Source organism: Furipterus horrens, unplaced genomic scaffold (assembly GCF_987537825.1).
Source record: "Furipterus horrens unplaced genomic scaffold, mFurHor1.1.pri manual_scaffold_1, whole genome shotgun sequence".
NCBI lineage: Eukaryota > Metazoa > Chordata > Mammalia > Chiroptera > Furipteridae > Furipterus > Furipterus horrens.
Genome location: NW_028327171.1, coordinates 146,025,248 through 146,313,605, shown reverse-complemented (window position 1 = coordinate 146,313,605; position 288,358 = coordinate 146,025,248). Strand labels below are relative to the sequence as shown.

At 42.3% G+C, this 288,358-nt stretch overlaps 2 protein-coding genes and 1 long non-coding RNA gene across 14 annotated transcripts in view; 1 reads left to right on the top strand and 2 right to left on the bottom strand.

Moving 5' to 3' along the window:
• LYPD6B (LY6/PLAUR domain containing 6B) overlaps positions 1 to 119,365 on the bottom strand; it is a 156,941-nt gene extending 37,576 nt beyond the window's left edge. The window contains exons 1-5 of one of the 12 annotated variants that reach the window (XM_090279611.1): positions 105,709 to 105,733; positions 67,334 to 67,382; positions 35,934 to 36,056; positions 13,005 to 13,079; positions 3,610 to 3,704 (exon numbers count right to left, since the gene is read on the bottom strand). In XM_090279611.1, the coding sequence (XP_090135737.1) occupies positions 3,610 to 3,704; positions 13,005 to 13,079; positions 35,934 to 35,992 (229 nt within the window). In that variant the 5' untranslated portion in view covers positions 35,993 to 36,056; positions 67,334 to 67,382; positions 105,709 to 105,733. Of the gene's footprint in view, positions 1 to 3,609; positions 3,705 to 13,004; positions 13,080 to 35,933; positions 36,057 to 36,720; positions 36,898 to 67,333; positions 67,383 to 80,193; positions 80,310 to 105,708; positions 105,734 to 119,291 lie in introns of those variants that run through there. The other 11 variants (XM_090279609.1, XM_090279627.1, XM_090279612.1 and 8 more) reach the window with 11 other exon arrangements.
• Positions 119,366 to 132,718: 13,353 nt separating this feature from the next.
• KIF5C (kinesin family member 5C) lies at positions 132,719 to 284,433 on the bottom strand. The gene is made up of 26 exons (XM_090279608.1): positions 284,308 to 284,433; positions 233,363 to 233,453; positions 226,164 to 226,237; positions 219,929 to 220,033; positions 215,779 to 215,827; positions 215,438 to 215,493; positions 214,622 to 214,709; positions 210,364 to 210,488; positions 207,278 to 207,382; positions 206,754 to 206,902; positions 195,624 to 195,772; positions 185,548 to 185,723; positions 178,583 to 178,651; positions 176,722 to 176,928; positions 174,275 to 174,421; positions 167,227 to 167,415; positions 162,388 to 162,505; positions 160,168 to 160,244; positions 159,006 to 159,115; positions 156,975 to 157,076; positions 156,680 to 156,740; positions 152,114 to 152,185; positions 149,523 to 149,627; positions 147,342 to 147,558; positions 146,063 to 146,176; positions 132,719 to 133,833 (listed from the first exon to the last, which is right to left on the bottom strand). Exons 1-25 carry the CDS (start codon positions 284,431 to 284,433, stop codon positions 146,070 to 146,072), a joined length of 2,874 nt encoding a protein of 957 aa, XP_090135734.1. The 3' UTR covers positions 132,719 to 133,833; positions 146,063 to 146,069.
• On the top strand, positions 283,163 to 283,925 carry LOC150022017 (uncharacterized). The gene is made up of 2 exons (XR_016509146.1): positions 283,163 to 283,329; positions 283,519 to 283,925. It is a non-coding gene; the product is annotated as an uncharacterized LOC150022017 (long non-coding RNA).
• Positions 284,434 to 288,358: the final 3,925 nt, after the last annotated feature.

The following is a 288,358-nucleotide window of genomic DNA, read 5'->3' as shown; positions in this document are numbered from 1 at the left end:
ATCAACTCCTTAAACAGCAAGGCCCAGCTCAAATTCTACTTGTCCACGATCTCTCCACCAGGCAGCTATCTGATCTCTTGGATGAACTTTTACTAGGTATTATCTATTATGCTGTTTTTACACAATTCCACCTTTATTATACAAGTAATATAATTACACATGTATACATTCATATTATCAACAGTATTATAATTATATATCTCTTTCTTTCACTAGACTATAAACTTTTGAAGGCAGGAACCATGTCCCATATATTGAGCACCATACTAAACACTGAAGATTCATAAATAAATATCTCTTTAAAGTTTAATAAGGTGCAGATTAGTAAGCAATTGGTTTGTGAGCAAGTAGAAAAGAAGTAATTAGTAAAGTCTAAGGATGGGTAGACTGAAGTAAACTATAGCCAAACCTCTCTTTCCTTTTGTGACATGGTTACCAGGTTATTAAATCTACAGAATTCCATATATGGCCTGGATTTGAGCAAGGCAATACATAAAATTTCTGTATCATTGTCAGAATGATGGCAAATCATGAGCTATCAAATAATGTTTTTTAATAGATGAGCCTCAACCCTAAACAGTCTGTCTTTACTTATGCTGTTCAACATTTTTATCAACTACTTGAATAAAGATAAGAAGGTTTCCTACGAAACCTAATGAGGGCATAAATCCAGGAAAGACAACTATTACATTTCATAACAGAATCAAGATTGGTAAAAAGACTTCTCAAATTACAGTATCAAGCTGAATTCAACACAATATTAAATATAAAGTTTTGCATTCAAATTATCAAGGGTACAGGCACAGAATAACCAAGACCTTGCTAGAGATAAATTAGTATATATGAATTTTATAGTAATTAAAAACACCATGTCAGACATATGTATGGGTGTATGTGTGCATGTGTGTGTGTTCCCCTTCTCAGGTCTGATCACCTTTGGTATTTAAGATTCACTTCTAATTAGGAGGCTTACAGAACCATATACCCAGGATGATGAGAGATCTAAAGACTCTGCCTTATTTATAATATTTGAGAGAGCTACACCTGTTTACCCAGAGAAATGAAAACTTTGGTGGAAAAAGGGGAAAACTGAGAGTTATACTGCACTTGATAACTTTTCAGGTACTCAGAGAGGAGAAAGTTACCTCCGGAGATAAGAAAGAGGCAAGAGACTCATTTGGGATCAAGTTTCAAAAGGCCCAACAAGGGAATGGGCTGCCTGAGAGCAAGGAGCACAGCACAATGGAATTATTCAAGGAGAGGATGGATGAGCAACCACCCATGTGGATGTGTCAAATGGATTTCTGTACTTGGAGATCAGGATCCTTGAAGGCAAGGACCCTGAAGCCCCTTTCAATTCTATGGTCTTCATTGGCGTTGATGGTGGAGGGACCAGAGGAGCAGGAAATGGACAGCTCAAATCACACAGTTGCACCACTGACCTTGGCACAACCATTTGCTGCATCAACTCAGACTTGGAATCACCTACCTGGAAAGAGTTTGCTCTTACAAACCCACACGTGGCTGAGTAGCTTTTATGGCTCACAATGACCAGCCTGAGTGCATGCCCTGCTGTTAACACCTTAATGCAAGTACAGAGAAAATGAGGCCAAAATAAGCAGAAAAGGCAAAGACAGGGGAAAATGGGCCTGTGGACTGTAAAGTGGGGAGCCTGGGTTGAAGACAATTCAGAATGGAGAGCGGTAATCGCAATGTGGTGGGTTCTCACACAGATCACTGGCTTTTACTGCAGATCCCGGGACTAAACCCACAGAGAAAGTTTCAGTGTGGAGTACAGCACAGCCACTTCCTCTTCACTCCAACAGCTCCAATGTTCTCATAGCTCCAAAGAGTGGAGACGGCACTGAAAAGAATATTTTCTCTTATTCAAAACCTTTCCCTCTGATCCTTGTGTTACTGAAAACATGGATTTCTTGAGTCCCCCTTTCCCTATGCCCCTATCACACCCCATCCCCAACAACAATAAAAACAGGCTGGGGATATAGGACCAAAAAAAATCAGACTGTAAAAAGCCTTCCTGTATGGAATGAGAAAAACAGAATTCCCATTCATGAGTTATAAAACCTGAAAGGTGAGGGGAATTTTATAGACCCAGAAAGTGATGAAATGAAGAGAAAGACTTCAAGTCCACCCAAAAAGTGATAAAATTTTTTATTTATATTTTAGTTGTGGAAAAGAAAATAAATCATTAAAATGACTTTCAGAATGCCTCAAGGATAAGGGCATTGTGTAGGTCTTGGCTATAAATGTTGTCGAGAGTGATAAAAGAGTTGGTTTTGCTTCCTTAGCATTCGTCTGGGTTGAGGCTTCCTATTCCAATGCAGGAATCATGCCTGCCACAGGGCATGCATTGTCGCCTTTCCACGCAGGTCCTGCCCAAGACACCCAGAGCGGCTCTCTCACCTACACCCAGGTTTCCATCTAACACGGACCTTACAGACTTGCCATCAAACCACCAGGGCTTCGGATCTCAATTTGTTTTATTTTCATGGTTACTAGTTATTTCATGGTTACTAGTTATTTCATATTTACCTGCTTATAAATTGGTTTTACATGTGTGTGTTTTTGTTCTTATTTTTCTTAGTCCTCGGAATTCAACATGGAGAAAGCAAGGTTCCTGCCCCAAGGAAGTCAGTCTACAGACTAAAGGGCCCTGGATTAATTCTGATGTTGTTTAATGATGTATTTCAAGTGCCTGACTATTGAGAAAGGTGACAGGGTAGCTGTTATAAAACCAACTGTTGATTTTATTTAAACCTGAGAAGGATTAGCTAAGAATTTGTAAAAGTGGTAGGATTTTCGGCGAACCTGCAAACTTGCATCCAGCATTTTGCTTTGAATATTTTCTTTTTATTTTCTGCACGTCAAGCCTTCCCATGAGCATGTGATGGCTCAACTAAATCTCAAAAGACAGCTCCCATTCAAAACTAACTTCCTCTAGATCTGTGACACATAAAAACATTAAGAACCCGGAAGTAAACTGAACTTTGGAATGAACTGGAACTAAACACATGTGCCAATCAATATTGCTCTCTGCATCTGCTTGTACGTTCAGTCTTATATTTGTCCTCCAAATCATATACAATAGGACTCAAGAAGAGTACTCAGAACAGTGGCATGATAGGGGACAGGTAGGATTTGTAAACGGAAGCAACTCCAGCTACCTTTCCACAGTACCCATCTATGGTGGCACATGTCTCCTTAAGTGTCAAGGCTCTCTCAGCACCATCACAAGGACAAAGTCTTAAAGGGGCTTTACTAAGATCCCCACTGAATACTCAGTGCTCAACACCTGCAGCACTAAGAAGGTCCAGATCCCCATTCATTTTCATAGCCATTCCCTCCCCCTTTAGCTCAGCACTAGGCAGGTTGGAGGGTCTGGTTACTTATATCATCATTCTGCATTGACCATGAAGATGGCCACTTTTGACCATGCCGGACAACACAATTTCCCAAGTGAGCCATGGCTCCATGGCCAAGGCATGTTTTTGTAATTCATATTACTAAACAACAGCCTTGGCCCTAGAGGCCATTGCCTGGAGATTCTAATTCAGCTGAAACCAATATGAGCAAGCCTGGATGACTCACCGGGAACGGAAATGATGGGTTGAGTGATTGTTCTCTTGAAGTCACTAGCTGGGTAAAAGCAGTTGCTCATGACCTGACGGGACAGGTTTCTCAGGCTGGCCGAGACAAAACAAATAAATCAATGTCACTTTCCTCCCTAACTTCTTAAAACTCTATATTTAAAATCTTCATTTCAGCTCATAAGTCGAGGAAAACTATCCACAGAACTATGCATTTGGCCTCTGGTGATAATAGGAAGCGATGAGGTAGGGTAGGAATAGCTGAGAGGACATTTCAATGGAAAGCAATCCCATAGGAACACCGCCTGGTTCTCTGCTCTTGGTCACTGCCTCAGTTATTTAAGGAATCCATAAAGCTCATACAATGACTTATTCTAACAGGGTAAGCACACACATTAGCAAGAGAAAGTTGAAAGACTTGAAAATTGAAAACCTTTCCCTTTTAAAGTCAAAATCAATCTCAGGAGCAAATCCACGAATGCATTAGGAATTCTCATTTCCTAATTAATCTGAATCTCTGAGATTTTCCATATTGCACTACTCTGATTGACCCTTTGGGGGCAGATATGTTAAAGTATTCTTTCCTTGCAATTACTAGCAAAATAAGTTCTGAAGAGATAATTCACAGTCCAATGAATACAAATAACAGTCCTGTATTATCCTCATCAAACTTGCTAAGAGACTCAATCTTAATTATTCCCACTACAAAATGATCATAATGTGATGTGATAGAGGTGAGAACACTAAAATGGCAACCATATTACAAAATGTAAATGTATCAAATAAAATTCATACAATGCTATGTCGTGTCGTCGGCAGCCGTCCGTCTCGAGAGACGATGGCGTAGCTTCTTAAGAGTCTATCTGCACCGCCGAGAATGGCTGTGCAGTCCAACTCGGGAGTGACACGGTATCTGTCTCCTCCCGTGTTGAATCGACATCTTGTGATGACGCTGGAGTGTCCTCTCCAGTGAAGCTGAAGCTACAGAGCCTGGGCAGGGTGATATGGAGGGTCTGCTGTTGCCCATGCAGCAGACCCCCCCTCTCTTCGCAGCTGAAGGGTCCAAGGGAAAGACGGAGTCAATACAGCTTGGCTTCAGGTGCGCCACAGGAGTTGCCGGTGTTGACTACAACGTCAAACCGCCTTAGGGACTCCGGCTCCGGATTTTCTGTTGGGGTTTACTCCCTTAGCCTTTCCCCTGAAGAGGTATGCCGCAAGGCAACGGAGGTTTTTTGGAGTCAGAGTTTTCCTTCTCTGATGTGCCCTGACTGGAAGATCGAACCAGCGACACTTAGCTCGCAGGCTGATGCTCAATCCACTGAGCCAAACCAGCCAGGGTCAATGCTATGTATATATCAAATATATTTCAATAAAAAACTTTAAATACTGTTAATTACAAATTTAGTACATACTACCAAAAATTTAGGAAATATAGAAAATAAACTAATTTAATAGATGGCAAGTAACTATTCTACGTTATTTCCTCTATTAGAATTCTGTTGGATGACAGCTAAGTAGGTTTATGCCATGTGTGATTCTGGCAACAATATGACTGGATATATTGCTGAGGCTCTGAAATAAACTTAAGTAAAAAGGCTTGTCGACACACCTGATCAAAGCATACCTGAGGTTTAAATACAAAAGAGAAGCTAGACCCCTATGATCAGAGCACATGCTGCCAATGACACTGTCTGAACACATTCGCTGTCCGTTTAGTGTTGCCCCACAGGGGGGTAAACACAGATCTAGCATCTCAGATTTAACCACCTTTGCCCTTTTTATCCTAGCAGGGACCCATGTTTTGAGAACAGAAGGAAACACAGCTAATAAGTAGACAGGACTAGCTGTTCACGGGTGAAGCATGGCAGCGATCGTGGTGAGAACAGCGGGATCGTGCAGAGCCGTGTCATGCTTAGACACAGAAGACGCTTTCATCTCTCTTCTAGGAAGACTTCCTGAAGGTGAAATTTTGAGAGCTGCCTAAGGATAAATTGGAAATGCTCTGCTTTCCTTGGGTTACTGAAAACAACTTTTCAAGAAAGAGCCGCTGAGGACTAAACGAAAGCCACTCCAGTGCCAGTTACTGGGGGCCGGGAGCTGACGGCTGAATGTGCAGGTGCGTAAACGGGAATTCTAACCATTTAAAATGCCTTCTCCAGTTCAGCCTTCTTTGCCTAGAGCCAACCTGGAGCAAAGCTATTTTTTTTAATTTCCTTCTGTGTTTATTGTTAAGCAATCCCCTTCACTGCTTAAAAAGGAGGGGCTTACACAAACTTTCAGGTATTGTCCTTCTCCAATATTGGTCATAAAATCAACAAGAAAGGGGAACAATAAACCCAGCAGCCATAGGGTGGGTCAAAACTGCAGCGAATTCAAGGAAATACCGTGTCTGAATGGTTCTCTCTGGACATAGGGCAAATACACCTCCCCCTCGGGAGGCACAAGGACTTCTGTGTGCACTCAGGACCCTGTGGTGAGCCACAGTTTCCAAAGCACACAGTCACCCAGTGCACCACTGACCAGAGGCACCGCTGCCTCTCCGCTCTCTTCCCTTCTCTCTCACAGACTCCTGTCCTGCTCCTGAGCACTCCCAGGGCCCCAGACAGGCAGTGTTAGCCAAGGCAAAGGCAAACTAGTACCGATGACTGCAAATCAAAGGTGTGGGCTGGGGCAGTCCTGGGTGACCAAGCAGGAGGGGGTGAAAGGGGCATGGCCAGCTGGCCACATCCATCACAAGCAGCAATTATGTTTATGGGGGAAAGAACAGCCCCATAGGCCTGAGGACACAAAGGAAGCTTCCGGCCTGTGTTCTGTCCTTTAATTCTGTCCTAAAGGCAGGCTGAGTAGTCAGTGCAGCACTGTTTGGAGACTCTGCTGTAGAGACTTGCCTGTCTGGTTTTCCTAACTATAGCAGGGGATAAACTGTCCCAGCTGGTTTGAATAAGAAGAAAAGGAAGCAAGCATCAGAAAAGAAATAAGTACTTCATGTAGGCAGGACAGGATTATAAACTCTTCAAGATTAGCTGAAGTAAAAGATTAAAAAGGTAACAGAGTTTCCACTAGTACAAGAAAAACATTCCTGGGATTTCTTGCTTGGCAATTAAAAAACCCAGACTTGCCCTGACCAGTGTGGCTCAGTTGGTTGGGTGTCGTCCCACAAAGCAGAAGGTCGTGGGTTCAGTTCCTGGTCAGGACACATGCCTGGGTTGTGGGTTCAGTCCCCAGTCAGGGTGTGTATGAGAGGAACCAATCGATGTTTCTATCTCACATAGATGTTTCTCTCCTTCTCTGTCTCCCTCCCTCCCCCTCTCTAAAAACAAATAAAATATTAAAAAAAAACCAGAAGGAAAGAAAGGGAGGAGGGGAGGGAGGGAGGAAGAAAGAAATCTGGCCTTCAGAGAAGTTGCTGGGTGGGGAGGTGATGGGAGGGGAGGGGAGGAAAGGGCAGCACATGTCCCCCTGTAGCCCTATGTTCTGCCCTCTCCGGTGGGGCTGTTCACGGCCAGACTGCTTTGCCTCCAGCTCAGATTCTAGCTGGAGATCACATTAGGGAGAACATGTAGTTTCTTATGGATACGAAAGTTGTGACAGAAACCTCCCAGCAGCAGGAACGGTCACTGAGTTAACATAGGAGGACAAGGATGACAGAAGGCAGCGGCTAGCTGGCTAGTGGAGGAGCTAAGAGACAACAATGGGATTTGATGGAGAAGAGATACCAGGTGGCTGGAATGACTGCCCGTAAGTCTTAGACTGCTGGTCTCTCCCCGTTCCTAGCACTAAATGCAAAGTCCTGACTCCAATACATGCCTCGCACCCCTGAAACTGAGGAAGGGGCTGTGGGTCCATTACTAAGTCACAGGTGCCAGGGGTCCCTCCATCCATGGCTGCAAGGGTGACCTTATAAATGTCAGGTTAAATGTCACTTTCCTTAGATAAACCACCTAGCACTACCTGGAGAATGGACTGATTTTAGTTCCACAAATGCTGTATAAAGTAGGCTATTAACCCACCCTTAAACAAAAAGCTAAATAACCACAACATTTTCTTTGGAGCTGAGGCTTGCTGATGACCTGAAGCCAAGAAGAAGGGACGCTATCTGAAAGGTTAGAGAGGACATAATGAAATATTCTCATTCTTCACTCAGCAAAAGAGCGGAGGAACACCATGACAATGACCGTGACCACCAACATCACCAGACACACCTGCACATTTACACCCAGGAAAACTTCTCTCTAGTGTGTGGGATCACAAGTGTCTTTATTATCTCCAATTAGTATCTCCTACAATGTGACCCAGCCACATTTTGGTCACAGGGTGAACTCAAAAAGGCTTCATGTCCTTCTCCAAACAGCCAATCCCCCTGCCTCTCAAAAAATGACATGGTCCAAGAGAGAACTCTGCTAAGAATCAGGAAGAATTAGTTTCCACTGACTTGAGAGGCATTTGGTGTTAATGCACAGACCCGGGTGCCAGTGCGCCTGGGTGGAATCTCAGGTCTGCCGCTTTAGACCTTTATGACGTTGGGGGAAGTTATCTAGCCTCTCTGTGCCTCAGTTTTCTCACCTATAAAATGAGGGTAAAAATAGTACCTACCTCCTCGTAAGATTTTATAATGACCAAATGCATTATGATATGTAAAGAACTTACAACAGTGCTTGGCATAGAGTAAGAACAATATTATTATTTGTTGTTATTATTACTATCTTTATTATTATATTCTGGAGTATGCTACAGAAGACATCTGTTTTCCAGACTCCTCTCAGATGGGCTTGACAACACCATCTCTACTCCAGAATAGCTTAAAAGCAAAATAAAACAAAATAAAGTAATTTCGGATTGCTTTCCTATCCAAGATAAGAGCCTGTGATAAATGTTAAGTGGCCATAAGTTCTTTGCAGCTATTGCATTAATGGATGAAGTCTATTTCAACTTCCTCCCCTGTGGGCTGACCTTAGCCATTCTTTGACCAATAGAACGTACAGTTTCCACTCATGTCACCTTGCTGGCAGCTCTGTCGTGCGAAGGAGCCTGAGCTAGCCTATTGGAGAATAAAAGCAAATGACAGAGATGAGTTATCCCAGCTGAGGTCTCCTAGACCAACTGCCTCCCAGGTTCCAGCTGAATAAACGGCAACACGAGTGATCCTAGGAGGGGACTGGCAGAACCCGGCTCAAACTGCGGACCCACAGAATCATGAGCAAAGAAAATGGTTGTTGCTTTAAGAAACTAAATTTGGGGTGGTTTATTATTACGCAGCAAGAGATAACTGCTACAGAGCCCTAAACAAATGAGGGGTTTTTAATCAGTAGCATTTCAAACACCACCACCACCCCCAAGTGAAACCAGGCCCTTTGTCTCAGCCAACAGGTCTACCAACCACCACATGGTGCTTCCAAGCTCTCATCTCACCCACCTAGTAGCCCCCCAGTGGGGCCACCATTGTTGGCATATTAACTTGGGAAAGCTAAGACTAGTTAATGATCAAATCTGGAGAGAAGGAGGCAAGCTTTCTGCACCAAGGTAGAGCCAAATTAGGTCTTTGCAGAGGGAGGGGATGTGGGAATACATGATTTTGTTCCTTTTAGTCTGTGAGGACTCTGGGGCCAGAAATGGCAAGATTTGGCCTCCTTGGAAGTAGCTTTATACCATGGGTCTTAAGTATTGCACAATGAAGTACACAGATACCATCAAGGAGTGAGCAAACCAATTCAAGGTCAGCATCTCCAGGTGAGAATCTGGGGAAGCCAGTCAGAACCTATCTTGGAGCCCCGATAAGTGGCTCCAAGAATACAGGAAGTCCCAAACACCTTCATTTTTTCTGCTATTCACAGCAAGAAAATTATACATTGCAAGCTTTGATTTTTCTGTCACCTAAGCAAAGACCCCATAGTAGGCACAATACAGGGGGGGGAAGAAAACAAGTTCCAGAGATCAGTGTTCTTTCATCTGCAACATGCGGGAAGAATTGATAATCATCTTGGTAGGAAAATCACTCTGAAATATGTTATGAGAAATTTTGGAGGCTTAAAAGTCCCTGTCTATTAAAAACAAACTCACTACATCTAAAGGAAACAATCTCATTGATCTGATAAGTTGGATCAGCCATAGTGCTAAAGGTTCTTAGACCAAGACCAGTAGCATCTGTCATGCACATATTTGTTTGTTCATCTCCTATTTGTTGAGCACGTACTTTGTACTGTCTATTCTGTGGGGTGTGGACACAGAGAGATAGCTGGGGGCCACAAAAGTGGGGATGGCAAGAATTATAGAAAAGTAGCTAAGACACTTCACCTTGGAAGGGTTCACAGGTCTGGCCATCTTGAAACACTAAATTTTCTGCTAGCAACCCAGATTAACCCAGTTGGGCCTCACCCAAATCCCTGCATCAATTGCAACTGATCAGGTTATAAATCAAGAGATTTCAGAAAACTCCTGATTTCATGGAATTATAGAGCTGATGAGATGTAAGTGGACCACAAAGATGCAGAACTGAAATAGTTTACCCAAGGTCTTGCCACTAGTTTCAGTACAGAGCCACCCGTGGGTCTCCTGGGCTTCAGGCGAGCAGGACTGCTGCTGAATCCCACAGAGACCCCGCTCAAGATACGAGGTGTTTACGATGTGGGGGGGGGGGCATTGACAACCCTATAATTCCACTCCAAATGTCAGCAGACAGAAATTGGCTATCCAGTACAGTGGGCAGAAGCTCTGCACTGCCCACAGGGGAGCAACTCAAAGATACAACTCCTTGTGGAATAAACATAAGAGCCCTCTGACCATGTACAGCATGCATTCAAATAGGCTTATGAAGCAAAGGCACAAGAAAATACCTGTTAACTTTAAAATTCAAAAATTATACACATAGAAACTATGTGAACAAACTATACACAAGGGAAAAGGCAACAGCAAAACACACTAACGTGTTCATGACTTAAAGAGTGGGCATCTTTTAAAACTGGGTGATTTTTAATCTTCATTATATTCTCTATAAGCCGAATACTCTTTCACAATCTTGAACTACAGTATTCCCTCCCTTATAGCGGGTATTACGTTCTAGACCCCCCCCCCCCCATGTTAGGTGAAAATCCACGAAGTAGGAACCTTACATTTATTTTAGTATTTATATATATTTTAAGGCTTTATAGACCCCTCCCACACACTTATAAACCATTCCCAGTCCCTTATTAACCTTTCCCACTCCCTTATTAACCTTTCCCACACTTTTATAAACACTACTTATGTTCTTAAACATATTCTATGCTCTTAAACTTATGTAACTTTAACAACATACGTATACAGTACTGCAAAATCCCATGATATAGCGAAAAATCCGTGATAAATAATTAAATATAATATTTTTTTTAAATCCTGCGATACAGTGAGGCTGCGATAAGTGAACCGTGATATAGAGAGGGACTACTGTACACTGTTTAATGTTTTGGCTCCATCAGTGCTGAAGAGACAAAATGTCGATGGTAGGTGATCAGAGGGCAAAGGGCAGGCGAGCAGGGACAAATGTGAACATCAAGTGGAACACCAGCTGTAAACACCTTCACGTGGGTCAAAGCTGCAGCGGGGTCATCCTCCATCTGTGCTGCCAGTTATATCCCCGTTTTGCCCCTTTCTGGCTTGACTGTCTTACTTTGAGCAACTTACCTAACGTCTTTAAACTTCAGTTCCTCAACTGTAAAAGGTGGATAGTAATAGGGCCTTCCTCAGATTAAGCAAGAATAATGCAAATAAAATGCTGAGTCTAGTGCCTGGCAGAAAGTAGGAGCCAATAAATGTTAGCTGTCGTGATGGCGGTGACAGAGACAATTAATATCAGAGTTATTATTTTTATTACCACTGTTGTCACTGTTATGATGAGTATCATTATGATGAAGATGATGATGTTCCTGACACTGTGTTTAACACTGTAACTAAAAAGACATTAAGTTCCCTGGCTTTGGAAGATCACCTAATGCTCTCCCTATGTCTCACTGCTGGACCATCACTTCTCTGATCTCCATATACCACAGGTTTATTAATAGCAGACTCTTAAATTGAAGTAACAGCTGGCACACCACCCGATATTCCCTAAGTGGTAACAGTAATAACATACAGATTCCTACTTGTTTTTTTGGACCTAATTAGGGTAGTACAATATCATCCTTTTTCAATAAAGGTAAGGAGGGAAGCATCTACAGAATACTGCTTTGTACTTGAAACACATAATTAGTATTAACAAACATGGGTGCTAATAATTCAGTCTCCTCTTTAGACAAGAAACAGGAAGGTAAACATGGCCCAAGCCCCATCAGCTCACAATCTCAGATAACTTCCTTTGGATGCTTCCCCTTCATCCATCAGATTTAAGGTGGGAGGTCTGTTTGCAAGGCAGAGGGCCTCTGGGCTGGGAGCTGAGAGCCCACACCAGGGAGATTACTCAGCAGACCAGGCCTAGATCCCTGAAGCCTCAAGAAGACATTCCTGCCCTGGCCAGGTGACTCAGTTGGTTGGAGCATCATCCTGTACACCAAAACTTTGTGGGTTCAATTCCCGGTCAGAGCACATACCTAGGTTGCGGATTCAATCTTTGTTCTCTCTCTCTCTCCCTTCCTCTCTTTCTAAATATTGGTAAACATATCCTCAGGTGAGAATTAAAGAAAGGTCATTCCTTGGTCTTAGCTGCCTGACCTCGGAAAAGCAGATCTCAGATTCAGCTTTTCCACTGGAAAAACATGGAGACAGGCCTAACAACCAAATGTGGTCAGCCAGTGTATTAAATACCACACTTAAACCAAAAGGGCAAAATGAAATAAAAAGCAGTCATCAGTAAAACACAACTTTACATGTGTCCACATCAATGCTGTCGCCTCTTCTTTGTTAGAGTAACACTGTCATCCTATTTTGGATCAGGAACTATTTTCTAATCCTTAACATTTACATGTCCTATAATTACAACTGCTCCATAATCAGTGCACGTACTTACTAAGCAGAGTTAGCAATGTAGTTCACTTGACATAAACGCTTTTGAGCATCACTTCCCACTTCTCATATATTTGTACCCCCATAACTGGGACCATTAATCTAGAAAGTTCTATTTTAATTGACCATATTACTGTATTGTGTGGGAAGCAGAGAAATCTTTGATCCACTGATCACTCACTGAATATGAGGACTCCCTCCCTGGATTCACCAGAAATGGAGCTAAGGCCCAAACCAGGTTTTGAAATGCAAGGACCACAGTGAGCAGCGAAGGGTTAGAAGGGGATAAAACCTGGCACCCTGCCAAGGCCATGGGCTAAAGACAAAGCCCTAAGACATTCAGGAATGCCCCTGGCTCCCTGACATCCTACACTGAAGCTTCCAAATGGAACACCAAGGGTTGCCTGTACTCGCCTCCGTTCTCACCTTGAGGGCGTGCGTGGCTGTTCGATTCCTCTCCAGCAGTGAAGAAGTATGTGCCCAAAGGAAGCAACCACCAACCTACCAAAGACAAAAAGGCAAGGTAAGAGCCACCGCTGGTGATGAGTTACACTCCTGAACAGCAGGAATGTTTTTTCCTTAAAAGCAGGTCTCCAGATGTTTGAAGACCTCACAAAGTAGAACAGCAGCAATATAGCCAATTGAACAATATCAAATAGTGAAAACCCTGGAATCAAGTCAGAGTGAGCTAATGTTTTATTGACAGACACCTGGGCCCTGTCTAATTGGGAATGGTAATGATTGGTGAAATCATATAGCTCATCACGTCCCTCCACAAAAATGGCTGTTTAGCAAGGATCTGGCAGAACTCTGCATAGCACTGACTATATACCAGGGTATGTTGGCAGGTCAGCACATTCACACACAATGCAGACTCTGTGCCATGTAACCAACCCTGCTTTGGACGTCAGCCCTGCCAGCTGATGAAATAAGGACAACATGAGACTTGAACCTAGATGAGGAGGTGAAAGGAAACTGGAAACTTTTTCTGCGTGCGCTCAAATAAGCAAGTGTAAAAGACAAATAACTATTATGCCCAATTTTTAATAATTATTTATATCCCTATTGGTGATGGTTAATTTTACGTATTTAACCAACTTGGCTGAGCTATGGTACTCAGTTTCATCAACCATACCTAGATACTGATGTAAAGATTTTTTAGATGTGATTAAAATTTAAATTAGAACACTTCGAGTAGAGCAGATTACCTGTTATAATATGGGTAGGCCTCATCAAATCAGTAGAGACCTTAAGAGTAAAGACTGAGCCCTGGCCAGGTGGCTCAGTTGTTTGAAACACCATCCCATACACCAAAAGGTAGAGGGTTCAATCCCCAGTCAGGGCACATACTTAGGTTGCAGATTCAATCCCTGGTCGAGGTGCATATGGAAGGCAATCGATCAATGTTTCTCTCTCACATTGATGTCTCTCTTCCTTTCTCTTTCTCTCTTTTCCCCTCACATCAAGTTTTTCTTTAAAGAATAAAAATCAAGTCTCCAGCCTGTAAGCCTGCGCTGCTATTTTTCAGACTGGGGATCGCACCAGCAACCTTTTAGTCATAGGACAGTGCTCCAACCAACTAAGCCATAGGGGATAGGGCCTGCCCTGCAAATTCCAAACTTGCCAGCTTCCACAGTCATGTGAGTCAATTCCTTAAACATCTCTTCCTCTCTCTCCATATGAGATGTATGTATATATATATATGTATATAAGGGGGAGGACCCAAAAACACCCAGAATTTATTAAAAATTGTGTGTTTATTCTTATGTGTTTAAACTTCAGTCATCTTCAAAGTACTCTCTATTTGATGCAATACACCTAAACTAGACACTTTTGTACTGATCAAAACAGTTTTTGAACTCGTCAATTTTGATGCCTTTTAGTGCTTGTCTCCTTGGCTGCCATATAAAAGTCCAGCCAACGTTAATATAATGAGAACATTTTGCATGACATTGATGTAACCTGGCAGCCAAGGACAGTGGACTGGAATGAGCATGCATGAACAGTGGCGGCTTTACTATACTAGGTAGCAGGGACAGTAGATGCTGATGACTGAGCATGTGTACTGTGTGGCCATTGCACTCAAATGACTAAGTGAGTAGAGCAACGAATCTGCATCAGATTTTGCATTAAGCTTGAACATTCCTCTGTGGAAACTATTCAGATGATACAGAAGACCACAGCTATGGGCAACTGGTGATTGGCAGCTTCATTATGACAATGAGCCCGCTCATGCATCACATCTTATGCAGTTTTTTTGCAAAGCATCAAACCAAGCAGGTGACTCAGCCCCCTCACAGCCCAGATTTGGCATCCTGTTTCTTCTGGCTTTTCCCAAACTAAAATCACCTTTGAAAAGGAAGAGATTTCAGACCATCAATCAGATTCAGGAAAATATGAAAGGGCAGCTAATGGCAATTGAGAGAACTGTGTGACATCCCAAAGTGCCTACTTTGAAGGGGACTGAGGCATCATTGTCCTATGTACAGTGTTTCTTGTATCTTCTTCATGAAATGTCTCTATTTTTCATATTACATGGCTGGATACCTTCTGGACAGGTGTGTGTGTGTGTGTGTGTATGTTATGTGTGTGTGAGGTTACATATATATGAGGGTATAAGAGTATGAGGGAAAGTTAGTGCATAGAAGTGCATGTTATAAAGTACTAAACTATTACTTGATATGGTTCATAAATTTGGTCCTGAGCATAATAGTGGCCAAAGCAAAGAAAAAAAACAGACAAGATAATTAAATTGACTTTAAGATAAAATACAATGTATATGCTTCTCAAGAGTGTTAGCTTTTTCTTGTCATTGAGAATTTTCTCCTAAGGTGTTAACCTTCCCTTCCTTGGGTAAATTCTTAAAATATCCTTTACCATCCACACAGGGAGGTCAAGGGGTGGGAATAATCATTAATAGTGCCTCTAAGTGTATATAGTAGGGAGTCTCCTCTAATGCTTCCTATTGCTTCCCTCAGTGCAAGGTAAGAGGCCACAGCACAGTTCACTAATGTGATTCAGCAAGGCCAGAATGATGTCCAGGCACACAGCAATTGCATCATCTGGCTTGACCCAGGGATAAAAATGAGAATCTCTGGGAGAATTAATGAAGTCCATATCCAAAGAGATACTTTCCAGAAATATTACCACTTCTCCCAACAAAAAGCTGGGCAGGAATCAGGCTACACCTATCTGAGACTGGTCTCTGGCAACAGCCTGGAGTAAAGGTTTTCTCTATTCCTGCAGAGGGACAGATCCATGAAGGATGCCCTCAGAAGGTTTATCATCTCAGGTATGAGTTTATAGTTCTGCATTTGTAGGAGTCAAATATCCTTCCTGTGTTGGAATCTGACACTATTACCATTTAACATTTTAAATGTATAGTTAAGTGGTATTAAGTATATGTACAATGTCATGCAACTATCACCATTATCCCTTTTCAGAACTTTTTCATCATCTCAAACAGAGTCTTTCTACCCATTAAACAATAGGTCCCCATTACCCCTTCCCCTCAGCCCCTGATAACCACTATTCTACGTTCTGTTTCTATGACTTTGCCTATTTGAGGCACCTCATATAAATGGAGTCATATATTTGTCCCTTTCAGTCCATATTTCACTAAGCATAATGTTTTCAAGGCTCATCCAGGTTGTATCATGGATCAGAAATCCATTCCTTTTTATGCCTGAATCATACTCCATTGCAAGTATATGCCACATTTTGCTTATCATGGAATACATTTTTATATAATTAATTCAACAAATAATTATCAAATATTTACAATGTAAAAAGTTGATTATTTTTTAATGACAACTTCATTCAAAGAACTGTATATAAGAGTCAGAAGAGCCATGCCACCATGAACCAATTAATTGAATAAATCCTAGTTTCAGAATCAGTAGCAGCAGCAAGAAAACAAGTCTATTAAGTAATTTTTCTTCCCTAAGGGTTAAGTAAACCTTCCCCACAATCTTAATTAATGTTCTTCATATTTCAAGCTGAAGTGAGATAAGAATATCCCCACTACGTGGAACTCTTCACATCATAATGCCTAAAGCTTAAGGATCATTCTTGACCCCTGACCCAGTGTTAACAAGCGTCTCCCAAACAGCTGATGCCAAGGAGTCAGAGAACCTGCACTACTATGAAGCACTTCTTTCTATCCCTGAAGATAAAATACCCGGACAAAATCAACTAGAAAAACATGTCTCCCTGTAACCTGCTTGCCATCCATGAGCTTTTCCTTTCTGGAGTATATAAAAAAGGTAACCAGGCTTCTATATGGAAACACGGGTCTTAAGACAACCACAGCTCCTCCCCACCAAGACAACTGAATAGTTGGAAGAGAAAGCGAGACTGCACTCCACTCTGGTTTTCCTCTGCAGAGTGCAGAAAAAAGCAGATGGCACAAAGGGGAAATGCCCCTGCACACCTGGACTCACAAAAGCGGCTCAGGTGAGTCATCAAAAGATACCCCTAGGAAGTTGATGAAAAACAATCAGTTCTGCACACTGGCAGGAGAACTACAAGCAAAATCAAGAGCCACAGGGAATTCAGACCACTTCGTTCAGCATGAACTTCTCAGCGGGGAGGATCTTGCAGTCAGCCCAGATTGTTAGCACACGGATGAGTCTGGGTTTATTCACTAATCCAGTGTTCAGTCAGCTAGGAACATGTCATCAAAACATCAAAAGCTGTTTTAGAAAATTATAGGGAATTTAGACTTGAGTTCCTTCCGTAGGTTTTTAAAGACTGATTTCAAGAGCAAGAGTTTTTTGTAGATAAAAACAAAATGAGTACTGTTAAGGTTGTTCTTTTTAGTATAAGAGTAAGGAATCCATTGCCTCTAAAACAGGACACATTTCTGTAGGCTGTATTGGATTGGCCAAAAAGTTCATTTGTTTTTTTTCCATAAGATGGCTCTAGTAATGCTTGGTTGTCTTTAACTTCATTCAAAACAATTTTGTCAGATTGTATTGTGACAGCTGTCATATCAGTGAACATTTAAAAAACCTTATTAAAATCGGTGAATTTTTGTGTAGCCATTTTAATATTAAAGATGGAAGAAAATATGCAACATTTTCAGCATATTTTGCTTTATTATTTCAAGCAAGATAAAATTGCAACTGAAACACAAGAAAAGATTTGTGCAGTGTATGGAGAAGGTGCTGTGACTGATCGAACATACCAAAAGCAGCTTGTAAGGTTTTCTGCTGGAGAATTCTCGCTGGATGATGCTCCATTGTCCGGTAGACCAGTTGAAGTTGAGAACAATCAAATCAAGACATTAACTGAGAACAATCAACGTTTTACCATATAGGAGATAGCCAACATACTCAAAATATCCGCTGTCCCAGGGGCCCTCACCTCCATATTACAGGAAATTTTCTGTCTTTCCCAAATGCTATCTGTTCTAACTAGGAATCACCCTGGAAACAGCATCACTGGGAGACTGTTCACAGAAAATCGTGTCCTCTTTCTCATGCCTCAATACCCAGAGCTGGGCCAGATGCCTTAACCAACTTCAGTCCCCTCTACTCCTAAAAAGAAAAGTAAGAGTTACATGCCAAAGTGCCCTGCACATTACTGAGGTGAGTCTGGAACAAGAGATTATTGGGACAAAAGGACTCCCGGTTGCTTTGAGAGTTGCAATTACTTTCTCCTTCACTGGAATATGAGAGCTGACTGGTGTCCTTTGCTAGTGCTGAGAGCCACACACACCGGAGTTTAATTTCCATACTTTCCATAGATGATGTCTGGCCTACAGTATAGACGAGTATTAGGTCTGGCTCAAGATGCTACAGCTTCAGAGAGAGTAGTACACTGATTTCAGAGGGGGACCATAACAACTTAGACTACTGGAGGCAAGTACAAGTGACAGTGCCAACACAAGGGGTCGCCTAGCCTGTCCACATGTCCCGACTCCTTTAGTCTCCTTAAGCTCTTCAGTCTGGCTCATGTCACCTCTCCAAAGATAACACAAGCTTGGTACAGCTTTGCCTAGAAGTATCCAGAGACAAATGTGACATCTCCTATTATTAGAGGTAATGCCCTCAAATACTCTTGGGGTCAGCAAACGAGGCCACTGGGTCCTCTTCCAGGCTTCAGTGATAGGCAGGGGCTCTTGTCCAGGGCACATTCCAGCAGCAGGGACCACTAACACTCAAGCTAACACTCATGCCTGCCAAGTCCCAGACCACAGAAGAAAAAAGAGAGCAGACGGACGCAATTAGCCAGGTGGATGGGAACTTGTCAAACCATTTAGATAACACAGTACTTGAATTTATTCAGTTCCCATTACTGCAGGGTCATTGTGCTTCCACCCCCTGCTGATTCTGGGAGCTGCACAGCATTTTCCTATCAAGGAAGCAAGAAAAAAAGAATTTCTCAGCCCACAACTTCCAGGGCTCTGTAGTTAAATCAGCAAGACAGCACACAGCAAGCCGAGGGTAATTTGACTTTAGGAATCAAAGGACACACCTGTGGAGTGACTGTGTCACAGAATCTGAAAATCACTGATGAATTTTGAAAAAATTCAATATCCAATTAATAAAAAAATAAACTAAGATTCCTTATTCAATTCAGTCTCCCTTACACCTCTTCACCACTGATTATATATTAGCCTTGCTAATGGTTTTATTTCAATTATAGAGTTATGCGCATCTCGAGAGTCCATGTGAAATCTTATTCTTATATCCCTTTCTGTGTCTAGCATAATGTGGAACACAAAACAGAAACTCAGTTAAGGCTCGATTACTTATTTTTGAAATATTTTTCCCTGTAGGCAAGCAAATCTGCTCTACCTGCCTCATTCAATCAACAGGACACCTCCTTCCTCTCCCTGTACCCACCCCCCCACCAAAGTAACATCAGCAACAGTGTCTTCATAATGAATGTCCATGTTGAGTCCAGTGGATCATACAAAGAAACAAAGTTACAAATGGAGCTTCAAGGTTAGTAAATTCTTGTCCTGTGCTTTAAACCAGAGTATACCTGTATGTTTCCTAGCCTACAGTAACAAATTACCACAGATTTAGGGGCTTAAAACAATCGTTTGTTCTTTCACAGTTTTGAGGGCACACAAGTTCAAAACCAAGGTGTCAGAGGGGTTGATGACTTTTGTAGGCTCTGAGCGACAGTCTGTCCCTTGCCTGTCTCCTCCTAGTTTCTGGTGCCTCCTAGTGTCTAGGCTGGTAGCTACATGGCTCCAGGCTGGGCCTCTGTCTTCACATGCTCTTCCTTGTGTCTCTGGTTCAAATCTCTGTCTCCTTTCTCTTAAAAGGACATTAATATCGGACCTACGGCCCACCTTCAATCCAAGACAAGTTCATACTGAGATCCTTAACTTATTTCCATTTGCAAAGACCCTATTTTCAAATCAAGTCACATTTAGGGACAGGAGGTTAAGACTTAGATACAGCTAGTTTGGGGAGTACCATTCAATCCACTACATTATCCAAAACCAGAACATAACATCTTTACCACAAAACCCTCTCCTTTTCCCAGTGTTCTTCATACTAACAGACTCATGTCCCAGGCTGAACTCTTCAGGTTGTCTGTCTTCAAGGGCTCTCATCCCTTGCTCCCCAATTCCCATCAGCTCCACAGCAATGAAGTGGGATCAATTCTGCTCAACTGAACTGCTCATGCCTGTCTCCTCTCCTTCCTGCCTGCTGCCTGGCCACCCTGGCCCAGCCTGGCTCACAGTCTCGAACTAGGTCCTGACTTCTCCTCACCTGTTCTCCCAGCTTCCTTCTCTGACCACAGAGCCCAACCATGCCACAACCTGTCCACAACCGTGTCCACAAAGTTTCAGTGGCCTCTAAGCAAATGAAGCCCGATCGCTTTATAATCCAGCATCTGGATCTACTCGAATGAGCCCCAAAACTCTTTTCCAGACTTCCTCTCTACTGCTCCCCTCCTTTTGGTCCAGACTTCAATCCAAGTAAATTACTGACTCTTCTTAAATACCTCCTCAAAGACCTCCATGACTGTGAGGTCTCTCTGCCTGGGACTTATTGATTGACTTAACAAGCTTTTATCTTGACTATGTCTCCTTGTCAATATCTCACACAGAACAGCTCAACTCAATAGACAACTCATCCATAAGTCTTCAACCAGTTTAATTAACCACATTGCATTGCTCCTTCTTTTAAAATTTAATAGCCTGACAGATAAGGCATTCTTTTATTATTATTATTGATTGATTGATTTTAAGAGAGAGGACAGGATGGGAAAGAAAGAGAAACATCCGTTTTTATCGCTCCACTTATTCATGCATTCACTGGTTGATTCTTGTATGTTCCCTGAATAGGGATCGAACCCACAGCCTTGGTGTACCGGGCTGACACTCTAACCAACTGAGCTACCTGGCCAGGGCCAGAAAAGGCATTCTTGTTCTCTTCTCCCCTAAGAGACTTGAGCACTTAACATCAACCTCATGACAGAATCTAGATGGAGTTCTGCCTTACTCAGGTACATCTCCCTATAACCCAGCACAGTGCCTTGCATATAACATGTGCTTAGAAATATCTGGTCGATAAAATAGACAATATATCAGGTAAGTGAGTAATACAGTCCTTGCCTGCACACAGCTTACACCTGGGGATAGGGAGGATGAAATAAGCACAAAAGTGAATAAGAATGACCCATATCACAATATTGTAAGTATTGTAAGAGAAGTATAAGTAGAATCCTATGGAAAGCACAGAAGAAGAAGCTTTTGAAAGGGGTGAAAGTTTCCTAGAGAAGGTAAAACTTAAGATAGATCTTGAGGAATAAACAATATTTTGATGAGCAAAAGGTAGGGGTTCAGAGAAGTGAATAAAATACAGAAGAAACGCATCTGCAAAAGACACAGAGCCAAGTGAAAGCAAATGGCTTTTCCCAGGTTCCATGAGGAGCAGTTTCCTGGCCACTGACTGAGAGGATGGCAAGCAATGGAAGGCAAGGCTGAAGAGATAGGTCGGCATCTCGTAGGCTGTGCCAAGGAATGCAAAACTGGCTCTGTAGGAGCTGGGAGCTGTGGGAGGCTTTCACACGGGCGTGATGTGCTCACACCTGCACTTTCAGATGATCACTTGCATGGTGCCACAGAACCTAAACCCAGATATGCACCAGAATCCTCTGGAGGGATTCAGACTTGCTTAATATGGAGAGAGAAGCACACATTACAATATGACAATTCTCCATTCATAATAAAATCATGTTGATGTTTTGCATTTTGGCTTTAGAATGTTTAAGAGAAATAAACAATACTGCTCCTTGACCACCCCTTTTTCCCTTTCCCAGAAATAAACACATTCTTGGTGAGTAACCTTGTCATCCATGTTTATGCAGAGAAGAAAATACATAGGCATATGTATGCATCTATAACAACTAAATAGCATTATAATTTTGTGTTAGATAATATAAATGATACACTTAGTAAATATTATTCTAAATTTGCTTTACTCACTGTGAAGCGACTTTAAAAGCTCAGATTTCTGCATCCCACCCAGATCTAATTAGTCACAATCACTGAGTAGAGGTGTTCAGAAATATGCACTTTTTAAAAATCCCAGTTCATCTCGATGTTACTATATCTACATTTGGGAGTCACTGGTGTAGAAGATGAACTCAGGAGAAGATAAAGCAGAGGTAGGAAGAGCACAAAGAACGTTTCGTGATAATTTAAGCAAGAGGTGACGGGTGGGGGCAGATTCTGAGGCCCTGTAAGGATAAAAGCAATAGGACTTTGTGTAACTAATTAGATTCTGGGGTGAGAAAAAGTAGTAGCTAAGAAATTGCCCCAAGGGTGTTAACTTGAGTGAACTGGGGGCAGTGACACCATTAACAGAAATGGAAAGCACAGGAGGAGGAACAGGCTATGAGAGAGAAAACAGATGTGGTTTTAGACATGTGAGTGTGAGGTTTCAGCAGGACCTTTGTGTAAGTAGCCCCAGCAGACACTTATCCCTCCCTGCTGGACTAGATCAAGGGTGAAGGTCAGGACTCTTGATACAGATCCAGGATTCTCTACTGAAAGACAATAGCTGTGCATGTAGAAATGGGTGTGTTTGTTTCAGAAGAGAGACAAGACGCCTAGGGCAGGTTTCTGGGGGTCACATATGCAGAGGATGGCCGGTGAAGAGGAGCAAGCTCTGGAAGCCACAGGAGGGATCAGGGTCAGGAATCCACAGTGAGTGACTGGAGTGTGACACTGGGAAGGACCACAAGACATCATTAAACTGGAGAATCTGTGACCTTTCAGAGAATATCAGCAATCATGGAGAGAGAAGTGCCATCGGTTAAAAATGCCAGAAGCAGCAATGTTAAGTTCCTATTTAGTGTTGAAACGTGAGGTCAAAAAGAACATTTACAAAATAGTCACAGGGATATACAGTACAGAATAGAGAACATAATCAATACTATTGTAATAGCTACGTATGTTGTCAGATGGGTACTGGACTTACAGGAGCATCATTTCGTAAATTATACAAATGCCAAACCGCTCTACTGCACACGTGAAACTAATATAGCATGGAATGTCAACTGTAATTGAAAAAAATTTTTTAAAGAATGGTTGAAAGATAAGTTATTTTTTGGATTTAGAACAGGAGAGTTGACTGCATAAACTGTGAGAAAGGAACCAGTGGTAGAGAACTGTGAAAAGATGAGAAAATAAAAGCAGGTGAATTAAGGTCCTGAAGAAATAAGACAGAATTGGATCAGGAAAAAGGAGGACTTCCTGTTAAAAATGGCAGACCAAAAACACATTTCTGACCCTCCCTTCCCATACCCCAACTAAAAGGAATAAGACTATTAGACAGTTCTGGGACTATTAAATACTAAAACTATGAAACTTTTCTTTGCAAAGATAAAGAAGACTAGGAGATAACTGCAGAGGAGAGAGCCGGGAAAACATAAAGCAGGAAGACAAATGGTAACTTAGCTTCTGATGTTCTTGCCTTACCAACAGCTTGCAAAGCAGGATCCCCACAGGAAGGAAACTAACTTGTTCTGTAGGATCCCTGCAGGGCTGAGCACCCAAAGGCCAGGACTCAAGAGGGCAGGGATGGGTCTTGAACGCAGGGAGACTACTCAAAAGCAGACAGAGCAATTTAGACCCAGCGCCTCTCCTCAGCCCTGTGAAATCAGGCACCTAACCCTACAGAAGACTAGGGCTGTGTCCTTTGGAAAAATTTAACCAGGTGGTTCTCTGGATTCAAAGGCATCAGGCACAGTGGAACAGTGGGACGAAGTGTAACATTCACTGGCAGGTTAGCAACGATCTGAATACTTGAACTGCCCAATCCCACAACAGCAGCATCCAGCTACAGAAGCATATAACTTCTCCCTCCCCCACTGTCCTTCACACCTGCCTCCTCCCCCACCCCCAGGAGACTGGACAATCTTCTAGAAAAATGAAGCATCCCAGAGAAAATGCCCATATATACCCACCATCTGTCACCTAGAGGAAAGCCCCACCATTCACACTGAACTTACAGCTGTGAATAGCCAAGAATCAGACATTGGAGGAAAGTCTCTCACACAGGAGAGAGGAGCCAAACCAAACAGATAGATCCAAGGAACTCAGAGACAATAAGGACGCTGAAGGTTTTACAGCAAGCTAGAGGCTCCCTACAATGGCCCAGAGAGATATTTAATTTGGCCAGCTCAGCTTTTTAAAAAATAAAATAAATTCACATAATAATCTGTATTTTTAACTTGTCCTAAAAAATCAGAATATCTGACAATTCCATACTCCTATGGTAACCACAGGTCTGGAGCCAAGAGCGAGAGCAAGAAAGAAATGGGCCAAGTTTGTGTGAGCCTGGACAGTCTTCTGAGAAGGAGGTTCAGAGCCATTACTGGATTCACAAAAGAGTCCGTGACCCAAAAAGAGGTTAAGAGCCTTGAAACAGCCCGTCTCTCCCTTTCCCAACAGTTTATCATCCTCTGAGTGGTTTGCCCTCTGCTCCTCCCACATCTGTAGTTTGGCAAAGATCCTCATTTCACTCCTTTAATCTCTTTTCAGCCACTTCCTCTGGCTCTTAATCACCTTTATGACTCTTTTCCACATCCCGCCAACTTGTCCAAATCCAACTGTGAATTTCTCTGGGAAGGTGTAACACACTTTAGAATTACTAAGCAAGAGCACACCAAAAAGCTTTTAAAAGGAATACTCAAGATTTGATATGTTAAATCAACTTCTCAGGTGCAGCTGCCCAGTTCAGAAAAGAGAAGTGCAGAGCACTCCACGGACTGTGAGGAACTGGATAGCTATTCCCTATTGTTTCTTGTGCACTGAAACTGTACAGACTGATGGGTCAAGAGAGGTCTCCTCTTGCAGCCATCTGAAATATCCTGGAAAACAAGGAAGAATCAAAACCATCCACAGCCCAGAACACATGACTACTACCATCTCTGACCTAATTAGAAAAACATAAACATACACACACACACACACACACACACACACACACACACAAACACATTGGTTCTGTGCATAAATTTGTAATCAGCCAAGCCTGCTCTGCCCAACCCCAAGGCTTCTGCAAGTCACACTAAAGCATCAGAAAATTTGCTCTGACTGGAGGTAATCACAATACATAAATGAATCAGAATAAATTTAAATTCCTCACAAAGCTCTTCAAGAGACAGGGAAGGCTGCCCTTCAGAGATACCGTCTACTGGGCTAATAAGATGGATTATTCTGTTTTATCACAAGCCAAAGGTATCTCAGTAGTTGGACTGATACAAGTTCTTTCTCAAATTGCTTCACTGTAGGGCTTCTCCTGTGGAAGGTGTTTTGTTTTGAATGCGCAGAGTTTGGGGCCACACAACCCTCTCCAAGCTCTTGGAAGCAGAGTGGGAATGTTGGGGCCTTGGACCCAGTAAGGCTCAAACAGAACTTGAGTCCATGCTCTGGGAGCAACACTGAGAACCTGGGATGAGCATCCTCCCGGGAAGAGTCCTGGCCCAGGCCCAAGGTGGGCGTGTGGCCTTCACCTGACCATCTTCCAGCATTGCCACCTGTGGGTTGGGACCTCAGGAGGAAGCCTGCATTCCAGACACAGCTGTAGACCTCTCCATGTGGGCAACTTGAGTTTCTTGCCTTACCTGAGAATGTTGATAGGAAATCTTAAGAGATAATAGTTTAGAGAAAACTCTGCAGCATTTGAAAAATATTTCCAGGGCCAACAGGTAAGTATGAGGGTCTCCCATGACGACCAGCTCAAAAGTCTCTAATGCCTATTTTTTGTTACTTCAGGGATTTTCCTAGAGTTGCTTTTTCTTCACATACCGTTGGGGTTGTTAACATTTGGGGTTTCATAGGAATGGCTCCAACAGCCACAGTTCTCACGTGACAGTCTGAAGCTGAGAGGGTCTTCAATATGTGGGGTCCTCTTGTCTGGGCCTTCCAAATGATCTGTACTATAGCACTTCCCTACTTAAACTCCTCCAAAATTTTTCCATTGCACCTCAGAAAAAGGTGAAACTCCTTTAACATGGGCCGGCCCATACTCTATCTGCTCAGGTCACACTGGCCTTCTTTCTGACGTTTATATCTGCCATGCCAACCTAGACAGGTCCCCTCTCTCCCTCTCATGCTTAACTCTTTACCTGCCCTTTCTATTTCAATTCATGGAGCCACTCCATCTGGAGAGCCTTTGGCAGCCTGTCTCACTGATTGAATTGCACCTAATAAAGTCTCATGGGCAGTCTGCTTTTCCTTCTCCTAAGAGTGCTGAACACAGTTGCAATTGTATATTTTCTAGTACGATTATGTGACTAGTATCTGTCTCCCACACTGGATGTTAAGCTCTGTGACAGAAGAGACCATGCCTGTGTTTGCCATAGTACTAGCACTGGCATGGTCTAGAGGCTTAATAAATACCAGACGGATACAAAGATGGAAGGATGAACAATCTCTGTAGGACTGTCTTCTTCCCCACCCTATTCTCCCACGGTTTCACCTTGCTCCTGTGTCCTGTGTTTCTTCTGCTGCGAAGGTCCTCCGAAGCACAGGCCCTGGCTTCCTGAGCAATCCTGAGAGGTGCAGGTGCCAACTAGGAGTGAAGTAGAGTTGGCACCTACACAGCTTCACCAAGGTGAAAAGGAGATGGGAGGGAGGCCAGCAGATAAATCCACCCTCCTCTCTCTCCTAGGAACCATATAAGGGGGTGGCCCCAGTGCTCCTAGGAAAGCGCAAAGCCAAGGGAAGAAGCGGCTGGGACACAGCCGTGGTGCTTCATAGGCTGGGACCGGTGTCCGCCCGCGCCGTCAAGGGGCCTATCTTCCCTCGTCCCACTTCCCTTCTTTCTCGCCCTCATCATCCTGGGCTTGCCTCTTCCAAATCAATTTCTGACACCTAATCCTTCTCTCAGACCCTGAAGTCTTGAGCATCCAGGCTGGTATCCTGCGATGTCCCCAAAAGAGAGAAACTGAACCTACAGCCCAAGCACAGAGAACTTTGAGCAAAGCTTCTCACTAAATGTTGAAGGACGGAACAAAGCTACTGTGATCTTGGCCTGGACTTAAGAAGGATGTTCACAATCCCTTCACTTAATTCTGAGCTGGCCAAACCCCACTAAAATCAGCGGTACTGATTTTAGTTTTGAGATACCCACTTTAAAATTGCATTTCTCAAAGTTTTTGAATGATGGACCTCTTAGAGAATTGGATGAAAGCCCCGAACCCTCCTCCCAGACAGATGCAGCTGGGCTTCTGTTTGCCCTCACTTTAGGGATTCTCAGAAGCCTGGAGCCCCAGCCACTGATTTCGTGTTAGGAAACCCTGCTTTAGAGAACCAGGCACTAGGAGGAACACATTAAATGAACAGTAACAAGGAGAGCAACAGGAGCCACATTTTCTAAGGGGCTGGTGAAGGAATGACTAACTCTTCAAGGAAAAGAAAATCAAGGATGGAGGATATGACAGCTGGTGTATTTGAAGGCATATCAAGCGGAAGAGGAATTAGATGTTTGCTCCTATAGTATCTCCTCTCCTGAGGTGATGTCTCTGATTTCCCTGGGCAGAGTCGGCTGTCCCTGCTCTATGTTCCCATAGCCCCATGTGTATGTTGCCATTCAAACCCATACGACAGTAGGACCTCAATCTAAAGGGCCAGATAGGGGCTCCACTACGGCTTGAAATGTCAAAAAAGGGAGGGAATGCCCACACCCACCCCTTCTTGCTTTGTAAAAATTATTCTCAGCTCATGGGCCACATAAAAACTGGTGCTGGGCTGACTTTGGACCAGAGGCCATAATCTGCCACCTCCTGCACAAGACTGTAAGCACCGGTCAAGTCCATCTCCACCCTCCCAGACTACGAACTCAAGTCATGCCTGATGCCACCCTGGGGTCCCAGTTGTAACAGTGCTGACTACACAGTCAAAGCTTAATACACCCATGAATGAATCCTGCTCATCTCCCAGGCCTGTGCTTAGGTGACACCTCCCAAAGACCTCCCTCCTCTCCCAGTCTGAACTGATTTTGCCTCGCCCTGCAGCACCCGCTTACTGCTCTTCAGCACTAGGAACACCATGTACTGGGCGTCCCCTAGCTCAAGTGGCTTAACACGAGCAGCTTACACAGAAAACCAGAGACTTCGTTCTTGCCAGTTTTCAGGCTGGTTTTCTTTCTCATGTGAAATAACCATTCACTAGGGATTTCCATAAGCTAGCCTAAAAGTCCTATCAAACTAGGAGATGGCTCCAAGGAACCTGTTAAATATTCTTGTGCAGCTGTTCACATCTTAGCACTTAAGTAGTTGTAATTGCAATTGAGAAAACAATTACACTCTGTGGGTGTTATTTACTGCATCTCGTGATTATCCCTTCTTTATGCTCCTCCAAAGACAGACAAATGGATGGAGATATCTGGGTTTACAAACTGCCAAGACTGAATGACTATCTGCCTCCCACAGCTGATTTTCCTTGCCCTTCTTTTGGGCTGAGGAGGGGGTGATTTGGGAAGACACCAAGAGAACCGCCATTTCCCATGAATGTCCTTGCAGAATCACAAAGTCACTGGCATTTATAGTCCTCAAAACAAGCTGGAATCAAAATTTACAAACCATGCTGGCTGGTGTGGCTCAGTGGGTTGGAGCATCATCTAGTACACCAAAAGACTGGGGGTTCGATTCCCTGTCAGGACACATTCCTAGGTTGTGGATTCAGTCCCCCATAGGGTGCGTATGGAAGGCCCAGTCAATATTTCTTTTTCTCTTTCTTCCTCCCTCTCTAAAATCAATAAACATAGTTTAAAATTTTTTAAATTTACATACCAATAGTGAAGAAGTTTAGGCAGAAAAACAAAGGGAATTAAAATGTGTAAATCTCCTTGTTTTGTATAGGGAAAAACTACCAATTATACTTAGCTGGAAAAAAAATTTTAAATGATTATTAAAAAACGGTAGTCCATAAATTTAATGCGGTGTCCTATGGAATTATAGGGACAAATAAAGAACAGTCGGTAAAAACTAAGCGAATCTGAGTAACTATGGACTTCAGCTAATCCTAAGATATCACTGGCTCATTAATTGTGACAAATGTTCCCTACTGATATAAGATGTTAACGGTGGAAACTAGGCATAGGATACATGGGAACCCTCTGTACTATCTTTCAAGCTTTATAAAAATCTAGAACTAAAGTAAAAAATTTATTAATTGTTTTTAAATAGATGTAGTCCCTAAAGAATTTTATTAAGATACATAGCTTATAATCAGGTGGGGAAGAGAAAGACAAATATTTTAAAATTTCAGTGAGTCCAAGAGAATGCAGTAAATCAGAAAAGTGTCCTTTGAGGATAGGGATTGGTAACCATAGTATATAGCAAACAAAAAAGTTGCAGAATTAAGGGTTGACTTTTAAGGATACAGTATCTCTTGTTTCCCTAATTAAATATTGGGCTGCCATGTTTCAAGTCCCTTCACTTAAATTTTTTCACTCATGTCCCAGGCAGTTTATCAGTGATCTGTGAGTCAATCAACCAATTTTAAGAAATATTAACTGAGCTCAAGTATAAGACCCTCAGTAAGTACTATGGGACCACATTCCCAGAAAAAACAAGGACCTTCCTCAGCTGTGTCTCTTCAGACCTCATACAGGACTTGCTGACTGTAGATATTCAATAAACATTTGTAGAGATTGTCAGAGCAAGGAATGTAGAGGCTGTCTGGGCAATGCCCTGGCTATGAACTCACCTGGGGAGCTCTTAACAAAGACCACTCTCAGAGCCACAGCAACAGAGATTCTAATTTAATTGGTCTTGGGTGGGAGCCAAAAACATCAGTATTTTTTTTAAAGCTCCCCAGGAGGTTCTAACATGCAGCAGGGTTGAGTATAAGCGAGCCTATAAGGTGAACTAGAGCAGACCATGCCTGAATGTTACAAAATCAATTCACAACAGTACAGGTGTGGGAATTTCAAACCATTACCATTTCCTCTCCCTCCCACAGCAACTAATCCACTGTGCTTGTCTCCAGCAGCTGAAATGTGTAGAGCAGTCTGCTTTGAAGAGTAAAGAGTGTAAGGAGGAAAAAGTGGAACCGTGGAACAACCATGGTCTATTAGATGGTCGATGAGAAAATGTTCCTTATGAATTCAGAGAACATTTTCAGTCCTTAAAGAGGAAGGATGTATTCTGGGGAAAACTTCAAAATAATATGTCAACCCTCTCTGAACAATTTATAGAACAACTAGACTGAATGTCAGCAAGAATATATAAGAATATAAAAGAGCAATACCATCAGCCAGCAGAATTTCATAGACATTTATAGAACACTGCACCCCCAAATGGCAGAATACACATTCTTTTCAATTGTTCATGGAGCTCAGACCATGAGAGACCATATCATGGGCTATAAAACAACCTCCACAAATTTACAAGAATTTATATCAACCAGAGTATTTTCTCCAACCACAATGTATCAAACTAGAAGTCAGTTACAGAAAGATAACGGGAAATTCTCCAAACACTTGGAAACAAAACAATACACTTCTAAATAATCTATGGGTCAAAGACAAAGTCTTAAAGGAAATTTAAAACTATATTTAACTGAATGAAAATGAAAATACAATATATCAGAATATGTATTGTAAACACAGATAAAGCAGTGCTGAGTGAAATTTATAGCACTACGTAAATGCAAACATTTAGAAAGCAAGAAATATCTCAGATCAATAATCTGGGCTCCCACCTCAAGATTTTAGAAAAAGAAGAATACAAACCCAAAGCAAGTAGAAGGAAGGGAATAATAAAGCTAAGAGCAGAAACCACACAAAGACCCATCAGAGGACATTGTGGGACCCAGAGGCAGGGACTGGAGTGATACAGCTGCAAACCAAGGACACCAAAGATTGCCAGCAAAGCACCAGAAGCTAAGACTCAAGGAAGGATCCCCTGCATGTTTCACAGGGAGCACAGCCCTGCCAGAACTTTGACACGATAAATTACTCTTGTTGTGAGCCCCCCAGTTGACGGTACTTTATTATAGCAGCCCTAGAAAACAAAATCAGCTTCCAGTTAGGTAGCGGGAAAAGGAAAAATAAGAAAAAACCTGATTAATCCAACAAAAGGCAGAAGTTATTTTTCTAAATAGCAAAAGAAAAGGGTTTTATGTAACAAATACAATATAACATAGCAGAAATACATTCAAAGATACCAATACTTCTAAACTATAGACCTATAAAACCCTACTCTCAATGAATAGAACTCAAATCTTTTTAAGCTCAAGAAACATTTATAAAATGAATAGTGCCTCAGGTCTCCAAGAAACCTCAACCAATTTCAAAGAATCACAGTCATACAGACAACATTCCTCGACAAAAGTAAGATATTGTTTATCTCTGACTCCAACTTCACTCTAGGAGAAATGCATAGTAAACTGCAGTGATACTGCATTTCTTATACTGCAAACACAAAAGAACAGTGGCACATGGTGTTCAGATGTAAAAGAACAGTCTTGGCCAGGGTGGGAGTGTAAATTGATATAATTTAGTAATATCTATCACAACTTAAAATACATATTCCCCTTTGACCACCAATCCATTGCTAAGAATTCTTCCGATAGATACGCTTCTGAATGTTGGAAAAAGAAAAGTGTACAAGGACTTTCATCACAGTGATGACTGTTATAGCAAAAGATACAAAAACCTTAATGTCCATCAAGGTGAAAATAACTTAACTGTGGTCTCCTCAGATAACTGAATATTACCAAGAATGAGGCAACGCCATATTTACTGATAAGGAAGAGAGCCAAGATCTGCAAGATGTGAAACAATACATACTCGCATAGGCACAATCGTTCATTGTTTTTCTAGAGGCATTTACATTCTAGAAACATACCAAGGATCTGCTAACAGCTATTTACTTCTGAGAAGAAGTACTGAGACAGGGAGAACTTACTTTCACTAAATATCTTTTTGTAATATATCTGCATTTTTACCATGTTTATGTATTACTACTACTCAAATAATAAATAGGTAAAAGCCTGTAATCAACTTATTTATTCATTTAAAATACAGCATCAAAAAGAAAATGAAGTCTCTAGTGATAAGCCTAATAAACTGCAGAAGTTCCAAATTCCTTTGCACATTCCCTTTAAATTCCTTGACTGATGAACTGTCACGGCTAACATGTCTGTGCAATTAAACCAGCAAACACGTTCAACAAGGTTTTCAAGAGGTTTGCTCTCTGACCAGTACATGTAAAGGTTCTCAGTCAAAAACTGCAGAGCAGAAACACTACAAACAAATGGAAGGCTGCTTCCTTCCATGGCAAACCAACTTGAATGCTGGCTACCTCTCTGATCTCCCTCCTCTCCTTATCCCCAAAGGGACAGCCTCGGGAACTTGGCATGGGCTACCCTTGTTTCTAGAATGATCCTACCGCCCCACCCCTCACCCCAGCATCCTTCCTATATGCCCCAGCAGGCAGTCACATGGCTTATTCCCTGGCTTCACTCAGATGTCTGCCCAGTGCCACTTGTTCAGAAAGCCCTCACCTGACTAGCTAATCTAAAATAGTACTACCCTCCCAGTCCCTTGATACCACCTTACACTGGTTTATTTTATTTTTCATCACTTTTCACTGCCTGGCATGATTTTCCTTCTTTATTTACTCCCCACACTAGAAGGTAAGCCTCATGAGGGCAGGGTTTACTGCTCTCCATTGACACCTACTAGCACACAGTAGGCACTATATAAATGTTTGTCACATAAATTAAATAAAATTTGCACATGGAAAATCAATAGCATAGTTTTTCTTTAGGTTTTGGCCAAACCCCATCTAACGTTGAAGTTATTTTACTAAACTGCAGTTTTTTTCCCTCCTTTTATGTCTAACCAATGACCAAAGATAGGGCAAATGGAGAAAAGTTCTCTCTGGAGAAAGAACAGACTCAAGAATGGAGAAAGAACTTGTACCATGATGCTGGATTTGTTAAAATTCACCAGGCTAACACGTTACAGGTTCAGAGTCAGCATTTATTTTCTTGGCCATCCAATCATAAGACTTAGAGTAAACCTTTTGTTCAGACAGTATGAGAAATAAAAACCCAATGTGTTCTAAAAGCAAGGATAAGTTTAAAGAATTTAGTTGATCTAAGCCAATGATTTTCAATGGGTATATACAAGAATTTTTAAGACATGCAATACCTGACTATTTAGTCAGGGACACTGACCTCTTTTCCCTTATTGTCAAGTTAAAAAATAAAAAAGACAATAGCCAACACAATAGCCGTTGTGAATGCCATGACTTGAACCATAAATATATAGGTCACATTATAGAGTTGCATCTCATTGGTCACATTGCATGATAAGGTTGTGTCTGATTGGTTAATTCTTAGTACCAGAAATCCTTTTATACAAGTATAGGCATCTGATATTTTAAAAAGTCACTTTGGAGCACAGCATTGGTGTTACTATTTTTTTTTTTAATCAATACATATATACATGGGGGGGTGCTGAAGAATTTGAGGAATTAGTTTATGTGTGCTATGAGATGAAAATCACTGATCTAAGCCTATGGGTGGGACGTTGGCCCTCAAGGCCCAAGCAGGCGAGAGTCAGATCTAGCTAAGTCCTGAGGGTCAAGGATTTAGCTGCCATCTCCTGGAAGGACAACCCCAATCCCTAACACATGCAGCCTCTGTTAGACTTCTCCCACTCACTATCTCTAGGCCTCACTTATCAGAGAAATGGTGCTAACCTACATCAGAGAAAAGTCTCTCTATTCAGACACCCCCACTTTGGTTCTTTAAGGGAGCCCCACATCCTGTTAAGCCTTGAGTCACAAGCTCACCTATCATCCTAGTCTCCCCAGCTCTGTCCCAAAGAGAAGGTGGTGTTAGCTCTATGGCACCAAGCCAAATGCTCCACTGTTTTCCCACTAAATATAAAACCGCCTGTACGATTCCTGCCATACCCACAGGGTTCCCTGGGGCAGGTTACGTACATTTGTGAGTTAGCACACAGCCTAGTATCAGCCCAGTAAACTGTTTCTGGAATCCAATCCCAGTAACAAAAACAACTACCTACTATTAAGACAAAATATGTATATTTGTACACACACTGTGTGTATATGTGTGTGTGTGTGTGTATACACATACATACATATATATGCATGTATACCTATTCCACCCCCTACCCATGGGTTTTCCCAGTCTCTCGTCAGGAAGTTCTTCATGTAGTCTAACCTAACATCTCCTTGAATATGACTTATATTACTCCTATCTTCACTAGAAAAGGAAAAGAGTTCATAAATACTGTCCATCTTATATATCTTCAAATACTTAAGGGCCCCTCTCTGACCTTCACTACTCTAGAATAAAAACGCTCTCTGCTGTAAGTCCATGGAAATCATCCAATATATTTCATTGTCCCCTTAATCTTGATATATTGTCAGTTTGAATCAGAGGTTAAAATCATTAAATTGCTGAAAGTTCCACTCCTCTAATATTTAAACCTGCCCAATTATTACACCTCTTTGCTTGCTATATTTTAAACAGAGCACAGAATGAAAAAACAATTGCTTTTTCGAGCATCTGCCACCACTGACCCTGGGTTACCTTGGCAGAGCATGCTTACAGCATTTACCTAAGATTATTAAGTGCTCCAGTGACATTATTACAAGAGGGGGCAGGAACAGTGTCAACCTAATGAGGCGGCAGATTATATCTGATGGTCTCCATCTGAAAATTGGGGGCAGGCCAGGCTGGGTGCCAATCAAGTCACCAAAGGCCCTTCACTCCGGGACAAGAGCAGCCTTTGTCTACACCTGAGAGGAAAATGAGCTGCGTCCTTTCTAGTGCTAATAAGTTTAGTGGAGACGGGTTATGTTCCATGGGAAAGGCTAGGCTCTCCCCTTCTAGGGCAAGCATCCAAAGCAAGGGGCCAGAAAGCATTCCTTCCCGCACTGGAGCTGGAACTGCTCTGCCGAAGGTCGACACTGTGTCCTTAAGCTCAGAATCGCCAGCACTTTTCACAGTGCTGGACGTGGAACAGGGACTCCACGTAATTTTACTTTATAAATGAATGAATGGGTTCATAAAGATTTACATTTGCTTCTAAAACCTCCTGGTAACCAAAGCCAAACGAGAAATACACTGGTTTACACAGTTTTCAGGTGTGAATAAGAGAAAAGAGAACACTACTTCAGAAGATACAGTACCACTGCTAACATTGTTTTGGAGAATGCCAAGCACATGCTTCTATGAGTTTTGAAAATCCTCTGCTGAAAACCCACACAAAAGGCCAGCAAAAGTCAGTGATCTTTACGGTATTTATGATGTGAAAGGATCTGTTGTGTCTGCATGTGGATTTTTCCATCCACACCTGCTAATAGGGCAAAGATCAAGATTAGTAGCTTCTTCTGTGCATCCTTAACAGCCAACACTGCTGAGCCTGGAACGAGAGACCACACATTCCCCTGGCAGAGCATTCATTCCCATAGTGGTTAAATGTGGTTTAGAAACGGAGCCATGGTTTCACAGCAAGTGGTCAGATCCCACTTGCTGATGATGTACAACTAATTCTAGATTTAGCTTTTTCTTCCCTGGGTATGTAATTAGCAATGACAAGCAAGAGTTCATATATTAAACACAGGTGTAGAGAGTAGCAAAGAGAACATAACTTGGGGTTTTTATTTTTTACTTTTTTAAACTAACTTAATTGAATAACATCCTGTACTCTCTCAAACCAAGAGGAAAGAAGCCATATTATATTGTCCTTGCTTCTAAGCAGGATAATGGAAACTAGAGAAAGCAATACGCCTTCCAAATTTTGGAATTTAATGATACTTTAAACAATGAAAAGCCTGAGAACTCCAAAGTCAGCCAGGTTGCAATGAAACAGATAATCTTACCTGCTTTTAGAGGTAGTGTCATTGACAGATGTGCCAAAGCATCCGCAGAAAGGCTGCATCAAAATCTAAAATATGTGTTCCTTTGTCCCAGCAATTCTACTTCCAGGAATCTATCATAGGGACCTATTTGTAGAATATATAAGTATCGTTTATTAAAGAAAAATGAAAATCAAAATGTCAATTAATAGAAATTTGATTAAATTAAGCATGGCATGTTTCAAGAATTATAATGATTATTTCACTCTTGCGTGCACAAATAGTAATTGAGCATCTGCTATGCTGAGCTTGGTTCCAGGTGCTTGAGCTACATTACAAAAGGTGTGCAGAAAAATCCTTGGTCTCCTTGAGTTTATACTTTAGATGTAATGTTTTAAAATAAATTGTTAATGGGAAATCCCAAAATGGCTACATACTTTTGAAATATAGACATACATATATCTATAAGACATACACTTGGCATATACAGATAATGCCAGATGTGCATTTAAACAAAGCCCTGGTGGGTTCCTCACATGCAAATGGGGAGCTTTTTATTTTAAGATGAGTATACATCTTAAAAGAAGATACATCTTTTAAAAATATTTTAAAATAATCATTATTACTGTTGTTAGGTGAAGGGATTTTGAATAGTCCCCTGTCTCTCAGCCCAAACACACACACAGCAAAAATCAATCAATCTTCTTTCCTTCAATCATATACTTACACTTCATAGCACTTTACCTCTTCATAAAAGACGCTGGTTAAAATTATTTTTTAATGAAGCAGATATCTATTAGCTTATTCTCACCTGTCTTCTGAAATCCACATTAGTTTCCACAAATAATTCTTTTCTCATAAAGCCTTCACAAGTCAGCAAGAAGAAGTTTTCCTGCAGAATTTGGAGGACCCACCCCCACTAGGGCATGCTGAAATCCTGAATTGACTGCAGCATTCTCACAATTTCTTTTCTATGAGATGTTTTCCCTTACTTTACACACTTCACTTAATGCCTCAGCCTGCAAGTACAAGAAAATCTTTCAGTACAATATCTATTAGATAGTTACAATCATGGCATAAAATACACTGTCTCGTGGGCCCACTGCCATCTGGGAAAGTGATGTTCTAATAGACAATCTGCTACTGGAGGAGCTAATGGAGACCCAGATTGTCCAGGTACTGGAGTTGCCTCCAGCTGCAAAGCACTACAAAAAGCCTTATTCTTTCCTTTAGTCCAGGTGAGAGTACCTTATTAAGTATTGAAAATAGCATTTCTCAAAATCTACAATCTTTATAATTCATCAGATACTTTCAAGAACTTAACACCAAGGGAAAAAAAGGATCTTTTGAAGTAATGCTGTTTAATCTTATATGCATACGAGACTGTGTAATCAATATATTTTTCTTTTTGCTTTGGTTACCAGAAGGTCAGGAACAGATATAAATCTTAAACTCATTCTTTCATTCATTCATCTATTTTATAAACATACATGGAGACCCTATCACATGTCAGGCACCAAGCAAAGTGTTGGTAATTCAGAGCTCAAGGACAAAGAGTCAGTTTTCCAGAAAGCCATGGACACATACTGAGTTTACAAGTGGCCATTACTATGACTGAGGTACACATAGGATATTCTGAGCACTCAGAAGAAGAGTATCTCACTCAACCTGGGCAGGGGGAAGGGGAGGCGATGGGAATGGCAGGGAGAATTAAGGATTCCCTAAAAATAGTATGATACCAGTTGTGGTTCTTGGCAAATTATCTCTCATTTGATTTCTGATGTTTCTGATTCTTTCTGTAAAATGTTTCAAACTTTCATTTAAAAAATGGGAAAACACATATTTGTTTACTCGTACATATGCTTATTTAAATATACACACAACACTCACTAAACAATATCCTTTTAACCTAAAGGAACCTTCAAAACTTACAAAAGACAGCTTACAATGGGGTATTACAAGGACCCCCGCAAAAATAATCAGAGGTAACTAGAAGTAATCTGCTTTAGAGTTGATGCTTGCCATGAATATTTTCCATGCTTCCAAAATAACTTTGGTGTAAAATATTAAGGTATGCTCTTATTAATTTAGCATAGCCTTAGCCTTGTTTGTTTTACTACCGTTCATTCTAGCGGGCCACGCCCAGAGATCCTGATCCGGCAGCTCTGGTGGGTAGTGACTGACAACACAGATTAACGACATGGTCTCCTGATGGAGCCTGGCTTACTTCCAGTTTGGCTAATGCAGAGCCACTGCATTCCTTTGCCTCCTCCTATACCCACATTTCCCTCCACCACATCATACAGTGAGAGAGAATGGGGTTGCTGGCACCATTTCAAATTATATCATTGAATCAAATCTATCCCCAAGCAAACCTGCTTTTATTTCAGGAGAACATTCTCTAGTTATTTACATTGCAGGGGCAGTAAAAGAGAGAGAGAAAGAAAGAAAGAAAATCTACATTTATGTAGCATTCCCATCCCCAAAGGAATAGTTTTATATGCCTGCAAATACCTTAGAAGTAATAATGAGTTTGGGGAGTTGGAGTCTTTTCTGCGGCTTTCTTTTAAAAAATCAGAATTCCATGCAGTAGACATATAATGAATTTGATGCTTAATAACAACAACTGCTATAATAAAGAATATTATATGCATAATTCTCATTTAACAGTAACTACTCTGAAACTCTATGGTAAAAAAAGTAACATCCAGCTTATAAATTGGTATCGGCAAGACAAGTAAGCTCTGCCTTCACGGAAGAGCTGCAGGGAGGGGCAGACTCCATCCTCACTCCTTCTGCGGAGGTCCTCCATCCACAAGACTCCTCCCTCTCTCCCTCCCTCCCTCGCTCGCTCTGGCCTCTGCCCAAAAGTCCTTTTGTCAGAAAGGCCTTTCCTGATGGCACTTCTTTAAAATAGACCCCCAGCTTCCCCTAGCCCCCTGCTCTGTTTGCTTGCTTTTCTTTTGTTCTCTGGTGCTTTGGTCCTTTCCTCTTTCCCTCCTTCCTTCCTTTGTTTCTTATCACTACAAAGACCTATCTGTTCATTTGTTTTCCCTCTTCCCTCAATAGAACATATGCCATAGAGATGACAGCCAATGCTTTGTTCATTACTGTATTCCCAACAACTGCACCAAGCAGGTATTCCATAAAATTTGTTGAATTAATGATTTTTTAATTTTATTTTACCCTTTTAGCTCACTCCCATTCCATCCATGCATCTCCATACTGAAACCAAGGCACGCTGAAGGTGAAAATGACGTTTTCCAACCTCCTCTTCTCATTTTCACAAAGAGCAGCACCCTGCCAAAAGAGCTGAAGGTAATCGGAGCAAAGGTCCCAGAAGTTCTGTTCATTCTTCAGCTTTCCATCTAGAACCACGCTGGACAGCCCAACAACTGGATGCATTTTGACTTAGTGGTTCTGACAACCCTGAAGTCAGCCTACTTACATAGTTCTCAAAAATGTGCCCCGACAGTTTCTCGAAAGCAGGAGAAACCAAGAAGAACATTTAGTTATGACCTTGAAATGAAACAGATTTATACTGGCTATATTGACGTGCTTTCCAGCATCTAAAGTTAAAAGCAGGGTTAGCAGGGAGATATTAAGACTAGTGACTATCAATAATACTGCTCATTCATGAACCTCATTAAATTGACCACACAGCCCCGATTTGCCAAGCCCGTTTTGCACTTCAGAATCTCTGCAGTCAAAAACATTAACTTTCCTGAATATGAGTGTGTAAGACTCTTTAAATCGTATTAAGTTTAGCTAAAGAGGAAGCAATCCAGGTATGCAAAGACATGAGAGGCTGGGAGTCATTTAAATCACAGGATAGCTAGAATCCAGTAAAACAAGATCCATAAGCTATAACTAAATAAGCAATAAAGTGTCTGATTCATAACTGTTCTTGGTTCTGTCATTGCAGAGACCATACATACCCTACAAGAAAAAAACTTTAAGAATGAGCAAATAAAATAAAAGCATCAGGCCACAGAAGCTAAGGGACTTTGGGCAAACCTTAATTTCAAGTCTCGGAATTCTGCCTTGACATTTGCAACCAGAGCGTTCTACAAAACTGCCTGCCAAGGAGCAATGAGGCGGAGCCCTAGCAAATTTCCCAGTGTGCTACTGAGAGTGCAAGGCTGACCGGGGCACAGTCAATACACTTAACCAACTGCACATCTGTAAGCTGGAAATGAGTGGTCCTTGTCTTTAGCAGTAACTCTCCTCACTAAGCAGCTTTAAAAGAGTTTTGAATTGTTTCTCCTTCTTGATGTGTAGCTGCCAATGAGTTCGTTTCTATCTGCAGAAAAAAGAAAGAGGCCGCCTATATGTGGGGCTTTTCCCAGGACCCACTGGAGCTGCCACAGACGGAGAACTTCAAGCTGCATTTGACCCCTTCTCTGGAGAAAAAAAAAACACATGCAATCATGTTCTACTGGTTATTAACCTACGGGCCTTTTCCAAGTCCCTTTCCCCTTGTCTAAATGGAAATCAGCTCACACAATACCTGGAGAGTGAGTCCATTTCCACATCAGCCTTTGAGTGGGAGGCAGCCTGGGTTCCATCTAGAATGCTTCTATTTGCTGCACACATGACATCTGGCTCATCCCAGGAGAAGATGAGTTTCCAAGACTGTACTAGGTATGTCTCTTCTTTTGATGTAGTGAGCCAAACCCTTGTCTGCCCTGTTTTATTTTATTCTACACAACACAGTTCTGACTTGCCTTTGATTTCATTTCTAGAAAAGGCAGCATTAGCGCAGGGGAAGAACCCATGATATACAGTTTTGTTCAGCCACTTACTGTATAGCTTTGGGCACATCACTTCCCCTCCCTTGCTCTTGGTTTCCACAACTATAAAGCACAAAGAGGAGACTAAAGTGTATCTGTCTACTCTAAGAGACTAGTTCTGTGGATTTTTCTGAGATATAGCTCTCTTTGAAAGACATATGTTCATCATCAATTCTTTCTGACCTCTCAATCTGAGTTTTAGCTCTTATTTATACTCTGATTTATCCCTAAAGACTTCGCTGGTCAGAAGTCCTTTGCCCCCTGCTGGGGAACTTTCTGTGAGCCTCTTCCAATCACTTGACCTAAGATTCAGCTCTGGTCCCCCAGAGCTCTGACAACTTTTCCATCCTTTCACTATCAAACGGGGAGGGAAGAAGTGGGGGCTGCAGATGAGCCCTTTCTACCTCTCAGCTTATAAACTCTCATGCAGGAGGAGGCTTGCAGCCCTGAAGGAATTAGTGGCCCATATCACCTTCCCAAAGAACTTCTCTTTTTCCTTCTCTTCCTTTTCTTTATCTTTCTCGTACTTTCTTGCTCTTCTTTTTCTTTTTTTTCTCCTTTCCCGTCTCTTTTCAGTCGGTCCTGTCAGCACACTGAGGGGGTTATTTAGACCCACTGGTAACCCATCAGAAAATAAAATAAAACATGAAACTGTTGCTTATCTTCAGTGAACAGAACCACCAGATTAGGACTGGGAGCTATTTGAGGCACATCCATGTTGACAGCATTAAGAAAGCTGTAACACAAAACCATGTGAGATGAAATGAATTCACAATCACAAAATAAGATCAAGAGCTACCTTTATCTTGAAACATTCTAAGATACAGCTTTGTGTCAAAAGTTATTTCATAAAAAGACGATGTGATTAGGGGCAGATATGGAAACCACAGTATTTAACCAATGTACAAGCAACAGAATCCCCGAGATTAATGAAACTGCAGATCACAACTGCTTAAGACATTTTTGCTAAGCATGGATAGCTCGTGCGGTGAGGGTTTGTAGTTCAATCAAAATATCTTCTCTACATCCACTTGTGAACATAATACACTCAACATCCATGTGATTAACAAAAGCAGTCTAGTCCAGGAGGGCTGCCAACAGCAGGCAGAAATGTGGCAGATCTAAACAAATGAACATGGAAAGGTATCATTATGACTGATGTTATAGACATTTGGGATAAAAAGGCTTTTAAAGTAAGTAGGAGGTTTTTGGCAGGGGACAAGTCTTAAAGAGACTCAGTAGCCTTTCCCAGGCACAAATCAGGTACAAGAAAGACCCAGACTTCAGACAGTGTCGTCCTGTCCCCAGGTAGAAAGGTCTGGTGGGATTAGATAGAGTAGATACAAGTTTTCAGAGGCAGCAGGAATAGGGTCAATACTCTCCTCCCCAGTCATGGAGAATCACTTAATCCAGCCCTGCTATGTAACTCAGTGGGACTAGGCCTACCTTCCTCTTTCAGAAGAAAACATCTGGTTTTTGAACAAGCATCTCCAGGGGTAAACCAGTGTTTTCCAGGTACCTAAGATAGATGGCTAACACTCTGATGTCCAAATGAAAATAGTTGACTTTTTTCCCTTCTCCTTCCCTTCAAATGGTATTTAAAGTTTTCTCTTTTCCTGGAACAATACAGATGCAATACACTGGAAATTTGCCATTTTTATAGCAGGGGCTGGAGGACCGATCAATAGAGTGGCACAAACTATGTCCTCAGCAGAAGCTTCATGAGTGGTACAAAAGTCCTGCCTGTGTCTTGGGTGAACCCAAAGCAGACAAAGGCAAGGCTTAGCCTAAGAGATGGAGTGAGAAGAGTTGCTGTTTGGAGTCCTGGCCCAGCAGGCTCTCAAGGGCATACAGGGCAGAGGAGGTTACCATCACTACGCTGGAGCACAAGACAAACAGCACCCAGGGTCCTGAACTGAAGGTGAGGGCCTGCGAAGGAGCAGAAGCAGAAGTCTGGGGAAGCAGGAAGAAACAAAAAATCCACTTTTTCACACACACACACACACACACACACACACAGAACAGTATTAAGAAGGACTGGGACCAGGGCCAGAGAAAGGTGAGACAATGTTGGTGCTCAGTGTTTCGTGTTGGGTACCTACCTATGTGCCTCCCTTCATCCAAGTCTCATTGGCAGGTCCTGAGCTAACATTCATTCAACAGTCAGTATTTATAGAGCCCCTACCTTGTACCAGGCATTGAGTTAGAAATGAAGGATGCAAAGATGAATTCTACAGGTTTTCTGCTCTGATGATACAAAGCTCCATCAAGAAAACTGGATAATGTCCAGCATGTCTATTTCATCATGAGCACCACTAGGTCTGGATGCTTCCCCCACTACAGGAAAAGCCTCGTGACTCTACAAAGTATTTAGCACTCCCCACCCTTTTCTTCAATGGGTAACTACCACCACCCAGCAAATATACTTGCTATTATGCAATTAGAGCTGTAGTGCCTTGACTGAAATATTATCTCCAGGTGTGGCTGAGTGGCTTGAGTGCCAGCCTGAGAACCAAAGGATTGCTGGTTTGATTCCCAGTCAGAGCACATGCCTGGGTTTCAGGCCAGATCCCCAACTGGAGGTGTGCAAAAGGCAACCACACACTGCTATTTCTTCCCTCTCTTTCTCCCTCCCTTCCCCTCTCTTGAAAAAATAAATAAATAAAATCTTTAAAAAAATAAAAATTAAAACCAGGAGGAGAAAATCCATGAAGTTTATTAGTAACTTATACCTCTATATGAAGGAGTTAATTATATCCTTCCCAAAGAGAAGATTTTTACATAGAAAGTTTGAAGACCCGTTACGTAATACAGAGTAGAAAGTACATGCTGAGAGCAGCCTAGGCTGGCCACTTTCCTCATTTCTTCAGGCCACACTCTGAAGACACACCCTGCTTGTTATATTTTACATATTCTAAAGCTTGGGAAATCATTCATGCTCTAGTAATCTCACATGCTATAACTTTTTTTTCTCTTTTCTTTTATTAGTATCTTAGAGATGGATTTTTCAGGAACCTTGCTCAACACACTGACTTTGACTCTTGCCTTGATGCCCCCATCAGATAACCGATACAGGACCTCCTTGTGTTTGAAGAGCATCTCCTACATGCTGAGTTTTAGGAAGCATGCAATGGACCCCAAAATCCCATATGCTCTTTGTTGTTCAAGCACTCAGCATGACATTTAAACCCATCAGGAATTATTCAACTCCCCAGGTGAGTTTTCCCTTCCTTTCATTTGTGAAGTTACGGCAGGTGACCTACATAATTTTCATCAGATTATCTACTGGTGTACAATCAAGAGGATAAGGTCAGTAGGCAAGATTAGAAATAGAGCAGTCTCACAAGAGGAAATAAAAGGCAAGGCGATATGTTCTTTAGGAACATGTACTTAAGCATCTGGGCCATGAACAGATCCAAAACCTACAATACATCCTGTTGCTATTTTATTGATGCAAATGGCCCTATAACTGGCCTGAGAGGTTCTGGTTTATTTCAAAAGGTTATTTTTGAAAAGGAAAAATCTAGGAAATGTTTCATTGACAAAGACCCTCTTACCACTATTCATTGGGAGCTCTGAGCACTCTACACACTGCTTTCAATAGTCTCCATCCAGATTAGGCAGCAACTCTGAAGACTGCCTTGATCAACACCAAATGAAACCCAGTTCTGTCTGCTCTCCATCCTGTGAGACTCCAACATCATCACAGCAGCTGCTCATCAGCAATGGGAGAGCTGTGGTACCAATGATCAGAACCGGGACAAGGAATCCATTTGCAGAAAATATCCCTCAAGACCATGTTTTGGATCTGGAACTTGAACCACACAACCAGCTCTACTAATTAAGACTGGCCTATCAGAAGATTTCAAATGCTAATACATCCCTAAATGCCAGATCCAGATGTCTGTCACACCATCTTGAAAAAATGTGATGCCGTTCCAGAAAAGTTTATCACATGGTAGTTGTAATTAGTTGAAAAAGAAAAATAACACACAAACCTAATTGTCTAGATGCAAATGATGGCAATATCATATCCAAGTATAAAGAGTCGCTTGAATAATGTTTTTTTTTCCTTTTAAGAAATCAGTTAAATGACATATATTAGTGGAAAATATATCTTTTAATAAAATTAAGTACCCAAATAGGGGGTCAAGTCATTTTTTTAAAAGTCATTCGCCTATGCAGTACTGTATTTTCAGGACACACCACTGACTAGTGACCTCAGGGTAATGAGTATAAAAGTCCATGAGGTAGTATTGAACTGCTGAGTGATTAGGGCACCATTATACTTCATAAGCCAAAAATAGCTCCAGGGCCCAACCTGCATTCAGGCACAAATTAGCCATAACTAACTTGTGCCTGAGAGGAGACAACAAACTGGGGCGTCCTCTAAAGGATTTATTTTCTGCTTCTAGCCCATATTCTGAGAGGCCTTCTTGCTACAATACAACAGCATCCTGGCTAAATAAAACAAACTATAATGCATTTTTGAGCACCAAGAAAAGTAGGAAAAAAAAAAAAACATTTCAAAGGACTGTATATACAGAGAGAGAGAGAGAGAGAGAGAGAGAGAGAGAGAGAGAGAGAGAGAGAGGAGAAGCAGAGGGGGAAGGGAAGGAGGAAGAGGAGAAAAAACATAAAATCAAAAGAATTAGTGGCTAGCATATATACAAGTCAGGGTTGCCCTGGAAGCAGATGCTGCTCAGACCTCCAGCATCAGGTCCCTTACAGGGTGAGTGAGGTAGGTGAACCTGAGACTTGGGGGATAAGCTGAGAACCTTGAAGGTTGCTAACATAGTCCTGGGTCAGCTCTTCCCCAAGCTCCAGGAGACAAGAATTGCAAATCTTCTCTGGAGGAAAACTATCAATGAAATCGCTTAATATTTCTACAAATTCAATTTAGTCAAATATAAGTTCCTGAAAAATTCCTCAAAACAAAGAAAACAAAGCAGCATAAATGAGAGTTGCCAGAAACAATAAACAACAGAATTATACCCTCAATTATCAAATATTTACCATTCTCAGATATATTATGTATGAAATATTTCATGTAACAAAATATGGAAAAAATTAACAAAAAGAGGCTTTTAAACAATAACTAGAAAGATTTACAAATTAGCCTAAGAGAAATTTTAGAAAAAAACAATATAAAAATCATTGATATTAAAAACTCAATAGGTTAAACCACAAATTTACGAAGTGGAAGATAGAATCACTCATCTGATAAGAGTTCTGAAAAAAAGTGATCAGAATGCAGCAGAGATTAAAAATACAAAATTATGAAAAGTATATAAGAAGCATAGAGCAGAGAATAAGAAGGATGAATGTAAGTCCAATAGAAGTCCTAGGAGAGATTTAAGACCGGAGGAGGGACAGTTTCAAGACATAATGGCCAAAGCTTTTCTCAAACTAATGAGTGACACCAATCCAAAGGTGCAGAAAACACACTATATACTAAGCAGAACAAATAAAAAGTATTCCACATCTAGATACACTGACAAGATATTGCAGAACACCCAAGGCAATGACAATATTATAAATGCAGCCACAAAACAGATCAGTTAGACTGACAACAGTGACAAGTGAAGTCAGAAGATAGAAGTTACCATCAAACTGCTAGGAGGAACTATTAACTAGAATACCCAGTGGAGCTAGTTTTAAAAAATTAGTATAAAATAAATACATTTTCTTATGTATGGAGAGAGTTTATTATCAACAGAACTTCACAAAAGAAATGTCTAAAGAATGTAATTTAGGAAGAAAGAAAATAAACCCAAAGGAATATCTGATGTGCAAGAAGTGGTGAGCAAAAATATTGGTAAACATGTAGATAACTTTATACAGATATTTTAAACTGTTTCTGTAAAATAACAATAAAAATAAAGTATACCCTGTGGTGGTAAAAGGTCAGAACTAAGTATTAGACAACAATAGTATATGATTTAAGAGAGGATAAAAATAGAATTATGATCCAGCAATTAAACTTCTGGATATTTACCCAAAGGAAACAAAAACACTAACTTGGAAAGGTATTTGCCCTCTTATGTTATTGCATTATTTACAATAGCCAAAAAAACAAACAAAAAAAAAAAAAAACTCAACCTGTGCCCATCAATGAACAGATGGATAAAGAAAATATGTGTATGTGTATGTGTATGTATCACACATACACACACACACACAATGGAATATTACTCAATCAAAGGTTGGGGAAGTGGCTGGGCAAAAGAGGTGAGGCAATGAAAAAGTACAAACTTCCAGTTACGCAACAAGTAAGTTGTGGGGATGTAATGTACAGCCTGGTGACTACAGTTAATACTGTATTGTATATTTGAAAGTTGCTAAGAAGTAAATCTTAAAAGTTCTCATCACAAGGAAAAAAATGTAACTGTGTGGTGGTGGATGTTAACAAGCCTTATTACAGTGACCATTTTGCACTATATACACAAATATCAAATTATTACGTTGTATACCTGAAACTAATATAATGTTACGTGTCAATTACATCTCATTAAGAAAAAAAGAGAGAGGCTGATTAGAGTTAAAGTACTTCAAGGTGCCATGTTGTTGAGGCAGGGATATGATACTGATTCATGTTACTCACAGTGGGAGAGAGGTCATCCTGGCCCTGATCTGCCTGCACTGCACCAGAACTCCCCACTTTCCCTCCACCCTAGACCCGCCCCTCCCAGCAGCAATCCAGGCAGGAAGCAGGGCAGGGTAGAGATCAGCAAATTTGATGTTTCCTGACAGAATGAGATTCCTACCTGGGTTCCCTGACACCTGGAGGCCAAGTGGCTTCCCTGAAGGAGGAAGAGCCCTGAGCAAAGCAAAGACCTGGAGGAGGAGGAAAGTCACCTACCTCTCCTAACTCACAGGCCGGGCATGGCTTTATTAATGGAGGGCTTTGTTGGGCTGGGTACTGTTTGACTTTAGCAAACAGGCTTGGAGAGTACTGATTCGTGAAGTCACGGCATAGATTGGCAGGTGAGGGTGTGTTTGAGTGCCTGGGCTTTGCCAGTTGAGAGATCTGGGCGGGGAGGAGAAGAAGTGATGTGAAAGGCTTATATATGACCGGGGAAGCCCAATTTCCTCCTGGAATTTTTCTGTTAGAGGCAGTCTGACCTCATGATCCCACATTAACTTTCCTCTTAGGAAAATAGAAATCATAGCCAAGACCTTCCTTCTTCAAAAGCTTCCTTTCAACCTAATTATTGAGTCTAGGTCTTCTTGATGATTGGGGTTGGCCACCAGAACAATTACCCAAAGAAGCTTCCTGTGAACCTTTCTTCATCACTTTTCATACTAACTTGGACAGTGGGGTTGGGCTGAGGAGAAGGAGGTGGGGAGAGATCTGGGAGCGGCAGCACAGCGCTGTAAATGGAATCCTAACCTGCGGAATGCAGGCTCCTTTTCACATAACCCTAAAGCAAACAGTCAGAAGGTCAACTGGCAAAGGAGAAACTGCAGGACACATTTCAGCACCAGCGACAGATTATTTATGAACTATCTACTATTTGGATATCTCACCCTCCGATGAACTCCATTAGAAGAATTAGTCAGCAGTGGCCACAGATGATAATTTCCCTGTTCCTACAACTTTAGAAACATTAAAGCGGTTCTATTCTCAAGAGTTGCTAAAGACAAAAGGTGCTGCCTACTTGAAAATAACGGACTGCTCCAGCGTGCACACCTGTCCACGGTATCATATAGTCCCTCGGTTACAAAAAGTGTTTTATAACCCCTGCCTAAAGAACAGACCCATGCACTTAATAGCAAACACACCATTACTTGCTTTTCCCACATACATGTAACTACCTTGAGTGTTGATGTGAATTATCTGCCATGTGCACAGAAAAGACAACACCCAAAGGAAAAATTGTCAGGGATCATTACAAGGGAGTTTTTCCAGCCCCAAAGAGGACTATCTATTGGTATCCCCCAGGAAGTGTGGTCTTCAGCATCCACATTATTGGAGGGGCAGCACAGCAAGGAATTAAAAGGAAGAAACATTCTTTGATATTTTCAACCAAAAAAGTCAATACAGCAGAAAATTATTCAGCAAATATTTACGAGATTTCACTATGCTACTTGGTTCTGGCAGAAATAGGTAGAACCACCCTTGAATTGCAAGGGGAAGAGTCCTGAAAAGCATGGAGCAAATAAGCCAGTGGGATCCTGTTGGTAACACCATGAGTATTTCCTAAACATGTGCTACTAAATCACCCAAACCTCAAGAATCCTTGAGGCGAAGACTCATAAAGTCTTTTTAGAATGTAAAGAGATTTTTTAAATTCCTTCCCTTCCTCCCTGCCTCCTTCCATCTTCCTTTAATCAGTTCACAGAGATCGAGACTACTGGTCTGGTATTCTTAACTCCACACAGTAATTATACGTATACAGATTTTTTTAAAAGAAAACTGTTCCCTCGAATACCCCAGTGTTAACTTTATTGTTTTCATTGTGTTCCTTAGAAAACAACCAATTTAAAACCAGGTACAACATCCTTAGATGTATCACCCTTGGTCTATACAAGCCAAAGCACATGTATCATATAAATACATCCCAAACTATAAATCAGCTAGCATACAAATTAATAACATTAACACAGCAAAGTAGATAATGTTCCGCTGAAACCATGCTGTTGCGCAGAAGAGGACGTTGTGGTATCTGTCACCGATTGCTGTGGCGTGGGTCCTTTGGGGATCACCATGGACTTCTGTGTTCTCTGCAATGACTGGGTTCTCCCACCAGTTTCCCTGCTGGAACTACTCGAAGCCTGCCTTCATCAGCCTCCCTGTCGGCATTTGGTCTTTAAATGTAAACAGTGCTTAGGCACCAAATTAATTCAACCCTGATTTTTCATAACCACCTTTCACATTTAAACTGTATTTACTTGACACTAATTTGAACACAAACCTAAATGCAGCTGCAGACACAGAAATCATGCCACAGTGCTCAGTTATAAGATAGTTATCCAATGATCCCGGATATGAGTAGATTAAATTTGTATTGTCATTCAAATGAAAACAACATTTTAAAATTCTTAAAGAAGACTCACAAACCCACAACATCCACATATGCTCTCAGGCCCTTAGCTCCCAGTGAGAAAAACTGCCCTGTGGAATGCTCTCTGTGACCAGGTTCTTACGGATAATCTGCCCTTAGTGTGTCCTTGAAACTAGAAAAACTCTTGGATCAAAACCTTGAGAGGAGAGCCTAGGAGCTGGAGGGGAAGTGGCACAGCTAGCAAGAAATAAAATCAGAGCTGACATATAACTGCAAAGATTGCCAAGAAGCAAAGGCAGAACCCAGCAGACACGTGACTGGCTCTGTCAGTGCTGTGAGCGCTTTCTGAGTCCCCTGCCCTCTCACTGTGACCTAGTTTTCATAATAAAGGATATGCAATATGGAAGGAAGGCCTTTCTCAGAGACTGCAGTCCAGATATATGTCAAATGCGATCCAAACGTGAGACTCTACAAAATCGGACTGAACTGCCCTTGAAACAAACTTCCCATTATCATGGTGCCAGTCTTTTTGCCATTTGTATCCCCACCTCCACCAGCCCTAGACCAATTGTCTGCCCTGCTCTGTGCCCAGGGAGGCTGACCCCCAAAGACCACATCAGCTGACCTCTGGCTGGGTCTGACCAACAGCGGCCCCACAGGAGACAAAAGGGAGGCAGGAGAGGGAGGTCAGGGGTTTCCTCCCACTCCCCACAAGCTTCAGCTCAGAAGCCCTGGTGCAGTTAGATCCCTCTGCAGCCCCAGCAGGCACTGCTTCCTCCACTGCGGCTCTAAGTGCTCACAAAACATGGTTTTCTTCCCTTGACCCTTCCAAGTAGGGCTGGCCATGAGCACTCACAAAACACCGCTTTCTTCTCTTGTCCCCTCAGTCAGGGCTGGCCGTGGCTTTCCGCTCCTGTCCTCCCTTGTTTGTTCTCTCACCCTGCACACACTTCTGTGAGTAGTCCTTACCTGAATTCTCTTCATTTGAAGAGATGGAACCATTGCTGATACAGCCATCAAACCATTCAGGAAAATCAGTACAATGTGCACTCCCACGTGCAGATTAGACTCTCAAAACATATGAAAAAGAAGAAAAATCACCACCTATCGAGGAAGCAAACCTTTGAAGATAATCACATAAGCAACAAAAGTAGCTTTGACCCTCTAAGTCCACTAGTGAAAAATTTAGCTTAAAAAATTATGCCTCAGGAAATAAAAGGGCTATATTTATGAAGATGTTTGTTACATTATCAGCTATAGCAGAGGACATTTTGGAAACAACCTAGATGTCAAATAGAAAGGAAATGATTAAATCACAACATGAACTTAATGGACTTTGATGCTACCATGAAATATTAGTAAGATTTTTTAGCAGCAAAAAACAAATATTTAATTATAATAATAATGGGAAATGAAGTGGATATTTGGACAGATATGTGAACATACATTAGAATTTTAATTATGTAAAAATAAACATGCGTGCACCAAAAGGTTAGATATAATTTCACCAAACTAAGTCCTATGTTGGAGGACTCAAATTCTAGGTACAATATATTTCTTTTCTAAAGTATTTTTAAAAATAAAACGAAGGGCATAATATCCAGAGACCATATGGCTCTGACTAGTGTTAAGAGAGGTGCCTTCTGGGATATTAAGGCTCCTCCAGACCATGCTGTGCCCTCCAATCAACAGGCTGCCCTCAGCAGGAACTGAGCTTCGGTCTCCATTTCCTTCCTCTGTAGGAGGATGGGAACTATCTCACTCACAAGAATGTCAAGTTAAGGAAACCATATCAGATTGCAAAATGTTTTTTGTTTTCATATTCCTGCCTCATTGTATATACTGACTGTATATGCTGACTCTAGCTGGCACCATTTCAAACAAAAACATTTTCTTAGGTAAATTTCATGGCACGGGGCTTGTGAGCTCTCTTTCAGAGACTGAGCAATTTCATTAGAAAGTGGTACCACTTTCGTCGCCATTTGGGGGCCTTCATTGAAGGTTTTAAAATATGTTTCATGCTCCTCCTTAAAGAGATCCTTTCTAGCAGAGTGATAACAGATTGATGGCCATGACCTTCTTCACATTCTTCTGACTCCTTTTAAAATGAAATCAAGGTTCTTGCTGCTGGTGTCTGTGGGCCGGGTGCCAAGGCGCTGTAATGAGGGTTACATATCATCTCAAGACCATCATTTCAGTTCACTGTTAATGTGTTAATGCCGCCAACAATCATGTCAAAAGAGAAGAGATACAAGAAAAGAAATGCTTTCCCATCCCCAAGGCTTATTTTCTGTAAACAGTAGTTGTCAGAAAGACAATGTCTTTGCACTGAAGAGAAATATGACATGAGATTGATGTTATAACCAAATGCTTTTATAGACATAAAGCTCTTTGTGCTTTAATTTTAAACTGATGAGTTGATATCTTCCTAAATTAGACATTGTAGCACAGTTTCCTAATCTAAAACATGTATGGTCTAGAATGTATATTAACTTAAAATATTGCCATCCCTATTTCATAGCCAAGCGGGTGATCATTTTCTTTAATTACACATTAATTCCAATGTATTACCTGGATAGGCACTTTATGTTTTAATAGGGTAAGAATTAATGGGCAGGTGTTCTGCTATAATCTGACTGAAGAAGAAATACAGGGATTATACATAATTCATTTAATTAGTTCTCTGAGCTGAATAATATTAATCACACCACCACTTTACATTTATAAAGTACTTTTCATTTTTAAAGTGCTTTTGTATCTGGGATTACATTTTCCTAGATCTTTTACTTTTGATAGATCCTTCCAGATAACACACAACTCTACAGTTTTTCAACTTTCTGATGCCCAAACATTTTATGTGAATGTTTTATATCAATTGGATATGGTCAGAGGTAGCAGAATAACAATGGCACCGGAAGATAAATCGACCTGGGCTCAAACCTCAGTTCAACCACTTACCCCAAGATCTTGAATAAATTACTATGAGCATCAATACTGTTATATTTAAAATGGGATAACATAATCTCCCATCAATGGCTATGGAAGGGCTAAATCAGAGGTAACTTAAGAAAAGGATCTGTTATAGACTTCCAGAGATCATTTGGAGGGTCATCAGCTGGGAGGTGGAAGGGAAAGAATGAGGGAAAAGGTGCAGGGATTAAGAAGCATAATTAGTAGGTACAAAATAGACAGGGGAATGTTAAGAATAGTATAGGAAAAGGAAAAGCCAAAGAACTTATCTGTATGGCCCATGGACATGACCTAAGAGGGGGCATTGCTGGAGGGAAGTGGGGTAGTGGCAGAGGGGGGAAAAGGGGGAAAATTGGGACTGTAGTAGTATAATCAATAAAATGTACTTAGAAAAGACATGAAATAGCAGCTGTAAAAAAAAAGGATCTGTTATACATCTGGTAGGAGCTTAATAAATAAAAGTTACTGCTATTATTGGCAGCTATTTTACTCTGCCTTACACATTCTTATCTCTGTCTGATTTACTTTATTCAAAATATTTGGATTCAGAGAGGTATAGAGGAAGCAGAAAATCAAGAATTACAGTTAGCCCCAGAAAGTGTACCAGAGGTACAACATTGAGCAAACAGTCTGCAAAAACTCATCCATCTCTTTGGTACTTGAGTAGAGTATAAGGACTGTAGTGCTTTGGATAAACCCCAGTACCATCAGCTGGGATTCTTGTATTCTAAGTTTAAAACAATATCAAACCCAAGAATACCTTTCAAATAAATCATGCTCTTTGGTTACTGTGGTAGCCAGCCTCCACAATGGCCCCTGATGATCCCCCTCCTGGTAGCCAAACCATTGGTTAGTCCCCAACGCACACACTGGAGCAGAACTAATCTATAATGCAACCAACAGAATCAGGTGGAAATGATGTGTGACTTCTGAGGCTAAGGCATAAAAGACACTGGCATTTCCACCTTGGTCTCTTGGATCACCTGCTCTGGGGAAAGCCAAGTCCCATGTCATGAGCACACTCAGGCAGTCCCCTGAAGAGGCCCATATGAAGAGGAACCAATTTGCCACCATGTGAGTCACCATAGACATAAATCTTCCAGCCCCAGACGAGCTTTCAGGTAACTGCAGTTCTGTTCAATATCTGATGACAACCTTATGAGAAACCCCAATCCTTCCAGGCCCAGCCCAGCCACTTTTCAACTCCTGACCCACAGAAACCAATAAGTAATGATGGGTGCATTAAGCAACTATATTTTGGAGTGCTTTGTACATAGCAATAGATTGTTATTACAGAATATGGATTAGAATTACATGACCCTTCACCATATAGCTTCATAAGTCAAAGGACATGTCCAAATCATGACAGAGGAATAACACGGCCCTGCTATGCAGAATAAAGTGATTTTAATATAGGACCATTTTCATATTTTAAGCATTATCACATCACACATTAACTGACCACCCTAACACTACCCCCCCCCACTAATTCCAAAAGCCTTTTAAAATGACATCTTTGATTATATAAAAATATAAAATGTCTATATGGAAAAACTATAAAGTAAAAACTTAACAAATGAGGAAAATTATCAGCAATGTAGGAGAGATAGAGTGTTAATACTCTCTATATAAAAGGATATATATAAATTAAAAAGAAATCACTCAATAGTAAAACAGAAAGCAGATATGACTGAGAGATTCAAAGAAAAGAGGGGCAAATGAAGACTGAGCTTTAGGGTGCTCTGGTATTTACGTATCAAGAATAAGAGGTTGCAGCAAAGGAGACCCGGAGTGGCCACTAGGGCAGGAGGGAAACTAGAAGGTTCCGATGTCCAGGAAGCTAAGAATCAAAAAGGGTTTCAAGAAATAAGGAGTGATAAAATGTGCCAAACCCTACTTGTGAGGTCAAGTAAGATGAGAACTGAAGGTTCACTTCTAGATTTTACCACATGGAATGACCAATGAAAGCCACATCATCTGATTTCCTATTGTCAATAAATGTGTGTTGAGTGATCATTATATGTTAGATACAGTACTTCTTGAACTTAGCTCCGTTTATGTTGATTCTGCCAGCATGTTATGACTGTCAATACAGTTTGTCCTTTCAGACTACAACCAAAAGGGCATTAGAGATTCTTGGGAGTACAGGAATGGAAAGAACGTCAAAATAACCAGATTTAAATCCATAAGGTATCAAGAAATGGCACACTAGGTAAATATGGGTAGGGTTCTGGGAGACCCTCAAGCAGTCTGGATAGGGTAAGTTATGCTGCTGAAACAAATGACCCCTCAATCTCAGTGATCTGATACAGTATAAATCTATTTCTTGCTCATTCAAAGCCCACTGTGGCCACCTCTCCAAGATAACTATCTTCAATGTGTTGTCTCAGCACTCCAGACAACTCTAAATGTAGAAACACATTTTCACAATCACAAAAGCAGGGGAAGAGAGCTCTGAAGGGTCTCATGCAAGCCACTAAATAATCTGGCCAGAATGACTCACATCCAACCACAACTTCTTGGGCAGAAGGAGTTACATGACCTGCCCAATTGGAAAGGAATCCAGGACATTTTCCCACGAAAACGAACTAGGTATTGTTGAGCATTGCAAGTCTCTACCACAATCAGGTTCTCTTTTTCAAAGGGTCTGACATCTTATCATCCACTTGACCATAAAAACAACCCAATAAGTAGGAAAGTTATTAGAATCTTCATTTACAGATGTAAAAATGAAGGCAAAAAAAATGTTTAAACAACTTATCTAATTAGTGGTAACATCTAATTTAAATCATTGTAAGAATTGACTCCCAGTTGTATGAGCTATTTTTTTCCCCACTAGTCCATACTGCCTTTAACCTTGGAAAAATTTGTTAGTATCACTGATATTCGTGGTCATTATGGTGTATATAAACATGCCACAGAGCAAAATACTGCATGATTTTCTAGGTATTTTATACAAAAGAAGGCCCTTTGAAATAGCTGGGATAAATCCCTTCGAACATATTTCTGTCAATGACTGGCTGATGCCTAAAATGAAAGCCAAATGGGCTTAAAATGGGAGGCTTGAGTTTTCCTCATAACACTTGAGATTCCTTTCTCTGCATCTGTCACTAAAGATTAGCCCCCAGAATAGCATGTGTGAACCCTCTTCATGTTAAAGGTGAACTTTAAGTTTCAACATTTCCTACAGTTCTAATTTGCGGACTGCTGACAGCCCAGCTTTCATGAAGAGCAGCCTTTATGACTTCTCTGTTGAGCCTTAAGGTGTAATTTCCTTGTCTCAGATATGTGGGCCTTGATATGGTTTTAGGAAAGCAGGGAAGAGCTGTATTGGGGTTTTTCTTTATCAGTAGTTACTTACTTTAGTAGCACAAAATGCTAACTCTTTTTTCAAAAAGAAATACATATCCAGACCCTGGATACCTGAATCAAAATGAAATATTGCTTGACATGGAGATAAAAGCATTACTCACAATGATAAGACTTTTCTCCAAGGATTGTGTGCTCAGAAAAAGTTGAAAGAGCCATTAGCTATAAGCTCTTATTTTTCCTTTCAATCCCTAAATTCCATATTGTAATCCTTACTTTAGAAGTTGGTATGTGAGCAAAGTACTAAGTAAAAGCCTCAAATGGTATCAGGTCAACCCCCTAAAGCCCTTTTAACTATTCTGTCCACAGCTGGATTTGCCTTTGCTATACTGGACTTTCGTATGGAAAGAGAAAGGAATGAAATTTCCAATGTTGAGATAAATGGCACATACCCAAATTTGACAGTAGCCCACCAACTACTATTCCATCTTGGAAATGGGCAAGGATTTTTCAGTCCTACACTCAATAGCTTACGAAGCAAAGGTAACTCACAGTTTACTTCAGGAAGCCACCTAAGCTCACTTTTTGTCCTAGTCAGAAAAAGCCCCACCTGGAGAGTATGAAAAAAGCTCCCAGATGTGTGTTATAATGGAAGAGCATAAGGAGACAATGACTTTATTCCCAGATCAATTTGATCGGCAGCCGTCCGTCTCGAGAGACGATGGTGTAGCTTCTTAAGAGTCTATCTGCACCGCCGAGAATGGCTGTGCAGTCCGACTCGGGAGTGACACGGTATCTGTCTCCTCCCGTGTTGAATCGACATCTTGCGATGACGCTGGAGTGTCCTCTCCAGTGAAGCTGAAGCTACAGAGCCTGGGCAGGGTGATATGGAGGGTCTGCTGTTGCCCATGCAGCAGACCCCCCCTCTCTTCGCAGCTGAAGGGTCCAAGGGAAAGACGGAGTCAATACAGCTTGGCTTCAGGTGCGCCGCAGGAGTTGCCGGTGTTGACTACAACGTCAAACAGCCTTAGGGACTCCGGCTCCGGATTTTCTGTTGGGGTTTACTCCCTTAGCCTTTCCCCTGAAGAGGTATGCCGCAATTAATTACTAGCTATTCCCATATCTATTTAAAAAATTATTGGAGCATATCATAGACTCAAATGGAATAATACAAATGAAAGCACTTCACATCTGAATAGAGCCTTATGAATTGCAACATATTTTACTTAATATTGCTCTCCCTGGCCTACATTAAGAACCAATACTTATATTGCCCAACTAGCAAGGACAGAAAACTTCACTGTGGAGTCTATCTTCCTATCCCAAATGTTATTTATCTTTCTCAACTTTATCACAGAATTTAAATCTGGTAGTTGACTTTGATATCATTTTAGTGTCACTGACCCATTAGACTAAATTTTATTCTCCATCTTAATATACAAATATTTGAGCAAAGCCATCCAAGAGTGTTATTGAGTCCTGTGATAACTTTTAAGGGTTCTAAATCCCTTAAGTAGAGGGATCACATAATACATCCTCAAAAATGGAACACTTTCTGAATGGAAAGGGGTCTCTAAGTAATAACACCAGGAAAAGTTAAACTGGAACTGTCCTTACAAGCCTCACAGCCGGACCTCAGGTTAGGCAGGAGATTTGAGCCTTGAAGACTATATATAAATGAAGTCACATTTTCATTAACCTATTTTGCTGATGCATTAAATTTTCTCCAGCTGATTTTTCAGATGGCAGGAACCATCCAAGTTTTCTACCATACACCCTCTTCTCTTGTTCAACAGTGACCTCAGCAAAAAACACAGATCACCTGATTGTACCTATTTAAAGGAACTCAGTTTATACGTTGGTTGGTTGGTTTTAACAACACAGGAACCATACCAAGTGGAAAACGACCTAGAACCAAACACTGCTAACATTTCAGCAACTGCTGATCCAGTCTGTTTTCAATGTTTCTAACTTTTAACTACAATATTAATATATAAATATTATGAATATTTTCTCCCTTTAAAACATTGGAAAATATAGAAAATTATAAGGAATACTGCTAATGGCCCAAGAACCTATTAATTCGGAGGCACTTTACATTATTCCAGATTCCAAAGTTCATTCCATTTATGCCACATATTACTTTTAATATTTTATATGTTTTCTTTTTGTATTTTCTCTGCATAGTTTTTGCTTGTTTACCCTAATTGTACTATGTATACCAAAGTCTATGTTTATGTGTATTTTCACATATTAATATAAACCTTGTAAGGATTGCTTTTCAATAAGAGCAACGCAAGTTTGATGAGGGGAAAAGAAATCTTCCTCAATCTCCTTTATATCCACATCCACTCAATCTCCTTTTCAGAGGTAACTGCAGGGAACCCTTTCTGTGTCTCCTTGAAGACATCTAAGCATCCCAGGCATATGTATCTGATCACACTCTATTCCTGTGTCCCCTTTACAACACGATTCCAAAGACTTTCCATGCTCACTGTCATTCCACCTCTCCTACCTTCTCTCTTGAGCTCACTCCAGTCACACTGTCATTCCTGCCACTTCAGCAAGACTGCACTCGTCAAAGTCACCAATGTCCTCCACATGGCCAAGTTCCAAAGTCAATTAATTATAAGGCCTCGTTTTCTCCAACTTTAAGAGCAACTGACATTGTATTGATACATGGCATCTTCTTTCTTGAAACAGTTTCTTCTCTTGGTTCCTAGATGTCACTGTCTGAATACCACCCTTCCTCTTTGGCCATTCCCCATTGGTCTCCTCCGAGGGCTCTTCTCCACCATCCTGACTTCTAAATGTTGGGCAATTCCAATCCCCAGCCTTCTTTCATTCTCCCTCTCTACTTACTCCCCAGGTGACCTCACCCAGGCCTATGCTTTCAATGCCTACTACATACTGATGACTCTTCACCCAGACTGCTGCCCAGACGTCTCCAGTGTACTCCAGACTTGTATGTACACCTTATAGGACTCTCTAACTTAACAGGTCAAAATTGAACTCCTAAGTCACCTCTCAGTTTTCTCTATACCAGTAAAAAGCAACTTCATTTTTTTTTTGTTGTTGGGCTAGGAAGAGGGAGGGAGAAAAACCAACCAAAACAACAATAAAATCTTCGTAATTTCATTCTTTTTCCCTCACTCCCTCCTTCTCATCATCATAAAAAAATTGATAAATTGCATTTCATCAAAATTAAAACTTCAGTTCTTTGAAAGACACTGTTAGAATAAAAAGATAAGCCACAGGCTAGGAGAAAATATTTGCAAAGCATATATTTGGTAAAGGACTTGCATCCAGAATATATAAGAATGCTCAAAAATGATGAGAAAATAGTCCAATTTTTAAACTGAGTAGGTACCTCATCAAAGAACATATATAAATGGTAGATAGCAATAAAGAATGTTCAACATCATTACTCAGTCAGGAAATGCTAATTAAAACCACAATGAGATAAAATGGCTTACATACCAAGTGGTGGCAAGGATATGGGGAAACTGAAACTCATTCATTGCTAGTGGATCCATGAAATGGTATAACTTTTTGGAAAGGAGTGTGATGGTTTATTAGTTAAACATACAACTACCTTACGACCCAGCCATTGCACTCCTAGGTGTTTACCCAAGAGAAAAGAAAATGTACATCCATACAGACACTTGTATACAAATGTTCACAGGAGCTTTATTTGTAATAGCCCAAAACGACAAACAACCCAAATGTCCATCAGAGGTGAACGGATACACAGATCGGGTATAACCATACCATGGAATGTTATTCAGCAGTAAATGGAAAAAATTAATGATACACACACTTATATGAATCTCTAATTATGCTGAGTAAAAGAAGACAAAAATGAGTACATACTGTACTCTTAACATAAAACTCTAGCAAATGCAAACCAACCTATAGTGATAGAAGGCATTTCCTGCCTGTGGAAAAGCAGGCACAGAGAGCGGGGGAAGATGGGGATTGTGAAGGGGCACAGGAAACCTCCAGGGTGATGAACGTGTTCTTTACCTTGATTATGGTGACAGTTTCATAGATGCACCCATGTCAAACTTAACAAATTTTACACTTTAAATATGTATAGTTTATAGTAGTTTATTATATGTCCAAAAAAAAAAAGCTGTTTTAAAAGAAAAAGCTGAGATTGCCTATCTGAGGTTGTCCTCTTGACAACCTAAATTTTGGCCTCATTGCAAAAATTGTCTTGAAGAGTATTTAGGAACAGACTGACATTGTTAAGCTTAATCCTCTGTGAAATAGTCTAAACTAATTGTTTCAAAGGCCTGTGGCAGCAGTTCTCTGAGATTATATCAGACAACACTTTTTGTCTTTATGTAAACAGAAACAAATGTTGTCACTGGATAGCGAACAATGCTTTTACTGCAGGAACCTCAACCATATGAAATGTGTTATTTCACCTTAAGATGTCTGAGAACAGTGTCCTTGGGTCCCCATGTCTGTTACTTTGTATGGTGGCCTCTGCAGGGAATTCTACAAGGGAGACAGCAGATTTGAATCACTGGTGGAGTGTGTGTGTGTGTGTGTGTGTGTGTGTGTGTGTGCGCGCGCGCGCTTGTGTGTGAACAAGGCTGAGAGACAGAGAATGAAGGAGAGACATAGAGGGAAATATGAAGCAAGAGCTTGAGTTCTGCCTTTAATTCAGCCATTTCTTCCCCACAGGAAAAAAAATGTGGGGTCAATTGCTTGACTTCTAACTAGCTCCAGTCTCCCCTATACCTTCTAGTCCTGTCCTCAGGAACACAAGAGCCCACAAGTTCTCAGCTTCCATTTATGGAACAGGTACACACAAACACAAGGACACACACACTTACATGTACGTTTAAACCCAAGTCCCTCCAATGACAGTGCAAATGTTGCTTTTCATGCTCTTCTCAGCAGATGTTAACAAAAACCTGCATTACTGTGATACAGGCCTCTTCCTCAAATAATTTTTTTTAATTATATTGTATTGATTCTATTACAGTTGTCCTGATTTTTCCCCCTTTGCCACTCTCCACCCAACACAGCCCACTCCCTCAGGCAATCCCCACACCACTGTTCATGTCCCAGAGGCTGCTTAGACTATTGTTATTCTTTTGGATTCTTTTTTCATCTTCTTGCTCTGACTGGTTGTTTTTTGCTTCATGTTCCAAATCATTTATTTGATTCTCAGCTTCATCCACTCTACTGCTGTTTCTCTGTAAATTGTTCTTTATTTCAATTAGTGTATCCTTTGCTTCTGACTGGGTCATTTTTATGCCATTGAGATCCTGAGTTCCTTGAGCACCCGTATAACCAGTGTTTTGAACTCTGCAATGGATAGACTGCTTACTTCCATTTTGTTTAGTTCTTTTTCTGGAGTTTTGATTTGTTCTTTCATTTGGGCCATCTTTCTTTGTCTCCTTATTTTGGCAGCCTCCCTGTGTTTGTTTCTCTGTATTAGGTAGAGCTGCTTTGACTCTGTGTCTTGGTAGTTTGGCCTAATATAGTAGGTGTCCTGTAGGGTGCAGTGGCACAGCCACCCCTATCACCCAAGCTGGGTACTCAAGGTGCACCCTTCATGTGGGCTGAGTACACCTTCCTCTTATAATTGAACCTTGGTTGCTATTTGCAGATCAATGAGAGGGATTTACCCAGGCCAGTGAGCTGCAAGGATTGGCTATGACCACTTACCACCAACCTTCACCTTCCATGGGGATCATCTGTGCAAGGGGCAGGGTGTTGGTGTTCTGACGAGGTCTGTAGCTGTCCACTGGGTGCACTGACCCTGGGATTTCCTAGGCAATGCAGGCCAAGGTCAGCTCCCATGTGAGTTTTGCCTGGGGCCACCTTGCCTGAGCTATAAAGCAATCTGAGATGGCTATTACTTGTGCTGGGCTTGGAGATTCCCAGGCAAAGCCAAGCTGTGAATGCTAGGCCTGGAACTCACTGAGGCCAGCTGTTGATTGTTTGATAAGATTTAGGAAGTTATGAAGCAAGAGCCAAGACCAGCCATTCATATGGAAAAGCAGCTTGGGTGGGCCCATACCTTAGGCAGGGCAGTCTCTACGGACCTCCAAGGTGGGTCAAACAGTGTTAGCCAGGTTGATGGAGCTCGGATATGGCACCAGTGTGCCAGCTCTGTGGCTCTGTGGTGGGAGGATTTAGAAAAGGGACAGTGGCCTCTGCTCACCTCGATATCAGACACTTCAGTTTTTCCCTGTATACCACTGGTGCCTTTCAAGCTGCTGGAGCTAAGAGCAAGTAAGTCTCAGTAAGTGAGCCGTGTGTGGGTTCTTTAAGAGGAACTGTTTGGGGCTCCAGCAGTTTCTTCCACTGACTCAATCTCTACTGATTTTTGCAGCCAGAAGTTGTGGGGATTTATCTTCCTGGGACTGGAACCCTGAGCTGGGGGCCTGGTGGGGGTCTGGGACTCTTCACTCCTGAGCTATCCCTCCTGAAAATTTATCCAACACCCATGGGAGTGGGACCAGCCCGATCCACATCTACGCCCCTTCTACCAGTCTGGATGGATGCGGTTTCTTTAATTCTGTAGTTGTCAGACTTCCATCCAACTCAGTTCCTGGTGGTTCTGAATGATGGTTGTTCTATAGTTGTAATTTTGATGTGTTTGTGCAAAGAGGCAAGTCATGTCTGCCTACGCTGCCACCTTGACCGGAAGTCCCTTCCTCCAGTCATTTCATAATTCCATCTTACATTTGGTCCCTTTACACTAAATCAGTGTTTTCTAAATGCAGCTCAAGCCAGTGACAATTTGGATTTGACTAAAATAATGAAGAAATCAACTCATCTTTTTTATATAGTTATATTTTAAATGTTACTTCACTTCTTTGAATAGAAAATCAGTATCCCTTGGCAAAGACAGAAGATAATTCCAGACATAAATACAATGAACACTAAAGATGTCAGTAAATGTGTACAAGCATTCCCTGCAGAAACCTCTGGGTCTAAGTCCAGCTCTCTCTTTGGGGCTGGTGTGGCTAACAAAGGCATCTCTAGCATTTGATACCTCTTTTAACAAACTGATACTTTCTTCCAGACCTATGAGCAGGACTGAAAGAGAGCTGAAAAGGAATAACTTCTTCCATGTGTCATCATGTGCATCCTGAACTCATCTTGTGCACGGTAGTCCCTGCCCTCCAGGATCTCTGAGAGCACGTCTCCTGAGCCAGGAGTCCAACATGGACTTAGAGTTCACTTCAAAGTATGACCTACCCGGAGCACCTCGGAGAAGCATCAGGGCCCCTCCCAGCCCATATGGCACCTTTGCAAAAATGAGGAAAAGGAGGCCACTCCAGGCAGATGAGCGCCACCTGTCCACAGGGCTTGGTGAGAGGATGGTGTCTGTACAAGCATTTGAAAAAGGCCTCCCTTTCTCCAGGCCAACTTAGCCTCTGCGAGACAGATGACAGGTTGGGTTTTGGCCTCACTCAACCTCTGGCTTGATGCCCTTGTGCAGTGAACAAGAGGCATGACTATACTTGATGGTTTGCCAAGCATTACCTAAGCATCAGCATTTCCACTAGTTATTACCAAATTCATAATTCAGTGACTGACTTTCTAGGGCTATCAGTGGTGTGTCCCCCCATCCCAATTCCTTTTAATTTCTAGCCTCTGGGCTGTGCGGTGGCCCAAGAGTACCTCCGTGGGGAAATTGTTAGAGAAAAAGGAAGCACCAACAGTTCCCTTGAGGGCTCCAGATTTCGCCTGGCTCTGTGTCACCGCTGCGGGCCCTGTCCCCACCACTGCTGCATCTGCGGCTGGCTCTGGCAGAGAAGCACCCCTTCCTGAGATGGCAGTTTCTTTTCAGTCCTGTTGATATTTGATAACCGAGTAATCAGTCAAGTCCAGAGGTGCGCCTCTTTTGCCAAAGGCACACACTAATGAACATCAAGTCAAGGTAACGTACTGAAAGCAGCAGAAGTGGGGAAAACAGGGTCTAAGCAAATGGGTTCTAACTGAAGACACAGCTCTGTCTGAAAGATCAGAACTGTGACAAGGGTTGGTTCAAGCGACAAGAAGCTGATTAGAAATGCCACAAAGAGCTGGGCCTGGGTTTGTATTAACACAGACAGGAAGGAGATTTTCATTTGTTTTGCTCTTTATACTTCGAATTCTGTGTCACTCACGACCAATCTACCTGGCAATCTTGAAAAGAGAATTCACAAATGTTAGTAAGTTCAAATATGAATTTATTTTGTCTTTTACAATATCTTACACCAAGCCACCATTTTAAAAGTCCTTATAAATAAGACAGGCTTGGTTCATAAAGCCTGTAGGAGAGGGTTGTGGAGAGGAACTAAAGTTTCCAAGAAGAGGATACATTGGCCAGTTACCTCTCTTTGAAAGTGACCCTCTACCAGCTCCTCTAGTCCAGTACAGGGACCCACTGCCCATTGGTGACAGGCAGAGGGACCTACTGCTTTTGAATACAAATATCTAGAGAAAAAAGTGAAGAAAATAATCTATCTAAACCCGAAGAGGCAAACTGGCATCAACTCATGTGTCAACGCCAACTGGTCAGCAATGACTACTTGAAAACTGAGTTGGGAACCATTCTGGGGTCACACCCTGGTTCAAATGGAAAGGGGTGAAAACTTGATAATGACTTTAAAATACAGAATGATCCAATTTAGAGGATCATGGACTCTGCCATACCCTGTCCCTCCCCAGCGGTCCTCAATAACCAATATTTTCCTAACAGGAAATGAGTCTGTATCAATGGTTCTCTAGAAAAAAAAGTGTGAAATTCCTCAAACTGAACATAATGAGGACAAAACTCTTATTCAGAAGCTCTGGAACCATGGAGGGACCGCTGCTGCTGAGAGCAGTGCTTGCAGCCTGCACACATCTGGGAATGACTTCCAACCAAAGCCCCTGTTAAATGTGACACTGCTGTGCCAACAGACTTACAGGTTGTCTGGCCTAAGGCTGGGCAATCGGGTGTGGTCTCGCCTGGAGAGCTAGCTCTCCTTTCAGTCCTTGGGAAATAAGGTTTTAACAGTCCCTAGGTTTAAGACTTGCATTCCTGATGATTAGCCACTATACAAGGAGTCATTCAATCCTGAATTAGGCATTGCTCCTGGTCACAGAGCTTTGGAGAACTCAGAGAAGCCTGGGAGGGGGCTTCACCAGGACTCCCATCATTATTCAGAGATACAGTATTTAACGGCCTTGAACTTCCACTGGGTTCCACGCTTGGGAGGCTCTAGCAGCATGGATTGCCTCCCACTGGCACTCCTCTGATCTTGACGTGAGAGAGTCATCAGGTGGCTCAGACACCCACTCTGGTCTCTGAGGAAACAGAGGTAAGAGAAGAGCTTCTGTCCCTCTGGAGGGCTTTACCTGCCCACCCTAGTCCTGTGGACCACAACAGCAAAGCTTTATTATCGATTTCACTAAAGTACAGGCAGCATACCTTCAAAAACTCATCTCATAACCAGCTGTATATGGGGCATATTAACGGCGGTTGGACATCAGGAAACAATTTACTTGCGCAATTGTTTTGGCAGCCAGTCAAGAATTCAGGAAGCATGCGAAGTCACTGATCATTGTGTGACAGTTCAATCTGCGGGAAAAGCATTTGGGGGCCTTGTAAAAGTGCAGGGCAGGGCAGGGCACCAAAGTCCCGTCATCTCACATTTGTCTTTACTGTCTACTGTTAAAGCAGCATGCTGAATATGTACCTGTACCTGTACCTATCCAAGTTCCAAAGCACTCATGTAGTAGCTGAGCTTAACTTACAGAAGCAAAATGCAAAAATCAAACCCATTTTTAAATCTCCATGGTCATGCCCTACACAACTCACACAGGACAAACAGATTTTGACCACATGGACCCAAATCAGTCTGAGAACATAAAAGTTAAGGTAACCTCAGAAAACTTAAGTCTCAGGAATTCACAATGAAATTCAGAATGTACCCACATCAGTACCATTCACAAGGAAATAATTCAGGGAGAGCACTGGGGGCCAGGTGTCCTAACTCCCAGGATTTCCATCGCTCTATGCTAACTCCCTCAAAAAGCAAATAAAAGGAGAAGTTATAACAAATGAGCCACTATTTACAATTTTTATTTGCAAGATCTTTAAAAGACACTGGCTTGATGTAATAAAAAGTGTAATATTTGACCCAATCCATTTAAAAAACTATACTCCCCTCTACTTTGTCATTAAATAAATCTTAAGTCTGTACATTAAAAATCACGTGGGGTACATGATGAAATGACCGAAGAGCCCAAGAAAACTGCTGATGTTTAGATTCAAACACACTTGTATTTCTCACTGACAGATCAACAGCCATTAACTTTACCCAAAGTCAGTAAGGCAACCTAATTTATTTAAGAGGCTTGTTTTATTGCCTACTCTAACTTGTATAAATCTCTGGTGATATCTAATCCAAAAGCTCTGCTTTCTCCTTTTGCAATTACTCGCAGTCCCACTGACACTACCTTCTGGAGGAAGGTACACGGAACAGTCACTGCGCTGGGAATGCAGGCTCCGTCCCTGCCCCGCGGAACTATGAGGGGCTGGTGCTCCCCAACGGGGGTGATGCAATGTGGACTGCCACTTTAGCAAATAAAAACACAGGAGGCTCAATTTCGTTTGAATTGCAGATAAACAACGAATAATGTTTTATTCGTTGTTTATCTGAAATCCAAGTGTAACTGGATGTCATGTGTTTTATCTGGCAACCCTACTCCCCATCCCCAGTGAGCTCCTCTGTGTGGTGTGCACAGGAGAGAGACTCTTTTCTAACACCCTGTTGAGACTGCAACTTCTGCAGATTTAAAGTTGAAGAACGATGCCTACATCTATACTATGTCCTTGACGCCTTCATACTTGAAGGACTTTCAAAATGGCTTTGCCCTGCTCTGCTGGTGGGGGAGGCTCCCTTTTTGGGGAAAGGAGGTGGGAGCAGAAGGGCAGGGGTACATGGGGCCACCAGAGCAGCATACCTACCAGCCCTTCAGACTCCATTGCGTAGTAATGAACAGCTCCACAGCACTTTACAGATGATGATAATTATTATTATTATTATTATTATTATTATTATTATTATTATTATGTGCTGCTATTGTTGAGCACCTGTTTACTAATCACCAGAAAATAAAATTGGCAGCATTTGGCTGACTCCCACTGAGGATGGCGGTCTTGCTCAAAAATAGTCCTATGAAGATAACTGATAACTGGAGTTTTAAAGGTTCTGGGCACACTTAATAAAGTAGTCATCTTTGCTTCAGATCAGAAGAAAACAGATGCTCTTTCCTTCTTTGTCTTCAGCTCTAAAACATTCCATTCACTCTCTTCTCTTGATGGAAACATACCCACCTCCACTAATGAATCCCTCAGTCAGCAGGAACTCGCCATCTTTTCTCACCTGCAGAAAGGAAGTTTAGGAAAATAAACAACTTAAGAAGGAAAAAATCAACCACCCAGAGATGGCTAAGAGGTTTAATTATTGCCTGGAAAGCAACACCCTTTTTCACAGGATCTTTAAGACTAATTTTCATAATTACTTACTGATTGAAACTGGGACTTGCAACAGGGTAAACTCATTTCCATATTAATATTAAGTAATGATTAATGCAGCCCAGGACCCAAATTCAGGAGATGAGAGCATGGACTAAATGGAAATAAAGAAATTTAACCTGTAGGGGTAAATCTGCTACTTGTCTCTCAAGTGATTTTCCATTCACTAACCAGCATACAATAAACTTACTTATATTTGCTCCACGATAACTCATCAGAACGAATTCTGGCAGTTACCAAGGGGCCCTACCAAACACAAGACCTCCTCAGATTTGACTCCCCAGCTCCCATTTTTCTCTCCCTTTCCTCATCCCTCCTCAGCTTATCCTTGTTTTTGCACGTTCCCTCTTTTGTTCCACCCCCTCCCCCCACTCCCCTTCTCTCTCCTCTCCTCACTCTTCCCCGCCCCCACTCTCCCTCTTGCTCTCCTTCCCTCACCCTCTACTGATCAGCCCCTCTCCCTCTTGCAGTCACACTGGCCTCTCTCCCTTTCACTTCCTTGACACGCCTGCCCTGTCTTGTGCTCTCTTCCATGGTCTCCTTCGAGTTTTTGCTCTCGGTTCCTCTCTTCCACCTGACAAAATCTGATGGCTTCAACATCAGAGAGGAATAATTAACCAGATTAGCTAAGTGGAAATAATTTTTATTGTTCAACCCAAGTGCATGCAAATAAATTACTAAGCACTGCTGTGCTTAAACAAACTCCCACTGCGGGTGGGGGAGCCCAGCTAGACATGCTGGAAAATAAAATGTCTTCAACTGGGAGCATGGTATCACATGGGACAACACAGCATCCTTTTAAAAAGAGAAATGTCTTTCCAAACTTTGTCTTTATGTTAGTGCATCAGCTATGGTGTCCGTGCTATAATCTTTTAAAACAAAAATTCCTGAACATTAAAAGTCACAGAAGCCTGAATAATGACATAAGATGTTAATAATTTTTATTGCTTTAATAGCTGTTTTCGGAGTTTTACTGGATACTTGCCCATCCTCCTTAAAAGTCCTCTGACAAGTGACTAAGCAATGCCCAGAAAGAAAGCAACAATCTAGTGGTTGTTTGAAGCCCCTGGTTACAACTAGCAAGTTAGTTGTTATCTATGGACAAGGATCAGACACAGAAACAGGAATTACAAATGGTGCTTACATTCTTAGTGTCCATAAATGTTGTTTTGTTTCAGCTAAGTTCAAAGTAAAATCTAATTTTCTCATCCTTCTTTACAAAAAAGAACCCATCTTGAGAGTTAATGAATGCTATCAAGAATTCCAGTCTTACAGGAAATGCATAATTACTCTCCTGGCCCTAATCAGGCACCATATCCAGAACTTAATCCTCAAGTGGTTCACCCCAGGGTAACAGTCTCCTAACTGTTCTTTTACACCTGTCCAGAGTTAGTTCAGTGGCATCTTGCAGACAATCCTTTGACTATTTGGTTCAGCAAATCTAATTATGATCTTCCCATGCAAAATAGGTCTCCAAGATTATATCATGTCCCTGGAATTCCTGAAGTGAAGTTACAAGGCTGTATTCAATTTTCCTTATGTGTGGGAGCCAGAGTCCAATCATTCCTATGTCAAAAGTTCATTTACATTTACTTAGTGAAATTGCAGCTGGCATTGAAATCCTTGCTTGAGCATTTAAAAAGGAAGAAAAAAATTTTTTTACTCTATGTATTATTTTATTATGTCTATTCATTCACACACAGGGACCTAAAATAATAAAATCAGTACCAAAAATTAGGTAGATAATTATTTTCTTATTTGCTGGAGGAAATCTCATTCATTATATATGTTTATTTTACCCGTTTATTGCTCCACCATCTGTATCAACTCCACAATATCAAAGTAATATTCCAATAGAATACAGCAGAGATAAAAATGTCAAGAAAACTCTTGTTTTGTTATAATTAGAAAGACAAAGATGATTTAAAGAGTCTCAAAGTGATTGAGAAGAATCAGAGATGAAAGAGAAATTCATCACCAAACCAGAGGAGCTGGGAATAAATGTGAGAAAGTAACTTAAAGTGACCGTGATAAAGCGGGAAAAACAATTATTCACTGACGAGAGCTGAAGAAGTAAAACAAAATGCAGATTCCTGATATATGCAAGAAATGTAAAAGAAAATTCTTGGAGAAAGGAAAATCACAAATTGTAAAAGTCATAGTTAATGAAGAAAATGTGATTTTAGAACATGCCTGTGGAATGAGCTGTGCTGTCTAGATAATGAACGGTAAACCATGGACAGCTCAAAACGTCAAATCCAAGGGAAAGTACCTAAACTCGATCTTCCAAGAGGTGGCCCATGAGCACTTAGAGAAAGAGTAGAGATTGTTGGGGTTTGTCCCAGAACAGATAACAGACTACCTTTACTTCCTTTTTGAATACTGTTCCCAGTCTTACTCATGGAAATATTAACAGGGTATCTCAACAGTCTCTCCTAGTATCTCATTAGGAGGGCCCCAGGCCTCAGCACCAACAGACTTTACTCCGCACTGCTGTGTTCATCAGGCTGCCTATTTATTTGAGCTGATTGCATCTGGACCAATCTAAGTAGCATGTGGACCAATACATACTACATCAAACATCTGCTGGAATCTTTGAGTTAGCTTCTACGACCGTGCCTCACATCCTTGACCTCTTTGAGCTCTGCCAAAATGGAAAGTCCTGTCTATGCATCCCCAAATTCTCTTCCTCATCCTTGTTCTCCTTAGCAGCCATCATTCCTGCTCCCCACCCCTCAGAGCTTTCCACTGTCCCTCTGGCAACTTTGTTTCCAGGTAAAACAGTCCTTCAGCATCCATATGCTCTTCTCAGAATACTGTTTCCACCTTCTGACTTGAACTGAAATCGCACTCTCTCAGAGATACTGCTTCTCCCTGCTGATGCCAACTACCCTCTCTTCCCAATCCTAAACTATGGTGGTAGATTCACTCTGCCATGAGGGACAGAATCCCAGAACCCCAAGAGCAATGGCAGTAGAAGATAAAACATTGTATTCTTCTCTCATGTAAGAAATATCTAAAGATGAGCTTCACAAAGTCAGGAAGAACCAAGGTTATTTAGTATCTAATGGCTCTATCAACCTGAGCAGCACCTTTTGCTTCATAGTACAAAAGGGCTGTCCTTTCACAGGCAAGCACAAGCATACTCAAGTTGGAAGAGAGAAGGCTCTTTTCTAAGGAAGCTTTGTGTTGGTTTTAAACACCACTTCCACTTACATTCCATTGTCAGAACTTGGTCATATGGCCACACCTAGTTGCAAGATAGGCTGGGAAATGGAGTCTTTCTCTGGGTGACCATGTGCTCACATAAAAGTCATGATTATGTTGCCAAGGAAGAACAGATATGGGGTGTCAACTCACAATCTCTTTGCGATATAAATCTTTAATTCTAGGGCCACTTCCAGAACTGTCTGCTTGTCCTGGTTTATAGAGATTGCCTAGTCACAACCACATTCTCAATGACACCTGGCCCATGGTCTTCATGACATCCCAAGTCCTTCTGCCATCTAGGATGTAGACAGCCTATTCAGCACTCTGCCATCACAAGTATTTGACTTCCTCAGTGCCGACACTTTCACCTTCCCTCCAGCTCTGCTAGCCCTTCTCCCATCCACATACTAGATCTTACAGCTACCTGCGACATCGTAAATTCAACCCTTCACCCCATGAATCTCAACTTCCTATCCTTCCAGCTCTCTTACTTTCCCTATTCTGTCAAACATAAAGACTGCTAGTCCCCTGAGAGCTGCATTTTTCCCAATCTCTCAGACTTTCTCTATCTCCCTCAATCACTCTCTTTCTCTCCCTCCCTCCCCACCTCCTTCCCCACCTGCTCCTTTCCTTCCCTTCACCAGTCTGGACACCATAACTGTTCACATGAACTATCATCCTACCTTCCCAGCAAACCTTTATCCGGAATCAATTATTTCCAAAGCAATGATCCTCAAAATTGTCTTAAAATTGTCACATACTGTAAAAATGTCCTTTTGTACCATTTCTCCCTCTACTATATTTCAGCCTCTGTCTTCTCTATATTTTAGTTGCAGATGTGACACAGTATGTGATTCACAGGAGTCACCCAGTAAATGGTAACTGACCTATGGGTAGAATGATAGACAGATAAGTGACTTGATGACAATAAGAATATATACTGAACTTAGATTTGTAGGTACTTAAAGAAACAAAGAATGCCAGTTATGATTACTACAAGCCCAAGGGAAGCTCATGAAAGGCAGAGCTCAAAGCTTTGTCCTTGGACTTGTCCTGCTCAACATGAATGAGGACATAGTTGGCATGATTACCAAAAATACCAAAGACCTGAAACTAAAAGCATAAAATAAATATGGTATACCAGAAACAAGATCCAAAGGCTCTGAATAGGCTATAATCAATAGATCTATTTATCATCGTCGGCAGCCGTCTGTCTCGAGAGACGATGGTGTAGCTTCTTAAGAGTCTATCTGCACTCTCCAGTGAAGCTGAAGCTACAGAGCCTCGAGAGACGATGGTGTAGCTTCTTAAGAGTCTATCTGCACCGCCGAGAATGGCTGTGCAGTCCGACTCGGGAGTGACACGGTATCTGTCTCCTCCCGTGTTGAATCGACATCTTGCGATGACGCTGGAGTGTCCTCTCCAGTGAAGCTGAAGCTACAGAGCCTGGGCAGGGTGATATGGAGGGTCTGCTGTTGCCCATGCAGCAGACCCCCCCTCTCTTCGCAGCTGAAGGGTCCAAGGGAAAGACGGAGTCAATACAGCTTGGCTTCAGGTGCGCCGCAGCAGTTGCCGGTGTTGACTACAACGTCAAACCGCCTTAGGGACTCCGGCTCCGGATTTTCTGTCTGGGTTTACTCCCTTAGCCTTTCCCCTGAAGAGGTATGCCGCAAGGCAGCGGAGGTTTTTTGGAATCAGAGTTTTCCTTCTCTGATGTGCCCTGACTGGAAGATCGAACCAGTGACACTTAGCTCGCAGGCTGACGCTCAATCCACTGAGCCAAACCAGCCAGGGGGAAAGAAGGAACTATTTATTAAATAAATATATATATCATATATATGAGATAAATATATATATATTTATTTGTTTGTTTAAATAAGGACAAATGTAAAGTTCTGCATTTCATTTAGGCCCTTTACTTAGATCCAAAACCCCAGCTTCACAGATGACTGAGATAATAGAATAGACAAACTTGTACAAATGAAAATAGAGCTCTCCCAAAGCTAATGCTACGTCATCCTACCTTTTAGACATGAGGCAATAAGAACTGAATCCTGATTTACTCCATGTAATCACACTGCAAGCACTGTGTTCAATGCATGGCACCAGGCATTTTCAGAATAATTTAGACCAACTAGAACATATTCAAAGAAAAGTAACTTCACAAAACTCAAGAGAAACATTTGTATCTTCATCAATGTATCTGTTCCCGTGCTTACCACACTGATGTTGCCCAATGCAATAGTTTCACAGCCTCAGGGTTTCAAAATGATCAATGCCTGTCATAACAGGCACTTAGTAAAGATCAGTTAAATAATTAAATGAATAAAGACAAACTCTTACTCCTTTGTATCAAGTTTTAAAGATTTAATGTCCCTTCATTTGTTTTATGTAATGATACCATTGGGTCTTCTGTCTGAGATATCGCCCCAGTGGTTTGAGATTAGTTTTATTTTTAACAAATAGGGTATGCTTTCAAATTAACTAAAAGACTTTGCCCTGGCAGGTAGCTCGGTCGGTTACATCATCATACTGATATGCCAAGGTTGCAAGTTCCAACCCCTGTCAGGGCACATACAAAAATAAACCAATGAATGCATAAATACGTGCAACAAATCAATCTCTCTCTCTCTCCTCTCTCTCTCTCTCTCTCTCTCTCTCTCTCTCTCTCTCTCTCCCCTCCTTCCTTGTTCTCAATAAAAAATTTTTTTAAGAAGCAAAAGATTTTTATAGTATCTCCAAGTATGCCTTATATGTAGAATTTTGTTAAGTCTGATTAGAATAAATAATCCTGTTTGAAGAAGCTAAGGGTTCTGACAATATCAATAAAGATAATTTTCACTCCTAACATTCTGTGAATACTTCTGACCTCTGACTTGAGCCAAAAGAAAACAAGTCTAAAATGAAAAGGAATCATCCAGAAAGACTGACTTATTCATATTATTTAAGCACCCACTGAATTCAATTTGCCTATAAGTCATTATGACCCACTGCTCAGCTGGAAATTATATCTAAACAACTCTAGGAAAATAAATCCATTTTCTAAAAAGCCTATCTGATTCATGTGTGTCTATGTTATGTTAATGCCTTAAGCTAGATTTATGGCCTTCAAATGGTGAGTTCATATATCTCTGCAATATAGTCTTTTATCAGGATATTACCTGTTATCAATTCAACATCTTGTGACACCACAAAATCCTCACCACACTGGAACGACGGGAATGTAGTTAGAACCACAACATTCCTTGAACCCACTAATGTGCACAACAATGCAGAGTCATGGACTCGGGGTTCCCACAACAGGTGCCTCCATCCCCATTGCACATCACCAGGTGCCTGTTGCCCAGGGAGACAGCGAGGCAGGTAGGGGATGGCAGGAAGGACCAGGACTTCCACCACAGCTATGGAAAACAAGCATGGCAGACAGCAGCAGCAGTGTTCTGACACTCACCCATTAAGCCTCACACGATTAGGCAATTTTGATTTTTAAAATGGATTTACTTTTTTATTGAACCACTTAAATATTTTGAAATTCATATTTTAAAAATCTCACAAGCTACCAGATGGGCTAGACTATGCAGCAACAATAAAAACTAACTGAACAAAACAGGGGTTGTTAGTAGGTAGCATGAGTTAGTAATTTACTTCCTCTACTTATTCAAAATGATGTTTTCCTTAAGTTTTCTGGCACATCCATTGAAGCATAGTGTAACCAAACCATAAATACATAGAGTGTGGATGATCATTTAGGAAAAGGCATTAACATCAGATTTAAGAATTTTAATTATTTTTTAGAATCATTTGATAATATTTAATATAAAATGGAAGATAACATTACTGGACCAAAGAGATTAGCTGTAAGTTAGACGAGAGGACTGGCACATGCCTGTCACCAATCTTCCCTGTACAGATACATTTCACTCCAGTACTTCCCATGGTGTCCAGACACAGCCTCCCCATCCTGACCCAGCTTGAAATCAGCCCCTTTCAATCTGAAATAAAATACATTAACCAACCTAAGTTGGGTTTATAATGTATTTATATACAACTAAAGGTGAACTAATTGCCTAGAATGTTCTCTATCCACGTTTGCTATGCTACATGACAAATAACTATCCCAATATTAAAAAATAACATTCATAGAATCTTGAAGACGCACACAAATGCATTTATTATATGGCAGGCACTATACTACATATTTTACATGTATTCTATCCTTTGATCCTCACTATGTTGGGTACTGTTATTGCCATTTTAAAGGGAGAAAACTGAGACTTTGGGGTTTAAATGGCTCCTCTAAAGTCACTGAAGAAGTACGTGGAAGGTCTGTTCAGTTCTCATTTCTAAAATTGTGCTGTTCGACACTACTCCGTACTACCTCTCCTGCTCCTCTCAAAGGCTCAAATGGTCTATTAGATACAACTACTTGCCTTTAATGGGAGAATTTCATACTCTTTGTGCTGGTGTCTTGCCCCTGACAAAGTTAATGACTACCATGAAAATCCTCTAAACTCTCGACTCCGCAACTCTTTGTTTAAACTATTACACTTGGCCCTAATACTGAACGCTGAACCTTCAATTTAAGTCTTAATAATATTATTGTATTACTATCCGAAATGGAATACTCCTCAGAATTCCTGCACCTAGCAGGTAAACTTTTAGGAGGATGTCAGTGTGGCAGAGTATACACAGCAACTGTGTTCTCGAGCTGTAAACAGTGGAATGGGGCCCACCACCAAGAAGCAGGAGGGATGGCTATGTGTCTGGGATTTGCTCCTAGACATTAGGATTTTCAAGTAACTAACGGTCCAAAAAGAAATTATCAAACCAAAAAGCCAACACTCATATAATTAAATTTTGAAACTCAAAGATAGACTTTATACACAAGAACATTTGTTGTATGAATTTATCTGTTCATATTTTACTCCCCCTGCTAGGATAACTATATTCTTGGATGTTACCAGACACCCACAGAAATGTAACAATTACAAAGGCAGAATGTGAGGGCATGTGAGGGCAAGAAGATAGAATCCCTGCTCTAATGAAGGTCAAATGTGGTGGGGAGATGAGAGGGAACAGAAACCAAAGCATTAAATTATTTACCCACAAACAGTGACTGTCACCACCTCACAGTGGTACAGAATTGCTAGTCCTGACAACAGTGCCGTAGTTCTCAAATTCTATCTGCCTAGAGCTTACTGATGCATGTGTTTAAATGCATATTCCTAGGCCCTGTCTCCAAACACTAGTCCAGTAGCTATGGAATAGCGCCCATGCATGAGTATCTTTAAAAGCACTACATGTGATTCTGAGGCAGGTGGCACTAGCCTGAGAGGCTACAGAATTTCCCGTGGGCATCAGGTCCCAATTCTGACAGCTGCCACCAAGAACCTGTAAGGGACTCTCGGTGGGAGAGCAAGACCCTGGCGAGGCTCTCCATGGGTGTGCAGACTTACATAACAAATCCACAGCCTGTTTGTCAGAGCAGTGTGTCCAACAGTCTATATCACAGCTGATTTCTCCTTTCCTTATATACCTGAAAGTCAAACAGGGAGTAACAGATGCAAAGGAAAAGGAAACCATCAATGAAGTACTACTTTTTCTGACTAAGCTCATTGGAGACGACACCTTCACCGAGCTCATGTTCTTGTTCCTGGTTTTGTTGTTGTTGGATGGGAGAAGAGTAAGTTGGACAGCAGAGCAGCATTCAGGAAGCTTGCTTTCAAGAGTCTGTTACAAATATATTAATAATTTTTAATATTGAAATCAAATACTAGGATGTATTTTGATATCTCCTGTTATGTGATATAAAATTAATATACATATTCGTTCACATGTTGAAGTCTGAATCCTCAGTAGCTCAGAATGTGACTATCTTTGGAAATAGAGCCTTTAGAGACAAAATTAAGTTAAAATGAGGTCTTTAGCATCAGCCTTCATCCAGTATGACCGGTGTCCTTGTAAGAAGAGGAAATCTGGACAGAGAAGATGATGTGGGGACCCAGAGAGAAGGAAGACACCTATAAGCCAAGGAGAGAGGCCGCAGAGAAAAACAACCCTCTAGACACTTTGATCTTGGATATCCAGCCAACAGAGCTGTGAAAAAATAAGTTTGCATTGGTTAGTCCACCCAACCTGCGGAACTTTGTTATGGCAACCTTGGCAAAATAATACATGTTCCCATATAAACAAGGCAATTCCATTTCATCTGATACCTTCCTTAAGGCAGTGTGCCTTGTCCTCGTTCTGAAAGGAGGCCAGCCTTGTTCAGAGATGGCACTGTGGACTCAGACTGAGAAAAAGCAAGGAGACAACAAAGCACCAGATTTTAAAATTACCAATCTGTGATCCTAAAACTCATGGAACCGCCACAGCTCACTGTCTGTGGCTCCTGTTCCCCTCCTGGGTCTGTATGAACAGAGTGGGGACAGGGAGGTGAGGGCTGTGAAGGGACAAGGTAATATTCACAAACCCAAACCATCTCTCCTGGCTCTCAGGAAGAGAACCGATGGTCCCGCTCCCTTTTCTAGATGTAGCCCCCCTGGTTCTACTATTACTAAATGTATGCAGATATGGGTAGGCTGTGGGCAGGGAATGTACTCTGGAAACATTTCATTTTGGAAGGAAAAAATGGGCTGCATTCCAACCTGGTGAAAACACTTTACTTATGGTACATTCAAGCATTGCAAAGACACAGGCCCTCTGCTAGAGAGCACCTTCCAGGCGATGTCTTGGATTTTGATGGAATTGTTCTCAATGGACCTTTCTCCTGCTGCCTGCATTAACCCAGAGGCACTGGTAGCCTACCTTCCTTTTACAGATAATTCCAGTGATCACTGACTAGCCTCCTGAACAGGGCTATGCTCCTATCCTCTCCCAGTAGTCTTTCCTTGTTCTTCTTCTATAGTAGAGACAGAAATGTTGGAGAAAGGACAATGCTTCAAGTCAGAAAAAGAACTTAAGAAAAGTTACATTAACATAAAAGTCACCAGATGAGTTCCTCCTTCACTTGGCTTTAGCAATACTCAACATCAAATCCCTTCGTAGGTTCTACAATTGTATAACTGCCCCAAACAAAGTGGATTCTTAAAGAGAACAACTCCCCCACCCTCACCTCGCCCACCCTGACTGCTGTGGCTCAGTTGGTTAGGTGTCATCTCACAAAGCAAAGGGTAGCCTTGGGGCACATGCTTTGGTTCAGTCCTAGGTCCTGCCCATTAAAGAGGCACCAATCACCAATCAGTTGCCTCTCCGTGCCCCCAACCAAGGACCTGGCCCGCAACCCAGGCACATGCCCTGACTTGGAATCGAATGGGTGACCTTTTGGTTTGCGGATGACATCCAACTCACTAAGCTACACCAGTCAGGACTAAATTAAAAAATTAAAAAACAAAAGAAAGAGAGAATAAAGTCCCTAAGAGACATACCCCCATTGCTGGAACATTCTAAATATTTTTTAACATAGACAGTATTTAAGCCATCTGCCTAAAGTTAAGAAACTACTGTAAATGGCTCTATTCTTATACAAGAGAATTTGTCAATTAATAAACTTAACTTCCTCGTGTCCTTCAATATGGACATCCAGATTATCAAAGAGTAATGGCTGTAATTGTTTATAATGTATTAAATAAATAAATAATGTATCAAATCTATAGTGAAAATGGGTGAGGAAAATTCTCTACAGAAAAATGCCAGCAGCTCAACATAAAAGTAATTAAAAAATTACAAAATTTCCACTTTGCAATTTCAGTGTAATAGCTGATTCAAGGAGGGATCAAAGGAAGCAAAAAACTTGGCTGAAAAATTGTTGGGAAACAGGATAGATGCACTTTGCCAGAAATCACTCCACAAATTCTCACTAACTACAAAGGAAAAATGTACCTTTACAGTGGAGAGATCTGGCAGTCAACAGCTCTGTATCAGTAATACTGAGTCAGCAGGATATTATGCAATATGAAATTCACAGCATCACCTGTGAAATACTTTGGGTAAAAATGTTTGCTATGGACCCTGACCCATTGGCTCAGTTGGTTGGAGCATTGTGCTGTGCACCAAAAGGTTGCAGGTTTGAACCCTGGTCAGGGCACATACCTAGGCTGTGGGTTCAATCTCTGACTGGCAACTGATCAATGTTTCTCGCGTCTATTTTTTTTTTCTCTCACTCTCACTGCCTTCCTCTCTCTCTCTCTCTCTCCAAAAAATCAATAAACAGCCCTGGCTGGTGTGGCTCAGTGGACTGAATGCCAGCCTACGAACCAAAAGGTCGCCAGTTCTATTCCCAGTTAGGGCACATGCCTGAGTTGCAGGCCAGGTCCCCAGCTGGGTGTGTGGGAAATGCAACAAATCAATTTTTCTACCCCCGCTCTTTCTCCGTTCCTTCCCCTCTAAATCTAAACAAAAATAAAAATTTTTAAAATCAATAAACATATTCTCGAGTGAGGATTTATAAAAAAGAGACCAATAAAAAATGTCTGTATGGTCTTAATGGCTGTGTCCCCCCAAAACTCACATGTTGAAATCCTAATCCCCAAGGTATTAGGGTATTAGGATGTGGGACCTTTCTGTGGTGATTAGGTCATGAGGGTGAAGCCCTCAGAACTGCCTTATAAGAGACCCCACAGAGCTCCCAGACCCTCTATCACACGAGGTCACAAGAAGTCTGCAACACAGAAGAGGGCCCTTGCCCAATCATTTTGGCACACTGATCTCTGACTTCCAGCCTGCAGAACTGTGAGAATAAATTTCAGTTGTTTATAAAACACTCAGTCTATGGTGCTTTGTTATACAGCAGCCTGAACAGACCAAGCCAATATTCAACCTGCACACCTGCACTTACTCATACTTCTAACCCTAGCTTCCAGTTTACAGGATATATACACAGAAGAGAATAAGTAAATGACTCATAAGGGAACAGCCCAGAAGCCCAGAATGTGGAACATTCTCCAAAACAACTAGCCCAGACTCTGCAAAACAATAAAGAAGAAGGTATGGAGGATAAGTTAAACTAACAAGACATAACAACCAAATGCAATATGTGAACCTTGATTAGAACCTAATGTTGAAAAAAATAAGACTTTGTTTTGAATAAACAGGGAAATTTGAAAATACTGGATATTAAATGATAAAACAACCACTGTTAATTTTCTTAAGTGCAATATTATCATCATAAACGGAAAATGTCCTTATTCTTAGCAGATGAATTCTGAAGTATTTAGGGATGGGATGCCCTGAAGTCTGAAAATTGAGAGAGAGAGAGAGAGAGAGAGAGAAAAGTTGGAAGAGCAAAATGCTAATTGTTCTCTGGCGCAGTGTACTGGTCTGTGTGCAGCAAGTTCCTTCCTTTTGTAATAACTTCTCTGCACTTGTGCCCTATGTCCCACTTTATTCCCATTCCAGGATGCTTCGTCCAGTGTCCCCAAGCTCCAGCATGGAGACACGGGTTTCCTCACCTGTTTCGTTTTCTGCAGCAGGGACAGGCAGCATTGAGTTTCCTTTATGAAGACATATGCAGGAGCACCCAGGCAGGCAGAGAAAGCTGTTCCACACACCCTGAATTCTTTATTTCCTATAGGCAGTGAGGTAGAAAGGGAGGCCTGAATTATTGCTGTACCCAGACCGGTTCAGCCAACAAAGTTTTTGGCTGCCTAACTACATGGTAATTATTAACTATGCAATGCAGTCCAGCCATCCTGGGCCCTCTGCCGGCACAAGGAAAATCCCAAATAATTTCAAAAAAAAGCACAGACAACCTCACTTCTTCAGCACTCCCTATGTGCCGGGCACCCTTCTTTGTGCCCCGCAGGTATTGTTATTGATGGATTTCCAGATGCAGTCAACTTTATCACATTAACTCCTACTCTAAAGGACTGACTGAAGCACTCATTGTAAGTAAAGGCTAAAAAGTAATTTGTAATATTATGCACATTCAGAAGGCCAAGTCATCACTGCTTGAGAAAATGGGAATTGGTATGGGGAGCAGGGAGGTTAGCTGCTTCTCTCTGAAAAACCATTAACGCAAAACTTCGAATTCTTGCATGTATGTCTAGGCATCCAGAACCATTTATCATGGGGCAGAATGTATCACAATCAAAATCACAGCTTGCTGCCAGCCACCCACCATGGCAATCAAAGCAAGAGAAGCAAAGATGTATCACCTTTACCCAGTAGTTCTTCCGGGGCCACACTAGTCCCCCTGCCACTGCTCATAGCCCTTCTCGCATATTAGTGTGAGAAGAGTCTAAAGACCAGAGCAGATGTTTCCCTCTGCAAAGCTACTGCAGACAGTAATGGGGAAAATTAAGCTTCAAATAGCCCGTGAGGATAGAATAAAGGGGGAAGGGACCTTCAAGCATCAAAAAAAAATTGGCAGGTATTCGAATCTTGGAGAACAGCAGCTGAAGTACATGAACATGTACAAAAAGGAAGTGTGGCAGATCACTCAGCAAGTGGCTCCAGTATTTAACTACATAGTAACTATATAGGAGAAAATAACCTTTATTAATAAAACAGGAAGTCTGCACTGGAATATCATGCAGCAATTGTACAGACTATGCCACACTAAAACGCGATTGTAGCAGTTCAGGACATGCCACCCCACAACATTTGGTGTACTAATTATTTTAAGCTATGGGCACCTGAAAAACAGCTAATTCAGGGAAAGGCTATCTCTGAATGCCCCTATCTGCTTAAAGATAGATCCTTCCAAAGGAACTCAATTGTCATAAATCCCTTCCCTACCAACTTCATCAACCAGAGAAGTCTGACTCATTAAAGGACAGGAGACTAGATGTCAACACCACACCCGGACAAACTCTGTCACGAACTATCATATTTCCCATCTATTCTTCAAGGATCTATCGTCTTTTCTAACAGTAATTTATTTTCCCCTAAGAGGCCTACATTCCTCCTTCCCTTTCCCTATTAAGATGGTATTTAAGCCTGAATTCTAAACCACCCCAGGGAGCTACATAAATTCCCTAGGTTATGTATTAATGTATACATAAAGTATATGTTAATAACTTGTTTGTTTCTCTCTTATTAAACTGTTTTTTTTTTTTGTTTGTTTGTTTTGTTTTACAGAGGTCTTAGTCAAGAACTCTGAAGAGTAGGGAAAAAATATTTTTCCTCTTATAGAATGAATGAACATCACCACAGGCAACAACATAGATGAAGCCTCATATAATGTTGACCAAAAGAAGCCAGACACAGAAAAGTATCTATGACTATATAAAATTTATTTGTGTAATTTGCTCATAAATTTTTTATTTAAAAAAGTTTTAAATATATTTAAAATGTGTATAAAATTCAAACCAAGCAAAAACAAGCAATGCTGTTAGAATTCAGACTAATGGTCACTTTTGAAGAGAGGAAGCAACTGGGAGGAGGCACAATGGGCAGGGATTGTCTCTGGGTGCTGCTAAGGTTCCATTTCTTTGTTTCTTTCTTTTTTTTTTTTTAATCTTCACCCGAAGATATGTTTATTGATTTTTTAAAAGACAGGAAGGGAGAGACAGAAATATTGCTATGAGAGAGAAATATTGATCAGTTGTCTCCCATATGTGCCCACCGGGGATCGAGCCTGCAACACAGACTTTTTCTCTGACAGGGGATGGAACCCACAACCTTTTGGAGTAAGGACGATGCTCCAACTTAGCTGAACCACCCACCTAGAGCAAGGTTCTATTTCTTGATGTGGGTGCTGCTTACACAGCTTACACAGGTACGTTCAGTGTATGAAAATTCACTGAACTGTACCCTTCCATGTGCACTTTTCTACATGTATGTAATACTCCCATAAAAGCTTCATTGAAAATACGAATGTCATTTAATACTCCTACACCAAGAGATCTCTGACTTCTACATTTGAAACCACTTCAGAAGTGGTGGTGTTATCTATAAAAGCAGCCACTAAAGAAAAGTGAGTGCTGGAGGCCATTAGGAGCCAACCTCTAAGTCCACATGTAAAGTGAAATTAGACACAGTCCCTGCAATAGCATACAAACAACTCCGCATGCATTAGCAAGAATTGCTGGGGGAAGTAATTACAAAGCCTTTGATCTCCTATTACATCTTCTATCTGGGATCTCAGAGGCCAGGAAACAAATGAGGCCCAGCAGTGCTCTGACAGGGGCACCTGTGTCTTCATCTGTTTCCCACTCTGGGGCCAGATCCTGCCCCTTCGCACGGAAAAGAAGCTAGGGGTTATAATGTCCTGAAATTAACAAAAGAGTTAAATCAAGACACCGCGTAAGTAAACTTCTGTCTGGTGTTTGTAAGCGGGATGCCAGTCAGAGAACAAACCTACCAGTCCCAGGCTAACGTTTTCCCTTATACATGGGGTTCTTCAAAAGGAAGAAAAAAGAAACAGCACAGCCTGCTACATCAGACCACCCAAATCTATTTGACCATTTTGCCTACTGTTATGGGTTGAATCGGCATATCCCCCAAAATTCACAAGTGGAAGTCCTAACCTCCAGCACCTCAGAATATGACCTTATTTAGCAATAGCATCATTGCAGATGCAATTAGTTAAGAGGAAGAAATACTGGAGTAAGGGGCGCCCCTCAGCCAACATGACTGGTGTCCTCATAAAAAGGGAAATCTGCACACCCATCAGAGAACACCCTGTGAAGACTGGAGTTACGCTGCCACAGGCCCAGAAGTGCCGGCACCTAGGAGAGCGGCCAGGAAAATAGCCTTCCTTGGTGCCTTCAAAGGGAGCAGGACCTGCCTCCAGAACTGAGAAAATATATTTCCGTTGTTTAAGCCACTTAGTTTGTGTTACTTGGTTATGGCAGCCTCAGCAAACTATTGTAGCCCAGGCCTGGGAATATTGGCTAAAAGAGCAGTTCTATCCTTATCTTGGAGGTGAAATAACAAATACAGAAAAACAAAGCAGGCTGCTTTAAGTCACAAAGCAGGGGACACAGGCCAAGATCAGAACTCAGGAATCAATAAAAAGTGTACTGCAAAAGTTGTGAGAGGTAGAAGCATGAAAGGAATAGCAAACTCTCCCCTTCCCTGAAGGCCTGCTGCCTCCTCTGTCTGGGATGGCTCCTTGGATGGCTCTGTCAAAAGAAAACGGTGGCTAAGGTATGTCCCCAAAGCCAACTCCAGCACACCTTCCTCCCAGACCGGTAACTCCCACTGCAGGAATGAATTACTCTTCAAAGGCCTGAATCTGCTAAAAATAATGTAGTTGCTGAAAATAAGGCAAGAAAAAAAGATAATATGAATAGAAATGGCATTTTAATAAGTAATAAGGCTTCAAGGGAGGCTAGTAGTTCAGAATCACTTCTGAATTTTAATACAGAATTAATGTCCATTGTCTTCCAAAAACGTCAGTCCAGCAAAAACCAAGCACAATGGTGTCTATTTTAAATACAGCCACAGAAAACAAAAACAAACCTCTAAAAGCAATCGACACCAGCGTGGGCTTTTTGAATGGATCTCTGGTATGTGCCAGCTATGGCTGAAGTCCAGATTGTGGCAAACATCAGTAATAGCTACATTAAATTTAATATTAGCTGAAAAAATATGACTAGAGTTAAATTTTATGCAAAGGAAGTCTACTCACTTAAGAAATATTAATTGCGCATCTGCTACACGCTAGATACCAGTCCATACACTGGAAGTCAGACCAGTAGTGACCAAATTGATCTAGCCCTGCCATCCCCCAGCTTAGAGTGGAGTTCATAAACCATAGTTTAGAGGTAACTCACACAGTGGTAATATTTGCTGGTCTTCAAAGAAGAAAATTGTGTGACAACAATCTTAAAATTTTCTTTTTTGTTCTTCTGAGTTTGAAAGTTAGCTGGGCCGCCCCAACTCTCATGAAAACTAGTACCAGAGGCTGAGCTTGAAGCTCTTCAGACGTACAGTGCACGGGAGGGCATTCCCCTTAGTGTGCGCCAACCTCAGAAGCCTGAGAAAGCCAGTCACTGATTTCACCCCCAGAGGACCTGGGGACTTCAAGACACGGTACTTATCATCCTGGCTGGCAACTCCACACTTCAAACCACTGGATTACAGAAAGGAATTATGCCCTCCAGCACACACAGATGGGATACAAGCAAAGCATTCCAGGAACAGAGACGGACACAAAGGCCGATTCAAACGAACAGCGGTTTCGGCAGGAAACAGCCTTCCGTCCAGGGACGGTGGCCCTTTCCCAGGGGGAGGCAGAGGTGCAAGGTGGGGGCAGCAATCCCTCCACCTCCACATACGGGATTCCTGCAGTCCTTCCAGGACCCTTCTCTGGCCTGACACTGTGGCACCGTGATGTGACATTTTTAGGTCAGCCTACCTACCAGGCAAATTAATAATGTTGACCATCAATTCTACGATTTCCCTTTCCTATTGAGGACCAAGCAGTTCAGAAACAGCCCTTGAACAAAGCCTGCCCTTCGTGAAACAGCAACATTTGCTTCAAGGAGCAACCCTCGGTTTTAGCCCAGAGCTGCCGCACCCGGACTCGGTGCCATTTCAACTCCCCTTCTTTCTCAGGACATTCGCTCACTTTCAGTCAAATGACAACCTGCAAGTTAGATGCCAGCACAATTAACTTCAGCTCTTACATTATTAAATTCATATTTTATCCATGACAAAGATACCCAGCCCTTGGAGGATAGGGTCTCGAGCGGTGTGCTAATGATGAAGTGTCACAGGTGAGCTCAAAACTGGACCAATTATAATAGCAGGAGATCACATGGATATGCTCAGCTCACTGACTTTAAACACTTCAACTCACTTTCAAAACAGACCTTTGAAGGCGAGCTGCCCCAGGGCAGTCCTAGGGAAATATTTTAAAACTACAGTCACCACTTCTCACTACATGTCACATTGTCTTTAAGAAAAATCAAGATGCAGGCAAATACAATGGTTTCCAAATACAAATAGAACATACTTTTCAGTTAATCTGTTATGTCCAGACGGCTATTTAAGCCATTCCAGAAACCAAAACCCCAACCCCCTGGGCTGATGGAAAGCTAGTGAGTTTCACTGCTTTCATGCTCTGGGTGCACCCCCTCTCCCCAGTGGGATTTTTGCCTTATCTTTTCAAAGTTGCAAGGGACTTCCTGGGGATTAAAAATAAGCTGTCAGGGTGTTCTGTGGCATTTAACAGGGCACCGGTCACTAGGATCCCCATGGCCATCCATTCCAGCCAGCCAGCAGTTTGGCTGTAGCTGGAGGCCCCGATTATCACCTTCATAAATGAACAAATGCCTCAAATACAAAAGGGCGGTTAGGGGGACCCACAAACTGGGCATATCCTAGGTTAGTAATGTTTTCACTTCCCCCTACTGAAGAGTCTCTTCCTCCTCTCTTCCCTGTACATAATCAAATCCAACCCCAGCACATCTTAACCATGACACTATACCACTAAGGAATTTACAAAAACACCTTAAACAGCTCAGTTTAAAACATTCATGATTACTGAAGCAACCTAAGTGTCTATTGATAGTTGACAGATGAAGGGATAAAGATGTGGTATATATATATATATACATACATATATAATGGAATATTACTCAATCATAAAAAAGAATAAGATCTTGCCATTTGTGACAATATGGATGCACCCAGAAGGTGTTATGCTAAGTAAAGCCAGACAGAGAAAGACAAATACCATATGATTTCACTTAACATATAGAATCTAAAAACCAAAATAAATGAACAAACAAAACAGAAGCAAAGCTATAGATATAGAGAACAAACTGATGGCTGCCAGAAGGGAGGGAGATTGGGAGGAAGGGTTTAAAAGGTGAAGGGGTTAAGAAATACAAATTGCCAGGTATAAAAATAGCTCTGGGGATGGAAAAGACAGCATTAGGAACACAGTCAATAATATTGTAGTAGCTGTGTATGGTGTCAGATGGGTACTAGACTTAGTGAGTACAAAAGCACCTCATTTAATGTTCGCAACAAAACAGAACCCTCAGAATAACGAGAGGAGCACAGCTCTAATTCTAAGACCACCTCAGGTTGCTCTGCAACCAATGCTGTGAAAATAACACACCACAGTGGCTTCTCAAACTGTCATTGACCTCCCAGTCACCTGTGACTACGTGAAAAGCTGATTCTGGTTCAGGAGGCCTTGCGGGGCAGGGCCTGAGGCTCTGCGTTCTAACAAGCTCCCTGGGGCTATTACTGCTGCTCATCTAAGGTCTTCAGCACCTAAGAATTTTGTAGTCACTAGATTTATAATAAAAGTTTCCAAACTACTGCTATAAATGATTGGATCGGTTTGTTTTATTAAACACAAGGTTTTTAAGGAAAGAAAAGATATCCTGTTTTTCCATATCATTAACAGTGATTGAGCAATTATATTGACTACTAACAAAATATGTCAGAAACTGGTAACATGAGCCGCCTTGAGGAGGGAAGGGATCAACTAAGGAGGGAAGGGAGGGTTTTCACTGAACGTTCTTTTGCAGCTTTTTAATGTTGACCCACGTAAGTGAATTACCTATTCAGAAAATAAATTGAATTTTAAAATTTTAAAGCATTTCCAGGATATTCTGGAAGCTCAATAAATGTTAATTCAAATTAATCCATTTTCCAAGAAAGTAAGGACATATCTTTGTTCCCTTAAATATGTTAGCACTTTTCTTCAAAAAGGAAATATCTCTTAGTTTAACCACCTTCTAGGATTATTTCATCATAACATTTTTCAACATGATTACTCTCCTCTGGCAGTGGAAATGCCCAGCAGCACACTTTGATTCATAGGATACTCAAAAAAGCTTCTACATGCACCCCTGATAAGTCAGGTTCCTCCTGCTGGGAACAGGAGAAAATGGCAGAGAACTTTCTATTATTTCAAACTAGTCTGCAAATTTGAAGATCAGGCCTATTTGCACTCTCGTTCCTATGAATAGCATTCAAACTGATATTTTAGACCTACATGTATACATGGAAGTAACTGCAACTGAAAACAGAAACCAAAGGAGGGATTGGTGGAGAACGTGTGTGTACGTGTCTGTATGTGTGTGTACATGGTATGAATGGGTGTGTCATCACTTAAGGGGCTCTAGAGCTGGTCCACCTAATCGTAACCCTACCTGGACCCTCACAGGGTCTCCATGGCAGACACATTCTTCTCTGCATAACTTGGTCATGACTCGGCTATAAGACCCTGAAAGTACTATGTGCATTTCCAACTTCTGAATTATTGTTCCTGTGTAAACCTTTAAACAGCTTGTTCTGGTTCTGCCTTGTCCTGAGTCAACAGAGAGCAGACAACCATGTTCTGCTGAGGCTTCCTTCCCCACATCTCTCACTCTGCCCTCCTCAACTCCGCGGCCAGTGCCCTGGCTAGGTCTTCATGCCCCCGCCCCAGGTCCCCATCTCTCTCTCTCTGGCATAGCCGGTGCTTATAACTGAGTGGATCAGCTGCGTGGGCTGACGGATCAGAGACAGAGCCCCAAGCTAGAGGGAATCCAAGCATCACAGCACTGCCTGGAGGAGTTTTGGCAACAGTGCAGCACATACGTCTAAAGAAGCGCCAGCGGTGCCTAATTCCAGCCCCCGTGTCTGTTATCCAAGGAGACGCCGCAGTGGTAGGAAGATAACCAAAAACGCTGGGGTGAGGACAAGGAAGCCTGACAACTCAGTGGATCTTCCTGACACTGCACTCAGCGCAGAGTCCTGAGCAGCTACAGATACAGCCCCGAACCAGCCCTGACTCCCAGCAACACGGCGTGGGCTTGGAAGGGAGCACCGCGAGAACCAGGCAGACCCAAGGGCCCAGCCAAGAGGGCTGTGGTCTCAGGAGGAACGTCAACGCCAAGCAGGAAATCAAAGGAACTCAGAATTACAGGCTGAGAAAATATTGCAAGGGTTGAAGCAAGAGTGTCATTCAGCTCACACAGGTGCTCACCCAGGACCTGAGCTGTGTCACGAGTTTCCCACCTGTTGGGTGATGGGTGTGACACTGCCAAGGTGCCTTTGCCCACGTTAGAAATGGATTAAGATCTGAGAGCTACCGAACAGGGGTTGCCAGTGAAATCCCAGAGGCGCTGCAGCTTCTTAGAGCTGGAGGAAGCAGTAACAGCTGCCAAACTGCCATTCACTCCCTCGAACACTCTCCATAGCCACTCCTCTGTCACCGCCTCCACCACCATCATCATCAAAGCCAACAGTGACCGGGCATGCATTGCTTCTAAAGACATTACCTGCAACCACTCTCCTCCTTGCTCACTATTCTCCAGCCTCTCTGGCCTTTGTGATGTTCCTTAAACAAACCAGTTACATTGCCACCCCAGGGCCTTTGCACCTGCCACTCCTTCTGCCTAGAAGGCTGTTCCTATAGACCTCCACATCTTTCTCTCTCCTCCTTCAATCTTCACTCAAGTGTCTCAGTTAGCCTTCCACGACCAACCTACTTCAAATGACAAATCCTCTCCTGTACCACCTCAGCACTTTTTCCTCTACTTACTTTTCTTCAAATCACTTATCATACTGACATTCTGCAAGTTTTACTTATATATTTTTTTACTGTCTCCTTCACCAGAAGCATATGTGCTGAGAGTCTAAGAAGGATAAAACAACCTTTCAGGGAGAAAAAAGGTTATCACAGACAAAAACATCAAATGCCTGTTAGGTCCTTCTCTTTCTTCCCATTACACAGCCGTTTGCTTCCTGATCTTTAAAATCTAGAGTGAGAGTCCTCCTCCTTAAAATTTTCCTCTATGCCTCTTTAAAATTTTATTTATTTATTTATTTTTAGAGACATGGGAATGGAACCAGCAACCTTTCACTCTGCTAGATGATACCAACCAACTAAGCCACACCCATCAGGGCTCCTTTGTGTTTCTTTACTTCCCTGGCCTCCCATCTCTCCACGCTCCCACAGCATGGTCAACTGTATGCAAACTTTACACTAACCAATAGCACTTGCCTCATTGGGTTACTGGGAGGATCAAATGAGTTAGTTCCTCCTTAGGAAAGCACTAAGACATGCTTCGTTCTGCTAAGTATCATTAAATTATAGCCATTATTATTATTTATTATGTGTATCTTGTATCTCATATACTGATTAAAATCTTATTTCTACAGTTAAATTATTAGCAAATTGAGGGCAAGGAGTTTATCCTATATTTTGGAATCCCACAGAGTACTAAAACACAGGTTTTTTTATAATCATGTGGCCAGTGATTGAAAAAATGGGAGTCTTAAAGATTCATTTGAAACCCCTTTGAGCCTCTATTTAAACAGTGATTCCAATCCTTTACCTCTTGCAGGACTGACCTGGTGTGCAAATACAGCAAATCCCTGAAAATGACATTTATAATAGGAACTTTGTGATAGCATGAATAGCAGAGCCAAAATACTACATTAAAAAAAGATCAAACAAATATTGACTCAAAAGAATTTTCCCCAAGGCAACTGTTATAGTCTTATCTTGAATAGAATGTTTGCACAGGTAATTAAATATTGCCATGGACTCAGCTAAATCCCAGGCAGACCCTGCCAAACCGAGTTTCACATTCCCATCATCTTATCACTATGTAAAAATCCCTCTCCTCGCACCCCTCATCTATCACTACAGCTAATGCCAAGTGTGGGATTAAATGATAAGTAAGTCACACACCTTTTTAGCCGTGGACAAAAGAAAATGGAATCTCAGTGCCAAAGACTGCATTTACCTATTACCTATCCCAGAGCAAATATGCTGTCTTTACCCTCCCCAAAATCAATCAGGCTACCTGTTGACTTCTTGGAAATGTATAAAATAGCAGAACTGTGCAGAGAGAGGCATTTACTGGTTTCACAGAACATGCCTCTCTCAGCCAAATACTAACCAGAGTTTACTTCCTGTGATTAACAACCGTGAAGTCTGCCGAGACCCAGGAGCCTCAAAATTCACCTCAAACTCATACACTGTTCTCTGGTCAGGGAGCGAGCTAACTGATAGCTTTCACTGGGTTGTCTAAACTGTGGAGGTCAATTATGACAGGTTGAAGCCAAACAAGAAGAGTCATCCACAACCTTTCTTCCTTTCCTCCAGTTGTTATTTATCAAGCACTATATGATAACAGATTATTTATATGATAGGCCAGACACTATTCTAGGCACTGGAATACAAGAGGATATAAACCTTACCATGTCCTCAGAAAGGTTGTAATTCAGTGAGAGGGATACCAACAAGGTAAATAAGTAAAATTTATACCCTGATAGATATTAAGAGCTAAGGAGAAGAGAAAAAAAAATTGGAAAGCAGAATATGAAATGTTACAGGGCCAAAGAGAAGAACTAAAATTATAAGTGGGTAGCCAAGAACTTCCCCAGCAAGAAATCACATTTGAGTCTCAAAGGGATGGGAGCCAGCCTTGCAGATAAATGGTAATGAGCAGTCCAGGCAAAGAAGATTACTGTGCAAATGTCCTGTGGCAGAGCATGGCTGGCATGTTAGGGAACATCAATGAGGACAATGTGGCTGGAACCTAATGTTTGCAGGGAGAGAGGCAAGAAATAAAACCTGAGAGGAACAAGAAACAGAACCTTCCTTCAAAAATATAAGCCTTTTTCTCAAGCACAGAAAGACCACATATTTACTAAGTTTTCATTTACTCAAAACTCACCAGACAGCATGCTGGTGAAAAAGAAAACATGCAGAATTATGGGAATCTAAAGCATCGAAATTTATCACAGGAACATTATTTAAATGTTTAATGCTTTCAAGTCTTTGGCAAATTTAAATGCCACGCTGACTAATAATCCAGACCATTCATGTGTCCTGCCAAACCAGCTTCTCAACATGAATAAAATGCTCTCAGGCAAGATCTAAAGCACAGCAGGGTTTGTGGTGGTACCTAAGATCTGCTATCTACCAATTCAATTCAATCCTGATCAACCCAGATTCATGCACCACAAAAACTGTTTTCTAATTAACCATATTCTAAACAACTTACTCTAGTGACTCCACTGGTCTCAAGCACACACAGTCTTTGTCGCCAAGATAACAAGTATGGACTACAAAAACTATAGATTATGGACTATGGACCCTGAAGCCTGTGTAACAAAAAAACAGCTATTATGATTAATGAGCAAGTAATCACCGTCTTTCACCTTCAGGTTCTCCTGGGGCCACGCCTACCACCCCACCCACAAAAATGGACAAATTCCTGTTGCTGAGTTGTTTTGTGGCTCTCCTGGTTTGAAAGTTATCAGAAAGAAAACTAAGAGAAGTCAATGGTGCTAAAGTGATTCACAAAGGAAGAACTTCGAGGGGAGTGCCTGGAATTTCAGAAGGGTATGGATTAGAGGAGGAAAAGTGAGTTTTCAGAAGAGATCATCCACCACAATGTGAGGCAGGACAGAAGGGAGAGAATTTTTAGAGACCTTACTTAGAATTTTTAGAACTGTAATGATACATTGAATCTCTCTTAATGTTCTCTAAATGAGGCAAGTAAAGTGTGAAACTTGGGAAATAGTCCTTTGTTAACTTTAGATTCTGAACTGTGTTCCTCTGGCTGGTAAGCTGCATCCATTTCCCTTGGTACAGCTAGAAGTAGAGTCTAGCCCATGGACATAGAAATGCATGGAATTCTTCACTTGACGTGATACCGTCTGCGTTGTCGAGGGCAATGATGAATTCCAGAACAAAGCCTGACAAAATGTTGTGGACAAATCACAGCCAGTTATTCAATGGATGTTAAAAATCACATGTCAATTTCTCCCCAAACTACCTTAAAAAGCAGAGATTTGGATAAAGATTCATCTGTCTTGCATTTTTTTCCAGTCTCAGCAAAGAGCTCAAGAAATCTAAACCAGCTCCCTTACAGGGGTGTTCTCGAATCATCTAGAAGTTTCTAAGCAATTGATCTAATAAGGACTTCCACCAGGGATCATCAGTCTAACCAGCCCCACCCTTTACCTTCCAGAAGACAACCTATCAGTCAAATTAAAAGGAGGGTAGCCATGTATCCTTCAAAAGTCATAAGGGGACCAAAAAAAAGAAAAAAAAAAAAGAGCTTGCCAAGCACTTACCAAGTGACTGCGAACACTGGCATGCAGGGAAGGAGAACGAACTATTTACAAGTCAAAAGAGTTCCTGCCCTTGCACTCCCAGCCTCACACTCCCAGCCACCGTGGGGTCATCAGGAGCTAAAGACAAAAACCACACTCAGAAACTCCATAAAACCTCAGTGAGACAGGGCACTGCCTAAGAAATTACTAGGGCCACACCCAATCTGCTCCCCCTCGGCAGCCCATCAAACGTTACAGGTGCCGGTGTGTTTTCTGAGGAAGAAGGTACCTGGCTGAGAGGCCGCCAAGTCTATGCAGTGAGAACCCTCAGAAGAGCACAGAATTCCCACCAGCCTACAGGCCCCCAAACACCACACTTGCCACTTCTCCCCAGTGCTGTCATTTCCTGCCCACCCCGCAGTGAACTGCTTACACACAGTGGGAATTTCAGAGTGGCCAGTGCTCATGTTTATCTGCTGTTAACTTGTGAGACCTCAAAGACATTTCTCTGGTGCCTTTATTTCCTCTGCTATAAAGCACGATAAGGGAATGACATGCATGACAAAGCCCTAACATAATGCTATAGTCATCCCCAGCCAAGAGATGCTTGCAGAAGTGATAATTAGCATGTCTCTTTGACTAAGGCCTTTAAAGAAAACTGATGACGTGTTGTGAAAAGCATGGAATCTCATATGGTATCTCCTCTTTTGCTAAAACAGGTTCAGTAGCAAATGCCACCTATAAAATTGATTTAAAAAAAAAAACAGTATCAAATATTTTTGTCAATCATTCAGTTTCATTCAATGCGATGTATTCTTCCATACCCATTCCCCTAGCAACAGGCCCTGGCGTAAGAAATCACTTTAAATGACATTTCCATAACCTTAACCTACAACACTGAAAGCTTAAAATCAGGCTGCACCTCCTTACCAATGAAATACTTCGCAACCACTGAAAACCCTGTTGTAGAAGACTCGTTAGTAACATAGTCTACACATGTGAGAAAAACTGGTTATAAAACATTCTATATACAAAACCACAGTATAATATGGTTTTGTTCATCTAGTGGGCACAGAAAAATATTCAATAAATGGTAGCTATTATATTTTACATCTATCTATGAAGGCCCCGGCCCTTTACTTATACATCTGAGTAAGCTATATATTGAAATTATAACCCATATTAATAATCTGTGTCACAAGTTAATGCAAATTTTCCCATGCTGTTGTCTCTGTTGTTTTTTCATTTGTATAGAAGCTTTAAATTTTAATACAATCATATGTTCAGTTTTGTCTTCACTGGTTGCTTCTTTTGTTTTAAAGTCATAAAAATTCTTTTTTCTATGCAGACCTAATAAATATTTTCTGCTAGTTTTTCTATAATTTGATCTGCACTATTTAATTCTTTGGAGTTTATTTTTGGAATATGATATGTTTGGTGGAGTCCAAATTGATATTATGTCCAAAATCTATTTAAAAATCTATTAAGTAATTCTTTCACATTGCCTTATTTTGAAAACTTTAGCACCTTTGTGTTATTTGTAGTTAGGAAATTGGAATAATTTTAACATAAAGTATAAGAACCTCAAAGTAAAACCTAAATATACATAGTAGTTTTGTAAGAAATCTCAGCAGAAGATTATGAAGCAAATCAAATAATCATCATCAAGCCATGTTATCTTCCATGGGGCACCAGGCAACAAGCGATAATTCCTGTTTAAAATCAGTCTTCCTAGTCAGTAGAAGGCTTTGAGGAAGTAATTGTAGGGTGTATAAGTATATGGTAGCTGAGGCACCAATTACTATTGGAATTCTCTGCTTATTTGATGGGGAGGGGATACTTCTTGGGTGGCAATGTTATTCTAACCCTAGTATACCTGGAAGTAACACCACTTGGCCTGCAAAATCTAAAAGAAGTTAAAGAATTCATTGTTTAATTAAATCAAGATTTAGAACCATCGTTTTTATTCTACTGACTTTTTTCCTCCAGATATATCAGAAATCTACTGTACACAATGTGTACTATATAAATTTGTATTTGTTTTTTCAGTTTCTAATGTCTGCATCTTGCTGTTCCCATGAAGATTTAGGCTCCTGGAAAGCAAAGTTTGTGTTTATGGAAGGAAGGAAGGAAGGAAGGAAGGAAGGAAGGAAGGAAGGAAGGACAGAAGGAATTGAAGGGAAAGGAAAGGAAGGGGATAGGACCCATCTGCCATCCTTGTAGCTACCTCTTAGCTAATTAAGCCCTGCTCACAGTGAACACCTAAAGGCTGCCCACGGAATCACTATTTTAGCATTTCAGTCATAAACGATGCTTAAGGAAAAAGAGAAAGAGCATATATGGCTGAAAGCTTTCATCTGAATTAATCTTCTCTACTAAGTAGTGTGGGCAGGTTCCTGCGATCAGCTCACACCCTGAAGCACAAGGTACAATGCTCTTTCTCTGCATTTGCATAGCTACCACTCCACGTTATCCAGCCCTATTTTTTGACTCGACAAAACAGAATTGCACCATTAGTATTTCAGCATGTCTATTCTTGCAGTGACTATTTTGAATTGTGCCTTTTAGAAGCAACCACTTTAAGAGAAAAAAAATTTGTAACTTTAAGGTATCTACTTGGCTCCGTTTTAGAACCTGAGCTTTACCGGGTTCATTCCCCTGTTGCTTTCCTTACCGAGAGGGCAAGGCAGGGGAGGTGCCTCTGGAGCAAGGCAGCTACCCAGCGTTCAGCCTTGTAATCCCTGTTTTTAATCCCCTCCGACAATAAAGGAACTAGAGAGAGCACTAGCATCATCAATGCTACAATTAAGGAGCAGCTCATAAACATATGCTTTACTTGTTACTTTCAGTGCTGTTTTTGCTACCAAAAAAATTCTAGAATGTATTCCCTCCCCAGCTCCAAAACAATTGCTCAATTTAATATTATACTTAATTATTAAGTGTAATTTTAGAGCTCTTGCTTAATTTTTTAATCTAACAAATGGCAAGCATGTTAAGAAATTTGATATTTAATTTCATAATATCCTGTATTCATACCTGAAATAGAAAAGCCTAATTTATAAGAATGTCCACCCCATCCCTGCTCTTTTTGCTGTTGTAGAATGGATACGCTTGTCATGCGGCATAGGAGGCCAGGGTGGAGGGCAGAGATTCTTTTACTTGCTGGCAAAGTGATCGTATTTGACTCCTCCCATCCCCATCCCCATCCTACTCCCAAGCCCAGGGGCATCTGGGAGGAGAGAGTAGAGTTACATACTAGTAAATACTAACCAGGTTGTCTCTCCCTCCCCTCTCCCAGCATTTGCCTAAGGGTGTCCACTGGAGAGTCAGGCACCCCTCCCGGGAGCTTCTCAGAGAGGAGAAAGCAAATGCCAGGGACCCAGAAAGAATGCCAATTCCTTCCACTGTATTGGGAGAGAGGCATCTAAAAACACATGTAAACAAACATATATTTTATTCTTGGATTTAAACAGTAAGTTATCATAGCAGTTCACACCTGCTACAAACCATGTTCAAGAATGTCCGCACAGCCTGGCAAGTTGAAAGAGAGGCTCCCGAGTATTCCTGCAGGAACAGACCAGCTCCTCTCCAATCTTTCCCACAAGTAGTATTCAAGAGTATGACCCCATTTCATCCCACAGAGTCTAGATTCAAACCCATGCCAATGCATCTTCCCCTAAAATGTGCAGTTTCTACCAAAGACTCTGAGAAGCAGGAGAAAGAAAGAGGCATTTGCAAGGTCTAAAGGTCAACAGTGGGACTTGTGCAAGAAGGTCACTAACTGAAGCCAGATGCGTGGGGTTTAGGCTTGCCCAAGCTGAATGCTGACTCTGCCCCTCATGGAAGCTGTCTCTTAGAAGTGACCACGTTACACTTAGAGAACACAACAGTGTAGCCTGTGGCACCTCACATTTTTGGCTGCCATCCTTCACCCCCGCTTGTGTTCAGGCCCTTCGCCAAGTGACCTTGAAGCTCCTCCCACTAAAGGGGATCTCTATACTGCCCTGACCCTTCATTCTGGGTTTGCCTGTGACTTGCTTTGGCTGGAGGGAGGTAAGGCCTTAAGAAATCTTGCAGTTTTTCTCTTACATCTTCCAGCTCCACCACTGCCTATAGAAGAACTGCCGCAGGGTAAATCCAAACTGCATGCCCAGCCAGGTCACAGCTTGAAGCAACCTGCTCAGGCAAGTCCAGTCGAGATCAGCCAAGCCCCAACCAACCCACAATTGCACAAACCATAATAAAACATTGTTCTAAGCCAGCAATTTTCAACCAGTGTGCCTGCCGCAAAAAAATTTTAAGACATGCAATACCTGACTATTTATTCAGGGACACTGACCTCTCTTCCTTTAGACTGTTAAATTTAAAAAGTGACAACAGCCAAGCCAACACCACAACAGCCGTCCAGTGTGAATGAATCAAAATTATACCTATTTTTTTTGTCAGATCAGCGAAAAAGTATAATATATTTTTTTGGTGTGCCACAGAATTTTAGTAATTAGTTTATGTGTGCCATGAGGTGAAAAGGGTTGAAAACTGCTGTGCTAAGCTGTATTTCAGAGTATTTTTTACATGACATTATTATTGCGATAGCTAACTAATACATAGACCAAGGACACTGCTCATGGAAAATATATTCCTCATCCCCCAAAAAAGATAACTAAATTTTAATAAGTGCTTACAATGGACTTCTTTTTGTAAGAGCATTAGGTGAATTTATTTATTTACTTATTCCTCATAAAAACCCCAGAACACAGGTAGGATTTTTATCCCTGTTTTAAAGATGAGGCAACCCAGTTAGGTAACTTGCCCACAGCTGGAATGTGGTAATGGCAGGATTCAAGCCCCTCACCTGAATCCAGAGCCCTTGCTTATAACTTTGATGCTAAATAGCCTTACAAACCTCCTGCCCAATCTGCCTAAAATTCTGTTGTGGGTTCTCATACCTTCTAGGTAAAACCCAAACTGACAAGCCCATTAGTAAAGTATTCAAGGCCCTTCACAGTCCCATCCCTGTCAAGGCTTCTGTTCCTTCCTCCTCAGCCCTCCCTCATGGTCTGCTCCAACTACACTGAGCTCCCACATTTTACCAAACCCACCAACCCCCTTGCACCTTGAACCCAATGCTCACTCTCCACAGAATGCCCGCCCCCTCTATTCTGGGTCATCCTCTAGGACAAAGGCCCTGGGGCACCTCCTGCAAGAACTAAGTCCTGTCCCAGCCGAGTGCACAGGGCTGCTCATCCTGAGCTCTCCCTGCTCCCAGGACCTTTCCCAAAGAGCACCGAGCACTCTGGGCTATTACCATCTACTTAGCTTTTTCCTGAGCCCAGCCACCAGTCCCTTGAGGGCAAGGCCTGAGTCACATTCTCATCTTTGTCAGCCCAGTGATTAACAAAGTGACTGGTCTCATCCTGGGAACGCAATAAAAGTAGGCTACATTAAAAAGTGGGTGAAAGGAATGATGACATGATAGAGAAATGGATGTGGAGACAGGAGGTTTAAATTTTCATTTTTAACTAGCAAGTCTTCATATCTAATAAACATTAATTAAATTGTTCAACACCCCTGAGTCTCCAGCTACATATTCTTCAATTAAGATAGTTCTTGTTTCATGGTTTCTTCTGCCAAACCTTTCCTCGCAGGCTGATGTGTTCACCAGAGCACCTTGGGACAAGTAACAAAAGACATTATATTTGCTGGCCACAGCAGGGAAATGGAAGGCCTATGCCCTAAGTGTTCACACGTGACAACACAAAAATAGGTGTGCTATGATTTCAAAAGAGACAGAGTCTATGGCAGAGGAAGGCAAATTATGAAGGGGTAAACAAAAAAGATTCCCAAGACAGGGCACAGACAGGTGATAATTTGACATCAGGGAGAAAGGCTAGTTTAATAGGAACTAGCAAGTGACTGGGAAGAGGCCCAGCTCTCAGAATCCCAACTTGGAGATGATAAGTGGCTGTTACTGCTTTAACCTCAGAGTCGCACGCATGGTAAAGATGCAGGGGACAGCAGCGGAGGGGAGCTGACAAGGGCCACGAGATGGAGGCTACAGCTGCCCTCAAAATCTCATGGCTCCCAGGCCACTTGCAACAGCCAGGTCCTAATCTCAGAGCCAAGAGAAACTATATCCAATAAGAGCGAAGTGTCCTGGAGTAGGGGACTGAAATCCTATGAACACAGACTCCTTTTCCTACTGCAGCTTCCAGTTCATGAATGAGTGCGTTTCCAATGCTAAGACAGCGTGTAACTGGTGTTTCCTGAGAGAGATGGGAGAGGTTGGAATAACGGGTATTCCTTGGTCCCTCTCACATTCGGCTTGGACTGGGAGTCAGCATTCTAGACAACTAGAACGGAAGGACCAGAGATCTCTGAGATCAGGCCTTCCAGTAGTTTTCAAACACTTTCCAGTGACTGCATTGTTCAAACAACGGCTTGCAGAAGCATAAACACAGGTGAGGAAACTGAGGTCCCTTCCTTTGGGAGGCGGGGACCACTTCTGAGATGGCTTAATGGAGGTACTGGGAATTTGGTTGGAAATCAGATTCAGTCCAAACCTGTATTTTGAGCATGGAAAGCATAGATTAGAGGGATAAGGTGACTTGTCCAAGGTCACAGGGTCTGAAGATACAAGGACCAAGGACAGAACTCAGGTTCCTGACTGCCAGTCAAATGCTCTTTCCTCTACCTGGTACCACCCCTTTTCTTTTTTCTTTTCTTTTTTAATTACTGATTTGAGAGAGACAGAGAGAAAAACATCGATGTGAGAAACATCCATCTTTGTCACCCACACGTGCCCTGACCGGGGATCGAACTAGAAACCTAGGCATGTGCCCTGAGCAGGGATTGAACCCACATCCTTTTGGTGCACGGAAACAACGTTGCAACCAACTGAGCCACCCAGTCAGGGCACCATCCACTTTCCTAGGAAGGCCCTCCACACCCTCACCTCCCTCTTCCTTCCCTGTTAGCAAGTCCTAGGGCCACTCTAGGGCTTAGACAGAGGTAAAGAGTAACTCAGTGACAATGTTTTACAAATGCACTTATCACACATAATAGGGAAAGCTCTGCTATAAACACCAATGCACCCTGTCCACTCCCCTTCCCCCAAGTGACCCCCAACATGAGTGAGCCATCAGAGACTTTTCAATGACCTAGAATTTCTCAGGATCCCCTCCCGACCCTCTGTCCTTTTCTGTTGCATTCTGAATAGCCCTGAATCAAATAACTGCCTGCAATGCTGTGATTCTTCAATTTGCTGGATTCATCCCCACACAGTATTTGTGTTTGGTTTTAAAATGCTGTCTGCACACTTTTTAATTTCATTTTAGAAGTCTGCAAGGAGAGAAGCTAACATTAAATCATAGTGACTAGAGGGGACTTCACAAACCGCTTACAAGGCACAAATAGAGTAGTTATTTTCCTATTTTCCTTTTGATTGAATTGGCTGCTGTATCACATGCAGTAAACAGTGTGGACCAGAAAGCAGTTCTGCATCCTTATCTCACTCCTCACATAATCAAACGAAAAAATGCAGTGCAATAAAAAAGAGAAAAGGAAACTAGAACTTCATATTTGTTTGAAAGTTAATTAAACTTGAAAGGTTTGTGGGGACAATTCATTTTCTTTTGTAACCCAAGGCCATAAGATTCCTGTTCCATTTACCAGTGAAATTATTTAAAAAGTAACTTGTTATTTTAACTATAATAGTAAATAATATATAATAAAGCCAGAATCAAAGATTTCTTTTTAAATAGCAAAGTAAAATGGAAACATGTGTACCATACAATTCTGAATTGCCATAAAAAAAAGCTCTGTAAACTTATTTAAGATGTGTACCAACTTAATTGCTTTTGTTAATACCACTTTCATTTTTTTTCTAGAAAAATAACTTTACCATAAGCATACGGGTATGACTTTATATGCATCCTAAACAATCCTCTGAACTGACAAGATTAAAACAGAACAAATAGTTGAATGTACACTAAAACAGAACAGCAAGCCTTCCACAAGCTTTCTGGGCAGCTCAGATTTGGAGTCAGATAACACCCAGTCCTTGTCAACTCCACATCAAAAAGCACCTATCTATCAGCAGCACAATGCTGAGTAGCCTTCACAGGCAAGGTGAAGCCGGAATCCTACAGGAGTCACACTGAAGGCGAACGTGGGGCTGGTCTTACGTTACCCCAACCAGACACAACAACGGGAGCCAGGAAGTGAGCTAAACATGGATTGCCTCCCTGTGGAAAAGGCCCTGAGAGAGAAAGAGAGAGAGAAACATTTCAGAGAAAGAAGAGTTGCTGATGAGATAAAACAAGAATTGTTGCATAAAGTACGAGGTTCCTCCTATCAAAAAAAATGTGAGGTTGTATAAAGGATTTCCAAGCCTCTAGTTCTAAAATTCTTTGATTCCATGGGGTAGAAAGAGATTCTTCCTTTAGCAAACGGAGACCCCAAAACTCCAAGGGTTAAGTCCATATCTGGCACTGGTTTTCTTTGGTTGTGTTACCCTCTGCTGGGAACCACTTCCCAGAACATTAAACTTCCTACTTCCTGTCTGTCTCCCCAAAAGACTTCTCATGAGCTCCCTGAGGCCATGGCTTGTGTTGAGTCTTTGTGATTCCATCACAGTACCGGAAACACACAGTGGGCAGCCCAAAGTGTGGAAAGGCAGGGTAAAAAAATCTAGGAGGGAAAATTGGAATTTTATTTTTAAATAATTAATGCTTATGTTTTAGAAAAGGTTAATCAAACTCCTGAGCACCTCGATGTCACATGACTGGATTGTGCAATTAAAATACTTCTAGAAACTATTGTGCCAAGCCTTCCAATACACAGGACAAAGGCAATTTTTATTGCTTGATTGTCCCTTCCCTGGGAGGGGCCAGTCAGCAACTCCTGCTCCATCACTCAGACTCTTAGAGTTGTCATAACGGTTGCCAAAAGTAGCATAAATTATACTGGCCATCTCATTAATCAGGAATGTCAGGGAGGGATAAGGCAAAAATAAATAAATAAATAAATAAAAGGTACCCATATTGGAAAGAAAACAGTAAAAACTATCTCCATAGGCAGATGACATGATCATATAGAAAGAAAATCCTACTGAATTCACTAAAAAAACTGCTCAAGTTAGCCAAGTTCAGAAAGGTTTCAGGATACACGATCAAAACACTAGAATCTATTACTAGATTATCTATCTACCAACAGATAATCCAAAAATGAAATTAAGACAATTTTACTTATACTACATCTCAGAAAAAATACAATGCTCAGTAACAAATTTAACTTTAAAAAATTAACTTTAAACTTTTTTAAAAGATGCTATTATTTTAGAGAAAGGGGAAGCGAGGGAGAAAGAGAAGGAAAAAAACAACAGTTGGATGCCCCTCACATGCTCCAAACTGCAGACCCAGCCCACAATCCAGGCATGTGCCCTGACTGGGAATCGAACTGGCAACCCTTGGGTTCGCAGGCCAATGCTCAAGCCACACCAGCCAGGGCTAAACTTTTCTTTTTAATAAAAGAAGACTTAAACACCAAAAATTACCAAACATCGTTGAAAGAATTTAAAGAAGACCTAAATAACTGGAGAAACATCTCTCAAATTAATAATTATCAAATTAACCCACAGATTCAATGCGATCCCTATCAAAATCCAAGCTGGCTTTTTTTTGCAGAAATTAACAAACTAGTGCTAAAATTTGTATGGAAATATAAGGGACCCAGAATGGCCAAAATCATCTTGAAGAAGAACAAAGTTGGAAGACTAACACTTTCCAATTTCAAAGCTACTACAAAACAACAATAATCAAAATTGTGTGGAATTGGCATAAGGACTGACATATAGACCAATGAATAAAACTGAAAATAGAGAAGTAAATTATATATTAATGGTCAAGTGATTCTTGACAAGGGTGCTATGACAGTCAATGGGGGAAAGAATACTCTTTTCAACAAATGGTGCTAGTATAACTGTACAGCTACATGCAAAAGAGTAAATTTGGATCCCTAAATCATACCATATATAAAAATTAACTCAAAATAGATCAAATATCTAAATAAAAGCATTAAAACTGTAAAACTCTTAGAAAAACCACAGATTGGGCAACGGTTTCATAGATATGACAGCAAAAGCACATGTGAAGAAAACAGATGATGTATGACATTATCAAAAATAAAACTTTTATGTTTCAAAGAATACTATCAAGAGAATTAAAAGATAACCTTTAGAATAAGAGAAAATATTTGCAAATTGTGTATCTGATAAGGGTCTAGTATCCAGAATACATAAAGAACTCTTACCACTCTAGAATAAAAAGATAAATAACCCAATTTTTAAATAGGCAACTAATTTGAACAGATATTTCTCCAAAAAAGATATACAAATGGGCAATACATGCATGAAACATGCTCAGCATCATGAGTTTTTAAGAAAATGCAAATCAAAACCACAAAGAGGTACTATGCCATACACACTAGGATGGCTATTAGCAAAAGATGGATAATAAAAATGTTGGTAAGGATGGCAAGAAGATGCCACCCTCAGAGGCTGCTGGCGGCAATGTAGTGGCACAGCTACTTTACAAACAGTTTGGCAATTCCTCACAAAGTTAAACAGTCACCATGTGATCCAGCAACTACATTCTTATGTATGTACCCAAGAGAACTAAAATATGTCCACAAAAAGACTTGCACATGAATGTTCATAGAAGCGTTATTCATCATAGCCAAAGAATCAAAACAACCCAAATCTCTAACAAGATGAATGAATGGATTGACAGAATATGGTACGTTGATAAAAGAGAATATTTTTCAGCCCTAAAAAGTAACAGCCTCGGTTCCCATGCCGTTCCCCCTCCCCTTGCCCGCCTGCAGCTACCTGGGAGTTTCCCATGATACCGGGGTACATCAGCCCGAGCTCCGTTTGGCCTTGATCAGCCCTCAGACTCACAGCTGCGAGATAATAACTGAATTCAATAGTTTCTTTTTTCCTCCCCCTATAAAACAGCCCCCTCCTCCCCTAGGACCCCGGAGTCAGGCCATTCATGGCACAGCTTCCTCCCTGCTTGCTAACTTCCCTCGATAAACTTCTGTTTTTCTGCTCGCTGCGTCCTCTGAGCGACACTGTTCTTACAAAAAGAATGAAGTACTGGCTTATGCTATACCTTGAAACCATTATGAACCTTAACATTTTAAAATATTGTGCAAAGTGAAAGAAGCTAGACATGAAAGGCTGCATGCTGAATAACTCCATTTACATGAAATATCCAGAATAGGCAAATCCATAGAGACTAGAAAGGAGATTAGAGCTTGCCAGGGGCTGAGGGAAGGAGGGAATGGGAAGTGACTGCTCATTAGTATGAAACATCTTTGTGGAATCGTGAAAACATTCTGGAATTAGATAGTGATCATGGTTGCTCAACTTTGTGAACATACTAAAAACCACTGAATTATAATCTTGAATAGAGTAATTCTTATGGCATGTGTATTTATCTCAATTTTAAAGTACCAAAATAACGGTGAGATACCTTCATCCACTGCTGGTGAAATGTTCACTGGCAGAACTTCTTGGAAAACAGGTTTGAAAATGGGTATCAAATTTGACCCAACCATTAGAATTCTAAGAATTTATCCTCCATAAATAATCATGAATGTCATAACTTTAGCTGCATTTTTCATAATATCAAAATATTGAAAATACCCTTAAAACAAAACAGAGATTTTGTAAATTATGGTACATTCATTCCATGGAAAATGCTTTATCAGCTGTTAAAATTATGTTTATGATATACTGTCAACCAGAAAAAAGGAAATAAAATAACAATATGTGATATGATCATATGTTTTTTTAACTATGTATGTATGTATGTATGTATGTATCCCTCCATGTCCTGGCTGGTTTGGCTCAGTGGATTGAGCGTCGGCCTGCGAGCTAAGTATCGCTGGTTCGATCTTCCAGTCAGGGCACATCAGAGAAGGAAAACTCTGACTCCAAAAAACCTCCGCTGCCTTGCGGCATACCTCTTCAGGGGAAAGGCTAAGGGAGTAAACCACGACAGAAAATCCGGAGCCGGAGTCCCTAAGGCGGTTTGACGTTGTAGTCAACACCGGCAACTCCTGCGGCGCACCTGAAGCCAAGCTGTATTGACTCGTCTTTCCCTTGGACCCTTCAGCTGCGAAGAGAGGGGGGTCTGCTGCATGGGCAACAGCAGACCCTCCATATCACCCTGCCCAGGCTCTGTAGCTTCAGCTTCACTGGAGAGGACACTCCAGCGTCATTGCAAGATGTTGATTCAACACGGGAGGAGACAGATACTGTGTCACTCCCGAGTCGGACTGCACAGCCATTCTCGGCGGTGCAGATAGACTCTTAAGAAGCTACACCATCGTCTCTCGAGACGGACGGCTGCCGATACGATACGATCCCTCCATGTTATAGAAATAATAGAAGTAGGCTGTCTAACACAATAGTCACTGGCCACATGTGTATATTTAAATTTAAATTTAATGAGAGTTAATAAAAATTAAAGATTCAGTTCCTCAGTTACACTAGCCATATTTTAAATGCTCAACAAGCACAGGACAGTGGCCACTGTAGTGCACAGCACAGAACATTTCCATCACCGTATAGTTCTATTGAAATGACCTGATATAGGAGAATATGCACCAAGTGGGCTTATAGGTGCTTCTGATTTTCTTCGTTTATGTTGACTTCCCCCTTTTCTGTAATAAATATGAATGTTTATAATAAAAGAATATTTTTTTTCTGTTAAAAGAGTCAAAGTAAACTGTAATGGAGAGAAGGGACCTGGGAAATCATGCCCTGGGTGCAGGCTTTGCCCACCACTGAGAATGGAGTGGGTCCTTTGATCTTGGCAGCAAGGGGCCAGTCCTCAGAGCCTCCCTTGCTGGGACTGCACCTCTGCACCCACTGAGCTGGGGCTGGTCAGGGGATGGAAGCACCCACAAGCTCCCACTGTTCTTACCTGAAGTTCAGCAGTTTTTCAAGAAAAATGCTTCTCAGTTTGTTGTATGCCTTTGATGGATTACCAGAGTGATAAAATGACTGTTTCTGTTCCTTTTGTGCAGATTTATAGTTGCTTTCTGGGGAGAGGATTTGCAACCTCCTCACTTGGCCACAGGCAGAAGTCTTGCCTCCTATTACAGATTTAAAAAATAATAATAACCCTGGTACTGCAGGAAGCTTGGGGAAGAGGCACTCTCAAGTGCTAGGTGATAAAATAGATTAGTTCGTGCTTTCTAGAGGACAACATGGAAATATATATCTGGAGCCTTAAAAATATTATAGCCCTTTACTCTGTTGTGTCACTTCTAGAAAGTCTACTCTAAGGAAATAATCATGGATGTGCTTCAGAGATTCAGCTATAAGCACATACATGACAGAGTTGTTTATGATAGCAAAAAGTGGAATTCAAACTGAAAGGACAAGATATAATGCCATGATGAAATAATATAGTAAAGATAATGTGGTGCAGGAATATTTAATGACATGGAAAATATTTATAAAGATTAATTTTAAAAAGTTTTAATACAATGCAAAAAAGTAACTTTCAGTTTTGTAAAATACATTATATATTCACACACATATCTATGCTTAGAAGAAATCAGAGTAATTAAAATGTAAACAGTGACTATCTCTGTAATGGGAAAATATCTGACTGGGGAGGTATAATTTATTACTTTCCACATTTACTATAACAAACATGTATCACTGAAGTAATTGGAAAAAATAAAAGTTATTTTTAAAAGATGAAATCATATGATTTAAGACAGGAAATCTCTGTACTTAGAACTTGAAATCAAATTATACTTCAGCTGAGTATTTTTATATTTTGCTCTGGGCTTCCTGGCTGCCCGGGCACAAAGAGAAATATAAAGAATTACATAGGTCTCCCAGGAGATCAGTGGCCATCCTGGCTGGCACTAGATTCTAAGAGAAGAGTGTGATGTCATTCCACAGTGACACAAATACCCACCCTGTAGTGAGGCACAGCCCTCACCTCTGTTCCAACTATTCTTGTAGCTGCTTAAGAACTCTGGTCCTCATCCCTTGCTAATGGATAATTAACACACATCGGATGCCTATTTTTTCACAAAACACTTCCACCCCGATATTTTACGATAGCAAAATTATCCCAAAATAAATGAGATGTTTTCAGTAAGACACCAATGATGCTTTTATGCCATAACATGATGGTGTCACTGGCTCACTGTGAACAAGAACACTCAGAAGATTGTTTCACCTAAGAAGTGGATCATGTTTTCTTAATAATGTATGTTTCTTAATAATACATCTGATCAGGAGCCCTCTGAGAACAGAAAGTAGAAAAATCAGGTCTCTAAAGTAGAAAAATCAGTTGCTCTAAAACTTGATGGCAATCACTAAGAGTCAGAGCCAGAGCTACCAGCCACAAAATGGTCCCAGCAAGCTGAACCTCACTATGACAAGAAGTAGCTTCCAGAACAGTACACAAACCACATCTGTCGGAGTCAGATGCTGAAGGCTCAGATGCAGGGAGGCAGGGCGGGGGGGAAGGGGACTGAGTGGGTTGTGGGCAATTGAGCCTATTACCTTCTGTGGATATCTATCCTGCTATAGGAACAGTTAAAACTAGATTTCCCTCTATATCTGACCTACATTTTCTCTTATATGCTATGGCTCCAAGGCACTTCTAGAGACAGAGGAACTTTGAATTTCATAGAACTTCAGAGGCTACTAATATAGCTTTCTTCTCTTTGCAAATCTTCCCCACCTCCAAACACCTTCCACTCCATGTCTAATGCTGACCCTCAAAGTCAAAATCAAATCTTTCCTGACCACCTGTGTGCCCTTTCTTTCATCTGTGACCTCTAAGAATACATGCCCACTACACAACTCAGTGACATTCATCATGCACATCACGTGTCCACAAACAGGCTGCAGGCTGTGAAATACGGGACATCTCACACAGCACCTGCCACAGCGTCTTGTGCATGAGCACTAAGGTGACAAGTGCATCTAGATTACCCTGTTTGTCCATTGCCCAGAGTAAACACAGGGCTCTCAAGCTCTTGTGCTGGTAAGTTATCGAGAAGGTTGGTAGCACAACCGCTAGCAAAGCAATGGTGCTAAAAAGCCAAAGTTTCTTGACTGGGAACATCATTTGCTAAAGTGAACTCAACAAATAAATGTTTTGTACTGATTACTATGAAGAAAAAGAATGAAATATCTTCTTGACATCTAAGGAGTGCAGAGTCTCTTGGAAAATAAAGATGCATATATAACTAATTAGAATAACATGTTATTCATGTAAAATAAAAGTGGGACACATAAAAATTACCCCAAAAAGCCATCAACAATGTTCCTCAAGAGATGGTTTCCAATTACATCTCACTGAACTTGGGTCAGTGACTAGTAATGGTGTCTAAAAAAAGACAAGGAACTCTTTCTTCTACTCCAAACGGATCTGCCCTCTTGCACAGCCCCGGCCCCGGGACCAGGCCATCTGTGTGCAGAGACCTAAAGTTCCCCTAGTGCATGGCCCTGGCCAGCGGTGAGGAAGCTGAAGGAGCCAGCACCACAGCAGGCGCAGGACAACTCTGAGGAGCTGTCTTGAAACCTTTTCTAGTGGAATATGGGCTGGAGAAGCATTTTTCATACTGCAAGCAACAACCCATGGGTGGGTCATGAAATCAATTTAGAAGTACAAGACTTACAATAGGTGCTGTTTCATAAAATGCTTGTTACGGGTATGAGTGTGTAAGTTCACACAGGCACGCATGCACATGTGCATTGTGTCATGCAAATGGATTTCTTTTGAAATAGTTTGCAGGGCTGTGAATTAGACAAATTACTTGGTAGATTATAGAAGGGCACATTTCAATTTCAGAGAAGAAAAACACCTCTAACAAGTAAATCTCACAATAAGGTGTGTTATTTTAAAAGACTAGAGAGTTTCCAGCACCTGAAAAGACCGCAAGCAGTGCCAAAGCCATCATTTGTCAAGAAGGGTATTCATGGGAGTCACAGAAAGTTAAATAAGAAAAACGCTAATTTTCCTCCCCATTCTAGGAGACTATCGGTCCATCACAGGTAATTAACTACCACTGAAAACACAGCTGGGAGGGAAACAATTCCACAGCCACAGGGGTGAATACATACAGCCTGAAATTTTATTTGGTTGCTTATGTTGGAATAGCACCCCTGTGAAAGGAAAAGTTGTAACCGATACTTAGACCAGAGGTTCTCAATATAGATGGACATCTGAATTGCCTGGGGATCTTTTAAAAGACACCCATGCCTGGATCCCAGTGTATATCAAGTGAAACACTGGAGTCCAAGATTTTTATTTTGTTTAATGTTCCATAGGTAAGAGTTGAGAATCACTGATTATACATATAAAATGTATACATAAAATTGTACAAAGCATACAAGGGAAGAAAACAGCACCAACATTTTACAAGAAGATTGTAAAAAGAAAGAGCTAGGGAACATCAAATCAAGGCTTTCGAATTCTGCTCAGGGCTGGAAAGTATCACAAATAAAAAGCCAGATAAACTGCAAGTTCATAACTTTCTTTAATTCATTAGACAGCTGAGGTCACAGAGGAGAAAACTAGCCCAAAATCTAAGAGAACCAGTCACCTGGAGGAAGAAACAAGACATAAGCACTTGTTTACCTGAAGCAGACACACCTGAACACTGGTCAACAAGCATCACGTAACAAATAATAATGGAATGCTTCTGAAGAGTTGAAAGAGCATGAAGACACACAACTCAAAGGCACAGTGTAAAAGGAAAACCTAAGGCTGACACTGAAACAGATATTGAGAAAAGCCACTCAGCAAACCAGCCCCAACTCTGAACTCTACCTATTGTAACTCTAGAGGAATTTGAAGTCTGTGCTGCACTGAGGATGACCACAGCAACAGCCAACTTGAAATCTGGTTCAACTCCTAACTAGATTGACCAACCCCCACACTAAAGGCCTAATAAAAACAGAAAGGCTTATCCATAGCCAGGCATAAAAAACTATTTATCTCAGTCTCTAATGTTCTACACAAGATGTCCCATTCTCAACAAAACATTACAGGGCATACAAAAAATCAAGAAAAAGTAGGGTGTGGAGTTGGTGGAGGAAAAAAAAAAAAATCAAGAAAAAACTACACTGCCAAAAGACATAGCAATTAACAGAACCAGACTCAGATATAACTCAGATGTTGAAGCTCTCAGACCCAAAAATTAAAATAAGCATAATTAATTGTAAAAGACCCTAAAAGAAAAAGGTGAACATATGAAAGATTAAAAGTATAATTTTAACAGAGTAATAGAAACTATAAGAATAAAATGAAAATGTTTGAAAGGCTAAAGACAGCAATAGAAATTAATAATGCTTTCAACAGATACTCCTCGATAGATCTGACACAGCCAAGGAAAGTATCAGTGAACTTCAAAAATAGGTCAACAGAGATTACCCAAACTAAAACAAGAAGGAATAAAAAGATGAAACAAAATAAACAAATTTTAAGAGTGTCCAAGAGCTGTGGAATAATACCAAAACTTCTAACCTAGGAGTAATCAAAATTGCAGGAGAAAAGAAAGAGAGTGGGACAGAGGAAATACCTAGAGAAGTAACTGCTGAGAATTTTCCAAAAGTAATGACAGATACCAAACTGCAGATCCAAGTTCAAGAACACCAAGCAGGTCAAATATCAAGCATGTGTGTGTGAGCATGCGCACACACATAGGCGTATCATATTCAAATAGTTGAAAACCAAAGACAAAAAGAAAATAATGAAAGCAAATGAGAGAAAAATGAAACATTCAACAGAAAGGAACAAAGATAAGGATTACAGAAGACCTCTTATCAGAAGGCAGGCAAATAAGAAAACAATGAAACAACATCTTTAAAGTGTTGGAAGGAAAAAAACTGTCAACCCAGATTTCTATATCCAGTGAAAATATCTTCCAAAAATGAAGGAGAAATAAGGACTGTCCTAGGTGAACAAAAACTGAGAGAATTCATTGCCAGGAGATCTACACTATGAGAAATGCCAAATGAAGTTATTCAAGCAAAATATAATGCCAGACAGAAATTTGGATCTATACAAAGACATGAAGTGCTGGAAATGGAATAAATGAAAGTCAGACAGAATTAGCCTTTTTTATTTTTAATTGCTATAAAAAATAGCTGACTGTTTAAAGCAAGAGTCACCAAACTATGGCCTTCAAGCCAAATCCGGCCCAAAGTCTGCTTTAGTATGATCTATGAGCTAATAATACTTCACGTTTTAAAAATGGTTTTAAAAAGAAAAATATATAACAGAGACCATATGTGTCCTCAAAACCTAAACTATTTACTTCCTAGGCCCTTTATAGGAAGTTTTTGCTAACCCCTGGTCTAAAGCAAAAATAGTAGCAAGGTTTTGTTTACAGTATTTGTAAAAGAAAAATGATAACAACAGCACAAAGGATGAAAAAAAGAATTGGGAACATACTGCTGAAGGTCCTTTACACTACACATGAAACGGGAATTTACTTGAAAATAAACTCTGGTGCGTGTGTGTGTGTGTGTGTGTGTGTGTGTGTGTGTAGCACTAAAAATGTTAAAGAAGCATAAATAAGAAGTCCATAGTGAAGATAAAAGGAAATTTTTTTAAAAGCTCAAAAAATAGGAATAAAAACAAGAACAAAAAAACAGATGGAACAAACAGAATACAGCATGGCAAAATTATAGATTTTAATTAAACTATATCAATATCGTAGTAATTGTGAATAATCAACATATCAATTAAATGCAGATATTGTCAGATTGGTTAAAATAGTAAGACCCAACTATATGAGGTCTACAAAAAACCCACCTTAAAAGTACAGACATAGAGAAGTTAAAAGAAAAAGAACAGATAAAGGTACAGGATGCAAACACTAACCAAAAGAAAGCTGGAATACCTATACTATTAACACTCAATGTAGACTCCAGAATGAGGAATATTAACAGGGATAAAGAGGATATTATACAATAAGAAAGGGATCGATTCTCCCTTTCTTAGGACATAACAACCCTAAATGTATATGCACTTAAGAATAGATGATTAAAATACTAAAAGCAAAAAGTGATAAAATGAAAGTAAATAACAGAAAAAAATGGGAAATTTTAGCTAGAGACTCTAGCATTCCTCTCTGCCATTGATTAAACAAATAGACAGAAAATAAGTTAGGACACAGAAGATCTGAACAATTCTATCAAGCAACTTGACCTAATATTTCTGGAGTATTCTACCCAACGATAGGAAAAATACACATTCTTTTCAGAACTTCTACCAAGTTAGACCATATTTGGGGTCATAAAACAAATGTGAACAAATTTTAAAGAATAGAAATTAGGCAAATTATATTATGAGCTAATAATAGAATTAAACTAGAAATTAGCAACAGAAAGACTTCTGGAAAGTTCCCTAATATGTAAAAATTAAATGACATATTTTTAAATAACATACGGGTCAAAAGGAAGTCTCTATGAAAATGTTTAAATATTTTAATTCTAAATGAAAATGAAAATACACATATCAAAATTGTGAAATGCAGCTAAAGCAGTGGTTAAAGGGAAATTTATAGCATTGCATGCTTACATTAAAACAAAAAAAATCACAGATTAGTAGCATAAGGTTACCCTTTAAGAAAACTAGAGAGTAAATTAACCCCAAAGCAAGAAGGAAGAAAATAATAACAAAATTCAATTAAGTCAAAAACATAAATATAAAAGACAATATTAATCAAACCAAAATCTTGATATTTGAAAATATCAATAATATTGATAAACTTCTAGACATATTGAATAAGAAAAAGATTGAAGAACAAATTACCAATAACAGGGATGAAATGGGGAAACACCACTATAGATTCCACAGACATTAAATGGATAATACCACAAACAAGCCTATATCCATAAATTTGACAACTTCAGTAAACAATTCCTCAATAGATATAACCTACCAAAACATATCAAGAAAAAAACAGGTAAATTGAATTGTAAAATACCTATATCTATTAAAGAAATTAAATATGTAGTTAAAAACCTTCCATCAAAGAAAACTCTAGGCCCAAATGGTTTCATTCATTAATTCTACTAAACACTGAAAAAAGAAAAAATACCAAATCTATATATTCTCTTCCAAAAACACATCACAACCAAATGGAGTTTACCCCAGGAATACAATGGTTCAACATTTGAAAATCAATCAGTGTAATTTACCATATTAAATATAAAGAAAAATCACATGATCCTGTCAATAGATGGAGAAAAATCAGTCAGCAAAATTCAAAATCCATTCACAATAAAAACTCAGTAAAAACTAGGAATACAATGGCATCTACAAAAAACCTCAGTCACCATCATAATTAATAGGGAAAGGTTGTTCCACCCATGATAAAAACAAGGCAAGATATTCTCTCTCACCACTCATATTCAACATTGTACTGGATATTTTAGTGCAATAAAACAAGAAAAGTAAAATAAAGTAAAATAAAAGGCTTCCAGATTGGAAAGGAAGAAATAAAATTGTCTTTATCATAGATGACATCATTGGCTAGGTAGAGAATGCCGAAGAATCTACAATTAAACTTCCTAGAACAAATAAGTGACTTTATCAAGGTAACAGAATACAATGTCAATATACAAAAATCAACTGTATATCTATACATGCTGGCAACAATAGCAACCACTCAAAAATGAAATACTTAAGTATAAATATAACAAACCATGTGCAAAACCTCTATCTTAGAAACTACTCTACTGACAGAAAAATAAGGAAAAATTTTGAAATAAATAGAGACATAAGCTATATCGTGTTCATGGACAGAAAGACCCAATATTGTAAAGATGTCCACTTTTCCTACATTAATTTATAAATTTAATACAATCCTTCTAAAAGTCCCAACAGGAATTTTTATATATATTGGCAAGCTGATTCTACAATTACATGAAAAGGCAAAGGAAATAGAAAAGTCATAACAATTTTGAAGAAGAATAAAGTTGGAGGACTTATACTATCAACTTTCAAAACCTGTTATCGTCGTCGTCGTCGTTGGCAGCCGTCCGTCTCGAGAGACGATGGTGTAGCTTCTTAAGAGTCTTATCTGCACCGCCGAGAATGGCTGTGCAGTCCGACTCGGGAGTGACACGGTATCTGTCTCCTCCCGTGTTGAATCGACATCTTGCGATGACGCTGGAGTGTCCTCTCCAGTGAAGCTGAAGCTACAGAGCCTGGGCAGGGTGATATGGAGGGTCTGCTGTTGCCCATGCAGCAGACCCCCCCTCTCTTCGCAGCTGAAGGGTCCAAGGGAAAAACGGAGTCAATACAGCTTGGCTTCAGGTGCGCCGCAGGAGTTGCCGGTGTTGACTACAACGTCAAACCGCCTTAGGGACTCCGACTCCGGATTTTCTGTCGGGGTTTACTCCCTTAGCCTTTCCCCTGAAGAGGTATGCCGCAAGGCAGTGGAGGTTTTTTGGAGTCAGAGTTTTCCTTCTCTGATGTGCCCTGACTGGAAGATCGAACCAGCGACATTTAGCTCACAGGCCGATGCTCAATCCACTGAGCCAAACCAGCCAGGGGTCCAAAACCTGTTATAGAGTCACAGTAATCAGGACAGTGCAGTGTTGGCACAAAGTAAGCATACAGATCAATGGAAGAGAACAGAGAATACAAAAATAAACATATTTATGGCCAACTGGTTTTCAACAAAAATGTCGAGACAATTAAATAGGGAAAGGATAGTCTTTTAAACAAATGGTGCTGGGACAACTGAACTTCCGCATGCCAAAAAAATTTCCTTGACTCATAACCTTACTCTTTGTATAAAAATTAGCCCAAAATGGGCCATAGACTTAAATGTGAAACATAAAACTATGAAACTTCTAGAAGAAAACATAGAAAATTTTCAAGACTTTTAGTTAGGCCAAGAATTCTTAGCTAAAACAACAAAAGTCTGATCCATAAAAATACTGATAAATTGGTTTATCAAAGTTTTAAAAATTCTTCCCCGAGAAAGATACTGTTACAGGGATAAAAAGATAAGACACAGACCAGGAGAAATTACTTGTAAATTACATTTCTGACAAAGAATATATATCTAGATTATGTAAATAACTCTCAAAACTTAACAATAAGAAAACAACCCAATAAAAATAAGTAATCAAAATTACCTCTGTATAAGACTTCTACACTGAAAATTTTTATTTGAATTTGCATATTTTTCTAGTCAGCTATGGATCCAGACTACTCACCAATTTTCTCTTATTTGACACTGAAATTAGGCTTTTGATCTCTGTTGACCTTTGATGTACTTTATATTGATCTTTTTAAAAACTATTAGTTTTCTTTGAACTCAGGAATAAAATTTCATGTCAGTCCTTAATAAAGAGACTACTTTTCAATCAAATAAAATGGGCTCTTTAAACAACAACAAAAATGTTGTAATTTTCTGAGTCATCAAACTTATTTTCTCAACTTTCTCACCTTTTAAATAATGAACCTAAGCATGAATCATCACATTTTTAATCACCACCATACTTCCTCCTTCCCCTGCTACCAAAACTGAACAATTCTGGAGCATATGATGAAAGAAATGACCCTTATTTTCCCTTTGCTCATATTCTTTCACTTACGTCTCATCACCTGGTACCATGTGCTGTAAGTCATTGTAAATCATGTTTGGGAACAATGTGAAGCCTAACAAACAGATTCTGCATGAAAGAAATCCTTTAAAATTAAGTTATTCGATACGTAAATATATAACCCTCTTCTTCCAAGTGAACATGTGTAGTTTTTTTGTTTGCTTGTTTTTTGTCCAATACCATACCTGTTCAGACTATATTTCTCTGCTGGCAGCCAGAGAGATAATAAATCTTGAAGATTTACTATGCCCTGCGTATTTTTTCTCCTAACTTTTTTTTTCATTATAGTACTTCTCATCACCTGACATAGAAACAAAACATTAATAAAATGTCTCCTTCCAGTAAATTGTAAGCTCCATGAGAACAGAGACTTTGTCTTTCTTGTGTACTCTTTTATCACCAGCACCCAGAACAGTGTCTGGTACACAGTAGATGCTCAATAAATATTTATGGAATGAATGACTAGCCAACATATCTCTTTACCTCATTCCCTCATATTCTTCCAGTGATCCTGGCCAGTCCATGGCAGTACTTCTTATGGAAACAGCAACATAGCAACAATTCTGCCCGAATTAGTGACCAGGTCTTTGTGTCAATTTCTGTGCTACCTAGATATTGAAGATGGAGCATCATGAAAAGTAACATCTGTGGTTATCCAAGCTAATTTCAAATGCCCACCAGTGTCCACCATATCAAATGGAAACAAAAAGCAGCATTCACCTTATACTCCAAATGAAAACAGGCTAAATGCTTTCAAAGCAATAGACAGGCTGGTTTCCTACTAAACACAACTATTGCTATTCACTCACTGGACTCACTGTCCGCAGAATTGTTTTCTAGTCCAGGATTTACCACTAACTGCACCTTTACCAAGTCCCCACCCATTAGTTTAAAGACAGGTAACAATACTGAATTGAAGACATGATACCAAGGGGCAGGGGGAAGGTGAAGCGGGGGTACTGGGGAAGGCTGGGGCATGGGAGGCACAGCAGAACCATCTGTGCAACTTTTTCAAACTACACATGGCCCATCCCCAAAGTCCTCCACCCTATCCACTCCTTGAGAATTACCACCACAGAGTGAATCTGTTGCTGTTACTAATGGGAATATGAAAAATTCAGAGAAACCTCCAGATTTTGAGTGTAAGGTCTTTGAGCAGTGGGACCAAGATTTATGCTTCTTGGTGATATCCAGAGTGGTATCTAACGTAGAGTACTCCTGTCTTTCCCTGGGTCTCCAACCTCAGCACCTTTCTTCCCATCAGCCACATAGTATACTTTTATTGTGCTCAACTTCTGATTGCCCACATAGGCCATGCCTTTCATAATCTGTCACGACATGGGTGACTGCCTTCCTAACAGCCCGACAGGCAGTCTCACTTTCCTCCTTGCTAAGAGAACTTCAGTCTTGTTCAGATAGGGAGCATTGACGTGCTCAGGGAAAGGGAGCCCCTCCCCCAGCTTCAGAAGACTGCCTGCCTGAAACATTCATAGCCACCCTCTTCTCCTTTGCCAGTGACTGGTTCGGGGTGGGCATGTGATTATTCTGGCCAATGGCACTTGGCCATGGCACATGGAACTTCTAGGGAATTTTGTCCTTTGTTATCTAGAGAAACACAGAATAGAAAACCCTGTCTCTTCTTTTCTTCTTCGGGTGTTATGAAATGAAGACATGATGAAGCTCCGGTCACCCAATTACAGGGCGGAGAAAACCAAGGGAATCTCTGAGGAGCCAACTTAGAACTGCCTACCTCCACACTTCTTACACAGGACAGTAAAGTAACCTAATTAAATAATGCTATTTACAATAGGAAGTGACCTAAATGATATATTACCTCATGGCCTGGGAAGTACCTCCAACTTCTCCTACAGCAGCCCAACTCACCTCCAATTAAACGTCAACTAGTTTCCTTGGGAAGTCTTCACTATGCCCCCAGTGAAACAGTCCCAGACACACTGCCTTTCCAGCTAGACTGTGAGCAAAAGCAAACATTTTCCCCCTTGGCAGAGGCCTTAGCGTATGTTGGACATTAATTAAATGCTGAATGAATGAATGAACAACAGAACAATGAATGAAAGGATGAATGCACAAGATGCCTTCATGCCTTGGATAAAGATTTGATGACTCACAGACACAATACGACATCCAGGCTGTGTAGACTTTGCTCTCTGAGCAAAGGCAGAGATAGTACAATGGGTATGTCCTATTTTTATCTGCCTAGAATACAGCCTTCTCCTTGGGAACTGCCCCTCCCCAGTCCCCAGCAGCTGGTGTGGCACTATCACAGTAGCTAAAAAGATGTCCCCAGACACTGGTGGCACCCAGGTAAAGTACCCCCTTCTACAGTGGAAACCCACTCCCTATCTACTGAGAAGGTGCGGCCCTGCTTTGGACTGATATATCAGTAAGATTGGTTATAATGATGGAGAAGGTAGAAGAGACTCTCCCCACCCTAGGACCCCACCCTCTCTCTGAAGGAGCAGATAAGCCTGGAGGTGCCAGTGCTATTTATCACTCCATAGCAAGAACCAGTCAACAGGGAGGGAAGAGCCAAGATATATAAGAGAAAGAAGGAGCCCTGTAACCTGACAGGAGCTCCTGGATCTAACTATGCCTGAAGCTAAAACCCTCAGCCTTTTCCTCTGTGTGACCCAGTCCATTTCTATATTGTATACGGCAATTTCCATGTGAAGAAAATCCAATCCAAAGAAAAGAATTCTGACAAATGTGATGAGAGCCGGCTGTTAACACCCCTTCCATCATCTGCAGGGTCTGTGCACTAGCTGCTTTCAATGTTGGCCTCTAGAATGATGTCAGGAAGTAAGATAGCCCAGAGGAGGCCTAGCTATGAACAAGTCAGAGCGGTAAAAAAATAATAATTATTATTAAATTAAATTAAATTGTTAAAAAATTAAAAGACCCTCCTCTCCCAAAGGAAAACACCACCACTAGGCTCCTTCCTAAAAGAGCCTCCTGGATCTCCCTTCTGTTTAGAAATGTGTGGAGACTTCTGGAAGGCATAAAGTGTTATATTAACACTTAAAAAATGAAGAGAACGTTTTATCAAGCACTGTGCCATGTATTTTATGCCATCATATAACTTAAGGCTGTTCTAATGATTATAAAATCCATTTTACCTTTGAGGAAACTGAAGATCAGCGATGTTAAGTAACTTGCTCAAGGTAATACGGCTTGTAACTAGCTAAACACCATTCTAGACTTCTTCCACTTTATCACCCTGATGGCCAGGCCCCGGGCGATGGAGAGCTCCCCGCCACCTACACCTCTCACAACGCCACAGGGCACAGAGACCTGCAGCCGTACAACCTAAGGCCCGGGGAGTCAGAGCAGCTCTCACACTTAGCTTTCCAGAAGCCCCAGGTAACCCATGTGTAGGTCGGTTATTCAATACCAACACCAAAAGTAAAGATCCTGGCAAGGGGGCAGCAGCGGCGGCGGCGCGGGACCCTGGGAAGCGCCGCAGACGGGGAGCTGGAGCTCCCCTGGCTCCTCCGTTGGCCTGAACCCCCGCACCAGCTCCGCGCTCGTCTCAGCAGTCCGTCCCCGCAGCCTCTCCTCACCAGCGCCAAGGAAATAGTGCTTCCGCGGACCCTAGCCACTTAAAGAGCTACGCAAACCCCACTTTGCGCGCGACCGCAGCTCCTGCCGGTCCAGAGGTGCGCAGCGTTCGCCCTAAGCCAGGGACCAGACCCCGACCTCTCTGCTGTCTGACGGCCCCCGCGCGCCTCGCTCATCGCGTCCCGCCACGCACCGGACGGGGTACCCCGCATTGCCCGCTGTAGCCCTTCGGCCCCGTGGGGCCCCTGCGCGGGTTCCGCAGTCCCCAGCCGACCACGGTCCCCGGCCCGCCGCGCCCGCCGCGCCCGCCCGGCTCACCTGCGCCCCAGCGCCCGCCGGGCCCTCGGCGCGCTCGCCTGGCTCCCGGCCTCGGCTCCCAGCGCGCCCGCAGGGGGCCGGCGTTGGCTGCGGCCGCGCGGGGCGGGGCGGGGCGGGGCGAGTCTCCTCCTCGCCCTGAGCCACCTGGGGCACCCGGAGGGGCCGAGGCCAGACAGGTGGGCCCCGGGGACCAGCGAGCCTCTCCGTGTTCCAGCTCCCCCAGGAAACCTCACAGATCCTCCGCAGGGCGGAAGGGAGACCCGGGCGACCGCATGTTAAGTGACACCTAGTACCCTTAGTGCTTGGGAGATGGCGTGGAGTCAGGGCCCGGCCTGTTCTCACCCAGCCTGGCCCGCTTAGGAAACGGAACACAGAGGGAGTGAGCTGGACCCAGCTGAGCTCAAAAAGGGGGAGGCCCACCCTTTTTTTGTGGAATATAGTAACCGAGCCCCTCAGTGTGAAAATGCACCAAGGGCACAGGTAAGTTAGTTCAAAACTGTCCTACCCCATTCCCACGTCACCCAGCCCCCAAACGATCTATCTCTCTTTTTTAAATAATGGCATTAGGTTATAATTAAGATCGTTTCCGATGGTAATATGTCTAAACCCCAGATTGAGCAGGAACCTCACCTGTCCACTGCAGAATCACTAGAACCGTGAAAAACCCAGGGCAGAGCAGGTGTTCAATTAATACCTAATGAACAAACAAGATGTGCCCCAGCCTTATGCTCATCATTCACATCAGGCCAAAGTGACTCTCTCCCACTTTAGTGGCCACAGCCTAGAGTCAAGCTGCCTGGCTTCCAGGACACCTATTGTCTGGGCTTCTTACCTCCCCTCCTACCGCCAGCCAAGCAGCTGTGGGAGGTTCACATTCCCAGAGCAAATTTGTACCCTGTCAAGCAGATCTTTAACTTCCAAAGATGTCACAGGCAGGGAAACTGAAATATAATGCAGTCTTGCCAGACTCGCACTGTGAAATGGACCCAAAAAACCCACGGCTGGTGGTTTGAACGGCTGGTGGGATGTGTAGTTGTGAAATCTTGGTGGGGACAGAACTTCCACAGAAATGGGGCTTGGGTTTGTTCCTCTGCTGTAGTCTCTAATCTGTGGCCTTTGCAGGCCTCTCAGGGGTCAAGTGTGACCAAAGCCACTTGCATTTACTGAGTCCCTTACAGTTTCAAAAACAACGACATGTCAAAATAGGATACAAACAAAGAGTGTGGTATGTTTTGTGTGTGTTACACTGAACAAATAACTGGGCTTCAGACACATACACACTTGAGGTGATGTGTGATGCTGCTAAGTTCAAGACTCATTAAAGAAATACATGTCAAGAGCAGTTACAATGGTCAACATTCTTCTTATAACAATTTCAGTACCCCTCTATGACTGCATATATTAAACCTCAAAGACTATAATTGATGACTGCCAAGGTAAGGTCAGGATCAAGTGGCTTGCTTCTTTCCTTCCCCGAACAATATTCTCAACATTCTCAGGTCTGGACCCCCTCATTCCCCTTCATCAGTGGGTCCTGCATGGATGAGTGTTTAGTTAAGATCTAGTGTTGCCTGGCTGGGCACATCATGCTGGCCGAGGCCAACCTGAAAAAAAAATTGCTGTGGATGCCCCACCTAGGTGTGCCCTACTCCAGCTGTCCTCCCCCTGTGGCAAGTAGGAAGGCTGGTGGCCAAGGTGGGGCTGTGGTAGGGCCTGCCTATCAGGACAGCCACTTGCACCAGCAGGTGGGGCTGAGCTTGGGATCACCTCCGGGTCTCAGCCACTTGAAGTGGGCCCAGCCCTGTTGTGTCTTGGTTTCAGTCAATGGAACATGTGATTCCTTGTGATTTAGGATCCTTCTGCTGTGTGTGATACTGGCTGGGCCATCTTGGTAAATGATGCTACCAAGACTGACGGGCCTGGGAATCATCAGGAAGGCACAAAGTTCTGCCCTGCACACACATGGGCTCCTTCTCTCTCTCTTCTCCCCTCCCCTCCCTTCTCTCTCTCTCTCTCTCTCTCTCTCTCTCTCTCTCTCTCTCTCTCTCTCTCTCTCTCTCTCTCTCCACCGACACTTCCTAAATTCCCCGGGTATGTTCTCCAATTATGCATTTTCCACTTGGGAAATGTTCAGGCAAACAAACAGCAAAATCTCTGCTTGAAGATCTTCACTTGAAAGGGGTATTTGAAATATGAAGGTCTGGTACCATTGTGAGGTTCAGGCATGTGAGGTGCTTGAACACAGCGTCAGCCCAAAGCACCTGCTCAGTCAACGGTGCCCTTGCTGTCATTAATGTGGCTCTGACTGGAAGCATCAAGAGAGCCAGCAAATGTCTGGTAGACATTAAAGTGCTGAAAATAGGGACAAAACCATTGCTTGACTCTTAGGAATCTAGAATGAATTAATCTTTGCAAATAACTGTCTTGCTATTCTCTGCTAGTCCCTAAGAAAATATTTGAACTAGAAGATCTTGGGTTTCTTGTCTATCTGTAGTTCTCTGATAATATCATGAAAGAGAAATTATCCAAAGAGGAAATAATCCAGTAAATTTCTAAGCCTCAGGAAATAATTCCCTTCCTAATTTTTTCTACGTTTACTTAGAACTCAATGTGTACATTAATACTGTGTTTTGTTTTCCGAGCATACCTTTTAATGAAGTAACATATACAAAGTTCCTAGGATTATTCCTGGCACATAATAACTACTCAACTAATTATAACAAATATGAGAAAAGTGTAGGGAAATGGCCCTGAATATCAGAGTTAAAGACTATGACTTCAGGTAGGCACATCTGATAATCAATCACGTGATTAGGTTACCCAAAATTTTGAGTTCACTGGCTATGGAATCAGACTGTTTGTGATCAAATCCATCCTCCGCTTACAAGGTATGTTAATGTCTCTATGCCCCACTATCCTCATCTGTAAAATGAAAATAATACTAGCATATCATAGGAAAGCTGAGGGACACAAATAGAATGTTTCAATGAGCAGCTACTTTGCGACAGTCATGGTTCTAAATTCTTAGGTTCTCTTCTGAGAGCTTACTTTAGAGCAGGAATTCTTAATCAAGGATCAGAGACCCTGAGACTAGATTCAATATTTTGTGTTTGCACACATTTTTTCTAAAGAGCGTATCCACAGCTGTCCTCAGACTTGCAAAGAGGTTTGGGTCTCAAACATAATTAGAATTCACTGCCCTCCAGACTCAGCCAAGGGTTTTTGAGCTGGAAGACTTAGAGATCATGCAGACCACTGTTCCCAGACATCTTTGGGGAGGAGGATCAGCTGGGATCTTGCTCCAGACACATATCTCTGCTCCTAAGAATTCGGATTCAGGAGAGCAGGGAGGTTTTTGCGGAAGTGCTCCCTATGCTGCTACTTGCCTCCAGGCAGCCTAGAAACTGATCTCATCCAAACTTCTCATTTTTCAGGTGAAGAAACAGGCCTGGGGATTGGTCAATCTGAAACAGCTTCCATCCCACACCTGCAAAGAGCCTCCCTTTCCTCGAAGTGAAGCGCCCATCCCCCCTGAACAAAGGGGGAGAAACATTTTTCCCTCCACAACCCAAGTTCACACGAGGAGCTCTCTAAAAATAAAAACGGGCTTTTTAAAGAGGAAAATAAAATGTGCAGGTGTCTCTGTGTCAGCCCTTTAAATCTCAAAGAAGCCTAGACATTTCTTGCCAGGACTACTGATACTTCCCTCCAGCGCCCACCCCCCTCACACACACCCATCTCTCACTTTGCTATTTGAACAGCTGAGGCTATTCAGCTAACACTTTGAAGTGACATCTTTAAAAAAATGTCGAGGTTTGGTTCTACTTCCTAAAGCCACAGGCAAATTAGATACTGAACAGGGTACTTCCATCTGATGCCATTCAGTTGTGTAAGGCCCACTGTGGGAAACACCCCTTTCCTGGGAGATCTCACAAGAACCGAGTCTGGAGCAAGAAGAGGTCAGGCAGTGGCTGTGGCAAGAGCAATTATCGAAGTTCTGTTTTCAGGGTTGTCTAGAAGGGTAAGCTCAAGCGTTATCAGACAAAATCCAGAATCCTCTCTCTGACTGGTGAAATTCTCTCCATGCCGGCCAACGGCAGCCAGGGGAGTATGTGTTTTGCTTCTCACCAGTCACAGAGTCTTGACACAGCAAAAAGTTGAAATACCCCAAAATGTCTTGGGCATACTTCTCACATGCCAGGTCAGCAAGCAAAATGCCGGTTTCATCTTCCGGAAAAGAAGACTATAAAAGGATGCAGGGGGCCCCCTTGGGCCTGTGCTCGCCCCTGAAGCTGGGCAGCAAATCAGCTGCTCCAGCTGTATCCCTCGGTCGTAGCCTTCACACCTTGAAGACTGTGGATCAGCGTGCGTCAGCTCGGCTGTCTAAAGCGCCTGCCGGTGATGCACTTGCCCCCTTCGCTTGGTTTTCAGAGCAAGCACTGAAGCGCGGGCTTCATTCTGTGGGGCTGCGTACAAAATCACTGGCTACAAAGATCTCCAGATGGCTTTGTTGTTGTATGTCTAACCCCAGGAAAGAACTCCTTAATTCTTTCAAATTTACTTCTTACTTTGAAGGCAGCACAAACATACTTATCATCTTTTTAATTTGCTAGATTAAGGAGGAACTGAAATGCCAATGTGCAGAAAAAACTTTTTGTATAAAATCAGTGTTTAATTATCATTAACACACCAAGAAAAATCTTCCTCGGGACCTTTGCACTTGCTGTTTCTTCTGCTTAGAACTGTCTCCAGATTTTTGCATGGCTGGTTCCTTCCATTGTTCAGAGAGGCCTTTCTCAACCACGAGGTTGAAAATAGACCCAAGACACTTGCTATCACAGCACATCCAGTTTTCTCTTCATAGCATTTTAATGTGCTAAGTCATTTGAGAAAGTGGTGTTCACTGGCTTATAACTTGCCTCTGAGAAAATAAAGGCTGTGTCTTGTTTACCACTTCCCTCCAGCTCTGAAAGAAATGCTGAATACAAAATAGGTGCTCAAATATTTGTGCAAAGTGTAAATGAATGCTACTATTTTGCAGAAAGCTTTGAGTTCCTCACATGAAGATTTCAGCTGCAGAGGTTAGATAACTTGTTGAAGCACTGCATTAGCACAGGGAGGGGTGGGAACTGCTGGAACTCCAGTCTATAAACTGCAAATGTCCACTCTTGAGCAGCAGGTCCTGGCACTTAGTACACACACAGCAAGTGACTGTGGGAAAACATTTCCACCCAAGTAATAACAATGTTTGACCTACTGTCAAGAGGCTTCCGTTACTATCATAGTCACAGTGGCTTGCTTCGAGGTTTGCAGGCCAGGTGTGGGTACAGCACAGTGAACCCTGACCTGAGTAAGGTGCTCACCGGGTCTCTCCATGTGACATGAGGAGAGTCACTTAAAATGGCTGGGTAGATCCAGATGATTCCCATTGTCCCTTGTACCTTTCTCTGCTACTTCAAGTATTGGTGATATACATTTTATTTCTTCAAGGTCTCCCTAATTTACTGGCTCAATATAGTAAAGTGAAAACCACTTTAAAAGGCACTATTTATTTACAACAACTGGTACAGAAACTTAGGAATGGCGAACATTGAGATGGCCTAGCCGAGGGCTGTAGCAGCAATAGAAGGAATCTGAGTTTGAGAGCCAAAACCATCATGTGACCTTCTGGGTTTAAGGTCTGAAAGGGGATGAGTACGATCATAAATCAGCTGGTGTTTATGAGCCGCCGGCCCATGTAGAGAGGGCAGCCCCAGCCTGCACTGTGCCTCGAGGACCTGCCTCCCCTGCACAGCGCCAGGAGGGGACTTTCAGAAGATACAGGCTCTTCCTGGCAGAGGGAGCAGGCAGCTTGTTTCTAGATGCTGGCACAAGCCGAGCATGCTTTTGTGTACCAGCTGGGCTAAGGGATTCCGTGAGCACATCAAATCTCACTAGGGGGAACTTAAGCTCCTACACAGATGTGGCTGGGGGCAGGGTTTCCAGCAGCTGTGGTTGTTGGGAAACAGAACGGACCTCTCAATTCTGCATCGGGTCGTTCAATGCAGGGCACCTTGCAGGAGCCCTGAGTGTGAATGGCCACCAGCCACACAGTGTGGACACTGGCCCGGAACCCTACTTAGTGCAGTTATTGGGAAGGTAGGGCCTGTTGTCTCCCCGTGAACTACCCTAAGAAAGCTTGTTCCCAAGAGGAAAGAGGGTGGAAAAGTGGGAAAAGAACCCTAAAGGTTTAGCAAGTGAGATTTGACCTCATGGGCAGAAGCAGACGATTCTGTCTCCTCGTGTTCTTCCTTCTCTCCTACCGAAGTAAAGGTGCTGACAGGAATGCACATCTGCGATCCAATGCGAAAGTACCTCCTCCTGGGAAGTTTTGATAACACAATCCCTTACACTTGAGTAGCACTTTTATAAAATCCTTGCCCACCGTTTCTCTTCTGAGCCTCACAACAAACAGTGGAGAGTGGAAGGCAGTGGGCTAGAAATCTCCCTAATCCAGATGAGGTCATGGGGTTGCTTTGCACTTAAACAAATGGACCAGCATCGCACAGGGGGTCGATGGGAATTACGTCAAACCTAGGTTGCAATTTCATCATTGTCCCCATTTTGGAATTGTGGTCAAGCTCAGGGGAGGTCTGCATGGCGGGACTTACAAACTCAGAGACCGGAAGTAACTAAATAGGATGATCTGAAATTAAACCTCCCTAACTAAAAGCAAGTCATGGTGGGTAGTCATGTCCTAGGCCAGTATCTTCCTTGGAAAAGGTCATTCTCTACAGTAACCGGGCCTATCTATTGTCTTTTTGCATCTACAATGACATACCCTTGGAATATCAAAGTGATCCCCTTTTTCCAGACCTCTCGGGGAACAGTCTCCCACCAGAGCAGGAGACCACAGAACCCCTCATTCTTTTTTTTAAGATTTTTTAATTTACTTTTTCAGAGAGGGGAAGGGAGGGAGAAAAAGAGGGAAACATATCAATGTGCAAGAGATACATCGATTGGTCACCTCTTGTACCCCCAACTGGGGAACCTGGCCCGCAACCCAGACATGTGTCCTGAGAATCAAACCTGTGACCTTTTTGTTTGCAGGCAGGCGCTCAATCCACGGAGCCACCTCAGCCAGGGCGGAGCCCTCACTCTTATCTGGTTCCCCTGCGTACCGTTTCTGTGTGCTGTAAATGCTGCTGGCTATCCTGTGCCTACTGTTGTAAAAGAAGTATGTCTGTACATTTTACTTTTATCCAGTTTCAGAGTTGCCGCTTTGCTTCCTCCTGCTTCCCTAATCTATCAGCAGTGGATTTCACATAAGCCCCTTGCCTTCTCCTGCGATTATGATGTATAAACTAAGTGGTAAAACTGCCATTTTTCAGAGCATTTTCTCAACCCGTTGAGATTTTGCTTCCCAGCAGTTGTCGGTTTGGCTCAAATAAACTCATAAAACTTCTCTACAGGTTTGGACGTTTCTTACGTCAACAGCATTATAGAATGTTCCCGACTTAGGAGGTTTTGACTCCAGGATGGCTCGAAAGCAATAGGCATCGTTCTCCAGGCCACAGTGTATGGGAGGTGCTTTCTCAGGGCGTTAGGCAGCTGCGGCGAGCAGCAGCCCCCAGTCAGGTGCAGGGGCAGGAGGGTGAACACCTGATACACTACCGTGTACTGTTCTGAGCACATTTAAGTTAGGGTCAGTAGGTTAGGCATGCGAGTGCATTTTCGGCTACAGTATTTTCCACTTAGGGTGTGTTTATGGGACATAAGTCCCTAGTAAATAAGTTGATACATCCTCAGTAGTGTCATTGCCTAGCAGTCGGGGCACCAGGGGTATTTTGCTGTCGCCTGCATGTCCCAGGAGGGGCTTTGCAGAGCAGTAAGGATGCCTGGGCTGGGGGTTTGGGCTCTGTGGGCACTGGTTGAAAAAGGGAGTTAGCATCCTTTGGCCTAGAAAAGTCTGCCATCAACCTGTCCTTCCCATTCCTGCAGCATCAACAGCATCCTCAGACAGGAGAGGTGCAGGTAGTCTGGTAAAGTGGTGGATTCCAGGAGAACCCCTCTTGCATTGTTTCCACCACTTTCTGTAGTGGGACTTGCATATGTAGGTGTGGTATGATTGGCATGTTTACCTGTTCTAAATCTAAAGCACCAATATTGAGATCCTCTCAATCATCACGACAGGGAGGGAAGTGAGGTAGGGGGCAGCTCTTATCAGCAGGACTCCCTGAGGAACCTCCTCCAGGGCTTCACAGACCTGGGGACCAGGAAAACCCACCCAGCGCCCCCTTTGGTACAGCAGGCTGAGATGGTGCAAGAGAAACCCGCTTTATTTTTAGCTTAAGAAGTAGGGAGCTGTGCCTGGTGTGGCTCAGTGGATTGAGCATCGACCTACAAACAGAAAGGTCGCAGGTTCGATTCCTGGTCAGGGCACAAGCCTGGGTTTCAGGCCAGATCCCCAGCTGGGGGTGTGCGAGGGACAACCAACCAAAGTTTTTCTCCCTCCCTTCCCCTCTCCCTGAAAATTAAAAAAAGCAGCAGCAGCTGGGAGGATGGAGGGCAATGTAGGTTATGTACTTAAAAATTCAACCAGAGGTAGTGTCCTAAAGAGGAAAAAGTTAACATGGATAATAAGTTAAATCCTTAACTACACAGTTTGAACTGATTGCCTCACTTCTCAGTGTCTGTTACTTATGAAGAAGATCCTGACAACTGCGCTGCTGCCCTCAGCCCTCTTCCAGAAGCCCTCCCCACCCAGAGGCACCCTCTTCTGCTATCATTTCGAGGATCCTTTTCTAGGCACACCTGATGGCTTAAAGTGATTCAATAACATCTTAGATTACTATGAAAGGAAGAAACACAGAAAAGTTGCAAAGCTATAAAACTTTTAATCAGTTCTTTACAAAAGGATTATTTTGAGATTTGTACACACACACACACACACACACACACATTGCATTATGCTGCGGCAGATGTCACTAGTTGCTGAAGCACAAATCCTGGGACCAGACCACCTGGGATTCGGTCTCTGCTCCTCCTCCTCCTCCTCCTCCTAGCTGTGAGACCTAGGGCAAGTTACTTAACCTCTCTGGGCCTGTTTACTCCTGGGTAAAGTGCAGATGATGGTACCTACCTCATAGGGTTATTAGGAGGATTAGATGGATTAATACATGTAAAGCACTTAAAACAGTGTCTGGCACATGGCCAGAAGTCTCTTGCGTTTCACTTTCTGAGCATGATGAGGGTCTGTGGTGTCACATGTCATCCAAAACACGTGTCAGTCGCTCTCATTCATGTATACGTTCTGCGTGAGTAAGTGCAGTTGTAGGTGAACGTTCCGAAAGCTATACTGTGAGAACCATGGCAGAGTTCGGAGGCTGCTGAACAGGGAGGGGCTCCCAAGCAAACTCTGGGCTGACCTGCAAGTCTTCTATTACTTTGAGCCCAACTAACTATACAGAAATTGATGTTTTCTTTGCAAATTGGATAAAGAACCACCAAATGCCAAAGGGAAAGTAAAAATCCCAAGGCTCAAGGTGCCTTTTGTCAAATGAGCCCACATTTTCATCTGATGTGTCACCTGAGAGATTCCTCCTACTTCTGTTATTTTGTTATGTACAGAAGACAAATCACAAGATGTAACCTGTCACAACTGCTAGAATTAAACCTGCTATTACACACGTCACCGGTAATTGCCTTTGCAGATTATAGCTTCAGTTCCACATTCTCCCACAGTTGCTCCAGCCCTGCACTTCCAGGGCTGTGGCCCAAACACCATTCAGAACAGGAAACCTCGAGAAAGACTTGCAGGAGCCCTGGGAACTGCGACAGTCCTGCAGTTCTGAGACCTGTGGGGTTATTTCCCATTGATATTGAAATTCCCTTTGTAATTAGGTTCTTTCAGAATACTGCTTTCCCATTTTAAATAAAACAGGCTTCAGCCTAAAAATTCACACACACCCCATTTGCAGTTTTACTACATAAGTGAATCTGATATCTGGAAACTGCCCCTTTCTAGTTCTTTGGGAAGTAACTATTCCAGGAAAGATGGATAAGACATCATAAAAGTACATCATTTGCAATACCCTCAATTCCACTTATACAATGTTCATTTGGCATCCATCCCTTTTTTAATGGATTAAAGCAGTTTACTGTCTGGCTCTCATGCAACAGTAACCAACCCAAGAATGAGAATGATGGTGTTTCATACACATGATGCCATGAGCGACCAGAGGATTCCATGACCCAAGGTAGGGAAGGCTCCTTGCTGAGGGCAGATAAAAATCCTGTGTTCTACCAACTGGTATTCTCCAAAGGCTTCTAGCATCCTCTCACAAGATCTCAGGACTGCACAGTAATAACCAATAATCAGCAGGTTAAAAGGGAATACAAACACCCCAACCATTCTCAAAAGATGCAAATAATCTTTCAACATATACAGAGCTCCAATGCATTGTTGAAGAATGCCAGTGTTCTAAAACATGTTATCAGAATATGTGCCCTTCTTGGGCAAGAAGAAATTCAGCTAATACACTAGTTTGTCTATTGAGCTTTAACTCAATCCTACTTTTTAAAAAATCAATACATTTCTTTACATCAGCCGCTATCTTCTGAGTGCTCATGGAACAAATGACAGGTTTTCCAATGAAAAAAATTAAACACATTCAGGCTAAGCGAAAGACACAAAGGTCAAGGTTGACTTTGGTCATGTTTTGTGTTTGAGCTCAAGCTCAATGAAGTGAATTCCTTTGAGACCGGAACATGGCTCATGCTAATAATGGCCTTGGGGCCATAAGTGAGAGTGCTCTTAGGATGACTCAAATAAGAAAAACAGACTAGCCAAAGTTTAAGTCAAGTTTATTTTCCACTTGTAGTATTTTTCAAATTATACAACATGCAGTCTGCCAAAGTATCCATACATCTTCATTTTAGAACCTAGAAGAAACCAAAATTTTCCATGGGCCAGGGGAGGGTTACTTCCAGATCTTTTGTTAAATGTACTGTATTACAGCATCAGTACTTGATATAAACTGCCATTCTCCCCTTCAAACCACCAAAACAAGTTTGCCCACAATTTTTAAAATGATAGCTACTGTACAGATATAGAGCCCAGAGAACACATATCTGCAGTACACACTACACACTTTACAAACTAGACATGAATAAGTCTACAGAATGCCCTATTCCCCTTACATCTGCACACAATTGCAAGTATTTAAAACTGATACACAATTTGTAAATGTGTAAGCAGACTTCATCAAGCCCTTCCTTGGCAACATACCTGGTCCTTGTTCAATACTTTGTCAATTGTAGTGTTAAGTGAAGCCATTGTAGACTATGATGTTTCCTTCAATTTGCTCAAGAAATGTAGGGTGAGACAATGAAGTGAATGAAGCAGAAACCTCCCCCTGCCCCGCCAATGAAAAACTTCCCAATATGTCCTACAGCCAGAGTCCAACTGCCTTCTGCCCTGCTAAAAGAAATGCACTTCAGAGAGGGGACTGTTAAGAGCTTTCATTTGCTTTCACTTATTCTTGCACGAAAGAACTGATAATTCCTCTGTGAATCCTGGTGATGGCTTGGGCCTTGGACAGGAGCATCATCAGTTCCTTATGTGAATTTAGGGCTGCAAAATACACTAGATGCTACATTCTAGACAGACATTTTTATTTCTCCATTTATCCCAATATTTCTATGTATTCTGATTTCTTAATCATATGATACTATATCCTTTAAAAGTCTTAATCTAGACTTAATGTTCTCCTCACCACCTGCCAGTCAACAAAAGCAAACTGTACAGTATTTGAAGAGATAATGCATTTGTATGGAAGTTTCTGGTAATAGACCAAAATATATTTGGCATCAATATATTTTAGTCTCCAACCATAAATCTTGATATTCTAAATAGCATTCCTCTATTTAACAGTCCACTATCCTTCAGGTAGAGATAATTTGTATAAACCATCGGGTGTTCCCTTATAGAATCAAAGAGTAAACATTCAAGAAGAAATATGAAATATATAATTATTTAGAGAAAAGCGCATGTGTGCACGCGCATGCACACACACACACACACACACACACACAAGCAAAAAGCAGCATACAACCAAATATATAACCATAGGCTTAGCCATTCAGATGTGTGGTTTTTTACATTTAGAGTCCAAGTGTAAAGGAGAAATAGTCTAAACACATAAAAATTACATAAATGTGGCTTTTTAACAAGTGCCCTACATAGTCTATGATCTCAATATTAGCTATTACACAAAATAATGCTTAGAGATCCATTTGAATATACTGCATAATCCATTCCAATAATCTGCCTACATAATAGTCACAGTGTAGGAAAATTAGTTTAGAGGTCTTATAAAGATTAAAGCTAGGTGAACTGACTGGCTGATCAGCAACTAGCAGAAGTATCTTTAAGAGACATCAAAGCCAACTTTCTCTGTGAATAAAAGTGAATTTTGTGAGTGCCTTATGGAGATCAAGAAATATGGAACTATAAGTGTTTCTTTGAAACATAAAAGGACCAAGCAATTCTTCAGAAGTAGAAAAGGGTACCCAGGAAAAAATTACTTTGGAAAAAAGTCTAAAATAATTAACAAGAGAACCAAAATGAAATTACTGACCTCTGTTCAATTTCCAAATACTAAGTAATACAGTTGTATAATAGACAGTAATGGTATAACAATTAATTGGCGATCTTCTCCCAGACCAATGTTTTAGCTTCTAAAATCAGAGGCACGGTTATAATCCATGGCATGTGTTATCACCTGCTGAGGTTTGGAAACCCTGCCCTACAAGGACCCTTCTATCAGATTGCAAATAGTGACTGGGCAGTTGATACTGGGTGAGTTCTGGCAACAATATAAAATCAAACAGAATAATTTTTAAAAATGCAAATAAATGCAGAACTGTCATCTTTACCAAATAAATATTTCAGTAGGATTTATCCTCTTCTGTCCTTACTCCCCTTCAAAACAGAACACACATAAACAAAGTGCAACATTTAATAGATAAATAAAGCAGCTTTGCTTTGTTAGGGAATTTTATACAAGAACAGTTTGGAGATCAATTCAGTCCTTAATGTCTCTCTCTCTCTCTCTCTCTCTCTGACACACACACACACACACACACACACACACACACCTGGAACTATCTTCCATCCACACAGCCGCTAGAAGCCCAGTGTCTTCCCCCCAGATTCCATCCCAGAGTGACAGCAGCATGGACAGCGCCGGCTCACCCGTCTCGGGAGGCACAATGGGAGGATGGGTGCTCTCAACGAGTTTGGTTTGGTTGTCGTTGACTTACCCTCAAATTTGTCAAAACAGTAGCAGCACAGAAGGCCAATTAAATTGAATCCTTGTCAGTTTCCCTGAAAACTTTACTACTTGGAGCTCCATCATTTTAATATGCACAACAGGAAGAGTTGATTGAGCTTTAGATTCATGTATTTGAATACAGCAATAGCTAAATAGTAAGAAAAAAAATCATCCATACTGATTTCTTCTAATTCTGCCTAAGAAGATGAAACCTATGTATTTGATGCCAAAGAGAGAATTGGGTTAGAATGATGAGTTAAAATAACAACTATTCATTACAACTTATTCATAGGCACAAAAATTTGTCAATTACTTTTTCCAGAGGGCTTCCTCTTTCAACTGCAGGGATGATCCTGGTTTTCAGCAGCAATACCCCCTCAAGGATTAAGATTGTTCCCTGGAGAAAGAGGCCATCTGGATGCCAGCTCCAACAGGATCGGGGGGAGAGGGCTAAACCCATTTCCACTCATCCAACTTTGCGGCATTTTTACCACTTCTGAAGGAGTGGTGTTCATACTGGGCTGGCTGAGACTAGTCGCTGCAGGTTCAATAGCAAGCAGCTCAGAGGTGAATTTTATGACTTTTTGCATTCACATAGGTGTGTTTGAATGAACAAATTCTACATGGCTACTGTCAGATTGTTTTTCTGCCTTGAAGAAGTTTGCTTTGCATTTTAACGAGTGCCGTATTAAAAGGTGTATTTCACAGATCCAAAGATGTGACCAGGGTATTTAAAATGCTTCCTTGGAGTTATTTGTTTTGGAAAAGAGTTCAAAATGCAAATTTTGAACCTTGTAGCAGCACTTTTTTTTTGTTCCCTAAATATATAAAGTGTTTATTTTACAGGAAACCAGACAATTGAGGCAGAGCGTCATCACCTGCGCGGCACTTGGCTGTTCGTCCCTGGGAATGGCACGTCAGGGCGTTTGAGAAGGGAGGCTCCAGGGACTGCCCAGAGACCACCCAGGCTCCAAGGCCCAGTCTGCAGCAGTGGTTGCCAGAAGTGAGTGGACCTTCTGTAATCATCCCTTTCAGATTTCTCAGGAAGAGAGAAGTCCAAGCAGACATCTGTACACATAGAAATTCTACACAGCTCAAATACCTGAAATCGGCGTACTGCAGATGGCTGGGTTAGCAAGTGTAAAAGAAAATGGAATTTGTGTAGGAGAAAAAAAAAGGTACTGGTGATTAATTTAGTCCTTGACATGCTATGTGGAGAGTCATATCTGTTGAAAGAGAACCAGAGAAAGAACACAGGTGTTAGAAAACAGTGGAAATTCACTCCTTAAAAAAAAATTAAATTCTAGATATTTAGACCAGAGATGTCCAAAAGAAATACCATGCAAGACACGTAATTTAAAATTTTTAAGTGGCCACATTAAAAAGTAAAAAAGAAACAGGGAATATTAATTTCAATAATATACAGGGTAAGGCAAAAGTAGCTTTACAACTCTTCATGTGGAAAATAATGCAATAATTAATGAATAATAATACAAGAATAAACTTGCATACTCACAGCTGTAGACCTACTTTTGCCCACCTTGTATTTCATTTAACCCAATATATTCAATAAATTATCATTTCAATATGTAATCAGCATTACATATTGAGATGTTTTACATTATAATAATACTAAAGAGATATTTCACAGTCCTTTTTCCAGTGTTTGTGATCGGGTGTATATCTTATCCTTTCAGCACATCTCAGTTTGGACTTGGCCACATTTCGGGTCTCAGTAATCACATGTGGCCAGTGGTCAGTAGATTAGACAGCACAGCCTCCTACTTAACTGCTTTCACTGTAGTTGTTTAGCCGTAACAACAGGCTCCTTCCAAAAGTCCACGTATTACTATGTATCAGTATGTATTACTCTGGTTGGGTGGCTCAGTTGGTTGGAGTATCATCCCGTATACTAAAAGGCTGTGGGTTCAATCCCTGTTTGGGGTGCATACAGGGGGGGGAGCCGATCAATGTTTCTCTCTCACATTAATGTCTCTCTTGCTCTCTCACTTCCCCCTTCCTGTCTCCCTAAAATCAATAAACAAGCCCTGGCTGGTGTGGCTCAGTGGACTGAGCACCGACCTGTGAACCAAAGTGTCGCTGGTTTGATTCCCAGTCAGGGCACATGTCTGGGTTGCGGACCAGGTCCCCAGTTGGGGGTGCACAAGAGGCAACCACATACTGATGTTTTTCTCTCCCTTTCTTTCTCTCTCCCTTCCCCTCTTTCTAAAATTAAATAAATAAAATAGTTTAAAATAATAATAATAAAATCAATAAACATATCCTCAGGTGAGGATTTTAAAAAGTCACTACCTATGAAACTATAGCCATTCAGAGAAACATGACGCATTTTCTCATTCCTAGGGGGACTTCAAACACCATTTCTCACTTGCACCTGGGAGAGCAAGGCAGGCCAGACCTGGCCCCATACTGAGGCTCTCTCTCCAAGAAAGGGGCTCCCAGTCCTGGCAGGCTGGTTTCGCCTGCATGAGGTGATGAAGGTACCCAAAAGTATGCCCCTTTGATTCACTCCACTTTCCACCAGATGCTCATCAGGTGCCCACGATGAGAGTCTAAACTAGTCCCAAGGAGGCCAACCCTTTAGACCAACTCCAGTAAACTCAGCTCTCAAGAAGCAACTGAAAGGTCCCACCTCCTCACAACAGCTGCAAGCCCTCAGACTCTGTGATCCTGCCTGCGGTGGCTGTGGGGTGGGGAGGAGGGGAAAGGGGGCGCAGAGCCCCATCCTGAGAACCTATGGGAATTGTCTGGCACAGAGCAAATATGACAGGCTAGAAGAAGAACCCACCTAACTGCTGCTCTTAAGATAAGCAAGTATGGAAGAAAATGGAAATTGTGTAGAATGGAAAAAAAGATTATAAAAAGACTCCATAATCTGACAAATACTGTCTTTTGCCTCTCAAAGACTTCTAACCAAATTTGGTGCTTATCTGAGGTAAATATCTCAGATTCCTGCTATAATTTTCTACTTCAATCTTTTTCTCTTCACTCTCCTGATTCATAAGTTAACGTAAGCAACTTCACATATTTTGTATAAATAAGAAGGATATAAATAATAAATAGAATAATCAGAGCATAGAAAGGGATTATAAAAGCAGATAAGAGCATAGTGGATAAAAAACAAGAATAGAAATATAGAATAAAATTGAATAGAAAAAAAAAAGATTTTTTTTAAAAAAGAATATCAGCGCCTCCCTGACACAAATTATATCTGGGGGGCTTATTTATTAACTACTCTCTCTTGCTCCAACAGTATAATTGCTCACAATTATAAACTGGCTCAATTAAAAATGGTTTAAACAACCTTAAAGGGTAATAGTCACATCATTTTAGAAGTCACAGAGAGATAGGTCTTTCTTTGGAAAGAACATCTTTAATGTTTAGCCTTTCTGGTGAGATTCTGTGCTCATGGCTAGGACCAGAAATAAATGTATGGTCATAGTTGTCACGTAAATCCATTTTGAGCCGAACACCAATAGTCCCGGAACGCTTTCTCAATACCACCACCGCAATCCCACTCTGCTTTCCCTGCAGGCTCATTTTTCTGAGCACACTGTCTCAGAATCGCTTAGGTTCTCCCTGGTCGGAGGAGATGGTCTTCCTACGTGCCCGGGGGCAGTAGGTGCTGAGCACACGCCTTCAGTTGTAGGATTAGGGTTTAACACAATAGCTGCAGCCAAGTCATGTTGACAGAGTCAGGAATTAGACACACAGCTCAACGGGGCGGCCCTAATAACTCCAGCAGACCATGAAGTGACATGATTTCCATGAGAAGGCCTTCCATTCAAATCCCCACTCCCCCCATGTGCAAGATTCAGCACGTTTTGGCTAACAGTTCGGCAGAAACAGGAGGCCACAGAGGATGCCCAGCCTGCTCAGTTTAGTCGCCTCAAGGAGGGAGAGAGGAAAACTGAGATGGTGACAGGTTGCCAAGAAGAAAAACACAGGGGCTCCTCCAATAAAAGGTCCTTCATCAGAAAGAGGCTGTTCTTCATTCTAGTTAAAGATCTTTACACACCGCCTGCCAAAGCAGTCTTTCTGGCAGGCCCAAGAAAAACATATTCAACTAGATACTGCCATTCACCTCCCAACTATCTGAACGCTCATCTCCTCAGATAAGATTGGGAGAGAACATGGCTATAACTTATAGAGGCTAACAGGTCTCAGAAGAAGCTGTTTCTGATTGTTCTGATCACATAGACTAGCCTCAGGGACAGGCTGGCGAATCTTGAGGACATTTAAAATCCAGTTCTGTTGCCCTGGCTAGGTGGCTCACCTGGCTGGAACATTGTCCCATAACTGAAAGGTTGTGGGTTCAATTCCCAGTCAGGGCACATACCTAAACTGCAGGTTTGATCCCGGTCTAGTCCAAGCACATATGGCAGGCAATAAATGGATGTTTCTCTCTCTCTCCCTTCCTCTCTCACTAAAAGCAATGAAAAAAATAAAATGTCCTCTGGTGAGGATTAAAAAACAAAAACAAAAACCAGGTTTTGAGATGGTTCAGAATCATCATTCATCCACCTAAAAGCAGAGCACTGGACCAAGTGACCTGACTGGACTGTCCCTGGATCTCTGCCAAACTAGAGATGTAACTCAGAATGGCAATGCATGACCCGATTTAGAAGAAAGTAAAATCACCTTCCTTTAAAGGAGTAGAGAAGGCTGAAAAAATAAGCTAATTATATAAGGGTTTTGCAAGAAGTATTTAGAGATCCCCCTACCTCCTCCGGTTTGGCTTTTGCAGTTGCTTGCAGTGGATCTACATTTAATCCAAACAGTACATAGTTTTATCTTTTATTTTGCCTTTTTACCATTCAGTCCCCACATTATAAGAATTACCAATTGTACTTTACATATTACTACTGAATAGAAGTGCATTTCTCACAGGAGCCCTAATGTGATCTGCTGCGGAGGAACACTTTTAGTTGCTCGGAATTTAAACTCCGAGAGACACGCCACTGAGAAGAATCCAAGTGGAGCTGCCCACTGCACTCCAGGAGAAGTAAGAAACTCTTTCTTCCACGTCCCCCACGATTCCTCCCTTTGAGTCCACAATGCTAGGCCCAAAATCATACACTGCAACGCTCCCAGCTGCAGTTACGTCTGTCCTCTCTCCCCGAAGCCCTGCCTTGTCTGGCCTTTCCAGGCCTGTCCCCACAACCACCATAACATGGACTCATAACTCTTCAGTGACTTTTCACTCTTCCTTCATGTTCTCTCGTTCAATTCCCAGAGCAAGTCTCTGATGACTGCACTATGGTCAGAACTTCTCTGTGCCACAGTTTTCTTAGTTGCTAAATGGCCAAGAATCTCTTCTAGAGTGACAAGGCTGGGTTTTCTTCATATAATTCAACTAAAACAACACACTGCACCAGATAGAATGTAGAAGCAGATGAGACTCTGGCTGTCACTTATTTAGTCAAAGGGTAAAGAGATTTGTAAAAATGTAACATCATCCCACTCTGCTGAGTTTTTTGTTTTGCAAAATAATTATTTTTCATTGAAAATCACACTTATTTTAAGAGTAGTAATAGCTAACATGTTTTGCTTCAGTTTTCAATATAAAACATATCTGTAGATATGGAAACATAAAAGCTCTTTGATGTAACTGATGCTTCTTAAGAATATAAAGGGTCTCAGGCTGGGAACTTTGAAAGCTGTCACACAGCAGATCAGAGGTCTTAGACCAGAATCTGCCCCCAACAAGTTGCGCGACTGGACAGCTCACTCTGCCTCGTCAGACAGCAGCACACAGAGCGAGGCCCGACCTGGCACGACGGTGACAGGCGTGCGCTGAGGGCCCACTCCACGCCAGGTGTGCACCAAAGCTCTCTGTGGTGTGCACTCACGTGTTCAGTCCCCACAGCCTCCGTCATAGGCACTGTCACTAGCCGCACTTTAGAGGGGACACTGAGGAACACAGAAATGAAGTAACTTGCCTAGTGTGTGGCTGAGCCAGGATTAAACCCCAGGCAGCGCCACTCCAGGTCCTGAGCGCACAATCACCCCACTACCCAGCCTGTAGCAACAAGAAGACCCTGCAAGCACATTCTTGTGACTCAATCTTTTCATCACTAGGGCTGTCACAGCAGCAAGGTGAATGGCCCGGTGGTTTAGACGTAGATTACGCATGTGTGACTTAATGACACCACATGGCCTGCTGTAAATGAGGCTTCTTGGCTTCTCTACTTTGGAGGCTTAAATCTGAAAGCAATCCCCTGCCTATCCTGTATGTGTGGAGGGAAACCGTTTCTGCTGTGGGCAGGTCACCTTGTGCATCTAATATATACATATAATATTTTTTATTTGTTATGCGATTGGAGCTCCAAAACCAGGAGGACAATTAAGGGGAACCCTAACAATGGTGCAAGATAGGTTGAATCCAGGTATCTCGAACAGAGAAAAGAGTAACAAGAAAAGACAGAGGGAATCAGAAAAGTAAATAGAATACAAATGAGTAGGTGCCAGCTTGGGAAGCTCGGCCTGATCCTAAGGACATACCAAGACCAAATAGGAAGGGCCTTGTTGTCCCAGTAGTCAAGGGCTTAGACAGAAAACTCCATCTGCCTGGGTGGAGCTAGGGTTCAGAGAAGTTGGAACTTCCACAATTCAAAGAAGTAGAGCCAGTGGCCTAAGTGGACCCACAGTTGAGGGCTTTAGTTGAGGGTAGTGAGTGTGGGGAAATGGCCAGGGGCATTCAGAGCGTAGGAAATTTGAGGTTTAAGTGCTAGGCTGAAAAATACTGGATGTCCTGTCTTAAATGCACACTTGGAGTTTCCCTGTTTGGGTGTAGCTTACTGTGACAAGACTGCTTGGAGAAGAAAGTCATTTGTCCTCCCCAATGTGAGGGCCAAGTGCGACAGTCTGATGACCCTGTACCAGGCATATGACTAGGTCCAAGATTTTAGGCCGCTGGCCGCAGCTAACTGTTAAGGCAGCAAAAGGACATGGTGGTGAAAGCCCGCAGATGTTTGCTGAGTGTCTGCTTTCATCCCACCATGTAAGAAGTTAACAAATATATTCATAATAAAGGTCCTGAAGTAGTGACACCTGAGGGCAACAGAGCCATGCTGCAGGGACTGTCACTGGTCCTGGGAATGGCACACAGGTCAGAGACATGGGGCCATAATGGAGCACCCAGGTTCCTCTGATGGCTTTGGTAGCTACGTCCCACTGGGCGGCCTGCTACAAACTGCAGGCGTCCTTGTCCAGGGATGTTTCCTTTATGCCTCAGAACATGAGGAAACACAGTGCGCAAGCACGAACTGCTCCTTCGATTGTCCTGTAGGAGCCTGAATGAGTCCCTTCTGACTCTCCCACTATGACTTTACCAAATAAACTTTGATATAAGTTTATGAAAACTTTATTAAATAGGCTATGGTTTCTAGATTTAATATATATGGTTTTTAATAAAAGTACCGTCCTCAAAATATCAGGCTCTTCATCTACATCAGCATGGTAAGAGGCATCCAGGGTCTTTGGTTCATTTTACAATATTTTTAATTTTATGTTCTTCTTGCCATGAAAGCGTGCAGCATTAATACGTGCACACGCTTGGTGACCTTGCTGACGGCCTTGTAACCAAGCAACCCTGTGCAGCGTCAGCCCCCATCCCCCTTGCTTTCTGCTGTGACAAGTTTGGCACTATGTACTCCTCACCACTTGAACCACTTCATCTGAACAGTAGAGCTAGACTCAATAAGAAATTGATATGTTCCAGCCACGAGAAGACAGAATGACTTCAAGGCATGCTATGATTCTGCAGTGGTTTTTAACAGAACAGGGGTGAAAGGTTTGAGTCATGCATGACGCGTGGAAGCAGTACAGGCATGCCACGCTCCACAGCAGGCACTCACACTGCACCCAGCTCTTTATGTTCAACAGAAGATCATCTTTCATTAAATTATATTGGGGTTGGTGATTTAGATTTTTTGTGGTTTCATTTTACTTTAACTTCTAAATTTGTTTTGATTTGATCGTGTGTAAGATCTTTAAGTATAGGGAGTGTACATTGTTTTAAATTTGTAAATGCTTAAATACCATACTGAAATAATTTAAATTCTGGCACTGTGTGAGCATTTTATTCCTTTAAAAGTACTCTATTTACTATTCAAGTTTGAGAAATAACAGTCCAAATATAGAAAAACCAGAAGACCATTCCACTCAAAGCCTTTCAGGAAACAGCTAAGGTTTCAGCAATGCCCCACTGGCGCCATCTGGTGGCCATATTTGAACAAGGGCCCACAGACTTGCTGACGTGCTGCAGGGGAAGGAAGAGGAACTCCAGCCCTCAGAACCAGAGAGCTAGACAAGTATTTAAATAGTGTCCACATTAAACGTGCAGGCCCCAAATGATGCCTGGGAAGCCTATTTCACGCCTCTCTTCTCCAGCCTGCAAACCTCTTTTCCCACTTCCCTTCTCAGCTGATATCCTGGCTCCTTACCTGCAAGAGTAAGCAAGCACTAAGATGAGACCCCTTTCACACCCTGTGCACCCTACCCAGCATCTGTACTCTCTCCTCCGCCTTCCCATATCCTTCGGTGCCATGTCACCTCCTCTCTGGATCACAGGACCTCTCAGTAGCCAATACTCTGTACGTGTGATTCTCCTACACTCTCCATGCATCATCTCCAGTGGGTCATTACCATCCGGATACAAATAAACGGTAATAGCTCCCACCTTAAAAAAGGAAATGCAGACCCCGTCTTAGCCCCACATCCCTCCACTCCAATAAAACTTGAAGCTGGTGTGCTTGCTGACTCCCCTTTCCCACATCCAAGCTTCCCCTCTGCTGCAGCTGCTCAGAATCACCGCGCTGACCTTCACCAGGCAGCCAGTCTGTTGTCATCCTCCTCCCGCTCTGAGCAGCATGACACAGCTGACCGCCTTTCTCTAGGAACCAGGTGTCCACTGTACCTCCCAAGACTCACATTCCCCTTCTCAGACGCCTTTGCTGGTGCCACTTCCTTTCTCAGACTGGCCCCACCCAGGGCCTGCCTAACTCCCCCAACCCTGCCTCTGCCCACCCCGCCTCCAGGTTACCTCCTCCAAACCCCTTGCCTGAAGCACGATCTCCAAGGTCTTACATCCCCACCATCCCAACCCTCACTTTCCCTGAGCTGCAGACTCTTGGATCCAACAGCCTACTCAACACACCCACTTGGATAGAGCCAGGTTAGATCTTCAAGTATCTCATAATCAGGATGAGGAAAACCAAACTCAGTTTTTCCGTAAAACCTGCTCATCAGCTAATTTTCCCAGTCATTCTAAACGTAACACTATGCAGCTGGTTGCTAGGGCCCAAACCTAGGAACCCCCTTGAAGTTCCACCCACACCTCCTCCTCTCCCCTCCACTCTCGGCTCTCACACACAGGCCGGACTACCACTGCTGCCACTGCCCCCCGCCCCTCCCGCCATCCCTCCCTTCCAAGTGGACGCTGGCAATAGCACCCAGGGCGGCCCCTGCTCTTGCTCTCACCTCACCCCATGCTTTCTCCAAAGCCCAGCCCCTCCCTGGGGGTCCTCTCCAACCCCGACCCAGGCCCCACCACCCCAAAGCCCCCCAGCAGCCCCGCATGCTTAGATTACACTCTACACGGCTGACCTATGCCTCAAAAGCCTCACTTATCCAGCCCCCACATCCCTCAACAACCTGAATTAAGAAAGTCTCCACTGTGCTCTGTGCTTTAGCTCTGCCAGCCTTCTGTGGCCCCTCCAATGTGCCACAGTCACTGCCACCTTCCACGAGCATCCGAGCTTCCATGCCACTCTGCCCCAGGCCACTGGGGGCTGGCACTTTTCATCATTCAGGCCTCAGCTCAAATGTCAGCCCCTCTTTCTAAATAAGCACCCTCCTTTTCTCTAGTCTATTAACCTGTTCTTATCTTCTTCAGAGCACTTACCACTATTCGAAGTTACCTTGTTTATTTGCTGTGTGTCCCTAAACAAGCACATCACACAGGAGCAGGGCCTTCTTTGTCTCACTCACTCTGAAACCAAGTACAGAGCAAGGCTCTCCACGCCCGATCCCATTTTATGGATGAGAAAACTGAGGCCAAAGGAAATCAAGCAACTGGCCCAGTGTCACATAGGGGTAAAGCCAAGGCCAGGGCTGGAACCCACATCTGGCCAACCCACAGCCCACGTCCAGCTTCAGGGTCTGAAAAAGAAGGTCCCCCTCCCCATGAGACAGGCCCCTGGATTTAAATTTGATTAGAAAAGGGCCAGCATTACCCTTGAGTCTTTTGATTTCTATGTCTTGATTTCTACACCTTCAGTTCCTTTGAACCCTTGAGAATAAACCAAAATACTCATTGTGATTATATTTCCTGAACCCTGAAATGAGGTAGAAGGAATTCCCAAAGATATCCAAATGCCACCTAAGTATGAAGACGCTGCTCTGGCTCCAACAGAAGGACTGGGAAGAGCAAGCAGTTGAAATCATTTCCACTCAGGACATACACATTTCAGAATGAGAATCCCAGAGATTCATAAAGGCCATCTCAATGGTTTGGATCTCACTAAACAACGAATTCCTATTTGCAATTATTTTTTTAAAATGACTTAGCATCTCCTCATTTCCAATTATAATCCTCCACTCCATTGGATACTATCTTTTTTTTTTTTTAACTTCCACTGACAAATGCCCAGGCTTTTCTTAAAAACTGTCCATGTTCTTCCCTGAAAAATTGTCAATGTTCTTGTTCATAAGTTTTAGGTAAATGATAGTATCTTTAAAACCCCTTATATCTGTTCATAGCAGCAAACAGGATACTCAGACATGGGCCTTCCGCACTCAGTGACTATAATCTACTGAAGCAGAGACTTAAAAGATATTTTGTAACAATCGTGTGAAATAAAGGAGATTTTAAACCAGTATTCACCAACTACCTACCATGTCCCTAGTTACTGCTGTGCTCACCTATACTTGAAGCTGGCATTTTAATGGAGCACTTGTTAATATATCAAGCAGCTTAGAAGCATGACCTCATTTAGTTCTGATGTCAATGTCAGTGGCCCAGGGAAAGGACTCTCCCCATTTCATGGATGAGGAAACCAACTCTGAGGTGAAATAATCTGAAGAAGGTGGAAGACCTGACACTGACCAGGTCTCGTGTCCAAAGTCAGACCCCTCAATCATACCGTTATCCTGACAATGGGTAACAGGGCCTGGTTATGACATGAGAAAAGTACCAATGGTTCCAATTTCAGATAAAATAATCAAAACCACTCATAACACTTTGAGTAAAGAAACAAACAAATCACCACGGTAGGCAACACTGGTTCTGTTACTTTGAAAGTCTTGGAAGTCTCAACAGACCTACCGATTTTCATTCTTCAGAGTGAGATGAGGACATCCAAGTAATGAAAGGCCAACATTTAGTTGTATGTACCTGACATAAAATGTGGGTCTGGCAAACCTTTATGGGACAGCATTAGTAAAGTGACTATCCACCACACAGTCTCTGGACCAGAGTCCCCGGACCAGTATATATACTAAGAGCTTTCAGAGAGCCAAGCACAGTCACCTCTCTGCATGCTTACCTTAAATGGGGAAATGTGGGCACTACATCCAGCACAGCTCTGCTGCATTAAGTGTTCAACAAATGCAGAGTGTTGGCTGCCCACCCCAGCGTCCGTCTCTATGTCCTCAGCAAAAGAACACTACCGTTATTTGGGGTAGTGATGTGCCCAGCTAAAAGACCACCTTTTCCAGCCTCTCCTGCAGCTAGACATGGCCATGTCTCAGTTCCACCAGAGGAATGTGGGCATCAGGGTTGTATGGGACTTCTGGGAAGGCTGCTTAAAGGAAGCTAATTCGGTGGGAGAGCTGCTTTTGTCTCATCTCTGCCTCTTCTCTGCTTCCTACACTTGGTACATAAATTGTAAAAGTCATTTTGGCAGCCTTGAGATGACCTTGAGGACAGAAGGTACTTGCTGAGGTTAGTGAGTCTAAATTTAAGAGGTTAGCTTTCTGCTGTGACAGACCTCAAATTTTCTTTATGTGGCAGAGAAACAAACTTCCATCCTGTATAACTATTAGTTACTTTAAGATAGTAGTTCTCAAACTTTGGTGGCAAACAAAATCACCAGGGTACTTGGTAAAAGTACAAAAGTCCAGGCCCTACATGGGTTCAATGAGCCTGGGTCTCTGGGTGCAGATGATGCTGCCACCCCCAAATTTCAAGAACCAATGCTTTAGGCTTTTCTGTTCTAAGATGCCCAGTATGATCCTATAGTTCCATTCCAGTGTCAACTCTGATACTGATCACATGGCAGTCAAAAGCGATTTTATAACACCCAATTTTATTTCATTTCTGATTGGACATAGAGATCACATCTGAATGGGGTGACCCATTGCCAAGATCATTTTCCATCCAGCCTTCTAGGAAATGGCAGATGGTGTTGCACATGCTGCCTGCACTCAAGCTGCCCTGGCTGTCCCCCTTCTTCCTGTCCGGTCCTGTTCCTAAATGGAGCCTGGGTGCAGCCACCAAGTTTCCTCCTTGGAAGTTTTAGTCTGAGCCTGGGCAATGCTGTCACCTCCCCAGAGTGAGGGCTCCAGGCCCCTTCCGTTCACCTTCCTCACTGTGGTGCAAACAGGACTGGAAGAGAAACCACTGCTCTCTTGAGTTGCCCTTGGTCATCAAGGCTTCGATGTCTAAACTTGTGCTTCTCAAAAGCTAGCTTCCTCGGCGGGGGCTTAGAGTTCAAGTACAACATTCAGACTGGTTCAAAGTCAGAGTTTTTCTAAACAGAGTTTTCTGGCTGCCTAGTTGTCTGTCTTCTCTACTAACCAGTAACCTCTTTTCTCTGTCTCAAGGACAAAAGGACATGCTTGTGCTCTTTCCTTCTCTCTTTCCCCCCGTCGCCCCTGCTTTTTGCTATAGAACAATATTGGGCATGTGGATTGTGGAAAGAGAAGTTTACAGCCCACTTATCAAAGAAAAAACTGGTCCGGATCCACCTAGATACAAATTATCATAATTCTTAAAAGCTCTATTTATTGAGTTCAGAGAGTAATTACAAAAATATGCGTTTTTATTATCTGGCTCTTTCTTCATATTCAGTTCCTGAGACTTAACCACCCATATCTGTCTGTTCTGAGAAAAAGCAGCTGACAAACAGGTAATACCCTTTTGGATGCCAGATACAGAGAGGAGTCCCACAGACAAAAGAAAGCTCAGGTGAATCATTCACCACACCCTCGCTATCCCTGGAGGGACCCTGGTGCCAGGTGGCCCCAGCTAGAAGAGCCAGGGCTCTAGACTGAGCTGAGGAAAGGCCCAGATCCCTGATACCTGAACCCCAGGGCTGGGGTGGAGCAGAGCTGCCTCCTGTTTGTTGCAGGTCCAAACACACATGGGCGAGAGCCAGGCAGGGACAGGGATCTGCCCCAGACAGAAACCACCCGACACCAGGGACTCACTTCTTATTTATTTCTGGTAATGAGCAGAGTTCGATGAGCCGCCTCCTCCCCCTCGGATGGCGTGAACGGCTGTGGGAGACGAGGCTGGGTAGTGTCCAGGGCGGATGGGCTTGGCTGTATCCAACCAACACAAAGGAGAGAAGAGACACTCAGAAAGGGCTTACACAGCCACACCCTGATGCCTTCAGGCCACACGTGACAACCAGGAGGCACAATTCTTACCAACATTGCAGTTCTCAACCACCAGGGTTTCTGAGAGCAGGAGGTGTGCCCTCCTGTGAGCATAGTTAGCTAAACCAGGGTACCCAAGGTTTAGGAGACAGAAAGAACTTACATATCAATTTTAACTTAATTCAGTTTCAGTCTGAGGCTGACTCATAGGCCCCCATGGATTCTAAGAACACCTGTGTAGCTCCTAAAATTAGAGGCAGAATACTGCCTGCGATGCTCTTTTCTGGGGGAAGGGTCCGTAATTTTCAGTAGGTTTTCAAAGGGTATAAAATCCAGTGAATGCAAAGGGTGAAAAAAATCCAATGAGCTACTAAAACAAAGTATAATCCTAAAACTAGAAACACGAAATTGCTGGTTTACAAAACACCTGCACAGCACTATCTGATGGGCAATAATATTACATGTTACTGGAGATGTTTAGTTTTATAAAAAGCCCTCTAGAGAACAGCCCTAAATCCGTTTTACTCCTATGGCTCTATCCTGGGAACTATGACTTAGCAGCTACAGAGTATTCCTGCTTGGGCAAATGCCCCAATCCAGGTTTTGATGGGGCAGGACATCCAGGCTCCTCCCCAGCTTAGAACCACACCCGCTCCCTGATGCTATCCCAGGAGCCAGGACATTTCCAAACCTGCACTTGCAAGCAGCTTTCCCCGAGGCCTCTGGCTACATATGCTGCTTCACAGTCCACCCAGCCAGCGCAGGACGGAAGGAGCCTTCAGCCTTGCTGAGAAACAGTTGTATACTCTGGTATAGCTCTGCTCACAGCCAAACACCTTTGCCTACAGCCCTGGCCAGCCCGAGTCTGCTCAGCTCAGCAGCTCTGAGACCGCAGTGTACGCTGGCATCTCTCAGTGGAAGAGAACGGGTGCCGGACACTCCCACGCTCCCAGGACGGGCACCGGCTGTGGAGGCACAGCCCGCCCAGGTGCTCCAGAACAACCACCCAGACGGCCTCAGAGCATCAGTGCTTTTGGCAGGTGGAGCCCTGACCTTTCAGCAAGAGCCGAGGCGAAAGGGCACATATGACAGGTGAGAGGGCACGTACCAATCTGGGCCGAGTGGGCCCTCCGGGCCATGTTCTTGGCTCGCACAGCCTCCTTGATGCGATCCACCTCCTGCTGGTAGCGCTTGCGGTCCCGCATGGCGTTCTCCTTGGCCTCCTTCAGCGCGCTCTCCAGGGCCTTGACGCGCTCCGCAGTGGCGCGCAGCCGCTTCTCCAGCTTGGGCAGCTCACAGCGCAGGTCTGCGTTGTCCCGGACCAGCTGCGGCAGAAGGGGGAAGGTGGGGAGATACCAGGCAGGCAGCGGGGTGGCAGGAGGGGCAGGTGGCCGGAGGGGCAGGCCCACCCCCTGGGGACAAAGAGCCGGCCAGGAAAGCAGCTGGAAGCAGACTCCACAGCTGACTGACTACTCCTGCCAGGTGGAAAGTCCGAATGGCCATAAACTCTGGGAAGAACAAAGGAAAAGAAAAATCCCATTCTCTGGAACCCAATTCACTAAATGCATGATTCTCAGGTGAGAGGAAGAGAGGAGGGGAGTAAGATCAAATTAAAGGCCATTTCCAGCCTCAGGAAACTTTCAGACTTGGGCAGGACTTACTCCTCCCTTGTTGAGTGGGTGGAGGAAGTGGTGTGAGGAAACAGGACTCTGGCGTGAACATGTGGAACCTAAGACATGTAAAGCCAAGACCCGCAGTGGAAGAAGTGTGTCCTAGAGCTCTCGGAAGGCCTCCTTGCATGCAGGACCCGCTTGCTACAGCAGCGCGTGGACCCCGCCCTGCAACATATCAGAGGCTAACAGGGAACTTGGGGAACTGCTCATTCTCTCGTTACCTAAGATCCTCAATTAAGAAGCAACAGGCTCGCCCTGAACCAGGAGTGGGTTCGACAGCCAGCTCTATCATTTTCTGGCCGTCGGACTTGGTGTAAATCATCTGACCACTAGGGCCTCTCATCTATACAAAGGACATAACAGGACCAATGTGGGAATTCAAGTGGATAAAAAAAAGTTTTGAAAATCAGAATATTCTCTACAAAGGTTGCACCGTTGCTGGATTCACAACAGCATTCATCAGCTGTTTATCCCCAGCATGAGTTCAAGCACCTGGCAGGGAGTAGGTTTTTAGTAAACATTCATTGAATTCATAAATAAAATCATTAATAAATGTCAGAGCCCTATTCTCTGTCAATTTTTATATTTCTCATCAACAATTTGTTTGAATTACTTCAACTATGCTGAATCTGAGGTCCTCCCCCCAGGGAAAAACGCCACTATCATAATGTTGAAGAGGACTTAACAAGTCAAAGAGAAATGACTGACACCCCTCAGCCAGGTGGCCCATAAAGATGGACCGTCTCTATCACATCCCAAATCTTTAGGATTTAGGGAAAACAGTAATGAACACTCTAGCACCCAAACAGAAAAAAGACATAGAACCCACCTGAATCACCACTGGTTTGGACGTGACTACTGCTCTCTGTGACTCTAGACAGACTCTAGGGAATTGCAAGAACCTGAGAGGGTGCCCAAGAAATAGAGCAACGGGGTAGAGGGGCCAATCCTGCTCCCAGGCCTCCTGCCCGTGGCCAGTCCACTTCCTCGTCTGTAAAAGCAGGGGGCCTGAACCAGCTGGGTGGCATCCACTCTGCCTTCTGTGGGCCTTTGAGCCCACAGAGGAGCCTCAGCGGCATCATGGGGGACACCAAAGCCGACCGGGGCCTGCGGTTTGTACTGCAGGTGGAAGGAAAAGGCAGAACTCTTAACACCCCACTCCCCAAGCCCCACTGAGCTCAAACTCAATTGGTTTTGATAAAATACAGTATTCCCTCACTTATCGCAGGTATTACGTTCCAGACCTCCCCACCCCGTGAAGTAGGAACCTTACATTTATTCTACACTCTTAAACCTACATAACTTTAACAACATACGTATACAGTACTGCAAAATCCCACGATATAGCGAAAAATCTGTCATAAATAATTAAATATAATATATTTTTTAAATCCTGCAATACAGTGAGGCCACGATTAAGTGAATCACGATATAGCGAGGGACTACTGTAAAGTATTTTATCTATAAGGGAGTCACAGAGGACTAAAGGATTTCAATGACCATTCTGGATCTAACATTCTTCAGTTATCAGAGCCTCCTGCCTGCACTGTGGCCAAACCCACTGGGGCTCCTTCCCAGGAGAAGAGAAGCAGGGGAAGCTGATACAACTCTCCTACCTGTTTGTGAACCTTCGTGAGCTGCTCCAGGTTATTCTCCAGGAAGGAGATTTTCTGCTTCTGGGCGGCACTGCCCCCTCCGTCATCGCTGTCCAGCTCTACACTCTGCACCAACACCACGGGGTCAGTGAGAGGGGCCTCCACACCGCCCACACTCAGGCCCAGCTCAGTGTGGACGACACACTCTAAATCGTATTTTTATTATTATTTTTTTTAATCCTAATTCCACTAAAGGTTATTCTGAAGATGAAAATAAACAGAAGTTCTAAAAGTTTAGACTCAACAAGCTTCCCAAATAAGTTCCTTGGTTAGTGTTAGAAGTGTTGAATTTATTTTTTAGAAGACTGAAAGAAAAACTTCAAATCTTCTTTTGAAAGATACAGATAAGTTCTCTCTGTGACATATACCTCTCCCTTGCAGGTAGATTATATAGAGACTTTTCAAAAGGAGGTGTCTCAGAACTCATTAAGGAGAACCAATATGAAAATATAAACCCAAGACCTAAGGTTGATTTCAAACATCACAACTGAGGTAAGTCACCAAGCTGCGGGCAAGTGCCTGTGCTCATGGGGAAGTCTCAGTGGCCTCTGCTTGTCCCTTCAGTTTCCACCTCCATTAAATTCCTAATAAATTCATCTCAAACTAGTCACAGCATCCAAGTGCTCTACTGGCTAACTTTTAAATGTATCAGAACTTGAGATCAGCAAAAACAGTGCCCTCTCAATAGTGTCAAGCTGAGCAGCCAGACAGGTTACAAAATATACGTGCAAACACAAAAATGGAATTGCGTGCTTGCTTTGTCTTTGTCTGATTACAGAAGAGATCATCATCCTTTGGAGTGGTAACAGCCGTATGAGTATCTCACACCTGTGTCTCTTCAGCCTAAAATCAGGTTCTCAGATTTCACTAGGAGGATTTGTTAGAACGCAGATTGCTGGGCCCACCCCAGCCACTGGTTCAGTGGATTGGGGGGGTGGGTGGGCAATGCTGCTAATTTGCATACCCAGCAAGTTCCCAGGTGACCCTGAAGCTGCTGGCCAGGTGATCACACTTGGAGAACTGCTGGTCCTTCCAAGAGGTGCATTTCATGAAACCAGGGAGTCTGATCTCAAGCTCTTGGCCCTCCTTCAGACCACCTCCTCCCTCGCACTGAGCCTTTTCAGCTCCTGTCATAGCCTCTCATCCCCCTCTCCACCACCTCTGCTCTGACCTCTCTCTTGCACATGGTCCAGGTCCTAGGGCCAGTTCTAGTTTGATGAATGTGGTCCCTACCTACATGCCTGACTGTTGCCATCCAGGCCTTGAAATCTCCCATCATCCTCTGTCTCCTCTTCTTTATTTTTATTTCCAGGCTTCCAAACTCACTAGAACCATGCTGTCAGCGGCCACAGCAAACCCAGTGGCCCTCAGCTGGACACTCACACGACTGCTCGGCAGTCCTTTCACTCACTCCTAGCAGATTCCTCCCAAGCTGCCTGAGCCTTCCCTAGTCTCCGTGGGCTCCCCATTCTCTTCCCCCTGCATTGAGGACGGAGCCTCTCCATTAACTGAGATCAAAGTTATCAGATGTCTCTCTTTCTACTGTTGCTATTTCCCTGCAAATGCCTCTATCTTGACTTCTCCACTTCTCTCTGGGGAAATGTGTCCCTCCCCCTTACTAAGCCTAACACATCCATCTATGCTAATAATTCTGACTCCATCAACAACCTTATCCTTTCGATATATTTCACTTTTTCCTTTGGCTGCTTCACATAGATGCACATGCACACATATGCACACACTTTTGTTAAGTATAACTTCCTTTCATTCTATTATGCCTCTGGATACGGCCCATGGCCCCTTGTCCATCGCTTTTAAACATCTTAAAGAGCAGCTCCCTTGCTCCTTCTACTCTCCTCCTTAAGCCTCTTCAAGCTGCTCCTGGGGTTCACCATACGGCGACTCCCGCGATCAGCGTGTGCCATGAGGACTGAAACAGCTCAGATTCAGGAGGCACGCAGAGCTGTATCCCAGTCCTCTCCCCGGCTCTCCCCAGGTGTGCCATCCTGGGAAAGGTATTTAACCTCTGAGCCTGTCTCCACATCTGCAATACAGAACACTAAGAACCGCTTACATGGCTGCTGGGAAGAGCAAATAAGACACTGGACGTTAAAGTGCTTCATACACTGTGGCCGAGGCCCCAAAGGCCTCCTACCAAGCAAATCTGAGACTCGTGCCTCTCCCTTCTCTCGGCACCTGGTTGGGGCTGCTCAGCAGGCTTTGGGGCAGCGCTGTCTGATGAGACCCCTTTGGACTGTCCCTGCATCTCACACAGTGGCTGTCACATCGCAGCCAGATAAACTCGCATTCGTTTGAAACGAAGGCCGGGGAAAAGATTATAACTACCTTTTAATAAGAAGGAAAAATCAGATGGCAAAGTGTTCCCAAGTAATTTTTGCCTCTAGCACATTCTTTTAATAACATTTGCTGTCATGAAGTAATTAATGTTTAAGCATAACCAGCCCCAATTTAAGCAACTGATATTCCATCTGAAAATTATTCTTCCTGGCTATCTTTTCTCCTCAGTCCCATTCACACAAAATAAAACTCACTTTTTTAACCCGAGCGGTCAGATCCTGGACAAAGAGCTTACGGAGGTTATGCAGAGTCTGTAGTTCCCGAGACTAGAAGAGAAGATTGTTAAAATGCCATGTGAGTGGGGGAACACACTGAATTTATAGCACATCTGGCACTAGACCACCTGCTCTGCAAGCCCACGGCCTAAGCTGTGGTGTCCCCGCACTTCCTCTGACTTGCCCACCACATGTCACCCCACTGACTGGCGTTCCCTCAGCAGCACTTCACGGTGCAGAGACTGGGAACTCACACAGTGACCTACAAACCAGAGCACAGCCTGCTCACTTGCTGTGTTCTAAGTGGGACCTTTGTTTCTCCCTCAACCATAAAAATCCAAGTTTTCTCACCAAAATTCCCAGGGGCTATGCTACCAGAATGGATTCTTTTTTCCCTCTAATTTCTCAACTACACATTATATGTAATGTCAACAAGGTTAAGTGAAAAGTTAGCCACAAATTCTCCCGCTGTGACTGATGCTTTTCACGTTTCTGTACCCACCCTGGCCCGCAGGTCTGTTTGCTCTGTATCACTGAGCGCATGGCTGAGGCACCTGGCAGGCTTGCCGCCCACATGATCCCGGGCCCCTTAGCTAACCTTTCTGTGCCTCAGTTTTCTTATCTGTAACGTGAGGACAAAAATAGTAGCTGCCTCACCTTTGCTGTGGTCAAGCCAAACTGAGATGATCTTTATAAATCTCTGTCAATAGTCACTGGCACACAGTAAGTGCTCAGTAAACATTAGCTAGTATTGATTGATTGACTGATACACATACTTGACAGCCATTTCATTAGGCTTTCACTGTTTCTCTTTGTTGTTGTTAATTTTCAGTGTAATTAACATCTTAGAGACACTTTTTTCCACTTTGAATTATTTTCTACAAGTGAGCCTTTACGAATTAGATTGCTGAGACAAGGGCCTGAGTGAAATCTGACCATTGTTAACAAGATCAGAAAACCAAAATACCTCTTTCGATTCAAGTCTCCACGTATTATAGTTAGTTCCTTGCAAAGTACTTTCCCATAAAGGAGAAGAAGAGAGATAAGCTCGCATTTATATTTTCCAGTTTGTCTAACTTGACCTACTCTGACAGGGAATGTCCAGGGACGAAGCTCATCATGCTCACAGAAAAAAAGGAAGAAATAGGCTACAAAGCTATGGAAACACTAAGTTTCTTGGAATAAAGATTCTATGTTAATTTAGGTCTTATTACTGGGTCCAACTTGGCAATCCCGTGTTGAAATAAGAAGCACCTTAAGTCAATTGCTTCCTCCGATGAAGCAAATTAGTTTCTTCAGGAAGCCGAATGGGTCTGTTATTATGAATTCTGTGCACACCGTACCTGTCCAAGGGTCAGCCACCTTCCAGGGCACATGCAGGGGTGCAGCCCAGGCTCCCCTTTCTGCAGACAAGCTACTCTCTACCCCTGGCTGAGAGGGCTCAACCCCCAACCCCTGCCCCTGGCCATGTGTGCTCCCCTTCCCGCTTCAGGATTTTATTACTGACTGAACTGTAATCACAGTAATGATTTTCCATGAAAAATGCCACCACACCAAAGGGAAACAAGAGGGGAAGTCATGGGGCCTGGTCAAAGGTACAGGCATTTTCTTGGGCATAAGCACAGAATAAAAGAGATTCCTGAGTTTGGGGACTTTCCCTCACGTTTGTAGTTTGGAAGGAGCAGCTAAAGACCTTTAAAATAATTTATAACTTACACTTACGCACATTTATGCCTAGGCAATTATCACCTGGCTTCCTATGGCAACAAATTTTCCTCCGTGTTCATTATCTTACCCCACCCACCCCAACTCGCTCTCCTCAGAGCTTTCCCCATCCCCAGCCACTGCCCTTTGTGTAAAAGCTCAGGACTCAGCTTCCCGTCACAGTGGACAGTGAGGGGGGCCGGAGAGGTGGAAACAGGAAGCCCGTCAAAGTGGCAGGAGGTGGGTCCACCCCAGAGCCCAGACCATGTCCTGCCAAGGCAAGCTGGCTGCCTGGGCTGCCAGAGATGCTTGACTGCCAGTCGGCCTTTTCCAACATTGACACCCCCTCCGGCCCCCCACCCCCGTTGGCGTTGGTGGTATAGTGGTGAGCATAGTTGCCTTCCAACATCGACCCCTGATGTGGGCTTCAGAGTCCCACCCCGGGTCGCAGTCCCATCCCCCATCCTGTCCAAACACTCAAGGAGACAGAACAGGCCCCAAGATGGTCAGCCAAGGATGGCGGGCCTGTTTCCAAAGAACATTTACAGCTTGGGGAAGATGATGCTGGAAAGTTAAGTGAAAACATCCAAGACTAAAAAATGGCACATGATGCGGAGTTCCCAGCTCAGGTTTAAAAGGCGCGTGTGCGACGTGAGTGGTGAGTGAGCAAGAGGAAGCGAGAGCCGCCGTGTCAGGGGCTGTCTGTGTGAGTGTGCCAGGGAGCGTGGGAGGCAGGGAGCAGGTGCGAGGGAGAGAGAGCCTGTGGACAGGGATGAGGCCAGTGAGAAACAGGTATTCACACACCAAAATGGCAAAAGAACATGCTCAGGAGTGAGTGTAAAGGAGAAACCATGATAGTGACAGAGTGCTGTGTGGGGTATGAGTAAATGCGTGAGTTAAGGTGACTGAGTGTGACAGTGAATGCGTGTGACAGTGAGATAAGTAAGAGTGAGGGGCTGAGTGTGGATGCTTTTTAGTGAGTGAATGTGGGGGTGCAGATGTGAGCTCCTGAGCATTTGTGTAAGAGTACACGAATGAGTGTGTACATGAGTGTGGGTGTGAGTTGAGGGTGATTAAGAACTGAGAGTGAATGAGTGTGTGAGAGTGACCTGTGAGTGAGCGAAGTGTTAATGTGCAAGTGAGAAGGCGTGAATGATCATTACTGAGTGTGAACGTATGTGAGGGTTATGGGGGTAAATTGTGCGAATGTGTGTAAGTCCTAAGTACCAGAGTGAGATGAGAGTGAAGGCATGTGAGTGCATGGATGAGCGCAGGTATGAGAACATGAAAGGGAGGGCCTGTGAACACGTGTGTGAAGCGTGACAATGATGGTTGTGTGCATGCATGAGAGAGACAGACTGGCGACATGCATGTGAGCGAGCACATGAGAGATGGAGCAAGAGGGTACTCTAGAGTTCATAGATGTAAAAGAAGAAAAGACATTGAAATATCATTTATATCTGGCTGGTGTAAATTTACTAGCATTCTAGTGTTTGATATTTTTTCTGATTTTGTATAATTATCTATGATTATAGGTGTCACTTCTCCAGGAAGAGACATGGATGAAGCAATTCCATGGCTTCACTTTGGTTTTGTCCTCCAAGCTTGAAAAGGTCCGACTTCCTTTTAACAGCCATCTCACTTCTGCCCTCAAAGGCTGTGCCCTTCCTTCCCCCACCTGGCTTTGAGCAGCACCTCGCACAGCCCAGGTGCCCAAGTGCACTCTCTGGTCCAGTCCCAAGCAACCATGGCCTATAGCCTGGGGCCACCAGGTTCTTGGAGACAGGCTCCGTCCCACATAAATTCATGATATGCGAATGGAATAAAAATGTATGATTATATTTAAACAACAGTTTCTCTCTGTTGTTGTAACATGTGATATGACTGGACATGTTTCACCAACTTGAGAGGCTATGTTGGGATGGCCTGCCTTCAAACAGGCTACGTGGCATCTAAAGGGCCCACGAGGCCCACAGAGTCAGGCAGCCATCCTCCTCAACAGCTGAAATGGAAAGTGACTAGAGGAGATAAACCCAGTGAATTCAGATGCAGGACGGAGACAACTGACCAGAATTTCACATGATGAGCCCTTGTAAAGGTGCAAGGTCTGCCACTTCTCTGCCCCAAACCCTGCAGGTCGCAGGGCAACTTGACTTCTCTGTGCCTGTCTCCTGCCCACATTTCCCTTGGCCACACTGACCTCCCTGCTGTCCCACAACCTACCGAGCATGGGCTCACCTCAGGGCCTTGGCACGAGCTGTTGCCTCTGTCCGGAAGGCTCTGCCCCAGACATGCCCACAGCTCACTGCCTCAAAACCCTGCTCAGATGCTGCCTCCTCGTGGAGTCTCCCCCAACCACCATACTCAGCACTTTCTATAACCATCCAATGGAGTTCATAAGTTCCTTCCTCATTGTTCATTGTCTATCTCCCCCAGCTAAAAGTAAGCTTCCCAAGAGCCAGGATCTTGCCTATTGTTTATTATGCAGCCCAAGCACCTAGAAGAATGCCAGCCCTTAGTAGGTTCTCCATAAATATCTGCTGAATGTGGAATAAAGTACGTCTGTGAAAGTACAGGTATTGATTTGCAATTTAGGTCAATTCCTACTCAGGGGTACCAGGGTTACAGCACTAAAAATGGATGAATGGATGGATGGACAGTTAATCATCCTGTCAAGAGATAGGGAATAAATTCTACGCCTCTCACTTTCCACAGAACATTTTATATCTCAAATGATACACGGAAGTTGTGCAGATAAAATTTTAGAATAAACTAATTCAATAAATCATAAACTAATCTGGTCTTTGAGACTAAAATGAGTTGGCAAACATGTAGACATACCACTGTTTCTTCCAGCCCTTTGAGGTCCTCCCTGGCTTGTTCCCTTTTGTCATTGAGCAACCTAAAAAAACAAAAAGGCATCATGAACCACCAAATGGTCATCAGAGATCTCTGCAGAGAACCACTGGCACCTGCAGATAAATCAACAAAATGGACCAATTCACACACATAGCCGGCATCTGTTTTTAAATTGTCCCAACCTAACCGGGATATTTGGGTATCTGAATCACAGAAGTACACTTATTACGACTTTTCTGGGATGAGAGAAAACAGAAAATGTTTCAAGTGCACTCACAAGAGCTTTTCCAGTTTCATCTCTCTCTCTCGGTCCTCTATTTTCAACTTGTTATAATCAGAACTGAGTTTCTCTTGTTCCAGTTGCAGTTTCTGATTCAAGCTGAAATTGAGAGGAAAAAGCAATACATTCTACATCAATCTGAAATTCCAAGTCCTCCAGATAAAGATGTGATTCTGTTCCAACCCTCTTAGTTCTGTGCAATAAAAGAGGCCATTCTGGAGGATTTTCAGGGATCAGAGAACCAACTCACACCTCCCTCTCTGCCCAAGTGCAAACGAATTTCTAGGGAGCATCTTAGAGCATGAAACAGACAGCTTTGAGGATATATTTATAGTTGGCTTGCGTGAGAGTTTCAAAGGGAAAATAATGAGACAAGAAAAGGCTGATATTTTAAAACAGAAAGAGGGCCCATCAGAAAATTCTACAGACGTCATACACCCACTCAGGGAACCTTATTTGGTCATTTCCAACCTTCCCTTGCTCTCTGGTCCCATGTTCTGAAAACATCTCCTAAATCCAAATTCCTGGCTGACAGAGGGACACTTCCACTTGTGACGTCCTTGAGGAGGGGAACAGAGGGAGAAAATAATGTCTAGGGCCTCTGCAAAAACACTGAGTGGCGGCATTTAGTCAATAGTGACACGAGCCCAGAATTTACAGGCCCTTGGGTGTGGCCTGCAGGACTGTAAAGGACAGACTGCAAACCCTCGGAAGGAAAACCTAGAGGTCCCTCTGGAAGCCACAGGCCCAGAAAATGTCCCCACCTACTAACTCGCTCTCCAGTCCTCCCTCCCTCTTTTCCCCATCCAACTGGACATTTTGAGGGTGACTAATCAGGATAATGAACTTAAGACACACTTGAAGGAGAAAGCACAATGGGCCGATAGCACAGCAGTGGCCCAGAGAAGGGGAGAGTCGATGCTGCACTTTCCTCAGGGAGACAATGCACAGTCCCATCCCACATGCACACTTCTGCTCCAGTTACCATTCTCCTCTTTTAAAATGCAAATGTGCTGTGTGAGCAGCTCACATACATTGAAAAGCGATTTAGATCAGCAGTCTGGAGAATTAAACTCTAACTCCAGTTCGATTCCTATTTAGCAGTGTGACCCTAAGTAAATCATTTCACTTTGCTTCCCAGATAGAGGTACTTCATCTACAGAACATGGGAGGGGATGGAACGTTTGGTCTAGATTTGGGGGACAAGGGTGAGGGGAAGGGGGAGCTGCCAGTGGATAGAACTGTATTTCAACAAAATTGGTTTTCTTTATTTTCCTATGCCTTTTATTGGGGGCATTTAAAAACATTATTCTATAAAGAGGTTCAAAAATTGCTAAGGAGCTCACTATGCAAAAAAAACTGTTAAGAAGCCTCAGGAAAGAATCCTGAAGGCACCTCCCAGCATGGTGACTTGTGTGATAATGAGGGGGAAGGAGGGAAAGGCCATCATGTAACATGGGCTCCTCAATGGCTGGGACATAACAGGAGAGTGGCCTTGAAAAGGTGTCAGCAGAGACTAGCCGCAATGACGCCATCCTGGAAACACCACAGGTACCAGAGTGCAGACACATGACACTGTGGTTCCCCAAGAGGTGTGCACGTGCACCCAGCTGGCTTGGAGCTGTCCTGTGTGCATGCGTGTGTTGGGGTGAGGACGTGGCAGAGCTGCCTTCTCTGGAGTATTTTTTAACCTATCTGCACCACTGAATGAGGACCAATTTAGGGTTTGGGGGGGTATACTTCTCATAGTGTCCCCACTTACTGGGACACGTGTCTACCTAGATGAGTCACCAGTATGACCCTGCTTGGTGGAGATTGGGAAGGGCAGCTGGGCTCTCCTGCCACCTGCCCCACCAGAGCGCCTCAAGGCTCCACTCCCGATGGGGGAATAAGCCTGGGGAGCAGCATGCGGCCCCATAGTGGGCACGGAGCCCAAAGGGCCGAAAGAGCAGAAGCCCTGGCTGAGAGCCACATCCTTGCAGGCTGGCCGAGACCCACGGCTGTCCCCACACCCCTGTGCCAACTCACTCCCGAATCTCATCGATGATTCTCTGCTTCTCTTCGATCTCATCCCGGAGTCGGGACAGCTGCCTCTGGTGGGCCTCCCGGTGGCTTTCCATCTGCTGCTCCAGCGCCTTCTGCAAATGCAGCCAGGAGAACGTGTTAGGCCCTCGTCAGCCCTCAGCCCACACAGTGACAGGTCCTGTCCATGCCCCCCAGCAGCCAGATCCCAACACTGGGGCCCCTCCAACCCACATGCTCTATTGGGACAACAAAACCCAGGGCTCTGTTACAAAACTTAGTGGGTCATGGAAGCAAATTCACCCATAAATAAAATAAAAGGCTTCCCCTGACTTTCTTCAGCTCAGCTTAGCTACATGGCATCTCTAGCTGGGTCAGAGGCCATAGGTCCCTTATGACCCGGATGACCTCAGACAAGCCATGGACCCTGTGTGAGCTACACTTCCTCACCTGGACAATTTAGGTACTTGCTCCTTCCCTGGCCCCTGTGCAGATGGATGAGGATGTTCAAAGGAGACCTCCTCAGCAAAGCAATGTGGAATCAGGAGAGGGCCCGTTGCTGAGAGGCGGAATCATGCCATGGGCTTCGCTTCAGCTGTGGGCCTGTCCCCTGTGGGACTTACGGTTTGCCTAAGACTAACCCAAAGTTTACATTTTCTCATACCTCACTTTATTCACCTAAAAATCTTATCTTCCAATCATTTTTCCTACATTTTTCTTTACTGTTTAAACTGTGACCAAAAATGAAGATCTCTGTTCATGATGGAAATTCAAAGTTGGAGTGTTTCTCTAAATAGGCAGAGGGGAGAGCTGTTTTCTTCCATTCAAAGGAAGGACAAGCATTTCTTTAAGCGTTGACCTGACGGCGTGACCCAAGTAGAGACTGAAAGGTGCTATTCCTTCCCTCTTCATCAAGTATGGGAAAGAAAAATGCATGAATGCAACATGACTATTATCTACAAACATCCCAGGGCTTCTGAACACCTGTCTCCAACTCACTGCTGAACCAGGCCACACTCAGAGACCGGCTCTGATTGCCCAGCGTGCCCCCATCCCCACACTCCCCTCCTCCACTGCCACACGCATCACTGAAGGAGATAGATTTTCCTAGAACAAGAAAACCCAGTCCAAATGCACACTGGGCTTGGGGAAGGGGTGGCGCATGTACCTTCATTTCCTCAGCGTCCTGCAGCCGCGTCAGATGTTCCTTCTCCTTATCCTGGAAGCTGACTTCGTGCATTTTCTCTGTTTTGAATTTTAAATGATGATTTCAGATTTAACTGGGAGTACTCACACCCAAAAGTAAAAATTAAAAAACAGGAATGAAAGAACAGTAATGGCATAAAACATCAGCTCAGACAAAGGAATGTCCCTCTGGAGGAGGACTTCTGGCTACAGCAAGGCTGACCGCTCCTGGGACATTACCTAGGTCCCTGGGTGGTGGGGGGTGTGGGGGGAGCAACTGTAAGGAAAGGGGCTAATTTGGAGCAGGCCACTCACTCTACAACTGACTTGCACCTCACACCTCAGAATACTGGTTCCCCACCTGGCCTTGTGAGTGACCCCTGAGGCAAAAACGTGTGTTGTGAATTATAAATGTGCTGTGTAGATTATAAACCTGCTTTGCAGATTATAAACATGCTGTATAGGTTATAAATGTGCTTGACAGATTATAAATGTGCTTTGTAGATTATAAAGCACCCTGTGAATCTTAGTGGCATTTGGATCGATGCCACTATTAAGAGTTCCAGAAAGATCTAATTTACCTCCCATGGGTAAGCAGTTTATTCTCTAAGAATCTGGAGTAGGAAAACAGTCTCAGGATTATAACAAAGAAAATAGAAATATAAAATAACACTCTCCAGATTGAACAGGGAGGCCCTGTGTTTGGGACAGGGCTGCTGTGTGGCACACCTGGGGGGCGGGGGACAGTCCCAGCCTATTCCTCGTCAGCGGCCCCTGAGCACATGGTGCAATGGGCAGCCTGAGCTGGAGGTGAGGGTGGAGGGAGCAGATGACTGAAGACAGTGACATTCAAATCATTAAGCTTCCTCTCCAGTCTGTTCCACTTTATTTCAGGTTCTCCTGCTTCTGTGTTATTTCCACTCAGGGGCAGCACTGCAGGAGCCATTTACAAGAGGGAAAAGTTCTTTCCTTTGTCAGGTTTCAGGCGGAGCATTCTATTCCTAACATCCATCCATTATCACATAAAGAAAACATGACAAGATCACAGTGGGGGTGAGTATATTCTCTTTCTTCTTAAAATTTGCCTTGGCATTTGAAACAAAATGTATTTACTGAGCAAATAACTATATAATAATAAAGGAAATAAAAAAGGATAACATCATCACCAATCCTATTACCCGACTAAAGCCATTTTCATTTCAAGTATTAATTTGTAGACCTAGAAACACAAGCATCTGTTGATTTCTAAGTGTTTTAACAACAGTAAAACAAAAATCACCCATTATGGTTTTTAACCTAAGGTGACACTATAAGCGTTGCTGCCGCCTTCATCTACTTCACCAAAATGAAAAAAAAAATTCTACCATACTTCATTTAACTGTTGGACATTTAGGCAGCTTCCTTTTTTCTACTAATATAAGTAATTCTGCAATGAATATTTGAGATTTGAGGATCAAAAGGTATGAAAAGTGTAATAATTATTAATATGTTTTTCAAAATGCTTTCCAAAAGGACTTCAATAATTTTCACTGCAACCCATAATATGTGTGTTCCCATCTCAGCACAACGCATGCATTTTTAATCCTGTTCTGGTTTCTGCATGTCTCAGCACCCACCACTCTGTGATTTCTTCTCTTTATTTGGATTTACTGAGGGCTTCCTATGCATCAGGCATTTCCCTGAGCAAAGGCCACCTGACAAAGGGAAGGGCTTGTTCAAAGGATGGAAGGTGCAGCTAAGCTAAGGCACAGGGTTGGGTACAGACAGATTTGACTTTAGAAGAGTCTCCTGGGTAGCAGCACAGTGGCCAGCCAGGAGCACACTGGGGGTGGGGCCCTCAGTAGGTGGACACAATCACAAGTCTTAATTAGATTAAGAGCAGTGACAATGAAGATGGAGATGAGTGGAACCAAAGAAGCATCTGGCAGGTCAGACAGACAGGCCTTGTAAGACTGGAAGCAGGAGGTAGAGAAGAGAGTGGGTTCCAACTGGGAGGCAGGGCGCACTGAGGGAAAGTGGGAAGTGGAGCAGAGATAGAAGGGCAATCTCCTAGATGATTCTATACCCTCCAATCATGCCGTTGTTTTTAGTAGACCCAGAAATAGCTTGAATTGAGCAAAACTAAACATCATGAGTTCAGTCATCCAGAAGGTGCCTGATTTGGGCCAAGAGTTTGACATCTGCAAAGTACTCAGTTATTTACCTTGGGCTCGGAGCTTGGCCAGCTCTTCACTGAGCGAGTCTTGGGACTCTTCCAGCTGCCTCCTCTTCTGTTCCATGTTCTGCATGTAGTCTGTCAGGGATTTGATCTTGGCTTCATGCTTTAAATAGCAAGTAGACAAAAAGGAGGAGTGAATGACTAGTCAGTGGTCATCTCTGCTTGCCTGGGGCTGTCCAGTGGGAGAATGCAATGGAGGAGGTGTCCCTGGGTTCCTTTTTGAGTTCCAGCACCCAAAGCGCACCTCTTAGAGATCACGAACTAACTGACAGGGCCCTCCATCTTTTCCCTGTGCTGCTCTGCCTCACCCCCTACACACACCCCTCACGGCCACATCCTCCTCACCATCCATGCTAGTGAGACACCAAAGCCCAGGCTGCTTTTCCTCCTCATAGAGAAGAGTGTGCTGGAGAGAAAGGGGTGGGGACATGTCTGGGGCTGAGGGCTTCGTTCTTTAAACCTGCACCTCTAGATTGCATATTTATAAGTCAAATATCATGGCTTTTCTCTTTTTCTTTCAAACTCACCAATTCCTGACTCATGGACTGTGCATTTTACATTTTCCTCCCCCTAGTGCGCTCTCCTCCCATTCCTCCCAGACATGGACCTGGCTAGACCTCTTATTGCGCAGAGCCCCTTATTGTCCTAAAGCACTGAACTTCTACATAGTTTATCTTATCCATTCTTTTTACTTGTTAGCTCCGTTAGGCTAGAATACCTGCTTAACAAGTATCAGTAGGATGAATGAATGAATGGGAGTTCCTTGACTGACTAGGGACAGTAGTCACTTCTAGGCAGATGGAAACAGGCAGACACTTCCCCCTCTACATCTACAGGGTTGAAATTTAGGCAGAAAGACCCCACAGACTCAGCTCTAATCTAATGAAATAACCTCTGGGAAATGGGACTCTGTTGGAGCAGTTGTTCATAAGCAAGCTTTTGGTGAAGAAGATGAGTGTAAACGAAGACTAGGATAGCATTTTAGCTGGCAATATTTTGTCAGATTTCTTAGATAATGTCAAAAATAGACAGCCAAGGTTCCTCTTACTTTTGAACCCTAGAAAATAATAATTGAATCTTTAGCTTTGTGTATTGTCGAAACGTAAAACATAGCACCTAACAGAAAACCATACTTGTTGCTAATGCAGAAAGCCCTGCCTGAATTAAGTATCCTTTAACCCCCAAACATCCTGATCTACTTGACCCCCATCTCATATTCCCAAAGTCAGTGTTACTCTTAATACCCGGGCACCTGGAACCCCAGTTCTGGGCTCCAAACTTTACAGCACCCATCCTCTGGCTGCACCCCGTTCCAGTGAGCAGTGCTCACCTGGAACCAACATCCTCTTCTAGACCACACTCTGGGTACCAGGAACCTAGACACTCCCTACTCCAACAGCCCCATGGCCACTCCCAGGGCTGGTGCTGCCGCTCCCAGCTTCTATTTCAATAGATTCCCGACGACACAGGAGCACAGTTCCCTCGGTTCCCTCAGTTCCCGGAACGTGCGGACGGGACTTGGCTGTGGAGCTGGGGTACCCAGATGGAGAAGAAGACAGAGGCTGCAGGGCCCCTATGTGTGCTCTGGCTGTGGCCTCCAAACTACAGGTGCAGGGCCGCCCACGCACATGCGCCAGCAGCATCACAGGGGCCCGGACATCGCACTGGGGATTTACTGTGCCCTCGTGATTATCATGTTTTTTCTCAATTTTTAAGAATTATAAAAAAGTCATATAGTAAAGCAAGCCCAGAAAAAGTGGTATAAATTTCACCCAGAAACCTCTCTAACTTATCAACTATCTACCCCTTATATTCCTGGTCTTATCTATATGAATGCATGTTTTACAAAGTTGCAAAGCATATCAGAGGTACTACTCAACATTTTCATTTTAACTATCTTTATATAATTATACTTTCCCAATGGCTAGGTTTAATAATTTTTTTCCTCTTTATTTAATTTACTGGGGTGACACTGATTAACAAAATTATACATGTTTCAGGTGCACAATTCTACAACACATAATCTGTACACAGTACTGTGTGTTCACAACCTCAACTCAAGTCTCTGTCCATCACCATGTATACTCCCTATACTCTCCTCCACCTCCCCTGCCCTTTCCCTCCGGCGTAATAATTTTACTTGTAAGAGCTCCATAATATTCTTCCATATAACTTTATGATATTAGTCTTATCAATATTTGGGTATTTTATTTTATCATAATGTAAGTAATATTGCATTCAACACCTTCTATATAAGCTTTAATTTTTAAATCGGGAAATGATAATACTATATGAAACAAAAATTTTTCCTTTTTATTGCCAAGAAAAAACACCATAAGTGAAATTACTGGACCAAAGTACGAGGTCTCTCTGAAAACAGTCCAGCCATTCTTAACATAACGAGAATGGTTTGCACAACATCAATGTAACCTGGCAGCCGAGGAGATTGGACTGGAATGCACATGCGTGGACAATGATCACTTCACTGTATGAATCAGTGAGGGTGGTAGACACCTTGTGTGAGCATGTGTACTGTGTGGCCATCACATTCAAAATGACTGAGTAGAGCAATGAATTTGCATCAGATTTTGTGTTAAGCTTAAGCATTACTCCGCAGAAACTATTTGGATGACTCAGAAGGCTGCAGCTATGGATGATTGGCAGCTTCATCAGGACAACGCACCAGCTCATGCATCACATCTTATGCAGTTTTTTTGCAAAACATCAATCGCCAGGTGACTCAGCCCCCTACAGCCCAGATTTGGCGACCTGCAACTTCTGGCTTTTCCAAAAACTAAAATCACCTCTGAAAGGGAAGAGATTTCAGACTATCAATGAGATTCAGGAAAATACAACACAGCAGCTGATGGTAATTGGGAGAACTGTGTGAGGTCCCAAGGTGCCTGCTTTGAAGGGGACTGAGGCATCATTGTCCTATGTGCAATGTTTCTTGTATCTTGTATCTTCTTCAATAAATGTCTCTATTTTTCATATTTCATACATGGCTGGATGCCAATGGACAGACCACATATACTTAAACTTTTCATGGCTTTTATTTCGCTGGGTGCTTTCCAAAAGGACTGACCAAATCATACTTTTCAACAATGTATATAAATTTCACTGTCACACACTGGCATGAAATAATCTTTTCAACACATTTCTTCTTATTATGTTAGTTATAAAATGGAACCTTAATGTTTTAATTGTATCTCTTAGATTATTATGGTGGCAAACAAGGAGACTAGAAATGGTTCTGTGATTACATATTACTAATTACATCTAAAAGCATAACAGAACAAGGTATGTGCTTGTCTGCCTCTCAGTCTTGTTTGACACCCCACTCCATACCGACATGCATCTGTTTCCCCCAGTGACTTCAGCTGATTTAATGCCTGGTATATGGCAGCAAGTAGCACACACGGGACCACTTGCAGAAGCCTCAAACCCCAAACATCAGGCTCAGATACAGTGGCAGGCCAGAAACTAGGCTGCTTTCAGAAACCACCTTACTAAAATGAAAATGCCATTCCAATGGGAAGAAGAGCAGCCTCATCACTGAGCAAATGAAATGTGCCCCGCGGCTTGAAAATCCCTCCAAAGTTTTGGGCTCACAGAGACTTTGGGTTGAGTCCCAGCTCTGCTTTCACTGGCTCCATGTGTTTGGACACTATATTTAATTGTTCTAAGTCTTAGTTTCCTTATTGGAGACACAGAAACAATAATAAAACATGCCTACCAGAATTTTTTTAAGGTCAAGTGAGATGATGCATATAAAGTGCTTAGCGCTGTGCATGGTACATTGTAAACACTCAAGGTTATTAATAATAGTAGTAGTAGCAGTAGTTCCTGTTTTCACCCATTAAATTGGCCCTATGGTAGAGATTAAAAGATGAAAAAATATTGCCTTAGCTGATAGGAGTTTTAGATTCCTCCCAATCTTATCCATTTATTCTTGGGTTGGCCAAAAAGTCCTTATGTTTCTTCCCATATGATGGCCCTAGTAGCGTCTAGTTGTCTTTAACTTCATTTGAAACAATTTTGTTAGCCTATATTGTGACAGCTGTCATATCAATGTGCATTAAAAAAACTTATGAAAACTGGTGAATTTTTGTGCAGCCATTTTAATATTGAAGATGGAAGAAGATACACAACATTTTTGGCGTATTATACTTTATTATTTCAAGAAAGGTAAAAACGCAACTTAAACACACAAAAAAGATGTGTGCAGTGTATGGAGAAGGGGCTGTGACTGATAGAACATGTCAAAAGTGGTTTGCGAAGTTTCTTGGTACTACTGACATTTTGGCCAAATAATTCTTTGCTGTGGGGCTGCCTTATGCATTCTAACATGTTTAGCAGCACCTCAGCTTCTACCTACTAGAAGCCAAAAGCAGGAGATAGCAGACATACTCAGAATATCCAAATCAATGAAGTTATTGGTGACAATGAAAAAAGTGTCTTTTATTTTACAGAAAAAATGTAATGGACATTTTGGCCAACCCAATTCCCGCCACCCCCCACCCCCACCTATCTACTTACCTATCTATGTACATACCTACTTACAAGATAGCTAGATGGAAATATATAGATAGACACATCCTTTAAAAAGGTACTGAAGGTAATTCATGCAACTCACATAACAAAATCTAACCTAGGTGAAGAATAAACCTGGGCCATTATTGCCTGGGGAGCCCATGGCCAAGTACTACGTAAAGCAAAGTTCATCACTATCTCGAATATGCAGCATCAGCCCCAGTAAGAGCACAGAGGAAGCAGATTTCAAGAGACCACAGGTGTGAATTGAAGTGGAAAGGTGTGACCTACCTGGGATATGAGCAGCTGGCAGGCTGCCAGCTCCCGCTCGCTAGCATTCATCTTCCTGTTGGAGTCCATCTGGGCGCTCTCAAGCTGTTTGCTACGGTTCACCAGGGACTTCACCTCTGACTTCATCTTGCTGATGTACAGACGGGCCATGGTGAACTCCTCTTCAATGACTCCATTCACATCTGCCAACTGAGCACAGGAGGAACACATTCAACTGCCGCCTAGAATTTCCAGAGGTTCATGAGGCCCCTGAAACCTGTCCATGGATTCTCAAGATGTCTGTGGGCTCCTGGTTAAGAATCCCTACTTATAGGACCACAAGCTGAAAATGATCTAAAAAGTACTCTACGCTCAGCCTCAAATTCTCAGAAACCTCAGGTGAAACTTTTAATTAAAAACCTCTACTAAATAGGCTCTCTTCCTCAAGGATGCCTGGATGAATCGTCCTACAGCTGCCTGAGTCTCCCAAAGGACGGTAATTTGGATAGATTTTGGATGGGATCAGGCTGACCTGGAAGAGGGTGGCAGGGTTATTCTTCTTTGGGTGTTTTAGAGGGGACGAGCTCTGAGGCAGAAGCCTGCCGTTCTTCCAAAACTGTGTAGCTTTGTATCTTATGTTGTTTTAGTGTGTAAACTAACCCTGTAGAAATAAGATCATTAAAAACTAACAAGGGAAATGACAGAACTAAGGTATTAGAGAATTTAGCTTTAATTGATAGGTTTAAGTGATTAATGCATGTGGAAAGCTGTAATTCCAAAATTGTGAAACTTTTGAATAAAAACTTCTTTTCTTTATCACCAAAAAATAAAAGATAAAAATAAAAAAAATAAAAACCTCTACTAAATGTAATCCTCTATTAACCAGGTTATTCTTTACAAATGATTTTTAGGATAAAAGAGATAATATCCAAAGAAAAAGGCACTGAAGATTAAAATAAGAGATAACTTTGAAGAAGTGTTCCATTCTTTTATTTCTAGACTAGCAGAGGCACCGTGTTCCTAAAAATGGCTCTGAGCCCCTATAAGAACTTCAGTCAAAATTTCAATTATGTTCTCTATAGTCTGCTATTTAGACAGAGAAGTAGTCTAATGGCTTGAATATGTTCAACTAACGGTTGAAATAAAAAGGATTTTCTATATAGTCCTCAATTAAACGACAACAACAAAAACCCAATGAGTAAGAACTGTCGTTACCAAAAGCCCCTCAAATGAAGGTTCTTCTGTATGACTTCTCATTACTACCAATCTACATTTCCTTGCCTCTACGTGCCTTCCCCTTCCAAGCAGACAGGAATCTATCTTATTAATATCGCCTGGGAGTAACTGTCTAAACCCACCTTTAGAAGAGAAGATTTTGACAGCCAGCATTCCTGCATGATCTGATAATTGGTTTCTAAGTTTCAGAGCTCTACTGGAAACAAAAATTGACACAAGATACTTGGGCTAGAAACCCATTTGCTGAGATGCAAACATGCTCTTGAAGGGAAATTGACCAAATGAGGAAAGTAACTGTGTGCATATTTTGTTTAACCACCAGAGGGCAGCCCAGCACCTCAAGAGACTGACAAGAGCACTGTCCAAAACCCAGCCTGTGAATAGAGGCTTCAGCTGATTCTCAGACAATGATTCCAACTGTTTTCCTGATGTTCCACAGCATACTCTAACAGCCCACTTTTGTCACTACTGCCATCATTAGTTCATCACATGACTATTTTTTCAGTCAACATTTAAGAGTTAGGAATATGGAATCGTATTTCAACCCTAAAAACTGGCAGCAGACAGGAAGTACAAATGAGACAGCACACTGAGCACCTGTAACTTGGTGTCAACCCTCCATTAAGAATTCCACAACGGTAGTTGTTAAATCAGTGTCAGTCAACACAATTCAGATCTCCGTTAACAGCAAGAAAATCTACAAGTATCAACTTGTGGCTCCATTTTAATTACTGGAGGTTCTTGTTTAAGCCCATTATCTTCCTGACTGCAAGAAATCTGTCTTCCAACACCACTCCCCTTACGTATTCCTTTTCTAATCCTATAGCACAAAGAGAGATGAGTAAGAAAAACCTTCAATCTTTAATTATTTTTGTTCTCCTGCCTTTGTGATTGGCTGAATGTGGAACAGAGATGAGAAACTCATTCTTTATTCTGACCCGTTGTGCCTACACATTGTCCAGTTTGGGTAGAAAGGTAAAGGATCATCCCTACACCAGCTGCTGATGGTTAAACACTGCTGAAGAGACAAACCGCATCTCCTCTCCAGGCCTGTCCTTAGACGAGAACACTTTCTATTCTGTGCCCAGATCCCATATGAACTGGAGAAGAGTAAAAACTATATATACACAATAAGGGGCTTTCTCCAAAATGATAGCTGGATATTTCTTCCCCAAACCAGAACCAGAACCTCTGAAGACTGCTGTCGTCCTAGGAAATCTAAAACGAGATTTTGAGTCTATGCCTGATGGAAGAACAATAGTATTTCAAACAAATGATTTTAATCATAAGGCTTCTTACCGCTTATGAGTTCATATATTTAGTCATTAAGTTCAAAGTCTTTGGTAATTCTAGTACAGTTATTTCAAAAAGGAGAATCAGAATCTGTTGCTGAATTGTTATTTCTGACTCTCCCCTGGGTCTGCGGATGACTCCAGCAGTGCATACTAGACTGTGTGATCTAGTACAAGTGACTAATCCAGGAAAAAAAGGCTGCCTTCCCATGGGAAGACAGATGCTGCCTGTCCCTTCTACTCTGCCTATAGAGGAAGAGTCATCCCCCCCCACACACATACACCCATCTACCCCCTGAGCCTGGTCTGACTGTGCAAGGTGCCATTTCTAGGCCAAGTAAAAGGTACGTAAGGTGACTGTTGACTCTCTAAGACACAATAGTCAGAATGAGACTAAAAGAAGTCAGTATGGGTAAAAAAAAATTAGGCAGCTAATCCATCCATTTCCTTTACTCTACCTCTGTTCTATTAGTCTGTGGTTGGATTCCAGAAGAATCTTTGTTTTAAGGAAAACCCAGTGGCGAAGGTGCATGAAAAGAAGAGGAAGCTCACCAATAAACCTGACAAAGTCAACAGTTGGCTCATCTTGTCATTGGCTGGTCTCATCTTGTTTTGTTGACTACACAAAGTATTGCCAGACTCTGTTTCAGACTATGAGCTGGAGAAATAGGGGTTGTGTTTCCTAACAGTACAGCCGTGGTATCCTGGAAGTAATGGCTGAGAAGACTCCTGCAGCCGTCCCCCCACCACAGCCCCACTGGGAGGGACCTTGTGGGAATCAAAAGGATTTCAGAAACAAATATACAAGATCACTCAAAAAGATTTCCTAGATTTGCTCATTTTCTTAGATCAAAATAATTATATCAATCAAGTAGTCCTAACAATAAGGAAAGTATCAGTAATAACTGGGGCTTCATCAAACTAAAACACTCTACACAGCAAAAGAAACCATCGACAAAATGAAAATGCAACCTATGGCATGGGAAAAAGTGTGTGCAAATCATGTATTTGATAAGGGGTTAATATCCAAAGTATATTTTAAAAACTCATACAATTCAAAGCAAAAACAATCTGATTAAAAAATGGACAGAGGACCTGAACAGACATTTTTTCAAAGACACACAGATGGCTAACAGGTACATGAAAAGGTGCTCAACAGCTGTAATCATCAGGGAAATGCAAATCAAAACTACAATGAGCTACCACCTCACACCTGTTAGAATGGCTGTCATCAAAAAGACAGAAATAACAAGTGTTGGCAAAGCTGTGGAGAAAAGGGAACCCTAGTGTACTTTGATGAGAATGAAAATTGGTACAGCCACTATAGAAAACAGTAAGGAAATTCCTCAAAAATTAAATTCCTTAAAAGTATAACTACCATATAATCCCTACTTCTGGGTATGTAAGCAAAGGAATTGAAATCAGAATCTCATAGGGATATCTGCATGCCCACATTCCTTGCTGCATTATACACAATATCCAAAATATGGAAACCACCTAAGTGTCTGTCAACAGACAAATGGATAAAAGATGTGGTGTATATGTGTGGACGTGTGAGTGTGTAATGGAAAATTATTCAAATTATTCAGACATTAGAAAGAAGGAAATCCTGCCATTTGCAACAAAACAGACGGAGCTTCAGGACTCAACCCTCAAGTGAAATAAGTCAGACAGAGAAAAACAAATACTGTATGATTTCACTTATATGTGTATCTAGAAAATCTGAAAACATCTAACTCAGAGAAAGAGTAGAGTGGTTACCAGAGGTTGGGGTGGGTGGGTGGGTGGGGGAGTTAGTGGACAAAGGATTCAAACTTCCAGTCATAACATTAGCAAGTCTGGAGAGTTAATGCACTGCATGGAGATTATAGCCAATAATACTGTTAATACTGCACCGTATTCCTCAATGCTGCTAAGAGAGTAGCTCTTAAGTGTTCTCACCAGGAAAAAGAAATGGTAACTGTGTGATAAAAATGAAAGTGGTAGATAATGCCATGGGGTAATTATTTTGCAACATATAAATGTACCAAATCAAGATATTGTACACCTTAAATTATGCAATGTTATGTGTCAATTATATCTCAAAAAAGCTGCAGGGTTGTGGGGGGGGTTATCTGTGCCCATATGATAGAATGAAGAAATACGTCATGTAATTTCTGAGCTGACACCTTCAAGATAATCTAGCTCATTTGTCATCTTACAAATTAGGGGAATGAAGCCCCGAGAACTGAAGTGACTTACCCAAAGCCACACCACTCCTCTCTTTAGAGCTCATTGTCTTAATAATTACATCATAATTATAAGAAAAAAACAGAATGATTAAGACTATGGTGCTCTACAAGTGAAAATTATCAATGAAATTAACTAGTTATCAATGAAATTAACTAGGGCATCCAATGTCTGGAATCCAAAAATACCTTTAAGACATCCAGTTGAGTATTTAAAAATAATTTCAATCATACCTCAGATTCCCAGAGGTAAGGAATCCTTTTTTAAATGCTGAAGCACCCAGACACTCCTTGATTTCATTAGCATTTTTCATCAGCTCTATTTCGGAACTTAGCATAAAAATATCTTCCTTTATCGTTATCAGCAGCAGATGCCAACCTCCTATAAATCAATTCCACCTTCCTATTTCAAGGGCCATTTAATCACCCAAATGTCAGAAGTTTTTGCCCAACACCAGTGTGTGCTTCTAAAAATTCTCCTAAATCCTAAAATATAAAGTACCAAACTGGGGCTAAAGAGTTAATTCTATAGTATCTGGGAATTCTAGGCTAAAATTAAATTCATTCATAAAGACTCATGAAATATTCAGTTACAATAGAGGTTCCATGAGAGAATGGCTAAGTTTTGCAAGAGATCACATACTCTAAGCCTAGAGCTGTAATACCACCCAAGAAGGACTTTCTATGATTTCCAGAAATGTCTATAAACAAACGTAATCTGGGAAGCCTTTTCTAGTACAATCCCAGCTCAAAAACTGAGTGTTCCCACAAAGCAGGCTAATGTAGAATTCAGCCTTTTAATGGTCAAATGGCTAAATTCAAAGATTTTGGTTTCAGAGGCTTGTGAGGTGAAAGCTGAGCAACACAGCACTACTTTCTGTCTTGATTAAATCCACGCATTTATCAATGGCTACTCTGTGCAGGGTGCTGCAGTATTATAAAGCTACTGTAGTCAAAACAACATGCAATCAGCATAAAGATTAGATCAATGAAACAAATGGAGAGACCAGCAATAGTCTCACATACTTTCAGGGGTGCTGGATGTGTTCCCCACCTTCCCGTGGTGATGGTTTCATGAGTGTACATATATAACTTCTCTACGGTTTACTTTATATCAATTATACCTCAATAAAGCCATTTTTAAAAATGTGTCTAATTTTTCAGTTGCATCTCTACACTGTGGCAAGTTTTTCTTGGCTGAGAACTTTGTTTATTCTCTGTCTTCCCTCCATTCCTAGCTCAAGGACAACTTCACACCACCCCATCCTTCCCACCTCCCTTAACTTCCTTGCCATCGATGGCACCAATGTGCAGAACACCAGGGGATTATTTATAGTTGGCTTCAGCCAATGATAGTAATCCTATTTCTCCGCTTTCCTAGCTTCCCGTGCAGTGTGGGAGGACCCACTTCTGGCCAATAAGGTATAACGGGATGTCTAGGTGACTTCCGGGATATAGTTCCCTTCTCAATGACAGCGGCCGCCTTTTCAGCGCATCTTGCCTTGAATGCATTTGGGATGTGATGACTGGTGCTATAGCAGCTATCTTGCTCCTGTGAGACAAAAACCTACAGATATGAATAAGTAACAGGCTAAGGAAAGCATAAAGGGAATAAAGAAAAGGCCTGGATCCTTGACACTGTTGAAACAATGCACCAAACCAAAACTTGCTTCTAAAATTCTAATAAGCAAAAGAATGGCCTGCGGACTCTTGTTAAAATGCAGATTCTGATTATGTAGGGTTGAGGTGGGCCTGAAAGAGTCTATATTCCCAATTAAATTCCCAGATGACACAAATCACAACCTGAATAGGAAGATTCTAGACTTCTCACACTGTCAATAATTAAATGTGGCTTTGTTTTTTAAGCCACTCTTAAGAGTCCTATTACTTTCATCTAAAAGCTTTCCTACTTCATGCTGATTAATGGGAAATTTTCACTCTGTTGGGTTCTCATAGAAAAGGAGAAACATAATTCTGAGACTAGAACTATTGGTTAACTTATCTAATTCCAAATTTCTGTGACATTGGTATATAAGTTTGAGGAATAAATCAGTTTACATAATGTCAACCAAGATTTGAAGCCATTTCTTATATTTAAAGGTAAATTTTTTTTCTCCTCTTCCTTACCCCAAAATTATTCACTAGTCATTCAATCAGCCCTTTGATCATTCTTACTTGATATTACAAAGCACATGGCAGATGCAAAGCACAGTGTAAAGCATCGGATACTTAAGAGAATAAAGCACAGACCCCACTTGCATAGGACCGTGCCATTGTAAGGCAGGTAGGCAGAATAAAGAGGGGCTAACTTACAGTCTTCACATCATTGGTGCCAATAATTCCACCTATCTCCCCCAGATCCTTCAACAGCAAATTCAGGATCTCGGTAGCTCTCTTTTTCTGGTGGTTGCTAAGCTCTTGAAGCTGGCTCAGCTCTCTCTGTGTGGTTGTCAATGTCGTCTGAAAAATATATTTCCACAACAAATTAAAAGAATTGCCCATCGATTTCATACACTCAGCACTGCAATGAATAACAACATATGTAAGATGGAGTTCTGTTACCATTTCATGTGATTTCAATATAAGGGTCCTTTTAAGTCAAACTGTCGTATAACACTGCATTCTTTGATGAGAAGAGGAATTTGTCTTGGCCTGATATGTTATGTCTACTTATCAGATGACAATTTCCAGGTTAGTGAAATAAGTTATTAAAAATAAATAAAGCACAAAAGGAGCCCTTAGGTTTATAACATGTAATCACATCTTCCTACCAACCAGATGTTCTGCATCAGTTCACATTCTCAAGGGTCTACACATACCTGCAGGCACCCCCACCTCCACTTTCAAACAAACCTGCTCCCTGGACCACTTCCAAATTCCCATCTGACTTTAGTCTGGAAGGCCCAAAGGGACGTTAATGAGTTTAGAAAACAACTTAGAAAAATTTTAATCTTCACAGTGAAGCTAAATTGAACACTCTTCATCTCTTTTCAAAATGTATCAAGATCAACAAGATCGGGCTTCTTAATATATAGCAGAAACTCCATTTTATTGCCAAACATTAATAACCCGTATTTTTCCCACTTCTCATGTATGTTACCAAAAGTTATATATTTTAAACTAAAAGTCTCAACATCAAAAGAACAGCCATCTTCCTGCTGTGGCTCAGTGGATTGAGCATCAGCCTGTGAGCCAAGTGTCGCTGGTTCGAGGTTCGATTCCCAGTCAGGTCCCCAGTTGCAGGGCACAAGTGAGAGGCAACCACACAGTGAAAAAAAAAAAAAAGAACAGTGATCTTCTGGTGTCTTGGTATCAGCTCAGCCAGCAACAAAAAAATAATTCCCCTGAATGACAAAGCTATGGAGGTTAATGCAAAGATATCTATGCAGTTCTTCTGTGTGCAGCTATTTCACTAGAGCACTTTTTAATATCTGACTAAACAAGTCCAGTAGTACTTTGGTTTGACAGAAAAGAAGAATTGTGTTGTGGAAAATGTTTTATTGTTTAAGAAGCAAATACCAAAGACTAGTTAGGGAACCCTGTAGAAAATAATAAGCAGAGAAAATTGAAGTCTCCTTCTTCCCTAAGTGACTTTCAGCCTACATTTCTGTCTTGTTTCTGTTTTTGTTTTGGCATTACCACTGCTTATTTCATTTTGTTTTTAAAATCCACACGACCAGTAGTTCCCATCTCGGGAAGCTATTTAAAAACTCTTTCTTCATACAACTGAATGTATGGAGTGAGGAGCCTTTTCCATCAGCTCTCTGGTCAGCAGTTTAGGCTTTCCTGTACCATCTGCTACTTCTCCTTGCCCGGGAGAACTGGACGTTTTCCACAAAGCAGTCCGGGCACAATCCCATGATACCAGACCACTGGGCCAAGGTGCCAAGGGCAGCCAGGTACAGCCATTCAGCTTTCCACCACCCATTTTTCCAAGCAGAAAAGGACAAAATGGACACAGCCACTACCAGCCACTTTGCCAAATGCTCACTGGCCCTGATGCCATGAGCTCACTGTGCAGAACCTGCAGCATCTTTCATTGGGGAATCTAAAAATTAGAAAACATGAGACTGAAGCACTAGTTTAAAAACCGGACAACGAACAAACCATGGCAGCTCAGTCCTGGGCTAGTACGAGCAGCTGTGGGCGGTGGCGGTCGGGGGTAGTGTTGGGGGGAGGCCTGGATTTCATTCAGAAGGGTTTAAACACAAGCATTGAATACACTGCCTTCCATGGTCACCCACTCCCGCCAGCTGATAAAACAATTTGAGATTTATTCATTAATACTGTCGCAAATGCACAGGTCTATGCTAAACGCTTTATGTAGATCGTCACTAATTCTCACTCACTGAAAGAAGCATGTTATTGTCACCACTTTTTCAAATAAGGGAACAAATTCTCAAGATGTTTAAATGTTTCAACTAAGGCCTAATAGTTGTAAAGTCAAAATTTGAACTAGGATTTTGCTGGCTCCCAAGTCTATACTCCCTTGACTATTCTATAAGGCAACCAGCTAATGTGTTAAATCCCCTGAATATAAAACCATTGTGCTATGCAGTTGTAGGATAAGTGGACGAAAGTCCCTTACATAAAATATTTCAATTATTGGAAGATTTCAGAGAATGCATTTAAGTCCAACACTGAAAAGCCATTCAGCCAACTGCCTTCCTAGATACAGTCTGTCAACAAGCATGGACATGAGCTCAGAAATGGCAGCTGGGATGCAAATGCTCCCGCCCCCTAAACATAAATGCTCCAACCGTTTTCTGGGCCAGCTCATCTGTCAGCTGCTCATTGGCCCTGGTCTTGTCCTCCACTTCCTGTGACTTCTGGTCGTAATTGACAGCCAGCTCCTCCAGGGCCTGGAGAACTTCTTTCACCTCATCTTTGGCTGCCTCGTTTTCAATCTGGAGACGAGTCAGCTCCTCTTGGATCTTCTCATAGTCTCTTCTTGTGGAAGCTAAAAGCTGGGAAGTGAGATGGCATGGAACTTGTGAATCGAATGTTTGAATGTTTGTGTTCTATTCTCTATCCAAAGTAATTTAACAAAACAGATACAAGAAAACAAATTGGAAAAGCTCAGGATGACTAGAAACCCTACCGTATATCCAGATGCTAAATTTAAAAATAAAATATTTCAAAAATCTGTTTCTTCTTCATTCTTTTCTTTCTTCTTTTTAATTTAAAACTGCATAGGCTTAACTCAAATAATTGATTATACATAAAAAATCACCACATTTCATAGCTGGCTGGCTCTTCCACATGTTTAACAAAGTATGGGGGTGAATGATTTCTGAAGACAATAAAAATACTTACATGGATTTTTAATGTTATCATTATTTCACATTGTAAACTGGTCACTTTCAGAATCAACCAAAACAGAATAAAAGAGCAGTCATCAATTTTCCTTACTATTCGTCATGGATGCACGGAAGCATGCACCGCCAATATTAACAAGATCTCAAAGTGAATGACTGGGCATGGAGATGCTTTCATTATCTTGGTTCCTATTGTGTTTTCTGACTTTCCTGTAATGAACAGATATTGCCTTGATACCAAAGAAAAAGAAAAGTTTATATTAAAGCCTTTTTTTTTAACTGTAACAAAAACGAAAGTTTGTCACAGGCAACTGTACGAAGTTAGAAACTCAAAGGACTAGAATGGGAAGGAGAGGGCAGGAAACACTAAGCAAATGGAAGCTTCGGCCCTAATAAAGAGGCAAACCAATTAAATACGGTGCATCTCACTGCAAAGGCACACACATTGCCAAGGGAGGTATTGGGCAGTGAGCATTAATTCCTGTGCCAGAGAGATGAAGAAGAACAAAGAGGAAAAGGAAGGAAATGGTTCTTTAAAGTTATGTCTATGGGTATGGGAGGGCTGGGAGTGGGGACACGAACCCAAGCCACCTGCTATAATTGCATCGCATGATCCAATCCATAGCATTTTAGCAACAAAGCAGAAAGCACCCTATGGCACAAGAGAAAAAATATGTTTGATAGATTGTCTGTCTTTTCTTTGCTTAGGTTCCTGTCTGTAAAATACTTGGCAAAACACAATGCAATAAAGACACTTATGGGAGAATTGAATGTCATCAGGGAGATGGAAAGCAATTTGCCTCCTTTTTATTGGATCACATATATATGAACGCAGCATTTGGACCACTTTCCTTTCTGCTTTCCCTTCCTCTACCTTCTAATTTTCGTTTGTTTGTTTTCCTACAAGATAGCACAAGAACATGGTGTATATCAAATACCTGAGCTGGCTGATGTGCGAAGCTGAAAAAGGCTAACATGGCAGGAAACAGGAGTGCTGAGCACTGGGTACAAGGAAGTAGACCCATCCCTGCCCAACTACCGAGCTCCTCTGTCTCTTCCCTTCAAACACTAAGTGTAGCAACCAGCTACTCACCCTCAAAATACCAAGGCTCTACAACGTCAGACATTTTCTAAACTCAGGCAAAATCATCTTTTAATAGGCATTGAAAAGAAATCTATCAGGAAATTTCTACATGATTCAGCGATTTTGAAAACATTACTTGCAAATTAAATTTCTGGGACAAGCATCAATAACTAAAAGTAATAAAAAAACTTTGTAAAAAAAAATTATTACAAACTTTACCTCATCCTGATCCAACATCTGCTGCTTTAGCTTTTCGGCCAGCTGGCTCTGCTGGTTAATTTCATCATCCTGAAATGAAACATCATGTTTAATTCTTTTTGGTCAGTTATGTCATTTTTGATATCCTGGTTTCCCAAGACTGTTGGATACCAGGATGCCAGCTGTGAGCTTCCTAGTAAAAGGAAGGGTGTGGTATGATGCTTCCCCACATAAGAAAATTGGTTCTTGGATCTTGATTTGGTTAAAATATCTCACACCCACCTTTGTCAGCAGATGAAACATCTGGGCACTCTGGCAAATATAATATCCTATACATTCAACTCAATCCCTGCTCTTCCAGAAATCAGAGATCCAGGGCTCTGGAACTGAAAGGGACTTCGGAGATCTCTCTCCCAATTCAAAGATGTTAACAATGAATTCTTAGCTCTTAAAATAAGGCAGTGAATTTCGAACCATCTGCACTGTAATATATTCATATCTCAAATCTTGTCAAACACATCAGTGACCAGAAATGTTGACACATGATATATAAGAGAGACCAGTAATTTCTACTTCAAACCTCTTACTGAGATTGGAAAAACACTTACTACAGAATTAATCTCTGGCATGAGCCGAACTCCCTCTTGATTGGGAGTTCATTTTCTTACCAGTCTGAAAGAAAACAAAAAACAAACAAACAAACAAACAAACAAAAGCACCCCAAGGAAGCTAGGGGTGTAGCAACGTTAATTCTTACTCTCCGGCCTGTCATTGACACCCACAGACAAATTCTTCTCACTCTCATTTTCTGACGCTAGGTGTTGCTGCCACAAAGCCAGGGACGCCAGCCTCTCGCTGTCCTTAGAAGCATCTCTGCCTCTCCCTAGACACAGCCACCCCATGTGGGCAAAGCAGTAGGCAGACGACACTCAACTGCATGAGGCTCAGTGTTCACAGTAAATACCCTCGTGAGTTCAGATGCACATCTGAAGCACAGCCTGTGAGAATAACTTGGCTTCACATGTCCTTCTCTCCCTCACAAACAGCAGAAAATACTATTTGATGACACTTCCTGGATCTAAACACCAAGCAGAGTCACATTCAGTTCAGTATTATGGGGTCCCCTCTCTTTGTGCCAGGTGCTGCCTGGGTGATTTCATCAGCAGCCCACAAAAGAAGGAAGGAAAGGAGGGAGGAAGGGAAAAACCTGAAGTGTGCTTTCCACAGTTTCTAGAGTTGAGGTGAGGGCTAAATTCAAGGGCCTATAGGCAAACCTTATTGGCAATACCTCAGTTTCCCCGGGATATTCTCCAGACTATCTGTCATGTCTATGTATACATTTAAATAAGATTAACCAGTGTCACAACTAATGCTATCCATGGAGCAAGAAAATTCTAAAATCAGTATTACAGGATCTGTACCTCCTTTTCCTTGCGTGGCTCATCTTTTGGACTTAATTCTCTCCTTAAGAAAATCCTTTTTCACTTCCAGCCAAGATGGAGGCTTAAACAGACACACTGCATCACCCTCCACAATTAAGAAGGAATATAACTACCTCAAAATGAGAGACAACCTGAAGTTCCAGAAAATCGAGCAGCATGGAAGTCCAGCAAACAAAGATATAAAGAAGAAATACTCATCCAGACAGGTAGGAGGGGCAGAGCCAGGGCAGAGAGGATGAGGTGTGGTGGTGGGAGCAGCGGTGGCAGCGGCAGGCCCGCGGAAAGGACAATCACGCATTTTAAAAAGTGAGGAGGGACACCTGGGGAGCACTTCCAGCACCAAACAAGACCACACAGCTCATGGTTCCAGCACCAGGGAAAATAAAGCCTCATTGCTTTTGACTGTGCAAACCAGTAGGGGTAGGGGCAGATGAAGAAACTGCTGGTCTCTCAGAAGAGTCCACTTATTTAAAGGGACCCCACAGTCCTAGAACATTCGCAGACCCATCCATTCTGGGAACCACAGCTGGGGCAATAACTAGAGGGGCGCTGGTCCCATAGGGAAATAGGAAGAGTTCCTGGAAAAGGGGTGAGTGCTGAGCAAGTGGCATTGTTCCCTCTTTGACTCCTCCCCCACATACAGCACCACAACATGGTGAAATGCGTCTCCCTGTACTGACCAATATCCGAGGCTCCGCCCCTTACAACGTAACAGGTGCAACAACTCTACCTAAGACACAGAGGCAAACAAATGCAGGAGCCTGTCAAGATGAGACAGAGAAGTATGGCCCAAAAGGGGGAACAGATCAAGGTTCCAGTGGGAGAACTAAGCGACAAGGAGATAACCAACCTAACAGACACAGAGTTCAAAACACTGGTGATAAAGATGCTCACAGACTTGATAAATATCCTTAAGTATGGCAGGCGCATAAGGGAAGAAGTGAAGGCTATGCCAAATTAAACAAAGGAAAATCCACACAAAATCAATGGCGAAGGGAAGGAAACCAAGGGGAAAAAAAAGTCAACCGGTACAGAATAAAGAAACAAGAATTGAAAAAATGAGGTGAGGCTTAGGAACCTCTGGGACAACTTTAAACGTACCAACATTCGAATCATGGGGATGCCAGAAAGAGAAGAGGAAGAGCAAGAAATTGAAAGCTTAAGTGAAAAAATAATGAAAGAAAACTTCACAAGTTTGGCAAAGGAAATAGACACACAAGTCCAGGAAGCACAGAGTCCCAAACAAGTTAGACCCAAGGAGGACTATACCAAGACACATCATAATTAAAATGCCAAAGGTTCAAGATAAAGGGAGAATCTTAAAAGCAGCAAGAGAAAAACAGAGAGTTACCTACAAAGGGGTGCCTATAAGACTATCAGCTGATTTCTCAAAAGAAACTTTGCAGGCAAGAAGGGATGGGCAAGAAATATTTAAGGTGATGAAAAGCAAGGACTTACAACCAAGATTACTCTATCCAGCAAAGCTATCATTTAGAAAGGAAGGGTAGATAAAGTGCTTCCAAGACAAGGTAAAGCTAAAGGAGTTCATCATCACCAAGCCATTATTATATGAAATGTCAAAGGGGCTTACTTAAGAAAAAAAAAGTTATAAACTATGAACATTAAAATGACAACAAACTCACAGCTACCAACAACTGAATCTAAAAAACAAAAACAAAATCCAACTAAGCAAACCAGAATAGGAACAGAATAATAGGTATGGGGATCATTTGGAGGGTTATCAGCTGGGAGGGGGAAGGGGGAGAAATGGGGAAATGGTGCAGGGACTAAGACGCATAATTGGTTGATACAAAATAGACAGGAGGAAGTTAAGAATAATATAGGAAAGGGTGAAGCCAAAGAACTTATATGCTCGACCCATGGACGTGAACCAAGGGGGGTGGGATTCCTGGAGGGAAGGTGGGTACTGGGCAGAGGGGAGCAAAGGGGAAAAAATTCAGACTACTGTAACAACATAATCAATAAAATATGCTTGAAAAAGAAAGAAAGTCCTTTTTCTAGTGAACTTTGTACATTGATATTTCTTTAATGGTTCACAAAATACTCATGACCTTCCTCCCCAAATCAGACATCTGGCAGGAGTATTAGGGAAATTACACCAAAGTGAAACCACCAAAAATGGTATATCCACAACTAGGAGACTATTTTGTAGGACTTATTTTCTCTTCTACTTTGTAAACTTAGAATGTCGGGTACTAGGAACAATTTTGTGTTATGTTCCTCAGCACATAAATATTAAACAACTTAACATAAAAGACTCAAGGAGTTTAACATCAGGAGTTGCCATCTTCCCCTGGGACATACAAGCAACAGCTTACAAGTGATATAAATCACAAGAGAAGACAAACGGAACCAGCACTTTGTTCTTATTCTGTGTTCATTTCAAAGCCTGAAGACACAGGCTTCCTCCCTGACAGGCTTCCAGTGGGATGATGCAATGATTTTGAGGCGCAGTGAGAAACCAAGGGCCCCTACACCATCTGAAAGGGATGAAGAACAGGAATTACATTATAAGGACATAAACCACTGTACCAGAGACAGTTCCCAAACTACTTTTACCCTTTATTAAGGCACTTGCTCTAAGGAAGGAGCATAATCTATTGTGATTTTTTAAAGTATTTTCAAAAACCTTTCAGAATAAGATGTGCTGTGTCGTCTATATCTATTATTCAAGTGCATCTCGTACACCATGTTTACACGTGCTCATTCTGATGCCACTAAGATCTAGTCCGTGCATAACAGATTTTAAAGCCCTTTACAGAAAATATTCTTGTACTTGAATTTTCTTATCCATGAAATAGGTGAAGGAAGTCTCAACAGGTCAGTGGTCACCTTTAATTATAAAGACGCTTTTGTTGCAATGATAATCAGTGAAATAAGGTTCAACTTATATTTCTACTTACATTTAATTCTGTCTTGTACACTATCTCCAATAGCACAGAGGTATTGGAGGGTGACAGGGAATAAGAGAAACTGTACCAACACTAGTTTGTTCATCTTATCATTCTGCTTTCAGGCCACCTGATACCACATACAATGTGGCTTCTCCCTTAAGCACACAAAAAGGGAGAAGAGAGAAAGTAATATTTATTGAGCATCAGCTAGGCATTAGAAGCTTTTCATCTCTGTTGCAAACTTTTGCAGTAACAGATGTGAGCCCTGTGTTGCAGATGAGAAGAACGTCTTCAGTAGGGTAGGCCATCAGCACAGGTTGCAGCATTTTAAGTTACAGATCTGACTCTAAAGTGCATGATTGTCCATCATACAGCACTGTCTTGGGAGAGTACCTGTCCTTAGACCCCTAGAAGACAGCACAGAGGGACAGAGGGGGCAGCTGGGAGGAGACTATGTAGCTTTTCTCCCACCACATTCTGCATAGGTTTGTTCATTAGGGCTGACACGTTCGTCATTTAAAGGTTGTGGTCAAAATGGGAGGAGCACAGGACTAGGAGTAAGAAGCTGTGTAACCTCATCGCAGCTCTGCCACCTACAGGTGATGTAAACTTCGGTAAATAGTGTAAACAACCCAGACTACTTTCTCATCCAGACTTAGATACTTTTAGTTCTACCACTTAATAATCTGTGAAGGTACCATGTTCCAAGTCATGTATTCTCAAAAACATCAAACCACCTACATCATGAAATGTATGAGAAGTACATCATCTAGAATCCTTAAGAGAGGGACAAACAGGAATGACAGCTGACAAGGCAGTCCACGGGGAGAGTTCCTGAGGTCAAACTACTAGACTTGGTGACAATTTAAGGCTGAGGCTTTGGGCTCAGTCCTTTCCCAGATCTCTCAGCATCACCCTGTGATGGACCACAAATGCTAACCTCAAAATATGTACTTATAGGGTTTTCAAGGCATCAACTAAAGGGAAATGAATGATATGACAGAAAATGTCCCAGGCTGGTCATTAGGAGGCAGAGACTCTGGGGTCAGCTCTGCCAGCTACCAGTTGGATACCCTGAAGCCATGGCATTGCATCACTGAGAACTCGGTCCTCATTGTTTCCTTTCGTCAACTGGATTAAAGACTCTGAAGTCTTTTTCAAATCAATGAAAACACCTCATGCCGTAAAGGTAAATGATCCCAATTCCAACCATGGTGGGTGTCTATTCATAGAGAAAAGACTATAGAATCAAGTTATCATCCCTCACCTAAGATTCTTTGAGGATTATTAAAAATGAAACCAAAAATCCTAAAATGAGAAAAAAATCACAATATGTTTAAACAGTAGCATTTCTTTGGAGAAATCAAGAAATTGCCTATACTAGTAACTTATTATTGATCTCCTTCCTCTCCTTTTACTTAAAGGTTTTATATAAAATACCTGGGTAGAAATGGAAGGGTAACAGTAAGTCAGGTGCCTAAAGGACAATTAACCCAGCTCTCACCAATATGAACAGCTTATTAAATATGTCACCAAAAGGGTAGGATGACCGCAGTTTAACACTGTGATTATAATGCAAACTCCCAGGGTCACAAACTCAAAGCAGAACAAGCTTCCTTAAGGCAACCAGTCCCATTTCCCTTGTAAAGGTGATACCAGACTCTGAGCTTTTCTCAGAAGAGAGGCCAGGAAGATTAATGGCAACGTTAACATTATAAAGCTGTTTCATCCAAGTCAGAGGTGTCCCTGAGTACTCTGAGCTGAAGCACAGCAAAAAAGATTAAATCAGACTAAAAATATCAGCAACCTTGATGAAATGAAGTGAAAAGGTTTTAGAATATTCCAAGGGCACCATGCCAAGATCACGTTAAACTTCAATTTAATTTCCTGTGCTTCTGGGATTCCTAACCTGACCTCCAACGGGGATGAATGATACTCAATGTTCTCCAATGTCTCTTTTCCTCTGTTCTGGCTTGTGCATTGACATGACTATTTAGTCCCAAAAGTTTGCCATAAACACAGACATCCCTAACCAGCATGTTCAAACTACTTCATTCAAGAGCATGACCCAGAAAACATCCTTACCAATAAGGCAGATGCCATCAGACCACACACCACCACCAGGGCTCCCTCATCCCAGGACCTTAGAACTACATGGTTAAAGCACACACTTGAGTTTTGGGAGCCCCGACCCTTGGCTGTCTATCTGGGACTTCTATTGGAGTTGCACAGAGGTGAGAAATAGGCCCCAAGGAGAAAAGAAGAGAGCATTGAACAAAAAGCATATACACTTACACCCCTAGACTCCACTACATGCAGTGATCAGCCCCAGTTCAATTTCTAGGCGTGAAGACTATCTGTCTACCCAGGCCAATACTCTGCTACTCCACTCTTCCAATCCCATTTCTGTGAAAGTTCCATTCCACATGAGTCAAGTTCCCTCACTGCCCAATCAAGGACTCTGCCCAGTCAAGAGCTAGGGTAAACATTAGGAAGGCAGACACAAGCATCAGTCTGCAGCCCTGCATCAGTAGCAAAGGGCTCGAAGCTGCTTCTGGCCAATAGTTCTGGGACCTGCCATGTTAGTCTCTATACACCAGAGTGAGGACTATAATCTCTGGCTACAGACCTTATCGTCCAGCAGTCTGTAGAGACTGGAGAACTCCTCGTCATACTTCTCCTTCTCCTCTGCAGAGATGCCGGTGACAACAGGAGCAATATTGTCGATGATGGGGGTGTTATCACAGGGCTCCAGGGTCTTCTGGTCCTTAGCACTGACCTGTTCGTCCTCAGGCACAGCTTCTCCTAGAAAACACAGCCAAAAGGAGTTGGGGATTGAAGAAATTCAGCATGTAAGCCTCCAGAAAGAGTTCCAAAAATAGTTGCTCCCATGAAAAAGACATAGAGGACACAATAAAGAGCTGTTGTAGAGTTACGGTTTGTGTTGTATTTGATAAGAAAGGCCATAGTTAATTGACCAAAACTGCTTCCGTCAACCACACAAACTCTTAGCTAATCTAACGCAGCAAAACTCAGAATTTTTTCTGCATACACTTTCCTTTTGAGGAATATGCTGAGGCTTTACTAGAATCATATTCTCTCTAGTGACTGATTCAAAGGAAAACAGACCTCTGAGGCATCCTAATTACCAATTAATTAGGTTACCATTTCATTAATAGAAACAGCCACACCAAGGAACAAATCTGCCATTGTTTAATAGAACACTGTAGGGCCCAAATCCTCTGAATTCGAGCTCTCTGAATCCCAAGCGGGAAGCCAGGTAGCCTTGGAGCCGGGAATCTGACTGACAGCGCACGAACACTCGGTTCACGATCACCCCCTCTCCTGCAGGGAGTCAGAATTAATTGGCTGTGCTGGAGAGTTCAAATAGAATAACCGCCTGTGATGTCAGCCTGTCCCGGCAAAGAAAAAGCAGCCAATCTAGAGTATCATGCAGAGACTTTGCATACCACTTCTCAGTTTGCAGAATGGTGTTCCTGGGCTTTCGAAAGAAGCATTACAAAGTCTGACCAGGCAAACTGAGGGAAAAGATGCAAGTTCTCAAGCTGGCCAATGGCTGTCCCCAACAAGACAAGCACCTTGCAAGGACAGGCTGCACAGAAAGGAGTCTATGAAAGCCATGTGGTCCAACTGAGTCTCTTGAATATCTTATTGGAAAGCAAACCAAAGCCTAACATACTTTCCCCATCACAATGTTTACCACCAACTTCACACTCAGCTTGTTACAATCAGTTAGTGGCTATAACTATCCAACCTCTCTCCACTTAGCCCATAAAATGCATTTTGTGGAAACTTCCCAGGAAAACTGCTCTGAGACAGAGGAAAGTCCTCAACTAAACGAACAAACAAACCGACAGACCTGAGGTCCTAACCTGCGGCTTCATTAGCAGTATGTATCATGCTGTGAGAAACGCCTCTGAGCACTGTTTATATTTATCTCAATATAAACAAAACAATTTGTGATGGGTTAGCTTTGCTGCTTAAGATTGTCAAACTTGATAATTACGAATTGCCTTCATATCAAATAAAATTAACACCCAATGATTTCACTTTTGTATCACAATTCCGTTTCAAGCAGAAACTTGAAGCAAAAGGTGGAATAAACTGTTACTTTGCTGAATATAAAATTGAGCCAACACTTTTTCCTTCTAAAGCTCAACTAGACTGTACTGTGCTCAAATGCTTTTCTAAAATTATTGACCTGAAACAAAACCAGAATATCAGAGTAGCCTTTGAACTGAACCTGAACCAAATCATTGTTTCATTCAGTTTCCATTCCTAGTTTAAAACATCTATCGACAACCTTAGTGAACAGACTGAGTTCCACCCAATTAAAGGATTTATATTCTCTATAGCCTGCTAATTCCCTGGACCATAAAAGCAGTACCATGTCCTAGTTCTTAAAGATTTTTTTTTTGCTTAAAAAATATATATATATATGTACACATTTTTTTGCTTTAAAAAATATATATCACATATACACACATATACATCTTTTCCTTATCACAGACTATATACTAAAACTTGAAATTCCTCCTTAACCTCACCTCCCAATACTGTTCCTTCTCCAGACAAATTCACCACTAACACTTCATAAATGTCCTATCTCTGCTTGGACCATGACCATATCTCTAATTTTTCAGTCCCTAGCTTATGAAATTTGTGAATATGCAATCTAGTGCAATATGAGTTTGATCTTCCAGCTTAAGCATGATGGTGAAATTCTTAGCTGTGCTAGACCATAACCCAGCCAGAATACAGTCATATTATCCAGAGGCCAACTCACCCCAAGTCTAGAGGTAAGATGCAAAAACATTTAGATCCCCTGTATTCTTGGGTTACAAATGGCCAGAGGCAGTGATATCATGAGGCTTGTGCGAGCTAAGGAGCTACCCAGGGCATGTTTCAGTTTATCCAGATAGGCAGGAGCAGGAATAAAACCCCATAACCCAGTGGCAAGGAACCTGCTCTAACCCAAGTCATAGGTTTCACTCCCCCTAAAGCTGCTCTCTTCTCCCACTGAGGAATTACAGCAACACCAAGTGCCAGGGTTGCCCCAGACGAGGGAGGTTCAGCAAGCTAGCAACGATGACAGGAGGCACAGACTGCATGAACGTTTCCGGTGCTGTGGCGGGCACTGAGCCCCACGGCTCCTTTCACAGATCTAATCAATCACAAGCCCACCGCCTGCTTAACCTCTTGGTTTGCTTTTTTATAAAGGAGAGGAAATAATAATGCCTTTGTTCTAAAGAACATTTAAAATAGTATATGGAAAAAACACAAAGGGTTATTATTGTTTGAAGTCCATCTCTTCAGTCCTCCTCTCTTTGACAAATGGTGAACTTTTTCCAGGCTTTGCAGATAAATTATTATTTTTACTTATTCTGACATTAGTGTTTCTGGGACCTTCACAATACCTTTGTGGTTAGAGTTCACTCTCAACGATAAAACACAATATGGCTATGCAAGCCCCTTTCAGATTTACTTTTATTAAGACAATATTTGAAACCTGGTTTCTCTTGAAGAAGTCTCTGAATCAGAGCATCAACATGTCCCCCACAAGCTACATCGAAACAACGAGCTCTTCCAGTTTACATTCTAAATAAAGGTCAGGCAGTCAGGATAATTTTTTGCAGCAACCGTTCAGGCCAAGAAAAACAAAGCGGCAACACGCAGGAACAAAAGCGGCAGGCTTCTGGGGGAGGACACAGCCCCTGCCCCGAGAGGAACCAAGGGGCTGGCTTTCCCAGACACTGCTGCCCTTCAAAGGACCGAGAAAATGACTTCCAGAAGCGTCCCTGGTAACTACACTGTCCAGCTCACAAACACGCCTGGGGATTGTAAATTCCCAACACTATGCACGACCTGACACTAGGCAATCTGTCTCCATGGCAATCTCACCACTTTAATCGAGAATATTCCCTGCACTGCAGGCTGAATCTCTTGAGAAGCCCCCACGAGGTGATTACGGAATAACTGATCATAACAAGGAAGACAGCTGCAAACAAACCCAGAGAAATAATGCCCTAAAACCTGGGTATGAGGGAACAGAAAAGGATCACCAAATGAAGATTAGTATATATTTTTATTCTCCTTCTTTGCATTAAAAGCAAATTTCTCCTAGTGTATCCCCCCTAGGCTTCATACCTGCTGTCTAGAAGGAAAGTTTGTAATATTGTAAAACATCTAATTTTCTAGATGCTCCCCCCTAACTAGAAACCTTTCCTTTGAATAAGCGTTCTGGCATTTCCTATTGTCGGTTGTAATTACCTTTAAGGACTAAAAAGATTTGTGTGTACAGAGGAGCGTTCACATGGAGCACACCTATAAGGTTTGCAGAGCATTTTAATTATAAAATGAAAACCCCCAGAGGGCATAAATAACATTTCTACAAAAAGTAGAAATCTATCAAATTGCAATGAACAAGAATGACAGACTAATCAGAAATTCTCGTTAGGGCTATTAGTTAAAAACTCTAAAACGGGCTTTTTGGTTTGTGTTCACTCAAATAAAAAAAGAAAGAAAACCAATAGACCGCCAGTAATTCATTAAAATTTCACACATGACATAGCAACGAGCTAGTTATCCTTTTCATAAGTTGAGTCCCTAAAGCCTCTGGAGGACATAGGAAGGTAATTGCATTCTCCCTGCAACTCCAGGGCGGAGACTTGCTGGTCACTCACAGCTTCCGCCAGAAACCACAGCAGATCTGGCAAAGGGGGTGCTTTCTTTTAATACCAATTAAACAGACCCAGTGGCAGACCTAATGGTAGGTAATTTCTATATCAAAGAAACTGAAAGGAAATCTTTAAATTGCCAGATGGGTAAGAGCAGCTGGCTACAAGATGTCATTACATAAATGTGAAGTTTAAAAAAAATCATTCCTTTATGGGATTATTTTGCACGCAAATAGCATCTTTCACCCTAGTTCCTAAAAATATTGTAAGCAGCTTAAGACATTCTCTAACCCCTTCTAGAGTAATTTTCTAATAAATTGGTCACTCGGTACTCTGCACCCTCTTTACATTCCTGACTTCTTGAATAGGCCACGTTCTCCTAGCCGTCGGGATTTCTATCTGTGTTTGGTTGTGCTCTCAAAAGAAGCAAGAGAGTCTAACAAATTAGCTCTCTCAAATGAAATGCTAACTTCCTAGCATTTACTGTAGTAATCACGAACCCAAGGGGGAGGGGGTAACCTCTATATATTTAATGCTAAAAGAGTAAATTGTGCTCCAGTCCCACAAAGCCCCAGTCAGACCCAAGGTTACAGATTTAGCTTCTTAGGGAATCAAGCCTGCTGGCCTGGCAGGTTTTAAATCTGGAGAACAAATCTGCTGGAGTGATTGCTAATTTTTCCATGCCTCCTCAGCCTGTGATGAAATAATTTTGTTGCATGACTTCAGCAGATGGGATAAGTCTCCATCGCCTCTGTTATTTAAATGCTATATTTTACTCAAGAGACACTGCAGTTACGCCACAGTGTCAGGTCGTTTCCCTGACTTTCTGACACCTGGATATTCAGGGCCTCTTTTCTGACTTAAGCCCTAAGTTATCATTTTTCAAAGGGCAAAACTCAGGCGCATCAGGGAAGAGGGCCTGTGCGAAAGCTACCCTGGCGGCAACAGGACACTACGGACCCAGCCAGCCCCTGAGCGCCGTGCCCGCCCCCCACCCACCCACCCATCCCTCAATCCTGCCTCACGTTGTACACGGTCTTCTCGATGGGCTGGGGAAGCAGGAGCCGTAATTCACTCTAAGACCTACTACCTAAATCTGTCCCCATTTCTAGGGTTGCTCGAGTCCTTTCCACACACATGATCAACAAACAACGGAACTGGAAAAAAAACATTATTTCTCACAATGGCCCACTCTATCTACCTGTCCTTAAGCCAGTAGGCTGAATAAATTTCCATAAGGCTAAAGTTGCCACCAGAGCCTTCAGATTCTAAGGAAGACTGTCGCTAGGTTTCCACCCACAAGATGTCACTAGCAGACAGTGGTGGACATGTGCTGTTATTCAGCCACCAAACACCCATTCTCTTAAAAGTGCCTCGACTTCCTTGTGAGGAATTAGCGCCCCCCAACGAGCACAGCCTGAGACAGACAACACACCAGGGTCCTTGCCTTCCCCAGGCAAAGCACACACCCAGCGCTGATCCCCCTTCTCTCTTGGGTCTCTGGGTCTCAAACATAACACGATGCAAGGGTGAGGCAAACACGCATAGGGATTCACTCCACGTGTGCCCCTTCTCGAGCCCGGTCAATTTTTCCCCGTTGCCTGTGTCTCTGGAGCAGCCCCAGCTGCACTGTCTGAGACTGGGCCTCGGTTGTTCTTTGGGTTCTGAGAGTCCGCCATAGCTTTCTAATGCTTTCTCTTTCTGTTTAAGCTGGACAGGGTCAATTCCTGTTGCCTGCATCCCAGGGACCCTCACTGGCCCAGTGGCGAATAGCACCAGGAGAGGGAGTGGCTCTGTTCATTCCATCTTCAAAAAAACAAGGTGTGGCCTCCCCTGAAGCCGCCATGCACATGCGCTGAGCCACCTTGCCTTAACGGCAAGGGCAGAAATGAATTACGGCTTGGTGCAGTCACAGGCCATATTCTGAGAATCCATAGTCTTCTCTGCCCAGAGGAGAAAACTGCCAGGCTTGAGTTCTGACATAGCCCATTAAGCTACGAGGGGTTGGAGATACTGGAGAGCGGGGGCAGTGTAGCCTATTGGCACGTAACAGGGATAGTATTTCACAACTTTTTAATAAAGATTTTATTTATTTTTAGGGAGAGGGGAAGGGAGGGAAAGAAATACCAGTGTGTAGTTGCTTCTCACACAACTCCAACTGAGGACCTGGCGCATAACCCGGGTACGTGCCCTGACTGGGAATCAAACCGGTGACCCTTTGGTTCATAAGATGGCACTCAATCCACTGAGCCACACCAGCCGGGGCATATTTCCCAACTTTTGAGTGACTCTGTATGGAGAATGCTATCTCCTGTGGTGCAGGCCCCTTACATTATCTGCCTGGACCCAATTTGCTGTTGGGGCATCATATTATTTTACCTTTCCTACTCCTTTGTAATCCTACCTCAGCCTATAGAAAAAGCACACACCTGCACACACATATACATGTTTTCCTACTACACTGCATCTCACTTGCCTTCCCACAGCTGGTGTACAGCAGAGCAGCCAAACTTTTAAATTATAAACATACCATGCAAGGAAAGAAATCTCTTTCCCAGAGAAAAGCACATATTACTGACATGCTCTTTTAACATGTCCAGACCGCAGTGTGGAAATATCAATACCCAGGAATCATTGAGGTGAACTGAGTAGCTGCCTCCTACAAGTTTAGAACCAATGTGTATGTCAAATTTCAAAAGAATGTTGGAACTATCTTGTCGCTTTGATTTTAGTGGAAGGCACTCCACCTATCAAACTTCCAGTCCTCTAGTTAACATAAACCAGCCATGCTCTCATGACTGTAAGGAATTAGAACTGATGCACAGAGATACTGCTGAAGTCCCCTTCTTTTCTGGTGTGGTCCCATCTAATGGGCTTAAACAAACCACTAGGACTAAGTGCAGTCTGCAGAGACAACGGACAGAGAATGAACTTAGGGGCCAAGCTCCCTCTGTCCAGGTCCCAGCTCTACTAGGGACATAGTCATCTCGGGAGAGTCTTCTAAACCTGTCAAAACCACAAAGGCTACCTGAGGATTAAACACCCAGCCTAGGATTATAACAAAAAGCCTGGGCTTTTTGCTGCATGTGTGATGTCTAGCTAATTCTTGAAATAGACTTTTACTCACAGCTGGTCAAAGGACTACTCCACCAACCTGAAATTTATATCACTAGAGTTGGTTTTCTACATTCAAAAACTTTGGCTTCCAGAAAAATCACCTTTAAAATGTGTATGTTAGCTTGGAAGGAAAGGAGAGCTCTGCGGACCTCCCTCCTCCCACCAGCACTCCCACTGGTCACTCAGTGATTATGTGGTAACAGGAGGTGGGCGTCTCCCCCTTCTCTTCTTCCCTATTTTCTCTGTGGTCCATGGGGACCTCACCCCTACCTATGCCTTAAATTTCTCCCTCTAGTTCAGGTAGCTCCCCTCAGACGTAACTTCTTATTTGATATTTTCACATGGAATGTTCAGCAGGCACCCCACTGTCCCCTGCTCATCCCCCTTGTCGCCAGCCTGGTTCTTCTCTGGTGCTTCCTTTCCCAGTGCATGGGTCTGCCCTCCACCCAACTCAGCACGCCAGAGACTTGACACACTCTTTCCCCAGAGCCAGCTCTTCACTAAGCCACGCTGACTTCGCCTCCCAAATACCTCTCTCTTTCCTATGCCCTGTCCTTCAATCCAGCTACTGAAATCTCACCCCTGGAGGACAACCCTAGTTCCTGGCCCTCCTCCCACCGTCTCCAGTCCATTCTCCAACACAATCAATGGATCTTCAAAAATGCAAGTCTTATCATATGATCTGCAGCTTAAAATCCCTGAATGGCTTCTCACTGCTTCCAAAATAATGACCAAAACCCTGAACAAGAACTGCACAGCTCTGCACAGGGCAGGCCTGCCTACTCCTCCCACCCATCTCAAGCCAGTGCTCCCCCGCCTCAGCGCTCCACAGTGGCCACCCTGCTCCCACCCATCAGGGACATTGTAGACATGGCTGCCTGCACTCCACCCGGACTTCTACCTTGTACCTCCTATTTCACCTGACTGAATGCCCTGTTTCTCTCAGATCTGATTCCCTCTTTGGCTTATTGGGGGAAACCTTCACTGACTTCTTGGTCAAGGTCAGGGGCCCCTGCTGTAATAACTTTTAGCACCTCACATTTTCCCTTTTGGCATGCAGCACAGACCGCCATCACCCATTTATTGATTCTGGCTGCAGTCTGCCTCTGCTCCCGACTGTAAGCTCGTGAAGGCAGAACCATGTCCAGCTGCTCACCCTTTAATCTACAGTATGCATTATGTTTCCTGAGCGTACATTTATGGAGGTCCATCATGAGCCAGAAATCACACGTTAGTTTCCCCAAATTAAGGAACTTAAAAAGAAGATACATAGGATCTCACCCCATACGTCATGGACAACAGTAAATTTCTGAGCATATTTGCAAGATAGTGAGACAAACAGTTAAAATGAGTCCAAGTGCAAAGTCCAGGAGCAGGGGAGAGTGCTCGAAAGAGACGCCAGGCCTGTGTGAGTCAGGTGAACAGGGGAGTGGCCAGACCCAGAGAACAGAGACCACTGATAGAGGGAGGGAGAACTGAAAGGTTAGGGCTTGGCAAGAGACAGGAAAGAACTGAAAGAACAAGGTTAGCTGCCCACTCCACAGTATCTCCAAGGCCAGTCCTCCCTCCCTTTACCAAAAGGCTTTACTGAATGTTCCAGTCGCCCAGCAGAGAACTGACCCAAGAGGATCCCAGAAATAGAACAAAATTTCATATGGCCGCTCCCTGCTTTGCCAAGCATCCCTCCCCGCTCTCCTTCTCCTGCCAAATCACAAGGAATCATCCACCAGCCCCAGGTGCTGAGTTATTCAATTATTCTAGCAGCTTTCAAAACGCATATGCAGCTAGAAAATCTCCCAAAAAGAAAAGAATCGTGTTATTTAGGCTACTAGGCCATTTCCTGAGCCTCTTTTGAATCCTGGTCTGTCATGTAATTGCTTTTCAGTTGAACAGTAGCTCACTGACACCCTGCCCTTCCTAGCAAAAAGCAGTGGCAAATGTAACCACAAGACTGTCTGCGGCTAACTCTGCAGTCACAAACAGGTAGGTTACTCCTGGTCCTGCACAGAAGCCTCCAGGCTCCTGCACTTACCCAGCACTGAGGTCTGCTGCTGCTCCTGAAACAAATACTGAACATGGTAGCAAAGATCTGAAGTACAATCTCCAACTCTCCACTATCCCCCTATATGCATACCAGCCTGCCTTAATGCAGTTTAAAAAAAAAAGAAAGACTTCTACCTTGTGACTTCCATCCCAATGCTAACACCACTGAAATAATCTGTCTGCACTTAGATCTGGAAACCCCTCTTCAACGCCTCACCCACAACCCACCCACCCACTGCATGTCAGCTCTCTGAGATATGTCCTTTGAGTAGAACAAATCAAAGAGAATGTCTGGGCAAAAAAGAAAAACTAGTCACGAAACAAGACTTTCAGACTCCGTTTTAGTACCAAGCTTCTGCAGGAGCCCTCTATTTCTGGCTCGGTAGAAGCAGAGCATGAAGAGGAGTTGGGGGAGAAAGAAAAAAGCAAATATTTATCAGAGGTGACTTTAAATCTCAAGTCAATTATAAGCTTGCAAAGGAGAGAATGACATTTTTCATTTAATCCTAGTGATCTGAACCACAAAGTCTTAGGCACTGCCCCTAACCTTCACACATGGCTTCCAGAGAATGAATTACAGTAACAGATAGAGGGGCACCTCACAGGAAATAGATTAAGGAATCTTGTAAATAGTCACTTTCCCACACGAAGAATGGATGTCAGACAAGTGACGGGTGGAGGTGGGGAGCTGCGCTAGGAAACAAGAAAACCTCTGCTTGCTCACACAGCTGTTGCAAGCAGGTCCGCGCTCCCCCTCACCCCCTTTCTTAGCGTCCCGGGATGCCGGCAGTCGTAAAAAAAGGGAGCAGGCACCCGCGCCTCACTCCTCCTCTCCATCCTTCCTCACCATTTCTCCATCTGTTTAGCTCCACCTCCAGATGCTGGATAACATTCTTCAAAGTCTTGTTTTTCTCTTTCTCTTTTTCATATTTCTTCTTCCATTCTTCCGCTGTCAGTTCCAGGTTCACAGAGACTGTATTCTTGATAGTCTTAGCCCTGGGGTTAAAAATAGAAGGGAAAGATTCTGAGATCACCTATTAGCATTAGCTAAATCACAAATATATTCTTTTCACATCAGAAGATTGGGACTGGGGGAGCCAGAGGGACCCTGTGACTCTTAACCCACCACCTCCTCCCCTTCTCTGTGTTGATGGCACTGCTTACTCCTAAGACTCCAGACCACCTTTTTGTTTTCTCCTTTACCTCTAAATCCAATGGATTTTCATTCAAACTGTCTCTCAGAGGCACCTCTTTCTCTATTCACCACCTCCATCTTGATCTGTGTTCTCAGGCCTGACTTATGGTTATAGCCTTTTTCAAATATTCAATATTCTCCTTTAGGCATCTTCACATCACTTCCAGATTCCTCTTCCTAAACAGAGTTCCCTTTCAATTCAATTAACATTTATGAAACACAGCATATACCAAGACAAATGAGGCAAGGTCTCTGGCTGCTCAGAGCTTACAGGTTCTCCTGCCCATAACATACAGACTGAAATAATACAATCAACCCTTTCTCTTACACTATCGGAGTCATCCCTGATGTGCTGAACACATACGCCTCCTGGGCCAGGCGGGGCATGAACCCCGTGAGGCTGGCCTGGCCAGGTGAAACCATGGCTCCCTGCTGAGCACATGACCCCCTCACCCCTCACCCTCCCATCACAGCCGATTTTTACCACAGAGGGATGGAGGGCCACGGTCCTCAGGTCATCCCATTTCTCAAGAAAAGCCAGAAATCGACTTTTATTTATGTCTCTCAGTTTAGAACAATTTTTCAAAATAACACGTGAGACAAACTTGTCTAAAAGCCAGCAATCTGCCGTTTCTAGCACAGGGACGGAGTGACCTCCTAGGGCACAGGCTGGTGGGGGCTGGGGCTGATGCCACAGTGGATGTTTGGACAGTAACTCAGGGGAGCAGCTGGTGAGAGCAAAGGCGATGGCAGTCCCGGCTTCTGCCCACAACAAAGCACACAACTAGTGACGCGCAGAGATGAGCACAGAAGCGGACGTGTCAAATTAGAAAGTAAACTGACCATGGCAGAATCGCACTTAGTACTTTCTTTTCAGAAGGTAAAAACTTCATTTAAAGTGTGTGATATCCTGTTTTATTATCTGCTGTTGACTTTTTCGTTTTAAACCCCCACTAGTTCTCTCACTGTCATATTTGCTAGCGCTACCTGACGTATGATTCAGGTTAATTACTGCTGTCACCAAATGACATTTTGGACGGGATTTCTATTTTGGTGAAGGAAGTTCAGCAGTCCTCACCAGCATTACAGATGTCATTCCAAAAATTAATTCCTAAAGCAAACACCTAAATAACCCAACTGTCAAAAGAGGAGTTAAATGATTTCAATGGGAGACTCCACTTAAGAATTAGTATAATGCTCCCTCATTCATGGTAGCTTGAGGCTGCTGTCCCCAGAAGTGAGTCAACTAATTTTTCAAACAGCAGCAACTATACGGCCACTTTAAAGTCTGTGCCAGGCTGACACTCTCACCTCACCCCGAACGTCCCCGCGCGGTGTTGTGGATGCTTCTCAGACAGAAACACTGTGGCATCCATTACCAACTCAGTGAGTCAGAAAGTGAAAATAACCTAGAGCTTTAAATGCTTATGGACACTGAAGGGTGCACTTTGAGGTTACTAATCTTACTTTTTAAGTCATAAAGAGTCTCTTGATAATTTCTAATGATACCAGAAAGAGAGAAATAGAGACTCGCTGCTATATTCAGGTAGGTTTAGCCAGAAGTACATTTCAGTGAGCAGACCCAGAAGGGTTATCACTGGTGTGACTGGTCGTCATTTTCAAAGCTCTTTTCAGCTGTCCAGGAAGTTATTTTCGTTCCACTTCTGTACTAACCAGGGTCCTGGCAGGAATCAGATGGCCCACTCAAATTATATGATTTGGGAAGAGTTTAACAAAGGTATGGAAAGGGTGTTGGGAGATAACAAAAGATGATGCATACTCCACATTAGCTATGGGGGCAGCCATCACCACCCTTACACTAAAGGAGGCCAGAGGGAGGGAGCTAAAAGAAGGCTGCCCACTGGGAACAGTCACAGCCTTTAGTCTAGGGACGCAACCAACCCAAAGTGGCCCTACCGGGAAAGAGCCAAGAAATTACTACCCCGACCTTACTCTTTTCTATCCTTCTGCCCATGTTCCTTCACCACTTGTCGAACTTGACTGGAAGACCACTGTACTTGTCCAAACCTGTCACTGCCCCAGGGCCCAGAGCAGAGCAGAGATAATACAGACACAATCCAGAGGAGAGAAGGGAAGATACACAATCCAGCTCCTATTTGAAACTCAGAACGCTGGTGGGAAACCATGTCCCATGCCATTGCCCCAGAATTCATTCATACCTCTCTTGCCACTAAAGATAGAATATGAATAAATCAGACAACATTGAGAGGGAAAGATGTTAATTCTCCTAAAATTAAAATAGCCTCAAATAGAATCCCAGGAGGTTTAAATGTGGGTATAAAAAATAATAAGCTGATTCTAAAGTTTACAAGAAAAATGAAAAAAGTCAAGAAGAGCAAAGATAATTTTGAAGAACAAAGTTAGAAAATGGAATATCAACACATTATAAAACCACAGTAATTAAAACTAATTTCAGAAACTTTGGAATAGAAACAGAATGGATTATCCAGAAACACATTCAGCTCTATAGTCAATTGATTTACAACAAAGGTGCCCATACAGTAAGTACAGCAGGAAAGATGGTCCTTTCAATATATGGTACTGGCTAGAGTGATGACCTTTACCTGTTCCAGATGGGCCACACACACATGTGAAAGTAAAATAAAGCCTCTAGAAGAAAACAGGAGAATATCTTCTTTGAGACCATGGAGTAAGCAAAGATTTCTTAAATAGGATATAAAAGAAAAAATAAATCTGACTGCATTAAAATTTAAAAACCTCTCTTCATTAAAAGTCAACAGTAAAAATGTTAAAACAAAGTGGAAGAAGTTATACACAATACATAAAAGGACTTAACCAGAATAACCACTATAAATCAGTAAGAAAAAAAGAAGACAAGCAGTGAAAAACTGGGCAAAAATTTGAACAGGCACCTCACAAAAAAAGTGCCAAAAACACTCAAAAGAACTAAACAAATTTTTTTGCCAACACAATATCTCACCAACAGAAAAGATGACATTTGTTTACCTAAAGATATGACAACCAATGTCATAGTAACTGCATTTATAATAGTCTCAAAATGAAAACAAATCAAACTCCATCAACAACAGAATGGATATATATCTCGTTATATTCCTACAGTGGAATACTATAACTATTAAAAAAAAAAACTACTATTACACCTAACTGAGTTTCAAAGATACAATATTGCACAAAAGAAGCCAGATACAAAAGAGTACTGGATGATTTTATTCACATAAAGGTCAAAGATAGGCAACAGTAATCTATGCTAAAAGAAGTCAGTATGGTGCTTACCCTGGAAAGTTGGGCATTAACTAGGAGGGTGCAAGAGAGATATTTCTAAGATGAGTGGTGGTTCATGTGTATATACACTTACAAAAATATATTGAGTTGCACACTTAAGTTTATGCATTTTACTATATTTGTTAAATTCAATTAAAAGTAAGTTTAAACAAATAAACTGATAAAGAAACCAAGTCAGATACAAGAATTTTTAGATCACGGAATAAATTAGCTTTACTAAGAGAGATATTAAATTTCCATGTCTGGAGTTATTTTTTTAAATAGAACAAATATTCTCTCATCTAGGATCGTGAAACAACCTTGCAAAGAGAGACAAAAAGTGTCTCAGTCCGTTATTCCCATAAGAGACCTAGAGTAAAAGTATGTTGAACATCTACAATCCCTTTTACTGTTAACCATAAACTTCAGGAAAACTTAGAATAAGGAGCCTGATGATTAGGCTTTATTTAATTCTGCTATTCACAAGACCCTTCCAACCTGTGCAAAGGCTGCCAGCAGTGTGGATTAGGTAGTGATCTACGGCTCCTTGGCTTTGTCCACTTTAGAGTATGTTCAAGTGTCTTCCAGCTTTGACACCCTTTGCCCATTTATTTTGGAATTTGCCACAGACTTGCTAGCTGTAATCACACTAAACAGCATTATATCTGGACTCTGTTCAAATATGGGCAATCAACATGGACCCTGGGCACTCACAACTGCACGTGGACACAATTCAGGGACTTGTGAGCACGTGCAAATACACATGCTCAACCTTGATTCTAAAAGAATTTCGGCTTACAAGAAAACATAAAATTGACATGGTAGCAGAAATTAAGAAACAGTCTTTATAATTTTGTCGAGCTGAACTTACATAGCAGTAATGATACTGCCTAGCCCTGTAGTTCTGGGACACCCTCTCCTTGATATAGGAAAACAAGCCAAGAATCCACAGGGGCCTTACTCTGCCGTGAACTTACTGTTCATTCACTGTATTTATGAGTCAATGGGTCAGTCTCACTGTGATAACATTTGATTAATCCAATGTGACTTGATCACTCACAGAGGAGCCCAAAAATATCTTAGGTATTCATTTCCAAACACCTTCAGGTTTTTCAACCAGGGGCCCCAAGCTGTTTACAGAAATAAATGCCTGTTCCACAGTTATAACCATAGCAGACACTGAGTAAAATCCTAACCAAAGGATACTTAGGAAAAGAACCTTAATTAGTCTTAGGTTTATAATCTGACAGGCAAGACCCACTTAGCACAAATGAGCCAATTCTTGAGACCTGTTTTGTAGTTTTCTTTGTTTCAGCTTGCTTCAGAAACACCACTTAAGTAATATGTAATCTAGCTTTGCCCCAAATATCTTCTCCCAGTAGGGAGGCAACTAGGACCCAGTTCTTAAAAGAGCCCAAAGCTAATGACTGTTAACCACCTTTGAAGAAGACAGACCAAGCACAGCAAAGGTCACAGTACATCTTCCCTCTAGAGCTCCATATGGAGACAGTTCAGCCACAGAAGGATTCTAGTAGACACGTTCCACTGAAGAACAGGAGGAAGATACTCTGCCTCCCCGTCCCTGAGCAGCATTCTGTTCTTTCCTCCCCAGCACCTCTAGGTCCCTCTGTCACTGAATGTGCATGTACATGTGCAGAAGCATATGGCCAGGCTTCTACGACTACTGATCATGTCTATTTCCACACCTAGGTTATGCCCCCATACATGACAACACTCTGTAGGCATCCTTATAATTTGGCATTTGAATCAACCCTGTTGAAGAGGGGAAGTCCTAGAACAACTTAGCTCATTTCACTCTGCATCCTGACAAATCCCATATCCACTTAATTCCTCAATAATTGCCTCTACTCATACTTTCTGGCCACAGTCAGTCCTAAATGACATACTGACTATATATCATTGGAGTTTCTCCTAATCATCTTGTCCTCCGTGGAGGAGCCAGGAAGACACTGATTCTTCATACTTCCCTATCATCTTGTTTTCATCACTTTCCTTTCCTCTCTAGGTGTTCAGGACAATTCTGGCATTTGAACAAGGAGCTCTAGATAACACCACACCTTCAATGCATAGACTAAATCTGTAATGTGTGTTTCTGCACTGTTGAATGGTGTATGCACGAGAGAGACCAAGATCCTCCTGCTGTGGGGTAGCAGGTAGATAAGCATCCTTCTCTATCAGTGAGGATTCCCCAAGAAACAGAACCAATAGGATAGACATATATAGATGACAGATGAGAAGGAAGGAAGGGAGGAAGGAAGGAAGGAAGGAAGGAAGGAAGGAAGGAAGGTCATATCCTATGATCTATAAGATATACCTTGCACTTTTTACATTTACCTATCTATTATCTATCTATCTATCTATCTTTCTAAAGAACTTGGCTCACATGATTGTGGAAATGGAACCAATAGGATAGACATATGTAGATGATAGGTAGATAGATAATCCTATATAGAGACATAGACATAGATATCCTATGATATATTATACCTTATACTTCTTACATTTATCTATCTATCTATTATCTATCTATCTATCTATCTATCTACCTATCTATCTATCTATCTATCTGTTTATCATCTACCTAAAGAACCTGGCTCACATGATTGTGAAAACTGGCAAGTCTGGAAGCCATGGGCAGGCCAGCAGATCGGAAATATCAGGCAGGAACTGATACTACAGTCTCAGGGCAGAATTTCTTCTCTAGGAAACCTTAATTTTTTTATCCTTAAGGCCTTCAACTGATTAGATGAGGCTCGGCCCACCCCTATTATGGAGGATAATGTGTTTTACTTTTTTTGAGGTTTTCTTATAATGGAGGTAAGACTGGTTTACAACATGATTTAAGTTTCAGACGCGCACCATTATAATCCGACATCTATATACACTGTGTGTGCTCACCACACGAAACACCTCCACCTGTCAGCACACAGTTGACTCCCTTTTCCGTTTCTCCCTCCCTCCACCCTCCTCGCCTTCTGGTAACTACTGACATTTTGTCTGCCTCTAAGTTTGTTTTGTTTATTTTTTGTTGTTTGTTCGTGCATTTTATTTTCTATTCCACATACGAGTGAAATCGTATGATTTTTGTTATTTTGCACCTGATTTACTTCAGTCAGCATAACACCATCAAAGCCCATCCATGCAGTTGCAAATGACAGGATTTCTAATGTATTTTTGCTTAAAGCCAACTGATGGTAGGTGTTAAGCACATCTACAAAATACCTTCATAGCAAGACCTAGATTAGTGTTTGATTCAATAATTGGGTACTAGAGCCTAGCCAAGTAGACACATAAAACTGTCACACCTTTTAATTGGCTCGAAGTCCTAGTTCCCAGATAAAACACCTAACCTTCTTCTGGAAACGTGACTGCTGTAAGACACCTTCCCATTTACCAGTAAGGCTATTTCCGCGCTTGTCAGTGGGGAACATAGGAAAAGAGAGATTAAAAGCTTTAGATTTTATCTTTTGAAAAGTTCTTGTCTCCCAAGACACATTAAGAAATTACCAACCTGGATGAGAATCTGGTCTCTGGTTAAACCTCTGTCATGCATAGTCTCTCTCCTTTTAATAGCAAAAATTAACCATAGTCCTGTTTCAACAACAGGTCCCCAGCAGGGGGTGATTTGAGGTTTTCTTCACTGTATGTCAAAGTCCATTCAAGCGTCTCACTGGCCAAAGTGCTCACTCTAGCCCTGCAGGGAACTTGTTCTCATGCTCTGGGGACATGAAGTTTGTATGCACCCCACTCAGGCCTCTGGTTCTGCCTAATCCAGCTGCCACTAAGCATGCTACTAGTCACATGTACACATCAGGAAAAAAAGAAAGATTTTTTTCCCCTGAATTATCAATTCTTCTTCCACATTCCAAATACAAATAAAGCCTTAAATTATTCATGCTGGATCAATCAAAACTCCTCGTGCCAAAGATGTGCTAATTCTCTAAGCTGGCTGGTCTGCCCCCTCAGGGCTCCCTTCTCCCTCGTTACCATTCCAAATGGAGGCACACTAAATAGGCTTCCAAGATAATTGGGTGATTTCAGCTCATACTTTTAAAACTTGTGAGTATCCTTTTCCAATAGTGCTATAAAAGCACTTTGGAAGAGTAATTAAAGACTAAAAAATAAAACGCCGGGAGCCAGAAGAAGAAAGATCAATGAAAGTGCTCTAATTTGAGGACCCATCCCCCAGAGGAGGAAGTATGCAGCTTCCCATGCAGTCCAGGCTCTCTGCTGTCTGGAAATTCAACTGTGGCCTCCTCAATGGAATTTAAGCTCTCTTGAGGACACAGAAAATGGCTTCTGCTTCTTAACTAGCACAACGCTGGGCATTCAGGGGACTAAAGGTGACTGGCCTGACCAAATAGGAGAGCCAAGATTCACCACTGAAACCAAGAAACAGAACAGTGCATTTTTTCCTTTAAATTCCAGTACCCAGTCTAGAATCTTGGAGAGTGCTGACTAGGTAGGTTGCCCTTAGGCCTCTGTAGACTCTACCATGTTTCTACTGCTTCAAAGGATATACTACTGTTTTATTCAGAGCATCAATACAGTATAGCCTAGCAACAAACATGGACTTTGTTCCTGTACTTGAAAGACCACGTAGGAATAACTAAGGAATCTCATGCTGCCTAAGGTTGGGCCATCCCTGCAACAAGAATATAATGAACACTCATTACACAGAATTTGAGATGTGCCCAGCAGTCTTTTCTGAGTAAAAAGTGCTTAATCTCATTAGCTATCAGATGCCACGTCTAATCCAATGTTCAGACTCGCGTCTGCTGTGTAATTGGGTTCAATGTGTATATTTAACAATAAAGCAGGTACTGGCCCCATAGAAAAGTTAGATGTCCTAGAAGAATCCATTAACCAACTCAAAGATAGAGGGAAGGGAAAAAACCTCATACATTTCTAATTATAGGCTAGAAAACAAACCAGGTCTAAACCCAACCAAACTTCTGGACACAATGGTATCATAGTTCAGCAAGAGCCCTAATGTTCTATGCAATCCTACATAATATACATTAGATTCATCTGTTCATTCATCTGATAAGCACTTATTCAGTGACAACCTATTGGGCACTAGCTGTGCTATGTGTTTGTTGGGACAGCTGATGTCAGCGATAAACCTGGTCCCTGCCCTCATGGAGCCCAGTCTCCAGATGACTAAAAGACTGTAGACCAACCTATGTCATTTGAAAATATAATTGGCATACTTTTTATTTCCTGGAATCCCAAATTATCGGCAGTATTTAATCACTCATTCCAGAAACTTAACTCTAATCCTACTTCATTCAGTCCTATTCATTATGTTATAGTCCTATCCTGTACAATTACTGTGGCTTTCCCAAGCCTCACTACATCAGATTGTTGAAGACTGTTGAAGATGGGGGAAAAGGAGAAGTTGCGATCATTGAATGCCTACCATATGCCAGCCCATGTGTTAAGTCAAAACTGAAGCAACTCAGTTAATCCATCCAACAATTCTCAGAAGGGGGAGTTATTACATATCTTCCTACAGGCGAGGAGACTGAGGTTGACAGAGAAGTAAGAGAGCGAGGGGACGGGTCAGTAGCAGAACTCAGCTTCAAAACTGGAGTTACTGACGCCAGAAGCCTATGCTCATCACGGTTCCTGGCCAAGCACCCTGGATATAAAAGGTTGTGAGTCAAATAGTACAGTCTCCACCTTATGACATCCTACATGTTTAGTCATTCACTGGCTGTGTGGTCTCAGGTGTGGTATCTAACAGCTTCAAGTCTAAGCCTCAATTTCATCCTCTGTACAAAGGTAAGAGAATGCCTACCTGACAGAATTACTAGGAGGACTCTGACATGCCTGGGACATGCTAAGCCCTAAAAAGTGCTAGTGATAGTGACGATGCTAATGACTATGTTACTAGGATTAGAAGAAAGAAACGAACCATTTGGACTTGAACCTAACACTCTTCCTATAGAAGTCGCAAATGCCCACTAACAGCAGCAACCTTAGGAGAGATACTCCAATGCCCCAGGATGACTCTGGCTTACCAAGGTTCAAATGATTTTTGCTTCACAGGTAAGAATTTTTTAAAAGACATATTTCCTTTCATACGTGGTTTGCTTCAGAGGAAACTTAAAGCTTAAGTTTAAGAAACCAAGGGAGCAGGGTAGGCAGGGTGGTCAGCATAGTTTGCTCTGTTTCCCACAAGCAGATACTGTTTATAAGGGTCCTGTGACCCTTGAAAAAAGGTGTTATCCTTCTGCAATCAATCTAAAGCATTTAGCTAGTCTAGTTAGTGACTCACAAGGAAGTAAAGGACCCGAATCCAGTTGAAAAGATAAATTAGTTCTACAGCATTTCAGTGTAATTATTATTTATTTAGACACCCCTAAATACTGTGCCATGACTGTATAATTCTATGTTCTACTGAGGGCTCAGGAAATGACTGGGGTTTAATGCAGTTTAAACAAGCCACAACAACTTCCCATACAGAATGCCACCCCCATCCATCCTCTCTCCAGGCATCTTAAACTATTTCTTGGGTATAACCAAACAACATATTCCTAGGAGGAAAGTAGAGGGAGCATTCTGTGTATCCATTTAGAAATGAGGCAGCTAAATCCCACAGGAAACTGGTCACCAGTCCAAAAATCACACAAGTGTTCAGAACTGAAGGAAATGACAGCAGTGGAATCCACATCTCCCAACGTGAGGTCCAGGCTCAGCCCAACGAGCACTGAAGATGCTCAGATCACCCCAATCCCCAGCATCCAATCACTCTAGGAACTAGCACCTAAGATGGCCATGATGCGAGACTGGGGCTGAACACCAGAAACTGAGGGACCATGAATGCAAGAGGTTAGGCTTTGGGCAATGGGGAAGGGTGGGCAAGAAAGGAAAGGAAGGACCTTATGAACTAACTCACACACATGAACGCTGTTTCAGGGTTACTGAGGCGTCCCTGCTGCCCACCTGTTAACGTTGCCCAGACATCTAGGAAGTCTCATTTGGACATTTTAGAGATGAGAAGATGGCTGCTATCTTCCCCTTTGCTCACATATATTCTATACTCCTGCTCCAGGGTTAATATGAGAATTCCTTTCCCCCATTTTAATATTTATGCAACTACTCTGCACTCATTTAAGTTTCTGATTGTTCTTTCAGTACATTTGCAATGAATCTCAAATATTGAGTTGTATACACTTGAAATCCTGTGAACCTGAGTCAGACTTAATTCCATTAAGAACAAAAGTAACGCTCCACTGAATTACCAACAATCACATCTATAGTGAGTCAGGTATTTTTATTGATTGTCATATTCCTGCCTGTTATTTTAAAACATGACTATTCCTTTTGCTTCAATAAATGATGCCTCAAATTTAGAGATCACCTGTTAGATGAAATTTAGTAACAAGCTACTTGCCCCCTTCACTCTATTTCATCTCTGACCCTAACCCCTTGCCATTCCCAGTATCTGTGACCCAGCTCAGAGCGAGGGTAACTAGAGACGACACCCACCTTTGTCCAAACATTAGTGTTGATTTGGTCTCAGCTTCATTGAAGACAGAAGGAGAACAGCAAATAACAATAGTAGTTCTACAGTTCCCACCCAAGGAGTCCTGAAGAATCCGAGTCATCTTGCTGTCCCGATATGGCACATGTGTTTTCTATTTAGGAAAAAAAAGTATTGGCTGTTACAGCTCGTTCAAAAAAAATAAAAAGACACACAGAGGCAAGCAAGTTAGTGATGAGGACACTGGGCTTTGAAACATGTGAACTGATAATCTGTTCCCTGGTCTTGGGATCTTGCCACAGTTTAGCCTGCTCATTCTGGGACCTGGAGCACAGGAAATCAGCATCACCATTCACACATTTTAGTGGACTACGTCTCCCACCAATCAAGGTGTCCACAACCAAGATTTCCCCTTGCCCCCTCCAAACAAAAACAAGCAAATCCCTGGAGTGTGTGTAAAAGAGCAACACGGACCCAAAAAGGCAACTTTTCATAATATCGTTTAATAGATGGAGACAGGATCACTTACTGTCCCTTCTGCCAAGGCAGAGATCACGTTTCCAAGAGCAGACAAAGACTTATTGATATTTTTAGCTTCGTCGAGAACAGCTCCCTCAGCACCAGTTTTGCTGACCTACGAAAGAGAAATCAGTGAGCTGCACAGGACAGCAAAAGCACAGGAGAAAATTCCAATTCGCAGGAGGCCCAAGGGGTGGGTTGGGGAGGGGTGGATCCTCCTGGAATGCAAGGAAAAATAAAAGTAAGTAAGAATCACATTGATAAAACCTTCCCTTGTGCCGGAGGCTGGGGATTTGTTCTCTCTCATTGTCATTTTCCTCTCAATTAGGTTTTAGGGGAATGGCTGAAATGCCTCAAGTGGGGGAGCTGCAGATGCTTCCCCGGGGGACATCCATCCAGGAAAAGCAGGCTCTAAAAGTGCTGTCTCTAGGAAAGGGCCGCCATCAGCCCTGAACCACAGTTTCCACTGAAGGCAACCCTGGGGAGGCTTTAAGAGAAAACGCTGTGTGAGCCACAATGAATGGACATAGTGGGAAAGTATAAAGCATAAGCTCCAATTTCAGGCAAAGGACAAGAGGTGGTAGGGATGGCTGTGCAGACTCTCTGTTCCTTCCCCACTTACCCATAGCAAGGGAAAAAAATAAGAATTATCCAAAATTTAAAAAAAAAAAAATGGGGGGGCGTCATTAACACTTAACTTTAATTCAAATTAGTAATTTAGATAAAGAACTAGAGAAGAGTTTAAAACCAACTTCTGAAAAATCACATTTGCATAGAGGAATTAAAACGGGTTAGTGGAAGTCCAAAAAAGGTGCAGCTTATATTATTGCACTGGGATGAAATACACCTTGCATAATACTTAGGCTACCGGAGGCCAGGCAAATACAAGCAAAGGTGACAAACCCCCAAGCAGGATTTATTCTGGATTCCAAACTTTTCTGTGGCCTCAGAAACATTTAGCATTTTCTAAACATTCAGCAAGAGCTCTTTACAAAAATGGCTGCTGTATCCTCAACAATTTTAGTTTAGGTATGAAAAGTCTAGAAAATGTGTATCGCATTGAGAATCTGTCTTTTTCCCTCTGCAGCCAGAGGGAGCACGCGCAGTTCCTCCTCTGCTGTGTGATTACTGGTAATTTTGTATTTATAGTATCTGCTGCAGGGACAGGGCAGTTTACAGATGCTGGAAGAAAGGGAACCCGACATGATTCATAGCTCTACTGATGGGACAAACGATGCGGGGTCAGCAGCTGCTGTCTACAAAAAGAAAAGTGGGGAAATAATTTTTAACTGCACAAAGATGGGTTTCAATTATGAATGAAGGAGAGACTCCTAACAATAAAGATGAATGCATGTTCTGGGGGAGATGTTTTTCACACAGGACAGATTCTCATCTCTCTAGAAATTGGGCATATAGGTCTCCTTGCTCACAGGTAGAAAAATAACACAGTTGATGGGCCACTAATAACAACAGTCTATTCACAGGGTGTTAAGATGCTTTCATATATGAGCGTCTTAACTTCATGAAATATGCAAGACAGGTACAATCACCTTTCTTTTACAGACAAGGAAAATTTAAGCTCTAGAGACGTCAGACTGCCAGCCTAAGGAAGAATACCCTTTAGAGGTATCAGGGACTAAAGCCCAGAGTTCTGTTGATAGATCTCACTGACACATTCATGTAGATGCATGTGAGGCTAAGGAAAAGAGTGAGATTAAAAAATTTAAAAAAGCAAAAACAAAAAACAACAGTGTGTGAGACCACAACTTAAAATGGTTCATAAATTTTATAAGGAAGAACCACCAACCCTGTGCAGAGGACAGGCTGCCACTCTGGACTGCCAGCACTTAACAATTTTCAGCTGCATGTAGGCCCTGAATACTCATCCCTGTGTTCTCAAGGAAAAGAGGGCAAGCTGGGGAACAGCATAGGGCAACGGGTCTCCGGGCCTGGTCCCATACGGTTGGTGTGGCAGCAACGTGGATCCTGTTTGCCCAGGGTTAGTCTAGAACTAAGCAATGCCGCTCCCTATTCCCGTTCTGGTGGGTGTCTATTTAAAGTTACAACCCATACCAGTAATATTTTCCAACCAGGAACACCCAGACGATTTTCTGCTATGGCTTTACAAATGAGTACAGGAGAACACTCCAAGTAGCCATTACTTACAGAAATATTGGTGGCCATAACTTGGTATATGGCAACTCAATAGCTAGGTGCAGTTAAGTGGGGATCAATTCCATTGTGGGAGACCAGCTGAGCTTCAGGGCTAGTCCTGACAGGGGAGGTCAGCGATGGTGGGGAGGCCACGTTGTGTCATGCACATGGACACGCTCTATGTTGCCCAAGGACAGCAGAGTCCCCAAGCCAGGGTGTGGCAGCAGGAGCCGCTGGGGGTGCTGTGGAGGTGAGGCTGAGAGGCCGGGTGGGCGGTCCTGGGGGGCTTATTTGGTCTGGAGTACGGCCTCAGCCAGTGTCGGGGGGAGCATGGGACAGGATATAGACGCCTAACAGGAGCTCTGCCGAAAACAGAGAAGGGCTGGGGCTTGCGGCTAAAGCACTGGCTACAGGCCTCAGAACCCCACAGGAGAGGCAAGACTGCCCCTGTGCAGCAGGGTCTCCGCGCCTCCTGCGGAGAGAAGCAGGGAAGGCAGGCGGGCTCCGGGCTCCAGGTCTAACGCACTCAGGCCGGCAGGGGCGGGACCGCCGCACCCCAACGCCACGCCCTTCCCTGGCCTACTGGAGTCTGGGACAACAGGAGCTTTCCCTTCCTCAGAAGTGCACGTCCCTCCCGCATTTGCGAAGCTGCCTTCGCCAAGCTAAGTTCACACCAACACGTGCCCAACGTCAGCATCAGAGCCTATTAGGCATAAATCAGAGTTGGCCTTCAAAGCGCCTCCGGTGACGTGAATAGGGGACTTCAGGACCAGAAAAGGAGCAGGGAAACAAAGGTTAAATTTAATAACATCTTAGTGCAACATTAGGAAGTTTAAAAGCTCTTTAAAACCAGGAAATAGAAAGACATAAAAATTATTCCATTGCACAGTGAAGCAAATAACAGAGGGAAATTATAGCTAATACAAATAAAGAACCAATTACCTTTTCGCTCCCAGCCAAATCAACTAGATAGAGCTTCCCACTGAGTTTTTTTTCAGTCTCTACATTTTCTTGTTTAATATTAATCAGGAAGATACTGTGACTTCTAGAGCTGTGTTCATTCATGTCTAAAAAGAAAAAGAGTTTTTTACTCTACAAAGAACACATAAATTTAGGTAGCAAGCCTCTCATCTGAAAAGCACAACAAATCATGCCTAATAGCTCCATTTTTTAAAAATCCAGCCAATTTTAAAAATTATCTGAGGCCAATCCAGCCAGTGTGACTCAATTGGTTGGGCATCATCCCGCAAACCAAAAGGCTGCCGGTTCGATTCCCAGGCAGGGCACATGCCTGGGTTACAGGATCTGTCCCTAATCAGGGTGTGTATGAAAGGCAGCCAATCAATCTTTCTCTCTCACAACAATATTTCTCTCCCTCTCCTTATCTCTCCCTCCCCCGCCTCTAAAAGTTTTTAAAGATAAAATAATAATAAAATTATCTCAGACCACCATTTCTTCTTAAAAGCAATGTTCATTATAGAAATGAAAGATTTTAAACATCTTTAAGTGGCAAAGAAATTAATCTAAAATCTTAGTCAATGATTTAAGACAACAGATTTCCTACTTCTGCCTAAAAAAGCCCCATTCTCCAACCTCCCACACTAGTTTGACTGTCTCCTTGAAGAGCTCACAGCTTCCTTCACTGCCTCACTTCAAGGCCCTTAACCTTTATCATCATGATTACTACCTGATGTATCCCATCTTCTTCATGCGTGTAGTGTTGCCTTATGAGTAATATCAGAAACGTTCTTAAGGAAGTCTTATGGATTAAGACATACACTCCTTCTATAATCCATGCAAGGTACATAGAAGGTCTCAAAGATTAAATATACTTCACTAGGAACGAGTACTGGAAATAAAAATCTTTTTGGACCCTGGTCTTTGTTCAACAGGCAGGCAGAGACCCCAGTGACTATCTTATTCAACCCCCACTAGCAATCGTTTCTTAAAACCATCTTATCACATTATATGGAAAAAACCCTGAAGATTCCACAAAAAAGTATGTTAGAATAAACAAATTCAGCAAAGTAGCAGGATACAAAGGTAGCACACAAAAGTAAGTTGCTTTTCTATACACTAACAATGAATTTTCCAAAAAGGAAATTAAGAAAACAATTTTATTTAAAATAGCAATTAAAAAAAGATACTTAGGAATAAACTTAACGAAGGAAGCAAAAGACTTGTACACTGAAAACTATAAAATGTTGCTAAAAGAAATTAAGACACAAATAAATGGAAAGACATTCACGTTCGTGGATTAGAAGACTTAATGTTAAGATGTCAATACTATCAAAAGTGACCTACATATTCAATATAATCTATCAAAATCTTATGATGCTTTTTGTAGAAGTAGAAAAGTCCATTCTAATTATATGAATTCTCAAGATACCCCAGAGAGTTAAAACAATCTTGAAAAGGAACGAAGTTGGAGCTCTCACACTTACTGATTTCAAAACTTACTACAAAACTACAGTAATCAAAACAGTGTGATGTTGTCATAAAGACAGATATAAACCAATGAAATAAAGCAGAGAGCCCAAAAATAAACCCTCACATAATACAGTCAAATAATTTTCAACGAGAGTGTCAAGACCAGTCAACAAGGACAGGACAATCTCTTTACCAAACGGTGTTGGGAAAACTGGATACCCACATGCAAAAAAAATATGTATATATATAATTGGACTCTCACCTTAGGCCACACAAAAACTAAGTCAAAAAGGATCAAACACCCAAACAGAAAAGCTAAAACTATGAAAACCCACAAGAAAACATAGGGGAAAAGCTTCATGACACTAGATAGGCAATGTTTTCTTAGATCTGACAACAAAAACACAAGCAACAAAAGAAATAATGAGTTGGACTTTCAAAATTAAAAACTTTTATGCATCAAATGACTATCAACAGAGTAAAAAGGCAACCCACAGAATGAGAGAAAATTTTTGCAAATCATATATCTGATAAGGGATTGATATCCACAATATATAAAGAACTCCTACAAATTAACAACAAAACAAATAAGCCAATTAAAAATGGGCAAAGGACTTGAATGGTATTTCTCCAAATACGTACAAATGGCCAATAACCACATGAAAAGATGCTCAACATCACTAATCATTTAGGTAAATGTAAATCAAAACCATAATGAGGTAGCACTTCACACCCATAAGGATGGCTACTTAAAAACAAAAACAAAAACAAAAAATAACAAGTGTTAGCAAGGATATGGAGAAATGGAAACTTATGCACTGTTAGTGTGAATGTAAATGGTGCGCTGCTATAGAAACAGTATGGCAGTTTCTTAAGAAATTAAAAGTAGAATTACCATATGATTCAGCAATTCCACTCCTGGGTATATATACCGAAAAGAACTGAAAGCAGAAACCTGGACAGGTATTTACACATCCATGTTCATAGCAGCATTTTTCACAATAGCCAAAAGATGGAAGCAACACAAGTGTCCAACTATGGATGAATGGATAAACAAAATGTGGTATATAATACATACAATGGAATATTATTTAGCTTTAAAAAGAAAAAAAAAAACTAACCCATGCTACAACATGGATGATCCTTGAAGACATTATCCTAAGTGAAATAGGTCATAAAAATTTTTGCATCATTCCACTCACATGAGTACCTAGAGTTGTCACATTCATTGAGTCAGAAAGTAGAATGGTGGTTGCCAGGGATTGGGAAGAGAGTATGGGGAGTTATTATTCAATGGGTGCACAGTTTTAAAATTCTGGGAACAGTAGTGATAGCTGCACAACATTGTGAATATACTTAATACCACTAAATTGTACATTTAAAATGGTTAAAATGGTAAATTTTGTTATGTGCATTTTACCACAATAACTTTAAAAAACACCTTACCAGAATGATAAGAAAAATAGTAATGTTCTGGACCAAAGTTCTGAACCAAGGGGCCAAGATGGCTTGTCAATTATACCATGAATAATTCAGTACTAACAATAGCTTAAGAAACCAAGTGAGTAACTTCTTTATAAATGAGAGATGCTATTACTGTAAGAATATGAGTCTTGCATTCTTTCATGTTAGTGTATGTCAGTGTTTGTGTTTTAAGCAGGAACGAGAGTTTAACCTACACTATATACAAAGCCAGACTCACCTATGAAATTTGCCACATGAGTATCACCTGATACATTTGTTGGGGTAGAGTAAAGGTTGAGAATTACAGTGCTGGGTCACAGAACCATAGAACCTTGGGTGGAAGAAACTTAAAGGAAGCTAGATCAGTCAATCCACCAACACTTGAATCTCTTCTACACCATACAGGGAACTCGCTACTTCTCCAGGTAGCAGGCTTTGACAGGGGCAGAATTGGAGAGTTCTTCTGGTAGGCCAAAATCTGCCTTGCTGTAGCTTCCACATCCTGGGGGGGTCTATCCATTCAGATCAAATAAAGGAAGCTGACTTTCTAATGTCAGCACTTTGAACATGGTAAGAAATACTGCATTATCCACATGTCCTCCCAGATTTATTTCTCTCCTTCAAGCTAGAAAGCCTGAGCTCTTTCAGCTCCTCTTCATATGAAGTCAGTCTCATTTATCCATATCCCTCTGAATAAGACAGCCAGTCCCCACCTTTTCATGGAACCTATGCTGTTCAAAAACCATATAACCTGCTTCCCTGAGACACGTGCACATGCCAAGGATGCAACTAAAAAGTAAACACGCTGGCCTGAATGTGTTATTAACACAGCACCAAAAAGTTCTCCATAATGCTCCTAGGTCCACTTTCTGAGTTCCTTCTTGCTTTTCATTCCCTTTTATACAATGGGCAGAACTCTAATATTGTTTCTTTCCGTGTATATGACTGTAGAATTTGTTGGTTTAGATTTTTTTTAAAATGCCTGAACAATATAGCATGGTTAAAATAAGTAAACTTAGAAGCTTACTTTTTCCCCACTTTGGTTGGTTGGTTCAAGCTTAGGCTTGTTACCAGGTTCCAATGAGTCCCACCCAATACTACCAAGAAGTCCCTGGACAGCAGGCGGCGCTGTTTCCCGTCACCTACCTAGATACACCAGGCATCCCCTTTGTTTGCGTCTGAGTCTGCACTTTCAACTGCCTTTCCAGGCCTTATTCCACGTAGACCTCATTACCCATCCCTCCTGGTGGGTAGGCAGACATTTGTATCCAAACTTAGAGGGGAGGAAACACCACAGCATGCTTACTTGTTACAGCCACGTGTCGGTTTGCCTTGCCTTCATCTATCACATCCATGACTTCCTCGGGGCTGGACACAAACCGCTCAGTGCACCCCTGCAAAGCGTCAGTTCAGGTTCACCATTAAAGAAACTGAAAGTCAACAATACTTGGAAACAGCTAAATATATTCCCATTTCTCCTCTAGATAAACAGATCAGGAGAAGGATTGAATGCTGACCCAACAACTCTTCCCCCTTGCCTAAGGCTTAAATTTTACATTAAAAAATGAATTTAAAAAAGTCTGAGCAACTCTTAGTAAACCCAGAAATGAACCAGAAAGAAATGTCAACCTCCCTAGATTTTTGAGTACATATTCAAACTCAGCAGTAGCAGAGACAGAAATAAAGAAAAAATCAATGACAGAAAAAGAAATTGATGAAGTTTTGCTTTGCCTTCCATCTTTATTTATTACCATCTAGCTACCAACTTTAGTGAGACCCTTTGAAGTGCCTGGCATAATGCTATAAGGCTTCCCCTAAAAACAGAGTATAAACAACTGTACTCAGTACCAAAGCCCCTATAAATGTGAATAACTGTCTATTCACTTCTGCAGTTCTCACCGTGTGATTAAACATCTGTGATACATTCACATTCACACAGAGAGATATAATTGAAGAAATTAAATGTCTATTTTTTTAACCAGATGAATTTTAAATATAAGGAACATGATTAAATATCTATATGTGCTTTATATACATAATAGTCTGGGCATCTTATGTTGTAATTACTATGACAGTAACTGGAGAGAAACTAATTACATCATCAATCAAGTTCTCCTCATACCTTTACATACGGAACTCTGTTTTTATCTTCATGAACAGCCAAGTTTGTCTTGGATACTATAAAGATAATAATGATGACATGCAAAGAAGAAAAGAAAAGTTAAAGACCCTATATTGGAAGAAAAATAGAAATCATTACAAAAGATAGGCAGATCTAATCTATTTGCAATATAAGGTATATACACATGCAACTTTAAGCCTTAGCTGAGAATAAGCAGGTAGCCTGAATGCAAAAGAGCATCTCTATATACTTCCATTAATTCCTTAAGCAGAAGTGCTACACATCAGTTCAATCCCCCTGGACTTTAGAACAAATAAAGGACAAGCATTCAGATTACTTACCATCGAGTAAGTCTCTAATTTTGTCCAAGTAGATCTCAAAATAGGAAACCTGTTAAAAGCAAATGGAGTTTGAAACAGAAATGCCACAGTATATTACAAAAATGTCATTATTAGAACTTATAAAAGCTTTCTTCATGCATTAGCAAAGAAGAGTAAGAAGAAGGGGTCCAGAGTGAAGACTCAGTCGCAGCGTGCAGAGATCTCTGCTTTCCACTTTGTCTATAGGCTCAGCGTCCCAGCTTAGTGTAGGCCACTCCGTCCCCACCGCCACAGCTCCCTATGGTGCGATTCAGGCGTTATTCACAGCATGTGCTAGACAGCCACTTACGGAAGGAATCTAGTTTTTACCTTAGATGAGCACCAAGCAAACTTCTAGGTATAACAACAGCTGAAATAGAAAATGTTCTTTGCAAGTAATTGTCAAAATCAGGAGGCCTTACCTTCTGTGTGATACTGACAGCCTCATCAGACCAGGATGGGAGGGCCGCCCAAACATTCAAGGAAATGGGACGGGGGTAAAGGCAGTTTGCTTACAACTACAAGAGCTCAGAAAAGCAATTGGGAGAGAAATCACAATGGTGGCAGGTTTGGGGAGTCCAGGAAGGATTTGAACAAAATATGATTTAATGAAAGACAACTGGACTGCAAGAGGGAAAGAAAGCCTTCCAATTAATTATTCTCAAACCTCAGCTGGAGCACCACCTACATCAGCATCTCCCACAGTATTTGTTTAAATTGCAGAACAATGAACCTGACTACAGTCCTCCTGGATCAGAATTTCTAATAGGACCTAGGAATTGGCTTCTAAACTTCCCAGGTGATTCATATGATAGCTACCGTCTGAAAACAACTTTAATGAGATGTGATCTTGAAATTTAATTCACATGTAACCAAGATCCTAGGCCTCAATTTTCCCATCTATTAAATGAATCCATTAGATTTGATGATGTCAAAAATTCCCTCTAGGATTTTCCATTCTGCCTACACTTGCCTTCTGCCTCCCAGATCAAATTTTCTCTCCTATGTTGATGGGTATCAGGGATGGGGGATCTAAACAAAGGAATAGACAGAAAGTTTGGTGTTTTTTTTTAAGTTGAAAAAACAGTTGTAAAGTTGAGATGTGACTCTACAGGTGAAACCTCACCCCCAGTCTTGCCTCTAGTTGGAGCAGCAAGTAAAGCCTCTGTAGCCTGGCACTGGTCCTAACCCAATTCAGCCCTGGTTCATTATCCTTCATCTGCATCTCAGCCTGGAACTGCCTCGCTTCCTCATTTCTCTAAGGTCTGGGGGCCCTGACTTCAAACCCTGGAACCTGTATCTGGGCATCCTCTCCAGGTTGTGTGTCTCCCCAACAACCTCTGCCTGCATGAATATCTGTGAAACTCCCCTGTCACTGAGCCTTGTCTGCCACGGATACGCCTACCTGACAAAAGAACCACTGCTCGCACAGAATCCAATGGGTCTGTTTGGCCTCTAACTTAGACATCTCTCCCTAACCCAGCCCTTCCTACAGCTAACCCAACCCTGGTTCCAACCCTTTCAATGTATTTCAGAATTGTCTAGTTTTCAATAAGTCTTTTCTATTATCTTTGAGATCTTAAACATATGCCCTTCTTTCCACAGATTGTGGAGAGAATTAATTACATCTAAAAAGCAGTCACTAAACTAGATATTAGCAAATCTGACAATCAGAATCCTATCTACATTTAATGTAAGTAGAAAGAGAATTCTGACTTATTCATTTGTTTTTACCGCAACAGATACTGGCTGCTTTTGGACGGTGGTTAATTTTGCTATTTTTGTCACTTCAAATACTTTGGAAGGCCAAATTTTTAATATTGCCTTAAGCCTCTTTTTCCTGATTAGACCTGTCCCTATTCAGTTCAAAATACAGAGTAGTCAAAAGCTAATTTGCCCACTTAATGAATATTACTTATGAAATAAGTAAGCAAAACTACAAATGCAGGACAGGATCCTGGGCAGTAAAATTCAGCCCTAGAGACTGAGGTGTTTGTTGCTCTTCCTCCCCTTCCCCTTCATGCTGGGGCTGTTTTTATCTTAATGAGATTCTAATAGGAGACCATATTTTGAAGGCAGTAATTGGTTTAACATCTTATTCCAGGATTATCCTATAAGAACCCTACAGCAGTCTGAGGTATTTAAATGCAAACAGCCTTAAAGATGCACTAAGCTCCTAAATCTTGATCCCATCAAAGCAACAAGCTTCTGCATCCTTAGATTTAAAGAACCCCAGCAAGAAGTTGCTTTAGCCAACAAAGGAAACTATAAGGAAAAAGAGGTGCCATATTCAATTTATAATTGGGCTAACAGTTATTGCCTTGTTTTTTAAAATAGGTTTTGTGTGTGTGTGTGTGTGTGTATGTGTATGTGTGTGTTTAAAGATCTTATTATTTTTAGAGAGAGAGGAAGAGAGAAAGAGAAAGAGAGAGAAACATCGATGTGAGAGAGAAATATTGATCTGTTGCCTCTCATATGTGCCCCAGGGACCAAACCTGCAACCCAGGCATGTACCCTGATAAGTAATCAAACCAGAGACGTTCCACTTTGCAGGATGACACCCAACCAAGTGAGCCACATGGGTCAGGGCTATTGCCTTTAAAAAAGGTACTTCGCAGAAATAAGATGGGTCGTCATCGTCGGCAGCCGTCCGTCTCAAGAGACGATGGTGTAGCTTCTTAAGAGTCTATCTGCACCGCCGAGAATGGTTGTGCAGTCCGACTTGGGAGTGACACGGTATCTGTCTCCTCCCGTGTTGAATCGACATCTTGCGATGACGCTGGAGTGTCCCCTCCAGTGAAGCTGAAGCTACAGAGCCTGGGCAGGGTGATATGGAGGGTCTGCTGTTGCCCATGCAGCAGACCCCCCCTCTCTTCGCAGCTGAAGGGTCCAAGGGAAAGACGAGTCAATACAGCTTGGCTTCAGGTGTGCCGCAGGAGTTGCCGGTGTTGACTACAACGTCAAACCGCCTTAGGGACTCCGGCTCCGGATTTTCTGTCGGGGTTTACTCCCTTAGCCTTTCCCCTGAAGAGGTATGCCGCAAGGCAGCGGAGGTTTTTTGGAGTCAGAGTTTTCCTTCTCTGATGTGCCCTGACTGGAAGATCGAACCAGCGACACTTAGCTCGCAGGCCGACGCTCAATCCACTGAGCCAAACCAGCCAGGGGCTAAGATGGGTAGAAGTTTAATATAATGGAACACATGGAGCTGGTTAGATCAAGAGTTTACTCTCAATTCTGCCAATGACCTGATGTGTAACTTTGGATATCTGGAGCAACATTTTTGAACTTCCGTTTCCTCACCTCTAAAATGGTAGGCCTAGTGGACTAAGGTCCCATAAAGGTCCCAGCCTTCAAGGATTCAGCCTCTTGACTCATCTGCTCGGCTTCACATCTTCTTAAAACTGCCCTTTGCTTAAACAAGTGGCTTTCAGTCACTTACAAAGAAGTTCCAGTGAATATACCCCAAATACCAAACTTGATGAATTTAAGCAAAAGCAGAGGTTCTGGTTTAAACACACACAGAGAGACATACACACAAACAAAAACACTAGGAGAAGAAGAGAATTCCCTTCCCCAACACTTCTCAGAGTATGCTCCTCAAAACACTCATCTGTCATACTCCAAGGAAGAAAAAATATGTCCAGTCCAGCTGGGAAATGTAATATCCTCCATGTCCCCTTTGCAGAATCGCATTACACAATAGCATATTTAAGCTTGTGATAAATTTAACACTGTCCAACAAAGCATGTTCCCAGCTCATTTGGCCACATAAGCATTTTCCCTGGTACCACTTATTAATTATATGAGGAACATTGTTCCATGGAACACACTCTGTGGACCTGCTCCAGTCATATCTATAGAAAGCACAGGGTAAAGGGCAGAAGTTAGGCAGCTATCAAGATGATTCCATCCTAAAGAGGGCTTTTCCCTTTTCTTGATATCTCAAGCAAACGATTCAGATTGCTAAGTATTACCTTAAACATTAAGTAAAACATATGGCTCTGCTTACCACAGAAATGTCATTTAAGTTAGATAAAATCATATTTTTTACATGTATGAAATAAGAGGGGAGCTAAGAAACATAATTTGGGGCCCTGTTTCTTCCTCTCGGATCTCAATCAATGACACTGACCTTGATGTGAAACTCGAGGTTTTCATCCATCGAATAGATGTGGTCAAAGATGTCGTGTGCGATCCTTGGGATGATCCCCATGAGTTGAGGGTCATGCAGCTTCCCCTAGTGGGCAAAAAACACAAGCACAGGTGCTGAGGAGTGCTGGGAAACACATGGGACCAAGGAAAGACCACACCTTCATTCTCAAACAGAACTTTGTAGAACAGGAGCACCCACACATGGATAGTCTGCTCCCTTAGAGATCTGTCTGGTGTGCAAACAGACCAAAAGTTAGCCCAACGTGTTGAGTTAACAGGTTGACCTGATTTCCTAGCAGGGGAGAGCATGTTCCGATAGCTTGGGAAGCCCCACAATATTCCTTCCTGCTGCCACTCAGTGTGCATGTGAGTCAGCGGGTAGGAAGGAGGAAGACAAGGAAGGAGAATTACTAAGAATACATGGGTGACCATAACGTACTAAAAATGTGGGTTTTGTTTCTGAATTTTTAGAACCTGAAGAGAACCTACAAACCCAAGTTAATCTGCTTTAATGAGATCACCTTGAGAGCTGATAGTTTCATTAATGTCATCATTGCTCAAAAACTCCTAAGAACCTTATTAGTAAATACCGTCATTATCACTTCACAAACCAATCAACAAAATCCATTTTATCAATTTTTTTAAATCTGTAATTCCCAGACTGAATTGTTTCAAATAACGTGTGGCTGTTTCTAATACTTAAATCCAAATGTAAGATATTCTCTTTTTCTTTACCCTCCTTTTTTCTAATTCTATTTTTTACCTAAGAGGTAGAAGAAGAGATGAATTCTTTTGCTATTTGAACTACTACTAAATTCATGTTTAAGATCCAGACTTTGCCACCTTTGAAAACTTTCAAAAAGATATGGCATAGGAGCTGAAAGCAATTCCCAAAGAAGAGTCTTAAGCATTTAAAGCAATGGCCTTAGCATGGACCCAAATGAACACTTACGTTCTGTTACATGTCAAATAAGCCATCGGTGCACAAATAGTCTGCATCTAAAGTGATCATTGCCAACCATATTCCCAGAAATTTTTTTTCAGACCTTTTGGAAGTTATAAAGCTCTAGGAACAAATGGAACTGGAAGAAAAGCACAAAACCCTGCTGGCTGTTTAGTTTTCCAGAAACATACCACAACCTTTACAATACCTGGAAGATGTGCTTTTGTTTTTCTCAGTCAAATCCTCTTTTCCCTTCAGGGGTGCACCACATAGTGCCTCTCTTACAGGTTGACTTTCAAGCCAATAACTGAGTTACCAAAAGCAAGAAGTCACATGAATTTAGCACTGATCTCCGGTAAAGGTCTCTTACCTGGGACAGTGGGCACTCCCTGGAATGCCCTCGTCTGCTAAGAATCCTAAATCATTCGATGTGTTTATACTGTTTTTTAGTTTGTACACTCCCTAAAGGCAGGGATGACCAGTGCATATGCACTTCCCCACACTGCTTATGATACTTAATATAATATCTACTGCATAGAATTCTTGTGGAATTTATATTAAACAGTATATATAATGTGCTCAGTGACAATAAATGTTAGCATTACATTATTCAGCTCATAGCAGGTTCTCATTAAGTAGTTGTTTGAGTTTATTTGACTTGACGTCTGAAACAGATTTCTTTCCTATACAATTAATATGTATCTTATGAAACAGCACCAAATGACAGACGGAGAAGCTCAAATGTTGGTCACTTTAATTTGCATAGGCCATCAAAAACATGTAGCAAATCAAATATTAGACCTCACTTGCTCTAGACTGTGGAAATTGCTGGCAGAGATGATACCTGCGTGAAAATACTGATCTCTGTCCAGTCAAATGCCTTGATACCACTGGGCCAATCTGCCTCAGAGAGACTAAAAGTGTTCCCCACCCCCACTCCCTTCAGGGCTCTTTAATAATTCATCACAATCCTTTAGTTTCTCCTCAGCAGTTCATAACCAAAGAAGAATGACTGATAATCCAAAAATCATTTATAATTGACTCAAGTCTGTTTCCCTAGATGCTTTCCCTTTCAACAAATTTATCTCCCCACTGATTCCTGGCTAATACAAATACTGACATCCCTTTGTTTGCTTCTGTCAGGGAGAGAATCAAGGCAGAACCAGGGGTGAGACTGAGGAACTCCCCATTTTGTTTCTCTGAGCCTGCACCCCAATATCATGTGAGAGGGAAGCACAGTTCCATTTGGAGAAGATGTAGTGATAATACCCCTATCCCCACAGTGACAGAGGTGATCCCCAACCTACTAGGTTTGGAGGCTGAGATGCCTGCTCTGACTCATAAGCCCAAGAGTGGTGAGGGCCTTGCGCTCAGTGAACTCAGCCTGCTCAAGTAATCTGTGCATGCGTGGGGTGGGGGAAGGGTGTTGATTTGTGAAGTGTTGGCTGTGTGGTGCAGATGTGTGGTGTGTGTGTGTATAGTGTGTATGTGTGGTATACATGGTATGTGGCGTGTATATGGTATGTGTGAATGCGGAGTGTGGGTGTGAGTGGGCGTATGTGTTGATATGGTGTGGGGTGATGGGGAGGGTGTGCGTGGTATGTGTGGTGTTCGTGTAGGAGACAGAGATATTCCATTAAGATCTTCACTGCTTCTAGGTTGACTGCCTTGCAAATGAAATACACGTGTACACACATACAACAAATATTAATCTCAGGCAATAAAAGGTGATAAAGAAGCAGAGAGCTCCCCAGAGAAAATCTCCTTCCCATCTGGGAGATAGGGGGCGGCTTCCTTGAGGAACACCAAATCCTGAGTGATAAGAAGACTGAGGATGGGCAAAGAGGATGCAGGCAGAGAAGATGAGGTCAGAGCAACATAACAAAGCTATAGGAATAATGCCCACTTAGAGAACAGTGACAAGTTTAGTTGGCCGGAGAATCAGGGATGGCCTTAAGTAGCACAGGAATGTACCACTTCATCTTCTTGTCTTCCCAGAGAGAGAAAAAAATGTATACTTGAATCCCATATAATCCTCTTCAAAAAACTTTCCCTACTTCAGAATATGGCCTTCCCTTCTCAGAGCACACATGAATGAAGAAACCAGACCCAGGCCATCCACTGGCCACAAAACAGAACTCCCTTTGTTCCAGCCCCAGTTGCCTCCTCAACATCCCGAGGAGGACAGTTTCCTGAAACACTTAAGATGGGAAAGCAGGCAGCCCATCAGCTCACAAGAGCACCAAAGCACTCAGACAGACTCGTTAAAAATCACTTGGCAGGCTCCACTAGGCAGCAGGGCAGCCTATACCCATTCGATGGCCTCCAGGTGTCCCTTTGGACAGAAGGAGAAACAAGGGATGTCTCCATCCATCTCTAACTGTGTGCTGAAGAAGGCTATGAAGTGAGGCATGGGCCCAAGAGAAGCCCTTCCCAGGACAACAGGCTGCACACAAGGCCAGCCCTCCCTGGCCCAGCCAGCCCGCCTGCCCCGACAGGACCACCTCCAGCGCAGACTCCTGGGCCCGGCCGGGCAAGCCGGGGCCCAGCGCACAGCCAGCTCAGCACCAACACTGTCAAGTGTTTCATATTTTTCCTGAAAATCCACCTTAAATGCTCCATCTTCAAAAGCTAATCTTTCCAATCGTATGTAGGCTTATCTGTTTGTTCCCCTCAGAAGAAGGTAATAGAATCACCACTGGATGTCAGAGCAAAAATGGGGGAATTAAAATGAAAAACAGCTTTAAAATGTGACAGCTCTGTCCATTCAAGGAGTTAACATCCCCTTCCAAAAACCTGTGAAAGATCACAATGTATAATTCCGAATAAATATAATTCTTCCTTTCAGGTGGTGCAAACCCCTGAAGGGTCTTTTTCATTTTTGTTTTTTAACTTAATTGCATTCCAGGGTCTTGGATTTCTTAGGTCTTCTACAGTCTCTATGACCTTAGCTTGGGGCTCCTCCTTTTCCTCTAAAATATCCCCTACCTTTTCTCCAATCTATAATCACCCCACAGAAATAACCAGATTAAACTGGATGGGTTGGGGGAGCATAGGAAAGGCTTCACACCCACCCACCCCCTTCCTCCTGTAGGCATAAGTTTGTGATCTTCTAAAGTCACAATAAAGAAAAGCAGCTCACTGCAATCAACCTTTTAAAACCAACAGGGAGGAAGAGGCCACAGAATTTAGGCAACTATGAGAGTGATCTGCAGAGAATCCAGTTCCCTTTTGATCCCCATGAGTTCCTCTGGGTCCCCAGAACTGCTGCAGCCATTGCAGGGTTTACACCATGAAACACAGAGGGCTGAAGATACTCTCAATTAATGAAATGCTTCCAATTTTAGTTTTAAATTGATGACACACCTCTTTGCCATCATGTTACACCCACCTGTTCTCCCCACACATAAATACAAAGCAAGATTTTACTCTGGGGACAGGTCTTTCCTTTGATGATTTATAATTCAAATATCTGACATTTAGCAAGTGCCTTACATTTTCCAAAAATGAATTAATCCCAAAGCAAAAGGTCACTCTTGTAACCATTCCCTAAGATTTTGGAGGATTTTTAAAATGCATTTGGGGGTGTTTTATTTTGTATATTATTTGGTAATTTTCCAAAAACCTAGAGACTGATTGATAATCCTCAAGAGATGCCCTCTCTCTTTCTTATGCCGCCTTATGACCTATGAAAGAATTTTAGTCCATGGCGACTAGAGTGGGTAGGACACAGAAAAAATGCATAACCACAGCTTTTCTCAAAGCTAGAAGGGTAGAGGTCTGGGGCCCAGTAAGAGAGGCAGACGAGGGGCTGGAGCAGGAGCATGGGGACACCAGGCTGCGTGCTGAAGGGTGTGAGATGCAGGGAAGGGGGGCCCATGAAGCTCAGGGGTCAGGGAGCAGTCTTGCTCTGTTGAGAAGAGGTGGCAAATAAACCTTGTGCTGCCTTTAATCTGTGCAGTCTCTGAACCACTTGGTCTCCAGCAGAATGGTGCAAGTGAATCAACACCACAGAAATGAGATCCCCCAGAGTCCTAGCCCACACTTGAAATCAGGGTGAGCAGACCTCAGAGCCCTGAGGACTTCAGCCTCGTGTCTTTGAAACCTCCTCTTCAATAGGAATGATTCATAAGCTAACTGACTCTGCAGCAGCTGGCTCAGTGATATTCCCAGGAGGGCTCCGTAAATGAAAACACCTAAGCTTGAAGGATTAAGGATCTGCCTTACCCTGTTGCTTAGAAGCTGAATTCCCCCAAACTTCCTCTGCACAGTTTCTTACAATACCCACTTGTTTCACCTCTCCTCACCTGACAAGGTAGGCCCAGCCTTTTGAAGAATGATCTGGCCCTGAAGGCCTTCTAGGAGTCCACAGTGAAAAGCAGGGAAAGCAGAGAAAAGGGGCCAATCTGTCTGCAGATGTGCCTTGTCTGGAAGACAGCCTGGAGCCACAGAGCTCAGGGCCACTCCCTCAAGTGCCCACAAGGGCCAGATGTGTAAGTTAATGAGGAAGAATGCTGACCGTAAGTTCATACTCATGGTGTGGGTTGAGTGGACTGGGGTAGACTGGAGCCCAGCCCTGTACACATGGGTCAGCCAGGACCACCGCAAGAGTATCATTTTAACAGGTATTTTATCAAATCCCTCCTAGGTGACAGCCACTGTTGCGCACACCAGACACATGAATAAAAAGGTGAACGAGACAATGAAGACCCCTACTTTGGTGAAGCTTACCCTTAAAATGATGGTGAAATTTTACCCAGTGTTGCTAGATCTTCAGAATTTTCAACCAAATTTAGATATTTAAAATAGTGTGAAATCATTTCATTTTAAACACTGCCTGAAATTAAACAAACAAAACAAACAAACAACAACAAAAAAAAAAACCACTGTGCAGACCAAACAAAAATATGTCTGTGAGCTGAATCTGGTCCACAAGCCAACACTTTTCATTTTTGTCGGAGAAGACTTGCCTCACCTCGCCAGGGGTCCTCCTTAGGGTAAATAATTTTCACGCCACTGTTTAGTTTGTTGATGATTATGTTAATACAATTTATTATTATTATTTTGACAGAGCTATCAACAAAAGGATTTTTTAAAATACTGAACGCCTGAGATTTTATTAGTCACTGTTATTTTAAAACTTCTCAAATACAACCATCCCGTTAACCACCTCTATTGCCCAGTAAAAAAAGCCACATGCATCTCAAATTTTGCGGAAGCACCGGTTCTGTTCATTCTCAGAGCCTGACATCATAGCACACTACAATCTTACCTCCATGGTGTGTGTTTTTCCTGATGAGGTCTGTCCATACGCAAAAATTGTCCCATTATAACCTTCAAGGACATCTGCAAGCCAGAAAAAGTAAAATTAAATTAACCCATTATTTTGATCATATGCATATTTTTAAATTACATTTTCCAAATGGCTCATCTCATTTTTTACACAATATTTCACTTCATTTGCATTAAGTAGAATTGTGAGATAAAAGCAGAAATGAGGGCCTCTACCACTCCCCAAATAAAGAGAAATGGACTCACATTCTTACAGAATACATTACTGTAGAAGAAGGCAGACACACTTTCTCCCAGTAACATCAAAAGTAGGACAGGTATCAAGCAGTTTATCTTCCTTTTAGTAGAAAGATACCCAAGTTTTTTTCTCTAAGTTGATCTCTTGAGATCAGTCAGGGGGAAAATTATCTGTGCCCTGCGTCTCTGGAGTGAGGTACAGAATAGAATTTCTTTCCTGAAGATCTGATTTGGGCCCAGGCAAGCTCCTTAGGGAGGTTTCTCGTGAAAGCTGCACCAGACTCCCTTCAGAGGGAGCTAGTCCAGGCTGGGGGAAAGGGCCCCCACTCTGTAAACTGGGCCACACGCTGACAATCCAGTCAGCCCAGAAACCCTCGGGGCCCTGACTCAAAGTTCATGCCTTTGTGTTGTTAGTGACTGTGCTAGCAAAAGGGCCCAGGCCCAGCGGCATGGGGATTTCTTCCAATACACAGTGAGCGCGCTGTGCATGCCGAGCAGGCCAGCTTCCCCAGAAACCAGGGAGGCGTGTGATGCAGGCTGCTTCGCACTGAAGATTATTTTTCACAGAAGCAGAGGTGATTAGAATATATTGTGTGTTTGTTTCCCTTGACCCTCCTTCATCCACATAAACCTCATGGAACAAGAAATGGTGCATAGTTAATATCCCTGACCCACCATCTCTACATATGAGGAGGAAGTCTTCATTCCTGAAAGGATGGTGTGGGCAGGAAGAGGAGGCCCACACTGAGGTGTCCTCTATCAGGGCAATGGACAAAAAAAAAAAAAAAAAAAAAAAAGAAAGGAAGAAAACCAGCCAGGCAATCAGCTCCATCTATTTCAGGTCCTGATGAGTTTTTTTGGTTGTTTGTTTGGTTGGTTGGTTGGTCTCTCTGAATTGTATGATGCCAGTTAGTTTGTGTGGTTTTGTTGGATTTCCTAAGAAAATTTTAATATACATTTTATTGATCTGAAGTTAATGAAGTCTGAACTGAGAACAGAAAAGAAAGTGAGATTTTCCTTTAGGAAGCTAAAAAAAGAAAAATTAAGTGGCAGGATTTTTTAAAACCCTAGCAGCCCTCAAGAGTTTGCGTCAATCTCTACTGAGAGAATGTTCACACGTATCAGACCTCTGGTAATGGTTTCCCTAGTAACGGGGGAAGCAAAAACTTGAAGAAAATGTAAGAGTTGAAGGTTCAGCTTCAGTTTTCACAACCATGCCAACTTTCTCAGAGAAAAGATTTCTCTGGCCTGAAAGCAGTGGCCAGAGTGGACAGCCTCCACATGCCTATGCATGTGACATGCTTTGAGGGACCCAAGGAAAAAGGACCCCCATACACTTTGGTTGCACTTTTCTCTTTCTTTCCTTTTATTTTTGACAGTATGCTTATTAAAACCTTAAACAATGAAACAAGGAAGAGCTTAGGGCAGAAGAAGTAACAGGAGGGAGCTTAGATGGGGCTGCTTTGGCTCTCTAGAAATGTTATAGGAAAGAAATGAGCCCAGGTAGAGCTGTTTTGGCTCACTGAAGAGTCAGAGAAAGGGGAGACTTGGGGACAGGTTCAGGGGGTTAGCCCAGATGAGCTGCCCTTAGTCTAGGAGAAGCCTGCCTGTGGGAAAAGGAGAAGGGGAAGGGAAAGGAGCGGGCATGCTCTCGGGAAGGACAGCGCATCCCTTTAGTTGTACTTTTGAAATTCTATATTCATGGCACAAACAGCTCCAGGCAATTGGAATTATAGCCACAATTACAGCACTGAAATTTCTATTTATTAGAAATTAAACATCTCTCCCAAACGGAAAGGGCTTCCTTAGCTTAAGCCCCTGTGTAAGAAGCAGGGGCTCCATTAGCCTAGGTGTTAGAACAGGGGTAAGGAAGCCAAGGCCCAGGCCCAGCTCCCTTTGCTCCTTGCAGTGGGCCACTGGTCACCCTTCAAGTGCATGTGTTTCTTTCTCTGCCAAAAAGTAATGGGACTAGGACATCTAAATGAGGCCTCCCTAGAAGCCCTCAGGCCCAGTCCATCTCTCCGAACCTACACTAAGCAGAATGTACAATCCTACTAGCTCCTAATCAGATGCTTCTCACCAAACACCAGGGGTTAAGGACTGGGACACATACATGAACTTGTTGTGGAGTAAGGAGCTGAGGAGTATATGAGACTATATACTTAAGAGAATCTGATTGCTTGATGTTGCTATTTCAACACTGAGCACAATTACTTTTTTTTTATGAAAAAGAGAACACGTAAACAAACTCCACTTGGCCTTAAAGGTCTTTAATATCATGTTACAATTAATTCATTGTTGAAGAAACTACCTCTAATGTTCAAGGTTGAATGGAGCTGATGGCTGCCCTCTATCCAGTCAATTCTAAATTAGAAGGTAATTTAAAAAAGAAAAGAAAAAGTTCTCTTGTACCCAGTGTTCTCTATTTTCTCCCAAACTCCAGGTTTTGGGGGTTCTTGTTTGTTGTTTACTCTAGTTGTGATTATTAGTGGATCAGGAGAGGCAGGGAGGGGAGGAAGTGCAGCACCAGCAATGCATTTGGGGGCTGGGCTGCTAAGCCGACAGGAGACAGAGAAAACTAGAGAACCCGCCCAGAAAGAAGGAGCGAGTGGGCCTGTGCTGAGCACCACACTGAGCCACATGGCCACCTCAGCCACACAGCCACCCCACCATGACTCAAGCAGAAATAGTCTACAAAAAGGCACTTTCATCATGGTGAATGACAGTTCCTGGGCCCAAGGAAAACATTTGTTTCAGGGTCTCTGTCGTAACAGAACAACTATTTCTATATGCCAGCCACAGAGCCAGGAACCAGCTCGGCCAGACAAAACCTTTCTTTGTAACGGGATCTGGAATGATGTGATCTCAGCTTGTACCACACTGGCAGCACCCCACAAAGACAGCACCCATTCATCCAGTGGCCAAGCGAACCCTTGAGAGGAGGGCGCAGGGGAGTGGGATACTTGAAAATACTTTTTGCCTCTTGCTGCAGACTTCAAAAGCCAACTTTTCTGTCCTAGGTTTTGCTAGTTCTGAGTCCAGGTCTTGCTGAAACAGAATAGTCTGATTGTCAAGTAAGAATTTGGGAAGGACGTAATCATACCTACACATCAATGTTCCTGAGGAGGTTGCTATGACCTCCCACCAGCTTTCCAGGTGAAATGATGGCCTGTCAGGGGCACCAGGTTCTCTGGCAATAGTAGCTGACACGTCCTCCCTGACTTGGAATCCTAACGCTTTCGCCAGTCAACCAAAGGACTCAAGCTGGCCATCTGCAGAGAAGGGAGAGGCAATCCTACTGAACGGCAGGGCCACCCCAAATGCTGGGCTAATCAGCCAGCCCGAAGGGCCACCCCATGCCCAGGTGAGGGCCTGCAGCACCTTCAGAACAGAAATGCATCTTATTATGGGCAGATAGCCAGGGCCACCCCGAGTCTCTAGAACTGCAATCTCTCTTCTCTCTCCTCTATCTTCCTCCCACCCCCATTCCTACCCCTATCTTTCTGCAATGCTTGGTTAACAGTCCATATGGCTGACAGAAAAGAAACAACTCCTAAAATGATTGTTATTAAATGGTCATTATGGGCCCACCAGTAAAGTGGGAGGAGGACAGTGCAGAGAATCTGGGGAAGTCAGACAAACTCAGGCTCAAGTTCCAGTCTCGCTGCCCCCTAAATGACCTGGCCAAGTGGCTACACCTCAAATTCCTTTGGTACAATGGGAAAAATAATGCTCACACCCCATAGAGCTGTTAAGATTTAAAATGTAGTAACATGTGTAAAGTACATAAAGAGTGCCTGATAGATAACAGTAGATAAGTATATTTCTCCTTAAGAGTCATATATAGCATAATAATAAAATAGATTTGATAATATCCTAAGCTTAAAATTCTTTAATGGGTCTACATTGTCTGGAGAATAAAGCCCATCAATTTCAACCAAACCTGATCAAACCTAACTCTTAATTCGCATTCCCTAAGCAACCTGTTCCACTCTGAGTTGACCAAACATACCATATAACTTGTCTTTATACTTTTGCTTTTGCTATTCCTTCTTCTTATACTGTCCTTCAGACCCAGCCTTCCCAAGAATTCTCCAATTCCCTTCCACACCCACCAAAATCAGTATCAAGTGACTTTCTTCTGTGCTCTCATAGCAATTTGCACACACCCACCTAAAACTCATAATATTCATTTGTATGATAATTATGGGTGCATCTGTCTCTTATGCTCAAAAATTCTTGGTGACTCCGGTCCCTAGCAGTGCTTACCACATGATAAATACTCAATACACTTTATAAGGAATGAATGAAAGAAAAAACCAAATAAATGAAGTTTAAAGAAATTAGATCTGGGGAACAAGAAAGCCACCTTCTTTAGCACTGGATAGTCTTTTATCTTGATAAGTTGGACGGCAAATGCCCAGAATGACTTCTGTAGTCTGGGACTTAGTTACTCTACTTTGACAACAGAATCCAGTAACCACAGTTTTTAATTCCTATGTGTTTACAGGAACCTTCCTATTTACCATGCTGGTAGTCACAAGCCCTATAAGCTCTTCTAGAAGAAATGGAGAATTCTCCATATTCTTTCAGACAGCATTTTGAAAAACACACACCAAACAAAGATGAGATTGTGGGAGAGGCCAGGACTCTACAATCAAATGTTTGAAACATTTTTTTTAAAAACCCAATGAAGTTGAAGGGAATGAAAAAACCAAGAGAGAATGAAGTTGCCAGTTAAAAGGAGTCTTCCTGATCTCAAAAACATTGAGGGTTTAGACAGACTTAAAAGGAAAGCTCACCAGTCCACTACATTTCATGAATCACGTAGACTTTGGTGACCTTCACAAACCATCCGATTCAATTCTTGGCCCCTAGAAAAAAAGGCCCCCATGGCACCACGTCCCATTCCTGACTTAAATAGGGTTTGCCGTGGCAAGAGATACCGCAGGCCTGATCATCTATCTCAAGGAGTTCTTACTTAGATATGTATGTTTGACCTTGCTAATACAGAAACACATGGCCACTTGCCCTCACACTAGCCTCAGTGGATATTTAAAAATGTGACCTCAGGTCTTCATCATCCCTCTCTCAACTTGCTTTCAAGAGAGACTAAGGAACTCCTTATTGTTACAGAATGGGTCTGTTTATGTAAATTTATGGTGCCTGAAAAATGCGTTTATTATATCATGTCAGAGCCTAATTTTATTCTAAATGGTTTTCTTTGTGGCTCACAAGTTACCCACAGTTAGGTTGTAGCTTCATGAGACTCCCCAGGGACTGCGTATTTCTAACATTTCATACTATAGAAAAATCCAAACACTGAAAAGGACACAAAGTTCTCTAGTAAATAAAGACTCAAGGATTATTACTATTGTTTGTTAATGACAGGATTTCTTTTAAATGGAGTTTTCCCATCTCTAATTACAATGTCAATTTACTGAGGGTGCGGATGTATTTAGATGTCCCTCCTGCTTAGTACAGCATGTGGTAAATGCTCTTGGGTTCTGATAACAAAGGGGGGATGATAAGGAAGGAAATTTTGGCTCATACGTGATTAATCTTACTTTGATAAAAATATGGAAGGGTCAGATAATTGAGGGGAAAAAGGGCTGACCAGGAGCAAACTAGAACTATATGCTCCAAAAAGAAAGAGGAAATACATTTAGATAGAAAGAAAAGAGTAGAAGAAAAGAGAAGATAAAAATTGCCACCAGTTATAGGCCCATATTATTAATTCAAAAAGAGCTCAAACTCAGGCATATTTTTTCCTTTTAGTTTTCTATAATAATCTTACTGTGAAGACCTTCAAAATTAATTGATGTCTGCAACAAGAATGTGAATAACCATACACCTCAGCAAGGAACACTGCATACTGGCAGAGACTCCCACGCAGGTATACAGGGTCAGAATTAATCTAACAGATGTACCCAGGACTCATTTTCATGAATTTCAAAGCATCAGGTTAGTCATCTCAGCTTCTAAAAACAAGTAGATCTGACATGAAAGGTGTTTTTTTTTTTTTAAATTTTGTTTTCATTTTTTGCTTTTTAAATCCAGAGCTACCTATAAAGGTGACAGCATCAAGCCATTTGAAAGCAAGGATTTAATGAGGAAAAGCAAAATAGCAGGAGATGCCCCTCAGCTCTGTGCAGATGGTAAGCTCCGCAAGGCAAGCTCCAACCCACCCCTGATTTGAAAGGGTAAGGAAGGGCAACTAGTAAATTGCTTCATCTCCCTGCTGTTACTGTGATACAAATCATCCAGGGCCAAGGCCAGTCCCGGAGAAAAGGACAGATCTCCAAGACACAAATTTGGGCTGCAGGCTACCTATTTGGAGGAACAAATGCGTAGCAAGGAATGTCAGGATCCGAGTGGGATGATGGAAAGTGGGTAAGATGAAAGTATAATTAAGGAATGCTGAGTAGCAAAAACAGCTCAATACCAGCAAGGTAACGTGATTTTATGATGCTGTACAGAATTTCCTGATGCACAAAAATTTTCCATATTTAAAGCTTCTTTCAGAAGAGAGAAGCACAAAATAAATCAACTGAAAATGTACAATTAGAGCATCAGGTATATATATATTTTTCTTTTTGAAAGGAAAAAGGAGGTCCCATGCCTGCAGTACTATTTTAAAATCATTACAGAAAAAGTGTGATCATAGCTTACGTTGCTTTGAAGCTCCTAGATGATAAAATAGCTCTGCCAAAAAGGTGGCAAAAGAACTAAAAAAACCTTCTCAGAAAGGAGGTATAAAGAGGTTAAATAACCTGCTTGACATCACAGAAAATCAGGGCCAGAGCTTGAGCTGTAATTCGGTGTTTCCAATTAGCAGCCTCTGCTTACAGTCAAAGCACATTGATTCTTAGGCTGCAAATATCATTTAATGTTTTCAATTACCCAGAAAGGCCCAGGAGGAAGTAAAGAAATAGCACTTACCTTTGACAATTTGCTTTGCACACGCACTGTAAACCTGCTCTTGTGTCGTGCTGGGAGGCAGCACTCTATCGAAGACATATGGCTTCCCTTGCTAAAAAGGGAAGACAAAAGAAAAGGAAGGGTGGAAAAAAACACATTAAACATTTAGGAATAAAAAGCACTAATATTAGTAGTTAGCAACAGACAATAAATCACCGACCCTATTCAAGGCAGTTCTTTACTAACATGAGGGAACTTTCACAGAGTGAACCACACATGCATTGTGTTCTATGTTGAAATTCTGAGAAAAGAAGGAAAAGAGTTGCTGTTTTTTTTTTTTTAACTTGAAACACTTTGTCTGATGAAAACTAGGCCGGCACGTCACTCCCTCAGTTGAACTACAGTACTACTGTATTGAGAGCTCACACGGAGCCAGGCACGAGACTAGATGCTGCCCAAACCATACACAGTCCTGCCCGTGTAAAGCACTCAATCAAGTGTGGCAGGTAGCTAAAAAGCAAAAAAGCAACCACACAGGAAAATGCAAAATGCCTAAGTAAAAAATAATAGGACAGACTGGATGATACAGGGCACAGCAGACCTCGCTGAAGAAGTACCAGTTAAGTGGATCTTTAAAGGATCAGAAAGACTGGGGCACATGAAGAGCTGTGGAAGAACATTTCAGAGGGTGGAGCAGACAGGAGGGGCCTGGAGGGTGGTAGGTACAAGAGGGAAGCTGAAGCCAGTTCATGAGGGGCACGGTTAGCCAAGGGAATGTGCTTGGATTTTAGTCAATGGGAAGACATGACCAGATTTTAAGAAGCTGCTCTTCTTAGCATGACATTATTGCCTGTGTCCCAAATAATTGTAGTGTTTTCTTTACATGAGTAAGTGGTGTCTTAACTAGGTCGAAGCTTCTGAGATGAAGGAAGCTCTTCCTTACAGTTAATCAAGTGATTTCTGGGTGTGGGGTCTTGGGATTTTGTTTGACTCTGGACCGTGCGATTCAAGGATGTCACTGTCAGAGGGGACTGGGAGGAGCACCACATGGCACTGTATGAGCCCTGATGCCCGATCACTCGATGTTCAACAATAAGTTACTGGTCATTTACCTACCAGGCACAGTACTGAGCACTAGGAAATGCAGTGGGTAAGACAGACACAGCCTCTTCCTGGGAGAACCCCCATAATAGCACCTTTTCCACACACAGCCTGATTTACCCAGGCAGCCCTTCAACTTTATTTTCCCCGAGTGGCAGAGGGGAGGGCAGGAGAGAAGGGAGAAAAGAGGAGTGGTCAGAGCCACCCTCACCCCGACCCTGTGCCTCCCATACTTGGGTCTGGACACTAGTAACCACCCAAGGACAGTCTGAAAGCTCAAAGAGATAACAGCTCGTAGGGACCCAGAGACAAGGCTCGTTCCATCCTATAACTTTCACAAAAACTAAGCACACAGCTGTCAGACTGGCTTAATATCTCACTTATTTATGACTAGGGCAGAGCTGCACACAGGTGACGTCCTGTGTGTTAGGCGTTATGCTTGAGCTTCAGTCTTTGAAAACAGGGTTCAGCCAACCAGGTAAATAAGCTACTTCTAGTTTGTAGTAACTTATTTCAAACTGGAGAAAAAATGGGAGAGTTTCAAGGTACCATAAAATTTTGTTTTTATACAAAGCAGTGGGAGTGATTCTGTTAAAATTATGGAAAGGGATCATTTTTCCAGTGTTTTGTTCCCAGCAAGTCTCATGCAATTAGTGAACCAAGTATTTGGTTGAATAACCAAGAGATTATTCCTCACCACGATCTACTGCCAACTATCAGCCCAATATATTCTTATTAGCATTATCCATTTGTAAAACTCAACTAAACGCAGAAAGGTAGAAGGTAAGAATAAAACATTCACGGAGTTTGCCTAAGTATCTGTCATCCATTGAAACTTCTGGAAAGAAGTTTTGCTTAATTTAAAACAAATCCACTATTTCTCCAAACTTGATTTGAATCAGTAAAATAAACCATCTTGTTTACCACATGAGCCTGCTGTGGGTTTTAGAGAAAATGCACTTAATACAGCAGGAAATATATCTATTACATTATAGTATATGGTACAAAAAGACAGGACTCCCCAATATTGTCCTTAGATTTAAAATGACGATTGGAGCACATTATACTTTTACTTTAAGAGAGGCAGAAGGCAAGAAACCTCTATTCCTTAAATGTCATTTACCAAATGACAAACAGATAATTCAACAACTTCCCATAAGCCAAAGTTAACTCCCAACATAAGCTGCCTTTAAAAAAAAAACTAAAATGTAGAAAATGAGATTTATATTGCCAGACTGGCACATAAAGTAGGTAAATATACAAGCATGTTTATGTGTCTTTTCGTGCATGCACCAAGCTGGCTACAGGCTTTTATTTTAGATGAACCTTAAAGTCTTGGAATTAGAATTTAGCTAATATTATTTTCAAAGCACTGATCTGTGGCATCACCGTGCCAGCCGTATATACAACTGCCATTAAACACCACCACCAGCAAAGATAGCTCTTTGCTGCTTTGACAATGGTCTAAAAGTCTCACAAATCCTGGCTGTGACATGAGCAAAGACTTGTCACCCAGACAACACCCTCCATTTCTGATCCTGGGGGCTTCTGTGGGCCAGCGTTGAGCTCACTCACCCCAGTTGTCACTAAGTTTGTTGTCACTAAGTTTGTAGCTACCAAATGAACTTTTGGGATTACATTTTAATATGGGTGCTGGGTGCTGACACTTGACACTGAATGATGAGGTCACCATTTACCTCTCTGGAGACACTTTCCAGCCACCTTTTCAGCACAGGGTGCTCTCTGACCTCTCTTGCTACTCTCTATCAGAGTCCCTTGCTTGTGTCTTATCCAGACTTCTAACTGATGGTGTGTCCTACACTCAGACCTCAGCCTCCTCTTCGCCTCCACTGTTGACCTTCATGTAATTTAAATGAACTACTTCAGCCTTCATATCCACCTAGGCTCCAGATTCATGTACTCAATCGCCTGCTAGGCATTTTTCACTTGGATGTCCATTAGTCATCTCAAACTTAACAAGAAAGCCCTGGCCAGTGTGGCTCAGCTAGTTGGAGCATCATCCCATAACTGAAAGACTGCAGGTTTGATTCCTGGTCAGGGCACATACCTAGGCTGCAGATTCGACTCCTGGTCCAGGCATGTATGATCCCCAGCGTGGGTGCATATGGGAGGGAGGCAACCAATCGATGTTTTTCTCCCACATCGATGTTTCTCCTTCTCCCTTCCTCTCTCTCTAAAATCAATGAAATATAAATGTCCTCGGTGAGGAAAAAAAAAAAATTTTAAACTTAGCAAAAAAGAACCAGCACACTCCCATTCCTGAGTAAGAACTGTACCATCAATTACTCAGACTAAAATCATTCAGTAGGTTCCATATATCCCATACCTAAAATATACCTTAAATTCTATCACATCTCACCACCTATATACCACACACCCCTAGTCCAAGCGACCAGTGTTTCTCACCTGGGCAATAGCGACAGCGTCTCCACTGGTCTTCCTGCCTCCATTCTTGCTCCTCGCAACCCACTTTCCACTGAACAGTCACAAGGAGCTTTCCAGAGCTATAAACAACGTGACAGCACCTCCTCCCTTGACCTCGGTTGGCTCCTATTATACTAGACCCTCTTCACCCTCAGCTCCCTGCAGGCCCCTCCATCTCACAACAGTGCAGCCCACTGGCCTTCCTCCTGTACCATGCTTGCTCCTTGGTTCAGAGACTTTATTCTTAACTCCTCCTTCCCCTTAGAAATCTCTCCGGCAGATCTTCCCTTGGCTGCTCTTTGTCACCCTTCAGACGTCAACTCCAATGTCTTTTCCTTTGAGGGCCACCATGACCCTAACTAAAACAGCCCACCCTGACATCATGCTATATCACGTTACCTATTTGGTTTGCTCCATAGCAATTAGTATGTGACCTATTCTCAACCAATCAAATGAACCACTACAATTAAAACATTTAACCAGCTAAGACAGGCCACAGAAATCCCAAGACCTAATGACATGTACGCAAACTTGCCTCAGTTTATCAAGGGAGCTGGGAAGGACACACTCCACATACATCACAACTGAAAAGGAAATAACCCAGCTTTGCCATGGAAGTCTCCCCGGAGAGCACTGCTAACGGCAGAGGAGCAGAGGAACTAAATACCTTACCACATACAAAAAAATAACAGCAGATGGTTCTTACATTTCTATAGTTAAAATTTTAAAAAAATCAAACAACCAGAATTCTTATCAGGTTGTTGAGAGCAAACTGTCTGTGCACCATATGGCCAGTCTATTAATACATTTGACCTGCTACCCAACAACTGTTCCCCAGCCAGGAAGGAATATTACTCTGGGAGACAGAGAAAAGCAGAAAACCCACTTAAAGGTTTAGAAGATGGGCACCAGGAGGGGTGTTAAGGAAACTGAAAGTAATTATCACCAAGAAGAGATCATTAAGAAGTAATCTAATAACAATCTCAAAGAGCAACCAAGGGCTGTAGCCAAAGGTGGCCAATGATTTAAATGACTTTTCTTCTATCTTTATTAAAAAAGGAAATAAAAAATAACTTAAATCTCCACAGCAAGATTTGAGCTCACTGTGTGGAATTATCTTTAGATACTGAGGAGTATTAGGAGGAGGAACTGATTACTGAGAACGATGATTAACTCTCTACCCCAAGTGTTTGTGTGACTTCATTCCTAAAAGTACAGGAGATGAGTTATTTCAGCCTATTCTACCACCAACTGTCCACCAACACCATCACCAATCAGTATGGGGCCAAACCATTCTATATTTTATCTCATTTAATTTTCACAGTAACTCTGTGAAGTGGGTATTATTATTCCCATTTCACAAACTGGAAAACTAAGGCCCAGTCACATATCAGCTCTATTACTCTGGAAAAATAACTTTGAGGCTCTGGTTTCAAGTGTTCTTTTTGGGGTGGGGAAGGCTATTACATTTTCCCCCTCTTTGCCCCTCCTCCACCCAGCCCCTACAGTACCCTGCCTCCCCAGCCTTCACATTGTTGTCTGTGCCCATGGGCTATGCATATATGTTCTTTGGCAAATTTCTTCCATCCCCCACTACTCCCCTACCCTCTGAGATCTGTCTGTCTGTTCCATGTATCCATGCCTTGGATTAATTTTGTTCGTCGGTTTATTTTGTTCATTAGATTTCACATATGCGTGAGATCATATGGTATTTTTCTTTCTCTAACCGGCTTATTTCACTTAGCATAATGTTCTCCAGGTCCATCCATGGTGCTGCAAAAGGTAAGAGTTCCTTCTTTTTTTTTACAGCTGCATAGTACTGAATTGTGTAAATGTACCACATATTTTTTATCCACCCTTCTACTGACTGGCACTTGGGCTGTTTCCAGATCTTGACTGTTGTAATCAAGTGTTCTTTCTTTAAACTGTGCTGTTTTCCTAAGTAGCTTATGATTTATTGAAAGAGTAAAATACATACAAAACAGCAGATGCTTAGACTAATATGAAAGACTGAAGTAAGTGACTAAAGAGGTTAAAAAAAAAAAAAAAAAAAAAGACAGACCCCTACTAGACTTCACAGCAGCCAAGAAAGTGTTAACCATGATGAAGGTGGGACTGACATGAAACCAGTGAGGAAAGAATGTCTTAGGATCAAGAAAGAATGGCCCAGATGCAAAAAAAAAAAAAAAAGGCAGGCATGTACATGGCACGCCTTCCTGGCCACAGAAGGACTCAAAAACAGGCAAAAGCCAATCAGAGGCTAGGAAGGGGTAGATGCAAGACTAGCTATGAACAGTTGAAGGTATTAAGAAAAATTCTTAATTCTGAATTTTTCAGAGCCAAAATTTCCTTCAAGGCCATCCCTAACCAACATTATGTTTTACAAATAAACAAGATCTGGAGTGGTTAAGTGGTTTGCAAAAGTCACCCAGCCACTTAGATAGGTAGCAGATCTGCGCCTAGAATCCTAACATGGCTCCCATCTGGTGTTCTAAAAGTTCTGTCTTTAGAATCAATTGTTCTCTCTGAACATCAAGGAAACAACCATGAGCCCCTGGTCCTTTTTTTTTTTTCCCCTGCTTTCCTCCCAATCAATTCTAAATTATTTCCAATATATAATTGATTAGTTCAATAAACAGAGTCATTGCCATGAGAACTGGGGTAATGCAGCTGGGGAATTAGAATCCCAGTCTCTGGAAGTGACTATGAACTTTACAATCAGCCAGTCCCAGCTCCTCTCAATACACAACTCCCATCTCCATGGCCTGATAAGTGATGGGGAACCTGCTCAAAACTCAACAAGCTCTAATTGTTAGAAAGCTGTGTCTTTGTGATTTTAAATCTGCCTTCCTGAAGCATTCGACCTAGAATTGTCCTCCAGAACAAGACACACCAAGGCCAAAGACCAACCTACATCAAATCACAACTTTGTTTCACTTGGGGAGCTAAGTATTCAACATCCAAATTTATTTTATCTGAGAGAGAAAGACAGATGTGTTTCCTTCCTAAAAGTTGTATGGATTTGTCTTGAGTTGAAGGACACCAAGGATGTCCAAGGTTAAGACACCAGTAAAGCATTATATTTGTCTGCACAAGAAGAAATTAAAGATAAACTCAGAGACCACAAAGGACTTTGGTAACAACCTGAGAGAAAGTTTCCAAAAAACAGATGTCCTTGGATTAATGTTGGTACACATTTTTCTTATCAGCACAAATATCATGACAGAGATGTTTTGTTTTGTTTATTGAAATATAATTTACATACCATAAAATCCACGCCTTTAATAAAGTGTACAATTCAATGGTTGTAAGAATATTCACCATCACCACAAATTCCAGAGCATTTTCATCACCCCAAAAAGAAACTTTGTCCCCATGTGCAGTGACTCCCAAACCTCCTAATTCCCCCCAGCCCGAGGCAACCCCTATTGCATTTTTTGTCTTTATAGATTTGTCTATTCTGGACATTTCATAGAAATTGAATTATATAATATGTAGCTTTTCGTGACTGGTTTCTTTCACTTAGCTAATGTGTTCAGAGTTCATCCATACTGTATCACATTTTACATATCTATTCATCAACTAACAGATATTTAGGTTGTTTGTACTTTTGGCTATTAGGACCACTGCTATGAACAGTCATATAAAAGTTTTTAATGTAGATATATGTTTTCATTTCTTCTGGGCATATATCTAGAAATGGAATTTTTACATCACATGGCAAGTCTAAGTTTAACTTCTTGAGGATCTGACAAATTGTTTTCCGAAGTGGCTCTACCATTTTAGGCTGCCACCAGCCGTGTATGAGGTTCCAATTTCTCTGCCTCTTTGGCAATACTTGTCATTGTCTGTCTTCTTTATCATAACTGTCCTATGGGGGTATGCATGGTATTTCTTTGTGATATTGATTTATATCTTAGGGGAAGTTTTTTTAAATTGATATTTAACATATCGTAAAATATTTTAACATACATTATGGATACAGCAATGTCTCCAGCCATTGTAAGACATTATTATGCTATTATCTCAGCATTTATAAAATGGCCCAAAATAAGAGAATCATCTTACAGAAAGTATAAATTATATAGATGCTTTAAGAAAGAGAACAGTGGACCAGGAGGAGGGGACCTCTAACGGGATTTATGATAGGGTTTCTATCCTCCTCACTCCATTAACCAATACTAAGTGTTGCCCAAGGAAGGCAGAAATGAATTCAAATGCACTTGGGTATCATTTCCATCTCTCTGAGGCTGTAAAATTGAGCCAATAATATCCACAATTCAGCCTCCTGTGAGGATTAGCTATGCTCATGTGAGTAAGGGATCTAGTACAGTGCTTGGTGTTACAGAAGGTGCTCAAGATGCAGTAAGTGTTGCTCCATAATAAAAAGTTCACACCAATTTATACTGGGCATTTGTAATAAAATGTATCAGCTCATAGATTCGGCATGCTGGTGCCCTTACAATGTCCAAGTGCCAGGTCATACCTCAGGTGTCTCCGGGCCCACAGGTCTGTGAGGCATTTAATTTCTAAGGGTCCTACAAAACTTTAGTCTGCTCCAAGGCCATCCTCTACACTCTTTAAAAGTGAATAAAATCTCTATATTCAGCCATAAAGCTTGTTAAAGGAAGATGAGAAGCTGTGTCTGTGCAGGCTCTCATAGACTCACCAGCTTTGCTATTATAGCTTTGAAGCTTCCTACGAACTTCTGGGTTAAAACCAACTACAGACCTGCAGTAGATGCTTCCAGGGTCCTGACCATATCTCAATCATCACCACTTCCTTGCAGGCTGATCCCACTTCCAAAACCAGCATCTCTTTGCCTGGGGGATTTTCTGGCTGCTGGAGCCCAGGCTGTGGCCTGCAGGAGGCCAGTGCCTTCCCAGCACCAACCCAGCAGTCCTCAAGCAATAACTGATAGGATCAGGCAAACACGTCAGCTCCCTCACCCAGGAGTGCAAGTGGAGGGGCGTGACTGCCCCAAGAGCTCCCATTTGGGATGAAACTCCCATTGCTCGTGGTGGTAGTAACCTGTGTGACGATACACCCGGCACTGGTTTCCTTCACTTCCCTACCTCATGTCTCCACTCTTCATCAGTGTTTCCTGGATCCACCTCCCAGAGAAACTTGCACTGGAATCCTTGTCTCAGTGTCTGCTTCTGGGAAGCCCAAAGTAAGGCCAAAATCCTAGACCTTTTTTTTTTTTTTTTACACTTTCATTCAGTAGGTCCTTAGAGATTCCAGATTGTTGAATCACTGTCACATATGGAGCTATCACATTTGGCTGATGTCCAGAGAAGGGGGTGAGTGAAAATTGAAATCCTTGTTAAAATTTGAGGACTTCCGGCCAAGATGGAGACGTAGGTGGACATGCTTCGCCTGCCCGCACAACCATAAGAAGTATGACAACTGCCTCAAAAGAGAAAACAACCAGAACTGCCAGAAAATCAAACTGTATAGAAATCTGACAAGCAAGGATTTAAAGAAGAAACATTCATCCAGACAGGTAAAGGGGTTGAGATGGGGAGCCGGGGTAGAGAGGACACAGTGTGGTGGCGGCAAGGCAGCGGTGGCAAGGCAGCAGCTGTGACCAGTAGAACGGGAGGTCCCACTTTCACATGTAGTGGATAAAAGGTGGAGGGACACATGGAGAGCAATCCCAAACCTAGGCCAGCCCATGCAGCCCAGGGTTCCAGTGCCAGGGAAATAAAGCCTTATTGCTTCTGGCTGTGAAAACCAGCGAGGGGTTGGGGTGGGAATAGAAACTGCCCATCTCTCAGGACAGTCCATTTAGAGAACCTCTAGAACATCCATAAACCAACCCACTCTGGGAACCACAACCAGGGCAACTACTAGAGGGGTACCAGTCGCATATGGGAAGTGGGTGAAGTGACTGGAAAAAGGGCAACTGCTGAGCAAGCGGCATTGTTCCCTCTCTGACTCCTCCCCCCACATACAGCACCACAAGGCAGTGTAACTGGTGGCCCTGCACTGACAAATACCTAAGGCTCCATCCCTTACAATGTAACAAGTGCACCAAGACAATAAGTCAAAACAGCTCAACCTAATACACAGAAACAAACACAGGGAGGCTGCCCAAATAAGGAGACAAAGAAATATGGCCCAAATGAAAGAACAAAACAAAAGTCAAGAAAACGACCTAAACAGAACAGAGATAGCCAACCTTTCAGATGAAGAGTTCAAAACACGAATAAAAAGGATGCTCAGAGAACTCATTGAGTAGGGCAAACATATAACAGAAGAAATGAAGGTTACACTAAGTGAATAAAGAAAAATCTACAAGAAACCAATAGCGAAGGGATGGAAGCCAGAGTTCAAATCAATGATTTGGGACATAAGGAAGAAATAAACAGTTAACTGGTACAGCATGAAGAATAAGAATTTAAAAAAAAAAAAAAAAAACACAAGAGAAGAGTAAGAAGACTCTGGGACATCTCCAAAAGTGTCAACATCCAAATCATAGGAATGCCAATAGGAGAAGAGGAAGAACAAGAAATTGAAAACTTGTTTGAAAAAAAATAATGAAAGAAAACTTCTCTAACTTGTCGAAGGAATTAGACATACAAGTCCAGGAAGCACAGAAAGTCCCAAACAAGATGGACCCTGAGAGGAACACACCAAGACACATTATATTTAATATCTCAAAGGTTAGATAAAGAGAGAGTCTTATGAGGAGCAAGAGAAAAGAGTTACCTGCAGAGTAGTTCCCATAAAATTATCAGCTGATTTCTCAAAAGAAACTTTGCAGGCAAGAAGGGACTGGCAAGAGGTATTGAAAGTGATGAAAAGCAAGGACTTATAACCAAGATTACTCTATTCAGCAAAGCTATCACTTAGAATTGAAGGGCAGATGAAGTGCTTCCCAGACAAGGCAAAGCTAAAGGAGCTCATCATCACCAAGCTATTATTATATGAAATGTCAAAGGGACTTACTTAAGAGAAAGATCAAAATTATGAACATTAAGATGACAATAAACTCACAACTACCAACAACTGAATCTAAAAAATAAGAACAGAATCCAACTAAGCAAATCAGAATAGGAACAGAATCATAGGTATGGGGATCATTCAGAGGGTTATCAGCTGGGAAAGGGAAGGGGTAGAAATGGGGAAATGGTGCAGGGATTAAGAAGCATAATTGGTAAATACAAAATAGACAGGGGGAAGTTAAGAATAATATAGGAAAGGGTGAAGCCAAAGAATGTATATGCACAACCCATGGACATGAACTAAGGGATTGCTGGAGAGAAAGTGGGTACTGGGCACAGGAGAGCAAAGGGGGAAAAAATGGGACAACTGTGATAGTATAATCAATAAAATATACTTTATAAAAAGAAATTCTTGTTAAAATTTAACAAGCTGTTAGCTCGGGACACTGGCATAGAACAAAGGGTACCTTTTTCTTCATAAAAGGGTACTGATTACTTGCCAAGCCTTGGGCCCAGGGGGCCACATCTGCCCCGATTATTAATTTACACAAAGGAGTGTTCCCAGCTCCTGAAGGCCCTGGCCTAGCACAGTGCCTCATGCACAACAGTACAGGATTGGTGCTCAATGAAAGTCTGCGGATATGACGACGACTAAGGTTTGCCACATAAGCACCAGGGAGATTAGACACAGGGCACCAGGGCACCAGGAAATGGTGCTGGGATTGCTGGAGGGAGGAAGGGAATCCATACTCACTGTGTCTCTCCAGTGTGTCAGACATTTCACATGTTGCTGACTGTTCTCGCCCCCCACCTCCAAGACTTAAGCAGTCAAAGTTGCCCTCTCTTTCTCATCCGTTCACAGCTCTTGATCCATCATCCACCTTCCCACTTATCTGGAGCTGGCCTGCAAAGTCCCAAAACCCACTGTGCAGAAGCATTCCATGCCTGACAGTGACCATCCATCAGCCCTTTCCTGTCACTGTTATAGCCTCTCCCGGCCGATCAATCTGCAAATGTAGCCTCACAAGAAAACCCTAAGGCCAAGAAGCCTGATTTCTCCCATCAGTTGAACCCTCCACTCCAGCTCCATCTTCTCACCACTCCACTGCCTGCCCCATCTACGCTGGGGTGACTCTGTGACTGGGTATATTCATGCTAAGCCAGAGCTGCACCCAGACATTGCTACCCCACTCCCCACACTGGCTCTGTGCCCCAGGGAAGGCAGCTGGTGCCAGTTCTGGCCACAGCCAAGGCTGCTCCCAGGATAGGCTGCAATGAAACTGATGTCCATAAAGCAGCATTTGGCTTCTACTGGAGTTGCCAAGGCAATGCCAACCTTTCCAGCCTCAAGAATGAACAAAGGCGACACAGAAGAATGAATCTTGCAGAAGAAAACCAGGCTATAACTCTTCCCTTTCTGCCAAAAGTCCTGCTGTGTAGACACATAAGCACTGTCAAGATCGCAGACAGCTATGAAAAACCCCTCTATGAAGGCAAACTGCCCAAGCAATAATGAAGAAATTCAGAATTACTGCCTGGCTAACAGGCAAAATGAAGACAGAAGTGTTACTTCTATTAAAGAAGTCAGTAGAATCTGTGTTTCAAAAATATGGTTTCTTTTGATGTGATTTTCATTTCATAATTAAGTCCCCCTAATCTTTGTTCTTGAACTGCTCTTTACCTTAATCTACCAAGACACAGAGATTTGTAGAGTCTGATGCAGAACCTCACCCCTCACACAAGGTTTATTTACCTGTGTTCTAGGCACCCTCCTCCCTGTAAAGTGAAAGATTGGAGCTTTCTATGCTACAATAATAATGAGCAGCACAGGGGTTGTAGAATTTTCCTCCATAAGGAGAGAAGGTAAATTGTCAGCTGGACTGAGCTCAGTGTTCTATATATTTAGAGAAGTGAATGAAAATTGTTACTATGCTTATTTCAGCAGATATGGTTTCAGGCCAAGTCAAAGCTGAAAAGAAAAAAAAGAAAATCAAATCTTCCTCACTGGAGAGAAGGTTAAAAAGCTGTTCACTAAAGGAAGAATGTAGGAATTATTCTGCCGAACAGAAGATAGCAAAGACAGCACCGCACCTTCATTTCTGGGGCACGCCGCCCTGGTGGCAGCGGTCTGGCTCAGCTTTGTGCAATTCACTCAGATCGTCGCTCTGCAAACCCCTCCCTGTCACGCTGACTCGGGTGGCCCCTCCAACACAGAAGCCACGTGGTAACCTATAAGTTATCTTTTTTTTAGTTAAAAAATCAAATATAAAAACTTTTGCCCAGAACTTCACTTGGCTAGGTATGGCACATATATTTATTAATATTCTACAGGTTTTTTTCACTCTGAAGAAACAGCTTAGAAATTTATAATTTTATTACTGTTTTTAACAGCAATTTTGCTTATATGGTAATTCCAGGTCCCTCTTATCCATTTGTTTCACAGGATTGTTAGAGGCTGGGCAGGAATATTAGCTTCCCTTTCTGGAAATGAAGAATAACTTCCATGACCATGTGAAAGGCAACAACTTGAGCTGAGACTAAAATCCAGAATCCCTTTTACCCTTAACATCATGTTGCATCTTGTCACTGATCCTGCAAGAACATATTATATTTAAATCCCAACTATAGGTGTTCTAAGAATGCCATGCATTTGGGTTCAGAACATGACACAGTATAACCCAGAGTACAATGGCTCACTTTTACATATTACTGATAAAATAACTCCCATAAGTTACAGAAAAATATGTCCCACAAGAGTAATTATCATACATTAATCAAAACCAGCAAGAATCATTAAGTTCAGGGTAGCTATGTCATGATTAGTGTCTAAGGTGCCCTCTTTTCTGGCTACAGGGCATTAGCACTATAAAAGGGGGGGCAGCTTGATACAAACTCTAAACAGCTCTTCCACAGCCCACTAAGCTTAGGATGGATGGGCTGGAACTTGGGCTACACAAGCTTCATACACACCAGTCCAGTGAAACTCGGTCCTCCTGCAGCAGAAGAGAACTTTGACCAATAGAGGCTAAAGTGCGTTTCCCAACTGGCAGATGAAATGCATGAGGCACACCAAAAAAAAAAAAAAAGAAGAAGAAATTCTTTTAAGATTTGGTGTTACTAAATTCAACCACAATTTTGTAACCAGAAAAAAAAGAAAAATTTAAAGCTGTTTTAAGTAAAGTTGACACAGTTTTATATTTTTTAAAGACATTTAATTTTTTTTTTTTTTGAGGATCATATATTTTAGTGCTTAAGGTACTGGTAGAGCTGGGTGACCACAAACAAGGTGGAATTTGAAGAGCAAAAATCTCCCAATACTTCTGCCTGCTCCCGCCCCTCTTTCCTGACCTTAAGTTATACCACATGAACCATTAATGAATTAGACAATGAGAGAGACTACTGTTTCAGAAGGCTAACTACTCTCAGAAATAGTTCTCTAGTCTTCTGCCAGCAGCAGCAATTAGCTTATCAGATTCATTAGTTAACAGAACACAGATTAAAAAATAATTGTCCATTTCTGAGTAGACAGTTGGTGGAGGGGGTGTTCCCCCAGACCAAGCAGGAAAAATCGGGTGACAAGGGAAGGCACCAAAGACAAATGCCATCTCTTTCACAACCAGCCACCAGATAATTGTTTAAACCTATTACTCCAGCAGCTCTGGCTCAGTTATCAAGGGCGATGATTGTTTAATAGCACCCACACTCTGATACCTGAAGGACTGCTTGTTGGTTCTTTCTCCCTTGAGAAGGGAATCCTATGTTCTTCAATTCTTCTCCTATGTTTCTTTTCAATATCTCCCTTTTCATAGCATGTTTTAAGAAAAGAAAGAGAAGCCTGTGTTATCTTCTTCCATTATTTTTTTCTTTGTCCTTCCTCCAACCACTGCCCCATTTCTGCCCTTTGTCAAACCACTTGGAAGTTTTTGGTCTTCTCTTGCCTTGCCCCTGGCACCTCACATCCTGCCATATAATCTTTCCCTTCATTCAGCTGCTTTCTTAAAGAGCTCCATGGCCTCCTAGTCATCAAATCTCAGACCTCTGACTGCCTTCAATGTCCTCAAAACTTACAAACCATCTAGAACTGCTCACCAGACCACCTTGCTGAAACTCTGGTCTCCTGCCTCCCACGGCGAGGCAATCTCCCACTCAGTAGTCATTCCTCTTTTGACTCCCCCTCTCTTCCTGTCACTAATTCCTGCAGCCAACTCCAAATATAGAACATCCCCAGCTCTCTCCATACCTCTTCTCTTCTCTTTTGCCTCTTCCTCGTCTGTACTCTCAAACATCCCTATGGCTTCAGCCATAGCTGTGTGCCAAAGACACACAAAAGTCTATCACTAACCCTAGGTGGCAAGCCCATGTTACCAACTGTCTGTCTGATCAAAGTCCCAAACAGGGTGTGGAATACGCGAAATAATGTATGTTGAAGAGGGAGACTTCTTCCTCCTCCCCCACGACCTTTCTCTATCGCTGTCCTCAGTCATCGAAGGTCACAGCGATCTTGCCAACAGTTGTCCCTCACCACAGTCAGTCAGTTGCCCGAGTAGTGGTTCATTCCTTTGGTCTATTTCTTGCTTTGTATTTCAATTATCCTTATTACTTTTTGTGTAAGAGTCTTCTGGGTGGTCTGCTTGACCCTCCTCCTACAGTGCATTCTACATCCTGTGCCACATCCATCTCTCTGTGGCCCAGCACCAAAAAGATGGCTCTCAGTCACTCCTTAGGGTGCCCTACTGTACGTAAGCCATCTAGCTAGATGCCTCCCACAATACAAAACCTGTTTAACAACCTTGCAAGTGGGTCTTTCCCTACCTGACACTCCAGTGCCAAAGGTACAGCAACTTTCCTGCATCTACCTCAACGCTCTAACTATTCCCTCTAACTGGATGGCATCTTGATAGCTTTACCTTGTTATCTGTCAAAACATCACCTGTTCTTTCACACTCATATTAAATGCTATCCCTTCCCAAATGAAGCTTTTCTTGATAAATGCCCTCTCTCACAAGTGCTCTCATTCTCTCTCTTTTCTCTCCTCTGTCCCCATCCCCCCGTCTGTCTCCTGCCTCCTTCCCTTTCTTTGAACTCCCATGGCATTTTGATACTCTTCCATGAGGACTCTGATCAAACTATAATACTTCACATTACAGTCATCTGGAAGCACCAGATTATGGAAAGAAAGCAGGATCTGGGGTCGGAAATTGGGGTGAGAAAGGGCTAATGGATTTGAGTGACTCTCACCTGCCACACCCTACGCTTTGCCTGGGTCCTAGATTTCTCACAACTACTTTCTAATAATGTAACTATCACTCTTCGCATTTTACAAGTGACAAGGTCAGATTCAGAGAGGTCCTTGACTTGCTCGGGGGCCACAATGCCTATATCATATTTGCTTAACATGATGGCAGTGAGAATCAACTAATAAAAGGCATACAAAAATCACTTTACAAATGACAAAGCACTGCACACATATCTATTATTAGCATTATAACCTATATTACCCTTTTACAGATTTTTAGTTATTTAAGAACACGTTTTCTATCTTACCCATTTTCGGACTCACTGCAACATTTACAATAATTATTAAAGGGTTTGAAGAGTTGTTTAATTAAATTGGATTTCTGGTGCTATGTTCTGAATTAATAGTATTTTGGAAATTTTTATACCAAAATAAAAGTTGCCTTCATTGAGCAGGTACAAGTGTCAGGTGTAGACTAACTCTAATCTTCACAATAATGCTAGAAGGGTTGCATTACTGTCCTCATTTTATATATAAAAAAATAAGAGTTCAGTGACAGTAACAATGACACAGCTAATGAGGCACAGACAGAAAGATCTGATTTCAAAGTTCATGATTTCCCACCACTGCAGACTCCCAACCACAAAGATCCAATTTGCCTAGATGCCATCATAATCCAACAATGTTTCTGCATTAGAGGTGATTCCTGTCACTTATGAGCACAGAAACATTTCCTTTCTTATACCCATGAGTACTGGGAGCTCCTTCTCAGATTCCACTCAACACTACTGTATCCTCATAAACACGGGCAAAATCGGCACTCTTTTCCACAGTTGAACAGATTTCATACCTCCTTACAGATTTAGTGTCTCTTCTCCCTGCTTTTCTCAACAAATATTCATAGACTCCTTCATGTGCCAGGTACTGTTCCACACACTGGGAATGCAGCAATGATGAGACATGGGTCCCCTGTTTTTATGAAGCTTCCATTCTAACAGAGTGGAAGAAGAGACAGGCAGTAAGTAACAAAATCATAACAAAGCTCATTTCTCCTAGTGCTGTGATGTGATGAAACTAAAGAAGGCTGAGGACAGCTCTGAGCAGGTGACATCAGAGCAGAGGCTTGGAGGTTTGCCAGCCATGGGAAGAGCAAAGGGCCGAGGGCTCAATGTAGAGGACATCAAAAAAAGTGCAGCCTCAAGTTAGGAAGCACTCAGTGTACTGGAAAATGGTCAGGAGGGATTGGGAGAGGGCAGGAGGCTGGATGGTGTGAGATGATGCAGGAAGAGCCAGGCACAGGACGGCTGCTGGAAAGCCCTGTAGTACATCCTTGTAATGTTCTTTTAAGCAAAGGAATGGCCTAATCTGGCTTCTCCTTTAAAATATTACTCTGGTTGCTCTGTGGGGAGTTGGTATTTGGGGAGGAAATGTGAAGTAAGACACACATGAAGACCAGTCAGGAGGCCATCTAGAAGTCCAGAAAGACACGAGGCAGCTTGGATTAAGGAATGGGCAATGGAAATGGAAAGAAGAGGTAGATTTGGGTTTGAGTTAGGAGGTGGGCCCATGCTGCAAACAAGGATGAAAAGGAACCATATGTAAAATACTTAAGAATAAACTTAACAAAGGATGTGAAGGGCCTATATATATTTTTAAGATTTTATTTATTTTTAGAGACAGGGGCAGGGAGGAAGAGAGGGAGAGAAACATCGATGTGTTGCCTCTTGTACATGCCCTGTCCAGGGACTGAACCCACAAGCCAGCCATGTGCTCTGACTGGGAATCCAACCAGAGACTTTTGCTTTGTGGGACAACGCCCAACCAACTGAGCCACACCGGTCAGGGCTACAGAGCATTATTAAAAAAGATTGAAAAAGACGCAGTGAAATGGAAAGATATTCCGTATTCATGGATTAGAAGAATCAGCACAGTTAAAATGGCCATATTACCCAAAACAATAGATAGATTTAATGAAATCCCCATCAAAATTTCTATGCTATTTTTTAAAGAAATAAAGTAAAAAATCATCAGATTTGTATGGAACCAACCACAAAAAGACCCTGAATAACCAAAATAATCCTGAGGAAATAGAACAAAGCTGGAATATCACACTATGTGACTTCAAATATACTACAGAGCTATGATAATCAAAACAGTGTGGAACAGGAAGAAAAACAGACACACAGATCAATGGAACAAACTGAGAGCCCAGAAATAAAGCCATATGTATACTGGCAAATAGTTTTACTTTATCCTCACCAGAAGACATGACTTTAGAGAGAGGGGAAGGTAGGGAGAAAGAGATGAAGAGAAACATCAATCAGTTGTCTCTCGCATGTGCCCTAACAGGGGACCAGACCTGCAACCCAGCCATGTGCCCTGACCTGGGAATCGAACCTGCAACCTTCCGGTCTATGGGATGACACTCCGCCCAATTGAGCCACACCAGCCAGGGTTGGGCAAATAATTTTTCACAAAGTAGACAAAAATACACAACGGAGAAAAGAAAACCTCTTCAATAAATGTTCCTGGGAAAATTGAAGGTCACATGTAAAAGAATGAAACTAGATTACAGTTTGTCCCCATGTACAAAAACTAATTTAAAATGGATCAAAGACCTAAATATAACATCTGAAATAATAAATTACACAGAAGGAAACAAAAATACCCAATTATGGACCTCGGTCACAGAGAACATTTTATCAATTTGACCTTAAAGGCTGAAATAAATGAATGGGACTATATCAAACTAAAAAGCTTCTGCACAGCAAAAGAAACCACCAACAAAACAGAAAGGCAACCAACCAAATGAGAGATGATATTTGCAAACAACAGTTCCAACATAGAGTTAATATACAAAATATATAAAGAACTCATACAACTCACACCAAACAAACAAACAATCCAATTTAAAAATGGGCAGAGGACCTCAAAAAGCACTTCTCCCAAGAATACATACACATGGACAACAGAGAGATGAAAAAATGCTCAACTTCACTAGCTATTAAGGAAATGCAAATCAAAACTACAATGAGATACCACCTCATACCTGTTAGAATGGCTATATCAACAGGACAGGTAATAACAAGTATTGGAGAAGTTGTAGAGAAAAAGGAACCGTCATTCACTGCTGGAGTGAATGTAAACTGTTATATCCACTATGGAAAATTGTATGGCGATTCCTCAAAAAATTAAGAAGAGTTACCATATGACCCAGTAATCCTTCTCCTGGGTATCTACTCAAAAAAACTTGAAAACATTTATTCACAAAGATATATGCACCTCTATAGTATTATTTTATGACTGCAGCATTATTTTATTTATTTATTTATTTTCAGAGCGAGGGGAAGGGAGGGAGAAGGAGAGGGAGAAAAACCTCAATGAGTGAGAGAAATGTTGATTGGTTGCCTCTGGCACACCCCCAACTGGGGATCTATCCTGCAACCCAAGCATGTGCCCCGACCAGGAATTGAACCAGCGACCTTTTGGTTTACAGAATGGCACTCAATCCACTGAGCCACACCGGCCAGGGCTCATTGCAGCACTATTCACAGTGACCAAGACATGGAAACAACCAAAGTGTCCTTAGACAGAGGAGTGGATAAAGAAGATGTGGTACATGCATACAATGGAATACTGCTTAGCCATAAGAAAAGATGAAATACTGCCATTTGTGACAACATGAATGGACCTAGAGAATATTATGCTAAGCAAAATAAGTCAGTCAGAAACAGCTCAGAACCATATGATTTCACTCATATATGGGATATAAAACTGAAACTCATAAACTCAGACAACGGTATGGTGGTTACCAGAGGGAAGGAAGTGGGGCAATGGGCGTAAAGGGGGCCAAATATATGGTGACAGAAGACGATTTGACTTTGTGTGGTAGGCAAACAATGCAATATACAGATCATGTATCACAGAAATGTACATTTGAAACCTGTATAATCTTATTAACCAGTGTCGCCCCAATAAATTTAATTGAAAAGAAAAAGAACCACATGATGAACCACTATAAATACCCACATGTCTGATAAACTGATCTTCATGCCCGAGTCACAGGCCACATACTGCTTAATGAAGTCAAGGCTCCCCGTTCATTCTTATCTCAAAACAGCCTTAGAGACTGCCTCTCCTCCTTTGACCTCCAAGTTCACGAATGCCAACTGTGAAGCCATCCAAATAGTTCAGAAATTAAGACAAAGAGAGAGCCCAGAGGGACCAAGTACCTCATGTCAGCATCTTTCACACCCTCAACAATTCCATAGAACTAGTGCAATCACCACCCGATATGACAGGAAGAACACACTGATTCCGCAGTGTCACTGCACTGGCAGTTAGCAGATCCACAATCACGTCCAGGTCTGTCCGACCCCAATGCCCAGGCTCCTTCACCCACACCATGTATGAGGTCCAAAGACACCACCACAGGGAGAGTTAACTGCAGAGGTTGCAGTGGCCGAGAACTGATCACACTCCTGAAACTAGTTTGAGTTCTACCTTCTAACTTCAGTTTCCCATATCTTTTTCAAAAATTTTTAAGTAAAAATATTTTCATTTATTTAGCATGTAATTATTGATGCTTCCTTGTTTCAGGCAACCTGTTAGATCTGAGGAAGCCAATAATGAGGCCACAGACCCCACCCATCAAGAACCCAGGGTCTGATGGGGGAGGCAAAGAATCAGGAAGGGAAGGTGGTCTTTCCCTCCTAGGTCCTTTAAAGCTCGACAAATGCTAAGGTTAAACTGACACAGGAAATTTGGCTATTTTCAAGGACTTCACTGCTTTGGGGCTGCACTGGCCTCATTATGTAGATAACTTCACAGATTCATTCCATTGTATTATTGTCTAAGAGCACTGTCTAATAAAAAACAAATACGTGTCAGCTTAAAAAATGCAAAGTCTCAGGCAAAGTAAATAACGCTTTTCTATTTTAAGCAGTCTTTGGAGTGTCAGCAGTGCTAATAATCAGCCCCTCACCAAACAGTTACGACCAATTCGAAGTGCCATGTGGGGAACAATGGTAACAGAGAACAATTCTCGGCTGCTGGAAGCAGGCACCCTGAGGAGTGTGCTGCAGAAATCATCTCACTGAATCCTCAGACAACTGCATGGAATAGGTACTATTAGGATGCCTGTTTCACAGGTAGAGAAACTGAGGGTTAAATGCCTTACACAATATTACCAAGAGACTGTCAGGTGGACCAAGGCCATGTTCTTAGCCTTTCTTCTGTCATTTTGTCTGAAGGGGAGGGTGATTAATTATCACATATTCAGGATATTTTTTAAATAAATTGAGACAGCTATTGAAGAAGAAAAGGCTTTACCCTCAGCCTGGCAGGTGAAGATAGATACAAAATGTACAGACAGTAGTGTCTTGCTGGACCCTGGGGAGCGCTGGGGTCTCCTATCATTGTTTGCCAAGCCACAAACACCTCTCCTAACCCTACTTTCTTCAAGGACCATTTCAAACCCCACCTGTGGAGAAACCTTTTTTCTCTGGTTAGCTTCTTTTTTTGAGAATATTTGTCTTCTCCCCAGTTGAATGGCAACTCTCTGGAGAGAAGGAGCCAGGCCTTGCCTACTGGCTCTGTCTCTGACACTTCTCCCTGGAAAATGCAAATTGACAGATTCTAAAAGCAATCATCTGAGCAGTCTGGAAAGGTCTACTTTCGATCCTGGCAAACACTAGAATAACTTTTCCAGATCAATTGCATTGCTGTGAGTGTGGGCAGTACTGATAATAAAGGAAAGCCAGGCCAGCCAAAACTTTCAAGTAAATGGTAGCAATGGCAAGATCTGAGCCACAGCTGGCCAAGAGCCCTCCAAGCCTGGAGACTATAGACTAGATCTCCAAATGAACCAAAAGACAGGAAACTGCTTTCACTCTGAGGGCCTGGGTCAGGCAGATGTCTTGGGTCTCTAACCACTTCAACTGCCTGAGCCACTCAGAAAGACGGGCAGCATGGGGCACACAGATGCTCTCTTCTCCAACCTGCCCCCCTTCCTCCTGCAGGGCTGCCTGAGCCACAGAGGCCAGCTCTGCACCAGTCATCTCCCCACCTTCGTGTCCCCTTTCTTCCACTGGTGCCCACAGGCCTGGAAATGATGTCAGGAAGCACTGGGCTTGGAGACATGAACAGAAAATGTCTTCGTTTTTCTCCCTTGATTAGCTGTGTTCTCCCGAGATTAAATGACTTACAGCCCCCGTTGCTGCTCTGCTCCCACAAGCTCAAACCTACCCAGGAAGAGGATGCAATGGCCGTATACGCATGGGTTCAGCAATGCAGACAAGGAGAGACCTCAGCCTCCTGGGCTGATGGGCAAAGCTTGGGCCCAGCTGCACAGTGAGTTGGGCCCTTCCTGTGCCCAAAGTTCCACACCTAGGTGCACGAGTGGCCATGTGGCCTGAAACTCAAGACCTTCACAGACAGCCAATGCCTTGAGTGAAGCAACAGCAGACTGTCCCTCACAGGCCATACCTCTGAGGAGAAGGTAGACTGTGTGACATAGGGGGAGACTTCCCAACGCCCCCTCAGATGGCAGATAAGCCCCTGTTAAGGGACCAAGAGACCAGCTCTCTTTACCGTATTTCCTCAACTAAAGAAACCTTGCAAGACAGCACCAGAGGGCCCCAAAAGGGCGACGTTAGGCTAATCCCCCTTCAGTGGGTCTGGAAAGCAGCTGTTACTGTCATTGTCACCTCGGCTTTCTCAGCTTTGCGTTTTCCAGAACACCAAGCCCTTCCTGCGGTAAAGCACGTCAGTGCCAAACACCACCTTCCCTGGGGACTTACAAAGGATCACTGAGCCAGTATTTGCCTCGCTTCCCTCAGTCTCCAATTTGGTAGCCATCTGCTTCCCTCTAAGCACTTATACTTGCTATCTTCCCTCCTTTTCTGCTGAATTTTTTAAACATCACATATTGGCTAAATTTTCATTGCAGAATTTGCTGGCTGGAGAAGAAGCAACATCTCTTCTCTGCTCCGTCTCCCGTCTCTCCTTCAGCCCAGGGGAAGTCGTGCTCCTTCTCCCCTCCACCCTAGGTAAACCCATCCTCCTGCATCCCTGACCCTGGCTCCCTCTATCCCCTCTCACGGGCATCTGTGCCAGTTCTTCCTTCATTAGCTAAAAACGGGCCCACGTTCTTGCCATGCTACAAAACACAAAACATCCCATCCACCTTGTTTCTACCTCCTCTTACTGTGCCATCATCACACACCAAGCTTCTCGGGGAAAAAAGCAGAATGTACGCCCTGCTCCCTTCAAGTACCGGCCTTCCCTACGATAAGTTTCTGCCCCCTTGCCCTCTATAAGCCACTGTTTCCCAACTCCCGGATCTGTGCGCCACTGCCACAGTCTTTGCCGTAGCCATCCACCACTCGCAGACTTTTAACTTAGCGTTTTTCTTTTTTATTTTTTAATAATTTATTTTTATTGTATTTTTTCACATTACCATTTATCATGCTTATAAGCCCCCTCTACTCCCCCCCAACAATCACCACACTGTTGTCCAAGTAGTATTTTCCTTAAATATACGCTCCATGAAACTTTTATATTACTATTATATATTTTAAAAATCACATTATAAATAGAAGGCAGTAAAAAGAAATACAATGAAAGTAAAGTGATATTAATGAATTCTGGCTGGATACCATTGCCCACCAGGGGCTCTAAACCTAAGACCTCCACTTTTCTTTTGTTAAAAGGGAAATTCCAAAGTATTAGAGCTTAAAGACTAGCATCAAACCGAGGCCTTCTCTGACAGAATCACAAGGACTGAAAAAGGAATGAAAAGAAAATAACTTTTCGTTATGTGATTCTATGTTATCTAAGGCCATGGCTGTGTACTGCCTAAAATTATCAACTATGATATAATTTTCTAACTAAATACTAGGATTAGTTCTCATATCCCCATGGTTCTCTTCAGGGAACTTACAACTATGACTTCTTTGATGGCTAACCATATCTCTTTTCCACCCTACAGGTCCTTAAAAAGTGATATTATAAATATAAATTGAAACAAGATAGACGAAGAAAATACTCAAAATGTCAGAAGCTGTGCAGAACAGCAGCAATCCATCCAAACTAGAGTGCAGGTCTGCCCAGTCAGTTACCCATCAGGGCTAGAGTCTGGAATGAGTCCAGAGACTGCCTGTTACAGTATCTCATCAAACAGTTATACACAATATGACAGCCAATATTTGAAAGATTGTACATGACAAATGCTGCACCACCTGTCTCACATATATACTCTTCAATCTGCACAACCTTATGAGGTTGACGCCATTATTATGCCCAATGTGGGGAGACCAACATTTAGAGAAGATAAGGGATTTGCCAAGGATTTCTAGTAAGTAGCAGATCCAGGATTTGCACCAAGTTTGTCTGACTCCAAAGCCCGAGCTCCCGACTCTTTTGCTTCCCCGGATGCCAGACACAAAGCAATTTTAAACCTCACAAACCTCAAAATAATAGCCTGCTGCTTTTAAGCACAATTAAGACAATGGGTTGACACAACAGGAAAACTGTTCAGTATGTAATTAAACGTAATTACTGGCACTCTCTAATTGTTTGGGAAAACAAGTTTCTCTCAGCTGACAAGCTGTAATGCTGGTGTGTGCTGGGAGAATGTGCAAGTCTTCATTTTCATCTGTGTAACTCCAGCACACGTGTCTGTTACTGGTCAAATTGCATGGTGAGTACTAGGGTGGCTCAAAGACATCTTCAATATGTAACTTAGAATCTAATAAACTAAGACTTGGAAGGATTCTAGCAATCCTACCCAATCCTACATTTTAAAGATGGGAAATCAGGACCCAGAGTAGTAACTTCCCAAGGACATTTGAATCTCTGCTTTCTACTCAAGTGCTCAGCATACCTCACTGATTAGACAGGTTAAGATCAGACCACCCAAAGCTGAAACCCTGGCTTTACTACTTGGCAGCTGTGTGACCTTAGACAAGTTACTTAACCTCTCTGAGCTTGAGCCAGGAAGATAACTGTAACTACTCCATAGGATTTTGTGAGAATTAAATGGGCATATGGCCCTTATTGAAACATTTAGCCGTTAACACTATTATTTAAACAGTAAGCTGCACATCCATGTAAGCACTTCAAGGTTCTAATCAGGGCCATTAAGAACAGTGATAACGGATGTGTTCTTACCCACCTAGAAGCTGTTAGAGTTCATCTCCAACACCTGCACAGACCTCAAACAAAGAAGTAAAGGGGTTTAGCTCAGGATGAAGAAAGAAGGGCACAAAAATTTAGTGCCTTGTATTGTGCTCCTTAAACTCTGCAGGAATTAAATCAGTGTCAGCAGCTATGATCTTGTGGGTAGACTTGTTTATTTGGAAAACCATGTTTCCAGAAGAGAAAACTAAAAAAAAAAGGGGGCAACAGGATCAAATATTTATTGAGCATATACTTAGTAAAAAGCACTAGACACTGGGTGAGACACAAAGAAATTTAGGTGGAAATATCTAAGGCAAACTTGGGAAATACTTAGAACTATGCTCACTTCTTTCTTGCACACCATCAGACATCACTAATGGGTCACAGTACACTTGCCCAAAAAGCTCAAGTACAGCTCAAGTACAACCTTACAACTCTTCTTAAACCAGTGCTCCAAGAAGCCATTACCAGGCCATAAGTGTTGAGTTTTAGGGGATAAAGGTACAAGCAAGCCATCTAAGAATGACACATCAGACTAAAACTCTGTGGAGGCCAAGAATTATTTTTATTTAAGTTATTTTTATAAAATGTTTGCATTAAAGGTTTTATTTATTTATTTTTAGAGAGAGGGGAAGGGAGAGAAAAGAGAGGAAGAGCAACATCGATATGCTAGAGAAACATCAATGGGCTGCCTCTCCCATACCCCAACCCACAGCCCAGGCATGTGCCCTGAGAATCAAACCAGTGACCTTTTGCTTTGCAGGCCAGCATTCAACCCACTGAGCTGCACCAGCCAGGGCAAAATATTTGCATTTAAAATGACAAAGATCACAAACTATATCTTGTCTGTGTTGCAGTGAAAAGGTTCAAAGCATCCAAAAGATCATACACATAAAGCAATGTGAGATGTTCATTTTATAAGGCTCTTTATCAAAATATACAAGCATTCCAAAAACACTCCTATTCTCCCTAGGTTCCCAGCAGAACAACTATATAGTAGCACCTTCATTTGAAAGGTAAGAAATGTAAAGGAAAAGAGACTACAGGTGCTTATTAAAGCTGCCCCCTGGCAGTTAGTGGCACCCTTGGCCTTGCCTCCTGGAGGTTCAATTGAAAAAAAAAAACCAGGACTCAGAGAAATGAACCGACCAGAGGAGAAATACAGGAATGTGAGCAGTGCTTCTGCTGGCCTAGCAACCACAGAAGGTGTTGCCCAGACTCTGCATAAAGAAAGGAGACATTGAAATGAGGGGAAAGAGGGCCTGGATTACCCTGATCCGTGCGGCTCAGACGGTTGGGTGTGCTCCCACAAAGCAAAAGGCCGCCGGTTTGACTCTGGGTCAGGCAGAGCACACGCCTGGGGTGTGGGCTCAGCCCCAGATGGGGGCGTGTGACAGGCAACTGATCAATGTTTCTCGTGCACATCAATGTCTTTCCCTCCCTTCCCCTCTCACTAAAAATAAGTAAATAAAATCTGTTTTAAAAATGTTTAAAACTGTAGACAAAGCAAATCGATCTCTAGGGACAGAAAGCAGATCGGTATGATTGGGGATGGAGGGGGTGTGAGGGAGGGAGAAGTGGGGATCACTACAAAGGAACACTGGGGATCTTTTGGGGGCAGCTGCACATATGTAGACATATATCAAAACTTATCAAATGATATACTTCAAGTATGTACAGTTTATTATATGTCAGTTATGCCTCTGTAAAGATATTTAAAATTTTTTAAAAAAATTTTTTAAGTATACCTTGCTTACATTTGTTTTAAGTATTCTGGTCTCTGTAGAGGATACTGACCCTGTAAGAAAAGGCTGTGACTGAGGACATGTTTCACTCAGGCCATTGTCCAGATTCCTCAAGGGGTGGCAAATAGTGTTTCCTCTGAAGTGCCAAAGAGATGGATAGGAGAGGACTCCAGGGGCGGAGGGAGCTGGGAAGCTCAGCGGGAAGGAGCACTGGGCTGACGGGAGCCCACTGTGGGCCCTGGCAGCTCGCTGCCAGACAGTGCTGAGAGGAAGCTGCCTTAGAAACATTTAATTGGTAAATAACCTGCTATAAAGGATGACACCATTTCTATCTTCAGTTTAAAACCTCCCTAGTACTATTTCAATGTTTTCTTTTCATTTTTTTAATAAGAAATGTTTATATGATTCAAATATCAAAAAGTATAAAAGGGTACACAATGAGGCCTCTCCCTTATAACCCTGTCCTCCTTCCCCCCACATCCCCAGGGCCGGCTGCGCACCACCACCACCACCCCACCCCACCTCCCGGGCCAGCCACTGCCACTGGCTCCACGCCTCTCTCTCCAGAAGTGGACAGACACAGGTTCTTGGCCTTCCCCCTTCATACCACAAAGAATGGCACATAATAAACACCTGTCTCCATCTTGGTTTTCTTCATCCAACATATCTTGAAGATCTTTCCATGTATCAGTACCTAGAGAGTTTTCTCACAATAAGCTGTATTTAATTTACATGTAATAAATGCATACATCTAAAGTATTCTACTAGGGAACTTGGAAAATCCTGCACCCTCATGTTACCATCACCTAAAACTGTGTAAGATACTTACATTTTGTCCCTTTCCAGTCAACCCCAGCTCAGCAATCTCCCTTTTGGTTTCTGTCACAGTGATGCATGATTTTTTATACACGCTCTAATGCTGTAATGATATCCTGTTCCTATGAGTAGTAATGAATTTCACAAGATATTTTACCCCTCTGTGAAGGCTCCTCCGATACAGCTCCCTGCCCCACCCCACCTGCCCCAGTTTAGACAAGGTGCCTCGCCATGGTCCCACACCTGTACTTGCCTCCAGCACTGCCCCACAACAGCCTCTCAGTGATTTCCTTCTACCCTCTGCCCCCAGCCCCACATCCATAAGCTCCAGCCCCATTCTTTGTCACCCCAGCCTCTCTCCTATCTACTGAGAAAGCACCAATTAAATATTTGTTAAAGCCTTTCCCTAAGGCAGTTTTGTAATTAGAAAGTTAAAATATCGATTCCCTGACCCATGTTGCTATGGAAGTGACTTAATGCAAACTTCATTTCACAATTAAAGTGACCGCGAGAAAGGAGGCAGGAAGCCTGTGAAGACACAAAGGCAGACCATCCCTGTGGCGGGGAAGAGCTACTCACAGGGCTCCGTTAGCAACAGGGAGCGACGTACTGTCAGTATCCACCTTTGCTGATGAAGGAAAGAATAAGGCACGATTTAAGAGCTGATTTCCCAGGTTTTGAAAACAAGAAACATTCACAGGTAAGGAAGACACTCCCTGCACCACTGGTCATTGGGCTCTAAGATTTAAACAGAAACCAGGAGGCGAGTCAGGGTATTGACAAAGAGCGCCCACAACAATGTGGGTTTAGGAATGAGGGGAGATAAATTAGCAGGCAAACCACTAGCTTCAAGGTCTGAGAAGCAGAAGAGATTGTCAAAATAGAATCATATCTGGGGAATATTAAAAATTGAGCTGCAGAGAAGGCAAATGGGAAAAATCAGAACATCAGCATAACAGCTTTCCAAGGAACACACACGCACCTGAAGAGTAGGAAAGTGGTTCGATAAAGCTGACCAAGCAGCCAAATTCTGGGTAGCTCCTACCCTTAACTGTTTCTGTATTGGTTTCAGCCATGCTTGAGGAGGGCAGAATGAAGCAGCTATTAGACTATGAGTTTTCTAAGGGATCTGAAATCATCCTGCTGCCTCAATGCTCCAGGACCACCCCACATTCAGCCATGAAAGCAGGAGCTGTACATGAGGGTACAGGGGAGAAGGAGAGATACAAGTCATGGAGTTCAGGAGGAAGAAATTCCTATTACTTCATGGAGGAAATCTGTTGAACCAGCTTTTAAGGAACCTATAGGTAAGTGAGGAATATTAAACATCCCTTTTTTATGCAAAGCACAAGTATGTGGTGGATGTTCTCATTCAAGATAGTCAAACAAATCCCTTCGGTATGCTTTACTTCACTTGGTTCCCATTTCTGGTTCTCCAAAAACTGACTGCCAAGAACTCTTCATGCAGCCATCTAGCTCACCATGCCAGCCACACCCAACAGTTGGGACTGAAAGTCCAATAATGTCCCCTCATAGGGAAAGGCTGGCATGTCTCTTACTTGGACCCTCCACACCCTTGTCTTCATACTCACTGAGGTCAGTCTCTGAGAGGGCTCCCCAAGAGCTCTCCCCTGGGGAACATTATTAGGAAAGAGCCAGGAAAGCCACCATGGGCTAGAACCTCCAGAGGAAAGGTCTGAGTTTCGTCATCCCTGCACCTCCGAAGAGTAGCAGGGCCTTCGTGCATCTGCCCGTGTCCCCACAAAATTCCTTTATTGAAGCCCTGACTTCCAATGTGACTGTATTTGAAGACAGGGCCTTTCAGGCAGTCATTAAGGTTATATGAAGTCATAAGGGCCAGGCCCTAATCCAATAGGACTGGCGTCCTTATAAGAAGAGGAGAGAAACCAGAGATCTCTCCTTCCATGTACGTATGTACAAATAAAAAGCCCTGTGAGGATGCAATGAGAAGGCCATTTACAAGCCAGGGAGCCTCTCCAGAAACCAACTCTGCTGGCACCTTGATTTGGACTTCCAGCCACTACAACTGTGAGAAAATAAATTTCTGTTTTTTAAGCCCTCCAGTCTGTGGTCCTTTGTTATGGCAACCCATGCAGACTAATACGCCACCTGTACTTAATTGGATTTGAACAGGCTATGTTTTGCTACCCAGAATTCACAGCAACTTTAAGTAGTTATTTTGAAACATGAATATCACGAGAAAAGAGCAAGTCACAGAAAAATATAGACTATTTTTTAAAATATTTTATAGATTCAGACCAAACAAAATTAAGCAATACATCATTTAGGGCTTAGAAAATGTATGCAGTAAAACCAAAGGGAAGATTAGAGAGATGATAAAAGCAACACTCCGGTTCCTTCTGGGATGAGAGGGTAATTGCTGGAGCCAAGGGAGAGGCACACACTGGAAACGTGCTGTTAGGAAGATGGTGACCTCATGGGTGTTTATGTTCTTAGGCTGTTTCACAACTTATTTTTGTTACATATTTTATATGTATTCAATATTTTATAACTGAATTTATAAAAGTAAGATGTTTGAATAATATAACACTTATCACTTAACAGCAGTTATTCTTGGGAGAGGGGATCTGGGACATATTTACTTTCCAAATTTTACCTCCTCAAATCTTACTGATTGTCCTAAAGAGTATATGTAATAGCTATCTTTAGAATAAGAAGTCAAAAATTAAGAAAGTAAAAAGAAGCTACTGAACAACTGTGATTGCTTTCATATTTTCTTTGATCTTCCCTTCCCTGCACCATTTTCCCAAGTAATAAGCTCGAATGAACAATTGACCATCTTTAAGAAAAATTCATTGGTTCATCTAAAATAATTTTGATCCTCAGACCCTATGGCTCAGTACTGATTTATTATACATATTATGCATAAGCTTATTTGAAAGGTAAGCTTCATCTAAAATTAACCCACACTCTTTTGAAATGAAACTAATAGCTATACAGTTATAATAATAATTCAGTCACTCTACAGCCTGGTGATTAGGAAAACACCAGGAAACAGACATCCAAGGAAGGAAGCCTCTTATTTCTTTTCAAGACAATTTAAGTAAATTACATTTACCTAAATGTGAAGACATTTCCCTTTCAAAGATGAGAAGTATCAATAGAATTTCTTTGACCCTTCTTTCTTTATGATGCTGGTTTTCAGTTCAAATTAAAATAATTTTATAAGACTAGTACATTGCAAATGAAAAGCATTTTGTATGTGGCTTCTACACTGTAGTAGAAGAGGGAATCATTTAAAAGCAATCTTTTCTATACTTAATGAATCTTTAATTTCTTTCCTTTTTGGCTCTGTCAACTGAATTGTAAGAGTAGAATGAAACAGTTTGGATAATCAATACAAAACAATTTTTATCCTTTGAAAATGGAGCTGCTTTATAAAATCTGCCCCAACCTTCAAGGTGTTTATGCTGAATAAACCTTGAATATTATTTAATCACATCAGTTGTATTGCCATTATTTGTCTGTGTGTGTGTGTGTGTCTAATTCTTACTAGATAGTAAGCTGGTTGGGAAGAGAATACATGGATTGTGCTCAGTAAGGAATGCCTGTGTGCAATTTGTTCCAACAACAGGGAATTTCACAAAAGAAACGTGAGTGAGCAGCATCCTTAGTCTTCAGAGGGGACTCATCAGAGGGAGAGAGAGGGACAATGAAACCAAAAATAATTACAAAAATGAGCAATAAGTACCACAAGAAATAGTCATTCATTTCAACATGTTTTATGTATCCATTATGACTCATGCTGAGAATATGAAAATAAATCAAACAAGGTATATCAATTACGGGAAAGAAGGAAGGAAGGAAGGAAGGTAGGAAGGAAGGAAGGAAAGAAGGAAGAAGGGAAGGGAGGGAGGGAAAGAAAGAAAAAATAAAAGGAAAAAAATCAAACCCCTGTCAGAGAGGAACTCATACTTAAGTGGCATAATTCCAAAAAGAGAGGGACTAAAGACAAAAGGAAATGCTTCACAGTGATTTTTTTAGGGAGAGAATTTCAGGAGTCACACACACATATGGGAATGGCACTCCAAGAGATGGGAACTTCATGAACAAAAAGCTGAAAGGGGGAGTGTGCAGACTAATTTTGGGATATATGCGTAGTATAAAGTTAGGCTTGAGAAAGGCAGAGAAATGAAGTATAGTGATCATGGCAAAAGGCTGAAGGGAATAAATATATTGTGGAGGGTTTTGCTGAATCACAGGAACCAAGTTGAAAAGTTCAAATTTATTTTAGTAAGAAGAGAAAAGTCTTAAATGTTTTTGAGTAAAGAATTGACATATTCTGAATAGTACCCCAAAGGAAGATTTTAGCTATGGTGTTTAAGAGACTGGAGGGAGTTGAAAGCAAGCAGAGAATTTTTTCCCAAGACTTCTACAGTCTGAGCAAGAAGCAATCAAGGTCCCCAACACTTATTTATGATTTGGAAGAAAAAACACTAGAGCCTTAGCCAAGTATCTCTGTTGGCTGGCACATCACTGCACACACCAAAAGGTTGCGAGTTCAAACCCCAGTCAGGATGTGTGAGGGAGGCAAAAAATCAATGTCCAACCATTGCCCCCCTGCCCTTGGCTTCAATAAACATATTCTCAGGTGAGGATTTTTTTTCTTTTTTTTTAAAAAAAACTAAAAATAGACAGTACTTCCTTTACCTTGATAATGAACATCTAAACACATTTATCAAACCTGCTTTAGGATCAAGAAAAAGACAAGAATTCCTCTATCATTGTTTTTATTTTAGATTTTTCTGAAGGTCCTATCCAATACAATAAGAAAAGTATGTTTCAGAAAGAAGGAAACAAAACTGTAATTATTTGAAGATGATAAAAGTTATCTTCATGATATATTTTTTAAAATCTACTGACAATTTTTTAGAACACAGTTTAGTAATATGGTTGAATATACAGATGGACTTAGAAATCCAAGAAGCAGACATAAACTTCTCCCTTTTAAGACACAAAACAGGGTGAATACATGTTTTTTAATAAGAAAAGCATCATATAAAACCAAAAAATAAAATAAAAAAAAAAGAAAGAAAGAAAAGCATCATAATCCTTTATTCTGGGAGAGATCCATGTTGATTTATAATACACTAAAACATCCAGGAGTCTAGCCTGGATGAGGAGGTTTCCAGCAAATGCACCACACCCTGCAGAGGACTGGCATTGTGTTCTATGGAATGCCCTAAACAGTCTTTCAGATGAAAATCAGAGCAAGAACAGGAGAAGCTGATTCTGACCTTCATACATAATTTGATATCAATGCAAAGGCAATTAACAGAGAGAGAAAAAATCCTCCACTTTCTGTAGCCCAAATTTACTGCTACCTTCTCTTACAGCAGTTCCCAAACTTATGTCTCAGCACGATGGATTGCTAATGGTAAACACCAAGTTAAACAAAGCTCAGTGTGCGTATTTACTACAGGATTGTTGATGCCTAGGCAGAACAAGTCTCCAAGAGGCAGAGAACCTGAGCAACTTCCTATATTTAACTGACATCAAACTGTTTCACCAGAGAATAATTCAAAGGACTGGTGCCCCAGAAGAACTCTTGATTTAGAACAGGTGGTGCACCTGAACATTCCGAACTCCTGGTATTAACCAACAGGATGCAACACAGGAAACGGTTAAACGTAAGGACTCAGGGGCCACACTGTCTGGATTTGAATCCCAGATCCACAACTTACTCTTGTGTGACCTTGGGAAGTTTACTTAACCTTTCTGTTCCCCAGATTCCTCGTCCATGGAATGAGGAGATGGATTGTGACAACAGCAGCTACCACATCAGGCGGTATGATTAAAATAATTGGGTGACTATATATAAAGCACTTACACAAATGTTAGGTCAAGCAGATTTCATTGTACGTTGTCACTACTCTGTTAGAATTATGAGACTTACAAACAATTAGGGAAGATTTTAACCTCAATGGTCTAAGAAGAAAATTATTGTTAGACAAGCAGTAACAAATATTGTCTATAGTTCTGCTAATTAAAACACTATTAACTGATATTTATACTGAACACTTTGATGCCTAGAGTTGTGTTTGGGGTGGGGTGAGACAAACAGTAAATAAGGAAAAGGCCATCCTTAACCTTAAACAGATGGATACATTTTCTCTAAATATGCTCCTCCTAAGCATCCAAGTTGAAAAGCACCTCTCTCCAACTTCCCACATTCACTTTCCAAAGTTCTAGCTTCAAGAGGAAAATGTAGTGCTAAAGAATTTCACTCAAAATTAAGCCACTTTACAAGGTTGTTTTCTATCATCTCTCCCCTTAAAATAAGCAAGGCCAAAAGACATGAAACTACTATTCACACTTGAGGGGGCTTTGACATAGAAAACACTCAAAATTGGATGGTTATTAAATACAATGCAAAAGTTTTCCAGGAAACATCTGTATCATCAGAAAAATATTATATTAAATATGGCTTGAGTTACATTTACTATGCAACAAATCTTTGAAATGTGGCGATCTAAAGATGATAACCAGTAGCAAGGAAACCTTCATCCCCCAACTACTGGGGTTAAACAAGATAGAATGTGAGGTCTGTCCAGAGAGTATCCAGCCATGTGCTATGAAAAACAGAGAAATTTTATTGAAGAAGATACAAGAAACATTGTACACAGCACAATGACACCTCAGTCCCCTTCGAAGTAGGGGCCTCACACAGTTCCCCCAACTGCCATCAGCTGCCCCATCATATTTTCCTGAATCTCATTGGTGGTCTGAAATTTCTTCCCTTTCAAAGGCAATTTAATTTTGGGAAAAGCCAGAAGTAGCAGGATGCCAAACTCTGCGTGAGATGTGATGCATGAGCAGGTGTGTTGTCATGATGAAGCTGCCAATCACCAGTTGCCCATAGCTGCAGCCTTCTGGGTTATCCCAAATAGCTTCCACGGAGGAATATTCAAGCTTAACGCAAAATCTGATACAGATTTGTTGCTCTACTCAGTCATTTTGAATGCGATGGCCACACAGTACACATGCTCACTCAATAGCATCTACCGTCACCACTGACTAGTACAGTGAAATCGTCATTTTTCGTGCAGCGCATTCCAGTCTGCTCTCCTTGTCTGCCAGGTTACATCAATGTCTTGTAAACCATTCTCATTATATTAACAATGGCTGGACTTTTTCCAGACAGACCTCATATATTAATCCTTTTGGATGTTATATCAAGAGTCCAAAACAGTTGGAACTCATTTGAAATAGACAAGAACTGCATGTTTTGCATTTTACTACCAGGTATAGAACTATGAAAAGCAAACTTCAACTTCATGGGAACCTTAAAAGGGTTGTTTCACACCAAGGTACATAAGTATTTAAGGAAAATATTTTGTGGAAATATTTCTGAACCACATACAGAATAGAGTATGAAGTAAACCAAATCAAATTCCAATTCCTCTCACCCACTTTCAAGACCCTCCACATATGATTCCTTCCTGTGTATTCTAATCTGACCATCTTATTTCTCCTCTATACTCGGGACTCTTGAACATGGCCCTCATGCTTCCTCCCTCCCTTGAACACACAGTGATCACCTTAAATATCTTTTCTCCCAGGCAAAAATTCCCATCCTATCCTTCCTTTTCTCTTAACCTCCTTTTATGGTCTTTAATTTTTATACCATGAGTATGCATTAATTTATCATATTTTTAAAACCTATGATTTAACCAGACTTATAGGTAAAATTTTCATAAACTGGTAAGTTCCTTAAATAAATGGTACTCAACATAATAATTAAGGCACCAAAAAAGAGTGACAACCTACGTGATAGAGAGCAGTACTTAGTATTCAAAGTAAATTTTGTCAGACAGGAAATGTGTCATGTCTTCTATAGTAAGTCAAGAGAACAGACACCCAAGAAGGGAGTCCACAGCACTACTTTCCTTCTTTTCTGTCTGTCCCAGGTTTCCTCTCATAATGCCTTTCTTTTTGTTTACCTTATTCAGGTTCTCCTGTCCCACCCTGGGTTTGCCAGTGACGCCCACAGGATGCTGAGCCTGGTTGGTGGGCTACCCCAGAACTAAAGAGCTTGCTCATCCCTGGAGTATCTATCACCAACAAAGCATGAAGTCACGCCTCTTGTGCGGTGCTACAACAACTCCCAGAAGAGAGGTGGATTCTACCAGATGCATCTAGCAAAATGTATCCTATGTGTGCTGCTGTTAGGACAAAGACGGCCTGAAGCTTGTCCAAATCAATAGAAAAATCATATCTGTGAGCATGTGAAAAGAACCCTGAGTTAAACCCATATGTAAATCATCACTTCCAATCAATTCCTTTGATGGATGTTAGAGCAGAGTGTAGCAAGTCCACGTCCTTCCGTCCTCTATATAGCCCAGGAGACTCCCTGCCCACCAGTCAGAGGCGGATTAAGGTCAGTTGAGGTCCTGGGTGCAGAAGAAAATATTGGGCCTCTTAAAAAAAAGAGAGAGAGACAGGGAAAATAAAAATATTTATTTATACGCACAGAAAACTATTTTTAAAACCATAAATGAAACAAGTACATATCCACAAACTAATTTGCAGGGCCCTTCAGAAGTCGGGGCCCAGGGCACGCACCCAGGGCGCCCGCTATTAAATCCGCCTCTGCCACCAGCCTAACCCTGGAAATGCCCACTGACAGCAATTGTCCAAAATGAAACAGATCATTAAATAGTTATACTATTTGTTTAAAATTCATATAAATCAGAGGAAATGCCTGGAACAAAACCCAAGACACATGAATCCCAGACAACTGCTCTACAAATCACCTTCTCAAATGATTCATTCATCTCCTTTACTTCAAAAATAAATCCACTGCGAAAGGGGATGCTCACACATCCCCAGAGACCACAGGAATGGTAAGCCCTTATAGAAAGCAGCAGGATAATATTTAATGGGACCAATTAAAATGTTCACAGAATTGGGTCAAGTATATCTACTTCTGGGAAAATATATCCTCTAGAAATAACTCCACAAAGAAAACAGTTCTGTGCATGAGGATGTTCACTAAACCACCACCCAGAACAAGGAAAATGAAAACCACAGCGAGATGTGTTAGCAAATTGTGATTCCAATAGATACTTAAGCCTCACTGAAAATTAGAACTATGAAGACATCACACAACGTGAAAAACCTTACATGCAGTAAACTTAGGTAAAAAGGCGGGGGGAAAGGCAGAACTGTAAGTCTTTGGTTGGACGTACATTGTTTTAAACGTTAAAGTATCAACCAAGTGAGGAAAAAGAGGATATAAAAATTAAAATGGATGATGTCGGGTGGTGAGATTATGTCTGATTTTTTCTTGCTGGGCTTTTGTGTTACCATCAGAGCGCCTCTGCCATTTCCAAAGGAGGAAAATCAATTTTGTACCAACGCAGACAAACAGGGACATGAGTGGGGGTGGAAAGAAACAGTTTCCAGCACAGAACCAACTTCTCCAAAGAGCTGTGTGGCCTTTGCCTGCAAGGCGACCTCTCCCCCCACCCCACCCCACCAGGTGCCAGGATAGAGAGGCACCTGTGAGGGAGGGAGGCAGCGTTTGCTTTGCTTCCCACAACAGCACCCCTCTCAACAGGACCTCCTGGTGGGTGTTTTTGTTGCGCAGGGTGGAGAGACCTCATTAGAAGGCGTTGTTCGCAAAGCAATGTATTTCTAGGACTAGAGTGTTCATCATTCCTATCATTAGCGACAGAATGGGGAGAGAAAGTAAATGGCAAATTTGCTCCTTGCCTGAAAATTAAAAACCTCCGGCCTGGTGTGGCTGACCCAAGCAGCGCGTGCGCGGGGTCCCCGCGGGCCGGGTGTCCTGTCCCCAGGCCAGCTGAGGTGGGAGTCAGGCAGCACGGTCGGCATCGGGATATTTTTCCATCGGGATATTTTTCAAAGACAATGCGCCGGGTCACCTCTTGGGGTTCTCACTGTTACCTACTACAAATGCATCACAAACCCGCTGCCACCAACGGCTGGTCCTTAATTACAGAACTCGGGGCAGGGTGTTTCTCCCAGAAGCTCCCAAGCAAGCCTCAATGCCACAATACTTGAGGGGGGGAGGGGAGCGACAGAAGAGACAGATGCGACCTCGGCACACACCCCTTCTCACATCTTTTCTCAACCATATTCAAAACGGAATTCTGTAAAGCAGCTGCCTAGAATTGCAAAGTGACTGAAGAGGAAAAAGCAAATTTTACATTTGCATCAAGGTAAGTATCAAATGGCTGCTCTGCCTAAGGTTTGTTTCCATGGACACAACTAGACTGTGCTAGCTCTATTTTTTTTAACTCCAACAAAACTTTGTTTCCTTTCTTTGGACACTCGGCATGCCAATTTTTTTCTTACTTGCTATCTACCATTGGATTATATAAATGTTTATCGATGGCAGGGATCTTGTCTTAGCCCATACAGTAAGTCTAAAATGCTTAGCACTGAGCCTAATGCACAATAAGCCCTCACCCCACACACCAAAATGAAATGGAAATTAATAAATGCAACAACAATCTAAATGCCAGGATCTTAATGTAAAAGCAACACTGCCCAACAGAAAAATAATGCTATCCAAAAATGCAAGTCACACATGTAACTCTAAATTTTCTAGTAGTCACATTAAAGTAAAAAGGGAAAACTAACTGTATTAATTTTATTTAACTCAATATATCCAAGACATTATCATTCAAACATGTAATGAATATGAAAAAATTAGATATTTTACTTTTTTTTGTACTAAGTCTTCAGAAACCAGTGTATATTTTATATTTACTGCACATCCTAATTTGGATTAGACACATTACAAAGTGCTCAAATGTCCCATGAGACTAACTAAGAGCCACCATTCTGGACAGTTTACAGAACAGTATTACAGCGAAGCTCCAAAAACTCTATAGTTCATAAAAACATCTTTATAAAAGGAAACATTTTTCATTGTAATAAAGAACTCATTTACCTTCAGATTTTCCATTAATCTGTGTTACCTCTTTATATCTGTTTTTCATAGAACTAAGGAAGTAAGGATGAAATAGGTGTATATTTTGCCCTTTACAAGCTCTTTTGGATAAATATCTAGACCAGAAAATATTGCTTAAAATACATCTTCAAGCCAGTCTTGATCAAGAACCATATTCATCAAGGAACATTTAATGAATGTTAATGAACAAGCATTGTAACTCTAGAATATAATTCTTTGGATGCTTTCTTTCTACTTGTTTGAACAGATAATTAGTAGGTTGTGCTGCTTAGTAATTATTATGGGAGAGCTAAACACTTCCCTTCTAAACTCTACTTTTCACAAATATTATATAAACAAGCTATAAGTAGTTAGGAGGTTTCGATGTTATCATGATGGCATTAGTACCAGGGACTCAGGCTCCTCTACAGTCAGCCCCCTCCTCTTCACCAGGTGGGCAAGTTTGCTCTGCACAAGAATCCAGGCATGCAGCCAGCATCCAAGCACCACCTGGGTAGGGCGCCAGCACGTATCATCATACTGAAGCTGGCCCAAGTCTCCAATGAGAAGGCTTATGTGGTCTCCCTACTCTCCTCACCTCACCCCTTGGCCATCCTGCTGCCCAACCTCTTCTGAACCTTGAGACCACCCCACATGGGCCAGAATCTGCGGACCCAACCTAACTTATCCACTCAGCAGACACAGAGAGGAGATGGAAAACAGCCCCTGGAAGACAGCCCAGGAAGCCAGACCCTGCTGAGGTCGGCTTACCACAGAGGCCAGACACGGGAAGGAATTGACCGCCTCCCATGGGATCCTGCCCACCAGTAACCAGGACCAACAGAGGTTTGGACACTGACCAATCAGATTGGCATTTGTTCCCCTCTGTAGAGCAGGAGAGAAATAGAAGTCCCTTCCCCCAAGGCTAATCCAAAGTTTCTGATGTCAGATGGAGTTGTTATTTCCTCAGGTTCCCAGATAAAAATCAATAATCTTTGAGGAGTGAGGTACCAGACAGGTTGTTCAGAAAAAAAACTTTTATATAACCTCCTCAGAGAACTGAAGCAGACCGCTCTTCATTTTCTCATGGGATAAAATGAGACATAGAAATGGGAGAGAGCGCTCTGTGAGGGAGCCTGGGAAGGGAAGAGTCCCTGAGACTTGTCAGTCCTCGTGTAACCAAGATCTTAAATAAAGGTTTTCTAAAATAATATCATTGATCCACAGCTCTTCCGACAGCATCATATCCTGCAGTCGAGAAGTTAAAGCACCAATTATTGGGATGTTTGCACTTTTTCTCCAATCACATCTCCCTTCAAAAGTTTGTTCTTTTTGGTGAGAAAAGAAAGGATATAAAGAGAACTACAAACCTCCTTCCATAAAGAACTGTGTTGCACTGAATTTTGTTCTCACTTCTATGTTCTCCCTTCAGCTCTGTGGATTTATTTTTCAGTATTCAATTCATATCAAGGATGGGTATTCATTGACTAAAAGGGTAATAAATACTAATAACCTAGACACACCTGAAAGAATTGCTATAAATGTAGTTGATATCAAACTAATAAGGGAAGGTACTGAGCTTGGAAGACAAATGAGTGATAGGTCTACCTGCTTTCCTGAAGTTTATGCAAGACAATTAAAGCAAGGGGAAGAAGCATCAGGGGAAAAGCTATAAAGCATGAAGCTGTTTAAATAGCTTTGTAGGTGACACTGCAATGCCAGCATTGGTTTATTAAAAAAGTAACTGGGACGTGACCATGGATAAGGGAAATGGGCGAGAGATCTAAATCAGCCCTGATTACTGTGTTTTTCTACTGCTACACAGTACTCTATACCAAAAGCCTCCCCTTGTGTTCAAGAGTGAAACTAATTAGCATTTCTTTCTTGTCTCACTTGTAATAATGGTGCCTAGTATTCTGATGTGAGCAAACCAAATGTAGAAGAATTTGTGAGGCAATGGGGGCAGGGGTTCTGGATACTTGGCATTAAGGAATTGTTCATATTTTCATGTGATAATGTTGGTGTTGTTATAAGAGTCCTGACCTTTTAGAGATATGTATTACAATTTAGGGATAAAATAATGTGTGATATGAGATTTCACTTTAAAACCATAGAGTGATTCTGGGGGAAAAAGTTAGGGAAATATAGAAAAAAAATACAACTGGCCAATTTATTGATGATGGTGAAAACCAGTTCATGGGAGTATATTTTGTTATTCTTTCTACTTCGGTGTAATTTTGAAATTTTATATAATACGTTTCTTTGAAGTATACCTAGTAATCAAAGCAAGGGGGAGCTCTTTCCAGGGCATTTTTGAGGGGGCTGTTTTATCCCTTCTCAGCTTACCACTGCCCAGAAGGTATCAGCACCAAGAAGAAAGGACACAGCCATCCTCCTTTTCTTTAAGACTACAATCTTGGCCTCTATCTCTCTCTGCCTCAAGAGAGAGATTTAGCTTTTGATCACCACCAAGAAACAACATCCTTGAAGATATTGAAACTGACAGGAGACAGCCTACAAAATCCTATGTTTACATTGAAAGTCTGAAGCACTGCCATGTTCTGCATCCATGGGTTAACAGTGCGTGACGAAGCACACACTCTGTAAGAATTTACTTTAGCTCAGGTATGAAGGGATGGATGCCTTATGAGACAAAAAGGCAGCAATTCCATGGGGTAAGCAGAGAAATGACAGTATCAAACAGAAGAACATTCATCATCTCCGAATTGCTCCCTCTCAAAACTAGGGGTGCCTTAAAATCATCTATATCCTTTTACCTAGCAATCCCAATTCTAGAAATGTATTCTAACAAAATAATTGGGGAAGTGCACAAGGAAATGTGGGTACTATGTTTAGCACACATCTTTTTATAACGGAAGAGAAAAACCCAAAGGTCTATCAGAAGGGAATGCTTAAATAAAGTATTGATTAGACATATGATATTATATGTAAATTTAAAAATGCAGATGTCTGAGGTATACTGTAGGTTTCAAACAGATTTTATAAAATCAAATATTTGTTTTTGTTTTTTTTTTACCCTCACCAGAGGACAAATTTTCATTGCTTTTAGAAAGAGAGGAAGGGAGAGAAAGAGCAAGAAACCTCAAGTGGTTGCCTTCCCATATGCATCCCAACCAGGGTTGGAACCCGCAACCTGGGTATGTACCCTGACCAGGAATTGAGCCTATGACTTTTCAGTCTATGGGATGATGCTCCAACCGAGCCACACTGGCCTAGGCTCACATCTTTGTTTTCAAACAAAATGTATTGTTTTATGAATAGAAAAGAGCTGGAATAAACAAGTTGTTAACAATGGTGTTTTCTAGCTTGTAAAATTAAAAGTGATTTTTGCCTTCATGCTTTCTGAAAGGTTTGAGGGTTGTTTTTTTTCCCAATGAGCATGGAATATATCAGGACCCCTGAAAATAAACTATTGAAAACCATGGAGATGTCCAAGTAGGAAAAACAAGTTACCAGAGCTGGACGATATCAAGGTAAAAATCTTAGCAAATAACACCAGGCTCTGCCATCTAACAGCCTAACAGGATCAGCATTTTTCCATCTCTTTCAAAAGACATCTTGTACTGAGCAGCTACTCTGCTTCAGGCACTGTTCCAGGCCTTGGAAATGGAAATAAATGGAAATGAATAAATAATAGCTGAAAACCCCATTAGTTTTCAGTCTAGTTGGAAGAAAGGAAACATACCCAAATAAATGCAGTACCAGGGAAATTCAACCAAGAGTTACGCATGGTACAGGGGTTCACAGGAGGAAGTGTTTAACCTGGCCAGGGAGGAAGGGAAGAAGGGCTCAGAAACAGTTGCAGAGGAGGCACCATGAAATGAGTCTAAAGGCGAATTGATGCTCACCATGCAGACATGCTTTGAGGACCATATCCTCGGCATGCAGGATATGAGCAGCTGTTGGGAGGGAGGTATTGAGCAGCCTAATCTTTTGGAGAAATGGCAGCACAGATGGAATATGGGGTGGGGTTAGGAAGGTAGGCAGGCCTAGAGTATGGAGGGACTTGAATACCCCACTGAAGCACCTGAATTCCATCTGATAGAGAATCGCTCCTTGACCAGACTTGAGTCAGGCTCCTCCGAGAACCTTTTCTCAACTGGGCCTCAACCTTGGACTTCCACGTTTGTACTTGCAGAATCTAGTTTTAACAAGAATCCTGCTAAGGCAGTGTAGAGAGAATCCCCCACCCTTAAAATCTCACCACACTCAATACCCCAATACCAACATCTTAATACCTTGTTATCCAGCCTGCCTTCAGCAAGAATCCTGTGAGGTCAGTTTGCAAGAATTTCCCCCACCCTTGAGGTCCCCTCTGAGTAACCATCCACCCACTGACTCCCAAGCTGCTCTCCTTGTATTTAAGGTTGAGCCCAGTTTCTCTTCCCTATTACAATAGTGTTAATGCCTATCACATTTGTCTTCCTTACTCTTTTTACAAGTGTCAGAATAAATTTTCTCTTAGCAGAGCCTGTGGGTGCTGGGAAAACAGGAAGAGTCTGGGCTTTCCCAAGATTAGTCAGTCTGACAAGAGTACAGAGAAATAACCCCTAGTGGATCTTACAGTAGCACACATTTTCTGAACACCTGCTATATATGCCAGGCTCTGTGCTCAGCACTCTATGCGAAGGACCACCTATAAATGTCATGACCCTAGAACGTGGGAAGTATTGTTATCCCTACTTCACAGGCCAGGAAACTGGAGCCAGTGTCCAAGTTCCAAGTTCATACAGCCAAGAAGTCGAAGAGTCGGGAGTTCCTCTTGGGCTCTATGACTTGTATCCAGATATGGTACTGGGCAGATACATCATAATGATTCTAAAACTCCCATTGTCTCTCAGGCTCTCTGTAATATTTGCAAATAACCACAAATTCAACAACTCAATTCCTTCTAAAAGGAACTGGATGGATGTGCAGCAAATGGGGTTAAGGGAGGGAGCTTTCTTAGCCACAAAAATAGGTCCTTATGAAAAACCTGAGAGAAATAAGGTGAAATCGGACCTGGCAAAGGGCTACTTTTTCCTTAATTCAGGAGAAACCATTTGGGACTAGGTAGTTTTGTTTTCACTTGTTTAATAAGTAGACACAGGTGATAATTTTGAGGCAGCGACTAAAGGGAACCCAAAGGTGGAGGAGGGTTCCTATTTTGAAGTGGGGAGAAGAGCCGAGAATGGAAAACATAGTCATTAAACAGGGGAGCTGGGCCAGACAAGCGCAGGTGGAGGCAGAGAGAAATCCCCAGTGATATCTAAGTTAAATAAGGTAATTCAGAAACTGGCAATTACGGAGACTTGATTCCAGGCAGGAAGCAGCTGAGAGAGGAACCCTCCATAATGAAGGTATACTTACTAAGCACAGAGAAGGAAAACTCTGATTCCAAAAAACCTCCGCTGCCTTGCGGCATACCTCTTCAGGAGAAAGGCTAAGGGAGTAAACCTCGACAGAAAATCCGGAGCCGGAGTCCCTAAGGCGGTTTGACGTTGTAGTCAACACCGGCAACTCCTGCGGCGCACCTGAAGCCAAGCTGTATGGACTCCGTCTTTCCCTTGGATCCTTCAGCTGCGAAGAGAGGGGGGGGTCTGCTGCATGGGCAACAGCAGACCCTCCATATCACCCTGCCCAGGCTCTGTAGCTTCAGCTTCACTGGAGAGGACACTCCAGCGTCATCGCAAGATGTCGATTCAACACGGGAGGAGACAGATACCGTGTCACTCCCGAGTCGGACTGCACAGCCATTCTCGGCTGTGCAGATAGACTCTTAAGAAGCTACACCATCGTCTCTTGAGACGGACGGCTGCCGACGACTTACTAAGCAACTGTACAACTACAGTAAAGTAGACAAAGAGGTTAAAAAGAGCTCCTGTCCCTGAGAAACTTATAATTTACACATAGAGGACACACACATACACACCTCTATATATGAACACTGCAGATAAAAGGAGCAGCGGGTATAGTCTATAAATAAGGAAATGAGAGATGAGCTCTGTCTGCCCTCACAGATCGTTAGAAATTCTACAAATAAGCTAAGGAGTGGCTATTCCAAGCAGGAGAATGGGGTAAACAAATGCCTAAGAAAGGAGGATGTATTGATAGGAAGAGTTTTTAGGGGATAGCCAAAGTTAAGGGCAGTAATCTTGGGGGACAAATATAATTCTGAAAATAAGGAAAATTATGAGGGGAAATAGGAAACACGGGAGACAGCATGTATTGAGCATTTTCTTTGCACCAGATTCTGTTTTGATCACTTCATTTCATTTCATCGTAACACCCCTGTGACATAAGTAATTATCCCCACTTTAAATGAGTGAACTGAGGCCCATAGAAGCTAAGCAACTAAAGTCTTACAGCTTCCTAATGAACCCATACTCAGTTCTGACTCTACCTGCTTCCTCTACCAACTCCATTCATTTATGTAGCACAGATGGTGTGCTTGCTACACAGTAAGTAGCCTCCAGTGACATGTGCCAGATCATGGCTACTCTCTTGTGTTCGCTCCTCCCAGGGTTTCAGAGGGTTTATTTTATTTACAAGAAATCAGTAATCCAGCTTCAGGTGATGTAAACATCTCTTAATTTAGGGCACAGAGAAGTGAAGGACTGATATATCTCAATGCTACTAAACACTGTTAATATTCAAACAAAATAACTGAATAAACTCTTTAAACCCTAACTTAAAATGTAATTGCTTTTAGATGGGAATGCAAAATGGTACAACTACTTTAGAGAACTGTTTGGCAGCTTCTTAGAATTATAGAGTTATTATTAGAGTTACAATAGAATCTAACTAGCAATCCCACTCCTGGGTACTTACCCAAGAGATATAAAAATGTATTCTCACATAAAAACCTATTTGCATAGGTAAAGAGCAGCTTTATTCATAAATATCCCAAACTGCAAACAACCCAAATGTTCTTCAACAGGTGAATGGATAAACAAACTGTGGTACACCCATCAGATGGAATACCACTAAGCAACAAAAAGGACGGAACCATTGATACAGGCAGCAATGTAAAGCTCAGAGTTAAGTAAGTAGAAGAACCCAGATCCAAAGATACTTAATATATGATTCCGCATTTATGACAATCTGAAAAAAGCAAAATTATAGAGGAAGACCAGGTAAGTGGTTGCCAGGGGTTAAGAGATGGCAGAAATTTGACTACAAAGGGGAAGGAAACTGCTTCGATTTTGATCATGGTGGTATGTGGTAGGCAGAATAATGGCCCCAAAACATGTTCACATTCTAATCCCTAAAAATCTGTGAATACGTGAACATTTCAGGGTAAAAGGGACTTTGCAGATGGAATTAAGGTTGCTAATCAGCCGACCTTAAAATAGGGAGATTATCCAGGACTATCAGGGTGGGCTCAATATAATCACATGGCCCTTACAAGTGGAAGGAGGCAGAACAGTCAATAAGAGAGACATGCTGTGGAAGTAGAGACAAGAGAAATCTGAAGCATGAGAGGGACTCAACCATTGCTGGCTTTTAAGTTGCAGAAGGCAGCTAGGACCTAAAAGCGGCCTCTAGAAACTGAGAACAGCCCAGGCTGATGGCATGGAAATGGGAACCTCAGTCCTACAACCACTAAGGACTGAATTCTGCCACCAACATGAATGAGTAAAAAAGGTTCTTCCCCTAGACCATCCAGAAAAGAACACAGTCCTGCCAACACCACCTTGGTTTTGGCTTTAGGAGACTCCAAACAGAGAAACCAGCTGACCTGATGGACTTGTGACCTAGGGAAACTGTTGATAATAAACTTGTGTCTTTTTAAGCTTCAAATGTGTGGTAGTTAGTTCATAGCAGCAACAGAAAACTAATACAACATAGCTACGTAACTCTATGTACTTGACAAATCCCTTTCAAACTACACACTCCCCAGAAAAGGACAGGGATAGATTTTACTGTGTATAAACTTACAAAGAAAAATTTTTAATGTTCTTGCTTTTAAAGACTACCACTGTTGTACAAAAAGAATAGTTCTAATTATATTTCTTCATTTACTCAGCCCTTAATAACCACAATGGTAACTCATACTTTGAATTTGGTCTCCATCCCGGCTCCTGCCTTCACCACCCATCCACCGCCCAAAACTAGTCTGAGCTCCTGCAGACAGAGACCACTTTCCACACCACTCATCAGCTCAGGATCTGTGGCTGATGTTTTGCTCTGGCTCTCAAACAGGCTGGAACTTACTGTACATGGCCTCAGGAGGACGCACCCATCTTTAATAAGACCTACTTTTCCAGGACTTTGAACCAGAGAATGAAAGGAAAGCCCCAAATTGAAGAATCTTACAGGGAACCTTACAGGGAACTCTACAAGACAGTTTCCATTGACAATAGGCAGAGCCCAAGTAACGCATGACTCACTAGGGTTTTTAGCAGACAATGGAAGAGCACTCCAAGAAATGCTGTAAATCTAAAATGCTTCTCTGGAGAATTAACGTGGAGTTCCTTTGCTAATCACTAGCCCATCCCCACCCTCCGCTTCTAGCTCACCACCAGTGCAATTAGGTCTCCTAATTTTTAACAAAGCTGAATCCAGTTCTCTCCCAGTTTTCTTACAGCATTTTAAATATAGCATATGCTATCTTACCTGGCCTACTCAAAGGAATAGCACTTTTCTTTAAAATTGCTTCTTAACTACCCCCCACAGCCCACAGCCAACTAAAAGTCCATAAAATAAGTTAAATATACCGAAGTAAAGATTTCCAGACTCAACAAAGAGATCAATTTAGGTGCCTTCTATGGAGAAGGCCCTGGGAAGTACAAAGAAGAAAAACACAGAAGGTCCTTGTCTCTCTCTGCACACCACTTACGATGCCATTAGACAAATAATCAAAACTAATAACAATCTAAGGCAGGCCAAAGAGTATCTGATTGTATATAAAATAAATGCTATTGGAGTTCAAAGTGGGGAGAGATAGTGACTGGGGAGGTCAGGCAAAGAGCTTTGCACAAGAGCTGAAAAAAATGCAGAAATAATGAAGATGATTCCTCCAAGACAGGTTATTTTCTTAAACAGAGAAATCTAGGAACTACACCTGCAAAATCTCCCTGTTAGCATACATTTCCATAAGATTTGAACATGCTTTGAAGAGAAAAGAAAATTACTTCAGTTTCAAAAACAAAAAGAATTTCTGGGATTCTGAACTTGGACTAACAGTTACTCCACAGAAATTCATTCTTCACTGGTTCTCTGTTGGGGATGAAGGTTAATGGCATTTCTGGATGGTTCTGGGCTTCTTTGGTTATCCCCACAGTCTGCAGCCCTCCAAGCAAGGAAGGGAGTACCCATCTCAGGCAGTCTCCTCCTGGCACTAAGCCATATGGACTGGTTCCAGCTGAAGTGACTGGAGAGCCATTCTACCCAGTGTGCAAAGAGCAATACAGGCTGCCAGAACTGTCATTCCCCTTAGTTACACATTATTAATTAGGAATGGGAAGGGTCCTAGCACATGCCAACCTAAGCCACAACACACTTCAGCATCCGGTAGTTTTCTGTTCAGTAGCCACACTCACCAAAAGATGTGTATACACAGATGTATACACGGATGTTTGTAGCAACTCAGTCTATATTAGCCCCAAGCTGGAAACTATCCAGATGTCTACCAACAGTTAATGAACAAATACTGTGCTATATTCATATAATGGGATACGGAACAATGAGGATGAACAGCCTACTGCCACAGGCCACAACACAGATGAACTTGACACGCATGATGTTGAGCACAAGAAGGCACACACAAAAGCAAACAAATATACTGTTTGGCTTTATGGAATAAAGTTAAAAAAAAAAAACCACTTTGGCATTAGAAGCCTTCTGACTTCTAACACCATAGGCTACCCTGAAGCAGGAGGAATTCACAACAGAAAGGGATATGAGAGGGACTTCTAGGGTCCTGAAAATGTCTGTTTCTTAGTTTGAGTGGTGATTATAAAAGTGTTTACTTTATAAAAACTCATCAAGCTGTATAATTATGGTAACATCTTTCTATATGAATGCTTTATTTCAGTAAGAAATTTATCTTAAAACTGAAAACTGGTTTATTAAAGGATTATAGTAAGATCAGCAAAAATTTAACTTTACAGTTGAAGAACTACATGTGATTCTCATAAACAATTTTTATTTAAATTATTTATTTGATATGGTGACCATTTTTACAGTAAAATTTATTTTATATAATTTGTTTTAACTGATTTGGTCAGTAATATATATTTAGATGGGAAATACATACTCATAGTAATGTTGTAATATTAAGGAAAGTTAACCCTAAAATTAAGGATCTCTGCCTAATACACAGATCAAAGAGGATGATATATAGGGTGGGGCAGAAGTAGTTTACAGTTGTTTGTATGGAAAATAATACGATAATTAATAAATAATACAAGAATAAACTCTTCCACATCTTCACAATGTAAACCTACTTTTGCCGCACCCTATATTACTGCACTTTTGTTAATCCTGGTCTATTATTGCTCTGAGAAGAAAGAGAAGGAGAAGGAAGAGAAGAACAAAAAGGAGAAGAAACTTCTCCAGGCTGTTCTTTAAAACTTCTGAGAGAAAAAAAAAAAGTAGGGGCTCACCAGAATATGTTCTAGTGCTACACAATTGTTTGAAAAAGTTGATACAAGGCAAAGGGCAGGGACTAGATGTACCCAGCAACTCCCACTCTAAGCCCAGACTGTAGGCTGATCCCAGCTGAGAAGTGTAACCCAAACAACTTACCATCTGCCCCCATGCACTGGCCATGAATATACCACTATCCCATATCTGCCATTAATTACAGAATCTTCCTCCTCATCAATAGTTGTAGCATACATCTCTTCAATTTAACACTAAGCAGAGAGAAAACTCCTCTTTCTACCCTCACAGGTTGGCTCGGCTCTCAGAAAGAACAGAATGAACGCGCAACCACATAGCATTTAGAAGTCCCAGTATCCTGATGGCTGAAAATGGGGAGGAGAAAAGGTCGACATGGGAAGCTGCCTTCCTATGAGAGGAGCACGATAAAGCCCAGGTGCCAAAGGCAGAGCCTTGCCACCGTTCCCGGGGGTGAGTGCTGGGGGTGGGGGGTGGGGGCGCAGGGAGTGCCCAACCTACTGGTACATTTAGCACCTGCTAGTCCCCCAGCCCTTCGCTGCGGCACAACCTTGGCGAAGATACTGGGGACTCCTTGGGCCAGCAAACGTTGGCCTCTGCTTTGAGAAAGGCCTGGCAGACTCTGGCAGAGACCCTCGGTAAAATGTCACCTGTCAATCACTTAACCTAAATACACCAGCCACTCAGGGGACTGGGAGGGAGGGGGTTGGTCTGAGCATGCTCAGTAATCGGTATGACATCACTTAATCGATGCTGGGGACCGGAAGGCTGCATCAGCAGCCTCCAGCGGACTGCCAGGAACATGTCAGCAGGGATCGGGAGGCTCCCCTTACCTCGGTCCCTCCCCACGCGGCTAGCATACAAAGAGGGCACCATCAGCTACACACGCTGGGGACAGCGGAGGGGAAGGGGCGGAGGGCAAGGCTGGTTTATTTCGATCGATATATTCCTTTAAGAATAAAAACTCATGGTATTCCCTCCCCCACCAGCAGCCCCAGCTGCAGAGGGAGAGCGGGGTGCGGGAGGGCGGAGGGGGAAGGGAAAGGTGAGAAGGTAAATTGAGAGGGAAGGGGGGGCCTAGCCACACAAAGTAACTTCTGCTCTTTGCACAGGGGGCCTACTGGGCTGCGCTCGGGGCCCCCTAGCCCCACAGATGTGGGCACAGCCTCCTCTCCACTCGGCATGAAGCACATCCGAGGGTCTGCGGACACCAGGTTGGGGAGTCGCCCAGTCCGGGAGCGGTCAGACCCGGGCTCCACGTCCGAGGCAGCTTGGGTTGGGAAGAAGCTGGAGACACACCGGGCCTCCCGGGGACACCCAGGCCGCCAGTGTTCCCCGCACCCCGCCATCCCGCCTTCAGCGCGCAGAGCAAGGTGAAACACCGGGGACAGCCGCGTCTATACGGCCGTAGGAGCTCCAAGATGAGGCTAGGATTTTTCCAGTACCTTTTTTTCTCCTTCTTTTGCTAAGATCGTGAGAAAAGGGAACGTGTTCAATAAAATCGAACTGATCCCTGGAACCATTTGTGGGTTTGCAGAGTTCATGCGTTAAAAGAGGAGCCTGGGCACCCCGACTTGGGGGTAACCTGAACACACTACCCACGCGGCATGATGAGGGCGGGGAACAAAAGGCCCACCCGGGCCCCCACCCCGCGAACAATGGCGGCGCCGAACCCTTCCTCGCCCCCCACCCCCACCTTCACCACCTGGGGCCCGCGTCGCCCCTCCACCCGCCAGGTAGGGAACTATGATGCAGGGGAAGGGAGGGGGGGAGCCTCTCGTCAAGTCCAGCCTCGCGGGGATGTCCGAAGGGGTGGCCCGAGCATCTCCGCTCGGTCTGGAGCGTCGGGGCGCCGGGCTGCGGCGGGAAGCAGGGGGGAGGCCGGGCGCCCGGCCACTTACCCCGATTACCACGGTATCATCGCCTTTAAATTTGGGGATGAATTTGTCCCCGCGGAGGATCTCCGCTTCGTTGAGGGGCCGGAACCGGCACATCACTTTGATGCTGCATTCAGCTGGATCCGCCATCTCGCCGGCCGCAGGGAGGGGGCGCGGGAAGGGGTGGGGGGCCGGGGGCCGGGGCTCGGCACGACGAGAAAGGAGGCCGCGAACCGCACCGCCCGCAGCGAGGCCGCCTCCAGCAGCCCCGAGGAAGCTTCTCAGCAGGTCATCGCGAATTCGGAGGATGGGCAGCTCCGGCAGCTCGGAGACCGGGTAGGTGGGCAGTCTATCAGCCTTCAGCCCCGCCGACTAGAGATCTACCTTCCCCGGCCCTGCCCTGGCCCTTCGCTGTGTCCCGGATCCAGATCCACTGCCGGCGACCACGCGGCTGGACCCAGCGATGCGCAGGGAGCGAGCCTCGCCCGGCTCAGAGCTCCCGGGCTCCTGCGCGCCCAGCCATCCTGCATCAGCACCAGCGCGCTCTCAGGCCCGCCCCTCCGCCTCACGGTCCCGCCCTCCCCTGGCTCGCCCAGGGCAATTATGTCACTGCAGAGATCCGCCCAGGCTGCGAGCACGAAGCATCCTGGGACTTGTAGTCGCTTCACCAGCAGGTGGAAAGACAAGGACGCTTGGAGTTGCTTTCTGGGACAGCGGCGGTGCCCGGTGTGCAGCCTTCAAGAGCCTGCAGGTCTGGTCTGGCTGCCCAAGTCAAGAACAGGATGGAAGTCCTACTCAATACTGCCGGTTAAAATCTCTGTAAATAACCAGGCCTATGTTATCTCTACATCTCAACCGAACAGTTAAGGAGCATTTTTTCTAGGGACTGAATTGGAAACCCAGGCATGTGCCCTGATAGAGAATCCAACCTGGCGACCTTTCACTTTGAGAGATTATACCGAACCAACTGAGCCACACCAGTCAGGGCTCATAGCATATTTTGGGTCATGGATTCCTTTAACAACTGATGAAGATAGGTACCTTTTCAATTACAAAAAACAAAGACAACCTCATATACATACACAGATTTTTCATGCTATTTCAGAGGGTTGGGAACGACTTGAAGCCTGCCTGTGACTCCCAGGCTAAGAACCTCTTAATAACTATTATAGTACAGGTTGCAGAACCTCTGCCTAATGCCTACTTAGAATCCTATAATATACACAAAATATACACAAGATCAAGTCCCAAATACTTCACAAAATACACCCAAGCCCCACAATCAGATTTCTTCCTACTTACTAACCAAAATCTCTTGCGACTTATTGTTTGTATGTTTACACTCTGACAAATTCCAAACTACTTGTGGCTTCCTCCATTCACCTCTCGCTCTGCTTGCTTCTACTATCTTGTTTAAGCCCTTTGGTCTCCTGGAGTCACCCATTCATGCATCTTAGTAAGTATTAGGGGTCTTATGGTGGAAAGTGATAGAAACCCAACTGTAGCCAGTGAGGCAAAAGGAATATTTATCAGAAAAATACAGGTTTATCTTTCTTATTCAGGAAATGATTAAACAACCGGGCCAGAGCATGGGCAGGCTACCAAGACACACACACACACACACACACACACACACACACACTCTCTCTCTCTCTCTCTCTCTCTCTCTCTCTCTCTCTCTCTCTCCCTCCCTCCCTCTAGTCCTTGTTCTCTCTTTGTGTTGACCACACTCATTCTGACTCTATATCATTCTTCCGATGTCAGGAAACTCAGCTACCAACAACCCCTGGGTTTCATTCTTCAACCTCTACCACTAGATAAGGATAGCTATTGTTATTGTTTCAGAGCTTTAGTTCAAAAATTCCTGGGTAAAGTCCATGATTGGCCTGGACTTAAGTTGGTGTCTTCCCCTAAAGCACTCAACCATCGGCAGGGACTCTGTAAGATCATGGGGGAATCCCATGGTTGGAAAGTTTGCAAAAGAAGAGGACATCATTCCTTCCAGTGATCTCTGTCAGTGAAGTTTTACACCCCACAGTCTTATGTCAATGGTGCTTGGAGGAATTAAGTGCAGGGTGGGTACAGAAGGGACACCTGCCCCACCAGCTACTGGCTGAGGCCTACATGGCTGGAGGAGCAGCAGCAGCAGCATGATACAGGTGGACCAGAATCCTGGCGATGCAGGTGGTTACCAGAGCAGAGAGAGTGGAGACACAGCAAAGCTGACAGGGAGTTTAGAAGCAAAACCACTGAGGAGACGTGGTCTCAGAGGAAGGTCACCCTGAAAGGGAAAGGGAAAGGTAAGACTTGCTGTTTCACAAGGAAGGTCCACATGAATCACCCCAGCCTTTCTGCTCAGTACATCCCCTTACACACCTTCACTTCTCACCATTCTCCACGCATCTGACATATCTTGTCAGCTCTGATCCTTTACACATGCCCAGTGGATTCCTCTCACCTGTCTGCCTCTTTATATCCTAGCTACCCCTCAAGAGTCTATAACTTTCTATAAAACCTTCCAATACAGCGTTTCCATTGGGGTGATGAAAAAGTTCTGGAAGTAGATAGTGTGATGGTTGCACAACACTGTGAATGTACTTAATGCCACTGAATTGTACACTGTAAGGTAGCTAAAATGGTAAAAGTGTATGTTACATATGTTTTATTATGATAAAGAAATAGAATTATCTTCATCCCCATGTTCATTGCATCTTTACCATACCCAAGACATGTAAACAACCTAAATGTTCATCGACAGATGAATGGATAAATAAAATGTGATATTATATATATATATATGATATTTTATATATATATGATATACTCAGATGTGTATGTGATACTCATATATGTGAGTATTATTTAGCTATAAAAAGAATGAAATCCTATCATTTATAACAAACATGGATGGCCCTTAAGGGCATTATGCTAAGTGAAATCAGTTAAACAGAGGAAGACATATACCATATGATCTTACACATGTGAAATCTAAAAACACAAAAACCGAACTTATAGATAATAGAACATATTGGGATTTGGCTGAGGCAGGGGTAGGGTGAGGGCAAAATGGGTAAAGGTGGTTAAAAGGTAAAAACTTCCAGTTATAAGATGAATAAGCCATGGGGATATAATGTACAGAATGGCAACTATAGTTAATAACACTGTATTCTATATTTGAGAGCTGCAACGAGTATATTTTGAAAGTTCTCATCATAAGGAAAAAATTCTGTAACCATGTGGGTTAATGGATGTTGACTGAACTTATTATGGTCATCATTTCACAGTACATACAAATATCAAATCATTATGTTATACACATAAACTAATACAATGTTATATATCAATTATATCTCAATTTTTAAAAAATACACAATACTGAAAGAAAGAGAAATTGATTTTTTAAAAACCACGTTCCTGCACAGCTCTAGTTCATGGGGCCCTCTGCCTTCTTAGGCCATCAGTCCCCCAGATTTGGCCCCTGAACACTCACTGCCTTGCAATGACATTCCTATTGTTGTCTGGCACTGCTCTCTAGTTCTTTCCATGTCACAATATTTTTCTTCACATTAAATGGCTTGTGTGTATATCTGCCTCATTGGGGGATCATGTATTATCTACGTGCTTGATGAATATTTTCTGAATGATCAATCCATGTCAATCCTGATCATGATAAGGACAAGGACAAATCAATGAATACACGAACCTGGAAATAATGACATTGCATTGTTGATGGAGCCTTGAGCTCAGAATCCTGCATGTTTCATTCCAGCTCTGCTGCTCACAAGTTCTGTGACTTTGGAAAATGTATTCGAATTCTCTGAATTATTTTTTTTTTACCCCACCTGGTGAAGTGGTGCTAAAAATATTACCTATTCTGCATAAGTGAGAACTGGAAGAGAAAAATGTGAGAGAATACTATGGAAATAAAGTGTGGGAGAAGCTGTGAAAAGACTGAGGGAATCATCCCTCCCAAGAAAGCATGAGAAAAAAAAAGAATTAATATAGAGTTAATTATTCCAAGGCCCAGCATAATGCCAGGCACAAAGTACCAACTCAATAAATGTCTTTCATGCAT

What these genes read in the sequence shown, in the direction of transcription:
- KIF5C (XM_090279608.1), bottom strand. Translation starts at nt 284,433, where the DNA reads ATGGCGGATCCAGCTGAATGCAGCATCAAAGTGATGTGCCGGTTCCGG. An exon ending in GAAAAACACACACCATGGAG is followed by an intron (nt 220,034 to 226,163) that starts GTAAGATTGTAG and finishes TTTGCCCACTAG; the next exon opens with GGGAAGCTGCATGACCCTCA. An exon ending in ATCATCGATGAGATTCGGGA is followed by an intron (nt 157,077 to 159,005) that starts GTGAGTTGGCAC and finishes TCTCAATTTCAG; the next exon opens with CTTGAATCAGAAACTGCAAC.